Genomic DNA, 288,358 nt, shown 5'->3' on the forward strand with positions numbered 1-288,358 from the left:
CCACACCTTTCATCTGTTTTTTTTTTTTTTTTCTTTTTTGCGCGTCATATATTTTTCGTCTGGACCAAATAATTCTCAGTCCTCCGCTGGTAGGTTCCAGATGCCCTTCGTTTGTCTGGCAGATAACCCCCACCCCTTCCTCCAAATTTGACTCGTGTGCAAACTCACAGTCCAGAAAACGCGGATTCGGTGGACCCTGATTTTACGCGTGTCAACTCTTATTATTGGGACACGATTTAACGAAGTGACGTCACGCGTTGCCATGACGTCACGTCACGTCAGATAACGCGACGTCCCTTTTTTCGCTAAATTTAGCGCCGACATTCCCACGAAATTTCATCTCTAAAACTGGACCAATTAATTAGACCAATCAGTCCAATTAAAACTGGACTGATTAATTAGAAACCCAAGCGCTGAAAAAAAAACCAAGGGAACATTTGTACATTACAAAAGAACGCTCGTCTGTAGTACAGTACATGCCCTTCTTTTCTTTCTTTTTTTTCTTTCTTTGCGCTCTGTTTTATAGTGAAAATAACGTCGAGTTACCTTTCTTCATGCGATGTAGTCACGTGATATGACCTCGTCGCGTGGCGTCAGGCCAAGTGACGTCATTTTTCACGCTCAATTCAAGGTGAAATGCACGTCAGATGACCTGATGTAACCCTGCGTGGTCACAAGACATGACGCCACGATGCCATGTCGCGGTGTAACGAGACACCATTAGATCGGTTCACGACAATCTTCCAGTAAGATATAGTGCGTAAATGCTCGAGCGGAAAGATGGACAACTCTTGGGATTAGGAGGTTCAGTTAAAAAGAGCTTCATGCTTTAAAACAATGTTCTCCCGGTCTTCCATTATGGCACTCAGAAAAGAAACTGTATTAATACTTCAAAAATGTCTTCAGTAACTTAAATTATTAATAAGGCTCTTAAAAGCTCTCCTATATGAATTTACTTAATTTTGAACAAAAAAAAAACCGCGACGATGACACGATGTAATGCGTTTAGACAGCGAGAGCTGCACTGCTTGTTCGACGATACGACGATGAGGATCGATTGACATTGCTCCGATTGTGCGTCATATGGTGATCTGGTATTGAAATGACGTTGCGTTGCCATTTAGCGTCGATACTTTGTTGATGAAGAAACGATTGTTGCTGATGATGAAAGGATTTTAAGGTCATGATGTGTTTTCTTGCGAAATCTGGCGGGGAAACTGAAGTTGTGCATAGGTCACGTAGTGACGTCAATTTTTCCACTAAATTTATCAGGGATACTGAATTGGCGCATAGATCACGTCACGTAAAACTTTTCGCTACATTTAGCGGGGAAACTGAATTAATAATAATAATAATATTAAACTTTCTTCAGGCTCATTAGTCTTGGCTGGTGGGCAAAAGGCAATCTAACGCCGCCAGACGAGGCTCCACGAGCCGTGTACATCGCTCAGCAGCAGAGAGGAAGAAAAAAAATAATAATATAATAAAAAGAAATAAAAATATTTTTCAACAGCATTCATACAATGATAGGACAAAGCGTAAAATGTTATCGCTAGTAGCAACATAGATACACATAACACTCGGGTCCGATCAAAGTCAAAAGTAATAGTACATTCACATGAACACACGTCATACCATCTACGTCACAACTGTACAATCAACAATAGTAGAAAAAACACTAGCCAAAATTCAACAAGAAGTAAGCTTTCACACTCTTTTTAAAGCTATAAGACGATACAGCATTTTTAACTATTTCTTCAATTTCCAAATACTTTTTTTAATTTAGGAACGTGATGTGCTAATCTTTGTAAACCCGCAATTAGTGCGAGATTTTTGTGTCATATAATTTTGACCTCTGAGATTATAAGGTGTGCTTTTACGTTGGTAGAGCTCGTAGAATGGGGGGGGGGGGGGGGGGCCGCCTGGTCACTACTAATTTGTTTATATATTTCTTCCGCAAGTTTAGCATTGAAAAGCTGATCAATACGCAGTATACGATACTTCGAAAAATAAGGGGCTGTATGCTCTTTCGATGATAGGCTTTCATTGGTGCGGACAGATTTTTCTTGAATGGTAATGATTTTGTCAAGGTTGGTTTTTGTGGTTGAACCCCATACAAAAAGACAGTAATTAAGATGTGAGTTTTTAAAGCTGTAATAAAGTTGGCACATAAGCCAGCAGGGAAGAAGAAACTTGACTCTATTCGGAATGCCAACTGAACTAGATAATTTAGAGCCCATATGGTTTACACGCCGTGTCCAATTTAAGGTTTCGTCAAACCAAACCCCCAAGAACTTGTGCGAAGGTACTTGTTCCATTAATGAATTTAGAAATGTTATAGTCACAGTGCTGGTTATGAATATTGTTTTATCTATGTTCAGTTTTATTGGATTTAATAGTAGCCATAATGATAATTGGTGCAGCCAAGCGTTCGCCATGTTTTCAAGTTTTTCTAGTCTTTTATCGGTGAAAAAAACGTTGGTGTCATCTGCATATAGAATAATATTTGGAGTAGCTGGTATGTTGATTAGGTCATTTATGTATAAGATAAAAAAGTAATGGCCCTAAAATTGATCCTCGTGGAACACCGTAATATATTTGCTTAGCTCTGATTGAAAACCATTAATGAGTGTATATTGTAAACGATTAGATAAATAATTACAGATCAAGTCTAGTGAGATACCTCTTATACCGTATAATGGTAGTTTTTCAAGAAGAACATCGTGTTTAATAGAATCAAATGCCTTTCTAAAATCAAAGAAAATTCAAATTGTATGTAAATTGTTTTAGAAAGCATCAATTAATTTATTATTTATGTTTAATAAGGCCATTTTCGTAGGTGTGCATTTTTGAAAGCTATACTACTGTTTTGAAATTAGGTTCTTCTAAATAACAAACCAATTTGCTATTTATTACTTGTTCTCAGATTTTAGAAAAAAGGAGTAGCACCGATATTGGCCTATAATTGTTCATATCAATGTTGGCCCACCGTGATGTAAAACATAAACTCTAGTGATTTTCATCCTATCAGGGAAGATTCCTGTAGATAAAGAAATTGACGCATAGGTCTCGTCATGCAAATGTTTTTTTGTTAAAGTTGGATCACGTGACATTAATTTTCCCGACAAATTTAGCGGGGAAAGTTTTTGTTTACGCTCATGCCGTCGAAAAACTGGGAAACGGGCCACTATGCTCCGTTCATCTTTAGGCTGAGGCTAGAAGCTCAGCCTTCAGCTCGAGGTCGCTAGCCTCCGGAGTGCGTTGGTTGCGAGTGCTCGCGCGTTCACACTCGTGTTAGCAATGGCAGAAAGCTCGCGCTGAAAGCAGAGCTTCTAGCCTCAGCTGAAGGGTGAACGGAGTATAACAGCTGTCGCTGTAAAAAGAACGTTATTGAAACCATTAATAATGACATTCTAAGAAGTTTACCTTTGTGATTTTTACAGCGATGGCTATTAGTCGGACATTTCGCCGTTTCGCGCCGTCCAGCGCGCTTTATATCGACGCGGGCCATTTTCAGCGCTCTGCCAAAACGTTTCACGGGGTGCTGATAACTAGATAACATCCATGGTCAGTAAAACAGACCCCGCCGGGCAATCTGAAAGTGCACTGGTATAGACGCATAAGTGACCCAGTATTAGCACAAACAACGATTACGCAATATACGCAGATAAAACTGCCTTATAAGATTACGATGAATTATGCATTATCTACCAGAAAGCAAGGCCGTTATGTATCAGAAGACAAAGGAAGTGCGTTAGTGCCCGTTAATACAACTGACAAAGTTTTATTTTCTAAACAGCCAGAAATAGAGCCACTAAATGAGCTACGCTCATTTAGTGGCTCTATGTCTAGCTGTTAGCCACTAAATGAGCTACGGTCATTTAGTAGCTGAAGCATAGCTTATTCGGTGGCTCTAGAGAGGAAGATGGTATTAATCGTGTGTGTTTCTTTTAATAAAGCTTCATTTGAAAATGCACTAAGTCTTGTCAACTTCCTTGTTCCTGTTTATTCGGCGCTTTTCCTTTAATACGAGTGACTATTTGTACCAATGTAACGTACGAAAGCATGCCCCCCTTTTACGGAGACTGCTTATATGAGCTCTACTTAAAGGCACCCTGAGGAGATGTCTGCGACTGCCTAAATATGGAGATAACTTACTCTACGGGCTCTAAGCATCTTAGAAATCTGTAAGTTATAATGATGCGCGGGCGATTTCCCTATAAAAAAAAACAATCAAAAATCAAACACACCGAGGTCATCTCCCGCGATGGGAGGAACATTGTTCCTTCAGCCCGGACGACGTGTGACCAATGAAAACGCGCCATTTTGTTCAGATTACAAACGCTGTTATATGAAAACGTGTATTATTGTGTAGATCATAAAAGCAAATAAGAGTTTTTGAGAAATGTTAATTTGTCGCGGAGAGGGAACATGATATTGCAATAATCGTCTAAAGAACAACGCACTATGTTTTTTGTTGTTGTTTTTTTCGCTTGCTTTTCGCGGGAGTGATGTGTCCGGTCGTCAGCTCTCGAGCGCGCGCTCGCTGGGTTGAATTAAAGTCACTGGATCTGAGAAAGTAGCGTCATTGCCTTTCCATCTGCTAGCCGGACACAAACAAATACCAACATACAGGCGACAAAACCTCTCAAGATGATCGGCTCACCGCTGTCGGTTGCCATGGTGATCACCACCAATTTGGACCCTTTCAAACCTTAGAAGCTTCGAAAGGGTCCAAAATGGCGATCACCACGGTAACCGACAGCGATGAGGGGATCATCTTGAGAGGTTTTGTCGTTTGTAAGTTGGTATTTGTTTGTGTCCGGCTAGCAGGTGGGAAAGCAATGACGCTACTTTCCCAGATCCAGTGACTTTGGTTTGAATCGTGTTCTGAACTGCGGCGGGCACATTCGGGATATCACTCCGCAGCTACACCGGTCGGAGGCGTGAGGACCCTTCGCTTGTTTTTGGATGAAAGTGGTCCTGGTTTCGGAACATGCTTTTCCCATCGACGAAGATGACCTAGGTGTGTTGCAATCTTTCATTGTTTTTTAATAGGAAAATAGGCCACGTATCGTCATGTTTGGGTGATTTTTAGGGCGCTTAGGGCCAGCAGAGTCAGTTATCGCCATATTTAGGTGATTATCGAAACCTCCTCAGGGCACCTTGATTACACCCTCACTGCTTCCAAAAGGCTTTGTAATTTTCGTCCGGTGTTTTACTCGGTTTAATGTGAAACGCCTATGCGGACTCTATGGTGCGTGCTCGCACCTTTACCGTTCCTTCGATTCATCAGATCCGAAATGACACCTTAGTGGCTCCGACATCAAATCTCAGCTATCGCTGTTTCTTCCTTTACAGGTTGAATAAGTGGAATGTTTTTATAAAAAGGCGTCTCATATGGAATTACACTTCCGTTTTCTGCAGATACCGGCCACATAGTATCTGCTGCAAAGCAAGTATATCTTTCAAGAGAATTGAAACGAAAATCTCCCCGGTCATTTTCAGTCTCCTCTTCATTTCATTCATGCGACACTGACCAAGAAATAGCTGAGAACTAAAACATTTCTGGCTGTGAGGGCATCATCACAAAAAAAAATAGATTCGTTTCTTTCTTTTTTTTTTTTTGCTGTTTACTGTGGATTCAAACAGCTTCCGGTATATATATATACGATAAACTAAAAATAAACAAGGAGCTCTACGTTTGGGATTTCGACAAAAATGACAAGGTTAAGCTGGGTTCGGAAAGCCAGCAGGGAAGCCGTCTGCAGACTAGTTCCACAGCATGACGGCCCTTGCCGGAACAAAAGGAGTTGAGACTGATATGCCTCAATGCAAGGAGCGCTGCCAATAAAGCTGAACAAATTGAAGCTGTTATTTTTTTCAATGCAAGGAGCGCTGCCAATAAAGCTGAACAAATTGAAGCTGTTATTTTTTCCTAGGACCCACACGTCATAATGATTACTGAAACCTGGTTACATGGGGATATTCAAGACTCGGAAGTGGTACCCCCAAACTACAAATTAATACGAAGGGACAGGAGTTCTCGCGGGGGGGGAGTCGCTATTGCCGTTAAAGAAAATATAGTGTACCGTTCTATGAAATCAATCGAAGATTTCGAAAGTGTTTGGTGTCAAATAAATTTTTTTGGAACATGGCTAACACTTGGAACTGTATACAGAAAACCCGGCTTGCCGCCGGATGACTTAAAACAAATCCTAGAATATTTGCTAGCTAATACTAACAAGTGTAGTAGAATAGTTATCGGAGGAGATTTTAATGCACCCGACGTAAGCTGGTCGGATGAGGGCGTGGCTTGTCCAGGAACTAAACTATCTGAAGTGCTCGTAGACATTGCATTTGGTCGTTGTCTTCGTCAAACAGTTGAAGAACCTACGCGAATTACTGAAACATCAAGCAGCTTGCTCGATCTCTTGTTCGTTAGCAAACATTTCGATCATTGTAGCGTTACTGTGCATGAAGTAATATCTGATCACAAACTGGTGTTTTTTAAGTGCGATATGAATGTTTGCCAAAAAGATTCAGCTCAAGTAAAACAGTATTATGACTACGAAAGGGCTAATGACGAGTCTGTTATTGATTATCTAGAAGAGCATCTAGATGGGTTTGAAGATCACAGTGGTGTAAATGAAATGTGGTTCAATTTTAAAAGTATTACTGAGCACTGCATCTTAAACTTTATACCGAAGAAAACTAAAACGACAAAACGCCACAATCCATGGATTACAAGAGAAATTTTGCAGGCAAAACGTAAAGTAAAGAGGCTTCGAAAGCATCATTCTCCTGCTGTCTGTGAGCAGAGTGACAAGTTAAAAACATTGATAAAGCTAGCCAAGGAAACCTATTTTACAAAGTCATTGCCAGAATTCATTTCATCCTCCCCTGAAAAGTTTTGGCGTTATCTTACTCCGTCACGGACTAAGATAAGTCAGTTACGTGTTAATAACAACGTTGTGCACGACAGGGCCATAATGTCGTCTCAATTCAATCAATATTTTCAGTCTGTGTTTACAATAGATTCAACTGAATTCAGCAGCATCCCCAACGATGAAGGCTCTGATGTGAGTGGTTTTGTATCGGAACAAGGTATCGTATCCTTATTGTTATCAATTAATACTAGGAAATCGCCAGGACCAGATACTGTACCAAATGAATTTCTAAGAAGATACGCTGAATGGGTTGCGAAATACTTAACAATTATATTCTTCATTTCACTCCGAGACTCTGTTTTACCGGACGATTGGTTATTGGCAAGAGTTGTGCCCGTAAAAAAGAGTGGGAAGGGTGATTCAGTTGAAAATTATCGCCCCATTTCTTTGACCTGTACGTCATGTAAGCTACTAGAGCACATTGTGAATAAACAGCTAGTTTCTTTTATGGAGGATAAGGGCATTCTAAGTTCCAATCAGCATGGTTTTCGGAAAGGGTACTCAACAACAACCCAACTACTGGAATGCTATCATGAGATTTCTGGTTATGTTAATAATCGCCTGCAAGTGGATGCCGTTTTTATAGATCTGTCTAAAGCGTTCGATCGAGTACCACATTTTAAACTAATTAATGTTTTAATTGACTACGGTGTTCCTTCATTGATTATAAGATGGATTAGCGCATATCTCAGAAATCGCCGGCAGTTCGTCGATGTAAATGGCACCTTTTCGGAATTGTTGGACGTGTACTCAGGGGTTCCACAGGGCTCCGTGTTGGGTCCCTTGCTTTTCTTAATATATGTTAATAGTGTGTTTTCTATCTGTAGTAACTGGCGCGTAAAAGTAAGAATGTTTGCCGATGATTGTATTATATATGCTCCCATTTCGTCAGTAAACGATCAGATAGAAGTAAATGATATTTTATATCGCATCTCGTCATGGTGTAGTGAAAAGAATATGAAAATAAACACCCAGAAAACGCAATACATGCACTTCACGAATAAAAAAAATATATTTTACTTTGACTACGAGCTTGATTATGTCAGGCTTACTAAAGTTGACAGCTATAAATACTTGGGTGTGGTTATTACTAGCGATCTAAAATGGAACAAACATGTGGATTATGTAACAAAAAAGGCAACTAAAAAACTTTGGTATTTACGAAAGAAGTTGTATAGGACACCTCCCTCGGTTAAGCTTGTTGCCTACAAAGCTCTTGTAAGACCAACACTGGAGTATGCTTCCGAGGTGTGGGATCCTTGGCAGGCCACGCTTTCTAATGAGCTTGAAAAGGTTCAGTCACTTGCGGTGCGTACGATATTTTCTGATTTCAGGACTACGACGTCTGTGACGGAGCTAAAAAAGCAGGCAGACATGCAGCCCTTGAAAAAAAGGAGAATATGTCAACGCCTGAAATTATTTTTTTCAAATTTATAATCACCTTCTCAAAATCGACAGCTTTAAATATGTAACACCCAAAAGCCACCGTTCAGAGCGCTTACATCACCCGAAAGTGCTCGAACCCATTCACGCCCGTATAAATATATTTAAACAATCCTTTTTTGTGCAGGCTATAGATTCTTGGAATAAACTTCCAGGTGCTGTTGTTGCTCTCGAGTCGATTTCCGATTTCGAGAATGCTCTACGTGTGTTGTTTGAATAAAAAAAAAAAAAAGATATATATATATACGTGTGTGTTTCTGGCACGCCTCTGTAGGCGGATTTGTAACACCGGCTTTTCTTTTTGTGTACGTGTGCGATGTACAGAACGCAGTGTACATTCTTTGTTTTTGTATCATCCACTCCTGCTTTGGCCCTTAACAGGGTTGGCAGTATTGTGAAATATAGTGTGCGCAGTATTCAAAATAAACTACTAATATTACCCGTGTTAATTAACTGTCTCCAAAAATATCCTTAATTATTCACGCGCAGTTATCTACTTTTATTAGTTGCACCTCTTTTACTTTCCTTCAACAATGCCCTCTATACACTGCGGGTTAAATAAAATAAATAAACATTGAATAACACCCCGCTCAGTAAGGACTGCGAAATTTACCTCTGGTCACTTATATGTCTCCAAGAGCTAGTCTATGCTGTTCTCATGGCGCAATGTTTGATTCTGCAAATTAAGCGGAACAACTTTATTTCATTTTAATATTAGAAATTGCAACAAATATCTATAAAACGGCAACCCTTATATACAACAAGCGTTTTAATATCTCGGAAGAAGTATTTTTATTATACCGAAGCATATACCTCTATCCGAATTCTTGAAACCACCATTCTTTTAAGCGAATGAGCGTACAAGAAGGGATATCGGTTATCTGCCCGAATAACCCGCTACATGCTTTTTAAGTTGTAATAAACACTTGACGCATTATACGTTCAATTATATCTAGGAATTGCGTTTAATCTGTGGACACTACGAGTACATAGATGTTCATGCGATTCTTTTTCTCTTAAGTACCTCCAGTTTCTGGTACGTTTCACGATGTTATTACACGAGTTTGTTATTTTTATTGCCGGAACACTTGTTGCTTTGGCATTCCGATTTCCAGACAATGTGGCAAGTAATGTGAAAGTGCCGGAACAGAAAATGTTAATTGCATAATTTAAAAAGTTATTTTCGTTCGAAGTGGATGCATATACCTTAATTCTCGAGGTAGAAGTCGCGGCTTTTTTTTACATTTTGCTACTGCGTTTTATACATCGGCGCTGCTCATGTGCGTCATCTTTCTAGAAGAAGGGAACATTACGGCACAAATTTGTCACGGAGGTTACATTTCTTGTTTAATTTCTTGTCGAGAATCTTGAAACTGGCTCTCGCTTGCGCATTTATAGCGATCGTGTTATATATAGGCAGCCTTATCAACCCAGCTTTGACACGCCGACCGTGCAAGTACATGAGGGTGCAACTTATACGAAGGTATGACTTATAGACCGGAAATTGTGTTACGTGCATACAAACACCTGGCTTGTCTATAATGTTCAAAGAGCTCTCCAGTATTGTACGAGGGCTGTTTTTCTTTCTTCAGCGCACATTGAGCTTAATAAAACAAACACTTGCAATAAGAAATATTTTTATATACGACATGTTTAGATACCTACTGTAACTACGTTTGCATGTTATCACTGCGCACATTTAGGCACTTATCATAACGTGGTACGAGCGTCCGAATTCTCTCAAAGTAGGTGGCCGGCAGTGTCCTCAATCTTTCAATCACCCGTCAACAAGACCGTCAGTCTCCACATATGTTTTTCCTCGACCAATATTATCACGGACGTATTTTCGTCCTCCCTGAAGCTTGATTCAGTTTCCTTCATAGACATGACACGTGTATAGCGCCTGACGTCTTCTTGACTCACGATGGAATGACTCGGAGCTCACGCAGGAGTCTTTTTTGAGGAAGATATTCAGAACTTATGCTACATAATGATAAGTGCCTAAATTTGCGCGGCTGTTACGTGGAGAGGTAGACAGAGTAATTACTCAAATTTAGTTTATAATTTAAACATTTTTCATTGCACTTGTTTTATGATTCATCTCATCAGGGATTGAAAAAACAATTGGGCACATCAAACGGGGATTTCTAGACACCTGGATTTCCTTTAATTCTTACCTTGTGTACCATGTGCTCCGCCTTTTTAACGTCGAAATCCCGAGCCGGGTAAATTAAATTTCATATATATAATTCAAGCGAGTGTTTGCCTCTTCTCGTTCCCGATTCTCTGTATCTTTTTCGCGCGGCTTTCCGCAATGAGTTCGTACAAACTAACCCAAATTTTCATTCTCCATTTATTAACCTAATATGAGATTCTGGTGGAAAATATAAAATCACATGCCAGATAACATTCCGGACTTGCTGTTTAACAAATAATTGTAAACATTACCCTGTTTTCGTGATGCCATCTTTAACCCCTTGATCAGCCATTCTTAAAATTGTTAATATAAGGTTGTTTTCAATGATTTTGTTTTGTTTGGTTTTTGTTACGCCGTTCCCCTTTTCCGGTATCTAATTAAATGTACCTGGGTTAGCTACATTGTATGTATGTGCATAAATCCTTTAAGTTATAGTCGGTGACAGGACAAGAATACGGTAGAAACCCTACAACACGGGGACGTTGCCTTCAGCCGGACATGGGTTCTGTGTGCGACGAAGTGTATTCAAACGTAGAAAGCACGTGTTTGATGCGAAATATTTACTGCATTCTTAACCTGTCACCAGATGTAAGTATGCACATACTTCATTGAATTGAAATGAAAATCTTGGCTTTTCTGCTGATAGATTAAGAAGCACATTTTTCTAACACATTGGACATCCGCGTGAGGATGCCCAACCAACACGGACTTTATTCTCCATTGCTGTATAATACATATTTTCGATATTACTCCTCTTGGTTATCAAACATTTGTACTGGAAATATTTCCACAGCTCGCGCTCTGTGCGTCCATCGTCCGCAACTTTCAGCAAGATATGGGCAGCTATGTGGGTTGAAGGGTGACGTGCAGAGGGAAAACAATGCAGCTGAACACGGGCAGCTGAAGTCCATTCAAGGCTCTACGTGTCGGACCGACTATGTGTCGGACCGACTTCTAGTTTTTGTTTCCTCTTGCATTTCCTTATACAACGACTTAGAAGGAAAAAACCACAGCCACGCGAGCAGATTTGGTACAAATCCTGAACAGGCACAACGGTTGATTGAAAAGATTTGTTTAAATGAATTGGGCTATGTGTAGAATATGATCGTTATGTCACCGTTAGTTTTACGGCGGCGCTATTTCGCGTTTTGGCACGTAGCATAGCGCCGATCCCATGTCTCCACTGCACTATACAAAGCGTAGTGGTACCGTGCTCTCATATCACCTTAACTTTTGGTGCGGACTGAATATAGACTGAATCACTTCGGTTATCACAACGTCCTGTCTTACCTTTTAGCCATCGAAATAGGAAGGTACCCACGAACTCCTCTTCCCAGAAGTCCTGAATGCGCGACTGGAATTGAGAAAATTTAAATAAAATACGGCATATTGCATAGATTCGTTAGGATTAAGCCCTTATATTGTTGTTTCATGCATCAACAATTGAGTTCTTTACAGGACGTCGCAGTACAGGGAAATTATGTTGAAAGATATGGTAAAAGCCAAGTTTTTTGAGCCCGAGACTATGGTTTACAAGAAGACATCCAAGATACAAAAAAAAAATGTTGATCCTCGCCTGTTTTTCAGTGCTCGCATTAAAAGAAATAATCAATGATCCGCTTCGTCTGTTGGGCGTAATTGCTCGTATTATACGATAGTTCAGAGCTATTATTGTTTTCTTCCGCTCTTTCGCTTCTTAGTTTTGTCGAGAATAGAATTTACGCCAACTGTTTGGAATTCTGTAAGAGTAAATAAAGCGCTTAATTTGAAATATGTCCAACAACGCTTTGTCAGGCTCGTGTGTGATCGCCATATCGGACGACCATGTCATTATGAATATTCACGCCTTTTCAGAACGGTTAGACTCTCACCTTTTTTCATTAAGCGATTAGTTAGTGATAGCCGCTTTACAACCCGTATACGTAAACGCACTACGCCACGTGACGAAGCAAAAAGAAAACATCATTACAACCCTAGATCAAGCTGCTGCTTTTCAAAAAGAATTATAGCCACCCCTGAAGAACCAAGTTGGTTTTCAAACGTTCAGCCCCTAGTGTTTTTAGGGATTAGCTGGAGATCCTTTATTTCCTAAGTTTTTACCAAACCAGACATATATATGTCAAATCGTCAGCTTTAGTTATTTACAAATCGATTAATGCTGCAGTTGCCTTCTGTCTTCTGTGTTTGTCACTACTTTTCTAATTTGTAAGATTTTATTCAATGTTCCTCAACGTCAAGTCTTGGTCACTTTTTTATTTATTTATTTAATGTGCATTATGACACTTGTTTTTGTAGGATTCAGAATACGTATACTAAGTCCGACAATACATACCTTGATTTCTCTGCTCCTTTTTTAAATGTTAAAAAATGTTTTACTCATGTGTGCTAACTAGGATTTTGACAATGGTTTTCTTTATGGGATTCGAGTGAGGGTACCCTTATTTATGTCTAACAGCTGTTTGGAAAAACGCAATTAAAAATGTAATTCATTGATTGATTGAAAAGTGATACGGACAAAGTCTAGATCTAAACTGCAGTTACGTATTCATTCTTAATGCATATATTTATTGTTTTCTCAAATCACCAAATAATTACATTGGATGACAGCAACGAGAAACTTCGAACCATACTAAAATAAAAGTTAGGACCGCTAAGAAATCAACACAATTCGTAATTGCAGCTTCAAACAGTTAATCTTTTATGATGGTAGCGAGCCAGCGTGGTGGTTGCATTAGAGCAATGTACGGAGAATAAAAGACGAATAGTCCATATAAATCTCGTAGAGCTAACCTTGTGCTGATAATAAGCCCGACAAGAGACTTAAAAAGGGCGGGTGAATGATTTGTTTTGCAGACGAATAGCAGATATGTCGAAATAGCCCGCCAAAGCGAGGGCTTAAAGAAATGCTACTTTATTCAACTTCCAATAAACGATTAACATCCTCAAAATGCTTCGGGTATTCCGTACTTCTAAGATAAGCCATGCACGCCCTGTCGAATGAAAAAAAAATAGAAATGCGAAACTGAAACTTAAGCAATATAAACTTGAGATTTTTTTATTGTTTAATTTTTAAACTTAAATCTATATTTATTATTTATTACTTACTATCATACTTCGATGTACCAATTTATGATAGCGTTAATTCGAAACATCAGTCGATTAAATTACTCTCATTCGTCAGACCTGCGATATTACCTTTTAAATGAAAAGACAAAACGGTATAACCATTCGTAATCAAAATAGGGGCTCTGATCTGGAGACTTGGCGAAAAATTCAGCCAGGAATCTGGCGGCCAGGATTGGCCGGCGCCACGCTTGACCTTGGAGCCGGCCAATCACAGCGGTCAAGTTCCTCGCCGAATTCTTCGCCAAGTACCCGGACTACACTCTAAAAAAAGCCCGTGCGTTTTCTTTCCCGCAGAACACGCGGACAGCCAATCCCTGCTGTTTGCAGAATCAGCTGAGCGAATGACAATGCCGAAACATGTGTTTAGACCAAAAAGCGAAGTCTGCGATGTAGCATTAAGCAATGCAAACCGTCACGCTTGCATTGCTTGATGCTATATCGCAGGCTTCGCTTTTTGGTCTAAACATATGTTTCCGCATTGTCATTCGCTGAGCTGATTCCGCAAACAGCAGGGATTGGCTGTCCGCGTGCTCTGCGGGAAAGAAGACGCATGGGCTTTGTTTTTAGAGTGTAGAGCGCCTGGAGTGATATTTGAAACTTTGCTGTCGCGTCGATAGGCGAGAATATATAATGTCACTATGAATTAAATATTATATCCGTCGGGAACTTCAGACTTCATCCCCGCTTTGTGTCAGTATTTCAAGGACACTGGTGCCTGACCGAATACACACATACATCACTTTTTTATTTTGATAGATATATACCGGAATACTCAAAGTTACCTCATCGAGAGCTTTTGGTGCTTGTGACTGAGATCCCCAAGATATCCGCTCATCATGGCGTTTCCTTACGTAATTTAGCGAGCTTAAAAACGCAAAAAACACGGACAAGGCAGGGACACATACAAGACAAACTGCTAACTTTCAACTGATTTATTCGAGGCAATTAAGCCAGCACATATGCGTAAACACACTTGACTATCCTGCCACCACCTTACGTGGATTCGAGTAAACTTCCAGCATGTTCCGACACGGGAACTGACAACGGCAGCGCCGACACTGCGGCGGTCGTTGCAAGTGAGCACTAAGCTCCAACGGGTAGAAAGAAACGAGGACAGGTCTTTGATCGTCAAATGAATAAAATACCACTGGCCGCAGCCATTCGCTGTCCTGTAAACAGACGCCGACCTTGAAGGCACGCGCGAAACGCCGACACTTCGTAGCAGGAAAAGTGAAGGCCTGCGAGAATGTAGTCGACACACGAGAAGTATATTTTGTATCGCGATACAACCACGATACAACCACGATCTGATACAACCACGAGAACCCGAAGGGGTTGATGAACAATATGATGATTAATATTTGAAAATAATCGTTTCTGAGTAGTTTCGGATTCCAGACTGCTCGTTGCGTGAGTAGCATATGCGGCGTTCAGTTAAAGTCACCAGTCATCATTCGTCGCGGGCACCATTACGTGCAGAGCAGTGACCTGGCACGCGTGGAATCTTCACGCCAATCATCGCACAGTCATCGTTTCGTCGCTGACACCGCCACGTGGCGAAGCGGGCGAGGACCAGGGCGCCACTGACGGCGAAGATCTTCATATATACAAGCCAATTCATCAGCCAGAACTTCAGTTCGGCAGCAGTGCACATTGAAGCAAGACAACTAATCCCTTGTGTCTGTGCAGAACATCGCCCAGTCATCATTCGTCGCGGGCACCATTACGTGCAGAGCAGTGACCTGGCACGCGTGGAATCTTCACGCCAATCATCGCACAGTCATCGTTTCGTCGCTGACACCGCCACGTGGCGAAGCGGGCGAGGACCAGGGCGCCACTGACGGCGAAGATCTTCATATATACAAGCCAATTCATCAGCCAGAACTTCAGTTCGGCAGCAGTGCACATTGAAGCAAGACAACTAATCCCTTGTGTCTGTGCAGGTGAGCATCGTTTATTTTTTGTATAGAACCAGAATATTGTCTGCACTGCTGCCGAACACAGCAAAAAAGTGTTAGCATTCCTCAGAGTGTACAGGTACTGTGACGTCGGGGCTTGTTGCCGGCGTTCCTGTCAACATGAGTAAAGATATTGGGAAAGCTCTTGATGACCTCAAACGCGAGCTAAGGGCAGACCTTAGGACCTTAAAAGACAGCGTAAAGAGCTGCAGCGACACATGTGACGGGGTAAACGAAATAAAAAACGAAATAAAAGAACTTCGAAAAGAGGTTCAGAAACTCTCGAGTAGGAACGAAGAGCTGGCCACCGAAAATCGTAGGCTTAACGAAAAAGTTGAAGAGCTCGAGCAGTACCAGAGGAGTAACAATCTAGAAATAAAAGGTGTGCCCGAAGCAGGTGACGCGTATGATGTCGTTAAAAGGATTGGAACTCTTCTTGACGAACCAATATTAGACTCCGATATTGACGTGTGCCACCGTATTCCTACCTTCCGAGCAACAGAAAAGAACATCATTGTACGTTTCGTACAACGTACGAAACGAGACAAAATCCTTCAAAAAAGCAAAAAGAAAAGGCTGACAAGTACTGACCTTGACTACGGTGGTCACAGCAGTCCCGTGTACGTGAATGAGCATTTAACCAGCTCAAACAAGAGGATACTGGGTGCTGCAATCGCCAAAAAGAAAGACGTCGGGTGGAAGTTTGTGTGGTCCTCAGGTGGGAAGATCCTCGCACGGAAGGACGAGAACGCAGACATTATCAGAATCGCTAGCCTGTCCGATGTTGACAAAATAAGAAATTAAACAAAATACTTGCGGCCCTACAGTACACAAGAAGCTATGATGGAAGAAAAACTGCCTGATTGCAACTATCATGATTGCCAGGACTTCAATAAAAACTATAAGAATTGTGGGAAAACATTTTCCGCGATACATTTAAACACGAGAAGCATTAAACATAAGGTAGACGAGCTTGAAATATTTTTACACTCGCTGAGTGTCGAATTTAAAACTATCGTACTTACGGAAACCTGGCTAGCAAAAGGGGACATGCCTCCATGCCTTCAGGGGTACAACTGCAAAAGCCTGAGCAGAGAGAATAAAAGGGGCGGCGGAATTGCAGTTTATATTAAGGATACTTTACAATACCAAGTTATTGATGATCTCACAAGAATGAATGAAAATATAGAAAGTTTGTTTGTTAAAACACCAGCCGCTGTAGTTGCTGCCTTGTATAGACCGCCATCGGGCAACATGCTTGAATTCATTGAATTTCTTGAAAATGCACTATGTTTCCTTGGATCACTATCTGCGTCATTTATAATTCTTGGCGATGTAAACATAAATACAATTTCAGATGACCCTTACGCGAGAGAATTTCGAGATATCATCCACCAGTACGGATGTAGCAATCTAATAACACTGCCAACCAGGGTGACTGCTGACACGGCAACGTCCCTCGACGTCTGCATCACAGATAGTTGTCATGCTACAGCTGGCGTAATTTTATACGATATCAGTGACCATTTGCCTATTTTTTGCGTTGGGTCTTCTTCAATCAAGGAACAAAATCGTGACATAGAAAAATTCTGGCACCGTTCAATAAACGACGAAACACTGAGACGTTTTGGCTCCATAATAGAGCAACAAAGTTGGGACGACGTGTACGATGAGTGCAACCCCACGCTGGCTTATAGAAACTTCCTGATTAAATACAAACGATGTTATGACGCAGCCTTTCCTCTACGGGAGAAAAAAACAAAAAGAAAAAAGTTAAGAAAGCCTTGGGTAACTAGATATCTTTATAAAAAAATAAAAGAAAAGAACAGTAAATACCATGCATTCATTAAAACTCGTGATCCTCGCTTATTGGCCGAGTTCAAAAAATTCAGAAACGAATTGAACAGAGACCTGAAGAAGGCGAAATGTGATTACTTTCAAGCTCAGTTTCAGCGTGTACAGGATGACCACAGAAAAGTTTGGGACACGATAAACAATCTAATCACCAGAAAGCAGCGTTGCACTGTGAAGGAAATCGTAATAGATAATGTAACTGTCGCTGGAAAAGAACTCGCAGATGCAATGAATCAGCATTTTATTAGTATTGGATCGTACGCGGGAAATGATAGCATTGCGGGTGACTGTACATTTGAAAGATATCAGCTAGGATCAATCATGCTTGCTCCAACAACACCATTCGAAATTGATAAAATTATAAGAAGTTTAGAAAATGATGTCGCTGCTGGAGATGATGAAATCAAGGCTTTACCGATTAAGTACACAACGAGCATAATTAGTCCTGTTTTATCACATATAGTTAATAATATGCTCCAGTCTGGAGACTTCCCTGATGAATTAAAAATAGCCAAAATTACTCCCGTTTACAAGGGAGGCGGAGAGAATTTAATTAATAATTACAGACCAATCTCTGTTCTCCCAGCATTCTCAAAAATTTTCGAGCGGGTTATAAATGATAGGCTAACCTCCTTCCTTCAAAAACATCAAATAATAACGCCGGAACAATATGGATTTCAGAAAAAAAAGTCTGCGGAACTAGCGTTACTTGACATAAAAGATAAAATTGTTGAAAATATTGAAAACAAATTGTTCACGCTTGGTTTATTTTTAGATTTAAGAAAAGCATTCGATACTGTACAACACAGTATTTTATTGAAAAAGCTAGAAAACTATGGGGTTCGAGGAGTTGCGTTAAGGTTGATTAAAACGTATCTTACTGACCGTTACCAATATGTATCTATAAATGATCAGTCATCTAAAAAAATGAGGATACAGTGTGGTGTACCACAGGGCTCTATTTTAGGCCCTCTGCTATTCCTCTTGTATATCAATGATATAACTAAAATTCCAGACTCCCCCGAGCTAATAATGTATGCCGATGATACTAATGTGTTTTTTACGGGAGTGACAAAAAAGTGCTTGGAACTGTCAGCTAATACTTACCTATTAAAACTATCAACATGGTTACAAATCAATCGTTTAAGCCTAAATACTAGTAAAACCAAGTATGTTATTTTTAAACCGGCCAATAGGCGAGACTGTAGCTGTATCAACATATTGTTTGAAGGTACCTTGCTGGAACAAGTGGTGGAACAAAAATTTCTAGGCGTATGGTTCACAGAGGACCTCTCATGGAATACTCATATTAACAAACTGAAAGCAGAATTATCACGCGTTACTGGTAGCATATATAAAATACAAAACCTTCTACCCATCTGGCTGAAACAAACATTATATTATTCCCTATTTTACTCGAAAATCAGCTATGGAATCTTAATTTGGGGAACAACTACAGCTTCGAACTATAATAAGCTAGTAATCTTGCAGAAAAAAATATTACGTATGTGCGAAAATTTTAAAGGGGATAAAAGAAATCTACGTACACAACCACTCTTCATAAAATATAATATGCTGAAAGCAGACCAGGTATACTACTTCAAACTCCTGCAATGGATTTATATGAACAAATTATACATTACACCAACAGACAGCTTGAGTGTGTACACCTTTCGAGACCCAAAGCGAAAGATGCCTGCTATCAGGACTAACTATGGCAGGCAAACAATAACTTTTCAGGTATCAAAAACTTTAAATAGAAACGATATAAACATAGACTTTGACAAACCTTTTTATAAATTCAAAAATGAATGCAGAAGATTCCTGGTGGGTAGTGGTATTGCTTTTTCATCAACTTGAGACCTTTTATACTAACGATACGCACTTCAAAGCTTATTTTGTACTATTTTGTAATTATTTGATCTTATTTCTGACACTGTAAATGCTAAAAAGCTTTTTCTGCCTTTTTATATTTTTCTAGACCAAATTTTCCACAAGTGAGTGCATTTCAATGTCTATGTCTCTTTGTTTACAGTGCATATGTATGCATGTATATATGAGTATGTAAATGCGTGTGTATATACATATTGTTCAGTTTTTGTGGCACTTTCAGTATAGTTTATTTTTTTACTCAATTTCCCGATATTAGTTCTTTCGTACTAGTTTCATGATAGTTTCAAGTGAATTTTGTGTTATGACATATGCTGTAGTTATTTCTGTTATTTTCATTTATCCGTTCAATATTATTTGATGCTGTTAGTTCAGATTATTCATGGCCATTGCGCCATACGCTGTTCAAGTTTCTTGATACTTTCTGTTTGTTTTATTCTAGTTTTATTTTTGCTGTATTGCATGCATTTTTTTCATGTATTATGCTGAACTATAGGGGGCAGAGGCTCTGTCAGGCATTACGCCTTTATCTCTGCCCCCTATGCGGAAAAGTTATCCGCAAATCAAATAAAGAAAAAAAAAAAAAAAAAAAAACACGCTTTTTTGTGGTATTTTTTGTCGCTCTTTTTTTTTTAGACAAGGCGGAGAGGGGTTCGAACTTGAGCGGCATTTGTGAAGGAGATGAGAGTTCACCTGCCTTTGCGCAGCTGTGAAGGACGTCCACTTTTCAGCGAGCTACACTGGTCTGTTTGGTACGCTTGTTGATATATGCATTTGTTTATTTATTGGGTACTCACAGGGCCTTTCGAAATCGCAGAGGGGAAGGGGGATGAGTTATGCCACAAAGAAGGGGAATAGAAGTAAATTTTTAAACTAGTGAAAATACTGATTTAAACGGTTAAACAAAATTTATTTGAAAATGTAGGTTAAGACGTGAGCCTAATATAAAAAAACAGATATTTAGATACACAAATGAACATTAACATAAAATAATACTTGCCTTTATTCTCCTGTCCCTGATAAAATTACAATAGCTGAGGAGTATAGGTGTAGTGGTTAGAGTTGGAACACCGCTGCGTAACTTCTAAGCTATAGCAGTACAAGGGAAAGCCACGACGACCAGTTGTGCGGATGACACTCCGCTATTCCATGCGTACCAGTATTCCCACACCATTACAATCACTCTTTTTCCGCGATTCTACATTCGCAAATAGAATGTCAATAGAAACTAACTGATTTCACATCCATTACAATCACTCTTTTTCCGCGATTCTACATTCGCAAATAGAACGTCAATAGAAACGAAGTGATTTCACATCGCGCTACACACGGAGAGTCCCGTTTCTGTCACTTTTACTGTGCGGTAGATATTGCGGTGTGCGTCACACTAAGACGCGAACAAAAAATTACACAATTCGCAAACTAACTGAGAAAGTTTTTTTTTTGTTTCTTATTAATAAAATTAGGCAAATGTCCACACAATTTCGTAAAACACAACTAATTTTTTCGGTAAATTGGTTTTAGAAGGAATAAGCTATATACTAAACGCTTTGTCTTTGAACTCCGGCACTTTGAGGATGTGATTTGCGTGCGCGCCGTGGGTAAGAACGCGCTAGAGTGGAGAGAAAAATTAGAAAAATTGACGTCATCGGCTGGGTCAGATGACCCTGGTTCGCCACTAAGCTGCCTTGGGAAACGCATTAGTGACGTCCGAATGCTCTGGGCAGATAATAGGCGGCAGAGAGGATCGCCGCATGGCTGGCGGCAATCACAGCGCTATTTTTCAAAGTAAATGCTGTTTACGTTTACTTCTGGCCAAGGTAAGTGTTTATCGTGGTCAGCACCTTTTGAGTACAGTGCCGCCATCTATCGAGCGTCAGGTTCCGCGACCATGCTAAAGGGATATAAACTTCGACGAAAGTGCTTTTTCGGGCGCCGCTACCGCGCTAGGTGTGCTTGTTAGGTGCCCCAAAGTGCTGAGTATCCGACTTAGAGCTCGTCTTGTGTTCTTGTGTGTCGTGGATGGTGTTTTTTTCAACTCATTGGAAACTTCTTTTTTTTGCCGAGAAGAGCGTCAATGAACGCGGCACTGAACGCGGCACCAAACGCGCCACCGATAAAAATCGGCGGAGTACTCAAAACATTGTTTCAGTTAACAGCTATGAAATTTTCTTTCAGTTTCTTCTCTTTCGTTTTTTGGCGTTTTAGATGCAGTACAGCGAGAGTATATTTGGCGTTTTGTGTCGTCCACAATAATAAAATATAACGTGAACAATGAACTTTATTCGAGCTCGTTAGTTATAAAGGTATATAAAAGAAAAAAAATAAGACGTATTAAGAACGACAAACACTCTCAGAAAAAAGGGTTTATCCTTACACCCTTTGTCCCATATAATACACCCCAAAACTTCAATGCGACGTACAGCGCCCTGTCGTCGAACAGACGGCCACAAATTTTACGAGGGGCTTGATAGCAGTGTGGTATAACAGATTAAAATAGCTAAGGCTAATTAATGTACGTGTTACTGACTACAAAAGAAATAATCGGGGTTTTTTTGGCCCTACTGAAAAAACTCAGTGTTTTCTTTGTGTGGTCTTTGATGCGTACTTTAGCTATTTAAAAAAGTTATAACACACCATTATCAAGCCCCTCGTAAAATTTGAAGCCATCTGTTCGACTATAGGGCGCTGTACGTCGAAATGAAGTTTTGGGGTGTATTATATGGGACAAAAGGGTGTAAGGTGATACCCTCTTTCTTAGAGTGAAATATGTTCTTTGTTTGCTCTTTATGTTTTATTCTTTTTTGTAGTTAATGTGAAATAGGATGCGCGAAATAAGAGAATTGCAGGAAACGATCGAAGGCGGCTCCCTCAGGCTTGGAGATGTTTATAAAATTTTGAATTCAGGATCTCGTGTCGACGAGCGTGTCTTTTGTCTAGAACTGAAAACAAATAAGTCGAGATCAGCCCATTGCTGGAGCTAGCCGATCAGTGATTCAATGATTAAAAATCGGTTCATGAGCACGTTTCAGCAATACAAAAAGTTTTCTTTCCAGCTGCGTAATGTACTAATTTGCAAAATAAGAAGAATCTCAGAAGTATTGTGACGGTCAACGTAAGTTCACGGCTCAGTGCTGTCGCGCAGATCAAGATTAAGATAAACCCATAAAACTAACTGGTCGACAATTTGCAGCCGCATTCGGCGGCGGAAATGAGCCTTCAACTAAGCGCTGTAGATGATAAAATCGAATCAGTGTTACCACTGGAAGGTACAAGTATTAACATAAATGAAGTTATGAAAAGTTACGAGCTGAAACAGCGCGTCTCAGGAAAAAACTTGCGCCCACCTTGCGAGCGTAGCCCATGTTCATCGAGGGTACAGCGGTAAGTTCAGTGCGCGCTCTGTTCGCGAAATATTCCGAGCACACTCGAGAGGATGGCGTCGGAAAAAGTTATTCTCTGTTTACGGACGCAACCCACGGACGCTGGAAGTGTTGGTCATTTGTAAAGCAATGGAATTTGAAGACATTGTAGCCAAAATTGCTTTCTCGGATTCCGTGCACGATACAGATGTCATCCGATATTATTCTGCCCTTTCAGTTGTTATTCATGCAGCGTATTACCGAACAATGGTGTCCCGATGACCAAAGAATTGTGGTCATTGATTCCGCTAGCTCTAATTGCATCTGGAAGTAAAATAAAATGGAGGAAACCGCGACCAAAACAAACGAACTCCAAAGAACACAGGCGTCCAAGGCATTCATCCGGGTGTTTCGCTCGTTCCTAAGCACTCAGGAAAGGAGGAAAGCGCTGGGAAGCCCTTTCCCCTTTTTTCTCTCGCCTCCTTTCAGTAAAACGGTCTACAGAAGTCCGCTCCGAACTCAGATTTCTTGAAACGTGCTTCAGCTTCCCTTTAGGGTGGGGATTTCTTCGAGTGAGGTTATGGCTGATGAAAACAAACCAGTGCACAAAGCACAAGGGCAGGAGTACTAGAACAGTTTCCTGTCTTTATATTTATGTGAGTTGTTTCTTTAGTTTTTTTTTTATTTAGCATAAAATGTACTTTTGCGTTTTCTTCAATATTCAAGCTTATTCTCCCCCGCCAGTACCTCGTTTAATCCAGCAAGACAATTTTTCTTTTGTAAGGCATGATGGAGAAGACATTAGAATCGAGCGGTCTTGGTAAGGGAGAAATGGGTTTGCCTTTCTTTACGCCCCTGCGAACGGCCTTCCTTTTTCAGCAAGAACGTGTGCAAGCCACTCTACCCGCCGCACCCTGAGAAAAAATGGAGGAAAAAGGTAGCGATGGCGCGTTTTCCTCTTTTTTACTGACGCGCCCTCAAGCGGACATGAGAAGGGAGAAACGAGACGTTTTTCTCCTTCTTCAGGCAGACGGCAGAAAGGTTCCGCCCTTCCGACTCATCTTCTTTCGGTTTCGTATTTCGAGAACGGGGTGCACGTTGCTTAATCAATGTTGTTGAGTTTATTGCGCTTCAACGGCAGCAAAGACCGCCTGTAACTCCGTGTCCCAGTCCAAGCGTGCGGAACGATTCGGTTGTATTGACGTTTTTACCGCTAATTTTGTCAAACAAGCAAACGAAGCCGCTAGAAACAGCGAAGTTCCGAGGCAGTGCCAACAGCGCTGCGTACACTGGGCTAAGATGGCCGTCTCCGGATTATGTAAACATATTTCTATGTTTACAATGCATCACCGACTAGCCCACCTCCAAACATTACTGTAAGATGGCCGTCTCCGGATTATGATGTCCGGTTTGTGGGAATCTGGCGGAACCACGCGGAACGATCTGGCGACGTTGACAACCTTATGGGAATCGCTGAAACTGCGTCCAAGACAAGCAGGTTTTGCTGCCAGGTGCCGTGGTACCTTCTGTGCTGAGTTCTGTTCTGTTTTCCAATCCCGAGTGCCAACCCGCAATGAACGTGGTTCTGTATTTGTGTGTCAGCAACAGAGCAGCAAAATTGCTATGTCAGGGTTATGCGTTGTGAACAAAAAACTGGAATTATCGCCGATATGACCGTGTGTTCGCGTATCAGTGGTGAAACAACAAGAGGAGATGACGTATACTGTCGGCCATTAATGCTGCTGGTCGGGCCGTGATCGGAGGGGGCGGGGTGTCGCAGGTTTGCATTCCGCTTTATATTAAAGAGTTTAAGACCGCTTGAGGAATTACGGTGCAATCGATCAACCTGATGATCGTCATGTTGGGATGCTCTTTTGAACTGCAGCTCCAATGTGACTGTCGCCTGCGATGTCCTGTTGTCTCCACCCCGAGAGTGATTGCGCTCTAGGGAAAGGACCGACTGTGCGTATGCCAGTGGCAGTCCACAAATCTGAATAACGCTACTGCCACTAGCGCACGGGTAGTCGGTCCCATGATCTTTGCGCACTGCCCGATACAACGCAGGGTCTTTATTGCTAGGTCGCACCTCCTTCACTTCAGCTCATATAGCTAGTGATTGTACCTACACTTAATCTCGTCAAGCATGTCACGAGAGCTATTTTTGACAAACTTGGATGCCTAGTTTTTGGAGCTTTTTTTTTTGTTACAGAGTCTACTAATGATAAAGCAACATTCTAGTAAAAAAAGTCTAGTTGCAGAATGCTGATTTCTGCAGCAATTTTCACATGTGATGTTTTTTTGTTTGTTTTGTTTTGCGAGGAGTGTAACGGAAGTCACAAGCAAAGCAGTTGTAATTTTCTTACTTCAAATTATTTTCTTGGTCCAGTACTCGTTTGAGGTCATACAAGTGCAATGTTGGCTCTGTCTTGTCGAGAGGTTATGCTGTGAAGACCTGACAGCTGGTGCTGATGATTTTTTTTTCGACTTCTTGCAAGTCCTGCTTAGGTCAGTTGAGTGGGGCTGGAGATCCCTAAAGAGTTTGCCTATACTTAGATAATACATTTTATTTATTACGAGATGTGATTTATATAACTTTTTTTCTAACGATCAACTCTTGAAGGAAGTTGTTGACAGTCCGGAAATGGTGTATATGGTTCTATGCTTTTTAGTTAGAAAAATGCTAGTGCACTGCATATTTGTATAACACAAGAAAGTTTGAATAAAAACTATTTCCTAATTTGTCAAATGGCTGCTACTTTGTACGTCTAGAAAGCGTCAGATTTATTTCCTAAATAGACTAATATAATACGCTGATGTTGGTTTTTGATATGAGAAAGAAAATATAAATTTGCTATGAATTAAATGTTCTTCGTTTGCGCTGAAAAAAGAATTTGTAGACTGCATTGTGCCCCTGATCAACCGCTTCTTTTCTTTTTTAGTGTAGAATATTTATTTAATCTTGCAATGATAAATGTACTTTGAATTATATATAGCAGATTATTTTTTAAGCGTTCATGACTAGGAAATGAAGTCGTGAACGCAAGAACCAGTTTATTTAGTTGCGAGAGTTATGCCATAGACAATGTAAAGCACATGAACAAGCTTTCTTTGTTAACCTCAGGTGTCCTTGAAAATTTAAAAAGAAGGAAGCAAATATTTTCAAGAACCTGGTGAACAAACAAATCGCGGATCATGTTCAAAATAACAGATGCCGGTCTTCCTTAGATGTAGCTCATATGCAAAGTTAAAAATATTGTAATCTGTTTTGTTTTTTTTAGGGGTTGAGGGTTATTGTTTTTGAATATTAATTCACATGAAACGGCAATTCTGAAATATAAAAACGGCGCGAAGAAGGATGAGCAGAAGCACACATACAACAGCAGCTGTCAACAATTTCTTATTAGGGGTGCACTAAAGATCGCCTAAATGACAAAGATGCAGATAACACTGCTGACATCCCGTCAGCAGCCTGCGGTCTTCTTTTCTTTTTTGTAGTTCTCTCTTGTCACTGCAACGAGCCGAATAGAGGAGTGTGCCCTGGAGCTGCACGAAATCGAACCACGAACCTACGACAGAGAACGCAAGCACAGCCACACAGCGGCGGAGATGGCAAAGCGTCCGACGTTAATTGACAGCACCTTTGCATTAGCTTGGCGTCCGACTTGGACTTATTGAATAAATCAAGTTCCAATATATGAGAGGCAGAATATCACAAATAAAAAAAATTTTCACAGCTCTGTTTCATAGAAGTGGACTCGACTAAGCATGATTACTGGGACCACTGAGACAGCGAGAAATAGAAACCAAAACGGTTTCCGCCATCTTGAAACGCTCTCCAAAATCTGCCACGATAAGCGGAGCACTGCGGACAACGCTGGAGGCGTGCACGCGCGGTAGCAAAGTTTTCGTTCAGCAGAGCGCAGGGGAGGTAAAACAACGGTTTACAAAAACTTCCTATTGCTCTTTACAACGCGTTAAATTAAGATAATTATGTAGTGTCATACGAGAGATGCAGAGAAGAATCACGCAACTCAATCAAGAATGCAGTGTCTCTGTATTCAGTCCGGAAATGTTGGCGGTCACCGGGCCACAAAGGTCGTATAAATTGCTGCCATATCTACGTCAGCTTTGGTCAAGTAGAAAGCGTCGGATCTGTGTGTATGTAGCCTTCATCTGTGTACCGCATGTATGTTGTCGTTCATTGTATATTGTATGATATGTGCGAATCTGCTTAGTACTGTGTTCTGTTGCATAAATATACGTCCCTTCCTCCCCCCACCCGTTTTTTTTTTTGTTTTTTGTTTGTTTTTTTTTGCTTTACTTTTACATCATTTTGGCTTTACTCCCACGGGGTGGCGCAAGTCACCGCTTACCTCTTAAATTCAGTCATGCTCGGCTATCCACTTATTTATATAATTTCAAAGAGCATCGCTTCACTCGCCACACTCCAACCAGGTAGAGCAAGTCGCCGCCCATTTCCGAAGTGTAGTCGTTCTCGGCTATCCATTCATTGTCTGTTGTGTTCATCGAGTGTTGGCTCTATTAATTTATAAAGCCACGGGCTGAAACGACATCAGTGCTGCGAACCTTAGAAATTTTTCTCTAGATCTAGCGATTTCCGTCATTGTTTAGGGGCAAAGGGAAATTTGTTCAAATCTGGGGATTGATTTTTAATGCGTTTCAGACAACGTTTCAAAGGGACACGTAGAGACACGTTCCTTTCCATTTTCCTCCTCGTGCCGGCCGAGTGCAGCGAAAAAAAGGCTTTTTTGTATATTGTCGGGGCCAGACAGTGGTAACAACAGTGATTTTTGGGGCCACAGAAGGCCAAAGTAACAAAGTTTGTCTATGTAAAAAGGTTTTAACGAAGCAAATTTAACCTTTAAATGGCCACCCAACTAGAGGAATTTATTCCTAAGCTACTCCATAATGATAATCTCAATATTAAAGCAAATTAACACATTTGCTGAAAATCTAAATAAATCTAAGGAATTTTCGGTAAATTTCGGGAAAGAAACAACTGCGGAGGTTGGCAACACTGAGCGACATCGCTACGAAGTGATACCGATGATATGGCTTGCTCAAGAAGGTTACGGTGGCAGCGGCACTACGACGATCCGAATGTGCGTTGCGTGTGCTTGAGCAATTGACTGTCAGCGCGCTCTGTACACGGAAAAACTGACGTCGACATGAACCTGAGTCGGTGACCGAGTCTAATTAGCGGACCGAAAACGCCGGCTGTTTTCGTTACACTACGTTGCCGTCGACGGTGTGTGTAGTAGCGATTCGTCGTCGCTAAAGGCAAGCAAACGCTGTGTTGTTCAATAAAATCATGCCTTTGCTCACCAATCTATTCTCTTTGAAAATGCTCCGGCCTCTGAGCCACATGCACGCCGGATACACGCGAATTACTCCTGGCCTGAAGGAAGTGTAAATGAAATTCAAGTAGCGGGGTTTTAAAAGTACACGTCTAGACCTGTTCACCCTGGGACTGAGGTTTACACGTCCAGGCGTGTACTCTTTGCTAGCAGTGTACTGTACTATAAAACTTGCTTTAAGAACAGACATTGCCAACACCTAAACCTCTAGAAAAAGCAGAACTATTTATAAAATCACCTGTCATGTTCAAATGTTTTTTGTTGTTGTACATCGAACAATCTTTAGGTGGTCAAAATAATCCTCACTCCTCTGCTGGCGCGTTTCAGATGCCCTTCGTTTGTCTGGCCCATAGAACACCCGACATTTGACTCATGTGCAAGCTCGCAGTCAGGGAAATGCGTGCTTGACAGACCGTAATTTTACACCTGTCAACTCAGATTCTCGTGATATGAAGATTAAAAACTACCACGTCACGCAACCCATGACGTCACCTGACATCCATTTTTCCGCTAAGTTTAGCGCGGACATTCCAACGAAATTTTTCATCTGAAACTGGGTTAGTTGGTACTGATTTATTAAAAACAGAGCCGAAAAGAAGACTGGATCAAAAGAAAAACCTATACTACAGAAGAACGCTCCTCTGCAGTACATACCTTTCTTCGTTGTTTTGTGCGCTTTGTTTGAAAATGATAATGGCGTCAAAATGCCTAAATTCATGCAATGAGGTCACGCGACGTGACTTTGTCGAGTGGCGTAAGGTCAAGTGACGTCAGTTTCCACGCTCAATTCAAGGTGAAATTCACATAGCGTGGCCTGATGTCACACTACGTGGTCACGTGACGTGACGCCACGGTGTCATGTCGAGGTGTAACGTGACATCATAAATCGGGTGTTGTCAATCTTCCAGTAAATGTTAGCGAGGGAATGCACTAGCGGACGGATGGACAACCATTTTGGGATTAGTAGGTTCAGTTAAAAAGAGCTACATGTTTTAAAACAATGCGTTTTGCGCCCAAAACGTGGTCATTAGTTGGTGCCAGCTCGGGATTGCGCATGCTAGGCCAAACTTCTGATATGTTGTACGACACCTAGGAAAGATGGTCGAATTCTGCCGCATGCCGGCCAATCATGATCTACGAGCGTTTGGCGCTAGTGTGATTGTATCTGTGAAGGTCAACGTAAATGACGGCCACAAATCCAGAGGCGCGACATGCGCAGGGTTTCGGTACAGTGGCTGTAGTTTCGGTTTCGTCTTTCTTTTCTCTGAGTAACGACTTCAAAGTGAGCGGCGCGGCTGTGGCCCGAGGAGAAGGAAGAAAGAGGGGGACGCGCGAGGGCCGTGAGGAACGCCGGTCGGGCCACCTTTCAATCTGTATTGTAAATAGACGTTTCTTTTTGTTTCTCTCTCACTGATGAAGTCCTTTCAGTCATTTTTTTAGACCATCAACATCCGCACACCATCGGCGTTCCCAGTCATCGGGTCCCTGACGCAATCCTAAGAAGAAAACGAACCTTCACTGGCGCAGTCGACAGGATTGCGTCAGCGGGCCCCGCCAGCTGGAACGACTCAGCAGATTCAGCGGACAGCGACTCCATTCAACAAGAAGAGAGGCGGCAAGTTCCTGGGCCTCAGCAGCCGTGTTTAACGAAGAAGACTTGGATCGCCGAGACTTCGCTTCGACGCGGCTTCGAGAAGTGCTGCAGACCCACAGCCCAGCGAAGTGTCTACACGACTCGGACACCGTTATCGGGCCGGACTGTTCCGATCGACAGACTGCGTGTGCTTGCCATAGGGACTTGTCAACCTTTAAGGGTAAGGTGATTATTTTGACTAGTGCCCGCCATGGAGCTACGTAGTGGGGAACGGCTTAGGCCGGTTACCTCGTTGGATCGGGATGGAGCTAATGATAACGATGTCGACGAGCGAGGTGAACCGTCACCTCAGAGTAGACCAGCGGCGACCGTGGGGACGCACGAGGACGGGGACCGTGGTGGCCGATCGAGTACCTCACTGATTGAAAGAGAAATTGAGCTCGTAATAGAAAAAGAACGGCTAGTGCGTCTAGAGCTTGAACTAGAGCGAGTTCGTGCGGAAAACAGACCCAGAACCAGTGGAGGCGGCGCAGAACTCAACTTGAGGGAGCAGGTGCTTAGCTTTTCCAGGCTCATGAAGGGTGTGTTGACACAAATGCCGTGGTCCGAACTGCTCGTACCAAGCTCGTTCGACAGTGTCGAAAATGTTTTTGCGACATATGAGGTGCCTGAGCGCCTGAGGGGTTCGCTCGTGCGACCTTATTTTACGGAGCGCATGCGGGCGCTGGTGAATAGGCTGCCTCTCGGCGAAGCAAGTGATTACGGTGCGGTTAAGGAGCGAGTTCTCTTGGAACTCAAACTGTCGCCGGCTGAGTCCAGGAGGCTTTTTCTCAAAGCCACTAGATTGGAGAAAGAATCCTGGACTCAGTTTGCGACACGGGTTGAGAGCTGCTTTGAATATTATGCTCGAAGTCGCTCGATCGACTCTCTTGAGGACTCGGTAGCATTAATGGTTTCTGACCGCATTAGAGATTCCTTGCCCGTCGACATGCAGACCTATGTAACGCTAAATGAGACCGGAAAATGGTTTAAACCAGCAGAGGTGGCTGCGCGGGCTGACCGTTTTGAAGAGGGAGAACGATGCAAACAACGCAACAACTCTGCATATGCGAAAAACCGCGAGTCTGAAAAGACAAGAGGGTCCAGTCCTGTCGGGAAAAAGCATGATAAGATAGGGCCGGGCTCAATTTCGAACCAATCCAGGGTGAAATGTTTCAATTGCAAGGGTATGGGACATTTTTCCCGCGACTGTCCTAGTAAACAAGCGCGGGATCGAGACTTGAAGAATAACTCCGTGGTGGGTTACATCTCAACAAATTTAACCCCATCCCAGCAGAGTATATTCCAGGACATAAATGTCAATCAGAATGGTACGCGCGCTGATTTTCGGAGAGCGGAGATGAAATGCGGCCCGAGGATGGTGCAGGCGATTATCGATTCCGGAGCAGATGAGTGCCAACCCTCACGACTTGACGCTCAACATCGAGTGCTACAAGAACGACTGGGACGTTGCGGGCAAGCTGAAACAGGAGACCTTCGAGATCATGTCCACCGAGCTGCTAGCGCGTGCCGAGCGTACCATGGCGTGGGCGCTGATGGTGGCCGGGCTGCGGCCGACAAACGTGGAGTCGGTGGAGCTAGTCGGGGGCGGTACCTGGGTGCCGGCGGTCAAGCAGCTGGTTTGCAAGGTATTCCAACGGAAGCCCTCGACGACACCGCACCAGGACGAGGTTATGGACCGGGGCTGCGCCCTGCAGTGTGTCTTGCTGTCACCCATCTTCAAGATGCGAGACTTTGCGGTGGTGGACGCCCAGCTTTACTCCATCGAGCTGTGCCACGACCCGGGCAAGGGATAGGACAACCGGGCAGAGGTGTTTCACCGTTGGCACCAGCTGCCCCTCGGCAAGATGCTCACCTTCTACCGGAACAAGCCTTTCAACCTCGAGGCAAAGTACCCGCAGGAGGCGGCGGTGCCCCACGCGCACCTGCAGCCGGGCAGCTTCACGGTGAACAAGGTTGTCTCCGCGGCCTGGGGCGAGGCGTTCGGGATCAAGGAGAAAGTGCGTCACAACCTGCGGGGCACGTTCTCAGTGGTGTCCGCCTCGGCCGTGGACCGCAAGCCCGACGGTCGACAGGCAAGTGCTGGGTGTGCAAACGATGGCTACCTAGTGGTGGCGGGGGCGGTGACTGGCGAAGAGGCACCCCCGAACCAGGGTGGAGACCCCGACAAAGTGGCCGAGGGCGAACCTGTCAAGAAGGAGGATTGGCCCAGTCCAAAAGTGAAGCAGGCCAAGGCCACAGAGCTCCCGGTGGAGGGCCGGGTGTCGCAGCTGAGAGCCTTCGAGATGGACCAGCTTGTGGAGCGCGACGTCCACATGGTCCACACGGACCGCATAAAGAAGGTGCGACTGCTTTGTCAAGCAATGGTTTTTGGTTCGTCGCATGCACGAACCGAAGTTTTGGTGTGTCTTTTTGAATGGATTGTATACTTTAAGTTGGTGAGATCTTTTTGTTGTTGTTGGTATGACTGAACGGGCAGTTGGGGGTTTTGGGAAAATAGCCTGGTTTAGAGAGAGCATATTTTCCGCATACGCCTTTGCAGATTTTTTTTAGATGCACGTTTTAGTTCATACTATGCAAGCCTGAAGGCACTTTTGGTAGTAACGGGGTGTTTAGAGCCTTGGCGGGCACATTCAAAATCACCTTGCAAGAGCGACCAGTGTATGACGGGCGGACATTTTGTTTTTGTGTGTGATAATTTTGTGACATTGAGGCCCCAAAATTATACTTGTTGGGGAGGTGTGAAGGTCAACGTAAATGACGGCCACAAATCCAGAGGCGCGACATGCGCAGGGTTTCGGTACAGTGGCTGTAGTTTCGGTTTCGTCTTTCTTTTCTCTGAGTAACGACTTTAAAGTGAGCGGTGCGGCTGTGGCCCGAGGAGAAGGAAGAAAGAGGGGGACGCGCGAGGGCCGTGAGGAACGCCGGTCGGGCCACCTTTCAATCTGTATTGTAAATAGACGTTTCTTTTTATTTCTCTCTTACTGATGGAGTCCTGTCAGTCATTTTTTTAGACCATCAACATCTGCACACCATCGGCGTTCCCAGTCATCGGGTCCTTGACGCAATCCTAAGAAGAAAACGAACCTTCACTGTATCTAGGGGCGAAATCTTGTCGGATAAACATTTATAATCATTCAGTCATATGGGAGTAGCATCGCACTCTTGTCTGGCTGATTTTTGCCGTGCTGGTTCAAGTTCTGGCTTGGGTCGCTTCCAGTGTTATATCTCGGTCTTCCATTTGTATTGAATGAACTCCCCGTTGGGAACCGCTTCTCCCACTCAGAGTAGCCAACCGAACCAGGCTGCCTCGGCCTATTATGCTCTTATTATCATTTCGGTAGTTGCTCGGTCGGTTCAGATTACGTTTTCCAAGCATACTCCAAACATGTAGCTGCATAGCACGCAGTCACATTTCACGAAAGTGAAAGTGAATTATATTTAATTCTAATCATTACTTATCATTAATGAATGTTAGGGTGACTTGACGCCAAAACACAAAGCAAAAGGAACATAATCACCAAAAAAAGAAGCTCGTTGTTGAGAGTTCATTTTTCTCCGTGCTTTCTTACTTGTAGTTGTAATATGCATTCCAACACCCTATCCTAGTTTTCCACTTTTCTCTATCGCTAGAACTGTGGTGCATCTACATTTCCGCAAAGCACTTTGGAGACCCAGTCTTTCTAATCTAAGGAGCGACTAAATGAATGATGAAGCTGAAAATATTTTAGACCTAAATTGACTCTTTGCGCTGCGGCGCTGAGGGTTGTGAAACTTCATGTTCAGAGTCTCAGCTCCCACTATTTCTTCAGCTATAAACATATTTACAACCTCGTCATTTCCCTAACGTCCTTCTCAGATTGCAGCGATTTTGAATTCCAAGTGTTTCGCAGTAGGTCAGTGTCAGCTAACCAAAGAGAATATAACCATCACGTGTGTAATTAGCAGCGTCGTTTTTCTAAAGATGAGACATATTGTCGGGGACGGTCTAACATGACAAATATTATAATCAGTTGCTAATTAATGAATGACAAGTTCCACCAAGATTCTGCCGTAAACATAATTTTATCATCGACGCAATCAGTTTCAAATTATTGTTTATAGTACATGTTTGTGCCATTTTCGACATCTGATTAGTACTTCAACATAATGGTTTCAAACCTATACTGCGTGCAAATTTATATAGGCAGTCATCAGCTGACGGGAGTCAAAATCTCTTCAGGATAGATCACTTGTAAAACGTAGGATATCCGCTTATTGGAGAACCAACTAAAGCTGTTGTCAAACCGAAAGGAATCTGGAAATGGAAAGCAAAACAGGCAAAGTGCACGGGTCATAAATTCGCCAAAACAGAGAAACAGTGCGGAGACCAAGTCGTCTGCTCGTTGCGCAGAAGTTCTTGCGACGTCAGAAGGAAGCCAACCTCTGACTGGCCTTCATTGAAAAGATAGTGGGTAGACCTCAATGTTAGATGCCTTGAGGTTTACTCACTTTCTTTTCAATTAGCCAATAAGAGCTCGTCGTTCTGACATCATCGCAACCCCTGTGCAAGAAGCAGACGCACTTGCGCTTCGCATACGATGGGCAAGACTCTTTATGTCAAAATCCACTCTACCAGATTATGTACGTTCATTCAAACAGCAGATGTGCAGATGCTTCAAAATGCGTGCTTATAGATTTTTATACGCTTTTAATAATATTTCTGATGTCGACTTTTCTTCGTACCTATTCAATCATATTTTTTACTATTTTTTATGTTGCTGCCCGTGCTTACCGTAAAAAAGACCGTCTACCTTTATTATTTGACACAACTATAGTTGTCATCAATGTTATCAATAAAAGCCAAACAAAGGCCCCAACTGTGTAACATGAATGCTTATAACGGCAATATTTAGGCTGTTTTGGGGGGCTAATTCAAGCGAGCTTGTATTGCTCAACGTATTTATGCATCATCAACAACATTTCACCAACTCATTTTCAATAAGATGTTCTAAAAGAGCCCTGTAAACTACGGTCTCTTTTCCGCGCATGCATGCATTAATTTAATTCCGAGTCTACGAATTAATAACGGAGCCGGCCTCACATGTTCCGATGTCGGGGTTTTCCAACTCTCCAGTCTCCGGCACGAGGTCACACCTGACCCTGGTGACTGGCAAGACTTTCTTTTGCTGCTTCCCATTTTCGGTGAGCCCACGCGTGACGCTGAAGTCCACGTCGTGACCAGGACCTGTCTGGAACTTCCAGCGAAGGATGCAACCGGCGCGCTCAACTTGGACGGGGACCTCGAGATGCTCGCCCCTCTCGAGAGTGCAGTTGACTGACTGGGGGTCGTCCCATACCTTGGGCCCGTTCTTTAGGTACAGCTCCACGGGAACCTCCCCTCCGGGCCTAATCTGCATAAACCGGCGAGCATTTTCTTATATTAACCGACAAGATGAGAAAGGCAAGGAGCAGCTTTAGTTGACCCGTCTCCCAGCGCGAGCTTCATACCACAGACAATGCTTCCGTTTTTAGGTGCATGTCGAGCGTGCGCGCGCTGCCAAAGCACGGCGGAAGGCACGGAGGGCGCACTAGAGGCCGGGCGTTCGAAAGAAGCGCCCTGCTGTTCTCACCCTGTCAGTGACTGCAATCGTTATCACAAGTTCACTGGGACAACAATCAGTGTTTACCGGCTCTACATAAACCAATAATTGCCTTGTTCAGAAGCAAGGTCCTGTGCCGTTTGATTTATTCCTTTTAACGCGTTCGTAAGCGTTTAATCAATGTGATATTAGAATCGTTTACACATTCAGGTTATTGGAAATTGCGACTGAACGGCGACTCGACCAACACTATTTAGGCTACAGTTACAGGCATCTTGAGAGACGCAGGGCGTTGCCTGCTATGATCCTGCGTCCTGCTTCGTGAATCGTTCATCGTCCTTTCGTATCAGCCCGTACCGCAATCTCTTTAGCTCCGGAACGATAATAAGGTCCCGCCATGCGTTCTTTAAGGTGTCGCGGCCAATCGCTGGTGTTTGGTCGACTCGCTAGATTTATATATAAACATAAAGCATAGAAAACGAACCCACTTCGATAGCGCAGTTGGAATTATGATGACAGTCACCTTTTTTAGAGACACTTTTTTTTTCTGTTGCAGCTTGCCCTCGTATGGAACACACTACCGTAGTTGTAGAACACATCTTGCCCGGTGAGAGCTAAATGTTGAACTGATATGAAACTAATTGCCTTAGTCTTTTTTACTACGTTAATTAAATTTATCTGCTATGGCGTAGCATATTGTGACTAGACAAAGGCGTAATATGACGGCCTGGTAGTTTTGATTTGCGTACTTTACAAATTGTCGAGTGTCTAGCCTACCGGTGGGAATATAAGATGCCTCCGGTCTGGCCGAGTTACTTCCACAATCTTCCTTGATAAAAAAAAAAAAAAGAACGTACTTTGTGTGAACACTCGGGGTCACCATCTGGTCCAAGAAGCTCTCCTCCCCAGTGGACCGGAAGCTGGGAAGGGTCTATGTACTTGAGTAATGCCGACTTCCAGGCTTCTGTACCATTCAAAATGAACCAGAAATTGGGGAAAGTTAAGGCCCTAAAGAGCATTTTCTGATAACACTTGGGGCTTTTTTTTTTTTTTTATTTGAGAAAAGGAGTGAGGAGAAGATAGTCTTTTTGTTGGCCGACATCTCCAACTTATAGAAGCAGAAGTTCCATGTCGGACGTTTCTAGTTGTGATAGACAGCACATGTCCCTGTGTTTATTTTAATTTTTTTTTTTTGCTATATCACTTGCGAAGTGCTTCGGAACAAATTTAGATAAGTTCAAGATGTAGAAAATGGATATTTACTGAGTGTAATCAGCCCCTCTCCCCGCTCTCCTCACACACACGCACACAATTTGTTGAAGGGCAACTTGATGAGACGTGGAATCCCGTTAAAAATGCCGCAACTTCAAGAAGAGCATTTTCCACACTATACAACTATGTTTGTTGATTTGTGTTCGTCCTTTCTCCCCCTTATCATCCTTCTCCATGGATTATTATCGTCATTCTTGTCCAGCTCGCTCGCACATTTATATTAATTGCATTATCATCAGCGCTATTGTGTTGTTAATATGCTACCTACATCATTTCGTCCCTTTGCTGTTTTGACATTTTTGTGCTTGCGCCGTCCTCGCTCGTTATGACATTATGACGCTGTTCTGCTTTATTCTGTGCTATATTTACGCGTCCTATTATGTCACTTGGTTGTTCTGGCGTCATGACTTGTTTATGTATTTTTGTTCATAGTCCATCAAAGGTCCATTTTAGAACAGTACATAAAAAAGGAGGGGGAGGGGGGTAAATACATGAAGCTACCCAAAACGCGAAAATATACAATAAACACAAACTGCAATTCAAAAAAAAAAAAATCAGAAAATTAACAAAAAAATAAAAAAAGGAACGCATTCTGTTTCTGTTGTCCTTTCACGTGATGTTTCATTCTGGGCTATCGGTTTGGCACGTACTCATCAATGCACACATTGGTTGGTCATTTCCGTTGACAAACAGGACAACTCATTGCGAGCGCAAATAAGATATAAGCGTAGTAAAAAAGACTTGTGTCATACCTTGGGGAAACACTTCAATCTTAGATGCCGTCTTTTCTGATACAAATGGCCGAACGAGTTTCCAGAAGAATGGGAAGAAGCTGGGGGCTGCACAAGAGGCGTGGGTAACAAAATAAAAGACTATGTTTTTCTTTCCTCTGAACATCGATTATTTTCTGCGTAATTTGGGTACCTTCTTTTAAGTGTTTGATTCACCAGCATGAAGCTATCTTTTGATGTGCATATTGCATTATACATGAGTTTTGATATTACCTTTTAGGCCCAGTAGCCCCGTCTCTAGAAGTTGAACCGGAATAAAAACGTTAAATACGGTCCTGTTCTGAGGTACACCTAAATTACTTCCTTGTACTTGATAAATTAAGACTTACAAACATTTCTATCCCTCTTGTACCTAGAAAAACTTAATAGATCCGCAACAGTTCGGTACGGAATCGGGTACATGTCGATCAATAAAATAAAGTTGAAACATTTTCAGTTATAAAAGGGCGCTAAAGGCCTAAACAATATTTCTAAAGTTGTATTGTTGAAAGTAGGCTGCATAAAACCCAGGGTGTTGAAACACCTATATTTTTTTTCTATAAAATGTTTCTGGACAACTAGATAAGCGATCTTCACGTCATCATTTCTTCTCGTCTTCGCGACACTGAAAACAATTATATGATAAAAAAATACGCCTAGTCGTGGTGTAATGTCCTGTTTCTCACGTGTACCTTATCGTTCTACCAAGATGCGTACTTTTCTAAAAACATTCATGTTCTGAAAATTTGTTTTGCTCCCCACGACACGATAAGAAATAAGTTATTTAAAAAAATACAGCCACATGCACTATCTTCTTTGCCTAGTAGTTGTTTTTGAAGAGCAGCCTGGTTTTAGCGTCAGCTACAGAATGCTAATTTTTACAGAATTTTTTTTTTCTTTCTTTATCGCGAGCCGTAATTATGGCGGAAAAACTGCAAGAAACGGCGTTGCGAGGGTGTGTCTTGGTAATTATGTTTCAAATACCCTGAAACAAAAATTACAGGAAAACACTTACTGCTTAGTGTAGGAACGCGAAATCATTCGTATACGTAGCGTACTCCTACAAGCTGCGCGCTCCGCTATCCTTTGGAGAGGCCGGCCGGGCAGCCTCTGCGGGCGCCGTCCGGCCGTGCTCTGGGTAGCGGCGGGTGTGTGCTGCTGGGGCGGCGCGCGGGAACAGCGCCAGGAATGTGGGTGGCGTTTCTTGGAACTATTCGGCGCGCGGGCCGCGTTGCAGCCATATTGAGAGCCTTTACGGCGCGGAGCGCATTTCTCTGCCGTTTTACGCGGTTACGTACAAAGCCCGCTCTGCTCTATGTCACAATTAATGGTCTCGCATTAAAATAAATCAATCGTTCATTTAAGATAACCAGAATATCGTCAGTCATTGGCGTGGGCCTTATTATACTAAATTGGTAGATATCGTTCAGAGTTCGTCAGTTCTTAAGTATCCAGGCTCTCATTAAAGGAAAACTGAAGTGGTTCTGTATCTGAGGGAAAACATTTAAATCCTCAGCTCATTTGGCCTACAGAATCGCGAATATCGAGATTATTTTTCAACTTGGTGCATGGAGTTTGCAGAAAATAATTTTTAAAGTACCGCTGAAGCACCTTGTTTCCGGGGCGTGACGTCATAGTAGGTGTTTTCAGAATCCCTGCTCTCGCGCATCTTCAGCGCCTGTCAATGCTATGGACGCGCACTCTTGCTATTATCAAAAAATGTCAGAAATAGACGTCACGACTGGCGTCAGTGCGGAAAAATACACCTGGCCAGCTTGCAATTGCACGCGCTACCCATACCAGCGACATGCCCTTGGCGGCTCAATGATCCTAGTATGACGTCACGACATGCCGTAGGTTATTTGTGATTTCTAGCGTTTAGTTACGTCTTCGGGGAAAACAAACGTGATATTTAGATTCACGGGATAAAAATACGCCAAAATTTACCTCTAACTCGTTTTGCTTTTTGTTTTTGTTTTTCAAGAAGTGCTTTAGCTTCCATTTAAGCCATCACAAATGATCTAACAATAAAGTGAAGGAAATTCGCCTGTAAAGATAATTAATCTAAAGAGAAAGCAACTCGCGCATGGAGTTTCCTTTTTCGTAATAAAGCGCTAAGCCCGGTAACTTTAAAGAGCTCAAAACTTTGATCTTAGGTAAAGAAATATTTTATTAAGCAAAACCACTAACGATTCCTGTTGGGCGAATGAATTCCAAGAGCATAAATGATACTTTAGGGTCTCAATTTGCTACGGTGGTTATCCCCAAAGGAAAGCACGGCGCACCCGGATCGTTCATTAGTGCACCTCTCCAGAGACATTTAGAGATTTGAAAAGTCCTGTTACGTACAACAACTCAGTGTAAGTCCAAATAGTGGAAAATAAAATGTGCGCTTACCATTGATGCACAGGTATCGCTCAAGTGTCTCAGGGTAGTTTGTGTCGAATTGAACAGTTATTTCCCTAAAGAACTCCATTGCTGGTAGAAACAAATCGGGTATTAGTTTGAATTGACGGTATAGGAAATTGAGGAACTATCCATGAATATCCAGTGGCTATACCTTGGAGGCTGTACACCTGCTTCAGGCTGAAGTTGTCATAGTCACACACAACCGTCACAGTATCTATGTTCTTTCCCAACTGGAAAGGAAAACAGGGAGTCTCTAATTTAAGCCTCTACCTGACCACCTTCAATGCATATACCGTATTTACTCGAGTAATAGCCGCACTATTTATGAACAAGGCCCATGCGTCTATTTTCCCTGCAGAACACAAGTACAGCCAATCATTGCGTTGCGTATAAATAACATAGCGAATAAATAGATTAAGAACACGAGTCTCCGTACAAATGCAATCTTCACAGGTGGTATCTTCGCGCCAAGACGTTATCTCTGTCCTGTGAACAGCTGGAATCATACTGTCGATCGCGGTGATTGGCAATCTGTGTGCTTTGCGGAAAAGCGAACCCTCAGGTTTTCTTTATAAACAGTGCGGTTATTACTCGAGTAAATACGGTATATAGTATTATTAAAACAACGACACCGGTATTTTTTGTTGTAAAAACAAGAAGCAATTTTTTAGCAATCCAGTAAAAGCCAGTGTTATAGACGTGGAGCTAATTATGAAGATCGAATTGCGAAACGCCACTGTAGTTTCTGATATTTTGTTATGTATATTCACTCTCGAAATATTTGTTCGTGGGTTTTACTCTTTACTTTGTTCTAATATTTTTTCACGTAATTCCTTGCTCTACTTGTGCCTCTATTTCTTACGTCTAGTTCTGACCGATGTCGCAGTATTTAAGAATTCACACCATATTTTGCAAGTTTCATATGCGTCTATTTCTAGTCCCCCTGGGCAATTTAAATAATTCCAATAATATTTTTGCTTCAATCTATTTTTTTTTATTTTATACCAAAACACAGTCAGTGTTGGAACCCATACCAATTTGACTAGTCGAGGGTACAGTAACAAGATAAATTTTGCAATGCCGTCGGCAAAACAACATATCAGGAATTAAAAAAAAAATCTGTTAGGCATTAGAAGTAAAGAGGATGGTTTGTATTCAATCATGTCGGGGGATGGCGATTCTGTGGTACTTATATAAGTTGGCTTTCCCTTGTTATCTCATTTCGTTTTTTTTTTTCGTTTAATTCACCTTAAGGGCCGGTTTATGGCGCCACATAAGATGGGGGAGGGGGGGTATTCATATCATGCAATGAAATACAGATACTAACAAAAACATTCAGGATTAATCAGAAACTAGTCAAATTAACAAATATTATTAACATAAAAAATGTCATTGGGAAGATTACTTGAATTCCTCCAGGGCAATGAAGGTGATGATGGAGGATGGAGGCGGACCCCGCCATTGATGGCTTGTGGAGGGAATGATCGGTTGAACGCGTTTGTTGAGCCAGAAATGCGGTTGATGCTGCAGTCATTGTTAAGGCCAAATTTTGCTCGGTCGGCAGGTGATAAAAAGGCTGTCTTAAGATTGGTACAATTATAATAGATTTTAGGAAGAAACAAGAGCTGCGAGATTTTTCGACGAATCTCTGGGGGGAAAGGATTAGTTGACTGTTAAGGAAAAACACTCACGGAAAGAGCGTATGTGGGTAGGATGAACCGAGCAGCCCTGTTATGAACCGTTTCCAAATGAGTGATGAGGTAAACTTGATGAGGGTTCCAGAGGAAGGCGGCATATTCCACTTTTGGTCTGATGAATGTGTCGTATGCCAGCTTTCGGAAACGTGATTGTGCACATCTGAGGTTTCGTCGGGGAAGTCCAAGGGTTCTGGTGGAACTATCAGTAGAGATGGCTTCGGTTGGTTCTTTCTGTTTATCTTTCATATATAAATATATATAACCCTTTCTTTCCCTGCCTTTAATTTTAAAGGAGCGCTTTGCGGTGAAAGAGTGCGGTAGTTTGTGTACACCTTTCATGCTTCTATTTTTTTCGTTTTTAAATATTCATTACTACAACGCGCTCAAATTAAGTAGTCCTTCGCAGTGCTGCCCCATCGCCGGAATCCTCACCTTCTCACTCTGGATTTTGAAGTCCGCATATATCTGTTCAACCTGATAGAAGCAGGCTTTGGACAGTTCCTCCTTGGATACGCATTGTAGTAACCCTGCGTTAAAAATGAAAACGATTTGAATACCCTTTAAGGCACAGCGTTTTTCTTTACCACTTGGTAACGGAAGCTCTAAGCAAACACTTGCTCTTCAAAGAAGTGGTAAGCTAAATAATCTCCACCAAAATATGCACACACGTGCAATTTTGGTTAGTAACGCGTTAGTCGTAACGCTTTACTGTAACTTCGTTACTTTTGCGGTAACTTGTAACTGTAACGAGTTACTTTTTTAAAAAACGTAACTTGTGATTGTGGTTATATTACTTTTTCTGATGTGACGATGAAAATAACTACGTTACTTTTTCCGTTACTTTCCAGATTTTTTAATAATAATATAGCATTGAACGAGTACAACCAAGCTATTTCTTGCACTTTCCAAATCGTCTGTTCCAACATTTCGAGTGTCAAGTTGGCCTTGCACAAACTTGCGAACTCGAATATAGCAACGTGTAGATTTGATAGAAAAAAATGTCAAGTTATCTTTACAAACGGGCTTGTGCTTTGTGACTCAACACTTACATCTTAGTATCTTGAAGCACTATCTATGATGCCGTTTTTGTTTTTTCTGCGCGAACGCTTTTTAATCGAGTAAATCAACCGTGAAACAATATTACACGTGGAGGGCACTATGCAAGTTTTGTGTTTTCATTTGCGTCACTACACCGGCGTGGTGTCAACAGTCGAGACAAAATTTACTGCTGTTTGCGCGGGGTTTGTTTCCGGCTTGCCGGGTACGAACTGAAATAGTTCCAGGGACTCTATGAACCCAGCGCAACCATCAACGAGCCAACAATATGCCAGTGCTACCAAGGATAGGGATGTTGATGAGAACAAAGAAAAACTACCATGGCCGTCGTACAGAGAGTATTTTTCTATGGTAAAGGTGATTGCTAACAAAAGCGTAAGAAGCTTAATTTTTAATTTTATGCTATAAAACTTCGTGAGGGGCGTTTTTAATTTTCGTGTTATAGAGAAGTAACTGAAAAGTAACGTCGTTACTTTTTCGAAGTAACTATAACTGTAACGAGTTACTATTTTTGTTGCGGTAACTGTAACGGTAACTTCGCTACGTTTTTAAAATAACTGTAATTGTAACTAATTACTTTTTAAAGAAACTTAGCCAAGACTGCACACATGTACACATTAAACGTAGATATATTACTATACCACTTTATCTCATAAGGTAACATAAAAAACAAAAAAAAACATTGAAATTTTTTTTTTCATTTAAAATTATTTTTGAATTCAGGAATAATCGAGTTTTGAATCTGAATCGAAAAATGATTAATCGAATAAATCCGCTTGATTTCCGTATTTTTAATGTTACATTTTTCGAAATGTCGACATGACGAATATTAATAACCTGCTGAACAAGGTTATGCTTTATTTAGGTGCGCCGTTTAAGGTAGCGGTCCTCAGAAACCACTGTTATGCTTCAATCAAGCCTGAATTGAGTTGCCTTCTTGTGTCAGGTTTTTTTATATTTTTTTTTTGAGTATCCACTAGCGAGTTCGATTGCAAACATAAAAAAGTCATCGAATGCCTTAATACAGTAGTTCAAGGTAGTCAATACTATTTTTCAACGAAACATTTTGAAAACTATTACTTCAAGGAATCGGTGCTACTTTTGTATTCTTTCATATTAAAAGCGTGATCCGACCCTTCTAAAATAAAATATGGTGGACACAACAAATATACTCCGGTTCATCCTTTTTTGTATATGGTAAGCATTATTTGATAACTGAAGTTGTTTTCTAGGAAACTACAGTGCCTTAAATTACAGTTAATTTTTATGGCACACATATTCTTATTAAACTCAACCAACTTCCAGAATAAAATCTTGCCATTTACTTTAGCAGTCACGATTTATAGATAAGCCATACAGTCGTGCAATCAATAATCGTATGGGCCATGTCCTTCGTCTCCACGTGTGATAGGATTTCCTTTTTCGCACTGTACATACAAACCAGGGCTGGGCAGAGATACTCCAAAAAGTATTCGGGAATACAAATACTGAGATACATGTATTTTAAAGCCAAAATACAGATACGGATATACATTTGTCTTTTAAACTTCCGCAAACACGGCGAAAAAGTATTCTAGAATACCGATGCAGATACTCACAAAAATACATTAGTTCACGAACGGTGCTACGTGGACAGCGGTCAGTTCGTGGCGAACGCGATAGGTAATTTAGGTTTGTGTTCCTCTTTTTGTGCCATTTTATGCACTACTCATTACCTCGAACTTTTTAATTATCATTCTTTCCGCTAAAAAAGCATGTCACCCCTGTTTAACTACATAGTTCAGGGGTGGCCAAACCGCGGCTCGCGAGCCGCATGCGGCTCTTTGCTGGTCACGGTGCGGCTCGCGGATCCCTTGTTAAACACCCCCCCCCCCCCCCTTCCCGGCCTTCTCCGCGTAGAAAGGGTTTTAGAATAAACAGCTTGCAGGGGGGGGGGGGGGGGGTTTGGCAGCCTTGTGCCCCCATACGTACAGTCGAACCGCTTTTCACTCGTATGTTTCCACAGATCCTGTTTCTTTCATTGTTCAAGAGAGTTTGCCGGACCCTAATTGGGAATGTCACCAAGAACAGGGACTGTCAAAACATCCGTGCACTTTGGCTTGGGGTCGAGGAAATGTTCTGTATCGCGGCCTTTGTCACTCGCCGGTGATACTTGTCCCCTTTAAGTAACGGTTGTTCTCTCCATATCGTTTCTTGTTGAAGGTCGCGGAAGCCCAGGTTGACCTCATTCGTAGCTTCCACTAGTCACAGACGTTATGTTCAAGTTCACAAAGGACCAGGAACAATCTTATTGTTATATTTACCGGCTTGCAGTTGTGACCCGCAAGCTGCTTAGTTATGCTTTCGAGGAGGGGGGGGGGGGGCGAGGGGGGGTAACCAGGCAGTGGTGTTTGTTTTGTCCCCCCCCCCCCCCCCCCCCCGGCCCTTCCCCGGTGGCTCTTAGAAGTTTTGTGGTTTCCTTTGCGGCTCTTGGGCCAGGTCAGCCTGGCCACCCCTGACATAGTTAAAGAACGGTAAAGACTGCATGCCATGCTTGACAAAAAGCGTCTGCCCAAAATGAACCCGGTTTTGCCTTGAGGGCGCATCTCAAACTGTCATATTATAAGCTTCTTAGTCACCCACAGCGTAGGAAGTTTGGACAAGAGGGCCGTACTTTTTCTCCACTCAACCCCTTTACAGCGGTCGCTCCGCTAAGTTGGAAAGAGTGGAGGGGTTTGTGAGAGGAGCTGATTTTGTTATTCTTGCAAGTAGCCTTCTTCAAACCACTTTTTTTTTATTGTTGGTGATGGAGATGGATTATGTTATAAGGCAGGTTCATATTATAAATTCGAAATCATTATGCACCAAACAGATATTTTTATCCCTTAAATTTATCTTACAAAGGGCACCAAATGTAACGAGATGCCTAAGTCGGGCAAAGTATCGCGATACAAGCGATACATTTCAAATGTATTTCACTACTGAGATACCAATACATTTTACAAATGTACCTCGATACAGAGATACAGATACTCGAAAGTATCTCTAAGATAATATCGCGATACATTTGTATCGCGATACTGCCCAGCGCTGGAACCAACACACCCACTTGTTCATATAAGTACGGAGGACATTATATTTTCGGCCACCTTTATAGTCGCAGTTGCCAAAACGCAGGATCCAGATGGGCCGGCCACCCCGGTCGTGGCCGCTGATCCCGCCAGGCAAGTAGCGTCTCAATACCTGCGACAACGTGAAGCATTTTTAAATTATAAAACCGCGTTCGCAACCGCTTTGCGAACGCAGATCCGCTTCCAGTGAGAATGAACGGTTAAAGAGCGTTTAATGACTATTGAAATTGCTTCGTAATACTGTCTTCACAAATTTCAAAACCATAGAAGAAAGCTTAAAAGTTTACTTACGCAGTGTCCTCTACTAGAGAAATATTGTTGTTTTTTCTTTTATGGAGTACGATTGCCTCGACTTCTCACTACAAAACAGTGCTGATAGGTATAATTTTCAATCGGTATCTTGAGAACCTTTCCGGAAACAGCTGCCTCTACTGAGGTTAATATAAGCAACGGAAACTCATTCCTCATGAATATTTTCCGGTATAGTTCAAGAAATATTTAGACTAAATTCTTATTTTTTAGATAACCGCGAGTTTTCAAGCTTAATGTTTTCGCTCTAGAATTATTAATATACGCGAAGTCCCCAAAGAGAGACAAAATATTCAATCAACTAACCTTTTTCGTTTTATTGTACTTTAGAATACAAACGTCACTTCGCAGTGTGAGTACCAGATATGTCGGGAATAAACCTTCTCCATCGAATTTTACTGTCCATGTATTATAGGGATCGCCTATGAAGCAAGTATATTTGACAGGAAAATTTAAGCAAAAATTTGATTATTCATTTTTTTTTTTTGGTTTGACATTCATTTCCCTCACGCCCGCATTGGCTAAAAAAAATCAGAATCACCACGTTTTTGGTGGTATGTTAACCATTACAGCCACTAAATAGTAGACTTGTTATTGTGATTGTTATTGTTTCCTCAAACTGCTTTCAGTATTGATAGTGTGCACATTATTTAAAATAACCTACTAATATTACCCTCGTTAATTAACTTTCGTCAAACAAATCTGTGTTTGTTAAATAAAAGCAAATCAGGCTAAATTAATCCGGTATATATTGAAGAACACTTTGCTCAATACGGAGTGCAAAATTTACCTCTGGTAACTGGTACGTCTCCAGGAGCAAATCTATGTTGTTCTCATGACGCCATACTTGATTCTGCAAATCAGTTGGAAGAAACGTTTCATTTTAATAATACAAATCGCAACAAGTCACTATGAGAAAACAAGGAACACTTATTTACAGCAACCACTTTAATTTCTTGCAAGTATTTTCATTACACCGTAGCATATATGAGAAATTCCTAAAACCTCCGTTCCTTCAAGCGAAAAAGCGAACAAGAATAGGCATCGGTGGTGTGCCAAAAAAAGAAAAACACAGGCTGCATGCTTTTCAAATTCTAATTACACTTGACTTATTATACTTGCCATGATATCTAGGAATTTCCTTTGATGTGTTGTCACACACCTACATGGAGGCCCATGATATTTCCGCATGAACGTCTATTTGAAACGTACCCAGTTTTGGGTATGTTTTACGAACTTATTATTGTACGTAGGTTTAGAAAGAGTTATATACGTAAAGACAGGGGACGGGACAACACATCTTTCTAAACCTACATCATTACCAACGCGCTCACTAAGAAGTTTATTATTGAACGAGTTCGATATCTTATTGCCTTATTGCTTTGGCATTCAAATTGCCAGCGCGTTGACAAAAAAGTGAATGTAATAAGCGTAGAAATCTGGGCGAGTTGGTGATGTATACGAACGAGGATACAGCGCAAAAAAATAACGGACCAGTAGAAGAGTATACACACAGACAAGTCGCTGACTTTCAACTGAAATTTAATTTTTTAAAAAAACATGAAGGCCGCGAAAAAACCCGGCCAATCTACCGCACACACGACACACACCACGTTCCCGTTTGCCGAGATATTCTATCTATTTTTGACAGAGGGCCTCAAAGGGGGAACTGACGCACGCGCCCTCGCTACATCGTGATATATAAAAGGCCTCCGTTATCTCGCTCGTCCTTTTGTTGTTGCGTCGCATCATTATTGTTGTCTTTTCAAACTTAGGAGCGCACCCACACCTGTCGCAATGAATCGCCAAATGACTTGCAGGGAACGATCACACAAATAATGCATGCTCCCTCAGTCTATCGTTGACGCATCTACTACACTATCCAATACACAACTTACCACACGATTGCCGTATTCTATACAGAATTCCCACTTCGCACGCTACGAATAGCTTTTTATGCTCTTTTCGCATCGCGCTGCGTGTGCTGCTCCCCTATCAATTGTACCACAAAACTTCTTGAGTTTCTTGGGAGCGGAGAAAAGAACCGGAAAAGCGGAGAAAAGAAAAGTCGACGCCTTGTCTCTGTGTATACACCTTTCCAAGAAATGCTCCTAGGCCGCCGCCATGTTGTCTGATGCTGATGCGGCTGGTACCACTTTCGCGCCCTCTATCAGCTAGAAATTTCCTGTTACTCTCTTGGACTGTGAAGACCCGCTCAGCGCGGTTCTCCACCTACGTTTTTACGGTTTTGCATTCGACGTTTATTCATGAGCGTAAACTCATGCCTGCAGTGGCAGGCATGAGTTTACGCTTATGCCTGCCACTGCAGGCATGAGCGTAAACTTTCATAAGTGCCCGTAAAAAAATACAAGCAAAAAAAAAAGCTGGAAAGATATATTTTTTTAATATTACGAGCACATACTAAGAAAAAGAAAGTTGCTTTTTCCTAAAAACTAAATAGAAAATATATATACCAGCGGCGGGGTGAAGCGAAAAACATCGGAGTCAAGACCCTTAACCGCCACTTTGATCGCTTAGAACTTTTGTACCAAGGAAATGGTGCAACATATTTGTGTGCGTTGTTTTCGCCTGGCTTTAATTAAATCAAACACGGAATCTTTGAACGAAAATAATCTCTGGAGAAGGGGAACAAGTGGGATAAAGGACAAACACAAATCTCCAAACACAGCTACGTGACTGGCGCGCGACCGAAAAAATCCGCCTGGTCCGGCTATCGAACCCGGGACCTCTCCATTTCCAGTGAAGCGCTTTGCCAACTGAACCAACCAGGAGTTAGACGTCAGTAGAGCAAACAGGTTTTATCAGCTGCCACCAGTCTAACACCAACAAGGGTGAGGCTTGCATTTTAACGTTGTGATTACAATGCAAATAAATGCAAAGGTGCAAGCGTGCTGGACCAGGTGGATATTTTTATTTTGTTTTTTCAATGGAGATAACTTTTTTGAAAATGTGTTTTTCAAAATAATTTTTTAAAATGTGTTTTTTAAAAAATATTTTTGTGTTCATATTTTTATCGCAGGTTCATATTTTGCAGAAGTATTTCGGATGCCATGGCCTTATTATATGTAGTTTTTTTTTAACTCGTTAATGCCATACGTATTGAGGTAGAAGGCCTCAAAGTTAATGTATTTGTTTCACCGGGTCTAAAGTTATGCTTTTTTTCAATTCACAGAGCGTATTATAACTACATGCAGTTGACTTAAACCTTTGGTGCCTTACATGAAACAGGAAACATTTTTAGCGTACGACTCTTTGCCTGCCTTCCACAGGGCCGCAAAGTTGGCAACTGTTGCAGTCCGCTGTGGGAGCAGGGCCGTGGCCCGGCTCCCACAGCAGCTTAAAGCATTTTTTTCCTCGTAGTGACAACTTTTTATTTATTTTTTTGGAGGGGGGGGGGGGGACAAAAAGTTTAGTTTTGTGCGATTCTTTTGTGTGTACAGGTCATATAAAAAAAAAAGAACAAAAATTTCGAGTGGACATGTAGGCTGGATCGCTCGTGTCAATCGCCCTATAATGATTGACATCTTTTCGACGCACCATAGAATGACTCGAAGCTCAGGCGGCAACTACTGTTGAGAATGGTATCCAAAATCTAATGCTTCGTCATGATAAGTGCCTAAATTGGCGCGGTTATAACGTGGAGAGGTAGATACAGTAGACATTTAAATTTCGTTTATAGTTAAGCAAAATGCAGAGCACATCTCCTTTATTAATATTAGTCTGTTAGTTTACATATAGTTAAAAAAAAACAGCCCTCCAAAAAATTTTGTTTAGCAAACGGCTGCTTCTAGACATCGAAATTTTCTTTAATGCTTACCTTACGTAGCATGTGCTCGGCCTTCTTGACGTCAAAATCCCGAGCTGCGGAAAAAAGACATTATATATGCAATATAAATAGCTGTTCTGCGTGTTTTCGTTCCTCATCCTTCGTACTTTTTCGTGCTGTTCTCAACAATGAGTTTGTACCAACTAGCCCAAGTGTCTATTCTATACGTATTAACCTAATATGCGATTATGGTGCGAAAATAAGCAATCAATTGCCATAGAACATTCCGGACTCGCAGTTTAATAAACATTATCATCATTACCCTATCCTCGTAATTCCATCTTCAACCGCTTAATCCGCCGTTTTAAAATTGTCAATATAAGGTAGATTTTAATGGTTCTTCCATCCTTGTAGTTGTGCTTTGATTGCCTTTTCTGTCATCAGAATAAATGTGCCAGGATGAACTAGCACATGTGTGTAGATAAATTTTTTAAGTTATATCCTGTGGCAGGCCAAGAACGCAGTAGAAACTTCGGCTGAAGAACGCGCACAATGCCTTCAGCCGGACTTCGGTTCCGCGTGCGACAAATTGTCATCAAAAGCAGGAAGCACGTGCTGGAAGCGGAATATTTACTGCATTCTTAACTTGCCACCAACTGTAGGTATGTACACACTTAATCAAATCTTTCAAAAAATTTAAATTTAAATATCGGCTATTCTGATAGTTTCAGAAGAGCATTATACTACCTCGCTGAACGAACCAATACGTCATTCACTCTCTGTTTTGACATGATGGAGTCTTTCGATATTATCGATCTCGGTTATCAAATATTTGTTAGAAATATATGCGCAGCTCACGTTCTGCGCGTCCATCATCTAAATTTGTCAGTAAAATATCGGCAGCAGTGTTGTTTGAACAGTGGCATGCCAAAGTCAAGCCATGTAGCAGAACACGGACAGCTGAAGCCCGTCTTGAGCCTCTACGGGTTCGTTCGCATGTGTTTACCCAGCGGCTAGGTTTTTTTTTTATTATTTATTTACTTTTAGAACAACTTTAAAAAACATAAGCCACAGCTATGCGAGCAAAGTTGGCACAGATTTGGGACTGGCACGACGGCTGCTTGGAAGGATTTGTGTAAATTAAGGCGCGTATGACTGCATTATTATGGATAGTTTCACGGAAGCACTATTCTGCATTTTCGCATGTTGTAGTAGCACCTTACTGCATACAGCACAGGGGAACCGTATTGCCGTGTTGTCGTAACTTTCAGGGCCGGCTGAATAAAAACTGAATCAATTATGTTATCACAACGTCAAGTCTCACCTCTAAGCCATCGAAGAAGGAACGAATCCGTGAATTCCTTTTTCCAGATATCCTGAATGCACAGCTTGAACTGAGACAAATTAGAAAAAAAAAATACCGAGCATTCTATAATTTTGCCAGGGCAAAGCCCTTGAATTTATGGCATAAATAAACCATTGAATTTTTTAGATAACTTCGCAATACAGAAGCAATATGTTGGGTGTTATCGTGAAAACCGAATTCCTTGAGCCCGAGACTACAGTACACGGGAGGACACCCAAGATACAAGTAGAGAGGTTATGCGAACACAGTTTTAGGGTCAAAACTACGTTATTTATTTATTTAATACGTTTATTTCTTAATTGCTCATAGCACGAAGTTATTAGATCGGACGTGCGTCTGGTGGCGTCTGATGGCGTGCGGCAAAAATTCTGATTGGTTGATAGGGTCATAACGTCACAGCCACATGACCTCGCGCGTGAATTTCAAGCAACCCACAACCCTCACGTAAAACGTGACGTCACGCGTGGATTGAAAGTGAATAAGAAACTTGACATGTAATATGAACTAAAGGACTCCACATGTCTTAAATGATTTCACTCCATAAAGTAATTAATTTGAATGAAAGATAAATCTGAAGAATTTGAGACGGGATTCGAACCCACGTCCCTTCGGTTCCAAGCCAGGCAACGCACGCTTGCACGGCTTGGAAACGAGCGGGAGTTTATAAGTTTCTTTGTTTCGTTATCGCTTTCCACTTTTAAAGCCGAAGCTTATTGTGTCTGTACGTCAAGGGCACTAGTGTCTGACCGAATACACTGACAAATCACGTTTTCGTCTGACAGGTATACACTGGAATACTCAAAGGGCTGCACTTACCTCATCGAGAGCTTGTTGTTGCTTCTGACTAAGATCCCCAAGATATCCGCTCATTGTGGCGTCTCTTTACGTGGATTCGAACAAACTGCCGCAACTTACCGGAACGTGAACTGGCGAAGTCGGGCCTCGACACTGCGGCAGCCTTTTAGAGTGAGGTGTAACCTCCAACGGGCAGGAAGGAACGCATGGAAAGAAAGCGAGGATACGATCGTCCAATGATTAAACGGCCACGCCGGTCGCAGCCACTCGCTCTCTCGTAAACATACGTCGACCTTGGAGGCACAAACGAAACGACGTCGCTTCGTTGCAGAAACAGTAAGGATAAGCGAAAATGTAGTCAGCACGCGAAGGCTTATTAATTGCTGATGCAGCCAAATGAACTAGAAGGGGTTGACAAACCATATGCTAATTAATATCTGAAAATAATAGTTTCTGGTTAGTTACGGGTTCCAAACTGCTCCTTTCTTGAGTAGCATATGCGACGTTCAAGAAAACATAAACAAGTTGGTTTGTTTTTTATTTGTTTTGTGAAGCCACGGCAGAAAGGTGGCTGAACTGCAGCGGCATTTTTGAAAAAAAGATGCGCGCTCGCATGCCTTTGCGCCGCGGCGAAGGACGTCCACTCTTCGGCGAGCTAGACCGGTCTGTCCGCCACACCTGCTGATATATGTATTTCTTTACTCATTGAGTACCCACGGGCTTTTCGGCATTGCACAAGGGGAGGTGGAAGGGAATTCTCCAACTAAGAAAGTGAATAGAAGAACATTTTGGTAAGCCGCAGTGGAAATACTGATTTCAAGTGTTTTGACAAAACAATTAAGCAAAGCAGTTAGGTCAAGATGGGAGCCGAATATTAAGAACAAATATTGAGATACAAAACTAACCATTCGCATAAAATAATGTGTGTTTCTCTTTCTGCCTGTGATAAAATTACAATGACTTAGGAGTGTTTGAATAGTCATTAGAGTCGAACATTGTTGCGTCATTTGTAGTCCTTACAGTGCAAGGCAAAGCCACGACGACCAGTTCTGCAGGTGACGCTCTGCCATTTAATTCAACCAGTAGTCGCACACAATTGCAATCGCTCTATTTCCGCGATTTTATATTCGCAAATAAAATGCCAATATAAACGAACTGATTTCATATCGTGCAACAGACGGAGGGTCCCGTTTCTGTGTCGTTATTTTGTACGGTTCATATTGCAGTGCTTGTCATATCTCGACCTCAAAGATATCAATAAACTATTCGCGAAACCACTAAGAAAGTTATTTTTAATTCCTTTCTCAATGAAATGAAGCGAATGGTTTCCACATATACTAAATAGCATTTAATGACTCACATTACAATTTTGGCAAACACAACTGATTTTATCGGCGAATAGTTGTCAGAAAAAATAAGGTACTAAAAGCCTTGTTTTTGAACTTCTTCACTTCGTTTTGATACACACGTGAGGATACATATTACGAGGGAACGTTTCACACAGTTACCAGATTGCAAATAATATATACCTATACCTACAAAAAAAAATGTTTCGCTCTCCGGTGTTCCAGAGTATCCATTTTTAAGTTTTGTTTAAAACACGTGAACTTAACATACATGTCCTTGGTCCGTTTCCCTAATGTCTTAAGAGCCGATGCATTTTTGCTTTTTATTTTACATGGACGTTAGTCGGAAAATGCCATAGACAACATGCCTACTCTAACATAGGGCTTACATTGGTTCTACACAGCAGTTCCCGGATATCTGTGGCAGTTACACGAATTCTCCGATGTAAAAATCTCAAATATTTACCAAACTAAGTAAAATCCTCTAGACTTCTATTTAAACATTCTTGTAGGCACATAACAAAACTACTTGGTATTTTTTCACCTTGACAGTATTATCAAAATAGTATTATCTGGAGAAGATTCATATCCGATTTTTTCATCGTGTTTTCATAGTTTCTAAATAATTCTAAAGTACGTGATTATCATTTTACCAAGTTACTTATTTGTAAAATAGATGACGATATCAGTAAGTTTTCATACATGAGGTGGCCTTCTCATTGACAATATTTATATAAATTAGATAGAGTAAAGGATCACCAGGGTGCAGTTAACCTCATCAAGAGCTTGTTCCTTCTTTTCACTAAGGTGCCCAAGGTATTCTTTCAGTATTGCGCCTCCTCACGTTAGTTTGGTAAACTGCCACAACTTACCGCGGCACGAAGAGAGTATGGTAGCTCTGAAGCACCGGTGATTGTTTGAGGTGGGAAGAAAGAGCACACCAGACAAAAATAGGCACCTGGACAAAGCGAGAAAACGCTGCGTCGCGTTCCTCGGTTGTTTTGATCTTTAAAGGTCGTCTGACAGCAGTCATTTGCTATCCTATAAAGAGTCGTTGACCTTGGAAACACGCGAGAAGGCGATAGCAGGAAAAGTGAAGTAAAGAATAGAATCTGCAAATAAGGTGATAACTTTTTTCGCGGACGTCTATCAACGCCCCTTTTCAAAAGTCCACACCAACACCTGTCCGCCATTGCTTGATAACATACTCTGTGGCTGTATTGGGCACGAGCACAGCGTCAGCGTTCGGCGATGACTCGTATCCAATCACGTGCTTCGTCTGCAAGCAATGGCGGCCGCCAATGTTGCCTGGCGTACTTTTTAAATGGGTTAGCGGCTGACAGACCAGGGTTTGAATTTAAGGGAGAAGGAGGCGGTGTGGCCTACCGCCCTGCCCCCCCCCCCCCTTCCCCCCGACCTTCCCCAGGCCCAAAGGGCGCGCCTTTGTTTTTACGGAAAAAGTTAAACACCATTTGTTTTAAAAATAAATACCTTGTTCTTGGTGAAATGAACTTGTCTTCGTCCATGACTTATTTATATGCGCGTGACTTTAAAGGGATACTTCAATAAAATTTGAAAGATTCCCGTCGTGTTCAAACATAGGTTGAATATGATCCACAATATCCGTAAATGACAATCACACGTTTGTATTTTGAGCCTGGTGGCTGTATTTTTCGTTATAAACGCCCCACTCTGGCAAGCGCTCGGAGAAGGCCCAGCGGAGGCCACGTGGCATCCAACGCAATTGTGACGTAGGTCGTCTCGGGACGAGCAAAGCTACGGCGAGGCTGACGTCGAGAGGATGGCCTAGCCGTGCCAGCCACCGAAGCGGCTGCTTTTGTACGAATTTTGAGTGAGGGGTTAATCTTCTATAATCTTGTAGGGGGACAATAGCGACTTCTGCGACACAAAAAAGGCATTTTCGGGAAGAGGGGAGTTCCTCCTTCCCCTCTTCTCTCGTCGTGGCCGGCGGCGAGACCGTCACTAGCTGTCGAGGTTCCTAGACGGGCATTACAAGCGAGGCGTTAGCGACATCCACCAGGCGCTCTTTGCTAATCGTGTAATTCGTTTTAAAATTCCTTTTCGAGACTTTCTTAACAAGATATTGGTATGTTCGATGTGATACTGCTCCTTTGAACACATATAGACCAAAAAATGAGCGCCGAAATTTCGTTGTAGTATCCCTTTAAATCTGTCCGTGACGTTGAATTTCTCTGCGATGAAGCATCAAGCCTGACCCATCAATCCGAAAAAAAAAAAAAGGTTGCCAAAGCATATCACGGATATTAAAAATTCTTTTGGGGAATTTTGAAGTTACAACTCGCACTTGTGCTAAAACATATTCTTTTTTTTTTCCTCTTCGAAACCACCGCGCACCGGGTAATAGAATCGAGTGGCCGTCTTAAAAGAAAATCTCGTTTTCTTTGCGCCTCTATGAACGACGTTTGCTTGTCAGCATAGACGTTTTGTCCGCTACAGCATTTATCTTTTGATCTTTGTTATTGTGGCAAGTGTACTTCTGATTTTTCAAATCAAATAACTACCGCCTGCTGAACGGTGGAATTTGCATGCATTGCTGTCATTGGAAACATCTGCCGATGATAACGCAATTTACTAAAATAGCAGGCATTTCATAGGCAAGATCACAATCTGGAAACGAGGAGCTTGCTGGAACGTGATTTTTCATGTCTCGAATTTTATTTTTGTGCGCAGCAAAGTTGTAAGATAATTCAACAGTACACAACAAAAATATCGTTCAAATATTTAAAACAAAACAGTTGTTCAAACCATTTTTTAATACTAGCTCAATAAGATGCTCTTCAAAAAAATATTTTGAGCATCCAGCTGAACAACCGGCACCAAGAGCTCAAGTTGTTTGGCAGAGATGTTAACCTCACGCAAAAATAGTTCTCACCAACATCCTACGGCGTCTGGCGCATAAATATAAAAACAGTTTATGAAATGCTCTCAAATACAACAGTCAGTATGGTTGTTCGCAAAAAAAAATATTTGCACATGTAATGTGATAAAAATATTGTCACCCAAACTACTGCAAGCTCTGAAGTTTTATAAACAACCAATTGGCAACTGCAACAAACCTTTTTCTCTCCTGGCAGCTCCGTGATTGAATTTAATGCAGTAAAAAAATAGTGGGATGTTATACCATGCTTACATTTACGTGATAAGATGATAATAATAATAATAATAATAATATAATTAATTGAGAAAGAGCACCATGTCCATGGCACGACGCAAGTTCGTCAAAGCATTTAAAGGCTTGTAGGACAAAACCAAGGTTGCAGAGATATTGCAATATATTATCATATACAGGAAAAAATAAAATATCAGGGTAGTCGCGGCTGATTGCACCCGTCGGGTAAGGGTGTCGTGCATTCGAGGAATGGCAGTTCTGCATTGGTGTCTCAAACAAGAGTGAAACAAGCATGAAACGTTTCGAAAGCAATTTCATCGTTTTAATTACTCGTGAAAGCAACTGGCGCTCTACAGAACTACGCTTGCGCTCGTGTAGTCATTATAGCGCTGCACACCTAAGCTGGAACGCGGTGCCCGAAGCGGTTTGTGTTCCTAGCATAAAATTGGTTCCCTTGGGTAGTTATTTACAGGTTTATAAGACCCTTGTGGGGGGGGGGGGGGATTAAAAAAAGACATTACCTTGCCTGAGATGCAGTTGTCCTATCATTCTACAGGAAGCATGTATCCAATTGTGTCAGTGTGATATTCCATCTTGAATAAGCATGAGTATATATTATAAGAAAACAGAGTTCTATGCAAGAGATCAGACTTTCAGAAGGTATAGAAGTGTGGCGTCTCCATGCAGATTCAATTTTTTTTCCTAAAGAGCGCGACATTGACTTTGTCCTAAATTTAAAAAAAAAAACGAAATTAGACAGATCTAAAACCCTGTAGCACAACTTAAAAAAAAAAAAAAAATCTGCGCTGTGTTACTGAGCATGGCATTTTACCATGTTCAGTGACAAGACGCAGATTATTTTTTGTATAACATACCTTCAGTCTCATCCTTCTTGGAGCTTCAGATTTCCGCGAAAGTACACACTGTAGATATTTGGAGTGTACGTTGCCCTAAATTATAAGAGGGCAACAATACGAAGCACTAGAAACAAAATCATGAAAAGATTGTGCCGTCCTGTTGCTCGTGAGAGGAATTATCAATACTTACATTGGTTTTTAGTTTCGCCTAGCGTAGGGTAAGCTAACCAAAATCAGGACAAGCATCTTGCGTGCAATTAGAAAATATCTGTCTCTCAGAAAGAGGCGAGTTATCGAGGAAGGTAAAACTTTAAAATTCTGTGTTTTCCTGCATATTATTTACATGCAACGCTATGTTTCTGGAAAACTCATGTGTCCTCCATCGTCGAATTAAGTTTGAAAACTGTCTATACATTTCTGTGTCATCTTTATGCCTGATTACTTCAACATAATATGGTCAAACGTATTATGGACGCAGATCTAAATTGTCAGACATCAGCTTCCCGTCGCCACGTCGTCTTCGGGGTATATCACTTGCAAAATGTAGGAGAGCCGCTTCTTGGAGAACCAACTAAAGTTGTTGTCAAATCTGAAGGTATCTGCAAAAAGAAAATCAAATATCAAAATACATCGTATATTAATGCATTTATTGTATGAACAATACAACGAGTTGGACATTCTATATCAGAATACTTAATGAATTATAAGTAAAGTTTCGAGTTTACGGCTCGAACAAATCAAAATCTCAAAAAGGAACCCCGACTCGGTTTTCTCGGAATTAAGACAAACGAAAAATAAAAACGGTAAGAAGCGATGCTTTGATTAGAAGAAACTCAAAATTCACGGGAAGAGATATTTACTGATAGCTGTATTTTTAATGAAACAGATCATAGCTTCCAACGAAGAGTCCGCGAGGCAGAATTTTCTTCGGGAACCACACCGCTTCTCTCGAGAACTTCTATACTAACTCAGATCGGTATCAGGGCGTTTTCCAAATATTTGTGTCACGGATATTTCAACCAGACGTTCAGGAATCTCACCACCTTGTCTTGTTTTCTTGAACATAAACATCTCTTGCCGGCAACTAAAATGGCCCCGAAAACCACTGAATCCAGGAAGAAACAGCAAAAACACCCTCCGCTCCCCCCCCCCCCTCCCCCCCGCCCCTATTTATTTTTTTTTCAGTCAATTAAAAAAATGTGAGAAAACGGCGAAAACACGGAACTCCACTAATAAGTTGTCATATACGTGCTGCAGAATGCGTCCTTATTTTACTGTGAATTATTTAATGGGATTTATAACTCGGTGTTTGGCCGTACCAATTAATTTGCATTTTACAGATTTCTTTATAATATCGGTGACGGCTAATAACGCAAAAAAGGCTGTTATATATATATATATATATATATATATATATATATATATATATATATATATATGTATATATGAATATATATATATATTACAAGCAATTTTAGCCACATGAAAAGCTACAGTAACTGATAGCTTAAGAAACGCAGGGTGTGGATGTGGAATGTGTTCACAATCCATGCTTGGTGATTCGTAATTGGTGTTCTTGACAGCTAATGCCGTAATCGAATTGACTGTGGAGCAATGATTAGATGCATGTGACTCCCAACGTTCTGAGTTTCCTAAGCTGCCAGTGATCATACAAGACCGATCCCCAGTGCGTAGTTTGAATGAGTAAAACGGCAAAAATAACTGTCGTTTAGGTGAGCAGACTCGACAGGGCTAGTTTTTCCTGAAGTGGTCAGGCATGAGCAACAAAGCTTAAACTTTGCCTCGTCACTAAACTGGGTTGCAATGAACTGAAGTCCGTTTACTGCACTAGCAAGAATGTATGCAATACTGAATTCCAAAAAGCGTCACCCCAGTTTTCGTGAACGAACAGTGAAGCCGACTTTACATGCTCCTTTCTCGAGGTTTTCCAGCTGCCCTTTCTCCGGCACGAGGTCACACTTGATCCTGGTGACCGGTATGACTTGCGCTTTCCCCACCACGCTTTCGGTGGACCCGCGCGTGACGCTGAAGTCCACGTCGTCGCCAGGACCCGTCTGGAACTTCCAGCGGAGGATGCAACCGTTGCGCTCCACTTGGACGGGGATCTCGATATGCTCGCCCCTCTCGAGAGAGCAAGTGACGGAGCGGGGGTCGTCCCAGACCTTCGGCCTGTTCTTCAGATACAGCTCCACAGGAACCTTGCCTCCGCGCCCGACCTGCAAATGTCGTTGATTAGTTTGGCTATCGTCATGACGACTTTACTGGATCGATAGGCACAGTCCTCTGGTAACTAGATAAACTATTAATTGTGTCGTTTGAGTTAAGGGTTATTTTATTTATGTTTGGCGCCTGATTCAGTCGTTTTAACTTGTATGTTGGTGTATATCACTAAAGTATGTCAGCGTGGTAATGAAGAAAACTACAAATACGAGCAGCTTTAATAACAAGGCGCTTACAGCGTAGAAATCAGAGGAAGACAGCGTTATTAGCTGCAGAGCTGTCGCATAATTCCTGTGTACTGATAGCACAAAGTTCTGACGGCTATGGCTCTGCCCTAAAAGCAAATATAATATAAAGGTTTTTATCAATCTTCATACAAGGCAGTCGCACCACAATTTTGAAGTATGCGTGTGATCACAATTCTGGACGTCAGCTGAGTATCCCTACTGGAAACGTGGCAAACACAGAAGTGAGGAAAATGCCAAATCCTCCTTCACCATATCACCGTCCTGTTTCACATAGCTAAAGACGCTCCACCACGACGATCAGTGACGCCTAGTAAAATGCTGGTCCATGAAGCCAAACGTAGCGTTGTTTGAAGTGTCTATTTACTCTAGGCTTCCCTAACAAAGTGTATCACCTAAAGGTGTGAATAACTTTCATATCCATCACCCTAGGGCACTATAAATGTAGACCGGCCACTTATACTCTCTAATATTTCTACTGATGTGAGTGGTGGGCGAAGTATCTTGTTAACAAAACCGTAAACCAGACTAGCGTACATACTACTTCTTAAAAAATACTTTCCGTCAACTGAATTTTCTAAATTCACAAAATATAAATTGCTGGTACCGGTATTTGACCTATTCTTCCAATTTCCTCTTAGCCTGTGCTCCCCTAAATTTGTAACATGGGTCTACTGTAACGATTGAAAAAAAAAGTGTGGAAACAGCTGATCTCATTTTTTTAGTGAGTTTGGTGTAATGAAACTTTTTGATTTATATAAATATTGTTTATGCGCAAGATATGAAATAGAAACAAATTTAGCCCAAAATAACCTTAAAACTTATCGAAGATACCGCATAAAATATTAGGATACCCAACACGAAATAAAGAAGCTTGGAAGTACCCTTTTAAAACGAATTATTGCCACCAAAGTACAAAATATACATTGGCAACTACTTTTAAATAGCATAGTCTGCAGGGATTCAACTTCGCAATATATCGGTGAGCATCTTACAGGACATGTTTATTTCAAATGTTTATTTCAACCAAATTGTCCGTCATAAGCGCTAAATTCTGTTGAGCTGATGTTTCCTTCCGCGTTTATTTCAATGAGGTAATCTACCTTTCTGTATACGCTTTCACTGTTCTTAAAATTGCATCAATATGCTACTTTTTGTAAGCGTTAGTTCACTTTTGTAATTTGTTCTTAAAGTTATCAATTGCACATGTCATCTTTTAATTTTGTATAATTTATTTTGGTGCCTGAATCACGCCTGCTGATTTAAGTGGCTCGGGGCTCGTCAAGCTGTTTTTCACAGCTGTTTTCTCTAGTCACCTTTCCAACATTGTTTCTGTTAGAAACGTAAAGGCACTATTATTATTATTAGTGTCCCAGTGGCTGGATTACTAATTGCTCTAGAGTTCGTGCTTGACAGCATACCATAAGTACTTTGTTTTCAATAAAATTTAGACAGAGTCTACAAGCGCACCATCTACATGCCATTGAGGTCGTGTGAGTAGTCTTCGCTGTTTCCGAATTGATTAAATCCCTTAACATCGAGTGTATTCATTCAAAGATTATTTTATGCCTAACGGTTCTTGTTCAACTTACAATACCAAAAATATCAGGAAGGACCTTGCCACTTCAATATATTTCGACTCCTGGACATTGACTATCCCCAAACCTTGGTCGCACCCTTGTCAAGAGATCGTGCCTTGAAAATGGGCTTCAGCAGAGCGAGTGCTCATGATAAAAATTCACCTTACAAAGCAAGAAGTAGTAACCACAGGCTAAACAAGCTCAACGGTAAACTGCTTCTAAGGGCGTCCTTCGTACCGCAACTTCGTCTCTTCTACACATTTATGTTTGTTCCTTCTTATTCTCTAGGAAGGAAGAGAGCGGCCTGGCCCTAGGGCGCTCGAAGGGGGCCGCGAAGCGGGGATGGGACATTACAAGATGGTACGGTGACTGGACAGAGCGTGTCAAATGATAAAAGATCGTCTTGTTTTGAGAAGCTCATATCAAAACAAACCTTTATCACACAACACGTGTGGATGAGCAGTAAACGCCAGTTCTCGGTACACGACCTTGTTTGAACGCACGCGTTTTGCTCTTTTGCTTGTCGCCTACGGGTTGAACGACGTCGGCTTTCCTCTCACAACCTACCTTCCCCAATGACAGCAGCATGATTTTTTTTTCGACTACTTGCCTTTCTTTTTTTTACAGCGTCAATATAATTACGCCATCTGGAGTAGGATTTCATATTTTTTATATCATTATTCGTTCATTGTCTAGCCAAACGTGGAACGAATGTCGCGCCCTGGTGGTATCAAACTGGACACTCTGCTGAAATCTACTGTATTACGAGAATATACAGGGACTCTAATCAGACCTAGCGACTTGTCCAATGTTGTTCCTCTATTTGCGGAGTGCGCAAGCTACAGGGGGCGCTTCTCTAGCTTTTATCATCATCGTTTCTGACGTCACGGATAGGACAGACTGGGAGAGACCACGTAGATTTTGGATCCCTCGGCCCGACAGCTCACTTCATGCGCTGTTTGGGTATCACACGGTAAAGCACGCGTTGTGTTTATTTGGTGGAGTGATTTCTGTAGTAGAACATTTTACCAAAGCTTGAAACCGTGGAACACGTAGTCGTGTTAGAAACATTTTTGTCACTAAGGTGTCAAAGCGCTGGGAGGGTAATTTGCTGTTGTCTACGCCAGTAAAACAAATTAGAGACGTTTACAATTCTCTGTAATGTCAAATTAGAGCGCGACTCTTGAGGAGGAGGAGGGAAGCTAGGGTACGGAGTGGAGAGTACCTTCTCCTCCCCTCCCATCTAGCAAAATATTTTTACTAAATTTCCCGCTAAATTTAGCGAAAATTTCCCCGTTAAATTTAGCGGGGAAACTAAATTGGTGTTGAGGCCACATGACGTCAATTTCCCCGCTGAACTTAGAGGGAAAATTTTTCCGCTAACTTTGGCGGAAGGGTTTTTCCGATAAATTTCACGTGACGTACGTCACATTCATTCACGCGACGTCACATGTGCCGTCCCATGTGACGTCACGAGGGTAAAACTTTCCCGCAAAAATTGGCGGAAAATTTTGTCGCTAAATTTCCTCTTAAATTTAGCGGGAAAATTGCCTTGCTAAGTTTAGCGGAAAGGTTTTCCTGGGTTGAGCGGCGACACGTGTGATGCCACGTGATGTCCCGTGCGATGTCATTATGGGAAACGTCCCATAATGCAACGCGCAGTAACGCCGACGGCGACGGCAACGCCGCTCAACCCGGGAACGGGCGCCTTAAAGCTGCGCTCTAAAAGCAGGATGATGAAAATAGAATATCCAGCGCTCTACCCCATTACAACATCTACCACGGTGAATAGGGTGTATGTTAGAGAGCAGCCCTTAGGCGCCCGTTTCCGGCTTCAGCGGTATCGCCGTCGGTGTCGCCGTAGGCGTAAGCGCACGTTGAATTACGAGACGTTTCTCATAATGACGTCACATGTGACTCACGTGTGACGTCACGAGGGTTACCCTCGTAAAGGTTACGAGGGTTGCCCTCACGAGGGGCACGAGGGTTACCTTCACGAGGTCACCTCGTGACGTCACACGCATCTAACATTGCAATATTCCCGCTTAAATTAGCGGGGAAACTTTTCAGCTATAGTTTGCGATAAAATATTCCCTTTAAATTAACCCTCGTGACATCACGTGTGACGACACGTGTGACGTCGCACGTGACGTAACATTGATGTCACGAGGGTGAAATTTTCCAACCAAATTCAGAACTAAATTTAGCAGCAAAATTTCCCAGCTAAATTCAGTAGGAAAGAAAGACGGGCATACCCTCCTTCCCTACCCTCCCCTCCTCCTTCTCAAGAGCTGCGCTCTAATTCGGTGTTAAAGAAAATTGTACACGTTTTTAATTTTTATTACGATTCAGACAATATAAAACTGAGAAAAAAAAAAAAGCTCATCAAATTAAAAATAAAAAAGGCGAAATTCGGGAACCTATTGCATGTATAGTAAACACTTCAGTGAAAGCGACTCCGCGTTTCCTGTTGAATTCCAATGTCTTTTGTGAGTGCTGGTCTCTTATTAGTTCCAAATTGATTCCTTTTTTTTTTTTAATTTTGCAAACCAGTAAACGTTTACTCAAAATAACTGGCAGGAAGAAGCGGTGCTTGGTTTCAGGTGTCCTTTCAATTAAATCCCTGCTTTTCACCCAGTCGACGCGAAACGTGCGAAACCACTTCGCGATCGAAGTCCTTAATCTAGTAAGTCGGTGACACTTCAGCGCCTTAAAAAACGAGGTATACGCCTGCTGTGAATTACTACCGTTTGTATCTTTAATTTTTCGGACCCAAATGCGCATAATGCGTAATGCGCTTCTCTGCGAGCATTTTCAAATTTTCAAATTAGTGAACATTTCTTAGTAAATATTGGATAGAGCAAATTGATCATTCGCCTGAATTTGCCGGGCCATGTCCAACCCTTTAAGAATTTATGAAAATTTCTGCTTTTCATTCGAACAGAAGCCGCGATATTGCAAACTTCTTTGCCACGTATGCGGAGGGCAAGTTCGTCTGCTTCTTGCGCAGGGGGTAGCGGTGACGTCAGAACGCCGAGCCCTGATTGGCTGATCGCGACCCCCTATCTGAGCGTCGACTGCTCCTTTGCAACGTCGTCTGCTCGCAACGTCGTCTGCGTCTGTCTTACCTTTCCTGCGACTTTCGGAAGCGCAGAGGCCAGATTCACGAAACGATCTTACGCCAAAAATGTGCGTAAGACAAATTTTAAGGACAAATTCGTATTCACGAAAAGAAATTATCGTGCGTTTTGCGCAGGTTACGACGGAAACCCTACGACAGCTCCGAAGCGGTCTTACGCACTTCTTACGATAAAATCAGCATGGCCGACAGCGTCGCTCAGTTACTTGGTCGCGACGACCAACGAACGTTTATTTTCGTACGGGCTCTTCTCACGCGTCCCGACTACAAGCAGCGAGAAAAAAAGTAAAAACTACTTGAAATAAACCACGACGAGCAAGAACGCTGGATCCACAAGCACCCGGGAAAAGCTCCAACGGCCACGATTCCACCGACAACGACCAAGCGAGCACTGCAGATAGGCCTAGCAGGCACTCCGACTCGGCGACTGTCTGCCCACGACCGGCTGGCGTGCTGAATGGAATATGCCCGTGCGACCTTTGTGAACCCTTCCCGTCTTATACTTTGATCGCTGACCTCAAGTTTAAATTAAGAGGTCGATCTCTTCCTCTTGTCATCTCCTTGTTTTCCAAGGCAACGGTGACTTTCGCCGGTAAAAAAGCTGTGAATCTCCGACAGACGCAGGAAAGGTAAAGCAGCGATCGCTTTGACTAGCAGACGTAAAGCAGACGATGTTAACTGCGCCAACCCGCCGACGCCGTCAAAGAGTGAGGAGTCTCGCCGCACACGAAAGGGGGGAAAAAGTATTTGGGAGTGAACTTGCGAAAACTAACCACCTTCACCTCTCGGTTCTTAGCAAACAAACCTCGGTGCCTCGGGACACCTCGCCAGTGAGTCCCTTGACTTCCCTCCTTGATGCGCGTCTGCTAGTTGTTAGACAAAAACAATGTACCACTCGAGTTATTTCATCTGCCCTCTCTGAACCGCGAAGTCGAGCTCGCTCGACTTTCAAAAGCCGCGGGAAAGGTAAGACAGACGCAGACGACGTTGCGAGCTGACGACGTTGCGAAGGAGCAGACGACGCTCAGATAGGGGGTCGCGATCAGCCTATCAGGGCTCGGCGTTCTGACGTCACCGCTACTTCCTTTCTCATGCACCGAAGACGAAAATGAGCCCACTTGCGAGGAGTATTGAAACGGGAGGATCTAAGCGTTAGTTAGTCAGCAACTGTCAAGTCACACTTGAATAGAAGAGTCTTTACCGGCAAGCTGAATGTAGCTAAAACAAATGTGCGGCGCATTGCAACAGAACCGTGCGCGTGTGCACAGCTAAGAATACAGCAATTCATTTCCTCTGGTGAATGCAAAACCTCTCTCTACAGCGGCCTCCACAGATCCGAAAAAACAAGAATTAGAGAGGCTGTGAATAGCCCGGACGCACGCTGCGCAAGCTGTAATGTGAAGCACCGTGCTTGTTTGTTAACATTTGAAAGTTTTTTTTGTTTTTTATTAATATATAAAAAGCAATTTCGAGGCGCTGTTGTTCATAACATATATCACTCAAAGAAACATCATAGGTGTTCTTTTATTAAATGAACCGTTTGTAATCGGCATAGATGCGAACTAACATAGCCAGTCCGTGCTTTGACATAGTCCATTGTCTGCTCGCATCCTACCAGCACTGCTCGCAAAGTGGCGCCACCAAAGCATCTCGTTCACAATAATGAGAAAGACTGTCTTGCCTTGTTGGAACACTCAAGGTCGCCATTCGGTCCGCGAGCCTCCCCTCCCCAGTGAACTGGAAGCTGGGAAGGGTCTACGTACTTGAGCAATGCCGACTTCCAGACTTCTGCAGCATTTAATAAAAACCAAAAATCGGCAAAACGAAAGCATGGTAGGTGCGCACTAATTAAAGCAGCCTGATCGCGCATAGTTTACCGCGTATACATGCCTTTGTTAACAGCTAAGGATAACGGGGAGTATGGTGTCCTTGTAAACCCTTAAAAAATGTGGTGCGCCTACTAACCCGCAAATCCCTTCGGAGGGTCAAATTCTGAAATCTAAGGAAAATGCTCGTCCAATGACAGGGTTGGAAATAGGTTTAGACCGGTTTAGACCCACAAAAAGCAGCCTGTGAAGCATGGAAGTAGGAAGCTTCTGGGGGTGACATGACGCCACCAAATGTGGCACTCAAGGGTGATAAAAACAGCAGTGGTTTTGGTCATCGTTGGGGGCATGTTCTCCCCACTTCTGGCTTCAGCTCCGGTGGCGTCATGACGCCACCTTCCTACCTCTATGCTGTGAAGTGGCACGAGCATGCCATAAGCTCGTGAAACGCCGTGTTCTGAGTCACAGGGTAGATGTTTTAGGTCTAAACTTATCTTCAGCCTCGTCATTCGCCGAGCTCCCCTCTCCTTGCAGATTGCAGCGATTGGTTCTCCCAAATGCTTTGTAGGAAAGTACACGCACTGGAGCTTTCATGGTGCTAAGGTGAGGCTCCACATAGAACTCCACTATTGAAGAGAGTTTTGGAAACGTGTGATCATTTTCTTGACGGATATCCGCACATATGCAGGTCGAGAAATAAAGGGGAGAACAACGTTGCGGGCCGAAATAAAATTGTACTATCACCGCCTCATCACGGTATACCCGCTCGGCTCAAACCAAAACCACTCCTTCTGACAGGTGATCATATTTTTAGTTTATACTCCAATCATATTTTGATTATATACGCTCAAATTCACACACAGACTTACTGTTCTCCGAGATCAAATTAGAGAGTAGTGTCGAAAAGAAACTGGTCATACCTCTTGGGAACACTTCAACCTTAGTTGCCGTTTTCTCGGACACAAACGTCCGAAAGAGCTTCCAGAAGATCGGAAAGAAGCTGGGGGCTGGAAAAGAAACGTTAGAAACAAAATTAAACATCATGAAGTTGTTTCCTTCCGTTTTCCATCGAAACATTTCCTTCTCCATATGAGTTTCTCTCTTATGGCTAATTAATTTGTTTTTGTCCTCAAGTTTGAAGCCACCTTTTGATGCCCTATATTAGGTTAAATGGAAGTCTTGTGCTATTAGCTATCGGCCCAATAAGGAGTTCTCTAAATGCTCGGAAGGAGGCAGATTGTTGAGTGTGATCCTAGTCTAAATAATAAATAAAAAACTGCCTCATGCTTTAAGAATTAAGTTCGTCAGGAACACTTGGATCACTACTACCAAAAACCATATATTGATCTGCAACTGTTGCCATACAACACTTCCAGATCATGGAATATATCGTGTTATGCATTGCAATTGTACATTGCAATATATCGTGTTTAGGTTTCTAAAACTTTGAATAGCAAATAGTGTTAAAAACAAGTATAAAAACTTCTTAAAATATATTAAGAAATGTGCGGGTTGCAGGATGGCTCATGGCGCTGATAAAATTTACAATTTCTTTTAAGTGTAAATATGAGAAGTGAATGCGGCACTATTGCTTTTCTTGTAATCACAGCACTCAAACCAATATGAGGGTAAATGAGCACAAAAAATTGTGGAGTAGCATTTTATTCCTTATGTGGTTTTTATCGTTATATCAAGGTTATGTACATGTTCATCTTTTCAAAAACACGTATGTGCTAGAGATGTATTTTACATAACAGAGCTAAACATGTAGCATCTTTCTATTCTAGTCATTATACCAGAACAACCTAGTATGAGCTGCGGCCAAAAGATGTTCTCTCCGGAAGCAAAGTACTTTTAAGGAAAAACCTCGAGCCCTCACCATGGCGGCAAAACTGCCAGAAATAACCTGTCTTCGTCCACTACTTTTTGTGAATTTTACTTTCTTTACTTCGCAAAATTGAGTCCTTCGTTGGTTTAGGATAACCACAACGTGGATATTTATAGATGTAGATATAACACTCAATAGTTAGGTTCCTTCCAAAGTATGTAAGGTCTCAAATGTTCAGACTCCCACTTGCTGTAGAAAGGGTGGGTTAGAGAAGGTATAGTCCATGATGCTAATATTAAAAAGCTATTTACGGTTCACCCATGATTTATTTTTTCGAAAAACAATATTGCTATTGTTAACACGCCAACTTTAATAAGATGAACTCTATGCACAGTTTTATTCATTCATAATTACTGTTCCGCATATAAGTGCCAAGAATGTAATGACACCTTGATAGCTTCATTCACTGCAAGGTGAGTGCCTAGGTTATGCGTTGACGCGCTTCTCTCAGTCTTTAACACTATCCCAGTGCTCCTTGTAAAACCAAGCAGTTATAAATAAGCCACCGTCATCTTACTGTTGATGAAGAAACATCGCTCGAGCATCTCAGGATAGTTGGCCTCGTACTGAGCAGCCATCTCCCTCAGGAATTCGATGGCTGGTAAAAAGGCATTCAGATCTCATCGGAGACTGGCAATATATAAAACCAACAAATTTGCAATGGGTCTACAGAGGCTATACCTTGGAAGCTGTACACCTGGTTCAAGCTGAAGTTATCATAGTCGCACAGAATGGTCACGGTCTCCACGTTTTTTCCCAGCTGGAGTGCAAAACAAAAGGTTCTCGGTGTGAGCCCCCTATCTAACCCACCTGCAACACTGGTAGTCTCACGAATAACAGATGACGAGGCAGCGTTAAGCTGAGAAACGGAAGCATTAATGTGCAAACTCTTGACAAAACACTGAAAATAACTTGGGCGTCGATGTCAGCGTAACAGAAGGGTCGACCGCTAGCTAAAGATTGACTGGTGCTGCAGCACGCTACCACTGCTTCTATACGTACCCTATTTTTTTAGGAAGCTTCTAAACCAAAACACACAATAGCTGACAGGACAAAACATTTTAAATTTTCGAAAGGGCAAATATTGTTAAAAATCAAAGCTAGGGTGGCGGTATTCGAACCCCATGCCCCCTGCGCGACCGCCACGTGGGCCGCCAACTCCAACCACGCATGCGGCTATATGTTCGTTAGAAAACAACGCCACCTGAATTTGTGTAGCCAGCCTCACTAATTATTAGCCTTTTATAAATCAAATCGCACAAGATGCTAGGAGACGGTGAAACTAATCTAGCCGCATGAACTGCTGAACGTGTAGGCGGCCCTAGTCTCTCTGTGCATGAATATTGAAAACTGCAAGGTTCGTTCATGACTTTCAGTACTTTATTTTTTCTATTTTTTCCCATATCATCTCTATCTATGACTGACCACAGAAACCAACACTCTCTTCAGTTAAATTAATTTTTTATCTATGTCTTGCGCTGTATACCGATACTTGTGCAGGTAACCTATATTTCTATTGCTCACCGCCAAAGTTATAAAGAAAATTTAGCAATTCGTTTGCGAGAGCGTTACCTGTTCTCAGTTTTAGCTGTTCAAAAAATTATTAAGGAAGAGGGTAAGTTTTATTTTGTCACGCATTGGGTTTGTAATTTTGTGGTGCTTGGATCACCCGGTTCTCATTCCCCCTCTTCATCTGTGGCTTTCTACTATGTTAAAACAACGCCTAAGCAGACTCGCCCCAAGGTCCGAATCCTCACCACTTTGCTCTGCATTTTCATGTCTGCAAAAATCTGTTCAATCTGATAGTAGCACACTTTGAACATCTCCTTCATTGGCACGCACTCCAGCATCCCTGCATTTAGAAAGAAAAATGCTTCAATTTCTTCTAAACAGCGTATTTATCGCATTTCTGCAAAACGAAAAATGCTATACTTCTCGTCTAAATCGTGCTAGTCTAAACGAACTCTGCAGAGAGATGTGGACACATATGCACACAAAACGCAACTTGATCTTTATGCTACAATGTACTAAATGGGAAACGTAGGCTGTCTCATTAAGTACGAGTAAATCGATTGAGCTGCTCTAAATAAATAGCGCATCAAACGTCTTTTTTTACAAAGAATGTGCTTTATCAGCCGATTTTCATTGAGATCTGTAAAGTTTTGTTGTCACGTCCGGCTGTAAAATAAACCACGCCGAGAATCGTTACGCTCATAGGAACCTATATAAAAGTACAGGGTGTCTCCAAAAGAAGTCTACAAATTCGTTTTTTGTTCTTTTTTTTTTTTTTTGCCGCAAAAATCAATTACGCGTCGCCGAACGCTCATTTTCCGCTCGAAGGAAGTGCTAGACGTCCGAACCAACTAATAAAGTTTCAGCCCGAACCGATGTCTTACTCAAAGTTTATAAGTGATTTTCTGAAAATTTCAATGAAAGAATGGGACCCATTTTCGCCCGTTTTCGGTTTCTGGCGCCATAGTGCTCCATGTATTTGAAAGCTCCGTCGGCCGTCATTTTCCTAATTAAATTTTCAGAAAATCACTTTTAACTTTTGAAAAAGACATCGGTTCAGGCTGAAAATTTGGCATCCAACTCAGACCTCTAGCTCTACCTTTGGGCGGAGAATGAGCCTTCGGCGATGCGTAGTATATTTTTGTGGTGAAATAAACACTGTAAATTCTTTTCGGGGACATCCTGTACTTCTCTCCCCGGCAAGGTTTGAACTCGCTACCCAGAGAGTGCGAGCCAAGTGCTTTACCGGCTGAGCTATAGACGTTTTTCGCAAGGGCGTCGACATCTTGAAGTGTCGTCACTTCCAGTATGGGCGAAAACATTGTTTTGCCGTCGCCACGCTAATAGAAGGCATTTAGGACATAGAACGTAAACGTCACACATTCTCGTTTTGCCTCCCCTTTATTTTTTTACTATTTGCAGGTTGAAATGTCCTGATAATTTTTCGTCGCCAATACCGGATATGCCTACATGGCGGTCGGGGGCGAGAGTAAGCGGAAAATGTCTATACAGGTGGGTGGTTCGTAGCGAAGGCAAGGTCGCGCGCTCGGTGGCCTTTCTTGTCATGCTGAGCCATCTCAGGGTATGTGTCAGATATGTCAGCGATTCCGAGGTAGGCGGTGCTGTTCAGGCACCCTTGTTTTTCACCATAACCGTGGCTTCCATGAAGCAGACGGCCGCAGAACGTACGCTTTCGAGCTTTGCGGGAAAGTAAGAAGCGGCAGCAGGCGTCAGGAGGGGCATTTACCAAGGACCCCGCAGATGAACGCCGAGATTTTAAAGCATATCACATATTTCATGTTCAGCACTCTTTGTCGAGGCAATACAGTTCGTGTATGTTTTATTATTATTATTATTGAAAATTGCACATTTTGACATATAGTCACTGGCAGCGTAAAGAAATACTGCAAGAAGTTTATTTTTAAAGGGCGTAGATGGGGCACATATATTTAAATATTTTTTTCCACAAAAAAAAAAATTGTGTAATACTTATGCCGTTAAAAGCAATTTAAATGGAGGTCACAGCCCGCTTTAAGCACCAGCCACAAATCAGTGGCCCCGCCCATTGCTACTGAACTGGCTTGGCTGCTCAACCGAACAGGCTAACAAGAGTAGGGTCTCCCCTTTCGCGTCATCCGGTGCGTCTAGCCTGGAAGTCTAACACCGACTCCTAGCCATGCGAGCAGATGAGCCGCAGTCTCCGGCATCGTCTGCTATTTCACCGCAGTCTCTCGTCGCCTGCAATGCCGTGAGACGCGGACACAAAAGCTGCGCGTCGGCGACCGTTTTCGCCTCCGTCTTTCTGATATTCATCCGCCGTCTAAAAACTTTCAACGCTCAGAAACCACTACCATGAAAGCGGCCGTCTAGTGTTACATCATGCACAAGCCACGGTCCAATACAAGCGTCTGTCAGCGTCTATGGATGTGCGAAATAAGCAATCGAGAGAAAACTAAAAAGAAAATAAAAAATCAACATAATAAATATGCCGTCTTTCTAGCTTTACTCCTCTTGTTTTGTTTTGTTTTCTTAATTTTCTTTTTTTTTTTTCAACGTGGCATTTGCGAACAATGTGGCTAAGCGTCATGACGCACAATTAAAATGCGACGTAAAAATATTCGCTTTGGTAGGCCAGGCGCACTGCAAAACTTAAAACCTTGCCTTTCGAGGAGCAATGACGCGAACATACCTAGAAAACTTTTATGCGAGCCGAACGCCCGATTGCCTCTAACCAAATGGCTCGCAAATGTTTACCTCTGTAGGTACCTTCTCGGCATCAAGCCATGGTCGCAATCACGACGGTTGCATAATTCACAGAGCAGCGGGACCGCTTTTATGGGAACCAACATTTTCATTCAGCATCTACACGCGCAAAGAAAGCAACGAGGCCTAAAGCTAGGCTTAGGCCAGCCCCGATACAAAAACAAGCATCGGCACAGCGCTTCCAAAGGCGCGTACTTGCGGAAGTTTGCTGCAAACTCCGTCGGTTGAGAAGATTTTTCTTTTTTTCAAAACACCTGTGTGAAGTCAAAACCATTCGCACTCATAACAATTGACAAGCTCAACGATCTTCGCTCGTTCAGCACTCCGCAGACGCACCATGTTTGTCAACATGGGACAATAAATTTCAGAATACATTTGAAAACAATAACAACCCTATCTTGATTATTTCCTTGACAAACATAAAACGTAGTCGATTAAAATACTGTTACGGCACGGAGGTGCCAATTTGAAATTAACCTTTCGCACGCGTCAAGCATCTCTCCAGTCAATGAGGAATGTAAGCACCTTGTAAGCAAGGGGGGGGGGGGGGGGGGGGGGACTTAGCGGGGCCGTGAACTTCACCTTCTGCACCTAAATTACGTCTAACAACGCAAAAAAAAAAAAAAATTTTGTGGACACATTATTTTTAAAAATTACGTGTCTCATCTTTGCCATTAAAAAAACTGTTTTGTGTGTGCACTTTTAAGAACCGCAAGGCGTGGCGATTCTTGAGTATTTTCTTATTGCTCCTCTGCCAATAAGATTTCAGCGTCAACTGATAAGAACGCCGAGGAACAAATCACAGAACAAGACGCGTGAACATAATAAACCACTCTCTGCGTTTATTGACTTCTCAGTGATTGTATATAATCTTGTGAGAGCGTCCACAAGACTTTATCGGAAATTTTTACCGATTTCACCCCTCCAAAAGATATCACCGGAAAAAACTCGACTTAATTCTTCACCCTAATAACGATACTGACTACGACATAACAAGGTTTGTGAACGTCACCTTCAGAGGGCTCTAACGTTGATCGTCACGGCTTTGAACACGTAATTAGCCGGATTGAGTGGTGAATTTTCAGAAGGGTATCTCGGAGCGCAGGCTGGCTACGAGAATTCTACAAAATGAAATGGTCTTGGAATTCGGCTGCCTTGAAGTGTTCCGTTATGTAAACACATACGCCTACTACTGGAATCAGCGCGATTAATAATTCGTGTTAGTTGATTAGAAAATTGACGGCTACGATTTGGACACCTTATACGTATACATATCCATCTATTTATAAAGCAAAAGCGTTTTATATTTGTCTCGTAGAGACATTTAAATTATGGTGTTTATTTTTTCAGTTATATGCTGCGAATTCTGAGTACCTACCATAAATTTTTCGCTGGAAGTTTTAGGACATTTACTAATTTCTTGGTCCCATGACACCCAATAACTGGAAATACCCTACGCAAGATGCAACCGACTACGCACCGTTGCATGACGCAGCATAAAACGCGTATAGAGAAGCCTCTTCCCCAATTAATTATTCGTGAACATTCGTTAACTTGAAGATTTGAATGCCACATTGCGGAGCATTGCATTTTGCCTGAGAAAGAAAAAGGTATCATAGTAGCAATCACGTTTTTGATTACATTTTATTCTAGAGGCAGTTTATGACTCTGAAGATACGAATACCTAATACCTATCTCTGAAGAGATAGGTATTACAATCTTGGAAACAAAAAGATTTTTCATTTGCAGGACCAACATTCAATATATTGCAAAGGTAGTCCATAAAACATAATACAAAAAAAAATATATGCACGTGGGGCCTAGAAATAAAAAGTATATAGATCTTTAGTTCTCAGAAAGTATTTAAAATATTGTTTTATCACCGTCTATAATTTTACCGTTGAAAATAACTATCTCTGAAGTTTGGTTGAAATTCATTTTTTTTCTTTGTTTACAGAAAATAGCCGAGAGAATGCGCAAGAGCCAAATGTCTCGAAGGGACGCGCGTTTTTTTCTTTTTTTGAATATTTTGTTAGTCGAAAGGTGACTATTTTGGGTCACCTTTATAGTCAGCATTCCCAAAGCGCATGATCCAGACGGGCCGGCCGCTTCTATCGTGGTTGCACATCCCTCCCGGGAAGTACGTTTTCAACACCTGTGAAAACGTGGATTACTTCAGGTTTTGTAGAATACCTATCTCTCTTTTTGTGAAATTAAAATGCAAGTGTGGAGCTCCGAGGCCATTCTGCACATATAAGGTGTGCCCTTAAATCTTACGCCGTAAAACGAGCCGGAAACATTGGTGCCTGTCCATAGAGAGCTCAAACGTTCACCAAATGTACATTGAGGTGGTGCATAATACCTTGTGAAATTTAAAGACGATGTCCTCTTTCTGTGAAAATTTACATCAGCAAATTTCCGAAAGTCAACAGCAGGCGTGCTGGCAGACGATCAAGTTAGCAATGATGTAACCCACGGTTCCATCACCCAATACGCGCAGCGAGCAGACGACATACTCTGTTGTCTGCTCGCCGCACCTATTTGGGGGAGTTGACACATCGCTAACTCTGTCGTTTGTTAACATGCCTGCCGTGGACTTCAGCTAGTTGTTTGGCATCATTTATTTTTGTGCAAATAAAGGTTTACAATCTAGAATTCACACCCTCAGTGCACCTTCGGTGAAATTTTGAGCTTTCTATGTCCAGGCGCCAATTTTTCCGGATAGTTTTACAGCGTAATATCCTCTGGGCGAACCCTATATACTACCCACCAACCGCTCCAGCTGCAACCGCAATGGAACGCTTGAAATGTTTCTTTCTTTTTAAAACCATTTAAAGTAATACTTGGAGTCACAGCATGCATTGCAGTTGCAGCAAAACGTTTAAAGCAGTGAGGACTGTAGTAGTCGAGAAAGTCGTGCCCACCATAAACTGTATTGTTCAAACATGTGTACAGCGGTACAAGTAAGCGAGCCGTAAAACTCGGCGTCATTAACTAGAAAAATCAAATTAGGGTAAAGCACGTAGTGTTACAAATCGTTTCTACATTGTGAAATAAGGAATACATCTCTATTCCTTTTAAAATGACCAGAAACTACTTAAAATCAAGAACGCTGCGCTGAAGCACATAGATGAACTGCAATGTTTGTAAATTACGTTTACAATTGTATATACCTGGGCGGGGGGGGTGGGGGGGCATTCCAACTTTGTATGATTAACGTATCAATTGGCGCTTAGTAACATTAAACAATAAACAAAGCACTAAATATTTTCGCTTGATCTGTGAATTCTTGCAGCTATACCATGTGCGGGCACCAATTTCTTTTTTTTCAGTTCATTTTGATGAAGTATTTAATGCTTGGGTGACGTGATACCTCAAATAAATTATTTTTCTAATAGCGTTTTTGATTTCCTTAGGTTTAAATCGACACGTCTGGCACACTATAAGCTTATTGTAATTAGTTTACGTATAGAATCTTTTATTGCGCTGTATTTGCAAGTGCCATCAAATAAAGAAAAAGTTTGAATTAGCCGAGATTTCTTCACTTATTAGTACCGTCTTAGTTAATGGACTGCCTGCAAACACCCTTGCAACTGAAAACTTTATTCAGCCACTTTTTTAAGTTGAAATATGCGCAGTCGAGGCATTGCGGCCATTACCGCGCTATACAATGTTGATATACGTTGTGGATGCTGCTATCGCATTTGTCATAAGCCCACTTCTAAAATAGCAAAGTTCGCCAATTTGTTTTGTTTGGCTCCAAACCTCAATGCATATATGAGAGCTATAGCCTACATTTTTATCAAGTTTATATTGCACCAACGTGCACAATGTGTCAATGTGGAAAAATAAGAATCAATGCCGAAGTCACCTGTGGCCACTGGTACGTCTCCAAGACTGCGTCGATGTTGTTCTCACGGCGCCAGATTTGGTTCTGAAAAGAAAACGGGACAAAATTCACCCACGCGTCGAAGAGTTCATTAATAAAAAATACACTATGCACGCGTGCTAAAGTTGATTAGAAGATTTAACAATAAAAAATAATAACGCTTTTAGAGCAGAGCTGAAATGAGAAATAAAAGAAGCTTGCGTCCTTATTCGAAAAAGCGACGCCTTGGTCTGAATTCGGCCAAGCCTGAAGGCCTCTGGGGTGTACGCCAAAGCATACCAAGACCTCTAACGCCTCAAACCACAGATTACAAAAGTGTGCATCTACGTCTCTACCTCGAACATCACAACACGTTCAGTATATTGTATTCTCCTCGTCATCCATGCATGCTTTCTCTGCTTATGTTTCACATACTTCTCGATTTGTTAGATAGGGAGATTATAAGACTAAGTATTAGTTAGTGCACATGGGCAAAAACATATTGCTTCATTATAAAACTCTTGTTGGCACTCGACGAGTTGACTCTCTATACACGTGTTAGTCTTTAATGCTTTCCTTACTTAAATAGCTATTGCTGGGGCGCCTTAAAGGGATACTGCAACAAATTTCTAGCGCCTATTTTTTGTTGTCTAGATGTCAACCACGTTCTGGCAACATCACGGAGATACGAAGTTTTTGGTCGAAAAGACACCAAAACATTACTTAAAAGGAATGACCCGAATGTTGTTACGTCCCGATGCATTAAAATTAACGTTATTAGATTAGCTAAGTTACGAAACTGCACATAGACGCTGCTTGCACGAGCAATAACCCACCCCCCTTCCCTCACTCACCACGACTGGCCTCCCGTCATTCGACGGACCGGACGGCTGCTATAGTAACTGCAGTTTATTCTATGGAACACGTAGGTTTGGAAGCACAGCGTCTAGATGGCGTTCCATCGTACTCTATACAACACACAGTTTTGCAATGAAAATCTAGGTGGCGCTTCAAACGAAGGGAGGCGGTATGAAGTGAGTCAGGGGGGGGGGGGGGAGTACCCCTTTCCGCGATAATTCCACAGCTACGATTATCTAAAAACTTTGACTAAAACCAGCCCCACTCCGCGCAAGTACGGCGGCAAATAGCGTACGTACGAGCCCCAGTCGAACCAGATTTTCCTTCTCTCCCGGCCTATACATCTCTTGCGGGGAGCAGGGAGGGGCAACTGAAAACGGCCAGGTTGTAATGCGTTGACGACGCCAAGTAGCTCAAAGTATTTGTCATAACCATGCCAGCCCCCAAGCAGCTTTGCCCGTGCTAGTTCAATTGACGTCACGTCCGTGGCGTCAATTGGTCCAGCTCCCGTGATGCCTTCCGCTCGCCGACAGCTAATCTTCGAGCGCTCTCTAGAATCGGAAGTTTGGAACGAAAAATATAGCCACCGGTTCAATATACAAGCGTGCGACTACCATTATCAGATAGAGTTGATCATGTTCAATTTATTTCTGAACGTTAGAGGTATACGTTCTAAGTTTCAATTCAGTGTTCCTTTAATGTACAAGTGTAGTCATCATCACAATCCTGTTCTAAGCAAAGCGGCTTTATGATTTCTTTTTTTTTTTTTTCACGGCTCCGTGTTTTTCTAAGTTAACCAGGAATGTGCATTTCACCAACACCACCGAGGTCCAATCAGAGTCCGTGCAGCAACATTTAAACCAAATCACAGTGACTTCGAGCACAGACAAAAATTTGACACGAGTGCTGCCTCAGCATCTTTCTGGGTTTCGTGTTCAATCAATGATTTGAAGGACGCACGGAGTCGGGTCCGGGCCCAATCGCCGAGTAGTCGCGATCCGAGTGAAAACGTCAGCTCGAACTAGAGGAGGCTGTTATCCAGCTTTGCTTGCTCTAGGCTCTGTTGACTTTGCAAGCACCTTGGATATGTTTATTACGATGTAAAGTAGTACAGTAAGCTCAAAAAGATTAAATCAGTAGATAAGATAAAAGTAGCTCCACCTTTAAGCGCCATACCCCTTCTGTTTGTTTTTTGGGTTTTTTTTTAATGAGTATTAAGCATTAGCTTAAATATATCGAAGATGTTGATGGCTGGACAAGTTAACACTATTTATCCGGGACACGTAACCCAAGCAGGGCAATGCTCCAGCTCATATTATATTGGACTCGCAAGTCTTGTAGTCATGGCTCAATCCTCTCAAAAAATTTAAGGTAGTGTGAATCTGCATCAAATCGCCTTAATGCTTACCTGGCGCAGCATATACTCCGCCTTGTTGACGTCGAACTCCCGAGCTGTGATAGACAAAGAAACGTGGAGACAAACAACTGCTGATGTAAGCACTCAATGAAAATATTCCTCTAGGTACGTTGTTCTAGGCAAAAATAATCCTAGAAAAGACACAGGTAGACACATATACCACGAATCTCTCAATGCTGCGTAACTTCAGTAATCTAAATCATGATTTTGTTATCTCTTTAGGATGACCGTTTTCGATTCGGACACTTATGGTTATTTGGTAAATTTTCATGATAATGCATTTATTTATTTATTTGAAAAGAATTGTGAGTGTTGACAAAGTTTTCATCTGTGACCCATACAAAAGTTCAAAGCACATGGAAGCACATAATGATGTTGCGAAAATTGATTGGAAAAACGTTTTATTGAAGATGTTAATTCCCCAGTTTATTTTTTTTTTGAGAGTCGTGGGATATTGTTACATTTGAGCAAGCTATTTGGAGTAAAGCCATATTGTTTTAGGCTTATTTTATTTCATGAGTTTGTGTTTTAAAAGTTTTTAGTGGAGCTGCCCATCCAACAACATGAGACGGTTGTGTTATATTAAGCGTTATGTCTGGAGGCCTCAAGATTGCTTCCGGCTCCCAGATATTTTTGATCAACTAAATCTTTGAAAATTGTCCAGTTACATTTTAATGTTTTGGATCAGATTACCACAGCTTTGAGATTTACTACAAGCTATGTTCTGAAAACCCCTTGCAAAGCGTCCGATAATTTGAGATATTTGGAACGAGGGTACGCGTGGCCTTATACCGTAATTGCGTCATCACGACATCATGTCTTACCTCTGAGCCATCGAAGAAGGAAGTGATCCGTAAATTCCTCTTTCCAGATGTCCTGGATTCGGAGCTTGAACTGAGGACGCAAAACATTGGCGGGTTCCGCATTGCTTAGACAATAGACCTCAAACATGCGCCCGGCGGGCCGCATGCGGCCCGCCACTCTCTGAGAAGCGGCCCGCAAGCATCCCGTTGCTGCTATCACCCGTTCTCATATCTGGAGGCCATAAAGTGCCATAAATAATAAGTTCATATCGTCAATTCCTTACCGCTCGAAAAAGAACTCTTCCCTTCTAACGTGTTGACACATTGTGCACTGTTATGTTTCCTTTTGGACTGGGAATCGCCTCGGCTAAATATTTGCTATTTGCTTTCACACGTAAATCAACCGGAACAACAATATCACTACCAGGCTTTAAGCGCGAGCATTGCTCGAAAAGGAACCTCCGCTACATTAACTTTCGCTCAGCAAGAGCGACTGCCAAAGAAATGCTTTCAGCTTGGGCTTCTGCCCGTCAAAAGATACCTTTAGACCAAATGTCTTTTCTTATAATTATACATCAAAATCGTTGGGGAAGCAAAAACTGCCTCAAAAAGATGTATTTCCATTACTGGTGACACTTGTGAGTAGTGTGGCAGGGCAAATACAATGATTGCTGCTCTCCTATTGATAACTGCCAGCACGTTGACGTTTTATTTCTGCTTATTACATCAGGTGCGGGCCCAAAGCAGAGGTACATGCAAATCAAGGCTAAAGATGTCACTCAAAAACAGCGAGCTTACAAAAAGCAGCGAGATATTGAAAATCTCTAGGTCGTTTGTAGAATCGACTGCTTTGCAACGTGAAACACCATTTCTGCTTGGTTTGGTCTGGTTTCTTTGTCCTAAATTACCCAAATATTGGCCCCGCCGCTTATCCGGCCCCCACATTCGAATGAGTTTGAGACATTGGAACGAGAATACAGCGCAAAGAAACACGACGGACCAGCGAAAGAGGAAGATTATACACACAGACAAGGTGCTGCTTGAGACCCCCATGGCTTAAATTATGCAGCTTCCTGTATAGAAGCGCCGCGACGCGCAAAAAAGTGCAGTCACGAGTAACGTTGACAAAGCTAGATTGTCTAGGTCGGCTCAGAGTGTCCGCTGCAACTGAACGTAAAATTTAAAAAAAAAAAATACAATATATATATATATATATATATATATATATATTTATTTATTTATTTATTTTTTGTAATTTAGGGTTAGTACATTTATAAATATTATATGCCACGGTTCGGAGAGGTTACGTGTGTACATGGTGTTTTCGTTGTATTTTATTTCTTATAAGGATCATACGATTTCAAGGAACTTGCTTTGTTTGTTTGTTTGTTTGCGTGTTTTTTTTTTTCGTTTCTAGTTGGGGAATAGTTAAAGAGCCTTGGAGGTCATAACAGAAGATGAAATTTGATAATTACGTATCTAATTAACTAAAAAGCTTTTACCAACTTTTGTTAGATTTTCTGTTTTGGGGGCCTGATATATAGCTTAAGAAGTGGCGCTCGACCTCATTGAAGACTAGCCCTAACGTGAAGCATTGATTAACGAATTCGTAGAGTGCGCCGAGTGCCGAGAAATGTCATCCTTGTCGTCAGTGATGTCGATTTTTCCGTACTGCGCCGACTCCGCAACCCACGTATCGGTGCCGCTGGTGACGTCACCAGTGCGCCGGAACAGCAGAGCGGTAAGACTGGCCTCACGGGTAAGCTTCGCCGGCTCAGTTTCGGTTTGAAGCCGTGTGCAAGGAGGACATTTCTTAAGGCCCGTCACGTCGCAAGCCGTTGCAGTCGCACTCGCTTGGACTTCCGCAAGTCTGTGAACCAACCTTTGCTGTACGTGCTCCGTTTGTGGAGTAGAATATCGCAACGGTCTGCTATTGTTGACTCCAAGTGTCGCGGAGGAAGCAACCGTCGCTTTTGCAGGAGTCGCGACGCGCACGACACGAAGTGGCAGCTCACCGAGCATGCGCTGCCGGGCGTCTCCCGTGTCCTTCGAAAGAAAGTGCGCGTGCGCGCTGCCTAGTGGGTTGTCGTGTCGTCTGCTTGTACACATACAAGCAGACAGCTTCTGACAAGCAGGAAGCAAGAAGCTTCCTGCTTGTCAGACATTCAGTGTAAGATTACATTTCGCGAACGCAGAGCGAAACATATGTCCCGCGTCAAACCTGGCAATTCGCAAGGTCCCTTCCGCGCAAACGCCGCAGTCAAATTTGACGAATGTGACCCCTTGTCTGCCAATGAGATCTTTGCGGCGAAAGGAAAAGGAAGGTGATGCTCTGCTCCCGCCATTTAGTTACTCTAATAATTCTCGCCCCGTGGCGTCTCCTACGAATTTCTTAGCCAACGTTTCACGTCGCGGCTTTGACTATAGGCCTCCTGCGCTGAAGCTTTGAACAAACTGTAGCGCCCTCATTTTGGGTAGTACAAGCTCACCTGATTGAGCATAGCACTACTTATGGCACGTGGGTCGAGCTTTTTCAATTCTATGTGGTGCTAAAGAACGAAAAAACACCTTTGGACGCCAGAAATCGGCCAAACTCAACGTTGTAAGAGAATCGAAAGTGCCAAATTCATGACACCACCGCTAGGGTACGCGTCTCTTACCTCTGGGTGGTGACGTCAAAACACCTGTGTCGCGACGCTTTCATTTTTTTTTCTTTTTGGTGTCTACTTTGGAACGCGTGAAACGGCATCTCTTGGCTCACGCTCTCAGCGTCTTAGCTTTGATGGCGTTCGAATTTTTGTTCTTTCTTTGTATTTTCATCGTGACCTCGCGCTCCGCACCAGAGCAGGCACGCTTCTGCATGCGTGACAGTTTGAGACGCTAAAATTTCTACTACCCAAAACTAGTCCTAACAAGTCCCATTCTCAGCACCCTCTGGGCAGCGCAGGAGGCCCATACAATGAGATACAGGGTTTAACGGAATGAAAACAAAAACAATCATGAGGTGCATTCCGAGTTATCATTTGGTCCTAATCAGTCGTAGGCGGTTGAGGCCTGATTGCGACCTGATTGGTTTCACTCAGAACGCCAAGTATCTGAACCAGCCCTTCGAGACAACGGCACGGGAATGCGGAAAACGTCCGGGAAACCCTGACTCGGATCAAGTCGGAAAATGTGCGATTCCTGGGCACGAGGCACTTCGTCATTAACGATGTTTTTCTGGTGTCTCCAGGCACCGAACAACTAAACAAGTCATGAGATTTTTTTTAAGACTCACATTATGTAAATAGGTACATGCATCGGCGCGTAAAAGTGCAGCAAAGAGTAAGCATTGCCCCGATATGGGCAGAGATAAAAACTATCGACATTCCAGATGGCCTATAAAAATATTAAACTAGTTGCGTTATACCTTATAACTTTACGTGAAGCGTGCAAGCGAAAAGAATAATAATGAAAGAGAACTGGAGAGATCGAGGAATGGGACCTAACTGCTCTGAAACGCCCGCCCCACGTGATAAAAGTAAACCAGTGCTATTCCACATTATTTATGTGTGTATGCCCCAGTGAAGTAAACTTAGTAAAGCGAATTCCTCAGCGTATTGCTAACAACAGCCTAAAGGTTGTGGGTAACGACAACCTTTGATTTTTAAACACATTGATTCTTGCCGTGTCGAAAACCGAGTCAGAAACCGCGCTGTAAAACGAGAGGTTAAAGATATTGTTGGTAGTGTTTCTTCTAGAGGGACATTAACTGTTCCACCGAATCCTTAATTCTGTAAACAAATTCGCTACATTTCTGCTCTACATTAAAAGATTGAACACCCCGCTAAGAACTATTAAGCGGCTAATCTTACAGCAGCACTCGGCCAGACTCGAGGGGATGTCACTTACGCGCTGCGATAAACGACGGCACGTGTAATGCGAAATTTCTGGTTTGTTCTCTACATATCCAGACAGCAAGGCGCGTTCACTAAGATAGCGTCTTATGTCTTTTTGTATTGTATTAATTTAGTTTTTTAATAAACATTCTCGTTTTTATTACTGGCAACACCTCCGATTCCTTTTTTCAAAAAGTACAAAAACATATAACTTATCCATGCATACACAACGCTCCTTTATATATTATATGAGGAAGCGTTGCGTAGGCATGGATACATTCATATTATCGGTACTGCGTGATGCATGCTAGGGTTTTCGATTAGGCTGCCATATGCCCCAATGTTTTTCCCGTTACAACAGAAATGCGGATCGTTAATTTCTCGCCATTCACACAATTATAAGCATGTTTTGTGTTTGTTTTCTTTCGTGTCATGCAAATACTTATGCGGTCCATCTGACCGACTTGTGGGGATCAGCACACCGTTCCATATTAAGTCCGTCCCTCGCTGACGCTACGCTTTGATGGAAAGCTGATCGATCAGCGCAAGAGCGCATCGTCATGCTGTTCGACGTCTTTGCGCTTTTGCCATAGACCCGTAGCTCTCAAGTTTTGAACAGCGCCCCTGGCGAGTAACATCAGATATTTTAAGGTCGTGTTTCTGCTGTGCGTAGCGTCGTATCTTTTCAAACCCTCTGTCAGTGTGCATGAGCCATGAGCAGACGCCGAGGAACGACGTTCACAGACACCAGATTAGGCTCATGGAAGGTGCATCATGGGACGCTGGGACGCTACTTCTCGTCAGCATTAAATGGTCGCGTTTCGAGGACGCTAGCGGAGGCGCCTCTCTTGTAGTCGCGTCTCGTGAACGCTACAGCGCCCCCTGGCCGAGAGCGACAGGGCCTATCAGCGGCTCAACTATTTACGCGCCACGAACGTGCCCTAATCCAGCGCTTTAGTATGTGCACTATTGTTTTTGCAGGTGGTGTCAAAATGCGTCGGAAAGACAGGCGCCGTGACGATGCAATTTTAGCGGTCCTTGATTAGGGACTTCTCGTAGTCCGCGTTTACCCCTCCGCTTAGCCCTTCATGAGGAAGACGCCGCTACTGCGCCTGCGCGCCGCTAGCCTTGACTGTAAAGTTCCGGGGTAAGTAGTGGATTGTGGGATGATGAAAACGATCTACGAAAACGCTCTATTGTTTCCGTTAAATCATATATGGAGCCCAAGTCGTCTGCCTTTTGCGCAGGAGTTGTGATGACGTCAGAACAACGCCGAGCTCTAATTGGTTTTGATTGAAAGGATAGTGCGTAGACCTCAGTGCTAGATGCCTTAAGTTCTACCCACTATTTTTTTTTTCTATCAGCCAATAAGAGCTCGTCGTTCTGACATTATCGCAACCCCAGGGCAAGAAGCAGACGAACTTGCGCTTCGCACAGCGTTGGCTGCGGTCGAACTTAATAGGGAACGGAGCATACCGACATTGTTTCTAAAGTTCAAATTGAAACATTATGTACTCACAGACTTTGCACACTCACCTCACTCAGAGCTTGCTCTTGTTTTTCGCTGAGATCACCAAGGTACCCGCTCATTAGGACGGATTCTTATGTCGGCTAAGGAAACAGTTAGGTGTACCTTTCCGCTAAAGGAAGGGGTAACGACTGCATTGAAAAGCAGCGGTCGTTGGGACACGACGAGGAAGGGAAATCGTTGGCGTATGAAAAACAAACCCGGAGACGTCACATAGACTCGGCAGCATTACGAAAGGGGCCAGCTCGTCTTTCTTCTTTCTAGTTTCGCAACCCACGCAACCACCACCAAACCTAACACAAAAAAAAAACGGTATATAGTTTGGGATCTAAACTTTCCGTTCAAACCCTCGTCGGGACCATAGCATGTTCCAAAAATTAAAGATATGCAAGAAAAAGAAACGAGGAAGTTATATTCTTTTACATATTATTGCCTATAGTACGTCACTTTTAGTTAGAAGTCGACGTCTCCCACGGGGAGGCCTGAACTGTTTACAAAAGCACAAAAGAACAAAAGCATCGATGCGGAAAGATCAGCGGGTCTTCGTGGTTAAGGGGCCTTCTGTTTAACTTGCATACTTATCGCGGTGGCTTGTCAGTTTCCTGGGTACTCAATCATAAGACGGGCCATTTTGTTGACACGTCCGAAAATCATTTGACGGCGGTCTAGACTGTAGTGAAAACTTCAAATATTGTTCATTTTGTGTGCGTGCGCGCGCGTTAGTTTGTGCTTGGAGGCTCTTCCTCATTAAAACGTTAAGGTAAGCGATTTGCTTAAGCATAGTGAACATTAATGTACGAAAGACCGACAAGATTCCATTAACGTACACTGATATATGTAGTAAATGTGCGTGCGCGCGTGCGTGCGTGCGTGTTTACAGTGAAAAGTATTGATTCTCAAATATGTAAAATTAGTGTTTCAAAGACCCATGAATACGCACCTTTAGCACACTTATGTTGAGTGGTACACTCTGTACAATTCTAAACTATAGAGTGCTGTCGCATAGAACACGCTAGATTTATTTAATGCTGAGGAAAAATGTGCTACAGTGCAGTGCGACGAAGGGACAACAGATACCCGTCTCAAAAAATTTTAGCGGGCGTTTTAGAGCGCAGCTCTAACGCGCCCGTTTTCGGGTTGAGCGGCGTTGCTGTCGGCGTCGGCATCGGCGTCCGCGTGACCGCGCGCCTAGCATTATGGGACGTCGCAGTTTCCCCGTTAAATTTAGCGGGGACACCGAATTGGCGTGAAGCTCACGCGACGTCAATATTCCCGCTGAATTGAGCGGGAAAACATAACCCGCTAAACTTAGCGGGGAAAGTTTCGCTAAATTTCCTGTTAAATTTAGCGGGGAAACTTAAGCCGCTTAATTTAGTGGGGAAATTTTCACTAAATTTAGCGGTAAATTTAGCAAAGCTTTTTCGTTAAATGGTAGGCGAGGAGGAGAGGAAGAGGGAGGGCACACATGAAGCGGAGAGGCATACCCTCCGCTATGTACCTTCCCCTCATCCTCCTCAAGAGCTGCGTTTGTTGTTGTTTTTAGCAATTATGTCGAATAATTAATGCCGGTACTGACGCTTTTATGTAGGAGCTTTTGTATCAGGGTATAGGCATATATGTATCAACGGACTGTCATCCTTGGCGTTACTTCTAAGCGACGAAATTCTTAGCTGTCAACGTCGAAAATTGTGGTACTTGCCCTATGTTATTTAGTATGGATGTGCCAATACGGGTAGAAATTGAGGTAGAGAAGGAGATGAGAGCGCACGGGAACGTCGGAACACCGAGCTCTTGGCGGAAAAACTAGTGGGTAGGCGTCAAGTTTGCTGCCTTGGTCTCTCTACTCAAAGTTCGAATACGTTCGAACGCTAACTCCGAACGCCGGATGCTGTCGTTCGACACTCTAATGCGTTCCAAGAGTGAGTAGAGCCAAAGGCAGCTAGCTATTGCGTTTATCCACTAACTGTTCCTACCAGAGTTCGGTGGGCTGATGTCCCCGCGCACTCTCGTCTCCTCCTTTCCCTCAGTTTCTACCCTTTTATAGGTTCGAATCGTATATTGCTGCGTCACTCATAACCTTCACAGTGAAGGGAAAAGCCACGACACCCGGCTCTCTTACCTGTATTTGAAAATAGGATCAACGCTGGCGCTACTCATTTCAAACAACTATTCGCACAACCTTAAAAGTTAGCACATGTGCAGACAGGAAGGTCTGTTGCCGAGCTTGTTAATGCAGCGCTGCTAGGAGACGATAAAGCGAAGGCTTGCGCTGCAAAACCCACGGATCCTTAGCCATAGCCTCCCTCATACTCACAAAGCCTGGCAGTTCGACGACGGAGCCATAGAGTGCCCAGTTGCAGATTTGGAGCGCGAGGATCTGGTAGCACAAAGCATAAAAAGGCCATTCCTTGGGGAACCTGGACGTCAGCGCACAGCTCTTGCAGCGGTGAGGACCCGATACACACTTGTTCGCTCGGGAGTCGGGAGAAGCGTGTTTCGGCGTTTCGCCGCAGCGGGGTACCAGTCACGTGGCTCTCCTCTCATCCGTTGTCTGCCGCTCTACCTTTTCCATTTCGGCGGCCGTTCCTCGTGGCGATATGCCAGGGTTTGTCAGTACATAGGAGGCTATGCCTAGGCCTCATCACAACGTCCTTCCCTTCTCTATCTGGATGAGCCTCATGCCGGCGTGCGGTCGCCTGTCTGCGTGATGCAGGTTAAAGACAGCAGGCGAGCGGTAATACTGCGATTGCATTTTCTATCTACAGTGGAGACACCAGACGCCCATTGGAGCCGACTATACCCCCCGCTGTCCAAATATACACGCGACACAATTATGTACAGGCACGGCCCGCAGTTATCGCGTGATCCCGATCTTGTTTATCAACAACCAGATGTTGTAGAGTAATATTTCAGCGTGTAATACTAACAGTCCACCAGCGCGAGTCATTCCAAATGTTTTCTTTGGCGCTTGCTTCTTTCGCTGGCAGAAGAATCAAGCAAGCAGGGTTGGACAACTTTTATTGCACGCTGAATTATTACTTCTCATAAACAATAAACTCGTTTATACACCAACTGATCTTCGGTGTTCGTGCGCGCGGTACCTGTGCTGGGAGCTTTTTTAAAGTGACTACCTTGAATGTGCTAGACCTCGCATGCTGCAGTGTACGTTCATGAGTATGGTAAGCGTCTAGAGACTTTATGAAGCGAATAGCCCTTAACTCTATAAAAACAGAGCCACAGTTATGCAAACATGTACTCATCAAGCTTTTATTTCCCACGTGTGAACTTAAATTTATGCCAACTTATCGCTGAAATAATTCCACCACTTACTAAAAAAACGTTCGTCCAAAAGTAACGAGCATTGCAAGTGAAGGTGACGGCATGAACCTTTGTGGAGGTATCTTTTATGGAACCTAGTCAGGCAAACAGACGGCACAAAGTGCGAAAGTTGCGAAGCAGACATTAAGCCTCCACCAACATCTTGAAGAGTCGGGCGGCTAATGTTAACGGGTTTGGTACAGCACGTCATCGGCGGAGGACCCAAAAATACGCTCTCGAAGACGCGAATGATTTATGCCAATCTGCTCTTTACCCACAAAAAAAAGCATGCATTTAGTTCATTTAAACCTGCAGTAAGAGGGATAACATATTTAAAATCGTTCACTGTATTCTGATGAATGTTGGCGCATGCACGTGCGCATGTTACCTTAGTTTCTAGTGCATCTAACTCAGCAGTCTACTCATAGCACAAATCTCCCCCCCCCCCCCCCCCTCCCCCCCAGATTACATCACTGGGCGCGTTCAGTAGCGGTCCCGGAATGAATGAGTCAGTCACTCTCTCCACTAGACGGAAAAAATTGACTTCCGGTGCACGTAACTCCGGGCGTTAGGAATGAAGCTCTCGTGCACCGAGTCCGGGCACCGCGCACGAGGAGTTAGAGACCAGAACTTAATCTGTAAGCTTTACGATTGCAGACTGAGTTTCGGGGCTCAAAGAAAGTGGCGGGAGAAGTTACGTCGACTGCGGCGTGGGTCTGAGGTTCGTTTATTTTTGTAAGTAAAAAGTGCTCAAAGTAAGACGTGCAGATCAAACGTATGGCCGTATAAAAGTATTGCAACCGGCGGAGTGCATACTTCCAGTTTTATATTCTGTGAATAAAAACGACGCTGTTATTGTTGTCTTTTTTTTAGGACAGTAGCGGTTTTTGCACCATACTTCGAAGGGCTGGATCGCTCCGCACAGCAACGCCGGTGTTCACAATTACTCTCTTCTTCTCGGACAACCCTTTCGAAACTTCAATACCGGCGCACAATAACGCGTTTGTTATCGGTGTCGTCTGCTTCCATTTTATTCAGAGACCGTCTACTACAGGGGAGGAAGCAGAAACTGCGGTGGAGCAGCTGAAAAACCGCGCTTTTTTGCCGTTTAGTAGACGCTTCGAGAACCCTGACTAGAGCTACCCTGTTCGGAGCTGAGGAAGCCGCTACTGAACGCGCCCATTAAGAACCTACTCTCTGTAACTCCTGAGCTCAAAATAAGAAAGGGTTTCGTGCAGCATTAGCAACATCGTGATAGATCAAAATCTATGCGTCTGAAGCAAGTATTTCTTTCTTTTACTTTAGTAGCCGATGACTGTACATGTTGTGGGTACAAGTGGTTATTGTTGCGCTTACTTGAGCGCCAAGGTCTCTAATCAAAAAACAAAAAAGAACTTGTCCCTCGTTTTTCAACCATCGTTTTTTTTTTTTTTTTAATTATTAGCAATCTCTAAAGACTGGGCACCGACTATAGCGCTTTAAGAGACGTTGATTATCTCTTTCTTTCTCTCTCTCTAAAGATATGGAACGTTTCGGGGCACGGTCTGATATGGAAAATATATAATGAGCTTCTATATAACAAACGACATCAAGATTTCGCACGAAACATACTTCGTTCATCGTCGCGTATAGTGGAAAATAATCGTCGAGGTATTTTTATTTCATCTTTACTTCCGATAACTTTAATCTGCATCTTTAAAAATACCAAACAGGCAAATATAAGCAGTCAATCACTAGCTGCCCGGAGCAGGGACGTCTTCGGGAGAGATCACTTGCAAAACGTAAGAAAGCCGCTTCTTGGTGAACCAGCTAAAGCTGTTGTCAAATCTGAAAATATCTGAAACAAAAATACAAAAACGTGTTCTTTAATAAATTACTCACGAGAAACTTCGCCCTTAATTCAACTGTTTATGCCAAAATAGTTCCAAAGACGTCGTATGCGTTCATTAAAACAAAAAAATGCTTCAGGTCGCGACATTTTTTTTATTGTTATTCTTTTGCATTGTTTTGTATTATTTAAAAATTAAGTTTTGTGCGTAACTTTGTGTTCGTATGTTACACTCTCTTTTTTTATTGTCATAAACACTTAACCTAACAAATCTTCACTTGTTTTACACGTCAAAAAATATAAACTATTATTTCTAGCAATAACAAGCTTGCAAGCGTATCCACAATAGATGCCTTGAACGTTTGGAAGTTCATATATAAAGCTATATTATCTGGATAGCTAAAAAACCGAAGGTGTTCCCGTACACCTCTGCAACAAAGCCTCTCAAAGTTTGGATACCAGGCCCGCTTAGATTTGTCGCAAATACCAGCAGTAACCCTTACGCGCTAAAGGTAGGCCTCCAATTATTTGATTGCTTGAGGCGTCTCACTAAACATTCCATTGACAATGAACAAAAATAAAGCCGGCCTCACACTGAGAAACCAAAGGTGTTCACGTTCACCTCTGCGACAAAGCCTCACAAAGTTTAAACACCAGGCCCGCTTAGATTTATCGCAATTACCAGTGGTAACCTTTACGCGCTAAAAAGTAGGCCTGCAATGATTTGATCGCTTGAGGCGTCTCACTATACATTTCATCGACAATTAAGAAAAACAATGCCGGCCTCACATGTTCCGATTTCGGGGTTTTCCAGCTGCCCCGTCTCCGGCACGAGGTCACACCTGATCCTGGTGACCTGCATGACTTGTTCTTTCTGTTTCCCCTTTCCGGTGGGCCCGCGCGTGACGCTGAAGTCCACGTCGTGACCAGGGCTCGTCTGGAACTTCCAGCGAAGGATGCAGCCGGCGCGCTCCACTTGGACGGGGACCTCGAGATGCTCGCCCCTCTCGAGGAAGCAGTTGACAGAGTGGGGATCATCCAAGACCTTGGGCCCGTTCTTCAGATACAGCTCGACGGGAACCTCGCCTCCGCGCCCGATCTGCATAGGCCCCGCTGATTATTTCATCGATCCCCACCAGGAACGCGCCGGGATGATGATCACTGCTTTTTAGGTGTGCCCATACTACTGATTGGGTCCTCAGAAGTCATTTTCCTTTAAAGCCGCAGTACCATTGCTCGTACATCATACGAAAGTCACAGTGTTGTCTTTCAGAAGACAATTAAAAAGATATTGTCATTGCTTTTAGGAATATCATGCGCAAAATATCCGAACTCTTTATCCTCCGCCACGCAAATAATTAAATTTTGAACAGAGCCCAACTGCTCGAATTGCACCCACCAAACGCACATTGTTTTGTTAGCAACAGCGGCAGCTCTGACGTAACATCAGGCAAAGAAAGCCATCTCAGCTTTTAACTGCTGTCTCAGTCAAATAACTTCGTTCTAAGAAAGACAAGATTTACGGTATTGAGGGAAGCTCAATATTTCGACAATGATCTTTGTACGCACCATCAACCATGTTGACCAAAAGCGGGAGTAGGTCATAACCCGCGACTCTGGCGTTACCATGCAGGATGTGACGTCACTCCACGACAAGCCATGCATACTTGCGATTGGCGTGAAGTTTCGTATCGATGTTCATAATTTATGTAACGACTATTGGCGCGTCTTTTCATGAATTAAATATCACATCTGACTTCAAACTATATTTAGGCCTTCGCTACCGTGACCAGCGCAAATATATATTAACTTCCGGATATCACCAGAAATCCCTTTGAGCACGATGTACACGTACATGTGTTTGATCATTATTTTCTTCGTCGTCGTGTACTATAGGTTCTTTCGTATACAACTTAGCAGTGCAGTGTTAAAAATTAAGAAGGTATTTTATCGCCTACTTTAGTAATTTCAACAGATGTCTGAGAGTTTCACCACAAGTTGGATCATAGTTATTGATATTGGTACTGTTCGGATCATGGGCCATGGTAGTTGGTATTTTCATGAACAACGTGATAACAAGATTATTCGATTGGGAGTGCGTACTAGGGGAAACTGAAATGATGACCGTAGAGCCGCTCCCAATTTACGGTGTACTTATGTTACCGGCCCCCGATGGCAAAATCCCAACAAATGCGCAGCGCAAGTTCGTCTGCTTCTTTTGGAGGGGTTGTGGTGACGACAGAATGCCGACCTCTGATTTGCTCTGATTGAAGGATAGTGTGTAGACCTCAAAGCAGGTAACATTGAGGTCTACACACTATCCTTCAATCAGGGCTAATCAAAGCTCGGCATTTTGACGTCACCTGAACACCTGCGAAATAAGCAGACGAACTTGCGCTCCGCGTAGTGTACAGACACTCTTAGTATTTTGAACACAAGGCCGTCACACCTAAAAGTATCAAGAACGAGTAAGGTCAAAAACCTAGGTGAGCAGCTCCATAGCAGCTATGGCATATTTTGATGATGGGCACCAAACTTGAAATGTAAGAACTAAGATAAAAAATTTTGAATGGTGATCGTTGGATTTTAAGCAATTCGCTAATTGTCACTTTAAACTTGCAGCCTGACGTCCGCCGCGATTGAAAACTGAATCCAGAAAGAATCATTTCTGAATTTCAAGTTTTTTTTTTTTTATTACCGTAAATTTTTGGTGAAGTACGCTGCGAAATCGATCCAATTACCAATCAATAAAAAAAAACCTAAATTGCGACGACAGAGCGTGATGGGACATAATGCGGAGCGCAAGTTGGTCTGCCTTTTTTTGCACGGGTTGTGGTGACCTCTAAACGCCGGGCTCTGATTGGCTCCGACAAAAGGATAGTGGGTATAGGCATCAAAGCAAGCTGCTCCCGCAAAAAAAAAAAAAAAGAGATGAACTTGCGCTCCGCTTTCTTCTACCGCAACCCCTGACAGAGTGCCGCGATCTATTTCCCTGTCGCGAAAGAACCGATCCTCTCCTCTCCAATAACAGCCAAATCGTTAGCTCATTCGCGACTGATTACTTTTTTTTTTTTTTTCATTTTGTAAACCTTTTCTTTTCTTTTCTTTTTTTTTCTTCTTCTTCTTCTTTTTTTTTTATTCCATCCAACTTGACGCTGAACTCCCGAATCTTCTTTTATTAAATTCCGTTTCACGCTATTACCGACCGCAGCCAACGCCATATGATACGATGGAACCAATGAAGCAGCACCAAAAGTGCTTCGTCACGGCGCTCTCGCAATATGTGTGTAACCCTTACGCACTACCTTCCGCGCTAACCAAATCAGTCGCAAACAGAAAAAAAAAGTGCACGATCATGACGCATTCACATTTCATGATTGGTTTAGCCGTTGACAGAAAACGCGCGAAGACGACGAGTCCCGTAATTGTGCACTTTTGCCACTGAAGCACCGCCAGATTGACTCCATCGGGATCATATAGCTTCGGCTGCTCTCGGACTTGGTGTGAAGCAGTGTATATATATATACACTGCTTCACACCAAGTCCGAGATATCAGAGACTACTCTATAGAGTAGTCTCTGATATAGGTAGCCAGTCATAGCCCGCCATAGAAGAAATATGACAACCTAACGCTCCGCTTTCTTTTTTTTTTTTTTATTGTTCATTTTTCGAAAATACATCCGGATGGGAGAGGTGGAAGGCTACAAAACCTAACGAGGCCTATGCGCCCTTGCTAAAGAGACCGTAATCAGGCCTTACACCAAACTAGAGTCACTGAATATTCCCAGAGTACCGAAACTCCCAAGCTTCGTTCTAGAACCGAGTCACAGCGCAGCAGTCGCGCTCCAACCTATCCCCAACATGGCGCTGCCCTGTGCGGTCGAAGCGAAGTGCTTACGTTAGCGTTCGTTCTCGTGCGAGCCCTTCAATACGCTTTCCTGGTCTGTGGCGGCGCTGGTTAGTTTTTATTAAAGTGTTTTCCTTCGTTCTGTAGGGTGCGTAACCTGCTCCTCGATGTCTCGTCTCTCTCGCCTTCAAACACATCGAAATCGAGTGTTAGGCTTGGCGTCGGAGGCGTAGAGTTTGAAACGCAGCGCCAGCGCAACCAGAGCGAGCAAACGAGCCAGAAAGCTTCTTTCGCGAACCAGATTAGCGGCTACTTGCTATTAAAAAAAAAACGCACCTTCCATTCGGTTCTAACTCATCGATGCACAGAGATCTTATCCATGCGTACCCGCCGTGCCCGTGGTAACGCAAAAACATTTTACAAGCGTTTTTTTCTTTAGGGCTTATCCAAGAGGTAGTCGACTGATAACTTCCGTTACGGGCTAAACCAGCCAATCACAACTGGATTCTACGGGATTGACATCCGGTAAACGGACTGCATGGCATTTGATACTCTGGGAACATTCACTGATTCTACACCAAGCAACGCAACACAACTTGACCTACGTAACTTTGGTTCTTTTGTCGAAGCAGGTTTTACACGGTACACGTCTTTCTATCTCTGGGAACAGTCAGTCTAAAAAAGCCCGTGTGTCCGCTTTCCCGCACAACACTCGGAGAGCCAATCACGGCAACTTACGAAGGCAGCTAGGCGAATGACGATGCTGAAACATATGTTTAGACCAAAAAACGCAGTATGAGTCGTGACATTAAGCAATGCAAAACGTCACGCTTGAATTCCCTAATGCCACAACTCAGACTGCGTTTTTGGGTCTAACCTATGTTTCGCCATCGTCACTCGCCGAGCTGCCTTCGTAAGTTGCCATGATCGGCTCTCCAAGTGTTGTGCGGGAAAGCGGATGCACGGACTTTTTTTAGAGTGTTCTGCTAAGATATACAGTAATGCTGGAATGATACCAATCTCTTTATGTCTTTTTTTTAAATAATGTTTTGTTTTGTTTTTGTTCAAGATATGGTGCGAGGAACGCGTCTCCAACTGGTGTGCTTGCCACGTTCTAAAAAGTCGTCCCTCGATTTCCGTCTTATGACGTCATAGAAATGTCACGCTGTCCTAGGCCGAAATCCTGGCGGTGTCACAGCAGCGGTGCTGGATTCAACAGCTGTATGTTCTGCTACAGGTCCCAGTTTTCAGCTTTACATTCCACAGAAGCTTCAGCGGCCAGAAGTTGAGACTCAGCAACAGCAGCGACCCTGCCTTCTGGCACCGATCGCGAGGATCGCGACGTCCGACAACATGACGGACCGGCTTGTATGACGTCATTGTTGCCACCTTGGGGCCACTTCTGATGCATGTGTGGTGCGTATAGGACGCCAAACACCGCAGTTGAACACGCGATCTAGGCACCGTAGTTGAGACGAACGTCCTTACCATGTGAGAACACTCTGGGTCGCCATCCGGTCCAAGAAGCTCCCCGCCCCAGTGCACCGGAAGCTGAGAAGGGTCTATGTACTCGAGTAATGCCGGCTTCCAGCCTTCTACATAAATTAAAAGAAACGAGAATTAGACATAAAGGGAGTTAAGGCACGATAAGTGTGTACAAAGGTAGCAGTGTGGTCGCATATATGTATCTGATTTTGTGAGGTAAGATGTATTGCTTTCGCTCCAGTCGACGAGAGGGCTAAAAGTGCATTCACTCCCCGAGAAATAAAGCGCGACTTTCAAGGATAAGAATAACAAGGACCATGCAGGCGAGCTGGTGAACTTTCAACAACTTGAAAACCCGAGACCGAGGAACAAAAAAGTGGACAACACACACACACGCACACGTACTGAACTACTCGTTCCACTTGTTTGCTCTATATTTCCAAGCGGGGCGTGATTGACTATATTCAACCGTTCTCATTTCTAGATTTGTTGGCTCCTAGCGACAATTTAGAAATAAAAACGAAAAGCATGCATCACTAAACACTACAGAAGACTTTCTTTTTTTTTTTTTTTTTGCTTCATGGCAGCTAAACATGTCTTTCCATGAGAAAGATTGCTTACTTAGACGACACAAAAATAGAATGAAGAGAAGCATAGAGGTTTGACGTAAAGTTATACTATTGTCCACCTCTTCACTTGATTCGACCAAGGGTGTTGGTACTCCGGCACGGACAGAGTCCTAAGTAACCTGCATCGACACTGCACACAATCATCATTTGGATGGACATCCGCCTTCCTGTTGCATTTTGATTGTTCGTTAACACTTACAGCCATGCACGCCACCGTCGAGAATAAAATACATAACAATGAAAAAAGACAAGCTCATTTCATACCATGTGCAAATACTTCAATTTTAGTTGCCGTCTTCTCCGCTATGAAGTTCCGCACCAGCTTCCAGAAGAAGGGGAAGAAACTGGGAGCTGCACATGAAACGAGGATCACAAAATAATATAGTGGGCTGTCCTCTCTTTCCGCATCACATCCATTATTTTGCGCAATATTAGATGTATTTTCTTTTTCTGTCTTTTAATTTTCATTTAATAAATTTATTTGTTAAGCGCCAACGCCAGTTCACGATACATCCCTGTCTTGTGTTATATAGTTAGCTGAGTGGTTGATCCTCTTTAACTTGGCACGAAGGCGAAATATTAGAGGGAAGCTAAAGCGGTTTTGAATTTAATTAAAAGCTTTTGATTTGTTTTAATCCGACTCTAATTGTTACGAACATCACGCAAAGGAGGCTCTTTCATGCCCGCATCACCTAGAAAGACGCTTTTGAAGTTGCTTTGAAACCAGGCCCCTCCGCGGCAGCAGAAGAGGTCGGTAAGAGAAGGAGAAGAGAACAAATGATGTCACGAATAGTTCCCCGCGCGTTATTTTCGACTCGCAGAGCCAGCGTCGCGCATCGTCGATACTGAGCTAGTTGGTGATTCACACTTTTGAAGCATGCCAACTTAACGTAAGAAGATACACAAAGAGAGAGAGCGAGAGAGAGAGAGAGAAAAATGAGAACAAACACACTGCTGGACTAGCAGGGAGAATATATATTTATTTGAATGAAAAATCGTAGAAGTGGAGATGTCAGCAGCTGTAGGGCCAGCGCCGACTACTCCAGACCATATATTAAAATTACGATCAATATATGTAAATATCATACTAAAAATATTTGCATATATACAGTAAAATAGTAATAAAATGTAAAAAGTCCCAGGGCCAAACGTCACAGCACTATCACCTATCTTTGGTGGAGGGGCACTGTCCCCGGTCCAAGCACTCGTCCTCGATATGAGGAGATGTGACCATGTCACTTGGTCGTCAGATCGACTAATATCAAAACAATGCCCTGATTCCTTCAGAAATGTGCTGCAACACAGCAACAGTAAGCCAGGAGACCACTGCACACGCAAACCATTGTGTCAATCATTTCCAGTTAGTTTTGTGTCCATGAGAAAGTCTTCAAGATGTCTGATCACGTTCTGCTGGGTCCTTGGTGCGCTCCATGTACCTAGGAGTGTTGAGAGGGACGTCAGGTTATCGGTGGTGGACGTTTGTTGTCGAAGATGGTCACATTCATTTATATAACGTCGGCAGTTGATGAGGATGTGTTTTGTGTCTTCAAATTCGTCACATCCGGGGCACAGAGGGGAATTAACTCGTTGTATTCCATAAAAAAAAATGGTTTCCAAAAGGAATACCCAATCGAAGTCTGTGTATTAGCGTTCCACAGGCTCCTGAAATGTGTCGCGGCGTCCAACACTTTATCTCAAGGTCAGTTCGTTCAAGGCGAGGGTTTTGGGAAGCGCTCCTGAAGCATGTTGCTTGGGATCTTTGCCTTGACGTGCTCCGCAGCAGGATTAATGTGTCTCCTTTTGTGAAAATAGTTGCGCTCGTACTGTCCAGATTGTGTGCATTTTTGGCTGCCAGATCAGCCGCTTTGTTTCCTCAGATATGGTGTCCAGGAATTCACTAAAATTCGACTTGATGTCCTGTTTCAATAGGTCTCAAAGTATGAAAGCAAATATTGATGGTAATAGAGGAACTTGTAGGTGCTCTGTATTTTATCATGTTCAAAGCAGTCATAGAATTTGTGTAGACAATCCAACTCGTAGTGTCAGTTTTTTGTGTAATGTACAGAATAGCTCGCAACATACCAAACAGTTTCGTCTTAGTTGAGCTTGTTTCGGGCGCAAATAAAAATACCTTTTTCTACTTATAAAGATGGAATTATGAAAGCTGCCGTCGATGATGAGTCTTTGGTTGACCCACCCGTGTAAACTGCACTCATGCCAAATGGAGCATTATCAAGCATGGAAAGTATGAGTTCCCTCAGCGTGGTTTGGTGCAAGGTCGACTTTTTCTTAATTCAAAGCACAGGTGTAGAACTATTTGAGCAGTTATACGTCCAGAGCGGTGCCGTGGATTCAAGTTGGGGCGCGAACCTTGTGGGAATGATGTCAGTTTCGGCCATTATTATCTTATGTACTCTGGAAAAGGCCCTACGACAAAAAGTTGTCACGAGGGGATGATCACGACGGCGAATCAGACGACGGAAGAAATGAGAGAGAGTTTCTCGTTCACGTAAGATTGGTATTGTGAGAGCGCGAGCTTCCGTAATTACCAAGGAACTAGCTGCCACTCGTGGTATTCCTTACCAAATTCGTAGGCTGCAAGCTATCAGATGTTTTAGCCGCGTTTCAAGAGTAAAGGAGAATCCACACAGTGCTGTAAGTAAATATGATATTGGCTGTGTAACGAGTTCTCTGTGAATAGTTACAAGTGCCTTCGCAGTACACCCCTTCTTTTTCTTGAGCAACAATGTATAGATACTTACACATGGCGCTATATTTTCTTCTAAATATTTTGTATGAGCTGTCCAAGAGAGGTTTCGGTCGATGTATACTCCGAAGAAACGATGAACTTTTACCAACGGCAGAGGTTGCCCACGAAGTGTGAGTTCAAAACTATCAAGCCTTTACCATGTAACTGGAAGAACCGCAGATTTTTCAGAAGAAATCAGCATACCTCGACAGAGTTGTCTGGGGACAACTCTGAATGGTATTGACGTGAAGTTTAAATATTATCTTGTAATAAATTAGAAGTTTTGTTCAAACAGGGTTAAATAATGTAGGACTTGATACACTTCCTTGAAGTACCCCATGTGAAACGTAATGCTTAGATGTAAAGCCATTGGGTGATCGAGCATATACCGACCGAGTACGAAGAAAATCGCTCATTCATCTGATTAGGCGAACACTTACTTCTAGCCGCTGTAGTGTTCAATGATATTTCTGCGCGCGTCGGCGAACGAGCGCGGGCGTGGACGAATGGCTCCCGTTTTTGGCTTTCGCGCAGAGGCCCCAAGTTCGATTCCTGGAAGCGGACTCGTCCTTTATTTATTCTTTCAATTTAGCATTCTCCCAACCTTGAGTACATCGTCTTTTGATTGAGGTACAAATTCTCTACGCGCTGAACGTTCTACGCCGAATGTTCCAGAAACCCACGCGGATACATAAGGGACTCAGCATGGCGAGCCGAGGTCAGTTTCGCCCCAGCGCCCGATCCTGCTGTTTCTCCGACATCGACGCATGCGACGCTGATCATGTTCTATTTTGTTTTGGGCACAAGTTCGCTCATTAAACGTTTAGTTTCTCCAGTGATGCGCCGCCTTATCATTTGTCATTCGTGACAAAATACTAGTGACTGACAGTTTTAAATACGCGTTGTATGTCAAGAAATACTGCCACTGCCACCTTGTGAATACTGCGCTCGTGTTCTACACAGGTCACCAGATTGAGAACAGAATTTATGGCCGACATATTTCGTCTAAAGTCGGTCATTTGGAAAGGCAATATTCCACTGGAGTCTAACGGCCAATCTAGTCGTTGCAAAGCCATATGTTACATCGTCTTCATTAGTACAGTTGTGAGGCTCACAGGTCTAAAAGATGAGATGCTTAAAGAAGATTTTTCAGGTTTTAGACCAGGTACTAAAATCGCTTTCTTTCTATACCAAGGGTATATGACCACTAATTCAACATTGATTATACATACATACATACATATATATATATATATATATATATATATATATATAGGAAAGACAAAGCTTGTTTACCTACATTCGCTAGTGCAGCCGGGTTGATGTCATCAGGTCCGGGGGCGCTTTTTCGGCGAAGTCTCTTCAATGCACATTTCAGCTATCTCTTGTTGAATGACCGATTTATGCTATTGTTATAATATTTTGATAGCAACGGGCAGACTGTCTCTCTAGTGGTGTTTGTTATGGTCGTTGATACTTCATGTGTGACCACTCTGCAAAATTCTTAGGCTATATATCACTGACACATCAATGAAGTGCCAGCGTCCGCAATGGTTGACGTTGTAAAACTGGTGATTTTAATGAGCGAACTAAGCGTGATGCCTGTACCGCCGGGGCGTTCGGTAATATTGAATGCCAAAAACTGTTCCATCGGCGTTTTCCGAAATATTCGAGCTCGTGTTTGGTTATCGTTTGAATATGTCTGACTTTCGTTTGACCTTCGAGCATTCCGCTCGTACAAGCTTGTCGTTTCATACGACGGCGTTGAGCGCGTATCTTCTGGTACTCGGGATCAACTCCCAGATGTCCTTAGTGGACGTTTAATGTCTGTGATATATTTTCTAGGTCGTTTTCTTTAAAAAAAAGAAAGATGTTTACAAATCTCTGTAATGCGAAATTAGAGCGCAGCTTTTGAGGAGGAGGAGGGAGGGGTAGGCACCTCCTCCTCGTCCACTTCTCACTCCTCCTCCTCCTCCTGCGCACCCTCCCATCCTCTTCCTCCGTACCCTCCCCTCCTCCTCCACCATATCCTCCCCTCCCCCCACAGTTTCTTTGTAAATTTAGCTGAACAATTTACGCCACGTGACCTCAACACCAATTCAATTTCCCCGCTGAGTTTGGCGGAGAAAATGATCGACATCACATGACTTTGTGTCACGTCACCTATGTACAAATTCAGTTTCCCCGCTAAATTTAGCGGAAAATTGAATTGGTGTTGAGGTCACGTGATGTCAATTGCACGCTAAATCTAGCAGAGAAACTGAATTTGTCCGCTAAATCCAGGAGAGAAACAGAATTTCCCTACTAAATTTAGTGGGGAGATGAATTAATGTTGAGATCACGTGACGTCAACTTTCCAGCTAAATTTTGCGCAGTTACGCCGACGCCGCGTAATCCGGAAACGGATGTCTAAGAGCTGGGCTCTAAAACTAAATCATCTAAAGTCTTCAAGTTTATCATTGTAACATTGTTCAGTGTGGGATATTTAGACCAATCATTTAAGACTGTTCGTCTATGTTTAGAAAAGGAACGTAATTTTCTGTGGCATATATACATAGGCAGATGGACGCTTCCCCTGGTGTCGCAGTCAGGATACCAACCGGCGTCAGCCGCCAAGTCTGCACAGCAAACGGCCAAGTCTCAACAACTCATGTATCTATCGTCCTTAAAGGGGCCCTGCAAGGACTTTTTTACTGGCATTTAATTTGCACCGAACCTGAGCGCACTGAATGTAGTAACTTAATGAAACCTTTCTTTTCTCGAATGTCACTTTATTTTAAAAGTTATAGGCAAATTAAAATTACAAAAACAAGCAAAAAATGACCTCCTTCAGGACGTCCTTGGTTGCTTGAGGGGCCGTGAACTAGAGGAGGGGTAGTGAGCTCAGCGAGTGGTCACGGCTGCCGCACTTCGAGTCGACGGCTCGAGAGGGCGCCACTAAAGCATGTTCTGGATAGGCTGTATGAAGCGGACAGCCAGGGCGGCTCGCATTGCATTTGCTGCGCGATCAAACACTAACTTGGCATGACACTTTATTGGCCACAAACGACAGCAAACACGGGGCAAAGATCAGTTCAGAACGGGAGCCATTTCGCGCTGCAATACCGCCAGAAGGCCAAACCGAAAGCCAAAGCTGCTCGCCGAAGGCCCTGGGAACGCTCGGAACCGGTCGGATCCTCCAGACCGAAAGACCGCAGCGCCGCCGCGAGCATCCGGGACCTTTCTACGGTCGCTGCTCGTTAACGCCTGATTCCAGTATGCGCCGCCTTTTCCACCGCTTGGAGGCCGGTATGTCAACGGGCCATTTCTTGTTTCCGTACTTTATAAACTGCATTTCTTTATTTTCTGATCTAAAATAGTGAACAAAGACTACTTTTATAAATAACTGAAACGGTTCGCGCCACTCTTATTTTGTATTTCGAGAAAAAAGAAGCTTTTAGCGGCTCTGACCAGTAGTAAGCTCAGGACCTAAGACGTCACATATCGCGCGCTTTCGGAACCGCGGGTCGCCCCCGTAGGTGAAGGAGGTTTCCGCGTCGTCCCGTTCAAAATATGGCGCACTGATATTTAGTTACTCTCTCCGTGCTCGCTGGATTGCCCGAACCCCGAGTGCAAAGTTGTCATGAGGTCTTCTAAGCGCAGCAGTTCAAATGAGGTTCCGGGTGGTATGTATACGCAAATGATAATAAGTGTCAGTGCACGAATGCGTACTTTACACGCAACTATTTCCCCAGAACTGTCAATGTCGCAAGGAACTTCTGTTGGAGAATACTCATATCGTATACACAACATTACTCTAGAAGAGCGGAGTTGAGTTGAGGGGTAGAGCACGTATCCTGGCAGGCGGAATCGTTCGGACATAGGGCCTTCACATTTATCTGAAACCGGAAATTTGTATCGACTGACGAAACCCTTAAAATCACTGCGTTTTGGAATTAGGTGTCGTGCATTTTATTGTGATATAAGAGAAGTAGCGTATACCTCAGTTAGATGAGTCATGGGTTCTTCTTGAGAATCGGTTCTATGGCTATAGTAGTGTGCTTGACGGGTGATTTGGAACCGATCTTTGGATATTCTTTTAATATTTACTTTATGACTTTCATCATGAGGGGTAATAACATGTGAAGCATACCTTTTATTTTGCTTTCTTCGTTCGTTTGTGCCTATTTATTACGACGTGTGTCTCTAGTGCTAATATGGCAATGAAAATCCATCTGCGACGGAACGTCTGCTTCGGCAGGTGCAGGCGCCCTTGAGCTTTGTGGAAAAACGTGAGAACCTCCTTCTCCTGATTGGCGATCTACATGGGTTGTGTTGTTGCCTCTTGGGGTCCCTTGTAGAATATTTGAATAAATACGGCCTGCTTGTTTGCTGTTGTTATTGTTGTTGTTTTTATGTACCGTTGACGTAGTGTTACTTGGCTTGATGACAACCCAATTTTAAGATGGACCTTTCCGTGGAGTTGGTTTTCCATAAAAAAGTTCATTTTTCTTTGCAGCATGTCCTAAGGACATGCTGCTAAGAACAAGCTGCTTATGCGGGCTGTCTTCGTTAAAAGCCCGCATAAGTTGACAGATGGCGTGAACCACAGTTTGCACCTTGCGGTTCACGGGGTGCTGAACATTCTTTGTGGTGGTGGGGACCTGCACATATCTTGCAGCGACGAGAGCTAAGGAAGTTGCGAGCTAGGTGGCCATAGCATTGACAGTTGTAGCATTGAGTGGGTTCCTCGTAATGTTCTTGTACGGGGAAGCTGCTGAATTCCAGTCTGGTTTGTGCAGGTAGTTCTAAATCTTCTCAGATTTCAGGATAACTGTTGTCAGGAGTTGCTTTGTTACAGGGCCATCTTCCCGTCGAGTGTTCTTCGTTTTTTGTTGTGCGGAAACTACTCCTTCATCTTGCAAATATTCACCGAGTTGTTCATCAGTGTAATCAAGTGGCACACACCAGACTTTGCCCAGATTTTTTGAGTGTGACTATGGCACAGTAATACCAACTTTGATCCCTGCAAGGACATCCAGTTTTATCAAATTATTCGCTGCTTCAGCAGACGCCACAGTAACTGTTAACTATCCATTTTTGTCAATGCGCTGCGAAAGCACTTTCTTTGGGATGTTGTGACAATTTTTTGTGCTTATTTATTAGAGTTGGCCTTTCAGAAGGGCTGGGAGGGACCACTGAGTTTCAACAAAATTGGAATTCCATCCTTGCATGTGTTCTTGTAGATTACCAGAGTGAATTGTGCTTCCTCATCAGTGATAGACTGCTGATGTTGCATGGATTGAGCGAGAGGGTGCTTACACTCATCAGCGCGTCGTTCTGACGGTGGGACGTCATTTGCTTGTGAAAGACTTGAACCCGAGTCATGGGATGTTGCAGTTGGAGCAGCAACGAGCTGCGGGTCACGTAGGATTGTTGAGGAAGCATGTTCATGCGGTACAGGGCCAGTGGGGCTGATGAAAGATGTCATCGCCGCTGCAGCCGGTAGTAGTAGACTTATTAGTTGCCACTAATGAGTATAAATAATGAAAAACTTCCAGAGTGGTAGAGGAAGCAGGGCATTTTGATAGTACTTATTTCGCTCCCTGGACGAGCAACCATTTACTTAAGATATTTTCCCCCTCCCATTAGTTTCATATCTTGAAACGGACGGGTGTGGAAAAAGAAGAGGTTTATCTTCAGTAAATGGTTGATTTTCCTGCAGTTCTGAGCCTCTTTCTACAGATGATATAGGCACCTCAGCGACTCCGAGGAGCTTACGCGAAGCGGAGACGAAAATAAATAAAAATTTGCAGTTGATAGCTGAGCGACAGATGCAATTAGAATCGCGCCTGCTCATTTTATGACATCACGGCTCGACCAATCAATGACGTTCAGCGGCGGCAAGTAGCTGTACATTTTTCGTTTTTTTTTATGTTTAGTACTATCTTGAGAACATAATATTGTGATATTTAGGTTCTCCAAGAAAAACTACACTCTGAAAAAAAAGCCCGTGAGTCTGCTTTCCCGCACAACACTCGGAGAGCCAATCACCGCAACTTAGGGAGGCAGCTCAGAGAATGACAAAGCCGAAACCTATGTTCAGACCAAAAAACGCAGTCTGAGTTGTGGCATTAAGCAATGCAAGCGTGACGTTTCGAATTGCTCAATGTCACAACTCAGACTGCGTTTTTCGGTCTAAACATATGTTTCGGCATTGTCATTCGCTGAGCTGCCTCCGTAAGTTGCGGTGATTGGCTCTCCAAGTTTTGTGCGTGAAAGTAGACGCACAAACTTTTTTTAGAGTGATACGCCAAAAAGAAGCCTTAACTCTTTGTTTCTTTTTTTTTTACCGTTTTAGCTTTTTTTTTTAAATCGGCCACTGATCGCACTGCCACATCCCCGCCTTATGGTTTAAGAATAATTATTCAGGAACAGTGACATGCTACTATTGTGGAAGTAATTAGAAGCGCAGAATTTAGTCACATGTGTCAGATTTTGTGCCTTATAGTTCGTTCGGCCAACACATCAGTTTTTATAATACCTGACCTTGTTTCGCGGGAATTTCAAAGCCATCATAACAAGGGCTTTAGAGAAGAGGAAAATCAGCTTGCGATTTCGACTTTGCGCGTGCAATCGGCATGTGCTGCTTCGACTGATTTTGAAAGGCCTTTGCTATGAAGTCCTTTAACTTACCCGTGAAAGGGGGGTATGTTTCATTCTCGCTGAAAATTAGCTCTCGAAAACAAAAACATGCCCAATATTCTTTGTTTTGTAGTTCTTATGGCAAAAACAGCGCAGTCGAATCTGGAGTTGAATGCTATTCTTTTTGACTGTGATTAAAGTTTAAGGAGCTTTAAACATGCCATGGTTACCAAATTACAAATATAAAAAGCTGTATTTTCCTGCTTATTTTCATTAACTTTGTTTCCAATACTCTGAGACAGGCAACATATCGGGATAGCACTGAATATTGAAATAGCTTCCACAGTTTAATTACTATCAAATATTTTGCATATCATTTTGACTACTAACGGGAGCGCAAAAAGTAATGCGGAGAAAATACCTTTGAAGCCAACCTGAAAACGCAATTTCCGCACGCAGAATGAAAAATCACGTCGGCGGGATATGTTTCTTTTTTCTTTTTTTTTACTTATCTGGGTTTTCTAAATACGCCCGAATTTATTTTTCTCTTAGATGCCATAAGTTTAACATGACGCAGCCCACTCACTTTAGAAACGACGCAACTTACGAGCGTATACGCACGAAAATTATCTGTACAAGTAAAAGTGCCGAGCTGCAATCGTTGGCCAAATGATCGAGAAATAATTCACCCGTGAGTTCAGTGCTGCGCCTCGCACGCTTCCAGTGAATACGCGGTGCACGCGGTCAGTGTATGAGCGCACCTGGGACTTTTAAACCTTTGGGGAGAGCCCTTTTCAAAAGAAAATGCCCTTCATCGTGGTAGCTGCTGCACCAGTTATATTCCTATCCGCCGTTGTTAAGCACGCGTTTCAAGTAAGTACTGCCCAGCACAGCTGCGTCAGCGTGCAGCGAAGGCTCGGATTCAAACACTCCTTTCGTAGCCCGAACAAATGGCGTATTGCAAGCATCCCCTCGGTGTACTATATATCTTCGCTTCACTTTAAAGACCGACGACCATTTCGCACTTTCCACTTTTCTCTCGCTTTCTGCACTCCCCCCTTCTACCCCGTCCACCGTTGCCTGTCTCCTCCGCTCCCACGGTGAAGAGGATACTCTGGCTCGCAGAATCTCGAGTCTGGTAGTCGGCCTTTAAGATGAGCGCCGTGGTTACGTTGGTGACTGCTTGTTTCGCCCCGTCAAATTGTAGAGGCGGCTGTGGTCAAACTAAGAGTGAAAAAGGTGCCTACAAACGTGAAAAATCAAACAGCTAAAAAGAAAACCAAAAAAAAACCGGCAGCTTACTGTTGATAAACACACACCGCTCGAGCGTCTCGGGGTAGTTGGCGTCGTACTGACCCATCATCTCCCTCAGAAACTCGATTACTGAAAAAAAAAAAAAAAAGAACTCAAGATATTATCACGAATGGACAATGTAATGAACCAACAAAGTTGCCATGGGCATAAACCTGCAGCGCGACTGCGTATACCTTGGAAGCTGTACACCTGTTTCAAGCTGAAGTTTTCGTAGTCAACCACAACGGTCACGGTCTCCAGGTTCTTCCCCAACTGGAAAGCAAAACAAAGGGTTATCAAGTTGAGCGGCGACCTGGACCACCTAGGTTGCGCAGACATGTCCGGTGTTCCAGCGCTAATCAACTAAATAATTAACTAATATCTTCTAATTAACTTCTAAGTGGTGAAAATAAACATATGTTGTCAATGAGAAACTTGCTGAGCCTCGTCGCAAATCTCTAAATCAGTCGATTCTAGGAAAGTTTAAAGATGAAGCGCGAAAGTGCGCTAAAGTTACCACGCGTGAAGCACACGCAAACTTGCTGGCGATACGAAAACTCGAATGATAAGAATATTACCACCCTAGTCTTCGCGGAGGATAATAGTGTATGTTTATATTTGTCTATCTCTCTCTCTCTCTCTCTTTCTTTCTCTCTCTCTTTGACACCTTTGGAGTAAGGCCTCTTAAGTGCCACGCTACGTAGTTTCTCTCACCTTCTCGCTCTGGGTCTTCATGTCTAGAGCGACCTGTTCAAGTTGATAGTAGCACGCCTTGTGCAGCTCCTCCTTGGAAACACACTGCAGCATTCCTGAGTTTGGAAAACGAAACGGGCACCTCCTATCCAGCTATGCCAAGCAGCACAAACACGCAGACACGGCTCACAAAACACAAATTGACCGATGTAGTGTACACCAAAGTAAATGCCGTTTTAAATGGTTGCTTACCTTTACTTTGCTTAACCGCATATATTTTCCTTTTTTTAGCTCTTAAAACGTTTGCAATATGTTTCCAAATTTCCACCGATTCGAACGCTGGAAACAGCTGTGTTTTGATTGCATCTAAAAGTCGATAATAGATATTGTGCAAAAAAATGGTAAGGACGCCATCTTCAAATACCAAGAACGCCTTGATACAAACAACCTTACGTATCTTTTTATCCTCTCTTTTTTTATTTGAAGCAAAAACGCTTTTTGCATTGAAATATTATATATATTTCGTATATTTCGTGACCAGAAAACCATTTTTAAAAGAAATGTTATAGTTGTCCGGTAATGACGGTAAAACACATTGGTCCTTTAAAGCCCGTTCACACTCTTGGGACTCCTTAGAATCGAGCGCCTTGAAACCTCTTAAAATCGCTTATGACGGGAGAACACACTGACACGCTGGCGCCCCGCCATCTATGTGGTGACCCTCGAATTGCATTTCACAAGAGCGAACGTTTGGCGGGGTTTGCGAGGTCAAATATGCCTACTGCTTATGAGAAATGTTCGAGTATAACATTGACCAAATTGCTTCAAGCCAAGAAAGAAAGCATGATGCGCAAAAGAATTGTGAAATACACGGGACCGCCCAGTGTTTCACGGACCCACTGCTGCCCGATCATGTGGTGCTAGTGTGTCCTCTCGTCGTAAGAGCTTTCAAGAGGTTTCAAGGCAGTCGGTTCTAAGAAGTCGCAAGTGTGTGGACGGGCCTTTATACTTCAAATATGGTAAATTGGGGGACTTTTAATGCCACTTTTAGGATTCCCGCCTAATATTCGCTCACATGCACCACAAGCAATATACTGACGAAAAAAAAACACGGCCACACAAAGTGTGCTGGGATTGACTGCGATAGCTGCTGCGTTGGGGACGGACCCTCTCGATCGTGGAAGTCGGCGCCCTGCGTCATTGGTGGCTTTCGTGCCGTTGCGAACCTTTGCCTACTCAGTTCAGCGCGACGCGCCTGCCGTTCCTGCTCCTTGGACGCAGCGTGATGCTCGCGCCACACCTTCTAGAAAGAAAGCCGTTGCGCTCCGAGTGGTTACGTCACAATGTCGGAGAAAGAAGGCCACGGCGCAACTACGTGAGGAAATATCTGGTATCAGACGTGAAGAAAATGTTGCTTGTCGAGCCGCGCGGTGGTATTCGTCTGCGTTTATCCCACATTATTATACGTTTTAAAAGCGCAGTCTTGTTAAATTTAATATATATATATATATATATATATATATATATATATATATATATATATATATATATATATATATATATATAATGGGAATGAGTGAAGATTGACAAGTGCAGCCGTAGTAATATTGTGAACGAAGAGGGGAGAAGGTGATTATTGAATTTATTGCATTAAAGTTAGGGAAAGGGAAATATATATATTATTATAAACGTAACATACAACGTGTTACCAGGGTTGAAAGTACCAAATTTATATTTATGATTATCCTCGTAACCGCGGGACTGCGTACAGTCCCGCAGCTCCCCACACTTTTCGAATGAATTGGCCGGGTGCGACATTTTCTTCCCTCATACGGGCTCCGATTCTGGTAAATTTACGTTCTGTGAGCTGCTGACTGTCTGAAAAGGAACGCTGAAACATTTCAGAAGGGAAGGGAACCGAAAAAAAACTCCACTCATCTCCGCAGCGAGCGCACACGAGCAAGAGATGGCTCGACGACGTTAAGACTTTCGCCCGATACTACTGCCGGTGCTCTCGTGTGTGGTTCGTTTGAGACTTCTTTCCCTCTTCCCGTCGTTTTTCTGTCGTCACCGCAGTCGCAAGTGTTCTTTTTTTTTTTTTTTGTTGTTGGTGTGTTCGCCTGATACTGCGGCATTTATGTGGATTCGCGGAACAGGACGTGCTACGCTTTGAGTGACATGTGTGGCAACTAGTCAACGATGACACTGCTAGATTATCGATAAACCTCTCTCGACAGAGAGACTTCTTGGAGTTCGTGTTCAAATGTTTTCGTGGCTGGATACTGCGGGGACGTATGGATACGATGGACAGGTGAGAAACAACTTATTTACTGGCTTTCTTGGTCATGTAAAACGCAAGTAAAGGGCTGCAGGTTGTTTTCTTTTCTTTTTTTTAATCTTGTGATAGAATGGAATCTCGTTCTTTGTCGTTATCCGTGTGCAGTTGCGTTGATATTTGTAAATACGTGTGGTAATCTAGTTTTCACTGGAAGGTGAAAAACAAGTTTGTGTGATTATTGAAAGTGCGTTGTTTGCGCTTATGTGTTTATATATACTAATGTTATTTTATTGCCTTTATAGCGTTTATACTAGAATCTTAACTGTATTAAAGTAATAGTATTATTGTGTACAAAGTAAGTTATATTTTGTTATAAGGCAGCTCGAGCCCATAGGAAGAAGTAAATTAGTTGACTGTAAATAGTAAATTTAGTACCCCTGCCACACGGCAAAGTTAATATATTTTCATTAACTGATATGGGATTCAATCAGCTCGTGGTCTTCAGTGATAATACGAGCGTCGCAAGCTGATTTGTCGACCCCATAATGTCATTCGATTGAAAATTACATTAATTTTGTCATGTGGCCGGGGTATAATGTAAGAATTCAGTGACCGCACGCGATAACATCGCTTACATGATCGGAAGTGACACCACCTGTCTAGCCCTGTCCGCGTTGACTATGTCTATCTGATTTTTAACTGTGATCTGTATTGCTCTGTCCAATGACAGCGTGTCTCGCCATTTTGTCGAAGTATTTCCGTATAAAATATGGATTTCTACCGCAATAATTGGGTGACTCAATGTTTTCGAGTTAAAACAATCACATTTTTATAGACCCCTTATACACATACATCGTGACATTTCGTACCGATTATTTAGCGGTGTAATATTTGGCCCATTTAATAAAATGTTTTGTAGACCCGTTGCTATACGCAGCTTTCATTTTAGCCAATAAGACACGCGTATGTGACTAAAAGCGCGTTGCGACGGTCGATCCACGCGCGTTGCCTTCGCTTCGACGCGCGCACCCGATGGCCTTCCTTTGCGACGTCACGAGAAGAGCGCTACGGCCTTCTTTTCTAGGAGGTGTTGGCTTGCGTGGTTTGGTCATGTGTGTTGGAAAGTGAGCGAGGGGTGCCCGTGACTGCGGCTGCGGTGGAAAAAGCGAAAATATACGTACACGAGGTGTTCTGCAGTGACGCGGAGACCACACGGGAATGGAACCTGGGCGGCGGCAGTGGGGAGGCGATCGAGGGAGCGTGTCGCCGTGAGACCACATGGGTATTTTGCAACGGCGGCTGACGCAGGGCTGTGTTTGTGCGTGTGTGTGGGGGGAGGGGAGAGGCAGAGCGTCTTTGGAGGGTACGTGAAGGTAGCGGGAACGACGGGGAGATGGAGAGCGCTCTCTCCGTGGTAACGTGGTTGTTTTTTTGTTTGTTTTTTTAACAGCGCTACATTTTCTAGAAGCTAAGGTCGTAGCGCTCTCCTCGTGACGTCGCGAAGGAAGGCCGTCGCTGGCGCCCGTCGAAATTCCGAAAATAAGGCAACACGCGTGGATCGACCGTCGTAACAACGCACTTTTAGTCTCATAAGCGTATTTTATTACCTAAAATGAAAGCTGCACGCAGAAACTGGGCTAGAAAACATTTTATTGCTCGGGCAAGAATATTGCACCCCTAAATTAACGGTTTGAAAGGACACGAGGTATGTGTATAACACGTCTACAGAAAAACATGATTGTTTTAAGCAGAAAACATTCAGCCACGCAATGATTTTTGTAGGAATGCATGTTTTATACAGAATTACTTCCACAAAATGGCGAGACACGCACTGATTGAACATAGCAAAACGGATCGCAGTAAAAATCAGGTAGACGTGGTCAACACGGCCACAGCTAGACAAGTGTCACTTACAATCATGTAAGCGGTGTCAACGCATGCAGCCACAGAATCGTCGCATTATAGACCATTTCATTTAGCGCTCTCTGGGCGGCACCATTTTGTTCGCCCGCAGCGCCCTCTCCACACATCCGGGAAGTTCAGCGGGTTCGGCGGGGTAAAACGAGAGAGAGGGCTCGCGCCAGACTTCGCTAGCAGACGACAAACCGGGAGGTTGCCGTTCCCCATCTTTGGGCTGTATCGGCGGGCTCTACCGAACATCGAACTCTCGCTCGTGGCTGCCGTTGTGAAGTGGTTCGCGTTCTTAGAATAGTTGTGCCTACTCCACAATCAGCCTATAGCTCTCTGTCGCTCTATTTTGCGAAATGATCAACTAGCATATCTTTTTTCCGTTACTTAAATAGCAGTTGAGTCAGCCGGCAGTACTACCCTCAATTATTGCGTGTATTGCGGCATGAGAGCACGTTTTATTTATTATTTCAGACTTCCACTCATGGTCGCTAAAGGCCTACACCAGTACGAACTTTGTATAGTAAAAAAAATACCGCAACCGGATTTACTTTTCGCCAAAGAGATCGGCCAATCTGACACAGTTTTCTCTATTTTTTCTTTTATTTGCACGCTGGTAACAGCGCAATCGGACCCTGTGAGTCTCTTTATCTAGCATAATATTACACGACAACTGGCATACCAAAATCTGCGCATCTGCGCTTGAAAGTTCCAAAATGACGCTATTTTAAACAGAGTTTGCACGCCAGCCGGACGCTAGCTACAGCCCACTCGGCGGAGCGGACGGAACGCGGGGTGAGAGGGGGAGTGCATTTTTTTCTCTTTTACCCTCTCTGCTATGACCCTAATGGAACGGTCTATACCCTGGCCACATGGCAAAACTAATGTAATTTTCTATCGAATTACATTATGAAGTCGGCGACTTAGCTCGCGACGTTCGTATGGTCACTCAGGATCGCGAACGAATTCAATCCCATAATATTATTTAATGAAAAGATATTTACTTTTCCGTGTGCCAGGGGTACTCAACTTACTATTTCCAATAATCTAATTCACTTGTCCCTATAGGGTAGAGCTTCTGTAGAACAAGCGAGATGCAGCTTTGCTGCTCTTGACGTGTATGCCTGACGAACGACGGGAAAAGGGAAGCAGGGCCTCTGCTGTAGAGCGGGGTTCTGCGTTCATACAAGAGCATTATTTGCCGGGAGCTGAGCACTAACACCTACCGATCTAAAATATAAAGCACATTCATACGGAAGCATACTTCCACATCAATTGTTGACTGGCTTCCGTTAATTTCGAGAATTGTTACCTGAACAAAGTCCCTTTGAACGGAATTTTCCATCTTGATTCACCTTTATAATCACAGTTGCCGAAGCGCATAATCCAGACGGTCCGGCCGCCTCGGTCGTGGTTGCACATCCCGCCCGGAAAATAACGTTTCAGCACCTGCGATAACATGGATCAATGGGAGCTTTCTACATTAACATCTTTGGTCTCGCAACATTGAAATGCAAGTATGTTGCTCGAAACATATTGACTGACACACTTTAAACCGTACCTTTCCTCTGACCGAAAAAAACGAAAGAAAGAAGTGAACTAGTGTTTTTAGTCACTTTCATCTGCACATTAAACATTTTCCCACCTATATTCGCGTAAAGAAGGTTATTTTGGAAAAAACACACTTGCTACACTCTTCTTACAGCATTTTTACACGCTTTGAGTATAGGCTTAACAAGGGTGTGATGGCCATTTACACCGTCCTACACGTGTAAATATGGTGTACGTCTTCTTCAGTGCACCTTTCACGCACACCGTGCAAAAAGAGGTGTAATGGAAATGTTATCGAATACATTCATTATTTATTATTCCTCTCTATTTTTCGCGTTAGCCAAAGTTTGTCATGATCGCCTCAGATTGATGCGTATAGATTGTATTAGTGCTATCTCACATTTGATAGCCTTCCTTGGCTGTGCTCAATGTTTAGGGATCATAGCAATTAATCCCTCAGCACCCCACAAAACCTTGACAGTAGCGTCATGAAAAATACGCGAATCCAACCCCGCTCGTGAGTGCAAGGCGTCGTTCACACAGCCGCCTCCTCCCTGTGTTGGTTGTCACTGCCACGGGCGGCTCTCCCACCAGGAAAAGATCTTCCTATATTGGACAGCCTTTATTCCCGAGAACAGGTTTGTCTCCCACGGCAGCACACAGTATTGCGCCGATAAGCGTCAAATCAGAAAGATTCGGGCGGCACCATCTTAACCCAGCCGATATCTGTGAAGTCTCGGATGGGTCGCGCCGACGCCATCCATGACATGACGAAAAGGCCGCCGTTTTTCGTTGAATGCGGGAAGTGTCGTTTGTGAATCGGCTATGCTGCTCAGGTATTCGGATATCTTGCCCAACTTGAAACGGAGGTCGAAAAAAAAATAAGCAAAACGGAATCAGCTCACTCCTAGCCCGAGAAGGACAGACAAAGCAAGCAGAGGGAGCTTAGCGGAATTGTCTATCTCGCTTCAACCTCGCCTTTTGTTAAAGGGACACTGACAGAGCGTTTTTGCTCGCCGATGTTTTTATTCGTACATGACATAAGAGAGCCCAACTGCCCAAACTCATTTTCCAACTAAAAATTCGTTTGTTTGTTTTTTTGTTGTTGTTTTTTTTTTTTTTTTGTCCGAAAACCGCCAATCGAGAACTGTCTGTTTTGAGTCGCGCTCAGTCTCTTTTCCGTGGTCACGTGCCGTTTTCTATGGTTTAGACACAACCCCCAAAGATAATCAAAGTTCTGGGTAATCGAAGGCACACACCCAATGCTAAAATTAGACTGAAAATATGACTCCAATTCTTTTGCGACTTCTAAAATTGCAAACACGTCGATTGAAAGAAAAAAAAGTTGCACAGCCACGTGAGTTTTGCTAACTTTCTCCTCATCTATATTTCGTCTTTTTCCCCAGTCGAGTTTAGATTTCAATTTCAAGCAGTTGCGTTTTTTTTTAAGTATACGTGACGCTGTAGCAAAACATTGATTGGGTAGTTTCCTGACAATATAATAAATCGCCTAGCAAAAAAAAACAAAACATTTTGGGGGGGGGGGGGGGGGGGGTGTTAGTGTTCCTTCAAGCCTCTCAACCTTCTCTTTTGTTTCCGTAAGGTTGTGAGCGAGCGCGGCAACCGCTTGAAGCAAATCAGAAGGATGGAGCGAAACACGTGACCGCTCTCTGTACAACAAAACCGCTTGGACAAATATTTGTCACGTGACTCGCTCTGACGCGCTGATGGGCTCGTTGGGGCCGTAGTCTTCGCCGTGTGCCAAGTTGTGGCGATGGGTAGGGGGCCACGTAGGTCCTCAGTTTCCAATGTGCTCTTCAGTGTTCTGCCTTTCGTGCGTTGCAGTCGCGGCCCTGGTTTTTTGTCGTGGACGGCCGGAATACGTTCATGCCAACTCTCGATAATGGCTGCTTTCTTCGTCGGAATCCCTGGAAATAGTGTGCTGTGTTTGTTAACAAACACAGCACACTATTTGTGCTGTGTTTGTTAACACTTCGACACACTCGGTGTCGAAGCGCATCCAATTGGATGCGCTTCGACACCGAACTTTTCATCGACGACAGAGAGACTTTTGTTGAATGTGGGAGACCTTATTCTTTCTAGACTTTCTCGTTGCTCTGTGCTGCCCAAGTTGAATTATGCATCTTTCACGGATTACATAATATCGCTGTTTAATGGTAAGTACACGGCAAGCATGCTTCTTATAGTAGTTTGCTTCCCTCTCAATAGAGAGTTTGACTATATCGTTCCGATACCTAGATACCACCCGATATTGATACAACGTATGCGCAAAGGTGATGGCGGTGTATCGGGTGTTCTTGTCGGAGTCATAGCAATGATCTACTAAAACTTCATAATCTTCACGGTCTGCGTGTTTGATTTATAAATTTCGCTTGGCATGAACACACTGGAATTCTATTTAATAGTTTACTTTCCGTTTCACAGAGAAATACCTCTTCGGTAAACGTGTCGAGAAAAAGCTGTGTGCAATGATGGTAGGTTGATAAACTTCCCTGAGAGATTAAAAACAATTCCGTTTGTCCATGTGTGCGTGCGAAGCGCCATGTATGCCTGCGAAGCCAATACTGCCGATATTGCCGAAAGAGAACGAGCGCGTAGGTAACGTCCGGCCAATACAGAAAAGATGCATGTGCGACATCCGGCCGATACCTGGTCGCGATAGTCTGACATAGGCCAGTACCCGCACAATATTCCTCCGATACTCCGATGGCGAAACGGCAGTACGCCGATACCTGCCAGGTGTCGGGACGTGGTTACATTGCCGCGACACTGGCCAGGTATCACACTGCTGCTTGGGTGACTCGTTTGCGTAATTTGTTTGCTCAGTCATTTTTGGGGGTCCCGGGCCGCAGTGTACTCCCTAACAAAAAACAAATTGTGCTGTTGTAATTACAGCTTCACGAGAAAGTGTACTGTGGTTTTACACCTTTATTAAAATGTTGTACTGCAGTGTCCCACCTTTCAAAAAAGTTGTTAAAAAATCACACTTTTTTTTTTAAGAGTATGAGGTTTACACCCTTTTCCTAAGGTGTATCGGTACACCTATAAAAGTTAGTTCTGGGACAGGCCATTCACACCTATAAAGATGTAAAAATGTTTAGTGTGTACTACTTGCAGCATACAAAATGCATAATAATCGAGGTGCTTTTAATGTGATAGCATTATTTCGCTTCTCGTCACAAACTTCTGCCTATGTATGCCGCCTCTAATGTAATCAATTTTGCGCTAACTTTATCGAAAAATTGACTTCACGTGATCTATGCATCAATTCAGGTTCGCCGCTAAACTTAGCAGGAAATTGAACAATTTAGTTTTTTCTGCCAAATTTAGCGGAAAATTTACTTCACGTGACCTATTCACCAATTCAGGTTCAACACTAAATTTTGCCGGAAACCGGACATCTGCACATGTGTACAACGATGAATGCTATCGCATTCATAGATAATCACCTCTCTGTGGTTTCTACAAAGCTGCCTCCACCATCAATTTTTAGAAAGGAAGAGAGAGAGACAAAGGGAAAAAGATCGAACATGACTAGTCGAGACCCAGACTTTTGAACCAATTTAATATAAACACAAATGAATGAAAGCCGTTTACAAGTCTCTGTAATGCGAAATTAGAGCGCAGCTCTTGCGCACGAAGAGGGGCGAGTATATCTCTTCTCCTCTTCCGTACCCTTTCCTCCTCCTCCTCTCCCCTCATCCTCCTCATCCCCGTCCTCCTCTCCCCACCCATTTACCTCCTCCGTACCCTCCCCTCCTCCTCCTCCATGCCATCCCCTCCTCCCACAGATTCTCGGTAAATTTAGCTAGAAAATTCACGCCACGTGGCCTAAACACCAATTCAGTTTCCCCGCTAAATTTAGTGGGGAACAGAGACGTCACGTGACTTCGGCTCACGTCACCCATAAGCAAATTCAGTTTCTCCGCTAGATTTAGCGGGAAATTCGACATCACGTGACCTAAACACCAATTCAATTCCCCACTAAATTTAGCGGGGCGGTTACGCCGACGACGACGGCGACGCCGCTAAACACGGAAACGGGCGCCTAAGAGCTGCAGTCTAAAAGACGGCACCAGCAAGTGGGCATGTGAAATTTCTGTAAAACATGTTCTGTATGGACGTGCTATATGGCCACTGACAGCAGACAGTGGCAGGAAATTTGGGTTGTTCCACCCCCAAGGCGAACTTCCCACCTTCAACGAAACATTGTCGTCTCGTGATCTTTTAGAGTGACTGTGCGGTCAAAGTACAATGGAAGTCAATGAGAGCGTTCTGTGGGTCCGTCACCCGAAGGAGACGCCATACAGCTCACTTTCTGTAGCGAGTATAGTCAGTCTCACCGGTTGTGATGTGACACAAATCCCTCATCATTATAACTGCGAAAACAGACTTAGACACCCCGAACGCTTTGCAGGGAATAAGCTCACACAAACTTACTACTGGGTGACTCTACGTCAGTTCATGCAATGATAGTCCGGGTCATAGTTTAGATATTTTTGTTAGAAATATATATGAAAGCCATGTTCTTGGGAGGAACATTCAGCTATATATGAACGCCGTAACATTTTTTTTTTCCGCTGAGGTATAAAATAGAGAAGCTCAAGGCATGGAAATTGAGAAGATTTCACAATGCTACTTTGCATAGTTGTCATTTCCTCAGCGAAGCTTTCACGTCACCATAACTTTCTAATGCGTTTTACAAAGGATATACAACACATACACAAAACATTAAAAATATCAATGAAATATTTATATGCAAACAAATAATCAAAAATGGCAGTGGCTGAAAAGATCCATATTGCCGAACTCTCCGGCAATATGGATCTTTTCAGCCACTAGGCACGGAAAAAGCGCTTGCGATGGAGTATGTGGTATTCTTAAACACCGCGCAATGCTCACTAACTTGAGATCTTCGCTCAACTCAGCGATTGTCACCGCTAAAGATTTTGTGGAAGCGCTACGTGAAAAAGTAACAAATGTATTCATGTTCCACCTGTCTGCGGAACGGGTTCGAGAGTTTCGTGCGCTGAAGCAAGCAGAATGGACCACCGTGAAACCTGTGAGAGGAATCCAGGCATCTTATTTGTGGAAGTCATCATATGCCCAGAGGCCGGATGTATACATGGCCACTCGCGCAACTGAGAGTTTTAAGCTCATGTATGAATAGTTAGCGAATTTGCTGAGTGGGGCCGTTTTGTTCCTGTGAATTGTAAGCTAATTAGTGGTACTCTAGCACAATGTTCCTTTTCGCGTCACTAATACTCACCCCTTATTAAAAAAAGAATTTTAATATTATAAAATACATGCCATAACTAACGCTCAAAGTGTTTGGTGCTGTGCGGCAAAGCCGCTATGACGAAGACGTCGGCTCGCTCCGAGTGAAGGTTTGTCGTAGCTTTTCTCGTTCGGAGGTCATATTTTATTCAATATCTTGCAACCACAGGTAAGTTGAAGTCACTGCAAAGAGGCAAGGGGAGTTTAAAAAAAACTAAAAGATTAAGTTTTTTTTTTTTATATCGACGCCTAATCTTGCCACAATTTGAGAAATCAGCCGCATTTCCGCGTTAATAACAAAAAGGTAATTAAGGGGGGTATGAATTATCTTTGTATATTCGTAAAGAATATTTAAAGACGCGCATATTGATATTCTTTGCTAAGTAATTTGAAAGATGGTTTATTTGAAAAAATTGTGAATATATCTCTAAAACGCGTTTTTATGCCATGTTTGATTTTTTGTTTGCATAAAAATATTTTATGGATATTTTGTAGTACGTGTAAAATATATTTTTTAAAACGGATTACAAAGGTTATGGTAACGTGAAAATTTCCATGAGGAAATGACGACTGTGCAAAGTAGCATTGTGAAAACTTCTCAATTTTCACGCCTCGAGCTTCTCTATTTTATATCTCAGCGAAGAAAATTGTTACGGCGTTTATATATAACTGAATGTTCCCCCAAAAAACATGGCGTTCATATATATATTTTTAACAAAAAATATCTAAATTATGACTTGGACCATCATTGCATGAATTGTCGTGAATGGTCGTGGAATTGTCGTGGAAAACTGCCGTTTTCCACGAGAGGCGATACATGCATCAAAACATAGCGTATCAAGCGAACTATGCTGGCACACTTAATCATAAGGTGAAATACCAGAACGTTGCTCCGGGGTGTAAAGTGCGCCTCAATATGGAAGACCCACTCGGAGCGCTCGGCAACGCGCTCCGAGTGGGTCTTTCATATTGCGGCGCACTGTACGTCTTACGCCGATCAGAGCATCGAACAGACCGACCAAAGTACTAAATAATTTATATAAAACGCAAACGAGGGTCGTTCCGATAAAGCTATCTCTTTGTAACACTGGGTTTATCCTTTGTTGCTACCTTAAATGATAACTTTGCTGACCATGTTTAACATTAGACATTTATCTAGATTTACGGAAATCTCATGAACATCATCTTGACTGAAAATCAAAATGGCCATGTGGCGGTATCACCTAGTTACAGCAGCCAATATTAAGCCCGGTCGTCTTCAAAATAATATGACATTCAAACTTCCAGGTTCTGTCTTCACTTTTATTTTTTAATTGCAGAAGAGCTAAGCCGTAAGACCTAACCGCTCGGTAACTTTTACCTTCTACATGTTTTCAACCTGCTGGGTTAATGTTCCAATTATACCAGCATCGACATTGAGTCGGAAGGTAGAATATCAAGGGAGCAGTACTCTAAAAGAGGTGATAATATAAAACAAAACAAAAAAATTTTGAAGAAAGGATGCCGTTATTCAGCTGTTATCAAGGCGACTAGTTGTCTCGCCAGTACTGTTGGAGTCCACTCAAAGCGAGAAATTAACATTAGACGCTTTAAATTTCATTAATTCAAGCTCTAAATTATAATGTGGGCGCATCAATCAAAGCTATGGTCAATTACTTCTCTATGTTTAAAAATAATGAAGCAAGTCAACTCGTTTTGTTTACTTCAATACTAGATTTGAAATGATGACGGTGTTCTTTCTTTGACAGCAAATATCTCCAAATGCAAGATCTATTTATTGTCTCTCACAGTTGACGAGACAAATCAGGTTGTTTTCTTACTTCAGTTTTGTCTACATACATATTGTCTACATGTGATAAACACACCATTGAATATAAAAAGAGGGTGAACTCTGAGTTTCTGAAAACATTTCTTTACTCATTAGTTTTTACGCATTCTCACTACACAAAAGCTGTCGAAATCAAACTGTAGATGTCACCTCTGGCCACTGGTACGTCTCCAGGATGGAGTCCATGTTGTTCCGACGTCGCCATTCTTGATTCTGTAAGAAAGCGGTCAAAAGCATTGTTCGTGACAATACCTGAATGCGCATGGAGCAAAAGCTCGCGCTGCGGAACCCAGGGGTCTCAGGTTCGACCCCTGTCCACGCCCATGTCGATCTTGATGAGCATCGTACCGGCGTGCGCTGATGCAATCACCATTTCGTAATATCCGTCAAAGACTTGAAAGTCTTCGTGTTAAGACTCGTTCTGCTCTCGCCAAATTTCTGACCTACAGCTCAGATAGAAGCTGCCACATATTGACCGCTGACTAAATGCAAGCTGACTAAACATCCACACACTCCAATTTTTAAAACAAAATGAAAAGACAATGTTCACGCGCGATGATTTTGGAATCTAAGAAACTTGATCTTGGAATATTTATTATATTTATTTTATTTATTTATTTATTTGTAAATATTGTGCGCCCTTCTGGGCGCTTTACAGGAGTGGAACGTCAGTTTTATATCATGCAATGATTTGCAAAACCGCAATGGGTACACATCAGGCTAAGAAAAGAACACTTTTTTTACACATTTATAAACATAAGAAAACTTCTGTGAAGAACGCCCAAGCATACCACGATATCCACTGCCATAAACAGGAAATCCAACTATCTAAGATATCGGTACTCAATAGATTTCCTGTTTCCGGGTCCGCGTAAGGAATTGTTCTATGTTCTCTTTTAATATTTCAACCACTTTTTTTTTTTTAAGCGGAGCTGTTAAGGGCTAGCTTCCCCAGTTTCGTGTTCGTAAACAAATAACTCTCGACACAACCCTCTGGACAGCTACCGCCGTCGCTTATAGATAGCGGCACACAGTACAGCTCCGCTGCTCTTCCTTCTTTCCCAAAGTCGAAAGGCTGAAAGTTTCTAATTCTGGGTTAGGACATTTTTACGCCATACATCGCAACGTGCTAGAGAAGCTACAGCCCTTGTCTGTATTTCCTTCATTTTCCAGGCATGCTTTGCAAGGGGTTTCCAATCTCATTCCACTCCAGAAGAGGTAGCCTGCCAAGGGTGTTTTCTGCTAAGTACGGGTAATAACAAGCAGCATTGTGACCAAATTGCGCTAAGTATTCAACAACTAGATTATTTGTTTATTTATTTTCTTTTGTAATCGCCCATTTTACATTTTCACAAATCAGAGAGTTATGGCTTCGGCATTCTTAAGGGGATGTCACATTCGGACTCAGCATTTCGCCACATCAAGCGGGGATGTGAATTTTGCGCGCGGATTCATATGGCCCACAGTTACCGCTCATTCACACTAGAAGCGGATACGCGTTCGCAAAGCGGTTGTAAACGCGGTTGTATAAAGATCTAGTGCAATTGCACGCGCACCCGATGACATCAAGTGCGCGTGCTGGATCTTTATACAACCGCATCCACAACCGCTTTGCGAACACGGATCCGCTTCCAGTGTGAATGAACGGGACAGCCGACACTTTTCGAGCATACTGATATTGTGTTTTAAATGATTGTGACTCTTTCATCATTTCTATCATTTATGCTTACCTCACGTAGCATGTGCTCCGCCTTGTTGACGTCGAACTCCCGTGCTGTGGAGTCAGAGAAGTACGCAGACACAGTCAGATGTTGTTTAAAAAAATGAAGCCGTTTACAACTCCCTGTAACGCCGAATTAGAGCGCAGCTCTTGAGGGGGAGGAGGGAAGGGTACTGAGGGTCACGTGTTCTCGGGGGGAGGGGTCACGCGACCTCGGGGGTAGTCATGTGATACTGGGGGGTCACGTGACCTCGGGTGAGGTCACGTGACTTCAGGGGTCACGTGACCTGGGAAAGGGGTCACGTGACCTGGGGGGAGGGGTCACGTTACCTCGGGGGGTCATTGACCCCTTCTCCCCGAGGTCACCTAGGGAACCCGAGGTCCTCCCGAGGTCCACCCGAAGGAACCCGAGGTCCTCCCGAGGTCCTCCCGAAGGAACCCGAGGTCCTCCCGAGGTCCTCCCGAAGGAACCCGAGGTCCTCCCGAGGTCCTCCCGAAGAAACCCGAGGCCCTCCGAGGTTCTCCTGAAGGAACCCGAGGTCCTCCGAGGTGCTCCCGAAGGAACGCGAGGTCCTCCCGAAGGAACCCGAGGCACTTCCGAGGTCCTCCCGAAGGAACCCGAGGTACTTCGGGAGGACCTCGGGTTCCTTTGGGAAAATTTACCCATAATGCACCGCGCGGTTATGCCGACGGCGACGGCGACGGCGACGGCGACGCCGACGCCACTCAAGCCGGAAGCGGGCGCATAAGAGCTGCGCTCTAAAAATGAAAGACGTTTACACTTCTCTGTAATGCCGAATTAGAGCGCAGCTCTTGAGGAGGAGGAGGAAAGGGGAGGGTATAACCGTGCGACATCACGAGGGTGACGTCCCTCGTGGCCGTCGTGACGTCACGTGGGACGCCATTATGGGGAACGTCCCATAATGCAAAGCGTAGTTACGCCGACGGCAACGGTGACGCCGCTCTACCAGGAAACGGGCGCCTATGAGCTGCGCTCTAAAACTTCGGTACACAACAGACGCTACTCTAAAAACTCAGTCAAATTAATCCGAGATGTTTATTGATATAAAATTAGTATATTTTATACCAATTAACGTCTCAGATTAATTTGACTGAGTTCTTAGAGTAGCGTCCATTGTGTACCTAAGTTCACTTAAGACTGCTTATGAATACGAAGGCGAAATTATTATAGTCCCGCGGGAGAAATGTTTTCGAGTAATATTTCTACCCGTACTGAAGTTTTGGACGATCTATAGAACGACGTCGAGGACGACGTTCTAGAGATCCAAGCCAAGTACGTCGTCTAGAACAACCTCTAGGACGACCTCTAGGACGACGTCGAGGACGACGTTCTAGAGATCCAAGCCAAGTACGTCGTCTAGAACAACCTCTAGGACGACCTCTAGGACGACGTCGAGGACGACGTTCTAGAGATCCAAGCCAAGTACGTTGTCTAGCACGACCTCTAGGACGACCTTTAGGACGACGTCGAGGACGACGTTCTAGAGATCCAAGCCAAGTACGTCGTCTAGAACGACCTCTAGGACGACCTTTAGGACGACGTCGAGGACGACGTCTAGGACGACTTCTAGGACAACCTCTAGGGAAATACGTTTATGATGACGTCGAGAACGACGCCTACAGGACGACGTCGAGAACGACGCCTAGAGGAGGACACTTAAGGTGGCCGTGGCGTATTTGAATGGGCGGCCACGTTTGCCTGCGCAAGCCGCCGTAGATGTAGACGCTGCTGCCAAAATGTTGAGGCCGTAGATGTAGACGTGTTCGCCTGACAGTCCATCGCACGAAGCACACAACGAGCACAAATAAAGTCCGAAGCGCAGCTTTTGCACACGGGGCTCCGGCGGTGACATCACGCTGATGGCGTATGATGACGCTTGGCTGTTGACGATTGATGACGTATTTTTATGGCCATCTTTCAGGCACAACGACGCCGCTTGTTTTTCACGTAATGTGGCAAGTAAGGTCAACATAGAGGTCTAGGACGACTTCTAGAACGACCTCAAGGACGATTGAGCATACGATTGAGCGGCGCGTGCCGCTCAATTGTATTTTTATGGCCATTTACTCCGATGTTTTGCTCAATATGACAAAGCTTTCGTTTTAAAAAAAATGTTTTCTGAGGGTCAGGAAGGGTGGACACACAATAAAACATTTCCAGATGTAGGTCACCTTAAATTTAAATGATGGTGCTTTGCTTGTTTTTCGCCCAGAGATTTTTTTTTTATCAATTGCCTTACAAATTTATTTAAAGCGTTTTTTTTTTTTTAAATAGTGTAACCCGTCGTTTTCACTCTATACTCCTTTTCACATCAAGAACCGTAGTAAAAGGAAAAAATCAGGCTCCTCGTGTAGCATTACTAATTTTCCCCTTTATGGAGATAATTAAGATATATGTAGGTGCATTTTAGATTAGATATATGCTACCTTATCAAGACGTACACGCTTTAAAAACCAGAAGCATCGCTTCTTCCTCCAACAACTAAATCCTGTAAGAACTGCTTTGCGCGGCGAATGAACAATATGCAAAACTTCCTTTTTTCTTGAGGTGGAAACGCATATAGGTTCTCACGGTGTGAGCTGGTGGAAGTACTAATGTACATAGATATTAAACTGAGATCCTTGCTTATCCCTTTGAGCGAAAAAGGGAAGTCTACGGCCATAAAAATACGATTGGCACGCACCGCTCAATCGTATGCTCAAGGACGACGCTGTCCTTGGCATCGTCCTTGAGGCCGTCCTAGAGGACGTTCTAGACCTCTAGGACGACCTTACTTGTCCTATTATGCGAAAAAACGGCGTCGCTGTGCCCGAAAGATGGCCATAAAAATACGTCATCAAGCACGCGCCGCTCACGCGCACGCTCGAGTGCGAGAGCGTGATGCCACTGCCGGAGCGCCGTGTGCAAAATGTGCGCTTCAGACTTCATATGTGCTCGTTTTGTGCTTCTTGCGATGTACTGTGAGCCAACCGGCACTACATCTACGGCCTCAACATAGGCAGCGTTGTCTACATCTACAGCGGCTTCCACAGGCAAACGTGGCCGCCCACTCAAATACGCCACAGCCTCCTTAGTGTCCTCCTCTAGGCATCGCTCTAGACGTCGCCCTAGATGTCGTCCATAGGATCGTTCTGAAGGTCGTCCTAGACGTCGTTTTTGACGTCCCCTAGGACGTCATCCTCGACGTCGTCCTAGACGCCGTTTCTGACGTCGTTCTCGACGTCGCCCTAGACATCGCCCTTGAGGTCGTCCAAGAGATCGCCCTCAGTATCGTCCTACATGCCGTCCTTAGCGTCGTCCTAGATGCCGTGCTTGGCGTCGATTTCTAGGACCTCGTCTTCTACGTCGTCCTAAACTTTAATACGTGTAGAAACCAGAGATGAACAGTATCGAGATACAAATGTATCGCGATAGTATCTTAGAGATACTTTCGAGTATCTGGAGCTCTGTATTGAGAAATATTTTAAAAATGTATTTGTATCTCGGTAGTGAAATACCTTCACAATGTAACGCTTGGATCGCGATACTTTGCCAGACTTATGTATCTCGTTACATTTGTTGCCGTTTTCTACTATAAATTTAAAAGATAAACATATGTTTGGTGCAGGGTGCTTCAGAATTTATAATATGAACCGGCCCTACAACATGATCTATCAAAGTCATTAACATTTAAAAAAAGTTGGTTTAAAGAAGGTTACTTGCAAGAACTACAGAATAAGCTCCTCTCACAGAACCCTCCACTTTTTTTTCAATTTAGTGGAGCGAACGCTGTAAAGGTGTTAGTGTAGAAAAGGTACGGCTCTGTTGTCTAATCTTCCCACATAATGGGTGACTCAGAAGCACATAAGACGATAGTTTGAAATGCGCCCTCACGACAAAAAGGGGTTCATTTCGAGCAGATGGCTTCTGTCAAGCGAGGCACGCAGTCTTTACCGTTCAGTAACTATGTGGTTCACCAAGGGTACCATGTTTTTTGTTTCTTTTTTTTTTTTTTTTTAGCGGCATTACTGAAGTTGATATACAAAGTGCTTGAGGCAATGCGAACTGCATAAAATGACACAAAAAGAGGAGCAAAACCATACAGTACCATTTTCATTCGCCACGAACTACACCCTCCGCACGTAGCACCTCTCGGAAACAAATGTATTTCTATAAGTACCTGCGTTTGTAGTACGGAATACTTTTTCGTCATTTTTGCAGAAGTATCTCTGGGATATCCCGTTGCATCAAAGACGAATGTATGAATGCAGAAAACACGACTACAGATACTGAGCAGTATCTGTATTTTGGGCCTTAAAACAAGTGTATCTTAGTATATGTATTTCCGAATACTTTTTGAAGTATCTCTGCCCAGTCCTGGTAGAAACATTTCTCCCGCGGGACTGTAATGCTTTCGCCTTCATGCACGTCAGTAGTCTTGAGTGTACTCCTGTAATCTTTTTACACCTAGGCCTCTAAATTCGTCAAACACAAAGTTGGGGCCGAAGTTCACGGAGCGCACCGATTGGCCAATCATGGCGATGACTTCGCGCTTTTCTCGACAACGTCCAATCGGCGCGCTCAGCGAACTTTCGGCTCCAACTTTGTGTTTGACGAGTTTAGAGCCCCTACCATATATTCGCTGATATAATATTAGAAAAACTGAGCAGCACATCGTATCTCCCGCCCACGGCTGCCAACCCGAGGGAAATTTCCTAAATTAAGGTATTGTTCAGGTCTATGTGGGAATAAAGGATTGCTAATTTGAGAAAAATTTTGGGCACCGTACATATTTAAAATATTATGGGTATTTTTCTTTTTTTTTTTTAGATACCATCAAATTTTAGTGGTTTTGGCTACATTTGGGTTATTTCCTCGAGCCGTATGGCGGTTTGTGGTGCAACTTTCCGGCAGCACTGAGGAGTACTAGGCCAGGTGGCGCAAGATAACGCCCGTTATAAAGGGTACAGCCGTTAGCATCCGTCCATCCATCCAACTATTTTCGGCAAGGAGGTTATAATGGGCAGGAGGTGGCGTCCCTATCCCCAATGCATGCAGCAAAGTGTAACGGAAGTAGGCGTGGCCACGAGCCGCAACGAGCATTTCTTGACCAATGGGAAGCCTAGTGAGTGGGCGCCGCCATTAATTTCGGTGCATACAACCGCGTTGCGATGACATTTCCGTGACAACGCGATTGTGTGCACCGAAAGTATAATGGCGGCACCCACTGTTATTTGAAACAGCGCTTAACGGGAGACTTTTAAACCGGTATGGTCGGAATTGGATTAGATTATTATAAACGAACGCCTGGTTGCCCAGCAGAAAGTAAGTGACTAGAATCGAGACGCTCTAGACGACGCACCGTGACGAACTTAGCGGTGCGCAACGCATTTTTTTAATAAACAGCAGCAGCAGATCGCACGAGCGCGCATGCAAGCCAGGAGCGCACAGAACAACGGGCTTGCGCTTCCAGTTCTGACTTCGCTCGCGCACAATGTGGAACTAAGTATAAACACTCACGCTGCGAAGCATTTGCATCGTGGGCGCCCACGGCGGACGCCGACCGCATCGAAAGCTAGCCTCGTGAAGCACACGCCGGAGCAGATTAGAAAGCAGACGAACCGCCGGTGCGCTACCCCACGGCCTCGGAACGGGTGCGCAAGGCAGTCTGGGACGCCTCTTCCGGCTTCACTCAGGCTCACGTCATGCCGGGTCCTGTCTGTTTAAACGTCCTTGATTTTCGGCAAATATCAGTTTTCACTGACCCCTCAAAAATATGGAGGAATTGGTATCAGCCAAGTCAAAGATGCTAAGAGCGCCGCTGTACCTCCTCGAAAGAAAAAAGATTGAGTACAAGAAGAAATACTGCAATGTCTGGAGTGAGAGAAATACTGCATTGTCTGGAACGTCTGGACATGCCATGACTAATAATATTTCGTGAATCACCGTCGTATTGCGTTTGTTCGAGTTCGACAACACTCGCTTGTGTTACACCTTTTGTTTTGGAGTGACTATTATAAAAGCGCTAACGAGTTTTTTAAAGCAGTATCATGTTCTGATGACGTGCATAACATCTAAGGCGAAGATAAGGTTTCGTTTGTCAGTGTCGATCTCCTGGTAACACTTCCCCTCGCCAGATTTGCTTTGGCCACGGTTTTGGCCCGATAAACTAATTTATTGCGAAATGGTACGTGAGGCGTAAAGGTTATGTTTAGAGCAAGTCGGTCTGCCTCTTGCGCAGGGGTTGCGGTGACGTCAGAACAACGCCAAGCTCTGATTGGCTTAGGTTGAAATGATAGTGGGTAGACCTCAATGCTAGGTGCCTTGAAGTGTACTTATTATCTTTTTTAACCATGCAGTAAGAGCTCGACGTTCTGACATCGTCGCAACCCTTCTGCAAGAACAGAAAAACTTGGGCTCCATATATAATATATTTTTCATTGTAAAAATGAAAGTGATGCAGAAAACAACGAACATTTAGTATTATATAATTAGTTTGGGCAAGAAGGGGAAATTTCGGCAGAAATAGGGAAATCTCGGGTGGCCGCTAGGGAAATATTTACTTTCCGTGTTGGCAGCCCTGCTTTTGCCGCTGCAGGAGCAGGAAGCGCAGCTACGAAATAATAGTAGCTGCGCTACTATTATTTAACTAATTTTTCTCTTCATTCATTTTTGTACTACAGATTATCCCAAATACAGCGCGACATTTTTAAACATTTCGTGAACCACAATGTTCTTATTTTTTTTTGGTAGTTCACAAGTTTTTGTGCGTGTGCTTTTCTTGCAGAAACCTTAAAGCGATACTTCAACGAAATTTCAAATATACCTGTCGTGTTCAAAAATAGGTTGAATATGATCCACAATATCCGTAAATGACAATCACACGTTTGTATTTTGAGCCTGGTAGCTGTATTTTTTTAGTTATAAACGGCCAACTCTGGCAAGCGCTCGGAGAACAGCCAGCGGAGAGCACGTGACATCCAACGCAATCGTGACGTAGTTCGTCTCGGGACAAGCAAAGCTACGGCGAGGTTGACATCGAGAGGATGGCCTAGTCGTTCCAGCCACCAGAGCGGCTGCTTTTGTACGAATTTTGAGTGACAGGGTAATCTTCTATAATTTTGAAGATGGACAGTAGCGACTTCTGGGTCACACAAAAAAGATTCTCGGGAAGAGGGGAGTTCCTCCTTCTCCTCTTCTCTCGTCGTGGCCGGAGGCAAGACAGTTACCGTCACTACCTCTCAAGGTTAGTGACATCCACCAGGTGCTCTTTGCTAATCGTTTAATTCGTTTTAAAATTCCTTTTCGTTAATTTTTTAATCTTTTCGTGACTTTTTAATAAGATATTGGTGTGTTCGATGTGATATTGCTCCTTTGAACACATATAAGTCAAAAAAATAAACGCCGATATTTCGTTGTAGTATCCCTTTAAAGGGAAACTCCTGGGATTTTTTTAGCGATCCTAAGTAACTATAAATTCAGAATCCCCGCCCTTTACTTTTTCCGGTAGCTATTTAGTATCGCAAAATTCAGAACAGTAATCGCGAAATCGGCAAGTGAAATTTATGCCAAAACCAACATTCAAATATAGCCGCGCTTTTCAGTGGCGTGACGTCGGGGGAAGGCAGGCTTGCAATTCGAGCGGGCAGTCTAAAAATGGAGAATGTCGAGCATTTGTTTCTCGTGCTGCTTTCCGGGTGCTGGAGCGAGCACCCAACGCATTCATTCGACACCATGAAACTGCTTGGAATCAGTTGGGAACAAGGTCTGCAGCCCAAAGCGTAAACCCCTGCCTTCCCCCGACGTCCCTTTTTTATATATATTTTTTTTTATCATTGTTGTTAGTAGAAACTTTTGCTTTAAAAAAACACGGTGTTGACTAAAATTGTATATTTTATATATACAATTTTATATAAATGTACAGGGCTTTTTCATCGCAAAAATACACTATGCATGGCCGAACGCTCATTCTCCGCTGAAAGGTAGAGCTAGAGGTTCGAACCAGGTACCAAAGTTTCTAGAAGAACCGATATTTTATTCAAAAGCTAAAAGTGATTTTCTTAACATTTCGATGGAAAAATGGGGCCCATTTTCGCCGCTTTTTGGTTTCTGGCGCCAAAGAGCACGATGCATTCGGGAGCTCCATCGGCCACTATTTTCCCATTGACATTTTCATAAAATAATTTATAACTCAGTTGAATAATATATCGGTTCGCGCCGAACTTTGGCATCTGGTTCGAACCTCTAGCGCGACCTTCGGGCTGAGAATGAGCGTTCGGCGATGCATATTTAATTTTTGCGGTGAGAAAAAAACCTGTAAATATTTTTTCGGGGACACCCTGTACATATATATATGTATATACGCTTCAAAAATGTCTGGAGACAGTTCTTGCATGACAGTGTCGCAAAAACGTCATGCAAGAAATAAACACGTCTCCGACACTGTCTATTTTGCACGAGGAATTAGCAGTGCGACCGAAGCTTATTTAGTGCCGCTGTTTCGGTGCTCGTACACTTTGGCCCGCATATCGACTGCGCCTTATTGTGTTCATATCAGCACATCGTTTTGTTTTTTCTCGTGTGCTCCCTTTGTCTCGCTATCATACGCAAACCTTCGATTAGATCAGGTGTACTCGAGCAGCGATAAAACGGAAAACGAACACGAGAAGTCACCACTTGTAGAAGCTCGCAATGTTTTCTTTGGTGCGCCGGTCTGTTACACCCCGATCAAGTTCGGAGCACCGTCCCAACCAAACAAAGTACTGTGCAAGGCAGCAGAGCAAAAGTAGAATTTTGCGGCGTATGTGCTTCGACGATGGAAAGTTGGGGGATCGGTGGCTGAGTGGGCTGGCGCAAACCAGCTCGGAGCACGTGGAGCGGAAGCTCGCGCTGAAGAACCCAGGAACCCTGGGTTCCATCCCCACTCCTGCCCGTTTCGATCTGGATGAGCATTGTACCGGCGTGCGGTCGGGTATCACTACTGCGTCATGCACGTTAAAGACCCCAGGCTAGAGTAGCGGTTTGTACAGCACTGGCTAAATTTCTCATCTACAGCTGGGAGGCATATGTAGGGTTGTTCATTTTCGGGTAAAACCCGATTTTACCCGATTTTTACACACCGAACATGTTTCAGGAAAATCGGGTTAAACCCGATTTCTCCCCGATTTCCAAAACCACATAACTAACCTCTTTATTTTTACACCGCACGGAGTTTGCCGTGCTCACACGCTATTTACCCTACTTCGGGACAACAGTGACCTGTCGTTCATTTCGCAAGCTGCGTGCAGCACTGTGGACGCTACACGGCTCTCAACCAACCGCCCAACGAGCGCGCCTAACTCACCGTGGCAATCTACGGAGGCCGGCTGAGGAAAAGTGACAATAGGCGTTGGGGCCTCGGAGGGACATTTCCGTCCCCCCGCTGTGCAGGTGGAACCGCCTCGGCACGCCACGTAGCTTCGGCCCTGCTGCACACAGCTTGTGAAATGCACTATCAATCCCTCTTCGATCGCTGAGGTGTCGACGCCCAACAGCGTCTCTCGGGTAGCATGGCCATCGCGCTGACGTCCAACCTTTCTCACGAACAACGTTCGAGCCAGTCAGTCGCGTAAACAGATCGGGAAAACTTAAGTTTATTTCATAGCGAAATATCTGATCGAAGACGACCGTCCCTCGAACGGTCAGGATTTTTGTTGGCACCTGAGAGAGAGCAGGATCCCTTGGGCGGTACTTCCCTTGAAGCGACCGACGGCAGTCGAAGCTGAAAAACCCTGATGCCCCCCCCCCCCAGTTACCAGCTTGAAACACATCCCTAGTTTGAACGCGTTAGCAATAAACAGCTCGTAATACCCTCCAATAACAAAAAAGACTAATGTATTATTGAGTACATTCATGTATTTAACCCGAAAAAACCCGAATTTCCGAATGTTTCCTCAAAAAACCCGATTCCTCCCCGATTATCAGCATGAAAAATAGCACCCGATTTTTACCCCCCGAATTTAGAAAAATATAAAACCCGAAAACGAACAACCCTAGGCATATGGTGTCTCTCCGCTGAAGATGAGAAAGTATGACAGTGCAGTACGAATGCCAATGTGGGCTCCATTACATGGCGGACAAATTAAGGGAACCAGAAGCCAGATTCACCAAACGATCTTATGACAAAGACGTGCGTACGACAAAGCGTACGCACATCCTCATTCACGAAGCGAAATGCTCGTAAGTTTTGGGGAATTTTTTGACAGCCCCAGAGGTGTCTTTCGCACTTCTGTCGATCAAATCAGTATGGCCGACAGCGTCGCTCAATTACTCGTTACGACGACCAGCGGATATTTATTCACGCGCGCACCGGCATCAAGCAGCAAGAAAAAAGTACTCGAAACTGACCCCGACAGCGACGAACGCAGGATCCACAGATCTCCGGAAGAAGCTACAACAGCAACCATCCCACCGACCAAGCGACCCCCAAAGGCTAGCTCGGCACTAGGCAAGGCACACCGACACAGCGTTGCTCCGACGGTCCCCGGCCAAGACCGTCTGTTGACGAATAGAATATGCCCGCGCGACCCTTGTGGACCCTTCCCGTATAAATAGCTTGATCGCTGACCTCCATTTTTGGTTAAGAGGTCAGTCTCTTCCCTTTGTTATGGCCTTGCTTTCAGAGGCAGTGGTGTCGAATGCTCCTATCAAAAAGAAACAGGTCTCAAATAAAACGTCGTATGGATTACCTTCGCAACATATGGTACGTACACTTTGTAGTTAGTATGTGTTTCTTTATTCCGACGGAACGATAGGTAAACACCGTCGAGCTAGAGCAGTTCGGGGAGCTACGCGATGCCGGTCCAACCTTCCCCTGACGAGTGTCACGTCAGCATTGAGTTGCAATCGAAAAAGATCGGCCCCGAAGCGTATACCAAGACGCGCTCCAACAGCGCGGTTCCAGCGCTTCGATCCAACACTCGCGTGCCCACCCCCAGTTTGAACAGATATCTACGCGGTTCTAACTTCTTACTGAGACTCTCGTAGTTCAAACGTATCTTCTTGGACGTCGGCTCGCTCTTGCAACCCCGAGGCCGCGAAAAATGCCGCGGCAATTTGTTTCCATGAATGTATGCCGCTTTGCAAACAAGCGGCGCGGGCGGTCAGTAATACGTATACTGCAGTAAACGTAAGCCCCCCTACGGTTAGCGTTAACGCTGCGTCCTCCATACTGCGCATGAGCCATAGGTACGTACTGCGGCGAGCCATGCGTACGTACGCTCGCTATCGCTTTTTGAGAGCGTACGTAGCGGTCCCTTGCGTACCATTCTCGTTGCTCTCGTCGCGCACGAGGAAGCGCGAGACTGCTCCAGTTTGAAAATGGCGGCGGTGAGGCAAACCAGTGGAAGTGCTACGCGCGCTGTACGGCTTCGCTTCACCGTTGAAGGGGACCCCAACCTTGTGGAAGAAAAAGAAATAATAAGAAAAAAAGGACGAGGCTCGTGGCGGCCGAGGAAACGCGGAGTTCGGAGCTGGAGACAGACGAAAGAGCCAGTGCCGAGCAAGGCCTCCAACTGAAGACCCGGACCACTAGACAGCCTTGGCCCTCCTATTCATCGGACTCTGAACTTAAGTACAGATAAAACCTTTTCCCAATGATAGCGCTTCCCCGTGTGACTCCTCGGAGCGAGTGGAACTCGGCCTGATCGGGGCGGTATTGACAGACCTCCTCAAAAAAAATCAATGCGACGAACCCTTTCGAGCGCCCACAAAGATGGGTGTCGGTAGCCAAGAACGTTGGCAACGCCGTCAAACCAAATTTTTTTTTTTTTTTTTTTTTTTTTTTTGCGGTTGGTACGTGAGCGGTGCGACGTATTGCTTGCATACTTCCAAGCAAATGACGAGGCCAACATAAGATAGTAGGGATCCCACAACACAGTAGAGCGAACCATAGATCGAACTGCTGGTCGCACAGCCCTAAAAAAAAAATTAAAACACAAAACACGTTCACAACAGGCAACTGGAAAGAGATTCACGCACTCCCTAGCAAAGCGAAGAGATTCGCAGTGTTAAATTGGCTTTACCGAATACCCGCCTTGGATTGTTTGAGGCCGTTCGTAGTGTTATGTTGCTAGTTAAGCGCAGGAGAACGGTTTAAGCAAACTGTTTAATAAGTAGCGTACGGGATCAAAGCCGCAGCTATGGCGATTGCTCGTCAGTTCCAAACCCATCAGCGCGTGCCACCTTCTGCGAGCGTGCTCACTGGATGTCCTCTTCTTCTGAGATCAGAAAGCCTCATTGACATCATAACATGCCCCCCTTCTTTTTTGTTTGAAGATAACACAGGGCGATCGCGGCACTTCTCAGTCTCTGTATCGTAGCGGCTTCACCACGACGCGTCGACTTCTTGTTTTTTTTGGTTATCCTGTTGACCTTGTAGACGTGGAAATGTGTTCAAGAGATTCGTCATTTGAAACTGTATGGACATAGTCTTCAGCAGCTTCGTTTGAGACTGTAGGGAAATAGTTTTCAGCAGCTGTATTCGTTTCTGCTGTTCCATGTGCTTCTTTGGTGTGGTACCGGTTGCGCCTGTAAGTCCTCGATGTGTTTCTGCTGCTGCTTGTCCTGGTTCCACTTGTTCTCCTCGGCACGAGACTGCTCCAAAAGGGACTCATACCGCCGGGAGAGTTCCTCTATCTCAACTCGGCTTGCTGGTGCCTCCAAAGTTCTCGCTGTTCCCCCAGTGCCCTCGGTGACATGTTCCATCGAGGCTTCCACTTTTTAGTTTGGCGCCTGTACCAACCATTCTTCAGCCTTGAGATGCTTGTCCTTGAGGAGGCGAAAGCGCTCTTGCAAATGCTGGTTTGCTTGCCACAGCTCTTGCAGCTCCTGCATTGTTTTTTGTCCTACTGCGGCCTGATGCTTCTCGAAGACTGCGAGAGCTCGTCTGGCTGTTGCCCACTCTTCTGTGAGCTGAGCGCACCTGTCCTCCAAACTGCGTTTCTCTTGGGCTGCCGCGTGAAACTCTTCCTGCAGGTTCCTGTGTCTGTATACAATGTGGTTATACCTGTCCAACAGCTGGGAGTGGTCTGTCTTCAGCGCTGATAGTGCTGCCTCACACTTGGCCGCTTCGTCCAGCGCAGTACAGTGCTCGTTCTCCATCTCCTTGGTGGCCTTGACGTGCTGCTCGCGCTGAGTCTTCAACTCCTCCTCGAGGCAATGTCGTGCCTGTTTTAAGTTCTCAGCTAGCTGTTGAAAATGTTTGTTGTCGCTGACGACCATCTCAGCTTGCTCCTCCAGGCAGGAGAGTTTTGACCTCAAAACGTCGGCTTCACTTTTTAGCTTTCCGCTGCGTTTTAGGAGGCTGCTGACTTTCTCGTCTAACCTCTCGCACTCTGTTTCTGTCTTCTCGGTAAAGGAGCTTCCGTCTGCTTCTGTTTGCGACGAATTGTTACACTTAGCAGCATTCTCTCTCTCTCTCAAAGTCTCCGACACCTTTTCGTGTCTCTGCTGCCAGAGGCGACTTTCATTTGCCACGCATCTAATTTTTTCACTCGCATCTTCACAAGAGGATTTCCACTGCTGACTTTCTTGAGCGAGGAGCTCGTTCCTAACTGTCAAGGATGTGACCCGTTCCTGAAACACTGCCAGCATACGGTTCAAGTCTTCCAGCTGACTTGCTTCAAGAGACACTGCAGCTTCTGACGACTGGTTGGTGTGCTCGATGATGCTCCGGGCAAATGCTTCGATGATGCTCCGGACAAATGCCCCGAGATCTTGGAACGGCCACTGGTACCGGTCCTTTAAGTACTGATAGTTTTGCTGAAGTAGATTGAACTGCTCCTCTTTTTTAGCAAGCTGGTTTTCCAGGGCCTCTCTTTTGCGTTTTGCGATGTCCAGCAGCTTCTTGAGGTACTGAAAGGCACTGAACTCTCGTTGTTCGGAATCATTCTGAACTAGCGGCAAGTCCTCGCCACAGTCTTGAAGAAGGACATCCTGCAAGATGCAGTACTCGGCAGAAAACCTTTCGAGCTCAAGCTGAGATGCTTCAAACTTCTCATTCAGGGTGTCCGCTTCCTCCACCTTGGCATCTACAAGCTCCAGCTGCTTTGCCAAATCCCCACTTAGAGAAACTAACTGGGCTTTCAATGCTTCAGACTCCTGATACTTGGCATGAGAAACTTCTGCTTGCTGCGCTTGCATCTTCCCCAGGAGAGCCGAAGCTGCCTTGCACTCGCGTTGAAGGGCCTGCTCACGGCCAAAGCTCGCTTCAATATTTCTCTCGTGCTCCAAAGACATTCGCTGCATTTCTGCCTCTGCCAACACCAACTCTGAAATCAGGCCTTGTCCCTCTTCGGGGCGAGATGCCAGCATGCCCTTTTTTTTCTTTGACCGCCTCTCCAGCTCTGTCCCAGTTTGCGCAAACTTGGTTGCTTTGGTTGATGGAAGAGGCCCAATTGTTATGCCTCCCAAATGGATCGTTTCATTGCGGTCATTGTTCATGGATGAGTTGGAAGTTTCTTCTACTGCAGAAACACGTCGATATCCGTAGATTTTCTGCTGTGTCTGGTTGCACATTCGGGAAAAATGTCCAAATTTTCCACAGGAAAGGCAGTGCTTTCCGTAAGCTGGGCAGTTTCGGGGTTGATGGGAAGTACCACATCTTGAACACGAACTTTGCTGTCGGTTGCTGGATTGGTCTTTTTGTGGTTCGGATGGTTGATACCTTCGTTGCGCTGCCCTGAAGCTAGATGGCTGACGATAGAGTCCATCAACTCTAACTTTGTCTTCAGTTTTCTGAATATCATTCACATGTTTTTTTGAGATTTCAGCTGCTTTACAGGTTGAAATGATCTTGTCCAGGGTTAGGCTCGGTTCACGAAACAATCGTTCGCGTAAGGCCACGTCTCGTATCCCGATGATGATACGATCACCAATGAGCCTGCTTTCTTGAGCTCCGTAGTCGCATTTCTGAGCCTGCAGTTTTAGCTCAGTTACAAATTCGTCAATGGTTTGTTCTGGCTTTTGGCTCATTGTGTTAAAAATGGCTGTCGCTTGTGTGACGCTTTTGTAAGGTGCATAGAGTTTATCAAATTCGTGCAGGATGTAATCTACTGCATTATCTCTTTGCCCGCTTTGACCATCTCCCGTTGTTTGCAGAGGAAAGGTTTCCGTAATTCGTCTTGCCTGCGGTCCAAGGCAGTGAAGCAGAAAAGCTTTCCGAGTTGAGATAGGCTTGGATGCATATTCGCAGGCTGCCTCGAAGATAAGGTACGATGATTTCCACTCCTCCCATGCTCTTGCTGGGTCGTCACCAGGCTGGAACGGAGCCGGCGGTTGTAGGAAAGCAGATGCCATCTTGTTGCTGCTGTTGATTGTTAAACTTAAAATATGGACGTTGAGCTGCTCACCACTTCTGACACCATGTTATGTTGCTAGTTAAGCGCAGGAGAATGGTTTAAGCAAACTGTTTAATAAGTAGCGTACGGGATCAAAGCCGCAGCTATGGCGATTGCTCGTCAGTTCCAAACCCATCAGCGCGTGCCACCTTCTGCGAGCGTGCTCACTGGATGTCCTCTTCTTCTGAGATCAGAAAGCCTCATTGACATCATAACACGTAGGAGCACATCTAGATGGCGCTGCAAGTCAGCAACGTATCGTTACGTATGCTGCCTCTCTCTCTCTCTCTCTTTCTTTCTCTTTTTCTCTCTAGTTCTGGCTTTCAACTTAAACAAAAGTAATAAAGGGGTAAGAACATATAAACATTGGGTACGCCATTTTTTTTTTTAATACACTTTTTGTCGTTTAAAGCCGCGGTCACGCTACTTAGAAGTCATACAAAAGACAATCTGCACAAAGATTCGAACGCGAGACAACGCGAGATTCGTGCTTCGAATGCCGCATAGCAATGCGTTCGTGCAGAAACTTGGCACGTGGCATTCGAACCACGGATATTGCGGTGACTTATTTTCAGACCGTCTTTTGTATGAGGTAAGAGCAGCGTGCACACAGCTTAACGGAAAAATCATGGCGAATTCCACTGGGCGTTTTGGAGCGCGCCGGGATCGGTTGACCAGATCCGGACTGGAGCACACGATCCGAGCGGGGTCGCGCTGCCTGCGGATCCCCTGTTGAATATGAACACTGCTCCGGGATCGGCAGATGCCTTCCCGTCATTCAACTGCCCGGGAATCCCCTTTCCGTGGCCGCCGCGGTCGTTTCGAAGACGTTTTCGCAATCGCGGCGCTAACACGTGTTCGACGCACGAGCGGCAGGAATGGCTCACGCGCTTCTAGCAAAGATTGCCGGAATGCCCGTAGTGCGGCAATTACCTTCTCTTCTCCTTCCTGGAAAACGAACCGGCTGTCGAGCCAAGGGGTAAGCAAGCGGCCATTACGAATTCTTCTGACGTCGAGACAATTTAGGAGCCCAGCCCGCGACGTGCTTCTTCTTCTTCTGTGGCGAGATGGGCGAGATCAGGCGAGATCAGGCGAGATGCCCCACGAAAAAGGAAGTCACGTGTGTGCGCCGAGGGCTGGCCCTGCTGGCTTCCGTTTGAATCCGCCGAAATCGTGGGAGCGACTTCTCTCGGATCCAGATCGAGATCTAGAGCGGGAGCTAATCCAAAACGACCAGTGAAACACGTCGGTCTCGATCCCGATCGCCCAGTGAAATAGGCTCGCTCCAGAAAAGTCGATCCCGGCGCGCTCCAAAACGACCAGTGGAATTCACCATCAGATTTTCAGGCCGGTTCACAGAGCACCGTTTGCTTACGTTGCATTATCTTACAAAAGCTTACGTCGGCTTGCGTAGAGAGCCACCGACATTTTTGCGCTTCGAATGAAGCGTGGCAATCAATTCAAGGTGTAGACTAGCGTCTTAAGAAAACGCAAGGAAACGCTCCTCTGAAACCTGTCTTTACGCTTGCTCATACGCTGTCCGAAATATTTCTTCAAAACCCATTTTCTAAAAAAAAAAAAAAAAAAAATGTTTGTTTTTGTTTTGTTTTGACATTTTTGATAATATAGCCAACAACTAGTTCTATATTTACATTGAAGTATCTTAATTGACCACATATAGGCGCACTATTTATGAACAAGGCACTTGCGTCTATTTTCCCACAGAACACACGATCAATCATTGCGTTGCGTATAAATAACATAGCGAATAACTAGATCAAGAACACGAGTCTCCATACAAATGCAATCTTTACAGATGGTGTCTTCGCGCCAAGACGTTATCTCTGTCCTGTAAACAACTGGAATCATACTGTCGATCGCGGTGATTGGCAATCTGCGTGCTTTGCGGAAAAGCGAACCCTCAGGTTTTCTTCATAAACAGTGCGGTTATTACTCGAGTAAATACGGTATTCACTGGCGGCCATAGCTGTGTGCGCGAACGCTGAGCGCGTGCTGATGGCGAGCTTCCACAGTTCTTTCGCAACGTGCATTCCGCACCATCAAGAGTGCCGGTCTTAGCAGCCTATTGATGTGAGCTCGCTCTGAGCATGCACTCTAAACAGCACCCACAATTACGGCGTCCAGTGAATACTCGTTCCCCGTGTAGGGTCCCACTGCTTATACATCATACAAAATACAGTCCGTAGACATCAGTCACCGCGATACCCATGGTTCGAATGCCGCTTGCCTAGTGTCTCCTTGAACTCGTGGCCATGCGGTATTCGAAGCACGGATCTAGTGGTGACTCGCGTTCGAATCTGTTTAAAGACTGTCTTTTCAATAATGTTTACACGCACTGTGACCCCGGCTTAAGGTTATTTGGGGTGAAACCGAATAGTAGTGAAGATGTTTGATGTTTGTCTTCCCTTTGCCCCTACGTGTATCTTTTTTTTTTTTTTGTTACCGGTAACCGTTGTTTAATCTTATCTTTATGTTATTTTATTCGCAGTAGCCCGTCACACTATAGAGAATTAAGAAAAGCGCTCTCAGGAATAGTCGATTTCTGTTCGTGAAGCTTAGTGCAGCTGTGCAAGCAAGCAGACAACTGACCTTCACGAACGATTTCTTTTTTGTATTTTGTTCTGAGGGCGTTCATTATTCACTTGTCAGATTCATTTGCGCAGCTTGGACTTTATCCTTGTTGGGGAAACATGTTTTATAAATTATGGGATTCGTGACAGATCCAGGCGAAGCGAAGCAATCTGTGCAAACACAGCTAAAGCAATAGTAAAAATGCGCCTACGTTTTTTTTTTCGTTTTTTTTTTATGGTAATTTGTTTTTCCTCCTTTACATTCTCAATAAATGGTTTAGAATAAAAAAGAGGCCCATAATTAAGCTGCATAGAGATTTCTCACAGCTCATAATTTGTAGGGACGGCCTATGAAATGCGTATTATTATTCCTGAAAAAATGCTTGACTAGGCGGGTGAAGACATAAAAGTAATAAGAAAAACGGCTTGGCAAAATAAGAAGAAAATATAAGCTTCGTTAAACGTTTTGAATCGCATTGATCTTTGCTTTGCTTGTGTTGCCTCCCTTTTGAGAGGTGAAACGCAAGCAATTTTTTTATTACTTTTATCTTTAGTTTTTTGCGTCTGGTGTGTAATATAAAAATTAAATTATCGTCTCATCTGTTGCCAAAATGCAAACTTAAGCTCGGTAAGCAAGATATACACATCAGAGGTTTGTGTGTAAAACTGCGTTCAGAAACCGACTATTAGCGACGAGATGTTTCAGTGGCGCCCTCGTCTGGTTACCTTTCGCGACGTTGTGTTCAGCAAGTTCGATGGTGTTTGTAATGGGCATGGTGGAAGCCTGAAATCATAGCGCTCTCAAAGCAACGCTGCCAACACCGTCAAAATTGAAGGTCTTTCATTCCTCTTATTTCCATCGATGAGACATTCTTTGCTGACGTCATAGTCAGCATTCGGCCAATTGTGGTGGGCCGACCACAGCGACGCTTTCGATCGCTCACGTCGCCAATAGCTCGAAAAACATAGACCGATCTCACCAGCCAGTTTGACTACGCCACCGCTGCCGCAATGCATCGAGGGAGCTTTAGTCTTTCTGCACGTGCGACAACCTCGCTGGAGCTATGCGCGTGTGAAGCATGAGGCGGCACGAGCCGTCTTGTGCACTGCTGCCTGCCTCCTGTGAACTAAAGTTATGGCGGCGTCACGCGTGCGCCGAACGCTTGGTGAGATCGGTCTATTTATTCAACTTTTTGTTGGACTAATTAAAATCAATGTGTTCTGGTTCTACCTTGTAGAAGCGGCAATAAGGCGAGAATCATTGGAAACTATATATACATTGTCACATGACTTGTGGGATTTAGAATATTGTACTTTCCGTTTTTTTTTTTTTTTATTAAAGACATTATTGTCTCTCTGTACAAAATGAACTCCACGTTGGTTACATTGCGCCTACCTGACATTCTATCGAGAAAAAAAATCGCACTACCCGGCCAGACTTCGGATTATACAGACCTCTTCAGTACGATATGCATCGTTAACACCAAGAGTAAAGTCAAAATGAACGCCGAAAACTTGATGGCATCTGCGCGGTGCTCTTATTCTTATCTCTGATCAACCAAAATATTATTGGCATAAAGATGTTACTAATGTTTCCTGTATGCATGACAAAAACACTTACACTACATAGAACATAACGAAGTATTAAACCTAATGTTATAAGGGTTTATGTTTGCCGGTGTTTGACTTTTTGTTATTTCGGCTGTCTGATTACGTTCAGCGCTATCAAGATTTCTGACACAAGAGCCTAACTGTGTAAACTGTATTTATCTTCACCAGTACTCAGGAAAGAAAGTCGCTACCTAAAAAATGGAACACTATAAAAAGTAAAGAAATGCTTTCCGTGCTTTTTTTCCGTGTTTTAAATTGCAAATACGGTTTCGTTAAAGGAGCGATGAAACAATTCGTGTACTTTCAGTAAATTCTGCTTAGAATAATTGTTTCACATTTATTACCTGTGAAACACGCGTTAGCTTTTGCTTCGCGCAATAGTAGTCGCAGAAAAAAAAAAAAATCGAGGAAAACCCAAGCAGGGTTTACCCCTTCAACTCGCAGCCAGAACAAGCGGTCACGTGATCTGGTGTCGACTATATGCCGTCAATGGCTGCATTCACATGAATGTGACCGCAGCGCACCGAAGCGAGATTTGACTGTTTTGATTGGTACCCGATGGGCAAAAGAGGAAGAAGTAGGAAAACAGGCAGCGTGCGACTGGTCCCTGTTGGATTCAATGTGCTACTCGATAGTACACTGTAACGATAGCATTCATGCAGACGTATACACCGTTTATCATAGCCACGCGCTGGCGTTGGCAAACCACGGGGTTCGCGTTGAGTTCCACATTCCCGTCATCGCATGCGATTGGGCAAGAGCCACTGCCCTAATGCTTGTCGAGGAGTTGACAAGCAGCGCACGGCCGAAAGAAACGTGCGCTGTCGCGACTGGAAGTCACACGGTTGAGCCACATCGTATAGCCACGACTTAAAACTTAAAAGTCATCAGGGTGTCTGTCTGTCTCACCTCTGAGCCATCGAAGCAGGAAGTGATCCGTGAACTCCTCTTTCCAGATGTCTTGGATACGCCGCTTGAACTGAGAGTGCAGAAAACGGGAACAGTCACCGCATCGCTTGCATCTGGCTTTGAAGCCGATTCAACGCAACCAAATTTCACCGTGGGAAAACACGAAAGTAGGCGAATGGACAATGACAATAATCGTTGGGGTACACTTAAAAATTGGTAGTCATTTTTTTTTTAATTTTAATGTTAAGCTTTCAATTTTTTATTTGTTCTTGCGCGTGTGCACGGCCTTCTGAATTTTGCTCCGAATAACAGAGAATGTCGAGAGTATATTAAAACAAAACTTAAAAAAATGTTTTCATAAATTACGACTAATAAAGCAAAGAGTAACAGAACCCATCCCCTGTGACGATGGAACAATAGCGGGCAGGTCTCCTTTGGGTAAATGTAATTACTAACAACAACAAAAAAATTATAAACGCAAGAACGAAAATAAAAGGTAAACCAAAATTATATAAAAGCGGGGATCATGTCACTTGCAAGAATGCGCCTAGGGTTCTTAAGAAACCCAGATAGCGTCGTGGAGAAAAGATGATTAACAAAACTGTAAAGAAGTACATTTTTGTTCGCATTGTTTTGTTGCTGTTCTCATTTTGGTTCTAGTGACGCTTTTATTGTTGCTCTAATTTATATTGGGGCTACGGTTGTTGCTTTTTTTCTCTCTCTTTGAGAGCAAGCGTTACATAAAAACAAACAAAGCTAATATAGTTCGCCTCCAGCAACAAACCACAGATATCACACGTGACCGCTGATCGCAACACCCTTACTTCCGAAATTGCCGCACGAAAATGAGTCTTCTGATTGATAAGCACTGATCAATCTCAAGATAATTTCCCAACTAATACTGATCGTCATTTCCTCTTTCTCGCAAGTGTTCCGTCCATGGGCCTACCAACCGAAAAGGGGGGGGGGGGGGGGGGGGGGGGGGGGAACTTGAGGTAAAGCGAAGTGTAGAAAAACAAGAAATATTCAAGTGCGTTTTTTTTTTTTTTTTCAGGTTTTCAAAAAAAGTTATAACGAATAACGTAACTGTACGTTACAAAAAAAGTAACAGGTTACCGGTAACGCCGTTACTTATAACGAGTTACCCCCAACACTGCCCACGCGCATAGAGCGGCGTCATGGGATAAAAAGAAGGCGGTTGATAGGTACAGCGAGCACCTATATACCGCCGTAGTCAGCTTAGAGGGAAACGGGGTGCAAGGGGGCTCCCTTTGCAAGGGGCCGTGCGGCATTGCCAGCTGCTCGCAATCATTAGCCAGTCAATGTGACCCTGGCCCACAGCAGACCAGGTATCGAATTGATCATAAGATGATATTTAAAAAAAACATTCCATAAAACAACTTACAACCTCTGCCAGCTGGGTGTTAGGTCTTACTACGAATGCGCTTGCTATCTTGCCAAAAAGAGTACGTCATTTAGGCATAAGATCAACTATTTTTTTTTTGTTTTTTTTTAGTAGCTCCGATTAACTTCATAACGGCTTCGGCGATGGGTCCTGATCGACTGTTTATTTAGTTTATTTATTATTTTATTGTATGAGCAGACGCACCACTATCAGCTGCCAAAATAACCTAAATTAGCTTTATTTCTTTTTTTTTTTTTCTTTATAGCATCTGTTGCAAACGCGGAAGGATGTGAACTGAAGGTCCGATAAAAACACGAAATATTCGGCTTTCCGCGTTCGCTGCCAGTTCAGGGTTGGCGAGAGTTCAGCGAATCCATCTCGTAGCTTTCCGGTTCCGGAAGGGTCGAGCCCTTGGGTTTAAGGCAGTGTTGGCGGTAACGCGTTACAGGTAATGGCGTTACCAGTACCGCGTTACTTTTTTTTTTGGTAACGTAGTAAAGTACTCGTTACTTTTCAAAACCGTAACGGGTAACTTGCTTAGGTGGTTATTTCAAGTAACGTGCAACGTAGTTATATTCCTCGTTACATCTAGTTCACAAAACTTGAAAAAAAAACAGTACGCTTAATTATTTCTTTTCGTACTTCGTTTTACCCGATGTCCAGACGCAGCCAACCTAATAGCACGATGGGACCAATCATAGCGCGTCAATAATAATTGGGGTTGCGGGATATTTAGGCAGTGCGCAGTTGGCCAGCCACTCCAAAGATGTGACGAGTCACTCGCTGTAGATGAGAAATTTAGCCAGTGCAGTACAACCGCTATCTCTTGACTCGGCTTCGTCAGGAGATGGCATACATGTATGCCATATCTCCTGACGAAGCCCAGCCTCTCCGCGAAACTGTCGTAATATATACAATAAATTCCTAGCATAGCAACTCCGAAAGTACGGATCTTTGACTTATTATTATGTATATATATATATATATATCTATATATATATATATATATATATAAAATCGAAATACCCTAAGAGAGGACAAGGGGAGGAGCACGGGAGGAGGAGAGAAGGAGGAGGGGAGGAAGAGAGGGTATGGATAAGGAGGAGGAATATACCCTCCCTCCAGAGCCCTCCCCTCCTACTCCTCGAGAGCTGCGCCCTAATTCGGAGTTACAAGAAGTTGTAAATGTCTCTTTTTTTTTCCACGCAAGAAGTCCCACTTTAGAAAAACCCCAACGCCCACTCCGTGTGTTACTTTTTATCAGTAGCCGTAACGCGTTCCTTTTCTTTTGGGGAAACGTAGGTGTGTAACGCGTTCCTTTATTTTGCAAGTCCCGAGTGGCGTATTCCGTTAGATTTTCTTTTTTTTTTTTTTTCGGTAATGCTTACAACACCGGTTTAACGTTCGAGAGAACGTGATCCATTTTATTTACTATGTTCAGTTCTACCGTAATAATGTAATCGTAGCTCAACAGGCAAGTAGCGCATACCGGCAGCGCGAGATTGCCTCTGATAGAGGTTTAAAGGTTATGCATCAGGAGTCTCCGCGCTCAGCTTCCTCTGCGATTACAGCGAGGGTCAAATTAATTTAATCCACTTTAGAATATATTCTAAACATTACTATCGCGCGCTCCGACACAAAAATAGCACAAAATTGCCATCCGCGTTTGTTTTTTTTTTTTTTCTTTTCTTTTTGTATTGTATTAAGGAGCAAATTTGCCTCATTCAAAAGTTCGAATTCGGAACTTTAATTTTCCTACGGCCCAATTTTTCGTTAATGGGTTTCCGCGTGGACGAGCGGCCCACCAGTCCTGCTCGTCCACGTGGGAACCCATCGCTCTCGAGTTGCTGACTGGCGCCGTCGGTCGTTCGAGCATATTCAGCAAGGTTCGGTAGCGCCATCTGTCGCTCTGCGCCGACGGTAAATGTCGGGAACTTTGATAACTCTGAATGCAAAAGCACCAACTGTCCCATAACGCCAACCAACTGTTGCAGAAGTTGCGCGCGATTTAACTCATAACCATGCCTTCACGAAAACAGGAACTGTATTTACGCTGATAAAATAAATGTATAGACCTTTTCCGCAAGGGCGCCGCCATCTTGAATTGTCGTCACTTCCAGTATGGGCGAAAATATTGTTTTTCCGTCGCCACACCAATACAAGGCATTAAAATATAAGCGTAACCGTCACACAATCTCGTTTTTCCTCCTCTCTATTTTTTTACTATTTACAGGTTGAAACGTATTATTATTTTTTCCACCTATTAGGTGGCTGGGACGCGAGTACACAAAAAAGGTCTATAAAAATTTACAGTTGAAGGTTCTCAGTTCATGGCGTCCGTCTCGTTCGATCTGTCTCGCGCGTCTCCATGCATTGCGTTTCGCGTTCCGCTCCTTCCGCCCACAATTACGAGCTTTAACTTCTTTTTCTTTCTTGCTTTTTGCAACGCCAAGATTTCTCATTCTCGTCTTCTTCCTTTTCGAACACAGTCACACGCTCTCAGGCAAATACTGAACAGATTTCACTCGCGAAGGCCGACCCAAGCATCAAGGATAAAGCAGGGACTGGTGCTCCGCGCGTCACACGCGCACGCCTTCCCCGTATGAAAGATTCGAAGTAAATAACCAAAATAAATTGTTGACGAACGCGCATGCAAGATGCCATTTGTTTTAGGCATTTGCTTTAGAAATGTTATTACTGCTCAAGGCCATCACGTGCGGCGCGTGGAACACCAATCCCTGCATTTTCCTTCATGCTTGGGTAATATAGCAATACGTCCATTGCTTGTGACACGGGTGAAGTGTAAATGAGTCTTGTTTTTAGTTACATTGCCTAGTGTATATAGTTCGCTTATTGTGTAACACCGACGTCCTCAGCTTTTGCCTACGCAAATCGGCCGGGCAGGAATGTATTTTTTTTAGGATGATTAGAGCTCGTATAAAGAGTTATTACAATAAAACGACGATCTCAAGAAGCACCTCAGTGCCCTTTTTAAGCTTTTTCTTCTTTTGTTTTTTTGTGTGCAACTTGAAAGAAGAAAAATGTTGTTGTGGACGTTTGGAGCGTCTGATATAACAAAATAACAAAATAATGAAGAAAATAATTTGTAGTTTGTTTTCTTTCCCTGTTTTGCACAAAACGCCAAAATAGAAAGTTTGCTAATTTACCCAGGCATCAAGGAGAATGCAGGAATGGGAGTTCCACGTGCTACACGCGCACACCTTCCCCGCAAAAAAGATTCGGAGTAAATAACCAAAATAAATCGTTCACGAACGCGCGTGCTAGATGCAATTTGTTTTAGGTATTTGCTTTAGAAAAGTTACTACTGCTGAGGCCAGCACGTGCGGCGCCTAAAACACCAATCTCTGCATTCTCTTTGATGCTTGGGTAATATAACAATAGGCCTATTGTTCATAAAGAAACGCTTTTTTACTTTTAATCTAGGGAGGCTCAACTCTGTACTGAGCCGTACGACACGTTTGCGTTTCATTTTTAACTTCTGGTTGACGCAGATATTAGAGAGTTTTAGTAGATCGTTTTTTCGCCCCGATAACAACACCCGATTACGATACGACGCATGCCCCAGGCCGCCGGAGGGGAGAGGAAGTATCGTTATCAGGGCGAAAAAACGATCTACTAAAACTCTCTATATACGTGGATAGTTTCGAAAAGTAATTGCACCACATAGCTGTATTCGCGTGGTAACTTGCAATGTCGGAGCTTTCAGAACAAAATTTTGAGGCTGAATTAAAGTGAGTTATATCTATTAGTGCTCAGTGTACAGGACTGGAATAGCAGTAACGTTTATAGGAAATAAACCTACGAAATAGCTAACAATTGACGAAGCAGATACTGCTTCCTCTCAGCCCAGATAAAAAAAAACGCAAGAGCAACCAAGGCCCGACCCGATAATTAAAGTCATCTTAACTTTCAACGAATAACCCAGTTTGTAGTTATTTTTCTTTTACCAAAGGATCCAACATTCAAGCAATGTTCGCTAACCAAAAGCTAAAAAAATATTAAATTGTTTTTTATTTAAAAAAAAATCTTGTTTCGTAGATATAAATGTTAAGCGGCGCGACGTTTGCATCGAAGTGATCTCCAGACGTTAAACTTCAAAGTAGATTGACTTCTTGCCGTCAATACATTCATGCGAACAGTTGCTTTAATACCTTGTGTATACCTTAAGTTACTGAGTGCGATGCACTTTTTCTTAGTAAATACTAGTTGTTGTTTCTTATTGACGGGAAATTCTACTGTACGACCGCAAACCGGGGATACATAATGTGCATTACGCAGTGGTAGCATGATCATACCACGGCGGTACGGTATGCTCATTCATAGCCCATAGTCATTCATCCCAGTAACTGCTTGTTCATCGTATAAATATCTAGGAATTCATCTGACATCTGACCTGTCATGGACCACCCATATAACATCTGTCATCACCGATGCTAACCGCACTGTCGGATTTCTTCGCCATAACCTCAGACAAGCTACATCCCCCGTAAAACAACTTGCTTATACTACCTTGGTCAGAACTAAACTAGAATTCGCTTCTTCCATATGGTCACCGTAGCAGGCATACCTAACTAACAACCTGGAATCCGTTCAAAGCAGAGCCCTCCGTTTTATTTATTCCGGCTATTCCCCTTACGCAAGCATATCATGATTTCGCCAATCGGCTAACCTTGACACTCTTTTTCACCGCCGCAGGATGTCTCGTCTTTCTCTTCTTCATCGGATCTTTTATTACAACAGTCATCTCAGACAAAGTTTGTTATCACCTCCTTACCGCATTTTCCCTCGTCTCGACCATTCTTGTAAACTCCGTCCGATTTCATCGTCAACCGTCACTCACCAAATGTCTACTTTACCATTGGCCATTGACGACTGGAACTCACTGCCTGACGTAATTGTTTCCTTATCTGATACTAAGAAATGTTCTGCAGCCATTAGCTTATTTTTCTAACCCACAACTAGATTACAGCGTGTTTTTGTAGATCAATTGTTTTTTTTTTTTTTTAAGTGTTCACTCCCTTGTATAATTCCTCTTGGGCCTTCAAGGAATAAGAAATGATGATGATGATGATGATGATGATGATGATAGCAAAAGAGGCAGAAACTGAACCCTGCAACGCGAGCTTTCTCAAAATTTTCAGGAAAAGTAACTAATGCAACACTAAGAAGCGTTAATGGATTTAATTCAATTACTACTGCATGGTGAATGTTAAGAATTTCAGGTTGGCAGTCCTGCGCTGTCATTCACATATTCCCTCCTCTAAAAACAAGGACAAGAGACGTTGAATTTCAAAGCAGATGAACTTCTTGCCGTCCATACATTCATGCAAACTGTTACTTTAATACCTTTTATATACCTTAAGTTACTGAGTGCGATGTCCTTTTTCTTAGTAAATACTAGTTTTTTGGGTTTTTTTTTGCTCTTTTTCTACAGGGCTGCACTCTAACAAAACGTCCATGCGTCTACTTTCCCGCACAAAACTCGGTGAGCCAATCACCGCAACCTACGGAGGCAGCTCAGCGAATGACGATGCCGGAACATATGTTTACACAAAAAAAAAAAAAAAAAAAAAACGCTGTCTGAGATGTGACATTAAGCAATGCAAAATGTCACGCTTGCATTGCTTGATGTGACAACTCAGACTGCGTTTTTTGGTCGAAATATATGTTTCGGCGCCGTCATTCGCTGAGCTGCCTCAGTAAGTTGCGGTGATTGGCTCTCCGAATGTTGTGCGGAAAAGTAGACGCCCGGGCTTTTCTTAGAGTGTGTTCTCACTGTCTGCGCAGTGCCGACTACTCAATTTCAGTTTGTAAACTGCATACATTCACGGAGCTGACGCACTCACCTCATCAAGGGCTTGCTGCTGCTTTTCACTCAGATCACCGAGGTAACCGCTCATGTCGGCGGTTCTTTGTGCCGGCTAAAGAGGCTACCGCACCTTCCCGCCGCAAATGAGAGAGGCTACCCTCACTGAAGCGACCGCCACCGACGAGACGCGACGAGTAGACGAGATCGCTTGCGAACGAGGAAGTCGAGGAAAGAGAACTCGCGCTGCGCCACGTTTCGTGATTAGCCAATCGAAGGGCGACGTTCAGATAATGCCATTCTTTGGCAAGAAGACAACGGCCTCCCCCGCAAAAAAAAAACGATTAAAACAAAGTTTGTTTTTTTTTTCTTTTTTTCGATGCCTATTCGTAAATGTGACTTATCTCGTGCTCCTAATGAAGATAAAATAGCCATCTTGCTGCTATCTGTCTGAAAGAGCTGTGGCGGTGCTCTACACTGCAAGGAAAAGGAAGAAATTTTGGTTGTTGTTTTTGAGTTAATTAAAAATAACAGTTCTAAAATAGACGAAGGACAAATGACCAAAGTGCACACACGAAGCGGTTTATTACCATGATTTTCACATGCGGATTTATTTCAGACATCATGCGGCTGCTAGGGATTTTAGACCTTCACTACCTCTCTGAAAGGAGAGTGATGCGTGATTTGTTATTTTTACATAAATGTCTCCGCGCTTCTATTAACTAGTTTAAATTAACCTCGTTTGCTTTTATAACTGTACCAAATAGGATTCGTTGCTCCAATCGTCGTTTCTCTGAGCCCAAAAAAACTCGTCTGAGGTGGATATTTTTACGTGTGAAAATTTTAGTATGCGATTACTGCTAAAGCTCTGAGTAAATCACTTTCTTTTTTTCTCTTTTCTACTTTTTTACGGATTTAAATTTGTTCAGCCAGTATTGCTGTTCGAGCTACCTTGTGTGTCTTTCCTTCTTTTTTTTTCTGCTGTTTTACATTGGAGTTGGAGTGGCGCAAAAATATATGTTGTGAGAAAAATCAAAACTAAAAACGTTATCGGATGCAAATCCGATAATGTTTTTAGTTTTGATTTTTCTCACAACATATATTTTTGTGTTACTCAAAACCGTGCACGCTTTTACGTGTTTTATATTTACATCAGAATGCATACGCCTGACAAAAGGTGCGCCCGGCCAATGAGCTTGGGGGTGACCCAAAAGTTAAATAAATAGAATATTTAATGAGTTATTTCATTAATTAATTAACCACGTTGTTTGCAAACGAGGCCGCGCTTCGTCACGCGCACGCGTCCTACGCGTGCGCAAAAGCCAGATTCGCGTGATGTGAAGCGTCCGCGCGTGTGCAGCCCTTACAGCTTAAAGGCCGACGACCAGGCTCGAGATTCTGCAAGGCAGAAGATCCTCCTCACCATGGGGGAGGGGGAAACCGGCAACGGTGGATAGGGTAGAAGGGGGAGAGGAGGAAGCGGGGAAAAAGTGGAAAGCTCGAACTGGTCGTCGACCTTTAAAGGCTCCGCTTTGTTATATACTCCGACTTCGAGCGTAGCAAACGCGGCGTAGTGCGGTGGACACCGGAACTGATTGGTCGCAGATATCAAGTTCCCGTTCGCCGGCCAATCAAAGGCCCACGTTTCCGTGGTACGTTACATTCGAGGCGTAGTCAATGAGTTTGCGGCACTAAGGCATGGTTCCCACAGCCACGTTTTCTTACGTTACGTCACGAAAGCTATACGTCACAAGTCACCGAGACATTTGTGATTCCTATTAAGCGTGCCTACCGGTTTGAGGAGATAGTCTGATACGTGACATTCGAGGCACGAATGTTTCAATAACTTATACAAAGTGCCTTAAAAAAAAAATAATTACAATGTGTTTTCTTTTTTATTCAATAAATAAAATAAGCATCGCCGATCGCCCATTTTCCACTCAAATGTAGGGCTAGACGTCCTAACCAGATACCAAAGCTTCAGCTCGAACCGATACCTTATTGAAAAGTTATAAGTGATTTTCTTAAATCTTAAATGGCAAAATGGGGGCCCTTTTTTTGCCCGTTTTAGATTTCTGGCGCCATAGAGCTCCATGTATTCGACAGCTTCGTCGGTCACCATTTTTCAGTTAAAATTTCCAGAAAATCACTTTATTTTTTTTTTCTTGCTAAATTTCAGCGGTGAATGAGCGTTCAGCAATGCGTAGTTTATTTTGGCGAAAAACAAATTAGGACATTTTTTTTACGTATAGCAATAAAACGAGATTTTTGGGGGGCAGTAACACTGCCGAAAGAAGAGTTCCAAAGCATGAAATGTTAACGTAATAAGCAAAGCCCCGCGTTTCTTAAGTTACCAGTTACTTAGTGCCTGGCTGCTTTTGATTTACCCAGGACATGTTACGGTCACCTTGCGTGTGCACTTTGTTCCTGCGGCGTTCGTAAACATTAGCACTCGTTTGCCTTTCTTTATTTTAGAGCAGCACCATGGATCCCTACAAACCGTAGGGCGCCCTACGGTTTGAAGACCGGTGGCTTCGCCGCGTTTCCATATGAGTTATGCCTTTTTTTTGCGGCCGATTTAAAGAGCCTGGCTGCTCCTTGATACACCCAGTATAGACGCTTTACACACGCGCCAAATTACAGCCGCCATGGCTGACCTTCTCTTGCCTTACCGAGATGCCGAGCAACTGAAACGGTAGTTGACGATCCTCCACACACAAAGGCCGATGCTTTAGCTCGAGGCCGATGCGAATTTTGCGGTCGATTTAAAGAGCCTGGCTGCTCCTTGATACACCCAGTATAGACGCTTTACACACGCGCCAAATTACAGCCGCCATGGCTGACCTTCTCTTGCCTTACCGAGATGCCGAGCAACTGAAACGGTAGTTGACGATCCTCCACACACAAAGGCCGATGCTTTAGAAAAGGACACAGTTGAACCTAATGTGGCAATAACCTGGCCTGCTATGGTAATGATGAAGTGAAATAAACGGAATAAGAGGAAACAAAAACTGAAGGTCAGTTATGGCGGCGTCCATGCACAGCTGCTGCAAAGCGTCTATATTGAGATCCCGAAATATTGAGCTTGCGAAAAATAAGTTGTTTAAAGTATATATATATTTTCTTTTATTTTTATCTTTTTATGTACGAAACCATTTTTTTATTTGCGCTACAAAAGGTGACCATGAGACGAAACAAAAAATCTAGGTTTGTAATAGAGAAGTTTGAACGGCCATTCCTGGTCAACACTAGGCGTGACTATGACAGACAGGGTAGTGTATCGAAAGGAACTCCTCGAAGCCACTGCATCGCAAAGTGGTTTGCGTCTGATCTAAACATTCAAGGCTTGGAATCTGTAAATAAGTCAGGCTGGAAGTTAGAATACCTAATAAACCAGGCTGGAACAAGGTTGGAATTTATAAATAAACCGGAGGTAGTTTTCTTGAGATCCCATTTTCTGTTTGCATATCAATTAAGTTACATTACAAGGTGCATAACTGGATACGGTGGTTTGTGGCGCTATATCTTCCAAAAACTAGACTTTTAAAAGATAACGTCCCACCTTTTGAATCAGTACCTAAAATTATCACGAAGTTTATAAAAACATGGCGAAATCATTGCGAGGTGGTCGTATCTCACCGCCATTATTTTTTCCCTAAAGCCGTGGTCACACTGATTATACTTCATACAAAAGACAGTCTGCAAACAAATTCGAACGCAGGTCACCACGAGATCTGAGCTTCGAATGCCGCATGTCAACGAATTCAAGGAGATACTTGGCACGCGGCATTCAAACCACATGTATCGTGGTGACTTATATCCGCAGGTTGTCTTTTGGTTTCACCTTATGATGTACCGCAGGAAAGGCTACAAGCGCGAGCTCCTTGCTTTGGGGCAGATCTCGGCGGCACAGGCTCTCGTGACTTAAAGGGGCACTGACACCCCAAAGGTCGTATTTATTTTTATTGTCTAAAACGATGCAAGATGCAGTCATAGACACGCAAAAAAAACCGCATCGCGAAAAAAAATTTTCCCGCGCGCGCGCGCGCCTTTTTATTTTTGGCGTTTGATTTTCCCGCCTCTCGCCTCCTCGCTTCTTTTAATCGGTGACGTCAAAAATCAGGAAATTTAGAAGCTTTGTAGGCGACATCTCTATAACATTTAATAACGGCAATCCTAAAACATGTTTTTTAACGCAATTGCGAACGCACTACGGCCCTTCTTTTTGAAATACCAAAAATCGGGAGTTCGTTGTGGTGCCGTCTTCTGGATTTGTATCCTCCAACGGAAAACAGGCGACACCGCTCAAAACCGGTCCGCCGTAACGCCACCGCTCGCTCCTTTCCTCCTCGCTTTGGGTCGCCATGGCAACAGCAGGGAGTGGTGAAAGAAAGTCGACTATCAGGTCTCCCCGATTTTTGACGTCAAGGCACCGGCGCCGATCGCGCGGGAACTTCGAATTCGGCATTTGGAAATTGTTTTTTTACTTCACAAATACTGAATTCCCAAATTTCAAATTTTGAGGGTAATGTCCCGGCATCGTTTTCAATCGTTTCGGATAATAAAAAAAAATATAATTTTGATGTGTCAGTGCCCCTTTAAGAGCGGCAGCTCGCGATTCTAACCTTCGCTGCGGTACAACATAAGGTGAAACGATGTATAGTAGTAGCAAACACCGCAATATGACCCTCAAAAATTGCATAATAAATATTTAAAGAAGGAGAACACTAACATATCAAACCTCGTACTCAGGCTCAAAAAGCTACGTCAAACAACGTGCAAAAATTAAAAAAAGAAAAAAGAAGAAATAAAAGGTGCAGCATGATTTATTTTATTTAGGGAAATCCGGAATTTTTATGTGCGGAGCTAAATCTTTTCTAGAGTTTTATACGCGCTACAGATTGCAGTCGAATATATTGTAGCGCTAGCCGCCACATGTCCAAATGAATATCTCAAATTAAATAAGCCTCACAACTTCTATATCTGCTTCCCCAGAGCAGCTGTTTGCCGTTCAATTTAATTCCATTAATTTTTTTTTATTTCAAATCAAGTCATACAAAATAAACAGTTGGCCCAGTGCCCACTCCTAGTACTCATAACCTCCTTGTTTACGATGCTCTGCGGTGCCTGGGTTGAGAGCGCTGCCCCGCGGGGAGACAGCGCCTCCTCCTAATTTTTCAAGCGTTCGCGCGCTTTGGGATTTTGGAGGCTTCGGAGCCGGAGGACCAGCACTTTCATGGCTAGGGTGCCTATTCATGGCATCACTAGAGCGCTTCTCATTTCCGCTGCGGGAGGGTGAGCAACGAGCTAGAGACACGATAAGTAGTTTCGGTTTCGGAAGCTCGTCTTGGTCTTTTTCACTAAATTGGCCGAAGTAGCGTATCCCGCTGGCAACCACACCTCAGTGTATTCATTAATTATAAAGCGCACCGCTGTCCGGTTTGTCGAAGGTTGATGCAGTGCCTGTTTACGCAGAATACTTGGAAGATTTATAAATTGTCATAACGATCTATTTTACATTTTATTAATGTAAATGCTCCGTGTGAAGCCCAATGTTGTGGTTGATGTGCATGGAGGTTGATATGCTCGATATGCTAGAACTCTGCTAGCTGCGCGGAAGTGATGGAGGTTGGATTTACGGAAACGTTCTCGTGTTTCCGAGCTTGAGAAGTTCGTGGCCATGTGCTCGTGAGCCTGCTGAGTGTGCTTCTCTGGTGACTTCAAGTGTGCTTCAGGTACCCAGAGGGGTGTATCTTCATGAGCGGCGTCCGCATAACAAGAAGTTTGTTTCTGAAGAGCCTGAAAAGTGTTTTGGGCCCTCATAATGCCAGGGTAAGCAACCGGTTTGTGCACCGCCGATGAAACGGAGTGATGAACCAAGCGGTGCCGACGGTGTTTTCTCCGCGCAGTTCGTCTCCAGGGCCAACAACACGGTCTCCCTGCCCCAGGAAATTAACGAAGCTCTTGAGTCTTCTGAAATGAAACATAGGCGTCATCCGGGCGTAAGAAAAAATATACAAGTCAGTATTCCCGACAAGCTGCTCGCCGCAGCCACGGAAGTTCTAGCAAGTAAGTAATTCAGGTCTTACTGCTTGGTCCTGACTGGCCGGGCTTGTGTGAAGAATGTATAAGATACGTAAATTTGTCAACAGATCTTTGGAGTATTGATTTCTCCAGGTGCAAATTTGCAAACCTATAGGGTTTAAGTAAGAGGTACTTAAACTCCAGTATCTTTCGTGCCGACTCTCACGTAAACTCTCATCACGTCGTTTTCTAGTTTGCGATACTTAAAGTAATACGACAGTGGGAAATAACAGTATCTTAATTGAGAAAGATTATAACAGGAAGCCAGTGGCTTGACGCATCATCGCATTCTTGGCTGGAGATGCAAGACACAGCTGTCATCAGAGCTCAGTGCACAAGGTATTTGCATCCATTAAAATGCAAACTGGATTTTTTTCACACCACAAAAACAGGCAATGCATCGCCCAACACTAGATCTCTTCCAGATTGTAAAAACAGCAGCTGAGAGACGAAATGCCTACGTTTACAACTTAACATTATCTGGTTCACGAGATAGGAGCGATTTTCAGAAATTGTTTTATTAGAAGACTATGATCGATTTTTAGAAATTGTTTTATTAGAAAACAGGGTTCATTTCCTCCCATTGAATTGTTTGCTATCACTTGTCACTTTTGTACCAAATGATGTGAAGTTTTGAAATTGTAGCACCTCATCTCGACTGCCGGCACTAACTGGGTCTGAAAATTCAAACATGCATAGGTCGTTTTTGTAGTCATAAAAGCACAGTTCATCTTTTGTAGCACATGCCCCAAACATGTGACCCAAAGACCCTTGTCTTTCATTCTTTGATGATAGCTAGACAACAATATTAGTGACAGAACTTAAATTACGTGAATAAATATGCCGCATGCTGATCTTGTGAACCTCAGCAAGAGAAGCTTGTTCAGCTCAGTATTAGGCATCAGTATTCTAACTAAGTACACTCATTCTGTGTAGCCAGAGACATTGGTCAGCTGCGTGAGGCGGCGTCCATCTTGCGGCTGCAACTCTGGACAAAGTGCCTGCCCACCGAGGACCGTGAGGTTAGGGACAAGGCACAAGCTCTCGAGAGGCAGCTTTTGGGAGATCGTGAGTATTTTTGTGCAGCCCTAAGGCATCATTGTTGCAATGCTAGTCTGCCTGAGGCAAATTGTTGTGAACTTCCATCTACTAACATACCATCATAAGATGAGCACTTTTTCCTTGTAAGGCAAGGCGAATTTGGAGTCTATGTGCCAAGCCAGCGAAGGGCATCTGGTACAGCCCAGTGAAGGGCCAAGGATTAATTTTTACCACTTCGGGGTCCATCAACGTGCAACCAAAATCTGAGTTGTCCGCTTTCTACACAATAAGCCTCTATCATACTGCGGCCACCTCGGCTGGGATTGTAACCTGCAAACTGGAGATCCGTAGGCCAGAGCTTTGATTTGGAGCCACTGAGGCGGCTGGCTTTTAATGTGATAGCATTATTAAGCTACTCATCACGGATTTGTCTATAATGTAGTTATCTAACCTCTAGTGGAGTAGGCAGCGGCGGGGAGGGGGTCCCTGGTTATCTGCTAAATTTATCGGAAATTTTTTGTCACGTGACCTATGCACCAATTCATTTTCACCGCTAAATTTGGCAGGAAAATTGATGTAACGTAACCTAATGTCACGGGACCTACAAACCGATTCAGCTTCCCCGCTAAATTTGGCGGGGAAATTGATGTCACGTCACCTGCCCTCATGGGACCTATGAACCAATTCAGTTTCCCCATTAAATTTAGCGGGAAAACTGAATTGCCCTAAAGGTTGTCTTAGACGTGTTCCTTGAGGCCGTCCTAGATGTCGTTATCGTTGTCCTCTAGGAAGTCGTTTTAGATGCCGTTCTTGACGTCGTCCATGGCCTCGTAACAGAAGGAGGAGGTAAACATGGCGAATGCTATCGCAATTCATAGACAATCAACAATAGTGGTTTCTGTTTAATTACTGGATTTCTGGCACTTAACCTTTTCTATATCATTCTTCTCTCTTTGTATTTTGTCTTGTGGCTACATTTATCACTTCATGGCCCTCTCTAAGAAGCTACCATTTAAACCATTTTGTTGTTCTTTATTGGTAAACAAGGTGACTGTCCGTTCGAGAAAAGTCCTCTGTAAACAAACTTTCCCATGGAACGATGTCACGGCCTGAAGCTTGGGAGCGCAAGTGTTCCAACCGATGATATGCGTGATACTGACAATGTCTGGGAGGATTGCGAGTGTGCCATTGCTGAGAGAATGTTGAGGCCCTATGCTAGTCTTAATTATACCACTTGTTACGGTCTCTTAGCCATAACTAAATATAAAAGGGATGATGCTCGCTTTTTGGTTTCACCTTCTTTTTTGTAAAAGTCTGCTCAGTTTCCTACACTTTGTTTGTGACCACTTTTGGTCAGTTATCCTGCATTATGAGGGATATCTTGCTTTCTGCTACCGTGTAAAGCAGAGGTCTCGAACTCATTCAAGTGCAAGAGCCAAATATCCCTTGCCCGAAAGGTCAAGGGCCTACATAAGGTGAGGGGTGCGGGTTACTATATTTTCGTATTTTGGGTTTAAAAAAGAGCAACGGCGTTTCACGTTGCAAAACAATGGACTCTCTCAGTGACACCCCGGTGCATTTCTAGAGAAGGGACCTTGTGCTCTCAGCCTTCTCTAAGCTTTCCGTTTTGCCAGTGGCATATTCAGCTTTGATGTGCTTCTACGACTACTTTGGGCTAATACCTGATGTGATAACAAGATTTAAAACGCCGACCTGCTGGCATTCTTTAAGAGTGAGAACAAGCACACTGTCATTCACATGTCGCACAATTCACTCTCCTTAACAGGCATGGCAACAAAAAATATTTTTATACATCCGTTTTTGCTTTCCCATATGATTCTATAGCAGCATCATAAAAAAAGAAAGTATATATATATATATATATATATATATGTATATTACATATTTTTTTTAACGGCTAGAAGCCCAAGCTCATAGCTTTATCTTTGGTAGTTTCTCCTGCTGAGTGAGAGTTCATGCAGCCAAGGTATGTGTGTCCTTGAGCAAAGAACTCACCCTTGTAGCCTAGTAGAGTAGTGGTATTGTCAGACAGGTGATTTACATAAGAAAGAGTTGTGAGGAAAATATTTAGACGAAAAACTACTCTGTCTAAGACAAAACAGAATAGAGCAAAATGTCAACATCCTACGTCCTCCGTCTCGGGTTTTACAATGTTGAAAGTTCACCAGCTCGCTTGCATCTTCTCTGTAATTTCGAGCAAAATGTGTTAACAAGTTCTATCAGTAGAGCTACTTTTACAGCGGAAATGAATCAGCAATGTGAAACTTTTACAGCGTAGCTGTTAAGGGCTAGTTTCCCCAGGATTGTGTCCGGTACCAAACAAATGTCGACACCCGTGGTCGACACAACACTATGGTTGCCGCCGTTGCTCATAGATGGCGGTAGCTGTCCAGAGTGTTGTGTTTGCCGGTTGTCTGCTAGCCGCTGTCGCTCATAGGTCGTGGCAACCTTTCCAGCCTCGGCAACCAGACAACTGGTTGCTGCCGTCGCTCGTAGATGGCGGCAACATTGTAGTATTTCTGATCAAGCGGCGGCCAGGGGCCCGTCGTTGAAGCTCAAAGAAGGAATGACAACCGCCGGCTGCTGGTCATGGTCTCTGAGTCTCGAGCACCCCGAGCGCGGGTGCCCGGCCCTGTTTATTTCACGCGCGGCATCGGCTTCTTTTTCAGTGTCGGCATTATGGACTATATACAAATACTACATATTCTCTCCCTCCCTTGACAGAAAAAAAAAACCAGAAAAAAAGAGGAAAATGCCACATAGCATATTATCTCCTTCCCTTCACAAAAGAAAAAAAACAAGAAAGGGGAGAAAAATACCACTACTTCTTGAAAAAAAAAAAAAGATTGCACTTCACACTGCACCAAAAGTTTCAAGAAAAGAAAAAAAAATTAGTCCAAAGATTCAAATGTCCATGATTTCATGAGATGTGGATGATGGGCTCATGTCCAAGATATTCATGACATAGTCTTTAAATCGTTCTGGTAAACGTATATGACGTCTTGGGCGTCCTTCTACTTGAAATGTCAATGGTAGAGGTGTTGAAACAGGCGTGGCGAAGCCCGATTCAGTAGGCGTGCTTGCAGTCAGGTGTGGTGGCGATGAGCATGATGGTGCACCAAAAACAGCATCCGCGGTGGACGTGGCAATTGTATTAGGCGTAGCTGAACCTTCGGGCTCAGGACCAGCACCCGAAACACAATCAGGCGCAGAATCAATTGGGGACTCATGCACTGGAGACGTAACGCCAGCATCGGAGTCCACAGAGGAGGGCCGTGCTGATCTGCCGCTTGAACTGGAGTCTGGCAAAGAGCTGCAGTACCCAAGTCCAAGCAGTGAAGTACTTGGACCATTAGATGAAACAGGAGTCGGGTTTGCAGGCCCAAGAAGGTGGCGAACAGCTCCGTCAATGCATGGCGGAGAAGCATGTGGCGGGGATGGGCCACGACCATGAACATCTGGCGCCATGAAGCCAAACCCAGTGGCACCAGGAACCTGAGCACCTGGAACCGCTGAACCAGGAACCTCAGGGACTGCACGAGGGGGGAAAATATCGTCCTCTAGAGCCCAAGAATACTTCTTCGAAGGCTGCAGCGTCGTTCGAGTGAGCCTTTCAGCGTTCCACGTTGTTCCATTGTCGAGTTTGTATGTAGACGGACCAATCCTTTCACGGATCTCCTGCGGAGTTGAATATTTATGTCGCATTTTGCCTTTTCGTTTTGACTTGAAAATCTTTACAAAATCTCCAGGTGCAAAAGATGGAACCTTCACGGCTCTGCGTGAGTCAGAGTACTGCTTCATTTTTTTCTGATATACCTGGACCCTATTAGGTAACCCCTGTCGAACTTCAACCTGTGGTATCGAAGGCTCATTGGTATTCCTTCCTTGAAGGTGCAAACGTGTACGATGATTGCGACCATGTAAGAGAAAAGCTGGGGTTTCTCCCGTGGCAGCATGGCGTGTGCTCCTATATACACCAAGATACTCAATGATTGTGTCGTATATAGAACGCTGTTGTACAAGGGCCAACTGAATAGTAGATTTCAGAACTTTGTTAAATCTTTCCACTTGACCATTCGCTTGCGGGTGGTATAACGCAGATTTGGTGTGTTTTATTCCATTTGTCTCGAGGAACTGTGAAAATTCCCTTGAAGTAAATTGAGGTCCGTTATCGCTGGTAATCTCCTGGGGTAGTCCCTCACAAGAAAAAATCGACTTCAGGAAACTGATGACCGAACCAGTCGTGACACTGGAGACAGCTGCCACTTCCGGCCATTTGCTGTGGTAATCCACTACAGTGATAAAAAATCGTTCCTTGGCAGGTGCCTGCTCGAATGGGCCGACGATATCTATGCCAAGCTTGGTCCAAGGATGTAATGGAAACTCTACCGGCTGCAGAGGCGCGGGAGATGACTTAGCTGGCTTGTCGGTCGCTTGGCAGACTGTGCAATGCTGCACGTAGTCCTTAATTTGCATGGAGATGTGAGGCCACCAGTAAAGTTCTTTGATAAGGCTTGTGGTCCTCGAAATTCCTTGATGCGTTTCGTGACCAACCTTAATCACTTGATTCCGAAGGCTAGATGGAACTACGATTTTCTCTCCTTGAAAGAGAAGTCCATCGATCACGGAAAGCTGCTCGCGAACGGAAAAGTATGACTTCAGCTCTGAAGACAGCTTGTTATGCTCTGGCCATGATGAAGAAATAAACGTCATAACTTGAGGGAGCACGGGATCTCTAGCAGTTGCTTCTTGGAAATCCTTCTGGTTAAGGCAAGCACAGATGATAGAAACGACCTCTTCTTTAAAAACTGTGCCGTTCTCTGTATCTGATACTGGAAGGCGAGACAAAGCGTCTGCGACGAGATTGTTGCTGCCTTTCTGAAATTCCATGATAAAATTATAATTAAAAAGTCTGGCAACCCAACGGCTGATACGATGAGGCCGGACGCCAGTTCCTTGAGTTGTCATCAGGGTGACAAGTGCTTGATGGTCAGTACGGATGGTGAACTGCCGACCCCACAAATAAACATGCCATTTTTCACAAGCCCACAGTATAGCCAGAGCTTCCTTTTCGCCAGTAGAATACTTTCGTTCAGCCTCCGTGAGAGAACGGGACGTGAACGCAACGGTTTTCAGCTGTCGTCCGTGTTGTTGTTGGAGAACAGCCCCTAAACCGTAATTAGAGGCGTCGGTTGAGACTATGACAGGAATGGTAGGGTCGAACATAGAGAGTATTGGTGCCTGCTGAATGCAGGACTTGATATTTTTGAAACTAACAGCTACATCAGGGGACCAGACATAAGATACACCCTTGCGTAGAAGACGACGAAGGGGTTCAACGACCGTGGCACAATGTGGAAGAAACTTACTATAATACTCTACAAGACCCAAAAAGGCCTTCAATTGTGAAGGTTCTGTTGGCTCTGGAAAGTTGAGGACTGCGTCTATCTTCGACAGAAGGGGTGCTATGCCTTCTGCAGACAAACGATGACCCAAAAAAGAAAGTTCATGAACATTAAAAACAGCTTTTCGATTTAATTTCATTCTTGCCTCAGCGATTCTTTTGAGTACGTCTCGCAGGTTATCATCGTGCTCCTGTTGGGTTGACCCATATACAATGACATCATCTAGATAGAACTGGACGCCTCGACAGCCTTTGAGAATTTTGGACATTACTTGTTGGAAAGCCGCAGGGGCGGAAGCTAATCCAAAACAAACACGTTTAAAACGGAAAAGCCCCTCATGGGTCACGAAAGCGGTGAGGTCGCGACTATTAGGGTCGAGGCGGACCTGATGGTAGGCGGATGCTAAATCCAATTTTGAAAAATGTGATGCTCCTCGAAGCGAGTTTAACAACTCGTCGATATGTGGGAGTGGAAAAGAGTCAACGACGATAGCTCGATTCGGCGCTCTCAAATCAACACACATCCGGATTCCGCCGTCTTTCTTTTTTACTACGACGATAGGTGAAACCCATTCCGAGGCATTAACGCGCTCGATGACGCCTTGTCGCTCAAGTTTCAGAATCTCTGCTGTGACCGCATCACGCAGAGTAAGCGGTAAACGACGGAGCTTTGACTGTACGGGTGGAACATGGTGCCGTACAGTAACGGTATGAGTGTGATTTTTAACCAGTCCCAGCTCAGAACTGAAAAGATCTTCAAATTCTTCGAAACCAGGTGGCAGTTTGGAGAAATCACTCACCGAAGAAGACTTTGATTTCTGTTCTGAAGTATCAGAAGAAGGAGCACTTGAAGATGATGGGAAATGGTCGCTAGCGGAACCAGAAGGACTTGAAGTCTTGTAAAATGATGGTGTGAGTGGACTACTTGGAGCATCAGATGAGCTCGGAACTTGTGATGTTGAAGTAGAGGAACCCGCGGTGCGCGGTGACTGCGGGATGTTAGCCGATTTCACATGTCCGTGGTCGGCCGATCGGGAGTCAGCTGCATTAATATAAAAACATTTCAGCTGTACCCCTGACAAAATAAGCTTGAGATCACGGACGGCGTCTGTGCCGAGCAGAGAACGTCCCTTGCTCACAACGTAGAAGAGGATGGTCGCGAAGCGATCGTTGAAAGCGACATTTGCGTGAAAACAGCCTAAGACTGGGATGGATCCCTGAAGGTAATGCACCAAAGTGCGCGGTGGTTTCATTAATTGAATTCGACAATTCCTGGTAATTGTCTTTTTTTTTTCTTTTTTTTTTTTACATTTCTCTGGAGGAAGAAGAGCGGGTCCAGAATGAGCGGCGATGTGCGCAGCAACACGAATGGCTTTGCAACCGCCGCGAGGTCGCTATCGCCTAAAGTTTGATTGCGTCGAGTGCTTCAGATTCTCTTGCGAAAGAAGAGTAGATCGCTCGCCTGGAAAGCCACCGCCGAGAACAGAAGCTACAACTCCGCTGCTCTTCCTTTTTCACCAGAGTGGAAAGGCTGAAAGTTTTTTACGATGCATGTAGCGCTGAGACATAGGGTCTCAAACACGCGGCCCACAAGCAGTGTGCATGAGACCCTTGGTGTATAGTTTCTGGGTATGAAAATAAGGAGCTGAGGAGCGACAGGAACACTGGTAATATTCAAGCTGTAGCTATGAATGTTTGATGCCATTCAAAGGGGCCCTGCGATCATATTTAAGCATCTATCTTTTTTGCGGTTTCCAGATCTCTTGGGGTACGGGCAAGCCAGCGGGCACGGAGAGAGTAATTAAATAGCAGTGTGTCATATTTTAACCGGACGACGCAGAAACCTCCTTCACCGACGGGGGCGACCCGCGGTGCCGAAAGCACGCGATATGTGACATTTTTGGTCCTGGCCTTACTACTGGTGAGAGCCGCTAAAAGCTTTTTTTTTTAGTCGAAATACAAAATATAACTGGTGCAAACCGTTTCAATTATTTATGAAAGCAGTTTTTCTTCAGTAGTTTAGATCAGAAAAGAAACAAATGCAGTTTGTAAAGTACGGAAACAAGAAATGATCCGTCGACATACCCTCCACCAAGCAGTGGAAAAGGCGGCACATACTAGAAAGGGGTAGTGGGATCGGGCACCGACGAGGGTTGAGCGTAGAAAGGTCCCGGATCTACGCGGCGGCGCTGCGGTCAAGGATCCGACCGGTTCCGAGCGTTCCGAAGGCCTTCGGCTTATTCGGCGAGTAGGTTTGGCGGTATGGCAGCGTGAAGTGGCTCCCATTCTGACTGATCTTTACCCCGTGTTTGGTATTGTTTGCAGCCGATGAAGTGTCATGCTGAATTAGTGTTTAATCGCGCAGCAAATGCAATGCGAGCCGCCCTGGCCGCCCGCTTCATACAGCCTATCCAGCACATGCTTTAGTGGCGCCCTCTCGGGCCACTGACACAGAGTGCACCAACCGTCAGCGCTCGCTGAGTTTACTCTAGTTCACGGCCACTCAAGCAACCAAGGACGTCATGAAGGAGGTTATTTTTTTTTTTTTTTAATTTTAATTTGCCTATAACTTTTGAAATAAAGCGAAATTCGAGAAAAGAAAAGTTGATTAAATTACTACGTTCAGTGCGCTCAGGTTCGGTGCAAATTAAAAACCAGTCAAAAAGTCCTTGCAGGGCCCCTTTAAGTCAGACCCGAACTGGCCTAAGCATGGAATGTGACTTTGTTGCATAAGCACAATAAAGAATACACGTTGCTCCTATGCTAATACTTCACTTTATACAACCTCTACCTTATGTATAGCGTAAACTGAATCTGAGCAATAGTCTTTTTTTCGTTAAGGGACTTGAAAGACAAGTTTATTCATCCAGAAAACTTCTTTGTATAAAAGGATGCATACGGTGCAGAGAGAGGCCCATACAGCCTGCAACATGGTAGCACCACTGTTGGAAAGCTGCAGGTGGCTTCTACATACATAGACCATGTTCCAAATTCTACCCGTGTCTAGCACTTTTCAATCTGTGTTGTCACGTGACACGACCCGCCGGAATAACTCGGATCCATTTGGGTAAGATTTGGAACACAGCCTTAAAGACTACCTATGATTGTTTATACCTGTCTACCCTGGACTTGACATCCTATACCCTGCAAACTACAGGGTTTGCCAAAAGAAACCGTTTTGATGTCTTTTGTCGCAGATAATTGCAGCACACAGAGGCTTGACCAGCATATAGCCCCAGGGCTGTTGACTAGATGTGTATGCCTTAACCAAATATATTATATGAATATATGAAGCTAGAAGCAATTTTTTAAAGATCTTGAAAGAAGAGGTATCTTTTCCATTCACTGCAGATGTGAGCCATCCACTTGACTCTGCAGTTCAGGGATCATGGTACATGAAGTGCCACTTCTTTTCCTTTACTTTCACAGTTATTTTATAAGCAGTTGAACTATCCTCATGTATGAGCTGCTGTGACAAGTATTCTAGGTATACACCTTCTCCACAAGGGCACAGCCAGCTTGAATATGATCACTTCTGGTACGCCTTAAAACATTGTTTTGATCTCTCCATGCTGCTGCAAGGTGTACATGAAAGATGCGTGATTGTGAGACATTCTTGTTTTTCCTCGCCTATATTTTCTCGCATATTCCAGGTTGAAATGTCTTATTATTTTTTTGCCCGCATACCAGATACGGAACCCACATGACTGAGAATGAAAGGAAACGAAAAACGTCTATAGTCTGCTGCCAACGGCATAGGCTGCTCTTTTATTAAATATTTTCGGAAAACCGATTTGGACTTTTGATTTTGGTAATGTATTGGGCTGAAACTTTCTCATCCAGCCATCACCACCGAAGCTATTAGATCAACTAAGTTGTTCTACTAAAGCAACTTTGTTGTGGTTCTCAATTTTAGTGCAGTTGTATACTAAACAAAGGGGCTTTGATTGAATGTCTGAGGTATGCATTTGTAGGATATATGTTAAATAGTATAATTTAACTTTGTGCTGTCCAATAAGATAGTGTAGAGAAACTCAGGTGCAAAGTGTATATGTGAAGGTTGACAGTAAAATTGTGTTTTTAGGTCTAGAGTCGATGACTCCAGAGGAGAGGAGCCAAATCGAGGACCAGGTGGAGCAGGCTGTGCTCAAGAAGCTCAAGGAGCAGATCCCACCTTGGAGGCCGCTCAAGTGGGTGATGGTTGCTGCCGGCTTGATGCCGTAATACCAAACACCGAAATCAAGCACTTCTTTCACTCAGGCTACTTCAACAGGCATGATTTCTAGCTATCTTTTAATTGATTTCCAAATATTTTCTGCCCCTCCTGAAGGCCATTAAAGTAAGGGGTTCTACTAGTGAGGCAACAGATAAGTGGCATCATTAGGGATCAAAAAGGCTTGAGGTACACCTAAGCACTTCTTATGATTTGTGAATTTGAAAGCATGCACGCCACTCTTCCGCTCCCTTCTGTCATCTGCTTCGTACTTGCGTCGACAGTTAAGCGCGCGCGCTGACCTTGGGCGTGGGGTTGCTGCCTCGCGGACAGGCAGCGCCATGGGGTGGCAGTCGGTGAAAATGACACACAGCGGCTAATGGGAGCCTCGTCGACGCGCACCAGCCAATGGGATTAAAGCCGAAATCCATCAGTTTTACCCCGCTCCTTTGGGATTGGGGAAACTAGGTGCCACTATCTAGGCTTTTCACATGGTTTTATAACTGGGAGCTGGCTTCACTTGGAAAAAGAATTTAAGGTACGGTTTGGCACGCTTCAAACTGATGACGTCGGCTCGCTCCACGGGACAGTTAACGCTTTCGCAATAATAGGAATGGGCATGGACTCAGATCTACGTATGACTCATATAATGCAAAAGTTACATTTCAGTGAGGGAGATCAGAATCTGGTTGCACTCTAAGTTCCACGTTTTTTAAATGTTCCGGTAAACCCCTCTAGCTGGCTTCAGTAAGACAGAAAGACAGACCCCACTATACACCTTTCCAAAAAATACTCGACCCCAGGGGCAACAAACCGTTTTCGAGCCCAGTCACTGAGTTTGAGGCTAGACTCTCACCGGCGTCCCTCCTAACCCTAACCGAGTGGACTGTGATTTCAATAGGCGCCGCCTGCGTAGGCGCAGTTTCAAGCACTGCTGGCGGCTAAATTCTCGTATTTTCCCGCTATATTTTGTGCTTCATGGTACATGTATTTTCCTGAGGACATTGAGAAAGCATTCTGCCACATTTGAAAAAACAAAAAAAGCAAAAAAAACAACTAAACTATTTTTGTTGGGTACGCGCGCGACAGAACGAATGCGACTTATTTGTTTTTTTCTTACGATAAGCTTTGACGGCGCCGCAGGATTCGCCGCATGTGAAACGACAAAGCGCTTTGCTGTCAAAAATGAATTGCAACAGAAGAGGGTCGATAGGCATGCATTCTTCAAGCTCACAAATAACGTGTTTACGGATGGACAGGACACGGACATACAATTGAGGAAGTGGTAACATTCGAACGGTATATCGTACAAACCACACGATGCAGCGTTATCCGAAAAGAATTTATTTGAGAAAGATCTCAAATAACACAGTCACAGTCGACGACAGTCACATCTTGACGATTTGACGGAATCCGGGATGACTTCGTTTTGGGGCACGTTTTGAGGAGAACTTCCTTTTTTCACAACCGCACCAAGGCAAAGAAACAAACGCGACTGACCCGTTTCTCACCCCAACCCGGACAACTATTTTTGGAGATGAGTTATGATTCTACGCGGATTGTCTTTGGGAGGGGGGAGAACAATATTCGCAAAATTGCGTCGAGGGTCGTTCGACGTCCTTCACCTCCTTCGTTTCCCGTGAGTGTCGAGCAGAAAAGCTTGAATGGCAGGCACTTACCAGCCTTATTTCTCACAGTGGAAGATAACATAAAAAGGGTACGCAGCACGCATAAAAAAAAATTAAGTGGAAACTTTTCAGAGGGGCGAGGAAACGTCGAATGCAAAACCGCAAAAACGTAGGTAGAGAACCGCGCCGAGCGGGTCTTCACAGTCCCAGAGAGCGGCAGAAAATTTCTAGCTGACAGAGGGCGCGAGAGTCGCACCAGCCGCATCAGCAACATGGCGGCGGCCTAGGAGCGTTTTTTGGAAAGGTGTATACTATCCACAAGGCTGCTCATTTCTTTGGAAACCATAGCTTATCTCAAATCTTTCTCTGTTCAATACTGGGACTTTTTCGAAGTATTTGAGTAAGTTTCACATTCCTCAGTGGTTGAGGAATGCTATGCCCACTTCCGGTTTTCTTAAAATAAACCCTTCTTAGCACCAATTTCTTTTCTTTTCTTTTTGTTTTCTTACAACACTGAAATCTGACATTTAAAAGCATGGAATACTTATGTAAGGAGAATTAAACCTCGAAAAAATGTCCTTAAAATCAAAGTAAAGTAAACCCTGAAAACGTGGAACACTTGTTTTGAGCCTTATATCGGAGAACAAAGCTACTATTGATGGTTCTCAAGAACTGTATGCAAGCATTGACGAATGAAAAAAAAAAAAGGACGAGTGATATTTTTATGTACTTGTGTTCTTTTCCTTGCGTATGTGTGTGTGTGTGTAGCAAATCATATTTTTGTTGCAGCTATGACGAATTCGGGTCATACACCTACTTGGTGGGACGGCTTGCTGCTGACTATGCAACAATAAGGGCTGTGCTCGCAGAGGTACGCCCCTTTGGTGCACAATATGTGGGGAACCCTCCTTTTTCTATAAATGCATGAGTGCTCTTGCAAGAAGTATGGAACGTGAGAATACTCTGGAACATGCTACCTTTAGGAGCTGCAGATATGTCTGCCGTTGTCATTCGCAGCAGGGTCTTGACACTATTTTCAGAGTGGATTTACCACCTGTCGTATATCTATTCCTACATAGGAGATGGCCTAACCCAGAGTAGGGCTCTGTGCTGCTGTTTTTTCCCTTTGTCATTTAGACTTTTTTGTTTTGCTATTTTAAATTTTCACCAAGCCTTTCTGCTGAGAGGTGGCATTTTGTCTGTTTAAAATTTGGTTGTGTCACTTGAGTATTCGGTCGGTGCCTTAGGTTGTGTTTCTCTTAAACACAATCATCATTGCCAATTAAAGAAGAAATATGCAAATTGCCATAATTGCAAGGTAGTTCACCCTCATTTTCCCTTTAATTTTCAGTTAAAAAGATGCCAAGATAGCTTATTCCTAGTACTGATCACTTTAACGGGGCTGTAACGATTTTTGTTATGTGACAGCAGTCTGTGTTGTAGCAGTGGTAATGGCTGCTACTTTGACGGCTTAGAAGATAAAGTGATTCTGTGAAGCAATGGTTTATTCATGGCTTGGCCAAGCCCAGCCCATGCCTGAATCAATACATGCTTTGCATGTGACGTCATATGGCACCTTACCAGCCGCCATTGCTCCGTACCATGCTCCTTTGCCCATGCATTCTGCAGCATACATTTTGTGCCATTGAATTTGTTCTTCACGCCAATCCTTGCCGAGGAGAACAGATGCGGTGGCGCCAAATGTATGCTGCAGAAGGTGCGGGCACAGGAGCATGGTACGGAGCATTGGCGGCTGATGTGACGTCAATGCAATCTTTGTTAAGGATTTATATCTGCGTTGAAAAAAAACTTTCAGCCTTTCCACTTTGGTGAAAAGGGAAGACCAGCGAAGCTGTACTATGGTGGGAATGAAGTAATGGCCGGTCGCAAGTTGGCAAACCAGAGTGGAAAGGCTGGAAAGGTTGCCGCCATTTATGAGCAACGGCGGCAACCAGACAGCCGGATTGCCGGTTGTTGGGTTGCCGGTTGTCGACTTGCCGGTTGTCTGCTTGCCACCATTGCTCATAGATGGCGGTAGCTGTCCAGAGTTTTGTGTCATAATTTGTTTCGCTGGCAGACACAATCCTGGGGAAACTAGCCCTTGACAACTCAGCTGTAAAATGTTTTCAAGCTTTCATTGGGGCAGACTAAAAGTTAGCCCATCCCTATTCTTTCTTCCTATTTGACCTCTATGGAGAGCAGGTTGTCTTTTGGTGTAACAAAGTTGATATTAAAAATGCTGTACATGTGCCACACAAGAAAAAATGATTTGTAATCCAAACTGGCCTATACTGGGGATGTGACCACCCCAGTTTTTTGTGCTTGGTGAGGGTGAGACATGTGCACTCCTATGTTCACTCGTGGCTGAAACACACTTCATTATAATGTTTTTTTAATTATAGTGTGCACCCAGTGTAAAGTCTCCAGGGTCAAACTGCAGTTGAAAGAAAAATGTTTTCCTTTAAATAATTCACACTCAGTGCATAGCCTACACATAAAACAATTCTCATACACAGCACACTTGGGAAAATGCCTGCCTTGTTTGCACACAGAGAAGCTTGTATCATCAGAAATCATCATTATCATAATCTCATTCACAAAGTTTGTCATGTCTCGTCATAATGAACGATATTGAAAAAACTAATCCTTGCCTAGTCAGAACCGCATGAAATTTCAACTTTTAGACATGTATATCCTGCAAATTGTTTTCCGGAAAATATGGTACCCAGAGGATTTCTGCAGGAATGTCATTGACCGTGGCATATGTTCCTCATATTTTGGGTCCCACGCAAATTCTGAAAAACTCCGATTGTAAATTGAATGGTGCCATGTTAACAACTGCACCGTTTGCCTGCTCCAGATTCGGCACCAAAACCCTGCATTTGCACCCAAGTCGCTTCTGGACTTTGGGTCGGGCATTGGAACTTCTTTTTGGTAAGGACCATTTTAGTTCTTTTATTTAATATGAAAAGTTGTTGCTTTGCTGCATGCCCCACCCAGAGGAGTAGCGCAGCGCCAAAATTCCAAAAACACGGATCTACATTTAATATTAGATGGACGAGACGATTAGTGTAACATTGAAGAGTTTGGCAAGTGCCCTTGAAGAAAGCCCCCACACAGCGGTGACTGTACAGTGGTGCCATTTGGACGCCTGCAGAGTAAAGTTAACAATCAGTGCTGTCTAAGTAAAATTAAATGGAAATAAAAAAGTGTTCATATTTTTTTTAATAAGCATATAGTAAACTCTGGCGAAACTGCATTGCATGCAAGAATGATTGGTAAGACTTGGGAGGAGCTGCACAAAACTGTTTCCTTCTGTGGTGGTCTTGTCATATCATTTTTGTTTTCAGTAACTTCAATTTTGGGAACTCCTAATTCTTCTAATCTTACGAACTTCATTATCATCTAATCTTTAAGGGCGTGTTAGAAGCATCTACAATATACTACCAATGACTTTATCATGGTATGAAGCTGGGCCGATGCCAGATAATGCAGAGTATGTCAGATATGAGTCAAAATAAACAGGCATTTCTTTTGGCTAGTTTGATTGGCACATTAACTACGATAGTCATTGTTCTTTGACTCTTGCCTCGATCGTGTGACGAGACATGGCTCATTTAATTTTGATTGGACAGGGCAACAAGAGAATTTTGGCCACATGAGCTTCAAGAGTACTTCGCTGTCGACGTCTCTGACGATATGAACACTCTCGCCAGACTTTTGGTCCAAGGTAGGTCTTTATTTCATACTCATTTCCTCAAAGCATTGCTAGTTTGCTGCTGATAATGGCCCTGTTTTACCGTATTTACTCTACTAATAGCCGCACTGTTTATGAACAAAACCTGAGGGTTTGCTTTTCCGCGGAGCACGCGAATTGCCAATCACCGCGATCGACGGCATGATTCCAGCGGTTTACAGGACAGAGATAACGTCTTCGCGCGAAGATATCATCTGTGAAGGTTGCATTTGTAAAGAGACTCGTGTTCTTGATGTAGTTATTCGCTATGTTATTTAGAGTAAACTTTCGTTAATTCGATCTCGACGGGACCTTGAAATTTGGTCGTATTATCGAATGATTGAATTAAAAAAAAGGACCGAAAAACGGTTAAAATAAACATTCTTATATTGTTCAAAGTACTCACGGATGGTCTGCTGCCGTCTGCGTTTAAAACGCTTGTCCAAAAGCATGCTCCGGAGTGCAGCGTGACTAAACGTCATCCCCAAAATATCGCCTACTAAAAAAAAAAAAAAATGAAAAAAATAAGTTTTACGCACTGACTTTGGCGCCAGGCAACCGAGACCGTCGGGGGAAAAAAAAAAAAACCATGAATAGAGAATTGCACTTATCGAGGCGCAAGATGGACCGCACACGATGCTACAGAAAAGCGCTTTGGGAGCGCGCGCTGAGAAAGCTTTACGAGCCGACTTTGGCGCCAAACTACCAGACTGTCGAGGACAAAAAAAATATAAATAAATAAACAACAACAAGAGGAAAAAAGAACTTGAGTTTTCTGGCGCGCAAGATGGACTGCACACAATGCTACAGAAAGCACTTCGCTTTGAGAGCGCCGCGTTGTGTTCGCGCCTGACCACGTGCTATGTTCTCCGCGCTACTCGGTGAATTACGCTCGCAGATCTCGTGTCATTCGTTACGGTCCATCTCAATGGCGTAGAGAAGCAGGTGCATATTTGCGCACGTTCGGCTTTGCGGCAAAGGGCCTGTGTTTTGCCGTACGTTGGCGGTTTTTCTGCCGTGGTGCCGTGCAATGTGAGCCGGTGTGCATTTGCTCAGGACGAATTATCCGATGCGGAGCCTTCCCGAGTTCGAACTATCGAACATTTCCTCCCATAGAAATGTATGGGCACTCGCCAGGACTTTTGAACACGATTGAATTAAATGAATAGTCGAATTAACTGAGGTCGAACTAACGAAAGTTTACTGTATGCACAACGCGAGGATTGGCTGTCTATCTGCTTTGCGGGAAAGTAGACGCCAGGGCCTTGTTCATAGATATGCGGCTATTACTCGAGTAAATACAGTAATTACTCTTCTGAAAAATAACAGCATTTTTTGTAGCTCTGCTCAACTTTTTGTTGCAGTAAAATTGTTTAATGGGTATTTCTTCAGCTGGGAAAGGTGACAAGTAATTTAAAAACTTAAGTAACTGTAGGCCGCAGTTTCAATGCAGGTATTGTAGATCTTTATTTAAAATAATGTGCCATGTCTGGTAGTCTTCAGACTGTGTGTGTCTTTTTTGTTTTTAATCTTTTACAAACTTTTATGGCATCATTTCAAGTTCTCTCAGCTGCAGGTTTGTATTCGATAGTTCTCCCGGGCCTATGTGTTTGGCATCAAAAACCATGATGGCCATAGCTACAGTGTTTGCATTTTTATTACCGAATTCAGGTGGGAACCCAAATGCCGAGGTGAAGTTCCGGGGTTACTACCAACGTCAGTTCCTACCAGCAACTCACAAGGTGGGATCGGCTTATTTATATTGGTGGCAAAGGGCCTCACAAGCCGACTCCACTTCCAGATCAAATTTGATCTAGTCACAAGTGCCTTCTCGCTGCTCGAGCTCCCAAGCACAGAGCATCGGTTGCAGACCGTGGCAAGTTTGTGGGGCAAGACAAACTCCATGCTGGTGAGACCAGTCAGTCAATCCATTGCGAGTTCTCAAGCCCATACAGCAAATACACTGCCATTGCATTGTGGCTGAGACTGATCTAACACATATAATGAAAAGCAAAGCACACAAAGACAGGGACAAAAGAAAGAAGAGTATAACAGACAAGCGCTCCGGTTGTGGGTCTTGTCTCTCTCTTTTTTTTTTTTCTATACTCTGATTTCCATTATGAGCCAGTACCAACTGGCCCAGCTTTCAACACTCCTGATTTAATACACTTGTGTTCAGGTTATCCAAACATTTCTGTTGCCTGCCTAAACTGTGTATAGATAGCAAAGTTTATATTTCGTTAATCAAGTCGGAGCGGAGGGACACTGGGTGGTATGTTCAATTCTGATGAGGACTATTTGGTCAACCGTCAACAGAATTCTCTTTGCAAAGTGTGGATTCGAGATTATGATGCCTTTCTTTGTGGATCCTGAACATTTGCGTGCTTTTCCAGATTGTTCTTTCGTTGCAGAGTTTTTTTTTTTTTTTAATATTTTATGCAGGGTTTCGCATTTGGGCGCTCAGTTTGTGAAACAATATATGTCAAGCAGCGAGTAGAAATCTGTGCCTTACTGTCGAAATAAGAAACAACAAATGAATTTCTGCCACTGGACCTGGAGCGACAGTATCCTGGCATTGTTTTAGGTTATAGTAGAGCCACGGCCGCTGGATCTTCTTTCTGCGCGCTCCCTTCTCCGGCCTCCCACTCCGGTTTGAATACAATAGGAGGACCGTGAAGACAAAGCTTCTCGACTCGGCCGCTTTTTTCCCGGGCGGCGCCACAAAGCGCGACGCCCCGCGTCCCGTGTCCCCTCCGTATCGGCGAGCTCTTCTCCCGTCGTGCTGACTTCTCAGCGCCGCTTTTCCTTGTTTTTCTCCCGCGCCCACGGGCTGCTGTCATCGTTGTTTTTACTCAATGTTCAGATGTTGTTATTTATTCTGCTATTACGCCCTGTTTACGTGACTGTATCTTCAACGCCGTGAAGGATCGTCCGTCGTCGCATCAACGTGCTACTATCATCGTTGTGTTGTGCGCCTTCTGGTGCAAGGTTAGTCACGTTTTTTTACTGACATCTGCAATGTCGTGAAGGAACTGTAGAGCCTGTTCGGTTCATGTGCGCACATCATGCCTAAAAGTTGTTGTGTCCCCCTTTGCCCGTCGACTGACCGAAACAGCCCCGGCGACCACTATTTTGAAATACCAAGCAACGTGGAGCGGCGAGCGGCTTGGCTGAAGCGAATATCAAGGCAAGGCACCGCTAAAGGTAGCCCGTGGCAACCTGCTTCGAGGTCGGTCGTGTGCTCGCGCCATTTTATTGATAAAGACTATCGAGAAGGCTGCAAGAGAAAGCTCCTCCGGTCAAGCGCTATTCCCACAGTGTTTCCGGAATACCCCTCCTACTTGCAGGGCGGTGACTGTCCCAAACGAAGAAAGCTAAGTCGGCAAGAAAACGACGAAACACAATCAGATCGACGTTCCAACCAGGAGCGTGCCAATGAGAATGACAGCCAACATGCAGATGACAGGTCTAATCGAGTAGATGAGCCCCCGGCTGAAACTGATCCCGAGACGGAACCATCGGAAGAGACGACAACAACTGATCAAGAAAGCCAAACCGTGCTGAACGTTGCCGCAATGCTTGAAGAAAACAAAAGGAACACGCACCGCTTGCAGATGAAGGTGAACAGACTAAATTGCTCGATGCAGAAACTTCAAAAAAAGTGTGATGAGTTGAGCAGAAAAGTTCAAGAGTTTGAGCAGAATAAAGCGGTACAAGCTCTCAAGAACATCTTCGCTGCAGCAGACCGAGGGGACAAAACTGCCACTTTTGTGAGACACCAAATAATGTCGTTTGGAAAAACAAGGCCCAGCTATGAGGAGCATGTTCTCCGTGAGTGCGTCCTTTGGAAGGCATGCTCAAGCAAGGGATATGAGCACGTCAAGGCTCGGAAACTGTTCAAGCTGCCATGCCGTAGCACCCTCCAAAAGTTTGTTGGGCGTTCCACCGGAGAAGTGGGCGTCACAACTCTAATCAAAGACCGTCTACGTGCCGAATTTCAGGCATTGAAAATTGACCAAGAAAGGCACTGCTCTCTCATTATTGATGAGATGGCGATACAGCAGAAAGTCGTGTACGACCGTCAAGTGGACAAGATTTTCGGACTAGTTGACATGGGTATAGACTCGTCCGAAGCATCCAGTTCAGGCACGCCCCAAGTAGCAAACAGGCTGTTATGTTTTGTAATTCGCGGGCTTTCGACAGCCTACATTATCCCTGTCGGTTATTTTTTCACAAGATGCCTGAGGAACGACGAACTGAAGAAAATGACATTGAGTGTCATGCAGACCATTGAGGGCGCTGGATTTCACGTCACGAGGATTGTCACGGATAACCACAAGACGAATGCCGCGCTCTTCAGGAGCATGTCAGAAGACAAGACACTGCAGCATGTAATCGCACATCCTTTTCGGGAAGACGACCCTTTATTCTTATCGTTTGATCCCAACCATCTCATAAAAAATTTGAGAACTAATCTGCTGGAGAGAAGCATGTTTGATGGAGATGAGGAGATCCAAGGGGGTCTTTTCCTCAAAGAACTATACGACATCCAGAGTGGCCTTTTGGTGAAGCCGGTAAGGTTTCTGACACGGGCACACGTCGACCCCAGCAACCTCGAGAAAATGAAGGTGTCTAGAGCAACACTCCTATTTTCTCCAGTGGTTATTGGGACTCTTGAGTACCTCAAAGAAAACCCCAGCTGCCATGAAAGGGCGCCTACTTTCGAAGGCTGTGGCGCGACCGTCCGCTTCATGAGAGCCATAGGGAAGTGGTATGCTTTGCACAACATTGGTGGGTGGACCGATCGACATGACCAGGAGCAGCCCTTCATAACTACAGATGATGAAAGACTGTCGTGGCTCGAAGTGGACTTCGTTGAGTACATGGAACATCTAAGAACTTCCGGCGATGGTGCACGCAATCGCTGTATGACGAAAGAAACATATGAGGCGACTATGATGACGACAAGGTCCACAGTGGCCCTCGCCGAGTACCTTCTTGACAACATAAAGTAAGTCTATTATTCACATATAAAATTTATAGCAATATTAGTAACCGTATGCATAATCTCAATTCCTTTCATATTCTTTCCACAGCTTCCGGTACGTCCTAACACGCTGCTTGAACAGCGACCCCGTGGAGTCTCTTTTTAGCTGTTTCCGGCAGTTCAACGGTGGAAACGACAACGTGGACGCAAGGACCGCTGTATTCACTGCAGAGAGGTTGTTGAAGGTATTTGAGCGTGACTACGATCAACAAGTAGTAGATCATTAAAACACTTTTTTTTTGTCAGGTCGGAATCATCGAGGCAGCAAAATCTGGAAATGCGCCAACAAGCTACGATGCCCAGACTTCAGTGCGATCGTCCGCTCCCCAACGTCCTGACGACAACCTTCCACCAGTCATAGAGATGGCAGCGAGGAGGCTCATGAGAGAGCTGAGGTCACCGGACGTTTGTGATCAAGTGTCAGAAAGCCTGGAACTCGCTCCACTAGCCTACGTGGCAGGCTACATAGCGCTTGCTTGTGATGAAAAGGAGAGCCACGTGTTAATATAGTCAGCACCATTAGAAAAGATAAAAAAAAGTTCAGTGAAGATGTTGAGTGGCCACATATTTTATTCACGTGAAGAGCCGAAGTGTTTACTTGAGCGCTTTCTAAAGTTTCTTTAATTTGTCTTAGGTCACCTGTCCTTCTTGCAAGACACTACTTCATCAGCCTCGCACAACGGACAGCCCCTTCAACTTGCTTAGAATTCTCGATCGTGGAGGACTAACGTATCCGACGTTAGATGCTCTTTGGGTGTGCAAGATCACCTGCAGGTTTGTGCAGGACGTGCTGCAGTCCTCTGATGTCAGGCGAAGCAGTCAAATATCGAAGATGTTACTCGCCGCGTTGCTTCCTTGCATGATGTCGTGCCCACTGATGTGGTGCAAAGAAAGGGATTCCCAAGAACATAGCAGGGAACTTTGTGAATTGTTTCTGCGGAAGCTGCTCAGGCCACTCTTGGCTAACTGGACTGGAAACGTCAATGACTCCCTCGATAGATATATGAAGCTTTATCACAAGCCACTTTCACGAAAGGTCTTACGGTTGTAAGGTTGTGTTTCAACGAACACAATTCTCGCAAAGTTATTGCGGTGATTACGTTAAAGTTTTCCGCATAATAAACAGATATTTTCATTTCTGATTTGTTTTCTTCTCACAAACTGCATCCTCACGGAGCACACGAGAGCTGAAGTGGCTCCGAAAGACGGGGCCAGGCACGACACGCTAGTACGATCAGATAAGGCACTGGGGGTAGAACAGGCGCGAAAAATCCGCGCCATTGAAAAAAAGAGGACGAGGCTGCTTTTTTTTGCAGGGTGACACAAGAATAGAAGAGTAATGGCCCATAAAAATGTCGCGTGGAATGGGTCTACCGAAATCGAACCAAGAACGAGGAAGGGCACTGACGTGTCGTGCCGACTCAACCCGCAAAGCACGCAGCCGTCGGCCAAAAGCGGGCGCACATAGCCGCGAGCGGCCGGGAGGATCTCCCGGTACCTCCGCCCGTCACGCTCTCCAGCGCCCTCACCAGTAACGCGGCGAATAACGCAACTAGCTCGGTATCTTCCTCCGGAGGGCGCATCGGCAAGCCGGAGAAGGGAGCGCGCAGAAAGAAGATCCAGCGGCCGTGGTAGAGCAGTCACGGATTCAATTCCAATGTCCTATTTGTGTCCTTCAGAAGCTGATGCAGTGGTTTCATACCAAACTTCTAAAGCTCTGCAGGTTTAATTGTGGGTTGTTCTTAAATTACAGGAGCGTGCAACATAATTGCCTCTCACTCATGCCTCTTTGAATCGAAGGGCAGCATTGTTTTCTATAACTGTGACATGTAAACTCATATTGTGCATGATAATGTATACCTTTTTACTTGTTACCTACTTAGGGATAACATATTGATTACCCATGAATAGGTCATCATACAATTTTGGTGTTGTATCTTTTGTGTTGGGCCATATGCTGTTATTCTGCTCCACACTTAGTCGACAGCGCAAATCATAGACTTTAGACACATGTTGAGCAAATTTATCAGGGGATCTCTCATTGCCACTGGGAAAAATGATGCACAGCCAAGATAATGCACAACCAAGATAGAAGCAGGATCTATTGTGCCACTCGCATGATTTCTCACAGACCTGATCTGGCTCTGCAGAAACAGATTGCAGATTCACTTCAAGTGTAATTACAAAATGACCGCATATCCACGTGGTGAAGGATGTTGATTGGGGCGAAGCTCTGGTGGTGCTGATGATACTGATTTTGTTGTTCATAGGTAGTGCTGATGGTGCTGATTTTTTTTATTGCTCATAGGTAGTGCTGAGTTCCGGGTTGCGTTTCGACTTCATTATTACTGCTTTATGGTCGGTGAAATGCAGAGCCAGTGGTTCTTCTAGCGGATCAACTTGGATCCGCTAGAAGTCGTGGGAACGCATCTTCACCACTTAAGTCAACGGTCCATGTCAGAAAGAGAATGTGTGGTATGGAACATGGTTATATACGCATTTGAGCATTTGACCGCAGCACCCTCTCGTCTATAAACGTTGAGCCAATGCATGCAAAGTTTAACACGATTATATAAGCATTTGACCACAGCGCCCTCTCCTGTATAGTCGTTGAGTGGCTACATGCAACGTTTCGTCCATGACAGAAACCCCAGCTCTTGAGTTACTACCATATCTCAGAGCCCCCTACTCGTCCCGCAGTCGTGGCCAAGTGGTTAAGGCGATGGACTAGAAATCCATTGGGGTCTCCCTGCACAGGTTCGAATCCTGTCGACTGCGCAAACATTTTTTCTTTTTATGTGAGCTCGGACGCCGGATGGACGGACGGACAAGGCTAGACCCTAAGGAGCTTCGCCCCTAAAAGCACAGGCAAAGCTAAAAGTAAGACTAGTGAGAGCAGCAAACAAAGTGACATGTGACGCAAGGCATCACTTGAAGCATATAGCTCGGACCAATCGTATGATTCAACATACTTGAACAGGCTCAAGTAATCTCCGTTTTGATAGCAATAAATGAATTTTGCAAGTTCTCGAGATAAGCAAGGCAAATAGAATTCAACCTCGAAAGGCGGGTGATGGGCATCTGCCTTCACTAAAGGGTGTGACGAAGCCATCAGTGTTCCAATAGGGAAGCTCGATAAAAGCAGGCCAAGTGTGTTGCTTGCAGCATTCTTGAGATCATTGTGCTGGAAAAGCCCATAAAAATCGACAATCGGCAAAAACCAAGAAGCCTTGCTTACTGGAAGGTGATCACACCGATCGAAACTGCCAATAGTCCAGTCTACGCCCGGGAGGTTAAAGTCGCCATATATTTGCACTTTGAATTTTCTGAAATCAATTTCCTTTGTCAAAGCGTCAAAGTGTGAAATAAAGGGTGTGCACTGTGATTTAGGTGGGAAATAATAGTTTCCAATAAGATAATTAGAACGGTTGCGTAGTAAGATCTCAAGCCATACGCACTCATCGCAAGTCTGAAGGTCACTTCTGTGGATCGCCTTTAACTTGCTCGAGACTGCAATTAGCACCCCTCCGCCGAACCTTTGACCAGTGGCGCCATAGTCGCGGTCCTGACGAAATACAGTGTAATGTGACAAAAAATATTGTGAATCAAGAATTTCAAGACGTAACGGAGTCTCAGTAAGACAGATAATGTCAAAAGAGGAAACCGCAAGGTTAGATAAAAATTTGTTTGCCTTCATTCTTAACTATAATTTTCTTAACAGTGCAACAGAAAATTCATACTATTTGGCGGCCGTGCAATGCGTGATTCAGCGTGATCGTGGCCTACGGATAAGAGTATGATTTCGTTGTGCTCTTCACTTATTTTTTTTTTTGCTGAGGTCCAATAGGTCGAAGGTGCCCTCGACACAACTTGAAGTGAAGTCGATACATTTAGAAAAACTAAGGCATGCCAATTTTATGTTCTTTTCCCTTGCTAAAGTATTGATTGCCCATGCTTAAAAGTCAAGCCATAGCCCTACAGTCAACCTAGTGGCTGACAGAATGAGGATGGCAGGGCCTGTTTTTCGAACCCCCAGCCTCCTGCATGTGCTTCGTGGCTTTCGCCGGGCTTTCGCAGCACGCGCACCCTCGAGGTGCACGAAACTACGCGCTGTCGAAACTAGGAAGCTCGCGCTGGAGGCAAGACAACTGAAGCTTCTCCCTTCTGTTACAACCCTCTGAGTGACCGTACTCATTAAAGTATGTGAAGCGTACCCAGCCCCACCACATCTGCCCCTTCCAGTATGTGCAAATAAAATTATTGTTATTAGCTGTGTTTTTTTTTAGTTTTTTTTTTACTGTTGTTGTACAAGCAAAATGTAATATCCTGCTCTCTTCTCTACTTCAGGTTCTCATCGAAAATGGAACACTGGAAGGCCACAGAGCCGTGCTAGAAGCTCGGGACTTCATTCTCACGGCAAGTAACTCTGATTAGCAACTTTACTCGATTGCCGTAATATCCCGCGAGACAGCCCACCTAAGATTAGAAGTTAAATTCAGTGAAAGTAACAAATGGGCTAGCTTTTGATGCACAACCAAAGAAGGTCTTGAGAAATCGTAGCTGGTCCCAGAATGCAGTTTTTTAAAAAGAAAGATAATGTGAAAATCAGTTTATTTGCAGATTATTTGCCAAGCTTGTCATGCGTGCAACCAATTTTTTTAATGCTAAAGCTTTGAACGAGCTGAATTTTTCGGATGTCGCCGGGGAATCGTCACTCACCCCGTAGGGTTCCTGTATTACAGTGACTGAAATTCCAAGCTCCTTCCAACTCATTGCTCAATTTAAAATTTTTTTTTTAGTCTGTTCAAAAGGTTTGCAACTTTTGCCAACAAGGTTGCCGCCATTTTGTTTTTGGCTCGTTGCATGGAATGAAGAAGCTGGATTGATGCTACAGCTTAGTGTTTCAGTTCAGCCAAAATTCTGCAGGTTTTTCTTTAGTTGCCATTTGTCACCATGTCACAGCTGTCATTCTTTTTTTGTTTTCTGAATGCTAGCGCTTTCTTTTGATAGGTCTAATAACAAAAGCGACTGCCGAACATGACCTCCAGGCAGCTCTCAAAGGCGGTGGTGACGGCACCATTCGGAGCAGGAGCCGGCAATCGCAGCAAATGCAGCTAGATAACAATACCCTGTTTCTGCTGAGATCACCTGTGCTGTGCAATTTCTAGGAGAGGGTTAACTTTTGGCATTTTTGCATAAATAGAAAATGATGCAAGAAAAGTTGTCCTTTTGCCATGGCAGTGGTAACACAGAATGTGATGTGTTAGTGTGTAGAAATTGTGTATGCAATTACAGACTAGATGGTGTAAAGCAGCCCTGTGTCATGTACAGTACATGCGTGAGTGCATTGTGAACATCTTACTTGGGGGTGTTACTTCAGCGGTGGCAATGTAAATGCAACTTTCTTAAAGTCGGATTGGGAGACACAGCTGGTGGAGCATGCAGAAAACAGGAGAGTTAGGACGCAGCAGTGCTGCTAGCTCGCAGCTAAAGAGAACCTAATGCTCGAACTAACTCAACCCATTGCAGCAAAGTGGACACGTGTAACTTAGCAACTGCTTGTTTTTCTTTCCTGTCTCTCTCTCTCTTGCACTCTTTCTCTGGGGAAACCGGAGCGCGCCCGTTTCACGGAACAGAGATGCACTTGAGGAAGATGTTTGACTGGCACTGGTGCCCAATCAGTGAGGAGACGAGCACTGCATCAGCATTTGGCTGGCAGTTGGCTTATCAACTTCCCTCCCTGGCTGAGGAATGAAAATCATTAGGTGCCAGCCATATAGCACACTTTGTGCTAAAACCAGGGTTTCGGGGGTGGGCCATCTCTTGGGATTTAATGGTAACCATACAGTTAGGTCCTCCTGTAGCAAACTCCTCGGAGAACTTGCTCGCAAGGGGGGGGGAGGGGAGGGGTTGGCTGATATATTAAAATGTATTTTGACTTCTTCACAGCTGTTTGTTTTATATGGAATGCATTTTATGACCTAGTGCAACACAGCCTTCAAAGCTTTAAATATGACCATCACGATGATGGTGGCCACAATTCGATGAGCGGGATGTTTGGTAACAACAATATATTTGCATCACATCCTCGCGATATACGAGGTGTTCTGCGAAAGCTTTCAAATATCCCTAAAAATATGCTGTTAGTGATAAAAAAAACTTTGTGCAGGACCAAACTACGAGCCTTAGCAAACGTCAAGGATTGCAGAAACATACTAATTAGCAAGATAATTGATTAATTAGTTTGTTTAATTAGTTAAAATAAACATTTGGTTCCACTGAGAAACTTGTTGAATATCATTAAATCAACTTTTTTAGAAAGATGTAGGCAGGGGCAGCATTTCACAGCGTTCCGTAAAGACACTCAATTTGGACGCATTTCGAGGTCTCGGTTTCTTATCGAAGCGCATCTCTGCGCCCGCAGTCCTGCTCCCAAGTGGCCGAGACGCATAACACACGTGCGCCATACTTCCCTCCATTGACGAGGGAGGCGAGGCAGTGGCTGCACGCTGGGGAGCAGGACTGCGGGCACAAAGATGCACTCCAATAAGAAACCGAAGCCTGGAAACACGTTCAAACTGAGCGATTCTTCAGAATGCCATAAAATGCTGCCCCTGCCTTATATTTTTCTAAAAACAGTTGATTTAGTGGATTTATTTCAATGAAGGTTTCTGTTCACAATAAAGTTTTAGCTGAGTTTTAGCCATTCTCTTTCTCTTCACTTGGTGTCAACTTTCGTATTTCCTCAGTCTTAAGTTTCTTCAAAATCTTCATGTTTCGCAAGTTTTTAAGCGGAACCATATGTGTATTTTCACTCATTAAAAAAATTAATTAGTAAATTTTAGTTAATTATCTTGCTAATTTGTATGTTTTTGCAATCCTTGACATCCTCCAAGGCTAGTAGTTTGTTCCCCCTAAGAGTTTCTTTTTATCTTGAGCAGCATATTTTTGGGATTTTTGAAAGCTTTTGCAGAAACACCTTATATATAAATAAAGTTTAAGGTACCTAATTGCTGTGTCTTCTTAACCATTTAAAGACTGGTTAGAGCTGGAAGTATGTCATTATAAGACATTCACAAGCAGCTGTTGTGGTCCTGACTCAATTGTAAAACTGATATTATCAGAGAGCTCAATAATTGGATGCACATGGAGGCTTAGTAACTACATATACTCCGCGACAACTTTTCTTGGCAATGCAGCGGAAGGTACAGGCCTGCGTCCCCTCTCCCATTTTGAGTGTACGCAGGCTCTCCTCCTCCCCCATTTCTGGGGAGAGGAGAAGAGCCCGCGCACACTCAAAATGGGAGAGGGGACGCGGGCCTGTACCTTCCACTGCATTGCCAAGGAAAGGTGTCGCGGAGTATAGCATTAACTGATGAACTGTGGTAAATTAGTGAGAAGTGCAGATAATATTTCGCTTTGTTTCCAGCAGTACAAATGACATTATAGGACCTGAACATAATCCACATTTCATAGCTCTTTACACTCTTTATGTCGATAGTGTTGGGTTGTCTTTGTGCTCTGCAGGAAATTAGGCACACGGACCATTGTGACAATGCATACATTCTTTAGAGCTTCGGAAATGACTGCTAAGAGCCATCTCCGAATCTTTGTTTTACTAATCGTATAATGTTTTTTAGATGTGTTTCTAAGGCTTTTCACGCTTTGTAGCCTTTTCCTGGCCAAGCTAACTTCATGAATTTACCCTCCCCAGACCACCAAAAAAGAGGATCCAGAGGGTTGTGGTGCTAGAGTCCTGGCTCCTGTGAGTAAAGCCTATTTCTTCGGTGCTTTTTGTGTGTAATCTGTACTGTTTACCCACATAGAGGGGAATAGCCCACTTGTCTTCTATGCCATAGAGTCATCACAAAGAACCAGATCTTAAACCTTTAAGAAATCCTAATTAAAGCACTCTAGTAGCACTTTAATTAGCCAACTGAGGATACCGGGTTATTCCACTGTCTGGTGTGTATTGAACCCCATAAATGCACAGTACAGGAAGTGTCCATATAATGGGCACCTTCTTTTTTTTTTGTTTAAGTATCTTTACCGGTTGAAAACAGTCACTCTGTGTACATTTACCTGACATGCTATATAACTGGCATCACCACACTGATTCTCTTCACCATGCGTGGTGAACTGTGTGTACGCTTCATAACAAATGTAATGCTGACCACTATTGGCGCATCCAGAATTTTCATCTGGGGGGTTTGTGGAAAATTTGACAACTGATCTGCGGTGAACCCAGAGGGAAAGGGGAAGAAGGAGGGAGGGAGAGTACGGAAAGGGAAAGGCAAGGGGGAAGAATTATAAAGCTATGCAAATTTTTTATTGATTTCTTTCCGAGCTAAAGCTTGCGATTCGATTGAACGAACTTCGACGTGCTGTATTTATATTGCCGTGCTGCACCTGCAACTCGGAAATCACCCAATTTCGGAATATTTCGCTGGCACAGATTTTTATGATCCATGGTGTAGTTGTTACCATGGGGTGAATTATTCGCGAGACAAATTCTTTGTGATTATTTTCAAATCACAAAATTGCCAAAACGCAGGTTTTAGTGAAAACCAAGTTGTTTACCCCATACTCCACTCCACGTAACTTTGCAGACGACAAAAGCTATGGCTCTTGTGACCCAATGCGAGCTGTCAGAGCCAACCTCGTGTCCTCCCGGTGCTGTATTGCCGCATGGCTGTGCCTCCCATGGCCATCGTGTATGAGAAAAAAAACTCTGCTAGCTAGAGGCAAAAGTAATTTCGGTAGTCTTAAAAAAAATCTTCCAGTAATGTAATTACTTGGAAATTAATAAAATCATTGACCTAAATACCCCTTGGGAAGGAAAAGAAAACATTTGAAACATTATCCTTATATAATTATAAATTGTAATCTAATCTGATGAATTCAGCACACAAGTTTTGGGCAACAGAAGGGTAATGATCCCGAAATAGCCCCACTTGCCAGCGTAGATCCAGAGATCATTCGGATAAGTGGCTTCAGGGATCGGAAAAGGCTCAACACTGACGGATTGATTAGATGATTCTGCTAAAGATGATAGCGTCTGCTGGATCACTGGTTTGTGAATGCTTGGAGTTGCACATTCCGGTGTTGATGCAAAGTCCATGGATTCCATATCTCGACTCTTTATTGAAAAGTGGGTAAACATCATATTTGACTTTTGCTTCAGGCAGCTTTAGGTGGTGTAACTCATCCTGGACTCTCGGATTTACGCAGCAGCAATCACACTTGGAAAAAAGTTGCAGCAAGTTAATGGCATGAGTGCATGACATATTTTAGTGCTTTGATGGGCCTGAAAGAATAATTGAGAAAAAATGCAAGAATAAAGAAAGAGAGAGACAGAGTGGGAGAGAGATATGGAGGGGGAGCTAGAGAACGAGATAGCGATAAGAAAGGAGACAGAGATTGAGAGAAGAATGTCAACAAGATCTACATGCAGTAACTCTGGGCTTGTGGACAACTGTCCATCAAAATCTCAGCAAGTCCAAAGGCTACTTGTCACACACCAAGAGGACCCCCTTTTTGTTCCACCCAATCATAGCCGCCCCCGCTTTGTGGAACCTCACAATCGGCTACTCCCCCTTCCTAGCGAGAAGAAACAGCCTTTTTAGAACAGGTTGTTTTTTATTTGTTGCCAAAGTTTGAGGCGAGCAACACTCCAGATGTGTCTGCAAGCCTGTTTCTGAGGTTGCGTTTGACAAAGGCCTTTTGCCCCCCGTCAATGCGCCACTGCTGACCACCCTACTAAAGTTCCCTGTGTGTAGCGCAAGTTTGTCTGCTTCTTGCACAGGGATTGCGATGATGTCAGAGTGCTGAGCTCTCATTGGCTGACTGAAAAAATAGTGGGTAGACCTCGGGGCATCTAGCATTTAGGTCTACCCAGTATCCTTTCAATCAAAGCCAATCAAAGCTCGGCATCAATCTGACATCACTGCAACTCCTGCGTAAGAAGCAGGCGACTTTCTCTCCGCATAGAGCTGCTAAGATTTCTATTACCGTATTTACTCGCATAATGAACACACTTTTTCCCCCAAAAAAATTGACACATATTTGGAAGGTGCGTTCATCACGCAGGTTAAAATTTTTTCATTTACACACTTCGTGTAAATGTCAAATTAGGTGCCAATATGACACGGCAAGGTACTGTGGTATGTCTCCACTGATGGAGGCGCATGCACGGCTGGTCGAGGGCGCACCACAGTAACCATGCTTTTTAAATTGCGAACTTTTTTAGGGCACTTTCGGCGTGCCTTTTGCCGAGGGAGAAGCGCCCTACGAAGCTCACTCAGCACGGAGAGCAACACGATCGTCGTTAAGCCTTACTACTTTTACGATTTCACTGTCAGAAAGCGGACCACAGACGAGAGCATGTTTGTTGACATCAATGCATCCGATAGGCGAAGAATGTCCGGGGCTGGGCAATTCCTCGACCCATGCTTCGCCAAGTGTGCGCGCCGCTCTGTTTCACGATTGATCACTTCCGCATTTACGCACTCACAGCCATTACGAGAGCGGCTTGGCTTGGCTTGGCTTAGCTTGACTTGACTTGACTTGGCCTGACCACTTGGTGGCAAAAGAAAATTGGCTTGGTGGCTAGCTAAATTGCACGAAATTCGCGATTGCGGAGCCGCAAATTGAAGTTGTGTTTGTTACACGAGGAAAAAAGAAAAAAAGTTAAAATATTGGTACCTGTTGTGGGGGGTGTGTTCGTTAAGCGGGTAAATAGGGTAAATAAATAAAATGTGTATTTCTTAGGAGCAGTTAGTGCCATATTTTAAATTTGTAAGATATCTCGTATACCATTTTCTTTTTCTCTTTGTTTGGCAAGTGTCCTCATGATCAGGACTGCCCCAGGGAGACTGAAGGTTTTGGCATTCCTTGCAACTTCCAAGCACGATACGAGGAGCCTTTCTTGTTGCAGGTATGTTTTGCAATTAATTAAATTCCTCTCCGATTTATGGAGGACATTTCTTTAAAGCAGGATATGTAAAATGGTATGATACAAGTGTGCACAAGCTGCTAACCTTTAATTACATCTGCTGGATTGTACTCACTGCACCCTGACTTTGTCAGTTAACTGACAGCTAACTGAAATCCATATCATTATGGTCTGTCAAAGATGCAGTTTGAAAAGAATACCATGAACCTGCTTAGAAGGAGCACTTCTTCCTGTGCATACTGATGCAGTGTGGGAAAGAGGCACTTGTATTTTGTTGCCGCGGCTCCTGCTACTCTGCATTGCACCCATGCCGTGGGTGGAGCACATTTAGCTGACCTTATAGTTTGTAATTAACTTGCTTCGAATGTGAACCAACTATAAGGGGGGGTCGGTGGCCGAGCGCCTTAACGCTTCGCAGCTCAAAGCACATGGCGCAATAGCTTGCGCCACAGAACCCAGGGATCCTCGATTTAATCCCCACGGCCCGTTTCGACCTGTATGAGCATCGAACTGGGATACAGTCATGTATCACTACTGTGGGACATGCAATAAAGGGATGCTGAGCCGAAATTCGCAGCTTACAAAACATGGGTGAAGCGTTAGGCAGGACGCTGCAAAACCCAAAAACGTCAGTCATACAGCAATATCACTTACAGTTGGCTGTATTTTTTAAAAAAAGTGCGCGATTGAACACGGCGGATGAGGCCGACGAGACATGTCACGTCACAATTCTCATTCGCTCTTTTCGCTTCGTTCCCTCGAGCAAGTGAGCCAAAGCGAAAAGGAGAGAAGCAAGGCCGCTTCTCTTCATTCTCAATGTTCCAGGATAATTGTGATGTCACATTCCTCACTTGATCGCGCCTTTCTTTTACGGAAATACGGCCATCCGTCTGAAATATCGGTGTATGAGTAATGTTTTGGAGTTTGTAGGTCCCGTTCAATGCTTCTGTGGCCTTATTTTGCAAAATCCAAATTTTAATTCAGCATCCCTTTAAAGGGACAATGACAGGGTATTTATGCTTGCCAAGGTTTTTATTCGTGCATTACATATGAGACCCCAACTACCCAGGAAACAATTCGCAACTCGAAATTTGTTTTATTTCCTACCGAAAACAGCCGATCGAAAACTGGCCGGTTTGAGTCACGCTCACCCTCTTCTCTGTGGTCACATGCTGTTTTCTATGGTTTAGACGCAGCCTCCAAATATAATCAAAGCTGTAGGTCATTGGTGCCTTCAATGACCTACACAATATTAAAAGTAGAAAAGAAATATGATACCCATTTTTTGTGGCTTTTAAAAGCTGCAAATGTGTTGTTCGAGGGAAAAAAAGCATCACAGCCTCGTGACTTCCGCCACTTCTCTCCTCTATATTTCTTTTCCTCCCCATTCCAGTTTCGGTTTCGAGCAGTTGCGTTTTTTTTTACTTTATAAAAAATATATGTGATGCTAGCTGTAACAAAAAATTGATTGGGTAGTCTTCTGACACCATAATAAATCGCCTGGCAAAAACTAAAAAATAAATTTTGCGGTGTGTCAGTGTCCCTTTGAAGACCCCAGGGTAGCAGTGGTGCTGCACTGGCAAAATTTCTCATCTACACAAACATCCCGCTGTTTAAACAAATAAACCACACAATTAAACAACTATTTAAAAATTATTATTATTTTTAATACTGTCGCCCGTTTCACCCTTTTGGACTGAAATTTTGATACCTTTGCATCATCCCAAAGTGTAACTAGGGTCAAAAGACTGTATGTGGACATTCGTGGCATATTTTATTTATTTATTTAGGAATACTGCAGGCCAATTGCGGCCCAAGCAGGATTGGGGGTTACAAAAGTGGAGTCAAAAAAGCGCAACACCAGGTAATCCGTAAAATGGGAGAGGGGAACAGGGGAAAATTATGCAAAAATTGTAATAAAGCACAAAAACAATTGCGTAAAAAAATGTAATAGCTCACAACAAAGTTGGGAGGGGTGGCGGTAGTGGGTAACAGGGAAATAAAACGCAATGCTAAGAGTTACACATCAAACAAACGCTCAATCGACTCCAAAACATTGTCAGATATAAATATGTGATGAGGTAGGTTGTTCCATTCTGTTATGGTTCTGGGAAAGAAGGAGTATTTAAATGCATTTGTTCGAGCGAATACTGGAGTTATTTTATGTGGATGGTCATGCCTTGTGCGCCTAGTCGAGGATGGGTGAAGAAAGGACGACGATTCAAGCCGGAGTTTTTTAAACCAGAGTTGATAAATAAATTTTAGTCTAGCTAGCTTCCTTCGTGATTCAAGAGAGAGGATGTTGTTACTTCGAATTAAGGCAGCAGGTGAGTCATGCGGGTGGTAGCGATTAATTATAAAACGAGCTGATTGCTTTTGAACATCTTCCAGTATCTTGATATCTTTTTTTGTGAATGGATCCCAGACTGCACAGGCATATTCTAACTTCGTTCTTATCAATGTGTTATAGGCTAAAAGTTTCACATGAGAAGGCACGTGCTTAAGGCACGTGCCTTATCATACCTAGTTTTCGACAGGCAGCTGCACAAACGTGTTCAATGTGCGAGGACCAAGATAAGTTGCTAGAATTTGTTATACAGTCGAACCTCGATATAACGAACTTCAATGTAACGAAATCCTCGATTTAACGAAGTATTTTATTTTTCATAATTTCTTGCCCATAGACCCCATGTATTTTTAGTCTCTATATAACGAAGTCTATTTTGCTGCTATTTCAATATAACGAAGTGCCATCGCCATAGAAGGCAATAAATAAATAGACTCTAAAAAAAAAAAAAAAAAAGCTTCGCAAAAAAATTGTGGTTAAAAACAAAATTATGCGCAAACGCGAGCGCTTGATAGGTTACTTCACGGGGACAGGCCTTCCAACGTTCGTAGGCTGCCCGAGGATGCGGCGCCGGTAGCGCCGGCGAGGCATGCGGCAAAGTGGATTCCGCGGGGCTGGCCAGAAAATGCCGAGCAAAAAGTTAACACGGCATAACAGCATCACCACTGCCATTGACTGATCATCATAGTCCACTGTACCGCGGGTAGCGCGGGAGCCAACTTCAGCGGGGGAGCGACGTGATGGCGCGACCGCACGGGCAGTGCCATCTAGGAGAAGACCGACTATCGTCGCTATCGTCTTGCGAGCGTGATGTAAAGCAAAGGCGCAAGCACACTGTGGGCGCAAGGGGGCAAGTAAACTGTGCGGGCAAGAGTGCTGTGTAGGTTGGAAACATTGACACCGCCTAAACTAAACAGCTTTATCGGCTTTATTTTTCAACCGGGCGGTTCACTCACGTCAGAGCCGTAAATGACTCACGTGCTTGCTGCCATAAGGAAACGTAAAGTTCTTTCTTTGGATGAGAAAGCAAACGTTTTGGACGCCATCCTGAAGAAACTGCCGAGATCCCGAGCACTCGGGAAGTGCTCGACGCAATGGACGAACTGAGGAGGTACATACATGGCGTCGCATGGGCAACAAGATGCCGTGCAAGCGCTCTGGGCGCTCGAACGCCGTATCGGCCGTATGACGCCGCCACGCCGCTGCCACTGTCGAACAAGGCGCGAGCAAAACTCGCGGACTACTTTGCCCTTAAATAAATGTCACTTTCGGTGAGTTTTCATACCTGTAAAATGTTTCGGAATTTTTTTTTTGCATGCTAAAGCCAAATTTCGATTTAACGAAATTTCAATGTAACGAAGTAAATTGCGAATTTTACCGACTTCGTTACATTGAGGTTTAACTGTACCAAGATATTTAAAGCTCATCGTCCGAGAGATGTAGTTATCACCAATAAAGTATTTATACTGATGAGAGGACTTTTTGTCAGTGATGCGCATGTACAAGGACTTTTCTTGGTTAAGCTTCATCTCCCAACGATCGCACCAGCTAGAAACTGCATTAAGACTTTCGTTCAGAACAACTTGGTCCCTAGTAGAGTTAATATCCTTGAACAATAGACAGTCGTCCGCAAATAAACGAATACTCACGGTTTTATCTATACAAAAAGTGAGGTCATTAATAAAAATTGAAAAAAAAAAAGAGAGCCAAGGACACTCCCTTGCGGAACACCCGAAATTATAGGAAGAGGATCAGAATGGTGACCGTCTACATCGACGAATTGTTTTCGCATTTGAAGATAAGCTGAAATCCATTGAACAACTGTGCTGGGAACGCCAATCTCATTTAGTTTGTATATAAGACCGGAATGAGGAACTCTGTCGAAGGCTTTGCTAAAATCAAGGAAGATGACGTGGACTTGACCAGGCCTATCTACTATAGAAGCAAAAGAATGAATAGTTGAAATGAGCTGAGTAGTAGTAGAAAGTCCCTTTCGGAACCCATGCTGAAAAGGCGAGATTATTTCATGTTTATCGAGGAAATCATTGATGTAATTAGAAATTATATGTTCCAGTAGTTTACACGAAGAGCTGGTGAGTGAAATTGGGCGATAATCGTTAACATTGTACGGTCTCCTTTTTTAAAAACTGGTACAACCCGAGCAATTCGCCACTCTGAGGGAACAACGCCACATGAAAATGACATCTGGAAGATAACAACAAGGAATCTAGAAATCCACTCAGCGTAACGACGAAGAAATGCATTTGGTAGGTCATCAGGACCATTTGACGATTTAGGTTTGAGGTTAAGTAGCATAGAAAAGATACCTTCAAACGTGATGAACTCTGAGCTTATTTCAGTTTCTTCGTTAAAGGAGGAATGTCTAGTGTAAGACTTCGAGAACACTGACTGAAAGAAAAGATTAAACTTCGTAGCTATTTGTTGTTTGTCGTGAACCAACATTTCCCCAATTTTGACATAATCGACAGTTTTTTTGTTGATTTGAGCTGAGGTGTCTCCAGAACTTCGCTGGATCTGTCTTAAGGAATCGTGTGAGTGTATTGGAATGATAGAACTGTTTACTTGTGTGAATTTTAGCTGCTAGTGCTCGCTTTAGGCAGGGGAGGGAGGAACTGTGAACTCGACTTCTACGGTTTCTTTTTACTTTCCGTAGTAGATGAATTATTTCGCGTGTCATCCAGGGGTTTTTGCGGCGCACATATTTACTTTTATGAGGAATAAAGTTTCGAAGACAAAAATGACAGATAGATTTAAATTTATTCCACAAATAATTAACGTCGTTCCCAGAAAATGTATCTATGGATAACTCAAGGTAATCTAGAACAGATTCGTCATTTGCCCTAGAAAAGTCTTTAATAGTTCTGCGCTTCTGGGCCACAAAATCATCCCATATGACCCATATGCACGAGGCACTGCTGTGCTCTTGTCCAAATCTGAATGAGTCTTTGTGACACCATTATGGTCACTATTCTCAAGTTCCAAAAAATATAGGGGGCTCTGCGGGAATCAAAGATGGCGATCATGACGTAGATCAATTTGTCGGGGCAACATCACGGTTCATTGAAATCGACGTATTTTGCGACAGGTAATACTGCGCGATCTACTTACCGTATTTACTCGCGTATCGACCTGTTTTTCAAAAATCGCCTCATCAAAACTGGGGGGTCGACCAATACGCGAATCCCGGTATTATATTTTTCAACTTTTTTTTTTTTTTCGGGGGTCCCGAAGTTAGGGGGTCGACCTATACGACGTATCGACCAATATGCGAGTAAATACGGTAAGTATTTCATTAGTCTAATGCACGGGCAACTTGTCAGACGTTTGGAAACACCTTGCAGCTGCGTGCGACGCGACTCAAGGATGACAAAAAATTGGCACCGGCACGGTCGAAAGCGGGATTGTTGTGCTGTGAGCACTGCGTTTTAGCAAGACCAGTCTTTTGACAGAAAGTGGAATGCAATGAGCAGTTGACTTTTGTTTTATGACGCACGGGCAGCCAGCACATGAAGGGACACCCACCGCTGACCGGTCGTGCAACGTAAGCATGAAGAAATGAGTGCAGTGACCACTTTGATATGTCGCCATTCAGCAGTGTGTCTCATGGATACTAAACAAGGCGCCACTGCGTTGATTGCAATTTCTTTTATGTCACGATTTGTTTTATCTGGTAAGCGTTGATCACCAGAAGCAGTACAGTACAGAAGATGACAAGCGGTCGGAGACATCTTGTGAGGCAAGCAAACAAACGAACCTTGATCAGTGCTCCCCTTAAGTAAGCGCTGAAAACATTTGAAAACAATAAACCACCAAGTGGGCTTACATGATATCATTTCAGTTTCGTGAACATAATTAAAATCTTCACTTTAATTTTTTTTATGTGTATACTACAATACGGTGGACCAAAATTAGGTTGCTGCATCGCCACTTTGCTAAAACGAATAGCTCTACAGAAGCTCCAAATCATTCGCATATATTTTGCCTGGTACCACAAACATTGTGTGCCATGTGCTTTACGCGTGGCCAGACATGACACTCGTATGCGATCCTTTTACACTTGTCCAAAAGTAACGAGGAATCTATCCCCGAATTCATAACACTTGATTTGATGTCGAAGAGCATAAAGCTAAGTCACTAGGGGATTATTTATGCTATGCTCAGGATTGAGCAAACTCAAGACGCAGCAGCGATAGCAGTTCGACCAGTACGTTTCTTCACTCATCATGCACAATAAAAACAAACCCTAATACGTAATACAATGCCGCCAACCGCGCATCGCATTAGAAGAAACAGGCCAGCTGCAGAGGTAACAGTGCAAAAGCTTTTGGACATAAGTGATAAAGTAGAGTTGGCAGAGTCGTTATGTGCATGCACTGAAACAGTGTAAAAGTCTCCCTAGTGTACTTATGTGTGTTATATCCAAAATAAAGTAACATTTAATTCACCTTTTCTTGTCAAAATTAATCTTCAGATTCTACACAGGAGCACTTGTTGACCATCCATTGACTGTGATAACTTCCGCTTAGGGCTAGTGCTATCTCGGCAAGCGGGAGCACCGACAAGGATCACATAGACTTTTACTCTTTCACGTCCACTGTCATTACTGAAGACAGCTCCATGAAAATTATCTAACCACCGTGCACACACAGGCTGTGAAAAGACGTTCTCAGTGTCAACTAGGAGCGAATCAGCGAAGCTTCTCGGAGGGGGGAACCCATACCTATGGGCCGGCCGAACTATCGCCATCAAGTGACAGATCTGGTGACGAGCGGATACAGGCCATGCTTTCTTTGATGTCTTGTTGCCGCGCGGTGTTGCCCGTTTATAATTCTGTCGCCGCTTAATATTAGTTTTGCCTGTGTTCCTTAGCCTCCGTCACCTAAGTTGCAAGCCTAAACAGCAAAACAGTCCCCCTCTTTTTGTTTCTGAGGTTGACCGCCAGGGCAGCGATGCCCTAGCTCGAACTTGCGACTAACTTTCTTCTCGTTGTTGTCCTAACAGAAAAAGAAGTCTGCACGCCTGAACTATTCGTATGTGGTTTTGCAGAGGTCTGGCAGTCTTCCCGGTAAGTGTCTTGGAGTGCAAGATTTGTATGTACCAATTGCTTGCACATTGCTGTTTTTTCTCATATTTTTACTTATTTTTGAAGGTTTTTTGTTTAAATGAGTTGGCACAATTTAATAAACTCGTTTTTTTCATGCACGCTTTTAGAAACCCTTTCCGGTTTCATCTGTAGACACAAGCAGTTTCAGCTGTAGTTGTACATCTGTCATTCATAGCAGTCCTTGTACGGCCTACTACTTTGTTTAGTGCAGTAGTATTTTATGTAAAACTTGTGCAGATAAATGGGGGAACATATACACCAACTCATGTTTACAAACAAACTGGAGCGCCCGGAACGCCTCTAGCGGATGCCACCGGCGCCGCGCATGCGCGATCGGGGTGTGGGCAAGACGCTCGCCGTCGCCCATAAACAAACCATTGAAATGCGATGTTATCGGCGTCTGTGTGAGTCCCCCTGCCCTTTTTCGCATTCGAATTGTTGATTCTACGTCTTCCTGGCAATGTCTGAGTACTTGAGCGGCCTCAGTGGAATTTACAAAACTCGTTACACCGCAAAACTTCGCGTCAATAATGTGACATGCCGCGATTCATTCCGCGTGGACACCGCAGATTGTACGCTAAAGCCTGATTCGTATGATGAGATTTCGCTCGCAATTTTGAGTCGCAACGTCGCTCGGGCTGCAAAAGCGTGAACCGAAGCTGAGATGGTCGACGTCGATGCTGAAAATCTCAAGCAGAATCGGAATAAGTGAATCAGGCCTAGCGAGTCGGTGATGGTCACTGGTAACAATGATCAACATCTCCTTGTATCTACTGTTTACATCGAGCCTGCTCACCAACCTTCAAATTTAGGTCTTTTGAGGCGTGCATTACTTCTTATCGCAAGTACCGCGCCAAGATTCTGTCTACGGGCCGGCGTCGTCTGAGAGAGCAGACGACAAGCAGACACGTCTGAAAGAGCAGACGACAGTTCGAACGATCAGGTGGCCGTTTGAACTTGAAGACGCACTGAACGTAGTCCGCAGGTGGTACGCACAAATTGACGGTTTTTTGGCGGTTTTCATGTTGGAACAAAACAAATAAATCTGGTGATCACAGCTATCCGTGAATTCAACCCAAAGTGCTTCCCACCCAAGCAATCGTTGTCCGACGGCGTCTGCTTTTCCCTTTTCACGGCACATATCCATATTCTCGGACGAACCGAGCACGTGAAAACTGACCTTCAAACCTTTCTCGACACTTTTGGTACGGTCCCAGTGGCGGCGTTTTGACGAGAAGGCAGGTTTTTGTCTCGTTCCTTTCAAAACAACGCAGGAATACACGTCTGGCATGGGGACTTCTGCCCACAGCCCCAGACCGGAAATGCGACCGACGCGTCACCACCGCGCCGTGACGTAACAGAGATGAGTTCGTGTATAGACCGACACGCGGGCTTGACGTCGCAGAGCTGCAGCAGCGATGTGATCGCGCCAGAGCCGGGTGTTCTGGGCAGAAGGGCACATGTTTTGCATGGGCGTCAAAGCATTTCAGCATGCCGCAAAGCTATGTAGCCGTTAATTGCACCGAAAGGTACAGCAAAAGTAGCAGAGTGAGTGTCCACAAGTTCCCGGCAGACTCTGAAAGGCGCAGAAGGTGGATAATATCTGTAGATCAGGAAGGATGGTCGCCTCGCGCGGACGACTGTTTGTGTGGCAAGCACTTTCTTAAAAGCAAGTTTGGCTTCCATTTCAATCTCCGTACCAAGGCTTGCTTATGTGCAGGGAAACCGCCGTCTGATCTAGACCACCCAGATTTTGCTCCGATGGTGTTTGCGCACAAAGCATTGACCAAGTGCTCTTCGGTTGCTAGCTACGCCCGTGTTACCCAGCGGAAGGAGATTGGAGGCAGAACGGACAAAGCGTTACCTTTCGTTGTGCCTTGTGGTCATGAGGGTAAAAAAAATATCATACCTTGACTGAAGCAGGCTGTGTGTATTTAATCAATTATAATAAATACACTTCTGCAGAGCCACAGTCCGCTGATCCTGCCGGCAGCGCCAAAACCGGCTTGAAGTAATCATAGGCCTTGATAGACTTGTACACCTCCGCCGTGTTGTCCGTGAACTGGCTTGGAAAAAAATGAAATAAACAATGACTTGACCCATCGACGTCGGTGGCAGCAACTTTACATCAGAACTCCAGCAGGCCTTGTTAATGGAGCACGGATCGTCGAAGTTAACGCCATCCACGCACAGTTTATCTCGATACCGCTACCATTCAGGCTCGGGTAGCAAGCTCAAATAGTCGGGCATAACATACGACATACGTTGGCAGGAAATACGACATACAAATAAATGTATAAGTGTTTTTGGAACGTCAACAGTGAGTGTATGCCACGCAACACAATGGCGACAACATGGAAAGCCTGGCCGCCTCTGCCCACATAGCTTCTGCGCATGTGCGGCCTTCCGGCTGGGTTGGTAAACAGAGCCGCGCCTCGTGTTGGTCTTTAAGGGAGAAAACTTGCTGTGTCTACCCAAAAGCTAGGAAAAACCTGTGGGGAGAATTATATACCTTTACGTACAGAGGTCGGTGTTTAAAGGGAACAAGATGCTCATCCCACCACATGGCTGACAGCTACCAGCAAGAGTGGCCACAGTGCCAGATTCGCCAATACCATGCCAGCACTTATGATCTTGGTATCCAACGGCGTTTATTGGGAAACAAACAGCTCCCACAATCTCCCACGCTATAAAACATTTGGTACTGTGAGAGGCCTTTGTGGAGGTCACGTTCCTTCTCGCCCACCCCTATCTCCTTGGGGGGGAGGGGGTGGCATGGGCGTGTTATCCCATTGGCAGTCGGCGACCAGTCTTCTGAGCCGCTAATGACGGACAACATCGCCCGGCGCCGCGTTACCAGCGCGACACCTGGGCAAAACGTTAAGCTGACCTCTTCCCGCTGACGGAGCCCTCGAGTTCAGCCCCTTCGAGCGAAGAATGGTTGAGACATCAGCTAAAATATTCCTTGTCTTCGGAAGGCTTCTATTCTTCAGTCTAGTCTCGATGACGACGGTGGCGGCCCAAGATTGACAGGACACCATGTTCAGGGACATCTGCTTATGCAAGAGAAAGAGACTAGGGCAGGGCTCGAACTCCGGGAGCAAAAACTTCGCTACCATTGGCTGCGAACATTACTGCAATGACTCTCTACTGGGGGGGTGGAGCCAAGTGCCCCTTTTAAAGGAGCAGCAGGAGGCTGTGAGAGTGTGCTCTTGAAAGATGTAAATACTTTTGTACATATGTATTAAACAGAGTTTATCGTAGGACACCCTCCCGTCCACTGATGTTTCTGCCTCGAGTCCTCCTTCAGTTCCTGTCTTGGCCCGGTACTGCTCAATCCTGCCTGCAGAACTCCTCAGTCGCAACAGTACTTCTTTTTGGGAAAGAGGCGCCAGCTCTTCTACCCCCAACAGACGAGACCTGGCAGCATAAATGCAGATCGTAAAGAAAAACAAAATTTTGAGTTTGGGTATTTAGCAGCTTCCAGCTGCTGCAAATCTTCAATGTACCGGAGTTCACAATGCACTGGCTTACAAAGCCGTCCATATGCCATCAAATGATGCGGAAGAAAGTTCCCCAAGGCCGAACGGTCAAAAGCCCGACAGGAAGTTCTTTCACAGTACCAAGCGTCACTCGCACGCAGACAGTGATGCTTGGACATGTTGCTTGGCTCACCTTGCACATCGTCAACCTCTGTCAAAGCGGACATAGTTACACGCGAAGAAGTTTGGCTCGGTCATCCGGGTGACGGTTGCGGCAGACCGGCGGCAAGGGGGAATGGCAGCCACCAAAGTCAAAGGTGCACCTTGGGGCCAGCGTTGGACGATGTCCGTGACCACGCTCATGTCGGGGGGCAAGGTTCGGCGGGGCACCTTGGAGAGGTCGTACGTCGGGAAGATGGCGGTGGCCATCTGAAACTAAGCTAGGAGTCCGCATACTCCATCTGCCGCTCCCATCTGCTGTCCGGTGCACAGGGTGCCAGCAATGTCGCTGATGACGCACGGCCCGTAGTCCCCTCAAGCTCTGCCTCGCTGCTCCGTATGTCCACAACGGGCCCATGCGGTGGGGAGGAAGGGGAGCACAAACACCTTTGGATTAGTGCCAAGAAGAGCCGCGACGTCGGCTGGGCCCCGTCGCAAGAGGAAAGGTCCCCACAGGAGTCTCTTTGCCTCCTCCCGATCAACGGTACAGCAAGGTCGTAGGGAGAGCTCGTTGTTGGTCGACACACTGCCACCGAAGGGTGGCATGGGGGGGGGGGGATCGGTGGCCGAGTGTCTTGACGCACCGCAGCTTGAAGCGCGTGGAACGAAAGATCGTACTGCAGAACCCAGAGATCCTGGACTCTATCCGCACCCCTACCCATTTCAATCTGGATGAGCATCGTACCAAATACGTTGGAGACTAATACAGGAAACTCCGGTGTGAAATGGGAGGCGGAAGCAGAAAGCGATCCAGACGTCGGGGAATGGACGACTACCTAACCATTTTCAGTGGAAATGTAGCGAGTGGGTCCGACTCACTAAAGAAATCGATAATCAATGAAATATTAATTTTTTTGATGGAGCATAAACTCGTGATATTGGACGTCTTGATCTTTTGATGTTGAAATGCAGTGTGTGTTTTTTATAGACGTGTCAGGCTTTGCCTAGCGATTTGCTACAATCTAAACGAATAAACGAAATAATAGTATTATTATTGAACTTTTTTTACATTAGCTCCAAGTAACCATAATTGGCAATGAGCATAAATTTGGATGAGGTCAACTTAAAATGGCTCTAAATGACTACAAGTGATTATTATTGATAATTATGTGTTTTTTTGTGTTTATACATATGAATGGCTTCAAGTAGCTTTTGTTAGCTATTAGCATCTATCTTTGACCAGATTGACCTCAAATGGCTTCGAATAGCTATTGATGAGATGATAGACAATTGATCCCGTAAGTGTGATGTCATTGCTCCAGACAAACCTTGCTAGGGGCGTTGTTATGGACAAATGCATGGATTTCGCTCTGAAAGAATAATCCGTCAAAAATCAGACATGGAATTTAAACTTTTAAAAAGTATAGATATAGGGAGCCTAAATTTCAAACTTACCACGACAGAATTTTGCCAGGAATTGGCTGTTTCTGAAATTTTTGCGACGACAACCTCCGGTCTTCGAGACGTCTCAAGATGCCTGCTGCAGATGACAAATGCACAATGAACGTACACAAAATGACTGAAGTATGCCGCCTGCAACAGCTTGAATCATTTTCAGAATGATACGATTTTGATCTTTTAATTATTTGGAACATTGCAGGCCTAAGGGAACTAACCGGGCTTATAAAAACAAATTGCATTTGCGTGTGATACAATACTGTCTGACGAAAATCATGCATGGAGATCTGCTCAAAATACAACGAGAAAAAGCATCTGTTTGGAACGTGATATCAAAGTAGCGTCGGGCACTTTTTTTATATTACAGTCGATGTGCGTTGTAATGAAGGAGCAATTATTTTTACTCCAACACGAGGATTTGAGACCCCAGACTTCAGTTTTCAGGCTCGCAATATGGGTGTGTGTTTTTTGCCGGCCTGTAATCATCACACTGAGAACTTCATTCAACGCAGTCACGTACTCCCCCAGAAAGAACCACCGAACCCGTGAAGCCATGGTGTCGTCTGCTAGCAAGGCAAAACCGGTTGTGAAACTTTATTACCAGCTTTTGTCATCGCTCTATGGTACTGAGATGATAAAGTCTTCATGATTAGATAATCAGAAAACGCAATGCTTACGAGAGATCATTTACTTTTTTATCAGACAATTTCTAACCTCACGTCGAGCCCCCATGCATTTGTCCATAACAACGGCCCTATCAACAGTTTGTTTGGAGCGGAGTGCCATATTGTGACGTCGTCACTTACCAGGTCATAAGTATGGCTTCAATTGGCTAATATTGGCCATAAGCCTCCAGTTTTATATGTATTTGCTTTATTATTAAAGCTTACTAATATTGATACCATTTAGCTATTTCTGTGTTTATGGACGAATGGTTTCAAGTGGCCATTGTTGGCTATTAGTGAGTATAATTGACAATTCTCTGCTATTGGGGAGGAGGACTGACCGTGACGCCCCAAGCGGTTAGCTTTAGAGCTACTTTGATGGCAACAACAAATACAATGATTCGGCGCTCGGCCGAGATAACCGAATGCGGCGTCAGCGGTCGGCTGGAGTTTGTGTTCTCCAGTGAGGGGGAGGAGGGGCTCTTTTGTTACCACCCCGGCTTGCATGAACAATGCAGCATGCACGGTGCCAGCTTAGCACAAAAGTCGAAGTGGGTCAAGCTCGCATTCTCTGACGACTGCTTTCGGGATAGATCCGGCACTTAACGTTACTTTGTCGATTGTTAGTATTTTATACATTACACTTTGCCCCGCGCTCTATTATAGAAGATGGGATGGACATGCCCATAAGGCCTATCAGCATGTGCACAGGCCTTGTTTTGAGTAAACACCGAAGTGTGGGGAAACAAACTGGTCAGATCGCCCCCTATATTTCGATCTCCTGCCCAATATGAGGGTATAAATAAGAATGGGCTTCAAGTGGCTATTATTGACTATAAGCATCTATTTTAGATTGCTAGATCTGGTTGGAATGGCTATTAGTGACTAGTAGTATTAATAATTATGAGCTATTTCCAGTTTACAAACTTGAATTACTTCAAGTTGGCTATTAACATTTGTTTTTTTCATATTTGCTCCACATGGCTACCAAGGGTTATTAGTGAGTTAAATTAACAATTTTGTACTTGGTGTTTATGAATGAGAATGGCTTCAAGTGGCTATTAGTGGCCAGTATTTATAATTAATGATTGAGCTATTTTTATGTTTACGAAATGCAATGACTTCAAGTGGCTTTGTTAGCTATTAGTATTTATTTTTGACCAGATTGAATTTAAAATGGCTACCGATTGCTCTTGATGAGATGTGTTCATAGTATCCGGATTCGGCTGCCTGCGTACATTAACCTGCCAACCGCTGGATGGGAGGCTCTAGTTAAAAGGCAGACCATGCAATGCCAATAAGAATTAATTGGTACCTTGCATATGCAAATAAGGTTGTCGGGGATGGCCCCGGCAACTCTCTGCCACCAGTGGTGGCCAGGGAATGCAATAACAACTTAATTCGTAGAGTCTTCGAGTTGCATGCCTTCCGAGCTAAATGCACTTAATGAGGCCGCTAAACAGCTGTTCTGGCTCTAGTGTGCTGTGCCAGTTTTGTAACACAAAGGCATTAATCTCAAAAATGGGCAGAAGCCCAAGGGCGTCGGCAAAACAGATCTATCTTAAAGAAAACCCTCGTGCCAACAACAATACAAGTGACATACAGCACATGCATCCACAAAATAAAAACTGCTTCAGGACATAGGCGGATATATGGCCCGCAGCTCCTGGAGCCCGTCCATCATGAGATACTTAGTGATGTTATAGGCAGACGCACTGCCTGACTCAACCTTAAAGGGGCCCTGCAATCATATTTAAGCGTCTACCTTTTTTGCGGTTTCCACGTCTCTTGGGGTTGGGGCAAGCCAGTGGGCACGGAGAGAGTAACTAAATATCAGTACGTCATATTTTAACCGGACGACGCGGAAACCTCCTCCACCGACGAGGGCGACCCGCGGTACCGAAAGCGCGCAAAATGTGACGTCTTTGGTCCTGGGCTTGCCACTGGTCAAAGCCGCTAAGAGCTTTTTTTTAGTCGAGATACAAAATATAAGTGTCGCGAACCGTTTCAATTATGTATGAAAGTAGTTTTTGTTCACTAATTCAGATCAGAAAAGAAACAAATGCAGTTTAGAAAGTACGGAAACGAGAAATGACCCGTCGACATACCCGCCTCCAAGCAGCGGAAAAAAACGGCGCATACTAGAAAAGGCTAGTGGGATGAGGCTACGACAAACGAGGAGCGTAGAAAGATCCCGGATGTACGCGGCGGCGCTGTGGTCGTATACCGGCTCAAGAATCCGACCGGTTCCGAGCGTTCCGAAGGCCTTCGGCGCGGGCCCTGTTGGCGATTTGGCCATTTGGCGGTGCGTCAGCGCGAAGTGACTCCCGATCTGAACTGATCTTTACCCCGTGTTTGCTGTCGTTTGTGGCCAATGAAATGTTATGCCGAATTAGTGTTTAGTCGCGCTGCAAATGCAATACGAGCTGCCCTGGCCGCCCGCTTCATACAGCCTATCCAACACGTGCTTTAGTGGCGCCCTCTCAAGCCGTCGACACGGAGTGCGGCAGCCGTGTGCGCTCGATGAGCTCACTACTCCTCTTCTAGTTCAAGGCCACTCAAGGCAGGACCTACGACGTCATGAAGGAGGTTATTTTTTGCTTGTTTTTGTAATTCTAATTTGCCTATAACTTTTAAAATAAAGCGAAATTTGAGAAAAGAAAAGCTGGATTAAGTTACTACGTTCAGTACGCTCAGGTTCAGTGCAAATTAAAAACCAGTCAAAAAGTCATTGCGGGCCCCTTTAAAGTCCGACATCTTAGAATCAAAGAAATGCGCGTATTTAGAGACCCAGCTAGTTCTACTGAAGAACTTCTTTGCTATTAGTAGCAAAGAAGTTCTTCGCTACTAATAGCATTCATCAGAAGGCCCATGGGAGTTGGCACAACTCGATTTCCATGGCACAATGGCCCTGAAGACACTGTCAGATGTGGCACCCCTCTAACTTAGCCGCAATTGGCATTGGAGTTGGCAACTGTCATGCAGTGAGGTGACTATGTTGCCGGCGGCTCATATCAGCTGACAGATGCAATAGTGGGATTTAAGGAGAGGGAATACTACCCCCAGAATCCGTAGTTACGCGAGAAATCTGCACCAAGCACAATGGGTACAATAGGTTAAGCAAGGCACGAAACAATAATGAAACATTAGTGGCTCGCTCAAGTTTTCATGGGTTCCTGGTTGGCTCTTGGATGTTCTCAAATCTGGGCAGCGCTGGGATTTGCATGATGGCGGCTTGCAAGAGAAGCCGGCCTCCCCAAGGAAGTACTGCCATCTTAACATGGCACGGGCTAGTGGTGCCACAACAGCAATAGGTGCCGTGGCTTCACTTTGGGTGCCATTTTCTGGGGACTTGCGTGTACCTTTACGTACGGGGGCCGATGTTTAAAGGGAACCTGATGCCTGTCCTGCCACATGGCTGACGGCTACTAGCAGGAGCAGTTGTCATGCCGGGTTCGCAAATGTCATGTCAACGTGTGATCCCACTATCCAATAGCGTTTACGGATTGGAAAACAGGAGTCCCAAAAATTCCAGTCGTCACTTCCACAGCCTATGGCATGCTTGCAGAAGGAAGCAAGCGGCTCCCGGTTCTTTTTATATGCTAAGCCTGCACATCTAATCTTACCAGCAGCACTCTGAATCTGAGTCGAGGTTCCAACAGCATTTGTACATACAAATCTGGCCTACATGAAACATTGAGCATAAGTCACATTATTTGCATGAAATCCCACCACAGGCTTCATTTTTTATGCCCAACCTTATTCATATTTTGTCATGTTCTGCTTTCCTTGTTAAATCACTGTAATTCACTTTTCGCATTCTTCCTGCTTTCCTGCATAGACCTTTTTCATAGAAGGTTAATCTAGACTCAGGTGAACACTGTATTATCTAGATATGTTCTGCAAACCTTCAGCGGGAAGCAATGTTTTGGATTGTGGTGTTTCAGCTGAGCATGACTGGGCTCGCTTGATCAGGCCCGTGCTGTGCCGGAGTAACCACGTGGTTTGCCGCGTCTGCTGCCACGACGCCAAACTCAGAGAGTTTGTTTTCACCAAGGCTCGTCACGGGAGGTGAGTAGAAATGCCACTTTTATGCATGCAGCAGGCGGTCAACTCTCCATAAAATACTCCTTCTCGCTTGTGCAAGTGCGCACCTTTTGTGTGTTTTAAGTTTCGAAACTGATTGGTACGGGTAATGTATGTGTGCATAAATGTGAAATATGGCCTTCCCCTGTGTGGTGGCGCCATTCAATGATGAAGCCCGGCCAGCTGAGCAACTAACGGCGTGGACGCTGAACAATCTTCACTCCGATGATGATGTCCTTATATATAGATGTTGGTATGATACACAGTGCCCTCCATATACGACACCCTGCAAACTTGGAAAACGGTGATTGTCGAATTTTGAATGGAGTCTTCTTTGGAGACAAAACGGAACCTGTCCAAACATTGTCATCACCTTTTCATTAACAGAGTTAATTTTTTTTTTTTTTTTGTGCTCACGGGGAAAATACAAAGAAATCAACGAAAACAGAGTGTCGCCATAGTATCGTCAACACCATATACGCATGCAGGGACACACTCTTTTTCGCACTTCTGAACAAAAAAATAAAAATAAATGTGTGGGACAAAATGATCAGATGTCTCCACCCTAAGCAAAGCGCACATGAAGGCACCCTAATCTGTACTATACTAAAGCGCATCACACAATATACTATTATAGCAGCAAATCTGACTTTACCTTATACAGTCATGTCTCGTTAATATGGACCCCGTTAATATAGATACCCCTCTATATGGACGCCCTTTTCGGGGACAAACTGGGAAAATACATCCATTTTTGTCTCATCATTATAAACAACCTGTATTATGGACGATTTTCGGGGGGAGCGGAAGTGTCCATATTAACGGGACATCACTGTAGTACTAAATTACCTTATAGTTAGTTACCCTTGCAATGAAAGTGAGTAGTATGAAAAACTAAATGAAAAATTTATAATTAAAATATTTTAGAGTTATGTTTAGTGTTAAAATAGATTGCTTTATTTTGCGTGTATTATGTGCCAGGGTGTGCAATGCAGAAAACCTTTCGACAGAGTGTACACGCATGCCCCAGGCAGACGGATATGGTCGTTAGAGCCCTCTAGTGTCAAGAAGCAAAACAAGACAACATTGAACTTTGTTGTCACTCGTCTTTTGTCTTTGCACGGCCGGGCTAGAATGAAAAGGCACGGACGGACTCTTATGAGCTTCAGATGGAGGGTATAGTTTCTCCCTCCCACCACAGCTTGCTGTGGTTGCTGCGACCTCACCCCTTCCACACCCAGGGCTTAAAGTCTAGGGGGTCTCAGGGGGTCTTGGACCCCCTATTGATTTTAACGGAGGTTCTGAGACCCTCTTCCACAGCCCCAGCGTTAGTAAAATCAAAATCATATATTGCAATAAAATACCTTGTTATCAGGGATGTGACATTTTGGGTTAGCAATTTGAGGGTTGCCGGAACAGCGTGGCCAGAGTCAGCAGTTGGGTATATTTTATGTGCATTTAGTACATCTCGTCAAACCCCCCCCCTCCTCTACCTTCTTGTAGCGACCTCCCTCAACTTATGAGAGACTTTAAGCACTGTCCACACCGCTTTAACTCGTTCTAAGGAGGCACCCCAACTATCCCACCGTGTTGGCCGCCTCCATGCGAAGCAATTTTCCATGAACAAGCGTTTATTTATTGTAAGCCAGAAGTTTTTTTTAATCAGTACACTGCAGTTGTCTCATATGGGAACATTGGCGCACAGTTGTTCAGGGGGGCTCAGGCAATACTCGAAGGGGTGGCATTGTTGTGGCCCCACACGATAGAAAAATACATTAGGAAATGGCGCCGTCTAGCCCGGCTGTGGTCTTAGTTTGATGTGTTATCCACAAAATGCATGAGGCCAGTTTTATGGGAGCATTCTTACTAATTACTTTAGGGAACGTTACTCATTTCTTTCCTTATTCAAATCCCTACTTTATTAGAGTTGCACAGTGATGCTAAGCATGGGAGCAAAGCATTCAAGACTAGGGCAAAATTAAAATAGGCACATCATTGGAAATAGAATAGTCATTGTAATTGAGTAATTTGATGGTCTATCCTGGATGGTTTTAAGTACATTATCAAGCATGCATAGCTAGTTGACCTTTTTAATGTTTCAAATGTTTTTACGTTGTACCTTCCTGTTGCTGTTGTGGTTCATGTGGATTTTTGTTGCTGGTTTGGGATAAATCAGTAAAAAGCTACATTTTTTCCTATATTAAAGCAAATATAGAAAATTGTTTTCAGTCTTGCTGAAAACCCATCGCTAGTTGCCTTCTTCTGTGCTTCTAGCCCAAATGCAGTGAAACCAAAAGCTGATCCTTGCAGAAGGGCAAAAAAGTTTCTCCGTCCTGGCACAGAAAAGGGGAATTGAAAGGAGCTTTCTTTTTGAGATTCTGTGCCTGCCATCAAAGTAAATTTAGGGGGTTCCTTACATCAACTGAAGTAATGGCTGATGCACAGGAAAGCTGGTAGAGAACTACTATTCCGAACTTAAGCACCAATGGAAATCAAACCTAAAATAATGAAAACAGAACACAATGATTTTCTTGGATTTATCTTTTGCTTATTTCAAATTCAAAATGTTGAAGTTTTTAACAGCAGAGAGGCTTAAATCATGTCAATTCCTTATGTGATATTATAGCCGCCTCTATACGGAGAAAGCCTGGCACGTTGCGAGAAGAGACAGCCGCCGCAAATGGGAAAGGAGGGGCGGAGAAACAAGAGCGAAGGGGAGATTGCCTGCTAGCGCCACACAAGAGCGAGCGGCCGAACGCAGAAACACTTTTTTTTTTCCTCTTTTCTTTTTTGGGATCGTGAAGAGGAGAAACTCAACGTCAACCCTTTCCCGTTTCTCCCTGCGCCCTCATCTCCGTAACGGTCCTTGAACGCGAAACCGACGTTCCCGGCCGTCGGTTTGTTTAGTCAAAACTGTATGATTCTTCCGTGGCTTGATACAATGGTCCGACGACGACACACTCCACTGGCACGCCGACAACTCCGCCGACGCCACCGGCATGGTGCATTGTTGCCAGCGCCCTTTCGAATCACCGCAGCCGTTTCTCCCAGAGTACGAAAACATGAAAACAAGCGTGGTTCGGGGAGCGGCCGCTCATGACCCAAGCGCTCGCGCACTATCTCTGTCCTTTCTGCTCTGCGCTACCATATTGGTCACCGCTTCGCGCGCTCCTCCTCTCCTTTTTTCTGCGGCCGCGCGCCTTATGGCTCTGCCGTCAATGTGCCAGGCTTTCTCTGTATAGAGGAGGCCATGGTGATACGGCAAGTTGTTTGTTTTTCTTTCTTTTTCTTTTTTTAAGGAATATTGCAACAAAATTCTAGCTCCTATCTCATTGTCTAAATGTCAACCATGTTCTGTCACACCACGAATATACCATTTTCTTTTTTGCTCGAAAAGACACCAAAACAATATTTGAAAGGAATGAACCAAATGTTATTATGTCACTATGCACAAGCATCGCCGCTCCGTGTAAGTATGGCAGCAAGTTGCGTGCGCGCGAACCCTGTCGAATCGGATTTCCCTTTTTTCCCGGCCTATTCAACTCTGGGAGGTGTAACTGAAAACGACCAGGTTGTAACACATTGACGACACCAAGTGGCGGACCAAGCCAGCCCCCAAGCAGCTTCGGCCATGCTGAACCAATTGGTTGTCACATCTGTGACGATCGGTCTAGCTGTCATGATGCATTGCGCTCTTCCGATTGCTTAAATCAGTCCTTTGAAGCGAAAAATAAAGCTCTCCGTTTAAAATATAAGCATGTGATTGTCATTAGCAGATTGAGTTTATTATGTTTAAGTTACTTCTGAACGTGGGAGGTATATCTTAAGGGGCAACTCCGCTTCATTTTTGATATTTAGAAAACTATGTAGCCCTCTTCAGTATCATATAGGAAGACCCCATGTCAAATATTACGATCTAATTCCATTTATTTATTTAATAAACTGGCCAGCAAACCTTCAAGCGAGCCAAGTCGCCGAAATCTGCTAACTCTAGCGTGCGGCGCGAGGCGCAATCATCAGCGCAGTCAATGCCACGGAGTTGGAGCAGCCGACATTCAGCCACTACGTCAGAGGCATGACTACGTCATTCTCACGTTTTGCTTGTTTTTACTTCTCAGAGCGAAATTGAACGATGACGTCATGAGTTTCTCCTCCCGGTGTTGGCTGACCGGGCGTTCACGTGATCACCGTAACACGGATGCACTAGTTTGCGCTGCCCTGCGCGCTTATCGGTCTGTTTCTCCGCTCCCCTTCTCCTCTTTCGTCTTCTCCCCTCCCCTCTCCCCCGAACCATCACCTTCCACGCCATGCGAAGCGACCTGCCCGAGTCGCGTGTCCTGTTTCTCGCTCCCTCCCGAACGTCACAAGACAACGTGGTTCGACGTGACGTGGCCATGACTCTGACGACCCGAGATCAATGCTGCCTGATGCAACCGAAGTTTCGGTTTCGGTATCAGCTGATGTTTAAATTAGGATTACACAAATAATATTCCACATTTCGCGAATCCGAAGACGTAGAGTTGTTTAGTAGTGCCTTGTCCTACTATTTGAATCACATGTAAGCCTAAATTTTTCGGAATTGAGCAGAGTTGCCCTTTAAGTTTCAATTCAGTATCCCTGAGGTGGGTATCTAAACATTGAAATTGCCTGCTTGCCCTGCCCTGAGAAAGTAAGCAGAGCATCTTTATTGTTTCGTAAAAGCTTAGGTTTCTATCATTCACCCATGTTGATGGCCTGACAAGATGTTCTGGCCAGTCATTGAGAGCGGTTCAGTGAATTTGTCCACTTTGATGTTGTAAAAGAGGATATTGTGATGAGTGCAATAATATATGTTTTTTTTTATCTTGAAATGCAGGCATATCTATCGCGTGGCCCGATGCAGCGAATGGGGAGATCAGTTGCCAGTCAGCATCTTGCCATCGACAGAAGAGACGATGCAAGAATCAAAATAAAAGTACATTTTAACTTAGAAGTTCAACTTTTTTAGAATTAAAAGGTCAGTTTGTGTTCTTCCTGTACTTACTTTCCGGGTTATGCCTCTTATTTGTTTAGTACAAAACACTGTTCCTTCCTGCGACTTTTTCCAGAACCATTTACTTTATCAGAATTTATGTCAAATGGCGCCATGAACGCATTAGCTACTTGTTGTGCCAAAACAACATTTTTTAGGAAAATTATGGAACACGCACACCAAAAGGAGCTTAATTAAAGAAAACAAAAGAAAGGAATGACCTCAGGTACAGGTATGCGCAGTATTGCATGCACGGCGGTACTGTGCAAGCACATGCGGATGTTGATGTTCTAAAAACAGTCACGTTGCTTTGCTTGCCTCAATCTTCACTGCTTCGTATCATTGCTCTCGCGTCAAGCTTCACCGCTTTGCACCGGTGTTCTATGAGCAGCAGCTGATGCGGGGAAGCGACTGGACTAACTTGATGAGCTCTGCTTTAAACAACAATGAGTAAACCGCCAATTTAGAAAAAAAAAAATGTCAGCTTGTGTTTTAACAAATAAAATAGTCCAGCAATAATAATGCCTGTTGGCCCATTAGAAAGCGAGATTATTTGACTTAAGTCTGCACTTAAGTCCACACGTGACGTCAATCTCGCCATGCAAAAATAAAAACATCTGACACTAGTGGTCAAAAAAGTTTGGCCATAACTTTGTGCTGTCATAGCCATATTAAACTGCACAAAAACAAAAAAAGGGGGGGGGGGTGTCGAAAAGAAAGCTTGTTTTGCTACGTCTTCCCAACAATGCACTTCAAGGTGCATACGGTATATCGCAGGGTGACGGGGATCGTTGCCCAAGTGATAACATGTTTTTTTCCAGTGCCACCGTGCGGAGCTTTGTCACTTAAGTGGACCAAGATGTTCTTAGACAAGTGAAAAAGGTGCCTAATCCTGCACAAATATGCTACCAGTCATAGTAGCTGATTGAAAAAGGAATCTTTGGGCCAGAAACGGTAGATTCAGGCCTAAATTCGACCCTCACAGATTTGGTCTTGTGTGTTATTGGTGATGTAAAAGTACATTTTCTATTATATATTTTTGATATAACTTTTTTACATATATATTTTGACAACACTTTGAGCTTTGCAGAAAACAAAACAAAAAAATTAACTACCTTTTTTTTAAGAAAGGTTTGAAACGAGACTGTGGTATAAACACCGTTTTTAGCAGGTTAGTATTCTAAATTATCCAATGGGTGTTTTTACATGACGTCAATCTGCCATTTTGTTGTTAGTTTGTTTTTCAGACGAATTTACTAATATGAAGGATTACATTGCAACCTGTTGAGGAGATGTCAGCGTGGTAAGACTAATAAGCTCCTGTGCTCTACACATTTTAGGGGTCATGTAAATCCTTGGAGTGCTTGCCTTCGGCACACGCCAAACAGCTCACAACAACAAAATGGGGGACAAAATTACATAGATGAAAACACCCTACAGGTTTTGTCACACATTTCCAAGTGTTTTTAAGGGTGCAGATTCACTAAAATTTGTCGTAAACAGATGATATTCTTTTTTTTTTCTTTTTCAGAACGCTCTAACCGTAGTAAAACTTTAAAATTATGTGTTAGTCGTAAACGTTTTTAATGATAACAAATTTGGTTTTGTGTTTTCTATAACGAATGTCAAAATTGAACTTTTAGCATAGTACTCAATTTTCAAAGAAATGGAACTCGTAGTGGTGGTCAGTCTAAATATATATACTTAGCGGTTATGGATAGTATAGAATTCACGAACCAAACAAGTAAAGTCAGAAAAAAAAAATCTTTCAAGCAAGAAAATTTTTTTTTTTCTATTTGATCTTTTCGTCCTGAATGCAGTGTTAGGAAGTACTTTAAGTGCATTGTATCTACTTCAGGTAGGTTTAGAAACCTTGTACTTGAAGTGAATTCTCTGTGTATGTACTTGTACTTTACTTACAGTATTTTCTTTTTGTACTTTCCGAAGAAAGTACAACCTTCGACTTCAAAGTGCCCAAATTTGGTAGCGGTGAAACTAAGTTCTTTCAAGGACCACGCGCTCACGTCCTGGCTTTGTCAGCGCCGTACACAACTTCTGAGGTCGCGTATAAGAAGAATGGAGTATCATCATGTGAAAACGCGATATCGTGTTTCAAGATGTTATCCGGTCATTTATCTGAGTTAAGTAATGGCGGCTATAAGACCGATACGGATAATTGGCTTGTAAGTTGATTGTGTTAAATAGTTTGTCAGGGGGAGTAAAACAACCACTCTGTGGCCGCTTGGCTTTATATCCAGTACATATTTGCCATTTCCGAAAATAGCTGATGCAGCCCCCGAATGCATACCAGTTACAAAAAAAAAAAAATTAAAGATTTTGTTAAAGGTACATTTATTTTACTTTGAAAATACACTGTATTTATAGTACATCAAGTACAGTCACGCAGAAAGTAAATGGGGAGTTTTCATAGATCGTTTCCGCTGTCCCGCGACGCTCTCCGCAACCAGCTACGCTTGCCGGAACTCCTACAGTCAAGGCCATGGGCGCGCCGGCGCAGTAGCGGCTGCTTCTTTGCGGAGGGGGAAACGCGGTCTACGAAAACTCCCTATTAGCTAGTTTTCGTAGATCGTTTCCGCTGTCCCGCAACGCTCTCCGCAACCAGCTACGCTAGCCGGAACTCCTGCAGTCAAGGCCATGGGCGCGCCGGCGCAGTAGCGGCTGCTTCTTTGCGGAGGGGAAAACGCGGTCTACGAAAACTCCCTATTAGCGAGTTTTCGTAGATCGTTTCCGCTGTCCCGCAACGCTCTCCGCAACCAGCTACGCTAGCCGGAACTCCTGCAGTCAAGGCCATGGGCGCGCCGGCGCAGTAGCGGCTGCTTCTTTGCGGAGGGGAAAACGCGGTCTACGAAAACTCCCTATTAGCGAGTTTTCGTAGATCGTTTCCGCTGTCCCGCAACGCTCTCCGCAACCAGCTACGCTAGCCGGAACTCCTGCAGTCAAGGCCATGGGCGCGCCGGCGCAGTAGCGGCTGCTTCTTTGCGGAGGGGAAAACGCGGTCTACGAAAACTGCCTATTAGCGAGTTTTCGTAGATCGTTTCCGCTGTCCCGCAACGCTCTCCGCAACCAGCTACGCTAGCCGAAACTCTGCAGTCAAGGCCATGGGCGCGCCGGCGCAGTAGCGGCTGCTTCTTTGCGAAGGGGGAAACGCGGTCTACGAAAACTCCCTATTAGCGAGTTTTCGTAGATCGTTTCCGCTGTCCCACAACGCTCTCCGCAACCAGCTACGCTAGCCGGAACTCCTGCAGTCAAGGCCATGGGCGCGCCGGCGCAGTAGCGGCTGCTTCTTTGCGGAGGGGGAAACGCGGTCTACGAAAACTCCCTATTAGCGAGTTTTCGTAGATCGTTTCCGCTGTCCCGCAACGCTCTCCAGAACCAGCTACGCTAGCCGAAACTCTGCAGTCAAGGCCATCGGCGCGCCGGCGCAGTAGCGGCTGCTTCTTTGCGGAGGGGAAACGCGGTCTACGAAAACTCCCTATTAGCGAGTTTTCGTAGATCGTTTCCGCTGTCCCGCAACGCTCTCCGCAACCAGCTACGCTAGCCGAAACTCTGCAGTCAAGGCCATGGGCGCGCCGGCGCAGTAGCGGCTGCTTCTTTGCGGAGGGGGAAACGCGGTCTACGAAAACTCCCTATTAGCGAGTTTTCGTAGATCGTTTCCGCTGTCCCGCAACGCTCTCCGCAACCAGCTGCGCTAGCCGAAACTCTGCAGTCAAGGCCATGGGCGCGCCGGCGCAGTAGCGGCTGCTTCTTTGCGGAGGGGGAAACGCGGTCTACGAAAACTCCCTATTAGCGAGTTTTCGTAGATCGTTTTCGCTGTCCCGCAACGCTCTCCGCAACCAGCTACGCTAGCCGAAACTCTGCAGTCAAGGCCATGGGCGCGCCGGCGCAGTAGCGGCTGCTTCTTTGCGGAGGGGGAAACGCGGTCTACGAAAACTCCCTATTAGCGAGTTTTCGTAGATCGTTTCCGCTGTCCCTCAACGCTCTCCGCAACCAGCTACGCTAGCCGGAACTGCAGTCAAGGCCACCGGCGCGCCGGCGCAGTAGCGGCTGCTTCGCTGCAGAGGGCTTAGCGGAGGGGGAAACGCGGTCTACGAAAACTACCTATTAGGGAGTTTTCGTAGATCGTTTCCGCTGTCCCGCAACGCTCTCCGGAACCAGCTACGCTAGCCGAAACTCTGCAGTCAAGGCCATCGGCGCGCCGGCGCAGTAGCGGCTGCTTCTTTGCGGAGGGGGAAACGCGGTCTACGAAAACTCCCTATTAGCGAGTTTTCGTAGATCGTTTCCGCTGTCCCGCAACGCTCTCCGCAACCAGCTGCGCTAGCCGAAACTCTGCAGTCAAGGCCATGGGCGCGCCGGCGCAGTAGCGGCTGCTTCTTTGCGGAGGGGGAAACGCGGTCTACGAAAACTCCCTATTAGCGAGTTTTCGTAGATCGTTTTCGCTGTCCCGCAACGCTCTCCGCAACCAGCTACGCTAGCCGAAACTCTGCAGTTAAGGCCATGGGCGCGCCGGCGCAGTAGCGGCTGCTTCTTTGCGGAGGGGGAAACGCGGTCTACGAAAACTCCCTATTAGCGAGTTTTCGTAGATCGTTTCCGCTGTCCCTCAACGCTCTCCGCAACCAGCTACGCTAGCCGAAACTGCAGTCAAGGCCATCGGCGCGCCGGCGCAGTAGCGGCTGCTTCGCTGCGGAGGGCTTAGCGGAGGGGGAAACGCGGTCTACGAAAACTCCCTATTAGCGAGTTTTCGTAGATCGTTTCCGCTGTCCCGCAACGCTCTCCGCAACCAGCTACGCTAGCCGGAACTCCTGCAGTCAAGGCCATGGGCGCGCCGGCGCAGTAGCGGCTGCGTCTTTGCGGAGGGGGAAACGCGGTCTACGAAAACTCCCTATTAGCGAGTTTTCGTAGATCGTTTCCGCTGTCCCGCAACGCTCTCCGCAACCAGCTACGCTAGCCGGAACTCCTGCAGTCAAGGCCATGGGCGCGCCGGCGCAGTAGCGGCTGCTTCTTTGCGGAGGGGAAAACGCGGTCTACGAAAACTCCCTATTAGCGAGTTTTCGTAGATCGTTTCCGCTGTCCCGCAACGCTCTCCGCAACCAGCTACGCTAGCCGGAACTCCTGCAGTCAAGGCCATGGGCGCGCCGGCGCAGTAGCGGCTGCTTCTTTGCGGAGGGGAAAACGCGGTCTACGAAAACTGCCTATTAGCGAGTTTTCGTAGATCGTTTCCGCTGTCCCGCAACGCTCTCCGCAACCAGCTACGCTAGCCGGAACTCCTGCAGTCAAGGCCATGGGCGCGCCGGCGCAGTAGCGGCTGCTTCTTTGCGGAGGGGAAAACGCGGTCTACGAAAACTCCCTATTAGCGAGTTTTCGTAGATCGTTTCCGCTGTCCCGCAACGCTCTCCGGAACCAGCTACGCTAGCCGAAACTCTGCAGTCAAGGCCATCGGCGCGCCGGCGCAGTAGCGGCTGCTTCTTTGCGGAGGGGAAACGCGGTCTACGAAAACTCCCTATTAGCGAGTTTTCGTAGATCGTTTCCGCTGTCCCGCAACGCTCTCCGCAACCAGCTACGCTAGCCGAAACTCTGCAGTCAAGGCCATGGGCGCGCCGGCGCAGTAGCGGCTGCTTCTTTGCGGAGGGGGAAACGCGGTCTACGAAAACTCCCTATTAGCGAGTTTTCGTAGATCGTTTCCGCTGTCCCGCAACGCTCTCCGCAACCAGCTGCGCTAGCCGAAACTCTGCAGTCAAGGCCATGGGCGCGCCGGCGCAGTAGCGGCTGCTTCTTTGCGGAGGGGGAAACGTGGTCTACGAAAACTCCCTATTAGCGAGTTTTCGTAGATCGTTTTCGCTGTCCCGCAACGCTCTCCGCAACCAGCTACGCTAGCCGAAACTCTGCAGTCAAGGCCATGGGCGCGCCGGCGCAGTAGCGGCTGCTTCTTTGCGGAGGGGGAAACGCGGTCTACGAAAACTCCCTATTAGCGAGTTTTCGTAGATCGTTTCCGCTGTCCCTCAACGCTCTCCGTATAGCTACGCTAGCCGGAACTGCAGTCAAGGCCATCGGCGCGCCGGCGCAGTAGCGGCTGCTTCGCTGCGGAGGGCTTAGCGGAGGGGGAAACGCGGTCTACGAAAACTACCTATTAGGGAGTTTTCGTAGATCGTTTCCGCTGTCCCGCAACGCTCTCCGGAACCAGCTACGCTAGCCGAAACTCTGCAGCAAGGCCATCGGCGCGCCGGCGCAGTAGCGGCTGCTTCTTTGCGGAGGGGGAAACGCGGTCTACGAAAACTCCCTATTAGCGAGTTTTCGTAGATCGTTTCCGCTGTCCCGCAACGCTCTCCGCAACCAGCTGCGCTAGCCGAAACTCTGCAGTCAAGGCCATGGGCGCGCCGGCGCAGTAGCGGCTGCTTCTTTGCGGAGGGGGAAACGCGGTCTACGAAAACTCCCTATTAGCGAGTTTTCGTAGGTCGTTTTCGCTGTCCCGCAACGCTCTCCGCAACCAGCTACGCTAGCCGAAACTCTGCAGTTAAGGCCATGGGCGCGCCGGCGCAGTAGCGGCTGCTTCTTTGCGGAGGGGGAAACGCGGTCTACGAAAACTCCCTATTAGCTAGTTTTCGTAGATCGTTTCCGCTGTCCCGCAACGCTCTCCGCAACCAGCTACGCTAGCCGGAACTCCTGCAGTCAAGGCCATGGGCGCGCCGGCGCAGTAGCGGCTGCTTCTTTGCGGAGGGGAAAACGCGGTCTACGAAAACTCCCTATTAGCGAGTTTTCGTAGATCGTTTCCGCTGTCCCGCAACGCTCTCCGCAACCAGCTACGCTAGCCGGAACTCCTGCAGTCAAGGCCATGGGCGCGCCGGCGCAGTAGCGGCTGCTTCTTTGCGGAGGGGAAAACGCGGTCTACGAAAACTCCCTATTAGCGAGTTTTCGTAGATTGTTTCCGCTGTCCCGCAACGCTCTCCGCAACCAGCTACGCTAGCCGGAACTCCTGCAGTCAAGGCCATGGGCGCGCCGGCGCAGTAGCGGCTGCTTCTTTGCGGAGGGGAAAACGCGGTCTACGAAAACTGCCTATTAGCGAGTTTTCGTAGATCGTTTCCGCTGTCCCGCAACGCTCTCCGCAACCAGCTACGCTAGCCGAAACTCTGCAGTCAAGGCCATGGGCGCGCCGGCGCAGTAGCGGCTGCTTCTTTGCGGAGGGGGAAACGCGGTCTACGAAAACTCCCTATTAGCGAGTTTTCGTAGATCGTTTCCGCTGTCCCGCAACGCTCTCCGCAACCAGCTGCGCTAGCCGAAACTCTGCAGTCAAGGCCATGGGCGCGCCGGCGCAGTAGCGGCTGCTTCTTTGCGGAGGGGGAAACGCGGTCTACGAAAACTCCCTATTAGCGAGTTTTCGTAGATCGTTTTCGCTGTCCCGCAACGCTCTCCGCAACCAGCTACGCTAGCCGAAACTCTGCAGTCAAGGCCATGGGCGCGCCGGCGCAGTAGCGGCTGCTTCTTTGCGGAGGGGGAAACGCGGTCTACGAAAACTCCCTATTAGCGAGTTTTCATAGATCGTTTCCGCTGTCCCTCAACGCTCTCCGCAACCAGCTACGCTAGCCGGAACTGCAGTCAAGGCCATCGGCGCGCCGGCGCAGTAGCGGCTGCTTCGCTGCAGAGGGCTTAGCGGAGGGGGAAACGCGGTCTACGAAAACTACCTATTAGGGAGTTTTCGTAGATCGTTTCCGCTGTCCCGCAACGCTCTCCGGAACCAGCTACGCTAGCCGAAACTCTGCAGTCAAGGCCATCGGCGCGCCGGCGCAGTAGCGGCTGCTTCTTTGCGGAGGGGGAAACGCGGTCTACGAAAACTCCCTATTAGCGAGTTTTCGTAGATCGTTTCCGCTGTCCCGCAACGCTCTCCGCAACCAGCTGCGCTAGCCGAAACTCTGCAGTCAAGGCCATGGGCGCGCCGGCGCAGTAGCGGCTGCTTCTTTGCGGAGGGGGAAACGCGGTCTACGAAAACTCCCTATTAGCGAGTTTTCGTAGATCGTTTTCGCTGTCCCGCAACGCTCTCCGCAACCAGCTACGCTAGCCGAAACTCTGCAGTTAAGGCCATGGGCGCGCCGGCGCAGTAGCGGCTGCTTCTTTGCGGAGGGGGAAACGCGGTCTACGAAAACTCCCTATTAGCGAGTTTTCGTAGATCGTTTCCGCTGTCCCTCAACGCTCTCCGCAACCAGCTACGCTAGCCGAAACTGCAGTCAAGGCCATCGGCGCGCCGGCGCAGTAGCGGCTGCTTCGCTGCGGAGGGCTTAGCGGAGGGGGAAACGCGGTCTACGAAAACTCCCTATTAGCGAGTTTTCGTAGATCGTTTCCGCTGTCCCGCAACGCTCTCCGCAACCAGCTACGCTAGCCGGAACTCCTGCAGTCAAGGCCATGGGCGCGCCGGCGCAGTAGCGGCTGCGTCTTTGCGGAGGGGGAAACGCGGTCTACGAAAACTCCCTATTAGCGAGTTTTCGTAGATCGTTTCCGCTGTCCCGCAACGCTCTCCGCAACCAGCTACGCTAGCCGGAACTCCTGCAGTCAAGGCCATGGGCGCGCCGGCGCAGTAGCGGCTGCTTCTTTGCGGAGGGGAAAACGCGGTCTACGAAAACTCCCTATTAGCGAGTTTTCGTAGATCGTTTCCGCTGTCCCGCAACGCTCTCCGCAACCAGCTACGCTAGCCGGAACTCCTGCAGTCAAGGCCATGGGCGCGCCGGCGCAGTAGCGGCTGCTTCTTTGCGGAGGGGAAAACGCGGTCTACGAAAACTGCCTATTAGCGAGTTTTCGTAGATCGTTTCCGCTGTCCCGCAACGCTCTCCGCAACCAGCTACGCTAGCCGAAACTCTGCAGTCAAGGCCATGGGCGCGCCGGCGCAGTAGCGGCTGCTTCTTTGCGAAGGGGGAAACGCGGTCTACGAAAACTCCCTATTAGCGAGTTTTCGTAGATCGTTTCCGCTGTCCCGCAACGCTCTCCGCAACCAGCTACGCTAGCCGGAACTCCTGCAGTCAAGGCCATGGGCGCGCCGGCGCAGTAGCGGCTGCTTCTTTGCGGAGGGGAAAACGCGGTCTACGAAAACTCCCTATTAGCGAGTTTTCGTAGATCGTTTCCGCTGTCCCGCAACGCTCTCCGGAACCAGCTACGCTAGCCGAAACTCTGCAGTCAAGGCCATCGGCGCGCCGGCGCAGTAGCGGCTGCTTCTTTGCGGAGGGGAAACGCGGTCTACGAAAACTCCCTATTAGCGAGTTTTCGTAGATCGTTTCCGCTGTCCCGCAACGCTTTCCGCAACCAGCTACGCTAGCCGAAACTCTGCAGTCAAGGCCATGGGCGCGCCGGCGCAGTAGCGGCTGCTTCTTTGCGGAGGGGGAAACGCGGTCTACGAAAACTCCCTATTAGCGAGTTTTCGTAGATCGTTTCCGCTGTCCCGCAACGCTCTCCGCAACCAGCTGCGCTAGCCGAAACTCTGCAGTCAAGGCCATGGGCGCGCCGGCGCAGTAGCGGCTGCTTCTTTGCGGAGGGGGAAACGTGGTCTACGAAAACTCCCTATTAGCGAGTTTTCGTAGATCGTTTTCGCTGTCCCGCAACGCTCTCCGCAACCAGCTACGCTAGCCGAAACTCTGCAGTCAAGGCCATGGGCGCGCCGGCGCAGTAGCGGCTGCTTCTTTGCGGAGGGGGAAACGCGGTCAACGAAAACTCCCTATTAGCGAGTTTTCGTAGATCGTTTCCGCTGTCCCTCAACGCTCTCCGCAACCAGCTACGCTAGCCGGAACTGCAGTCAAGGCCATCGGGGCGCCGGCGCAGTAGCGGCTGCTTCGCTGCGGAGGGCTTAGCGGAGGGGGAAACGCGGTCTACGAAAACTACCTATTAGGGAGTTTTCGTAGATCGTTTCCGCTGTCCCGCAACGCTCTCCGGAACCAGCTACGCTAGCCGAAACTCTGCAGTCAAGGCCATCGGCGCGCCGGCGCAGTAGCGGCTGCTTCTTTGCGGAGGGGGAAACGCGGTCTACGAAAACTCCCTATTAGCGAGTTTTCGTAGATCGTTTCCGCTGTCCCGCAACGCTCTCCGCAACCAGCTGCGCTAGCCGAAACTCTGCAGTCAAGGCCATGGGCGCGCCGGCGCAGTAGCGGCTGCTTCTTTGCGGAGGGGGAAACGCGGTCTACGAAAACTCCCTATTAGCGAGTTTTCGTAGATCGTTTTCGCTGTCCCGCAACGCTCTCCGCAACCAGCTACGCTAGCCGAAACTCTGCAGTTAAGGCCATGGGCGCGCCGGCGCAGTAGCGGCTGCTTCTTTGCGGAGGGGGAAACGCGGTCTACGAAAACTCCCTATTAGCGAGTTTTCGTAGATCGTTTCCGCTGTCCCTCAACGCTCTCCGCAACCAGCTACGCTAGCCGAAACTGCAGTCAAGGCCATCGGCGCGCCGGCGCAGTAGCGGCTGCTTCGCTGCGGAGGGCTTAGCGGAGGGGGAAACGCGGTCTACGAAAACTCCCTATTAGCGAGTTTTCGTAGATCGTTTCCGCTGTCCCGCAACGCTCTCCTCAACCAGCTACGCTAGCCGGAACTCCTGCAGTCAAGGCCATGGGCGCGCCGGCGCAGTAGCGGCTGCTTCTTTGCGGAGGGGGAAACGCGGTCTACGAAAACTCCCTATTAGCGAGTTTTCGTAGATCGTTTCCGCTGTCCCGCAACGCTCTCCGGAACCAGCTACGCTAGCCGAAACTCTGCAGTCAAGGCCATCGGCGCGCCGGCGCAGTAGCGGCTGCTTCTTTGCGGAGGGGAAACGAGGTCTACGAAAACTCCCTATTAGCGAGTTTTCGTAGATCGTTTCCGCTGTCCCGCAACGCTCTCCGCAACCAGCTGCGCTAGCCGAAACTCTGCAGTCAAGGCCATGGGCGCGCCGGCGCAGTAGCGGCTGCTTCTTTGCGGAGGGGGAAACGCGGTCTACGAAAACTCCCTATTAGCGAGTTTTCGTAGATCGTTTTCGCTGTCCCGCAACGCTCTCCGCAACCAGCTACGCTAGCCGAAACTCTGCAGTCAAGGCCATGGGCGCGCCGGCGCAGTAGCGGCTGCTTCTTTGCGGAGGGGGAAACGCGGTCTACGAAAACTCCCTATTAGCGAGTTTTCGTAGATCGTTTCCGCTGTCCCTCAACGCTCTCCGCCACCAGCTACGCTAGCCGGAACTGCAGTCAAGGCCATCGGCGCGCCGGCGCAGTAGCGGCTGCTTCGCTGCGGAGGGCTTAGCGGAGGGGGAAACGCGGTCTACGAAAACTACCTATTAGGGAGTTTTCGTAGATCGTTTCCGCTGTCCCGCAACGCTCTCCGGAACCAGCTACGCTAGCCGAAACTCTGCAGTCAAGGCCATCGGCGCGCCGGCGCAGTAGCGGCTGCTTCTTTGCGGAGGGGGAAACACGGTCTACGAAAACTCCCTATTAGCGAGTTTTCGTAGATCGTTTCCGCTGTCCCGCAACGCTCTCCGCAACCAGCTGCGCTAGCCGAAACTCTGCAGTCAAGGCCATGGGCGCGCCGGCGCAGTAGCGGCTGCTTCTTTGCGGAGGGGGAAACGCGGTCTACGAAAACTCCCTATTAGCGAGTTTTCGTAGATCGTTTTCGCTGTCCCGCAACGCTCTCCGCAACCAGCTACGCTAGCCGAAACTCTGCAGTTAAGGCCATGGGCGCGCCGGCGCAGTAGCGGCTGCTTCTTTGCGGAGGGGGAAACGCGGTCTACGAAAACTCCCTATTAGCGAGTTTTCGTAGATCGTTTCCGCTGTCCCTCAACGCTCTCCGCAACCAGCCACGCTAGCCGAAACTGCAGTCAAGGCCATCGGCGCGCCGGCGCAGTAGCGGCTGCTTCGCTGCGGAGGGCTTAGCGGAGGGGGAAACGCGGTCTACGAAAACTCCCTATTAGCGAGTTTTCGTAGATCGTTTCCGCTGTCCCGCAACGCTCTCCGCAACCAGCTACGCTAGCCGGAACTCCTGCAGTCAAGGCCATGGGCGCGCCGGCGCAGTAGCGGCTGTTTCTTTGCGGAGGGGGAAACGCGGTCTACGAAAACTCCCTATTAGCGAGTTTTCGTAGATCGTTTTCGCTGTCCCGCAACGCTCTCCGCAACCAGCTACGCTAGCCGAAACTCTGCAGTCAAGGCCATGGGCGCGCCGGCGCAGTAGCGGCTGCTTCTTTGCGGAGGGGGAAACGCGGTCTACGAAAACTCCCTATTAGCGAGTTTTCGTAGATCGTTTCCGCTGTCCCGCAACGCTCTCCGGAACCAGCTACGCTAGCCGAAACTCTGCAGTCAAGGCCATCGGCGCGCCGGCGCAGTAGCGGCTGCTTCTTTGCGGAGGGGAAACGCGGTCTACGAAAACTCCCTATTAGCGAGTTTTCGTAGATCGTTTCCGCTGTCCCGCAACGCTCTCCGCAACCAGCTGCGCTAGCCGAAACTCTGCAGTCAAGGCCATGGGCGCGCCGGCGCAGTAGCGGCTGCTTCTTTGCGGAGGGGGAAACGCGGTCTACGAAAACTCCCTATTAGCGAGTTTTCGTAGATCGTTTTCGCTGTCCCGCAACGCTCTCCGCAACCAGCTACGCTAGCCGAAACTCTGCAGTCAAGGCCATGGGCGCGCCGGCGCAGTAGCGGCTGCTTCTTTGCGGAGGGGGAAACGCGGTCTACGAAAACTCCCTATTAGCGAGTTTTCGTAGATCGTTTCCGCTGTCCCTCAACGCTCTCCGCAAGCAGCTACGCTAGCCGAAACTGCAGTCAAGGCCATCGGCGCGCCGGCGCAGTAGCGGCTGCTTCGCTGCGGAGGGCTTAGTGGAGGGGGAAACGCGGTCTACGAAAACTACCTATTAGGGAGTTTTCGTACACTCTTAGGAAAAAGGGTATCGATAGTCTTCCCTTAGGGGAGGAGCGGTCTTGTAACCTATGTTCCTTTAGAAAGTGAGAAACTTTCGTCCCTGAAGCAGGGGAGCAAAGTTCCTCCGTCACCTGCATCCATTATGGCAGCCCTGAATCGAGCAAATCGAGCTCAATAAGGCTTAACGAGGACGCTACGTCTCTTGTACGGGACGAAAGGAGCAGCAAATATAAGCGTAACACGAGCTTTCCGCGAACTGTGTTTATTTCCGAAGCCAGATTCCCCCCACAGGTACAGAAACTTGCGTTTCGAAAGCAGTAACTTAGTCTTCTCGTCGACAGCACTGCGATGTTAAACGGAGACAACCGATACCCAGTTACTTCGCGCACTTTACGTCTTACCTTTGGTGTTCCTCGAATCACAATTCCTTCATCAACCGCACATACGGAGGAATGGCAAACTCAACTCGCAAAACCAAAAGCCGCTCCAAAAGAACAAACTCAAAGCCGCTGTTTTGTCGCGTAGCGTGAAAGAAGGTTAAATCGCTTGCCATCAGATGGCAGGGTCAAGCAGAGTAATTGCAAGTAGCTAGGCTAACAATGATTGTAAACCTGAGACTGGGGCAGAAAAGAGAACACAACAGAAGGTAGTAAAAAGGAGGCTCCTCTTGTATTGATATTTATTTGTATGTGCGATGCATGTATATGCGCTCAATGTATGTTCAGATGTGTGTATAATAGAGGATCCCGAAGCGCAATGGTGGCGTAAGAAAATAAAAATATATTTTTGAGACGTTGCCTCCTCTTTTACTACCTTTTGTTGTGTTCTCTTTTCTGCCCCAGTCTCAGGTTTACAATCATGTTCAACTTACACCAGCTCGCCTGCACTCTGACTATTTTTTAGCTAGGCTAGGTGGCGCTAGGTACTGCCCAATTCGTGTTCTACAATAAAATATTTTTATTTCCTTGGGCCACCATTGCGCTTCGAGACATTATACATACTACAAGCACCAGGTTATCACACATTGAGCACATACACATACATGGTACATACATACATCAAAACATACCACACACCGTGATACATACACTAACCCGAACACTGCTCCTGAGCTCTGCGTTTCCGTCTTTTATACTGGTCGTTTTGAACGTATGGAATTTCTCGGCGACTGAATAAGCAATAAAACATATTCCCACCATGCTGACTTTCTTTCAGCAATGTCATACCTCTGAACGTATTTTGAATGGCTCAGGGGATGAATCTCTTATTGAAAAGCAAACGCTCGATCATGCCGTAATTATTTAAAAGCCAATAAATCAAGCCGCTCCACTGCGGTTCAAAGCCATGAGTTTGTTTCCCCACACGGCACGTCGTAGCCCGTATTTCTATTGTAGTGTTTGTTTTTCTATTTGTGCTGTTCGCACAAGGCTGCAATCGCCGTCTTGAATTAATCTCTGTAGAGCGGATATTCGCTCAGCTAGGAGTGATGCTTCACGGGCTGAGAAATCGCTTTTCGATCAATTTGAATGCAGTCATAGCCGCGACTTGCGGCAGGTGTTATGTACGGAGCTACGCCGTGGCGAGCTCGAAAACTTCTATAGCGCTCATCCCAGCGCGCCACTTGGAGGACAGTTTCTCCAGGAACCGTAGTATATTTAAACAACAAAATAAAGGGTAGCTTTTTTTTCTCTCTCGATTTTACCTACTATTCTTTTTTAATGCTAAAATTCCACACTGAAAATATACGTACTTTCCGTCACGATTTTGTACTGTTCTGTTCTTTCCCCAAAGCGCAACCGCTCTCGGGTACGAGACAACCGACAGTCACATTGGTCACTGAACTAGGGTGACCATCCGTCCCGCGACTCGCGGGACTGTCCCGCATTGAGGGCTCGTGTCCCGCGTCCCGCAAGAAATTCCCAAATCTTCAAAATGTCCCGCATTTCGCATTGTCGTAACATTCACTGTGCAAATTATGGCGCTTCCGAACAACGGGCAACGGTGAACCGTGGAGGTCGCTGATAAATGTGTGAATCTCGATGGTGTGTCATTTTCTTGCCAAGCACTGCGGGAAGCAACCGTCGTTCTTGCAGGAGACTGACGCGCATGCGCCGTTGTGCCTCTCCCCTTGATGGCAAAATATTGCAAGCAAAAATTGCTTGCCAAAGGCTGAAAATAAACTATTGTAATTAGTTGCAAATCATACTGTATCGTGCAAAAGGATTGTTGTGGAAAGTTTTTTTTTTTTTAGTGAAGACGGCCACACAAGGCAAAAAACCTGCAACTCACAACGCTCAAGAAACAACAATTTAAGGTTTTATTTTTGTGTAAGAGCATGTTAATATAAAAGTAAGTATCGACAGGAAACAATAAGCCGAAAAATATTTACTGCTTTTTATTTCCTTTTGATGCATTGGGGTCTGGTGCTGTCGATCTTTATGTTTTCAACTTAGATACTTTTAATAAAATATTGATCATTACAAATAAACAAAAATACATCGCTATGAGTGAAACTTATCTTGATTTAATTGCCACGTACATTTTTTCAGGTGTATAATACGCTTTCGGACAGCACAGGATTTCGGGGTGTGCGCGTTGGTGAATTTCCCTTAATGCTTATTTCTTGAGTCATGAAAATACCGTCCTCCTTCATGCTTCAGATGTACCAAGAAGAACCATCAAGCAAAGGAGTGTCGGAGCAACATAAGATGCCAGAAGTGCGGAGGAAGACATGCAACATCAATGTGTGATCCACATTACTCTCCAGGAAAACGGACAAATAATGATACTGTCACTACAAGTGTCCCCGTCAACTTTGAAGCGACGACGAACAACCAGGAAAAACCGATAGTCTTCATGCAAACCGCCACAATTTGGTGTACTGGCGACAAAGAAAAGTTTCAACTCCGAGCACTTTTTGACGGGGGAAGTCAACGCACTTTCATTACAGAAAAAGCATCCAGAAAACTTGGTTGTAAGCTTTTAGGTCATGAGCGTTTGACAGTCGGTGTCTTCGGTGGCAGCGTCACAGAGAAGGAATTCCAGCATGTATTGGTGTTTTTGACAACACAGACCGGAAAGATACTTTAACTCGAGGTGTTGGAGACCGAACTGATATGCAACCAACGAATTCCAGTGCCGTCGAAATTAACGACAAACTCAAAGAGCTAAACTGCTCAATCGGGGACCTCTCCAACGATGAGGGTCCGACAACCATCGATCTTCTGATCGGATCTGAACATTTCTGGGAGCTGACCACTGGACGGTCGCGTAAGCTGGATGGAAGGCTCAGGGCAGTTGAATCTGTCTTTGGATGGAGCGTTCAAGGACCAGTCGAGGGAGCCACCGAGGAGCTTTCTTGTTATCAGATCACAGCTCTCAAGGCTGAAGTGACCGAGTCTACGACAGACATTCTGAAGAAATTCTTGACACTGGAGTCTATCGGTGTCAATGACTTCGAAAAGAACGATCCGGGGAACGATCCCGTGATGAATAATTTTGAAGAAACTGTGACACAAGTAAATGAACGGTACAAAGTTGCCCTTCCCTGGAAGAACATGGTGGACCTTGGGGACAACAAGGGGGTCGCTATAAAACGCCTACACCAGCTAATCAGTAAGCTACGAAAGACACCTAGCTGGGAACCTACAGGCGTACGATCACGTCATAAGAGAGTACATGGCGAAGGACATGGCAGAACGCATAGTTCAGAGTGACAACGAGAACGAATTACTGACCTATTACATGCCACACCAAGCTGTGGTTCGGGAATCAAGCAACACTACAAAGCTCCGGGTGGTTTTCGATGCTTCGTCACATGCATACGAAGCAAAATCACTGAATCAAAACCTCGAGAGCTGACCTAATTTAACCGCGGACCTCGTGAGCTTGCTGCTTAACTTCAGAACACACGAAATAGCCCTAGTGGCAGATATAGAGAAAGCGTTTTTACAAATTGAAATTGTCGAAACAGAGATGCGCTTCGTTTCTTATGGTTTGAAACGACTCCGCCGTCTTCTGGATCTTTACCACCCATGGAATGCTGGCGCATGAAACGAGTTCCATTTGGAACCACGTCAAGCCCTTTGCTGCTTTCTGGAACTATTCAACATCATTTGAAAAGTGTGGAACATAAGTATCCCGAGACTGTGAAAACTCTTAAGGAATCGTTTTATGTTGATGACTTGCTAACTGGAGTAGATGAAGAAGCAGCAGCCGTAACGATTTACACGGAAGCCAAGACCATATTTAGCTCTGCTTCCATGACGCTGCACAAGTGGGTCTCAAACAACAACCGTTTGAAGGAGCTTTTTGAGCAAGACTATCCAAACCACACGACACACCTCGGGTACCTTTCAGGGGTACTGAAGGTACTGGGACTCACCTGGGATCCAGACTCCGATAGGTTGACGTTTACGACGAGCTTCAGATTAGGACAACAAGAGAAAGAAACTAAGCGAAGCGTCGTGAGAACGACTGCAAGGCTCTACGACCCCCTGGGATGGATATCCCCCTTCACTGTCAGAGCGAAGTCGCTGTTTCAGCAACTGTGGAAAAGGAAGGTCGATTGGGATGATAGCATTCCCGATGATATGAAAGAAGAATGGTTCCAGTGGTGTGCCGAACGAGACGAACTTAACAAGATTCAAGTGCCACGTTTTTACGGGTTTCTATCGAAGGACCGTTCAGAGAACGTTGCGTTGCATTTCTTTGCTGATGCAAGCACCGTAGCCTACGGTACGGTTGCGTACGTCTGCAGTGCCGACGTTGAAGGTAACAGCGTATCAACTATTGTGATGAGTAAATCAAGAATAGTACCGGTGAAACCACTAACTTTGGCAAGACTGGAACTGATGGCTTGCCTTCTCGCTGCCAGATTATACAAATGCCTGACGCAAAGTTTACATGACGTACCAACGAAAACATACTTGTGAACTGACTCCACTATTGCGTGTCACTGGATAAACAGTGACGCCACCCGCTGGAAACCGTTTGTCCAGAACCGCGTCACAGAAATACAGAGTCATACCAACAGAATACGTTGGAGACATTGTCCTGCAAAGGAGAATCCAGCAGACCTAATGACACGCGGCATAAAAGCCAGTCGACTAGTAAATGAGCAACTCTGGTGGTCCGGACCCGAGTGGGTCAATAGCTCTGAAGACTACTGGCCTAAGTTGGCTACATCTGCGGACTTAACAGAACAAGACGCGAAGGAAAGACGGACAACTGAAGTTACACGAACAACTACACTTCCAGCAACAGCACTTCCAGTAGTAGACATAAACCGCTTTAGTTCTGCCGACAGAGCATTCAGAGTGACAGCTTGGATTCTTCGCTTCGTAAATAACTTGCGACGGACGGAAAAGACAAGTGGCCCACTCAAAACACAAGAAATTAATGAGGCGGAACTCTACTGGCTTCGTCAAGAACAACGAGAACACTTCTCAAGAGAGATTAGATCTACGCAGGAGAACACGAGACTTCCTTGAGATTCTCCTCTTCGAGAACTATCGCTCTTTATCGATAGTGACGGCCTTCTACGAGTGAAGGGACGGCTACAACACAGCTTGAAACCCTACGGGGAACGTCATCCGATAGTCCTCCCAAAAGCACAACTTTCCAGTTTGTTAGCAATACAATCACACCTTCGTGTGCTTCATGGTGGAGTGAGGGACACGTTAGTCCAACTAAAGGAAAGGTACTGGGTTGTCGGGGGTCGGCAGTTGGTAAAACAAACGATCCGAAAGTGTTTGACTTGCCAGCGCTTCAACACACGCCCAGCCCAACAAGTGACAGCGCCCCTTCCACCTGATCGGGTGACACGAGCTCCACCCTTTGCCATAACCGGAGTGGACTTCGCCGGCCCACTTTTCGTGAAGAGTTTAGGATCAGACAAGGAATCCTACATTACACTATCTACTTGGGCTGTCACAAGTGGTGTACACCTAGAGATGGTCAGCGACATGTCCACGAAAACCTTCTTACTAGCCTTTCGTCGATTCATATCGCGAAGAGGCATACCACAAATCATTTATAGTGACAACGCACTTTCATTTAAGAAAGCTAATCGAGATCTGGCATGCATCTGGGCCGTCATTAGAACGGAAGAAGTGCGGAAATTTTTTGCAAATGCAAGAATCGAATGGAAGTTTATTGTAGAACGAGCTCCTTGGTGGGGAGGATTTTACGAAAGATTAGTTGGTTCGACAAAACAAGCATTGAAAAAGACCCTTGGCTCCAGCCGTCTCAATGCCGAAGAATTGACAACAACGTTAACTGAAATCGAAGCAGTCTTGAACTCTCGACCCTTGACCCACGTCTACGTAGAGTCTGGAGAGCCGGAAGCACTTTGTCCTGCTTTCTTCTTGACCGGAAAGCGAATGACTTCTCTGCCAAGCTTGCGACAGCAAGAAATAAGAGACATCTCTTGTGAAAATCTAAGAATTCTTTGGAAGGACAGGCAACGGGCACTGGACATGTTCTGGCGTAGATGGATATCTCAACGATCTTCGCTCGACGTCGAGCACCAGAGCGTCTGAGTGCAAAACGATTAAAGAAGGAGACATCGTGCTCTTGCGCGAAACCTTGATTCCACGCCAACTATGGAAGATGAGAAGAGTTATGCAAGTGTTCCCAGGACGTGACGGCAATGTAAGATCCTGCAGGTTAAAGCTTCCTGGAGGAAACATTGTCAAACGACCAATTCAACTTCTATACCCCTTGGAAATAACGCAATGAAATGACTCTGTCATTTAGGGGGCAGTGTGTTGAAACCATAAAGTGCAAAAGGGACAATATTACCAAGCACCCATATAGGGAGAAGAAAAGAAAGTATGCACGCCGAGATCAGGAGAAAAGAGGAAGGAGGCGCTCGGCTCAAACGTGCACGAAGAGACAGAACGATGGCGTCGTCACCTTGTGAGCTCATTCCTTTTCTTTGAGTGTCATTTACCTTTACTTTAGCAATTAAATGTTTAGCTATCCGTTGTACGGTGTCGGCTCCCCTCTGTGAACGCAACATAGCGTAAACCAGCGTCGCCGCATCTCAAAGGCAGACTAACCTTACGCCGTATAAACACAAACGTAAAATTTGGTTTTGGTTTGGCGGTATATGACACAAGTTTGATGCGCATCGGGGCCCGAAGGCATATATCTGACATGTCTCGAATAGCCAGCGGCGCGTGCGTGTTGTGCAGTGAGGGCAGTGCATGGGTGCTAAAAAAAAACAATTACGCCGCGGCTCAAGATCCACTTTTTTTTTTTTTTGCTTAAGACAAAATTTACTATGATCAAATGTGCTTAGTTACGAGGTGAAGCTGATTTACCTAATGAGCCATCCCGTATATTTTATCGGGAGGACCTTCATGCATAACTTGGGTCTGAATCTTCATCAAAAGTCTTTTTTGGGTAACTTTGAAATTTATTTTTCGGGACATTTGTCTACTTTTTCATTACGTTCTCTAATAATATTAAGCGTGAAATATATAGCAATAGTCCAGCCTAGATAGGGTTTTCTTTTTTTTTTTAATATCTTCAAGGTCAACATTGTTTGCTGTTTTAAATTCTCAAGATAACATAATATGAACTTCAGCGTCACACGAAAGAACAATCTCGGCAGAGTATTAAAAATGTTTAAGCTGTCCTATAGTCACCTAGATTTTGTTTGCAGAGATTTTTAACTTATACCTACCTAGACCGGCTTCAGTGCAGAAGTTTCAAAAAACGCTTGCGGAATCAAAATTTTATTTTTTCTTAAAAAATATTTCGGCGAAAATTTATTTGAACCGAACAACTACTTTTTCTTCCTTTTTTTTTATTTATTGGGGATGCTCGGTATCACCGTTTTGGACGTTTGGCACGGAATGACCCTACTTTCTTTGCCAAACTGACATGCTGCGAAAGTTATAAGCGCAGGCTCAAGGCTTCATCCTTTCGTGAGAGTGTTTGTGTCTGTTGCGACATAGTTGAACATGTTCAACGTTTACCAACTCGCTTAACTTACTACTCTTCTGCGACATAGTCTCTGCTATAGAAACTCCACCTTCAGCGCGAGATTTCTATCTTCGATAACACTTCGGCGCACGCACACCCAAAGCACGACGTAAGGCAACCAGCGCTTTCTAGAGGCAGAGCCTTCCCTGCAGATACTTTACTTTACAAAGTAAGCCGTACTTAACCGAGAGGAAAGTGACAGGTAACGGCAGCAACGCTTGCTCCAAAGTTCCGCGTAAATTCTGCTCAACCAAGCACACGCCTCCGATGTTGGCACCGTCGTATTAGATTGGATGACCTAAAGGTCTCCAGGAACGCAAGTGCTCCAGTTATAAACACCAACCAATCGAGGCCCCATCATTTGGAGAAAAGATCAGTTAAACGCCCATCGACTCCCGCCGCTTGTGACCTCGATCATTTGACACAGAGAAAACGCTGTAGGTGTCAGCCAAATGCGTGAGACCTCGTCGTATTGTTAGTCACAGCGCCCACCGACGTTACTCGTCTGCATCTAGCTGTCTTGACAGCTAAAGGGACGCTGAAGTGATTCGACTTCTCACTTGACGATGGATGCGTCTCTATAAAATCATCCCTGAGCCGCCGACGGAGTAACGTGTCCGGGGTGGGGGGGGGGGGGGGGGGGGGGGGGGGGGGAGTAGTGTAGCGTTTACAGGTTGTAAACCAGGGGGGGGGGGCATGCACAAAGCTGTTCCGACCCTCCCCCCCCCCCCCCCCTTCTTCCCTCCCACCACCCGTGAGGCCGCGAGAGAGAGAGAGAGAGGTGAACTACACGATGCGACATGAGCCCCCACTGATCCTGGGCCGGCTTGCTCGAAACGAAAGTAGTTCATGCCCATTCTCACAGTAACCTTGGACTACGGTACACGTTGAGGTAGGGCTGAGAGTTATCGGGACGTCCGTGTTTCGTATGCCGCGTACCACGCTTCTTCCTGAATCCGGCAGCTGGCGGTCGTATCTCGACGAAAGTTCTCGCAACGTATAGTATAACGTATCCAAATGATATTCCGTTAATTTGTTTCTATTTAAGGTATTCTGAAATTTGAAAGATGTATTTTTGGGACAACTTCTTGAGGCGGTGGAATCAAATATGTATGCAGGGCGCTCGCACGCGTCGAAAGCCGATTAAAGTGCATACGCGCACATTTTTCTAGTGCGTATTTCCACATAAAATTGTGCCTCCAACTTTCTGTGGAAAGTTCGCGGGACAATTAACCTATGAATGCAGACAAGTGCGAGGCTTCATTTAAAGGCTAACTCTTACTGTCCAACGAAACGGCATACCCTACCTTTGTACATCATTATGTGTGCTTCTTTGGGCGTGTTTTTCGTTACCTTGGTTATGCGTCCGGAATATATACTTTAATACACTGATTTGATTTAAGCGACATAAACACGAATTTATTAAAATGAATTATGCCAAAAATATAAACGCCTGAAAACAAAAACCCCGATGACGACTGGCATATTCACTTGTCGATTATTGGGCGAAACGTGCAGAACAGTTGCCGGCGTTATTCGGTCGGTAAATCAATTGCTGACGTTTCTTTCAATCTGAGTCACGGTATAAGATAGTTTGAGTTAAGCATTATCCAAATAAAACTAATTCATTTTTTTTATTACGTTATATACAGCAGGAAACTGCTTTCTTTCCTCTAGAAATGTTAGAACAGTCCACGACAGAGCAAAACGATATCGCCTCAGATTCATAACGACGTATCCTATAAATCCGAGTAAGTTCTAATGGTTTCCATCCGTGACGTCACGACTGGGATTTGCCTCGTCGTGACGTCAACCAGTTGTTACCCTGGCTACTTACCACCAGGTGCGACGACGAGTTCGATGGTGTGTTTAAAAAGCGCAGTGGAAGCTATAGGAACCATCGCAAGTGGAACTAACACCGTCAAAGTTGACAATCTGACAATGCTCATATGCCCATGGCATGGCCAATCGTGGAAAGCTGACCGCAGCGACGCTTTTGGTCGCGCACATCGCTAATACTCTGCGCCATAACTGCGTGCGCGGATGCTGAGCGCGTGCTGGGAGCGAGCTTCCACAGTCCTTTTGCAACGTGCATTCCGCACCATCAAGACTGCCGGTCTTAGCAGCCTATTGATGTGAGCTCGTTCTGAGCCCCCGTCACGATTGGATGACTTTATCAAGAAATCGTGATGTATCCAATTCCTTTAATAAATACGTTTTCTCACTCACTCACTCACTCATGCGTTCTAAACATCGCCCTCAAATATGGTGTGCAGTGCATATTCTCTATTGCGCCCGCTCTGCGATCAGCCCCAAGATGGCGGCGCTCACGAGAAAATGGGGGAATGTGACGTCAATTACTAGAGAGTTTTAGCAGATCGTCCCGATAGCGATACCCGATATTCCGCTGCCACCTTTTGCGAGTGCATCGTATGGTTATCGGGTATATATCGTTATCCGAGGTATCGGAGGTACCCGAACGATCTACTAAAACTCTCTTCTTTAAGCGTAGAGGGGCTCTACTCAAACTGCAGCTGTGTCGCAAGAACAAATAAGTGAAAAAATGACGAGGTACACGTTTTAAGTTTGCACTTCAAACAGCGGCGCTTTAGTCTCGCTCGATTTGGAGGCGAGTTTTCGAGATCACCGCGGGCTCGTAAATCTGTCCCTGTCACGCGTGTGCGTTTTCTCTCGGTCGCGCCAGCAGAACTCTGTTTTTCGCAGACGGCATCCGGAACGTTCTCGACGCAGCCGCGCTGACTCTGAACTTGCCGATTGCGCGTCTGTAATAAAACGCGTCTTCATGGACGTTATGAGCCGTCTCGGGTATTTCTGGCACTTCCTAAAAACGGCAGCTGCATAACCGGACGCGGAACGACAAAAAGGGAAGGTCGCTGACACGAGCGTACGGAAATGACACTCTATCGGTTTCGAAAGAATTAACCTAAACGCCGCCAGCGCGAGCTTTCTGGATTAAACAGCGCTTGGGGGTCTCGCGACCTTCGATTGTGCGCGCGCAGTCTGCTCACGGTGGAAGGCAATCGAACGTGTGCTGGAGACCGGGCGTTCAAAAGAGACTCCTTGCCGTTCTCATCCTTTCATTAGATATATAGCGTGAGGAGCGAGGGATTTACGTTAACTGTAGGCCTAGAACAACGGAAGGGTCGGATTCAAGGACGAACAACATCATTGCAAAAGTGGGTTTCTGTTTATATTATTTAGGTATCGATATGGGGAAGTTATATTAAGAATTTTGCATCAATGAAAAGGCTTATTATACTGGTAGCTGACACTGCAGTACATGTGGCAATAAGTACCGGGCAAGCGAAGTTAAATTAATTAATTAACCCTTTCCGAAACGGGGTTCTGCGCATGCGCGAGCTCTCCTGGCGGCAGAAACTCCCATCTGCTTCGAAGAAAAGGCGAAACGTACTTGCGAGTGGGTAGCGGACATTTAATCGAACACCGTTTCATCGAATAAGTGGAAATTTCAACGAACGCCGGCCGATTCATCGAAGGCCGTTTCAACGAATCGCTTCACCGAATTTTGGAGCATTGAAATGTTTTTTAGATGTGTTACTCTCGCCTCTGAGTTGCTTTCACGCTGCTGTCGAATCACCATAAATAGGATTACTACCCTGGTCACTTTTTGCCAAAAGTTTCGTTACTGAATCATAGAATATAATGAAAACTTGAGCGGGTATGCGGCTTACTGTTTTCAAGTAAGATAAGCGGCTGTACTCCACCACATACTGTTCCCTATTTGTTCCCGCATGAAAGCTACACCCGGAAAGGAATACAATTATCCTTAACTCTGCCTTTTTTATTTTGTTTTATCTATTTTCTTGCGTTTTCATCCTAGGAGAATCGCTTCCTTTCTAAGAACGTAAGATTAAAAGCCGGCAAGTACATGGTTCTGCCGAAAACGGAAAATGAACAAAAGGAAAACACGTATTTGTTCTTTTTTATGCGACATGGAGACATGTCATAGCTTCAAGGACGGCTTCGTGCTTGAAACAATATGCGCCTCTTCAAGGACGAGGACACACCCTTGAAGGGACGTACCTTCGTCACTGCCCCCGATGATCACAGGTTTCATTAAATGTCAAATTATCTGCAAACGTCATCAGTAATTATTTTTTTTTAAAGGAGGGTGTAGTGGAGAAACTAAAATTTCTTATTATTTCCCCTCTAGGAAAAGAAAGGTTTATATCCCTCCGGTGTTAAAAAAAAAAAAAAAAAAAACTATTTCCTAGATTAAGAGTATGTATTGCTCAACTAGGCGGTGTTCGATGAAACGGCTTCGATGAAACGGTGTTCAATAAAATGACGTTCGATGAAATGGCGTTCGCTGAAATATCCGGACCCACTTGCCGGTCATGTGTTTTTAGCGTGTGTGGAACTTCAGTCGGCTGCTTTCTAACCGGTTGTGTCGGACTGGAGTGCATCAAAACATCTGCGCCGAAGTAAGTTCGTACGCCCGCCATAAGGTGTCTTTTCTTTTTTCTTTTTTGGTGTGTGTGTGTTTGTGTTGAATAGGTTATGGGGGATTCTAGGCGCCCACTCAATCCTTGACGAATGAATATCAACAATCAGGTTTAGATATGAGCGTCGGCAGCAATCACCGTGCCAGTGACAACCAATCGTCGTGAAAATAGCCTTGCACGATGGCATTCACCGGCTAATCACAGATCGAGAAGACCACATGTGTGCGTTTTCTTGATTTGTGAGTGCTTGCCGCAGCTACACCCTGTATTGGTGGCAGTGTGCGAACAATAATTCTACTGGTCACTGTCGGTCTAGTTGCAGAGAACGCAGCCGACATGCACGTCTGAACTGACCTTGATTCAAGCGCCACTTGAAGGTGAACAAACTATTCCAAAGCAAGGAGACTTTCTGCCGAAGATATGCTAAAGATTACACTTTCTGGACCTGACAGTCGGGAAGGGACATTTTTTTCTCCATGGGTTAAGTGCATTGAACGGGAAGAGTTCAAGCGCTATTAAAATACTGAGTCATTCGTTGTTCTTTCCAATTGTGATTCACAGGTAGGTGAAAACATTGATTACACACTGTATATTTCAAATTCTAAACCATACAAAGAACACTCAGCCTTAAAAAAAAAAGCAAACAGGTCGAGGTTGTTAACGAAACTTGTAATTGAAGAGCCTTTCCCACTAGGGAGACATGTCTCTTTGTGTGAGCAAAAGGCAAGGCTTCTTATAGCACGAGAGGAAAACTAACTCCAATTATAGAATGAGTAATCGTTGTGTGCCTGAACAGAAAATGTAATGCATTTTTTATGGTCATATCCACAGCGCGAACATCAATAAGACGTAGCGGTTTCAGTTTGCTCTATGACGGCAATCTACGAATTAAGGCTGCATATAAGTTATATATTTCATGATTGCCGATCGTTGTTGGCTCCCGGTCTAATTAACAATGTCCATTTTTGAGCAATATTTTTTCCCGTGTTTATGCATAAGAAAAAACCAATGTTGTTGTTGTTGTTGTGGTTTTTATGCGTGAAAAGACGTGCGCTTTTTAGCGTGGACTAAGCTGTTGCCATCTTTCACGTCTTTGTTTATATTTATTCTGGACATTTAGTTCCGTCACTATACAGTCACGCGAGAGGTTATGTTGCCTTTCTAGACATCACGCTCCTCTGATCCTCAACACAGGTCTTGGTTGATAACCGCTTGTTTTAGTGACTCTTCTCAGTGAAAGAGTCGCGAACCACGACTATAATTTAATGCGCTGAAGGTCTCTGGGGAGTTGGGGCCTCGAACGTTAGCAGCCTCGCAGAATTAAGGCTCAAATGTTACAACCATCTTTGTTGGCGGCATGAATGTGCATGAGCATGGGCCCACCGGTCGATCTCTGTCAGCTGAATTCCAGTCCAGAGTTATTTTGAGAGCTGGAAAATTAATGGATTAACTTCAGATTAATCTACTTATGCATTAATCGTCGTCTAATTATTTAAAATCGATCAAAAAAGCACCATTTTACGGGGTTGTGGCGGCCATTAACTTCGTCGCTGGAATTTATTCCACCTTAAAAGCTGTGTGGCAATTTTTATGATACTATGGCCTAAGGGGGACGAGAGATCGGTAAAGCACCGCGGTTCGTTCGTCCAGAATAACATACGATATAAACCCCCTAAATATTTCTACGTAAATAACACATATCTCGGAGTTAACGGTTTCTTAAATAGTACCTAGTAGCTCGAAACTTAATGCCAGCAAATGGGGCTGCATACAGTTGCTTTCTGTCTTCCCCTCTACATGTGCCATCAGCCCGCTGCATTCGAATGCATGCCACACAAACTAAACACGTACATAAAATGGCTGCTTTAAAATGCAACGTTTCTGCGTCCCTTACCATATACGTTTCCCACCAATAATTGTATTCCCAAAATGGAGAATAATACGCTTATATTTTTAATACTTACAAAGTTATATCTGCCTCCACATCATATCGATTAATCGATGGTTTAATCAATTGGAAAGCATTGAAAAATAGGTTAAACGTTTTTATAAGTAGTTCGAGGCCTTAATCCTCATTTTTGTTTCGTTTTTATATAGGCAAAGCTCTACTGTCAATGGGACGCAACAAGAGCCAAATGGCCACCTGATTATTCCTCGTTGCGGCCTTCTCAGTTCATATGTTGTAGTGTTTAACTCATCTCTGTTACGTCACGGCGCGGTGGTGGCGCGTCGGACGCCCTTCCGGTCCGGGGCTGTGGGCGGAAGTGCCCATTTGATACGTGTATTCCTGCTTTGTTTTGAAAGGAACCAGACAAAAATTTGCTTTCTTTTCAAAATGCTGCGACTGGGGCTGTACTAAGAGTGTCGAGAAAGGTTTGACGGTCAGTTTTCATGCGCTCGGTTCGTCCGAGAACGCGGATATGTCCAGTGAAAAGGGAAAACCAGACGCCGTCGGACCACGATTGCTTGGGCGGGAAGCATTTTGGGTTAAATTCACGGATACTACTGGCCATCAAATTTATTTGTTTTGTTCCAAAATGAACGCCGGAAAACCGTCAAGTTGTACGGACCACCTGCGAACTACGTTCAGTGCGTCTTCAAGTTCAAACGGTCGCCTGATCGTTCGAACTGTCGTCTGCTCCTTCAAACGTTTCTGCTTGTCGTCTGCTCTTTTAGAGGACACCGGCCCGTAGACCAAACGTGGGCCCGGTACTCGCGATAAGAATTAAGTGCACGCCTCAAAAGACTTAAGTTTGAAGGTTGGTAAGCAGGCTCGAAGTAAACAGTAGATACAAGAAGATGTTGATCCTTGTTACCACTGGCCATCACCGACTTGTTAGGCCTGATTCACTTGGTTAGATTCTGCTTGCGATTTTCAGTATCGACGTCGACCATCTCAGCTACGGTTCACGCTTTTACAGTCCGAGCGACGTCGCTACTGAAAATTGCGAGCGAAATCTCATCATGTGAATCAGGCTTTAGCGTACGTTCTGCGGCGTCCACGCGGAATGAATCGCCGCATATCAGATTATTCACGCGAAGTTTTGCGGTTTAACGAGCCTCGTTAATTTCGCTGACGCTGCTCAAGTAGTCAGACATCGTTAGGAGGACGTAGAATCAACAATTCCAACGCGAAAAAGAGCGCGGGGACTCACACCGGCGCCGACAACATCGCATTTCAATGGTTTCTTTATGGGCGACGGCGAGCTTTTTGCCCACACCCCCACCGCGCATGCGCGGCGCCGGTGGCGTCCGCTAGGGGCGCTCCGGGCCCTCCGGTTTGTTTGTAAACATGAGTTGTTACAGGCTAAGAAGGTAGCGGCAAATGCCCCTCAAAGGGAATCAGATATCCCTCCGCCACCTCCGCATCCAATAGCGTCCCACCGTTTCCGTGACGTCGCGGCCAACGGGCGAGGAGGGTCTTGCCTTTCTGTACACATTTGCTTTATCTTTCGACTTTGACTTAGCATTGTGGAAGACACGAGAGGGAGATTAGAGTTCTCCCCCACCGACGGAAACAAATGCGACTTTTGGGGATTAGCTTCCCCTCCCCCGATGGATACAAAAGCTGCTTTGAGGGGCTCGGTTCCCTCTCCGATGAATACAAAGGTCGCTTTCTTAAAAAGTGGGATCGGAGACAAGTGGGAATCCATTGAAGCGAACAAGGAGCGTTTCCAGTGAACTCTTCCTTCGACTGCGGAGAGATTTGAAACGGGCACGTCAAGCTTGTGGGAGGAGCTTCTCCTACCTTCTTGACTTGTAACCGACGAGTGCTTGTGTGTCTGTTGCGCCAGCCCCATCCAGGTACCCTATTTCTCCCTGCCGTGCTGAGTCAACCCGGACATGTGGTATCTCGACCTTTCAACCGCTTTTCTCCTTCTATCGGAATGATGCTGCCCACACACTCACACGAACGATCCATCTATGTTTAGGATGCCCCCCCCCCCCCCTCCCCCCCCCCCCCTTTCTTTCCCCGGGGCACAAGCAAAACAAAAACGAAAAAAATCGTAAAGTAAATAACACCTCAGCCACGTCAACACGCACCAGGTATCTGAACTGCAAGATCGATGACAGAACCATCGGATTATGTCACGCATCTTATAAGGAGCCATCTTGGGCGGCGACCGCGATTGCGCTCCTCCGCGTTTCTGACGGCGTGTGAAGCGACCGGCGTCCTACACGAGGTTGACGGAGCGGCTCGCACGGGCGGAGGGAGGAGCGCTCTCTTCCATCAATGGGCCCTCTCGGGAGAACCGTCGTACTCTTCCCAGACCAAACTGGTTCCACCGATTATCGCCCGCCGCGAGAGAACCCCCCACGTTCCCGACGATTGCAGAAGAGGCAGCTGGTAGCAGCGTGGCTGTGACGGAGGAACAACGCATCGCGAGAGAGCCCGCTGAAAGGGAGAGCTGTCCCGACTGCACTTCGTTCGCACCATAAGCTGACAGTGCGGTGGCTGTTACGTGCTCCTTGGACCAGCCGTACGTCCACTTTTCGTTGCGTGATCATGATCGCGACGCTGCCATGCATTGCACTTCGTGCAGTGTACAGAATGGCCCTACACACACCATACCCACCACGTTCGCAGAGCACGGTGTCGGGCGATGAATGGGAGGCGGCTGATTGGGTCGGCGAGTGCGTATAGCTCTCACCGGACTGTTAGCTTAGGAGTGAACGAAGTACATATTCTGTCTAGGACGGTGTTGGTGGTCTTCCACAGCGAAAGAATGCGGAGATCGCGGGCGTGCAGCGTCGTTTCAGGTTGCTTTGGCTGTCGTATCTGTTGCTTTGTAGCTCTGCTCGTCGGCTCGTACGCTGCAAGTTAAGGGCAACGCAAACACTTTTTTTTTTTTTTAATGCGCAATGCTTTTGATTGTTTTGCGAGGAAAATAAGACGGAAAGTGCAGGGTGGTGTGTCATGCGAGCCTCCCAGAAGTGGGGAGAGCCGTCTCGTCCCTGCGGGGAGAAGGAGGAAGGGAAGAAGGTTAAAGGGACACTGACAGGGTATTCATGCTCGCCGAGGTTTTTATTTGAACATGGCCTGTAAGGGCCCAGCTACTCAGAACACAATGTGCGGCTCGCAATGCGCTTTCTTTCCACCCGAAAACAGCCGGTGGAGAATTGACCGGTTTCAGTCGTGTTCACTCTCGTTTCCATGGTCACGTGGCGTTCAAACTATGTGTACCAAATATATTCGAAGTCGTAGGTTATCTTTAGACGCACATTCAATATTAAAACTACAAAATAATATGAAACCCATTTTTGTGGCCTCCAAAAAACTGCAAATACGGTGAACTACAAAAAAAAGTTGCACATATTACAGAAAGTGCAAGGTGTCCCCCCCCCCCCCCCTCCCCAAACAAAAAAAAATAAATAAATTAGTGTTGTTTTGCAGCAAAAATTACGAAGGTAGCGCAAGAGGTCCGAATCACACTCCAAAGTTTCAGCACCAACCGTTATCTTAATCCAAAGTTATATAAGCGATTTTTTTTAATTTTCAATGGGAAAATGGCTGCCGATAGACCCACCTACTATAGTACAAGATGCTCTATGGCGCAAGTTACCGAAAACGGGTGAAAATGGGCCCCATTTTCCCATTGAAAATTTCAGAAAATCACATAACTTTTGAATAAGATAACGTTTGGTTCTGAAAGTTTGGCATCATCTTCGGACCGCGCTAGGCCTACATTTGGCCGTAGAATGAGCGTTCGACGATGCACAGTTCACTTTTGCGGTAGAAAAAACACTAAATTTGTTTATTCGGGGCATGACAGGTCAATCTGAACATGCCGTTTTACCGTGGGCTGGACGACATGATGGCGGCGCACGACGGACCAACGTTGCGACGGACCTGAAGCCGCTACTTCGGAATTGTCGATCGCGGTGCCGGCCAATCGATCTTCAAGCGCAGAACTTCGAGCGGAAGGGGTATAAGCGCGAGACAATCGCACGACAAACGATTCACGAAAGTTCGTCGTCGACGTCTTCGTCTAGTTCAGAAGCCGAAAAAGCGGAGGAAAAAAAAAAAAAAAGCAGTGATTTTTTCGATGTTTACCGTCAAAATATCTCAAAAATTATTTCGACGTCTGTGACGTCACTTCCGTAAAACGTCAAAATATTGTGGTTGTTATTTCGGCGTCCCCCGTCATTGCAGCCGTCGCAGTGGTAGCCGTTTCGTGGCTTCGTTCCGTTTTGTTTCTGATGTTGTTTTAGGTGGTGTGCTGATGTGTTGACGGCGTCATTTGTTACGTTCCCAAGAAGTTTGTCTTATTAAAAAAATAAATGGTTGTTAGTGGAAATGTTTTATTCAGCGTGTGTGTGGGATTGGCCCGACAGTTGATCCTTACGGACGTGACCCGCCCGGCGGCGATGTTCTAAGCTCGCACGTCATTTCCGGCGCGCGTCTCACTTAACATTTTTAATCTATACAACAAAGGCGAGCTGGATTTCCCTCTGTCTTGCCTGCATGTAACAAATGTAGTCGTTTGTGAATGAAGCCGGCGCTTTCTTTGTCGATTTATATTCTTTTGCGTGATATGAGCGTCTGCTCATGAATGTGCCGCACCACCCCTACCCGCTTCGATCGGATGGTCATCGTATACAAGCGTTCGGTCGTATATGATCACTGCTGCCTGATGCGCGTTAAAGAAATCAGCATAGCAGGCACTGGCCTAATTGCCCATCTACAACATGAATTAGAGTCATTTCTCAAAGGTCTACCCATCCACCTCTCGCTCCCTCAAAACATTCAGTATCTGATTTGCCTTCGTGAGAGCAAGCTAACAAACCTTGGATAACCGGGTAATGCGCTTCCAACCATTCTAAAAGAGATTTTTTTTTTATTGCAGTGAAAGTGTAGGCTAATGCTTCGATCCCATTTTGGACGGTGCGCATAAATAGTGTTATTTACGAATCGCGCTAGATTTACTACAGAGGTGCCCGAAGGTGGTAGAGGCGTTCACTAAAATTGGCGAAAGATTGGCTCACCTGAGTAAATCACGAAAAATCATAAGCTGTGTTTTCCCTATACTTTGCTCGTACACTTGAATAATATTTTGTGTCACCGCGGCGCCTAGTGTTTGCCATAGACAAAACATTTTGTTTCTTCTTTCTTTTGACTCCGTAGATTTTATGTATTCATACTCTCGAGAAATTAATTAATTCACGACCTTCGGGCGCCTCTGTAGTAAATCCCAGATTTTATCGAACTGGGATCGTTGAGAAACGATTTTTGCGGACTGTTCAAAGTGGGATCGAAGCGTTACTTGCGGTAGAGAGCAGGGCCTAATCAGAGTGCTCTTTTTCGTCTAGGGGTGCCATTTGAGATGACGTTGAGGTTTGAGGGTTTCGATGGGCGCGGGGACGTAAACCAGTTTGTTTGCGTAGCAGACAAAGACACAGCTCAAGAACAACAAGGAATGAGAAAAACAAAACAAGGAGAGAATATTACAAGAATGATGGAATTGTTTCGTGAATTGATGATATCTAATATGCATATAGCAGCTTGTGTCGAAAATTGGGAACGCCGCTGCGTGGTCGAGTTACGATTCGCTTTCATATCTCGAAGACTCCCCCGGTGAGGCTCTTTCGATTGAAATGGTTTGCACGCGGTAAGCAGCAACAGCCCCTGCGCGCACACACTGTTATAATTGCCTGTCAGTGTTGGTCCCTGTGAAAAACGAAAGAAATATGTAAATCCAATCCGGCGATCAAGTTCAGCGCCTTCGGCCATCACCGTCCATTCCTAACGAAAAAAAAAAAATACTGTAGTAATTCACATGTGGCTTGGCGTGCCCCACCAAGCCCACTGGAACGTCGTCGTACTAGAGATTTTTTTTTGTGTGTATTTTTGTTATTTCGATAACTTTTACTTAGAAAGGAATCATGCCATAGCTTCATCGCGCGGGCCATCGCTAACAACAACAAACAAGTTTACGGTAGTAATTCATAGGTGGCTTGGTGTGCCCCGCCAAGCCCACTGAAACGTCGTCGCACTGGACACGTGTCTTATTATTTTCTCGGTTTTCTTTTATAACGTTTATTTGGGAATGAACCACACCGTCGCTTCGTCGTGCGGGTCGCCGAGTGACCGCGAAGGTATACAGAATAAATGGTTGGCGCAGCTATGTAACGTGAGACGGACTAAGAGGTTATCAAAAGGCAGGGGAGTGCCTCGGTCGGCTCTGCGTCGCCGAGGCGAACGCCAAGGGTTGATGCGAACGTGCGAGCGTCGATGAAGACAAATATGCGTGCGAGGAATGCGGGTCAATCGCGCGGGTCTGACGTCGCGTCAGATTACGTTTCTAGGCGGGCCCGAGCGCTTTTCGCTCGATGCAGTCGACTGTACTCCGACCGTAGCAGGCGATACAAAGCCGTCCTCGGTCAATCCGGCGCAATGTGAACGCGTCGCGAGACGCGGGACTACTACGTGCAACGCACGTGACGGCGCCCCTTCTGCAAAGTCACGGGACGCTAACACGGCATTGGATTGGCTACGAGGGTTCGTAGCGTTCTCTGCGGTTCGTCGTAAAGCGAAACGCTGTATAGGCCGCGCGTTCTGTGTTTGAATTACAGTTCACATGTAGTACGAATGCACGAAGGTTGGTGAACAAAACAGGTGCAGGGGCAGCTCACGCAGGACGAGAAGCCATGAATACCTTTTTTTAATCCCTTTATGGAATCAAATCATGGTTGTTCGCAATTTCGTACTTGTTCGTGCAATCTTTTTTTTTCTTTTTTAAAGTATTGTGACAATTGTTTTGTAGCAGAGTCATATTACATAGTTTAGAAAGGATGTAAGGGAAATAGAGTGCATGCAATTTTTGTATAGGGCGCCCCCCCCCGCCCTATACAGGGGGGAGAGAAGGCGGAATTGGAAGGCTGAGTGCCGAGCCACAATAGCGAAATTAGAGACATAACTTAGCTAGTATGGCCTTGGTCTCAGTTGTGGCAGCAAGCACGGGTCACATCTCGAACACAGATTGCCTTGCTGTGGCTCGAAATCACTTTCTCCATTCTAGGTGAGTTCTGACTGCGATAAACCGATCTCATCAGCCAGTTTGGCTTAAAGGTTTGGCTACGCCACCACTGCCGCGATTCATGTCGCGGGAACTTCAATCTTTTTGCACGTGCGGCGACCTCGTTGGAGCTAAACGCATGCAAAGCACGAAACGGCACGAGCCGTCTCGTGCACTGCCGCCTGCCTTTTATAAACTAAAGTACTGGTGGCGTCAAGCATGCGCCGACCGCTTGGTGACATTGGTCCTATTCGGTACACCATTATTCTAAACAAACTGTCTTGGAGGATAGTGGTCCGCTAGTCCGCATGGTCATTGGGTGTAGGCCCGTTTGTCATGTGCGCATTCGTCATAGGCCCACTGGTAATAGGCCCATTCGTCACAGCGGAACATTCGTCATAGAGGAATTTGTCACTGGGAATGTTTGTCACTGTGCGAACCGGATATTCAAATTTGCACAACGTATATTCATTATGCTTTGCATGCAATAAAGATTAGTACGTTATATTTCATTTTTAGTGAAGAGAGGGAACATCAAATAAGTCATCGTTGTACTTAGAAAACAACAGGTTTACTCAGCGAAATAAAAACAAATTAAAATCGATAATTCGAGCTGCCGTCCTCAAGGATTTAAGACAATTGCGACCATCGTAGCGGCTCACAATGATCTGAAGACGCCGGTTGCAGTCGGCGTGCTTATTGAACGCCGTCGAAGATGTGCCGCCCTCTGCTTGAGCCAGCGTCATCTCTGTCAAGGACTGCTCTCTCTTGATGCAGCCCAGGGACGCCCATATATTGGGAGGACTCCAGCCCACGCTGCTCTGGCATAAAAAGAAAAAAAATAACACAAACACTCGTGAAAAAAGTTTTTTGAGTGGGCGCCGTACTGGAATTTCGAGCCACAGATGCAAAAATGTGCTACAGAAAACTTCCAAGTTCTCAAAGGATTAGGTCAGTTCTTACCTGCAGTCCCTGGTGCCACGCTTTGATGCTCTTGTTCGTCCTTGGCATTTCTGCTAGTGTTGATTCGCTGACTGACCAAACCAGAGGAGGGAAGGTGGCCGACGACAAGCCGTTTCGACGGGGCCTCCCGATATACACGTCCTCGAAGTAGTCTGCCACGAGTGAGGCATTGGTGGGGAAAACCTGGAGAAGGGCCCTGGAAGGCCTCGGGAATATGAGAGATTGGCAAAAAGGCTGGAAGCATTCTCATCTGACAATCCACAAGAAATAAAGTAACCAATTGGCTGAACGGAAGACAACAATAAGTCATATAAATAGTATGCCGCATACCAGAACAGCAAACCCTTTATCTGAAATGTAGCGACTCTGGTAACCACTGGAGCACACCTTCCTGTACATGCACCGACTGGTATAAGTGAAAAAAGCGAACCCCGGACAAAAGCTCACCGGACAGAAGCTCACTGGACAAAAGCTCACCCATTTTTTTCACAGACCCGGACAAAAGTTCACCAGGAGAAAATTTCATGTAGGTCTTAACACGTGTGCGGACAACTTAGGTGCATGCGTGCGACACTAAAATGCAACGATAAATTCAATCTGACAGGCGCATGGTTTGTTGCTTAGAGTGCAAACAAATTTATTTATCGATTGGTTAGAAGCGATTGCAGTTCCCCACTAGCTCCAGCAGTTTTGGTAGATCTGGGTGCACCTGTAATGCCTCGAAATAATTTTCACACGATTCTGCAGGCCCAGAGTGGTTTTTCGCACCCGCTTCTCTGGGAGTTCATCTCTGCAGGCTTGTGTCAATGCCGTGGCAACGAGCGCCTGATTTTCCTGTGGGCATTCGATCAACATCCAGATGCTTGGATGGGCGTGGCTGACAAACTTTTGGAACCCGGGATTCTATCGTTCGCAGGTGTATGTCCGGTCTTCATCTTGAAGAGAGGCGTCGTACATATCCCACCGTTCCAAGGGAAACTCCGTTCGTCGTCGGCACACAGTCAGGCAAAGGGAATAATTCGCTCTGGATGCCGCCGCAGAAGGAGCAGGGGCATAACGGAAGGGGCCGTTGACATACGTGCAATCAAAGTCGTCCAGCAGGTCGCCGATGTCACCGGTAGACTTTTCCCTGATGTAGGTTAGTCCTTCGGGCACAAGCTGTGGTGGAAGGAACGCGAGCCTATCCAAAATCGCGCACAACTTTCTAAATTAGTCATCTGCCCAAGAGGCCACACTTCCGTTCCATGAAAATATTTTTAAAACTTCGCAACTCAATGGCTTGTATATTACAGTTTCGCTACAGTTTCCTTTTCACAACACCCTGAGATAATCCTTCATTTCAAATACATTTACGACTCTCAATGACGGAAATAATTTCATTTTCCTAACCATTCACTTCAAATATTAATCTGATCCCCAAGAAAACCCATGCATTAGTAATGAACAGTCATTGTGCCTAACCTTTATGTGCGCGTTTAGCGTGACATAAGCACAATGAAAAAGTGCGGTCGACAAAAAGTGACTTCACTTCTTCGGTCACTCTTCGGGTTCAAACACTTCGATTCACTAAGTTTCTTGGGCGTGGCACAAGGGTGCTCTGACATACCATGAGTCAAGCAAGCGTCTTATCAGCTCCACTCAGTTTCAGTGACATAAATTTTGGCCCCAAATCGTTGCTTCTCTCCCTGTTATGGCTTATCTGTCGACACCTTTCCATGGGATGGGATGCCAGTTCTCCTAAAATTGATGCAATGTCCATCGTGTCCGCACTTTACCTATCCCGTGTTTCGCTCGCAGTAGCTAAAAAAAAAAAAAACGAGGTGACCTTTTGTCTGGGTTTGTGAAAAAAATGGGCGAGCTTTTGTCCGGTGAGCTTCTGTCCGGTTACCGAAAAAAGCAACCCTATTCTAGCGCCGGGAATCATGGCTTGTATCTCGTTGATGGCCGCTATCTCGAAGTCTTTGTTAGCCACCTCAAGGCAGTTGGCCCCCATGTGACTCAGCACGACGTCGAAAAACCTTAAAAAGAGCGAACATATTTGTGAAGTGTTTGAAAACATATACAATAATGGGGTTACGGAGCGTTTCGTTTTATACATTTATCAGAGCTCTTAAATGCTTACCTTCTGTAGGTAGCTTCACATTTCTTTGGCAGCAAGCCGTAAACCATTGGCCCTACCACGCCATTGACTGTGGCATGCACCATGTACAGTTGGTAAAACTGTGCCGGGGTGACTTTAAAAGTCCCGTCCGCGAACCACGTAATAGCCTGAGCCAGGCAGCTCAAGTTGCGCTGGGTAGCAAATATCAGGATTCTTTCGCTGTCGCCCTCTCTGCTGTCGCAAAGGAGAAAGGAATCTCCTTTGGCTGTGGTTTCCACGCAGATAAAACAGTCATTATTATCATAATATGTCGCGCACTGTGATTTTGTGCTGCAATACACTTTAACTTAAACTTTGTGGGCATTTGTATATCGCCTCTGCAAGATGGTACGCTGTACTCGAAATTCGCCCGCTACCTTTGCTTGAGGATTGTGTGCCGAAATGTTGACGGTGCGGAAATCTGCAATGCAGTGTCGTCACTGACACAGGCAGCTGCATCCAGAAGTATTTGGTGCGGTTCTAGACGGCCTTCCACTGGAATAAAAAAGGACGTTCGTGAACTTGTCTTGGGAATATAAGAGCAGGAACAGATGTTGGTGCATACCAGCTTTTTCCTTCATCTGATGACGAAACCGATGCGCGTTTAACTCGGTGGGGTCACCGGTCACTGGAATAAGAGATTACACGAGTCTTGGCGTTATCGGTGACCATTTTAGCTGTACAAACTCCTCTTCGCCGGTAGGCCCAATACAACGTAGTTTCGTTAACCTTAATGCAAGTGTAGGAATGTCCTTCGTTAACAAACATATCGCCACCTCTCTTAGTAGTAACTATTTTCATTTAGAAATCGAGAGTGAAATGGGAAGCAAAAAAAAAAATCCGTATGTTATTATAATCCAGGAGCAACCGCATAATAAACCCTGGAGCGGAGCACAAAAAAAAAAAAAAAAAGATTCGGGTTTACTGCGGTTTTTTCCATTGTGAACTTTATGTTCTCGAAGTTCTTTTGTTATTAATGTGACCCAGAGAAGACAACATGCAGGCTAAAGGCTACATGTTGCCTTAGCTTGGGTTCATTGGGACATGCTTTTGTTCCCGTTCGTACAGTAGTCCACCTCGCTGACCTTGTACGGATTTGGTTGGGTGACCCCCTTTCTTAACTTTCATAAGAAAACAAAATCGAAAAAAAAACGTTTACGATCTAGGGGTCATTGTGTGACGAATTGCCAGCGTGACGAATCATCCTATGATGAATGTTCCGCTGTGACGAACGGGCCAGTTACCAGTTGCCCTATGACGAATCGACATGTGACGAATGGGCGGTATCCCATGGTCATTAACTTCCTTGTTCTTGTTTTATACATCCCCCCACCCTCCTCCCCTTTTCTTTCTGTTTTTATGCTCAATGGTGTTTTTTCGCGCAAAAAAAAAAAAAAAAAGAAGATGAGAACAAAACATATTGAATGTTGAAAGCTTGATAGAATCAAGAAGTAATTGTGTGTATGTTTAGAGAGCGAAAAGTTAGTCTGGCTTAATGGCCCTATGGTGTGTCTGCCAGAGGAAAAAATGCATCTAACGCAGTATCACTAGCCTGCCCAAAGACATGCGCCTGCCGTTTATAAGAACAGATGTCTCTGACGTCATTAATTTTCAAAACACTTTGAAAAGTCCTGCCACGTATAGTCCCTCTGCGTAAGTATGTTGGCTAAAGATACACGGAGACATATGCGTGTATGGCGTCCATCATTTTGCCCAACGGTAGCCAAAACTTTCACCCCGGCTAAATATATATCCTCGGAGTTCCCGTATTATAGTGACGAGGAAAGATGGACAAACGGGAGGCATGCGGGCCTTCATTGAAGGACGAGACACTACTCGTCTAGGTGTGGGAGGACATGAGGTGGTCAAAGTAGTTGGGACCCGATTTCATAAAACGTATAGAGCGACTGGCTCCTTCGTACGTGATACTTGTAATTTTGCTTCTACACTCGGAGGCAACTTTCTGTGGCAATGAGGTACGGACACGGGTGCCCTCTCCCGGATCGAGCACCGATCAAAGCTCTGAAAGCGCTCTCTCCCTCTCCTAAAAAATGCCACAGAAAGAATACAGCCGCCATAACGGACCTTCTGTTGTCTCACCAAGATGCACAGCCAGTGAAATCGGTAATGAAATGAAGCGAACAAAATGGAAGAAAGCAAGAAGTGAAGATCACAATAATGGCTACGTCCATGCGTAGCTGATGAAAAGCCCCTATAGTTGTCTTGCATATACGTTGTTTTCGAAGCGACTCTCACAAAATAATCCAGCGAGGCTCGATGTGCACTGCGGAGCGTTCCTCTTGATATGTAAATAAAGATAATGTATCCGTACTGTGGAGCAAGGAAGGCCGTCGACGACGTTCCAACGGACGAAGGTCTTCCACACGTCCCAATGTTCGACCCAGGAAAGAAGTACGCGTCTGGTGTCTTCCGGTGCTCCGCAACACTGACAGTTGGAGTCGCCGGCTCGTTTTAATCTGTGGAGGCCCAGGGTAAACCCTGCATTAATACAGTCGGCTTTCGGTCGATGCGGTAGAAATGCCCTCAGGAGTTCTTCTTCACAAAAGTGATGTCTCCACCTTACTAAATCTATCATCTGCGCATGGTTCTTGCCTCGTCAAAGGGGGATTGTAGCCGGTATTGTTGTAGAAAGGCTTCCTCTCCGAAGGTACAAATGCAGTAAGGTTACGCCAAAGTTGCTCTATCTGACGTTCGCAAATGTAGAGTCGCTTCTTTGAGAAAGAGGTCACGTTGAAAAGCCTCCGTTTGCCTTGGAATCAAAATCCGGGTGTGGACGGACGGCCTGTTCCAATCTTTCGGGCAGCTCCTAAAGCCTGTTTGTCTGTGTGGCGTGCTATCATTCCGGGGTCATTACCGACGACATTGTACCGGCTGATCTTGTGCACGTGTAACGTGTCATTGATGCCGGCACACGCGCTGTGGATCAGCATATATTGTTGCGGAAGAACGCGAGACTACGGCATATGGCCCTGACATAAAATCGAGCTGCTCTTTTTTTTTTTTCGCTCATTTTTATTTGCAGCCTGCACGCACTACTTGCTGTCGGAAGTAGTATATCGAGAAAAAAATATATATATTTCCGTGTTTTATCGCAGTTAGGGATATGATATCTGGTGGCGAGTACCTTAATAGTTAATACGATATATTCCGTGCATGGTTTATTATTTCCGAGTCGCTACACTTTGAAGGTGTCGATGCGAGTGCTTTGATTTGACTACATTTCTTGGGTGCGCAAATGAAATCAATCCTCGATGGTTTGAGCGAGATTAGAATATGAGAAGGTGGAAAAGGCAGCTAAATTTCCAAGTGGCTGCGTTATTGGCTCGTACTTATTTAGATCTTAAATAAACGTCAAGTAGCCGGCGGTAGCTTTTTTGTTTTTCTTTTAGAGTGTCCAATATTTCAATATCCCTTCTCTTAAAGTAATTAAGAAAGGGGAAATGCGTCATATAGGCATGATCCGTTTCATATACTTGGTTTCACCTTAAGTCCAACCGCAGCGGACTCACGCACAAGAATGAAGAGACCACGGTGACTTCACTGTGCGTGGGTGGTTTAGTCGCTGATAGGAAACCTATCAAAGTAAATGAGGTCCGTGACGATGCACTTTTTGGCACTGCTTGATTGCCTCTATCGGATTGTATACCACCGCCTGCGGTTGGACATGAAGTTAAGTCTGTTCACAGATATCGACCAAACTGTAAATTCACTTACACGTTTTTTCGAATATACTATAAGTAGGCACAAATATATATTCTCCTCCACTTCTTCCGGTTCTATTTTTTTTTTTTATATAGTAACCGACGACTTGTGCTGTTAATGTGGCCAAATTCCAATAAAAGACGGAAACACCGACTTTACATTTTTTTTTAAATCTGTGATTATAGGGTGCTGTGACGATTGTACGTTTCTCCAAATGTCTATCCTCGTCCTTAAAGAGACGTATTCTTCTTCAAGCACGAAGCCGTCTTTGAAGCAATTACCTATTGTTATGTCGCATGAAACAAACAACAAAGCAAAAATGTGTCTCTATTTGTGCATTTTTCATAATCGACCAAGCCGTGCACCTCACGGCTTTACGGCCGATGTTCTAAATGAAGCTATTCTCCAAAGATATAATGAAAACGCAGGTGAACAAATAAATAAAGAATAGCAAATGCGCAGCGAAGATATATCCCTTTTCAGGAAGTACCTTTCATGCGTAAACAAATAGGGGGATGAAGAGGGAGCAAAATGTGTGGTGGAGAACAGCCGCTTGTCTTGCCTAAAAAAAAAAAAACACGTTTAGTTATGTTTTATGATTCAGTAACCAAAATGTTGTTGAAAAGGGAAAACATCTAAAAAAAGCCCTGTAATGCTCCTAAATTTGGTGAAGCGAAATTCGATAAAATGTCCACTTATTCAATGAAACGGCGTTCGATGAAATAACGCTGGATGAAATGGCCGGTACCCTTTCTGCAAGAGCGTTTCAGCCAATACAAAAGTAGGTCTCTGTGTACTGCTCTAACAGATGCCACATCTCGCACAATCGTTCTACCAAAGCACACATCTCCTTATACGTCTCCTACATCAATTCCACTGAAAACAAAAAAAAAAGAAAAAGAAAAACGCATGAGAAACCTTGTACAGCATACTAACTGAAGAAAAATAACCCTCAACAGGTCTTTCCAAAACGCAGCAGTAATCGCAGCACTCTTTGTGTGGTCGTTTGCAATACAACATTACCTAATATCTACTTAGAATACACCCTAAGCGGGCTGTCATACTAAAATACTTTTAGCGTCCTAACTATATATCTCACGTATGTTATTTTTTGCCCATGAGATAGAGGCGCCCTCGCTCATTAAAGATGTCTCAGTGAAAAAATAGAATTGTAATTGGTTTACAGCTCACGTACAATGTTGTATTTTATTGTCAGCGCGTTGAAAGTATCACCGCAATAATCTTTCATACTGCGCAACAAGCGTCTGCATCATCCAAACGCCGTGCACGTCCCATCAGGTGCCTTTGGAAATATCCCCAGAGGAATTGCGGTTTTACCTTGATATTTGACACCCTGTTCAGTGAGTCGTCGTTTTATTTTGTTCGTGGTTCTGTTACACGCGAAGGAACGCTCGGTCTAATATGAGCACATACGTAGCTTGGCTAAGTGTGCTAAAGTAATGCAGATTTCGCACACGTTCCTGTTTGCTTATATGTTCAAAACAACAGTCGTTGCTCTGCAGGACAAAACATGGTCTCTCCGTAGTCGTTAAAAAGCAGCTGGCGGTTATTCCGCTGAGTTACGAAGAAAACTATGCACGGCTTGCATGAGATGTGATCGTATTAGCGATGTGCGCGACCAAAAGCGTCGCTGCGGTCAGCTTTCGACGATTGGCGAGACCATGGGCATATGAGCATTGTCAGATTGTCAACTTTGACGGTGTTAGTTCCGGTTGCGATGGTTCCTAGCTTCCACTCTACTTTTTAAACCCACCATCGAACTCGTCATCGCACCTGGTGGTAAGTAGCCAGGGTAACAACTGGTGACGTCACGGCGAGGCAAATCTCAGTCGTGACGTCACGGATGGAAACCATTAGACGGCGCCACCGAAATATCTCGGCGCTAATTAATTAAGCCTCGCTGGCGGTTATTCCCGCTTATGCGTTTTTGCCAAGAGAAACAAACAATGTTGATGGTGCGAAATGTGTGTTGCAGAAGGTACTACGCTCTGAGCAGCAAGGCCGATGTGAGCCATGTATTGCAATGTTATTAAATCTTCAGACATTTATTAAAGTCTCAGAGATGTCCTGCGTAAGTTTTTATTATTAACAACTACATATATTGGTGTTTACATTTGTTTAGTTATACAGGGCAATTAATTGCCGATCCATATCGGCTGCCGTCCCTCATCAAAATATATTGTATTTTCACGGCAACCGAGTTTATTCATGATTCTAGACTGCCACGCCAAATACACAGTTGATGGAACTTCCAGCTTGTTACGTTCAATTTCTGACTTTCTCAGTCCACTTTAACGTGGTGCAGGGATGCTGTCTTCTAGGGATGCTTTGAGAAAGAGACAACTAGCGTCAATGCAAAATAGGGGTCTCTCTCTCTCTCTCTCTCTATATATATATATATATATATATATATATATCAATATATATCTATATATATTTTTTCCTCTCTATATCTCACTCTCCGCGACACAACTATAAAGCAACAAGTAAAACCAAAAGTATCTTAGACGCCAATACCCGCCACAGCATTCAAATCGCGCACATACATTTGCGCAAGGGCCTCTCGAGGACGTGCCTCCATCGGTCGACCCTCGTGGACGACACCGGCAAAACGTCGTGAACGACCGTTTCCCAAAAGCACGTAGCCATCGGACGAGATGATTTTTTCCTTCGCCCCGAGTGAAGGTCGCCAGGGATCGACGAGAGTATGGCCTCCGGGACAGACGTGGTCGCCCTGTGCAACGACATCAAGGTCGCGCCTTCAGGACGACGACAGGTCATTAAGCCTCGCCGGACAGCCGGCGGGAGTGCCGCGTGCACTCTCGAAGGGTGCGCGCGATACCGACAGCGTCTCGGAGGGTGACTGATATCCGCCAGACGGTTTCGCCTGCATATGGTAATGCGTGCTTGTCTGCCGACGCTCTGTGAGCAACCGCTGAAGATACAAAAATAAGTTCGTACTATTCATACTAACTTTTGACACCTGCGAACTAACCAGTTGGTAGCAGTTTGATCGCAGGGACAGGCGCTGTTAAGTACTGAGATAGCTAATATCCACCGGACGTGTTTTTGTTTTCTTTTTTTGTTTTCTTTTTTTTGCATATGGTAATGCGCGTGCGTGTCTGCTGACGCTCTGTGAGCAACCGCTGGAAATACAAAAATAAGTTAATGCTATTCATGCTAAATTTTGTCACCTGCGAACTAACCAGTTGGTATACTCCGTTTCACCTTATGTTGTACCGCAGCGAAGGCTAGAAGCGCGAGCTAGTAGACTTGGCTGCTGCCCTTAATGCGCGAGAGCTTGTGCCGCCGAGATGTGCCCCAAAGCAAGGAGCTCGCGCTTGTAGCCTTTCCTGCGGTACGTCGTAAGGTGAAACTGAGTATAGCAGTTTGATCGCAGGGACAGACGTTGTGAAGTGCCGAAATAACAAACAATCCACCAAACGTTTTTTTTTTCTTTTTGCATATGTTAATGCGCGTGCGTGTCGGCCGATCATCCATGATCGGTTGCTAAAACAATTAGTTAATACTATTCGTACTTAATTTTGACACTGCGAACTAAGTTGTTGGTAGCAGTTTGATCACAGGTACCGAGGTTTTGAAGTACTGGGGTGACCGATATGCCGGACGTTTTGCCTGCATATGGTACTTTGTCTGACGACGCTCTATAGCCGTCACTGAAAAAAGAAAGATTTATTCATTAATACTGCCATTTCTCTATTTTTCCAAGTCTGAAATATCCTGATGATAATATAGTTTGGTAGCAGGGACTGGAGGTTCTGGAATGCTGGGGACATGAGTTTGTGCTAGCTGAATGGATATGAGTGAGAGTTCGGGAAGGTTCAAGTTATTTTACGAGTTGTATGATGCCTGGAATGACTGTAAAGGTGTATCCACATGGCGGACAAATTAAGGGAACCAGGTCCGCGGACCAAAGAAATGTCTTTATCACATGACCTTGACGTCATTACGGAGAAATCGGCGGTTAGTTCGCGGACCTGGCACTAAATGCCATGGGTACCGTGGATCAAAGTGAGGACTGCGAGTCCTGAGCTCGTAGATTCGGTTGCTGCTTTCGCTGCACATGCTACCAAACAAGTTCAGCGCCTCTCGGGGTTCTGACCTTGCGCTTATTGCTTTCCCTGCACTCCAAGCTAAGAAAGGACCACCACACGGCAAAGACAAATTAGTCTTTAGTTGCTTATACAGCAGGAGTTTAATCTTCCAGAACATGCCACTTGTGTTACCCACTGTAAATGAGCAATTTCGCCAGTGCAATTCGACTTCTAGCCTGGGGTCTTTAACCTGCATCACGCTGTAGTGATACACGACCGCACGCCGGTACGATGATCACCCAGATCGAAACGGGCAGGGGTGGGGATTGAGCCCAGGATCCCTGGGTCCTGCTGCGCGAGCTTTCGCTCCACGTGCTTAGCTAAAGCACTACGTGGTCTTATCATTTTGTGGTTTTGGTTTCGCGGCGAAGAGCAGTTCGCTAGCATCGTGCCATGATTTTTGCCCGAGGAAGACTCGCCTCAGCCAAGACAATTATTGTGTGTGTGTGTTGCGTTAAAGCGCGAGGTCTGTGCCATTTTTCTCCCGAACGACTGCGCTCTTCCACACAATTTTTTAAATATAAGACGCAGGTATAACTTCATTATTATAAATATAAGACGCAGATATAACTTAATTATTATAAATATAAGACGCAGGTATAACTGATTATTTGGCAGTGCCTGTTTTATTATTTTACGCCTGAAACAAGTGATAGAACACTGTCTGGGCGTCTCTTTCCTCCTCTCTTCGGAAAGCGCGCGCGCTCAAAAAGGGAGAGGGCACGCGTGCCAGAGTATGCGGAGAGCAGGTAGTCCGCTTCTTGCACAGGGGTTCCGGTGACGTCAAGACGACGCCGATTTCTGATTGGCTTTGATCGTAGGACAATGGGTAGACGTCAAAGCAAGCTGCCTTGAGGTCTACCCACTATCCTTCGATCAGAGTCAATCGAAGCTCGGCGTTCTGACGTCACCAGACGAACTTGCGCTCCGCGTACCTTTGGCTGCATTGCCAAGAAAAGTCTCCGGTAATCGCAGTGTGATGGCGCCCTAAATTAAATTGCCATGGCGCTCTTTTTTTTCGGGGGGTTGGCGGTTGACATTGTGGCTAAATTAATCACGTACTCAATCACGTATAAAAAAAGCGCAGGATCACGGTGCATTCGCTGCGTTCGACGGAGCGAACTCAGGATACGAGCTTATGTAACGACTAAAGTTTTATTGAAAAAAAAAAAAAGAAAACGGCTGGGGGCCAAAAATTTACGAGCAAAATAATTCACTGTGCGCAATTGGTTTTAGTCGGCGATAGCTGACGACACAGAAACACGACGAGCGCCGTGACGATGTACTTTTTGGCACTGCTTGTTTGGCGCCATCAAATCGAATAAAGTTGGCTCATAAAAAAAAAATGACCGCATCTCCACGTGGTGAATGATGTTGATTGGGGCGAAGCTCTGGTGGTGCTGATGATACAGATTTTTTTTTTTTTTTTAGCATTTCACCGCAGCGCTTTTTCGTCTATAAACGTTGAGCCAATGCATGCAAAGTTTAACGCGATTATGTACGCATGTGACCGCAGCGCCCTCTCCTGTAAAGACGTTGAGCGGCTACATGAAACGTTTCATCCATGACATCCCCAGCTCTTGAGTTACTACCACATCTCAGAGCCCCCTACTTGTCCCGCAGTCGTGGCTGAGTGGTTAAGGCGATGGACTAGAAATCCATTGGGGTCTCCCCGCACAGGTTTGAATCCTGTCGACTGCGCAAACAACTTTTTTTAATTTTTTTAAGAAGACAGATGGATTGGCAATCGATGTGAGCACGGACGCCAGACGGACAAGGCTAGACCCCAAGGAGCTTCGCCCCTAAAAATGGAATTGGCATCAAAAGGATGTTTGCAGATCCCACACCATGGACCCACATCGGGTCGTTTGTGCAGGCCTGCGGAAGTCGCGCGCACAACTGCACGCTTCAAAAGCAATCGATCAACCGAGTGACCGTCGACGACGCGATGGAAACTTTCTCCGATTCCTGCTTCTAGTTTTCCGCCTGGCTGCTTCCTCGAGAAATATTACGGCCGGCACCGTCGGCAAACCGTGGCGTCTTTTTGATCGCTGGCCTTCCTGTCGCTGAAAGCGAACGGCATATACGTTGCGGGGAGCTCTTATACGGCAGCCGTGGAGGCCCCATCAGCGTGAGCCCAATGAAGACAGCTCGTCTTATTGTATCTATACTTCGAATTATTGAGGGTCACGATATGTAGTGAGCGTTGTAGCGCGTCTTGCCATTCCACGGCGTACGGAAGGTCATTCCGTCGATTGGCGATTGAAGATACATCAAAACTTCAAGGTACGAGTACCTTGCGGAGCTATATTTGACCCTTATTTTTTTTTTTTGTTGTTGTTGTTGTTGTTTCTTGTACGCGCGCGCGCGCGTGGACGTCACTTTGTGAATGTTTAGAAGCGTTACACTTGTTCCGAGACTGAACCGCGTTCCATGTTCTTTTCCTCGTTTCGCTTACATGCACTCCACGGTGTAAACAATGGATGCTGCATAGAGGCCTGCTCGGGGCCGCGACGGGTAGCGCATGTTGTTCTCGGGCCGGGCCAGCATTACTTATAGAACAATTGGGGATAGCTCTTTGTGACGTCATCATCACATTCGGATTTGGGCCAAAGCCCGCTACTGAGGCCGTGTTACAAAGTTTACTCGATCTTACTCCAGGTTAAGAGTTTTGTACCTCGGCATTCCAAAACCTACCCACGTCCAGCGTTTTTCAATCTGTATTGTCACGTGACACAACCCGACGGAGTCACTCGGATTCATTTGGGTAAGGTATGGAACACAACCGGAGTGTCCTTCGACGCGTTGACTGGAACGAGGCCCGGCCGAACGCTGACAGAGCACTCGCGTCCAATCTGGGACGCAGCGCTGTATCGATGTTAGCGGACGAATCTGGTAGATGAAGTTCAATTCAATACTATGTTCATAATTTTACAGACACAAAAATAGTTGTGTACTGATATGAAAAATAGAAGCCCCATTCTTTTCGCATGGGCTTTAAAATTGTATAAACCTTCGTACTACATCTGGATAGGTCATTTTGTATTACTGCATGATTGCACTACATGCCGCTTGATGGTAGCTGTTCTCCTCCCCCCCCCCTTTTTTTTACATATATATATATATATATATATATATATATATATATATATATATATATATATATATATATATATATACATATATATATATATCCTGTATATTTGCTGGTTGACTGTTGCAAACCTTTTCATGTCGTGTTATTTGTTGTTGTATCTTTGAATGCATATGTTGTGCCCCACTCCTACTTAAAGGGGCGGTGCAACGACATTCATTTGGAATGTTTTTCACTTTACACGAACTTACTGGCACTAGTGGGACTCAAGGATACTCGCTCGCAACGCCAATGACAAAGAAACTCCTTTGTTGCACTGTAATTTCGAGAACAAAACCGAGTGTTTTCATTTAATTTCTCCTTCGCAAAACCTGATGACGTAGCTGGGCGGCTGGGGAACCAGTTCAGCATTCCCGCTAGAACAACCTCCCCTGCTTCTCTCACGCCACCTCTCTCTCTCTCTCTAGCTGGGCGGTAGCAGTACCGCCCAGTGACGATATTTGAATGCGGCTCATAGATTGGACCCAAACATGGCGTGGACACTCGATTTGGGCTCGTGATAATCGATAGCTCGAGAAGCATTCGGGTAGTGTGTCCAATCGCTGCAATGACGACAACAGCCGAACCATAACAATATCTGGAACTCAGCGCGTGTCCTGTGCCTTGCCAACCCCAGCGCATGGCTATGATCAACACTGGCGGCATATAATCGGCTCCAGATCACGTGGCCACTTGTTCTGGCTGTGAGTTGAGGAGGTGAACTCTGCTCGTTTTCCTTTATTTTTTTCTGCGACTTCGATTGAGTGTGGTGAAAAACGAACGGGTATTTCACCGGTCATTAACGTCAGGGATTTGTTTTAAGTGGTATTTGAGCAAAATACAAAAATCGTTGCATCGCCCCTTTAAGCTTCAATGACCTGTAAACTCTTCTAAATAAAAAATAAAAAAAAAATTGAGAATTGCTTTAGCCCAAGGGAGCAAACTGAAACTTAAATTTTTGTTCTCAATATTTAATAGCAGAACTGGTCATCAGTTTCTGATGGAGGGGCAGCCAACATCAGAAACTTATGTAGGCTGCCCCTGCAGCCTACATCAGTTTCTGATGTGAAATAAAAGATTGATTGATGGATTGATTGATTGATTGATTGATTGGTATTAACAAAAATACCTATTTAAAGAAACCGTACTATGTCATCGAGTCGGACAGATCACTGATATGAAAAAAAGAGAATACCGTGTCAGAACTAACATGTACGCGTATTATTGTTTTCTTCTTTTTGTCAAGACCATTGAACAATGGAACAAGCTTTCGGAGGAAAAAGTGTGCTCTGCACCTGAAGAATTTTTTTTTTTTTTTTACCTTTGTAATTTTTTTGCAGGCACGCCTCCGGAATTCTTTTTGTCAAAACACGTCGTTATGCCGTCGATTGTGTGATGTCTTACGAGGTCAAGTGTGTTGATGACCAAATTAAGCTTAATGATGATTTGAACAAGATCATGAAATGGTGTGGCACATGGCAAATGTGTATAAATTATGACAAAAGTGTTTGTATGTCCGATGATAAAAAGAAGCCACTTTCATTCACCTATCACATGAACGAACATATCCTAAGAGAAGTTACTGAACTCAAATATCTGGGTCTCTGCATGCATCAGTTCCGATCTTAGATGGGATAAACAGGTCAATTTAATTTCCTCTAACGCCCTCCGTAAATTATTTTTTCTCAGACGAACACTAAAATCAGCCACTTCAGATACTCGACTCCTGGCGTACAACACTCTTATCCGACTGACCCTAGAATATGCAAACATCATTGGGGACCCATTTACACAGGTAGGAATTAATCGCACACAACGAATACAAAATAAAGCTGTTAAATTCATTTTTGACGCCTATAAGAAGGCGTCCATTTCCGAGCTTAGCAAACAGCTTGGATTAGTCCCGGTTCAAGAACGAAACCGTGTATGCAGACTTCGTTTTTTTTTTATTTCAATTAATTAAGGGGCAGTATAACATTAACGTTGACGATATATCACTTTCTCGACTGGTTACGCCACTCGAGGAAGAATCCCACTTACCATTGCACCTTATCAACCGCGCATCAACAGTTTCAAATTCTCCTTTTTTCCTCGAACGATTGTAGAATGGAATGGGCCTTTTTACGAACTTAATAATAATTGGGTTGTGAGTGTGTTTATACAGCCTAGAACTTGGTCTGCCTCACAGGGGCGACGAGTCTCCCAGCTGTAGATGAGAAATTTAGCCAGTGCGGTACAGCCGCTAGCCTGGGGTCTTTAACGTGCATCACGCAGTAGTGATACACGACCGCACGCCTGTACGATGCTCATCCAGATCGAAACGGGCAGGGGTGGGGCTCGAACCCAGGATCCCTGGGTTCTGCAGCGCGAGCTTTCGCTCCACGTGCTCCGAGCTGGTGTGCGCTAGACCACTCGGCCACCGATCCCCCCTTACGAACTTATTAACCAAGACTCTGTAAGTGCATTTGTTTCAGCTTTGTGTTCTGAATGAATGGTACCTTATCGCTTTGTTTTATGTTACTTTCCACCCTGCTACCATCTCTGATAGGGATCAGCAGAATTTGTAAATAAATAAAAAATATATAAAGAAATCTGCTTAAGCTCAAAGTTTTCTAAGATGTTCATAAAGGTAAAGTTGTGATCTCATGGCCTTAAAAGCCGGTAAACAAACAACAAGTCTTTTCTTTTTTTCTTTTTTGCGGGTTGAGCCGATTGTTACTTTTCCTGGGGCCCTATGCTGCGCTTTTTGGACTCCCACGGTGACTAGAGAGAAGGAAGTGACGTAGGTGTGAATGAGCTTATCTTAGCAACACCACACATCTTTCGGCTTACCGATTTCCGCTTGCTTTTTCTTTGTTTTCTCCTGCAGAAATTCGTCATCAGCGACTCCACCAATCAACATCCAAAGACCGTTGTTGACGTCACATTCCTCTCCCTGGTCGCCTTGGGAGTCCATAAAGGGCAACATAGGGCCTCTCGGCTACTCCAGTTTTAAAATGAGGCACGCCTCGGCCCCTCGCCGGGCACAGACGTGCTTCACTCCCATAGTCGTAACGCGTCCAGCCGGGTCGGGCGCGGACCGGGCCTGATCATGTGCAACCCCTCGCGCCGGGCCCTGTCGGATACGACCGACCAAGAGTCAGCAGGCCCGGTCAGGTTGAATTGGGCCTCAAAGCGTAGGCTCTTGGAGTGCTCTAATGCTGCATACGGACAGTCAGGCATGGAAGTGTGATGATACCAGCTAATTAAATTGTTTAAAGTGGATTGAAGATAGCTGAAGGCTTATTTACACTGTAGCGTTTCAAGAACAAGATAGCAGGGATGTTCGGATGGATCCCCCTTTGAGTAAGTGCCGAAAACGTTAACGTTCAAAAACAACATCAACAATAACCTAGGATGACCGTAACAACACCTAAAGTTCAAATATTAGTTATGGCATGGTTATGGGCGTCCTAGTTGCCCTAGTTTAAACGTCCATGTTTTCTTCTAGCACAGCGTCCTCTATTTTTGCCCGTAAATAGGCCATTCTGCGTAAATAGGCCTTCATTCTTGTTTTTGGTAGGGTGCCTCTAGTTTTTGGTTCGTGCAATGAACAGATGCGCGCGAAGGGGCGTTTTGTTCTTGACAGGGACGGGTGCACTTGTGGCTCGTGCACGGTCTGATGCCACGCGTACGCGCGCACCTGGCATTAGGGCATGCATGCCACGGGCCACACGCGCACCCGAACCTGAGAACAAGACGTCCCTTCGCGCACATCCGTCCATTGGACGAACCAAAAAAAAACCTGTGCCAATCCTGAAAACCAGAGCCGAAGATGTCGTTAAATCCCGTAGCCGCGACGTCGCCGCTCGGTCCTGATGGCCAGGTGAGCTGGATGGTGGCCTACGCCGCCACCTGGAACACGTTCTGCGGTGCACTGCTTCGGCGCTCGGCACCCGTCTTGTTCGGGCCCATCTCGGACGCCTTCATGGGGTCGAGGCGACAACCCACAGCCTGGCTGATCACCCTGATCTACAGCTTCGCATTTCTACTCGGTCCTCTAGTCACAGCGCTGATACGCAACGAGGTGCCCTCGTTGCAGGCTCTCTCGCTGTGCGCCACCCTGTGCATCGGCCTCAGCCAGGTCATCAGCTTTTTCCTGGCCGACGTGTTTGCGTTCGTACTGGTACTGGGAGTGCTCTGCGGCGTGGGTTCCGGTGTGACACTAGTGGTGAACGAGACGATCCTGTCCATGCACTTCCTGCACCAGCGTCGGATGGCGAGCAACATGGGCTACTGTGGGACACTGCTGGCCGTCCTTATCTACCCGCTCCTACTCCTGAAGCTGGTCGACGTGTACGGTCTACACGGCGCCCTCCTCATCACGGGAGGCCTCACGTTCAATGGCCTCGCTGGATCCGTTATTCTCTCCAAACCGACTTGGTACCATTCCGCCGAGCTCCCGGTTCCCGTGGTCACGGCGGCCGAGATCACGTCTGCGAAAACCACGGGAGAGATGGCACATTCTCCGGACGACGCGGTGCTTCCTGTACCGCCGGACCCGAACCAGGCACCCGCACTCACACCGGTCGCTCAAAAGGACTCCGAGATTGGTCAGGGGAGCGTGTCTGCCAACGTGATGTTCGGCGACACCGAAAACACCGGAAAACGCGCTGCCGGCACACGCAGAACAGAAGACCGCGAGTCGTCGGGTCAACCAGGCGGCGGAGACGACGTGCCCGGGATCAAAACTGCAGTCGGCGGCAGCATGGAACCGGCCACTGTACGGAACAGCAGACACGCCCCAGACGGGGAGCAACTCTTCCTTGGCGAGAACGCCACTCAAACTCTTGCGCTTGTCGATGACGGATTCGGTGGCTCGATGTTCGCCCCGATGGCCGTGCTCTGCACCATGCTGTTGGCCCCGACCTTTTCTGTGGTGGCACTGCTCTTCGATTTCGTGGCCGACGAGCTACAGCACGGCACCGCCGCCGGCTTCGCGGTACTGGTCGGGGCCGCCATCGGAGACGTGTTCGCCCGACTGCAAGCGCAGGAGCTCTTCAAGCGCACCGAAATCCGCCAGGTGCTCGCCGTGGAGTGCTTCATCAACGGCGGCTTCCTCTTCCTGCTGGCCATGATCAAGGTCGGCCCGGTGGTCTTCCTGCTCGCGCTGGCCCTGGGCTGGACCTCGGGCTCCTTCGTCATGATCCTCATGCCGCTGCTCAGCACCTTCCTGCTCTCGTCCAGGGTGCAGGCCACGGCCGTCGCGTGTCGCTGCGCACTCGCCGCCGCGCTTCCCGTCGGACCCTTTCTCGTCGGGTCTCTCAAAGATGGCGGTGGGTCGTACACCTGGCTGTTCGTCTTCGCCGGCAGCTCCTCCGTTGTAGGCGGCTTTATCTGGCTCCCAGGAATCCTGACGCCCAAGGTTAGGGCCCGAGTCGCTTGCCTTGCCCCCCACGGGGAAGAACATCTTGGTCTTAGTGGGGGAGCGATTCTGGCACCAGACGAGACTGTAAATATTCAGGTGGACGGCGGGGGGGCCCTTGAGGCCCCCAGCCTCTCATTTCCGGGCGCTTCAACGAACGTCCCTGCAAACGACAAAGATGCCACCAAGCCCGAAACCCTACCGGCCGACAATACGCCGCAGCCGTGACCCTGCTGGACAGCACTGGCAAAGTCACTCTGCATTGCAGCTCGAATGTACTATATATAATGAAAGGGCTCGGACAATGAGTGTGACCGGCAAGCTTTTTGCCATACATTTGAAGTGCAACATAGCGAAAGTGGAAAGTTGAAATACGGCGAACTCACGTCTTCTGCAGTAGATTGTCTTGCACACGTTTACTGCTGGGGAGCAGCTTGGAGGCTCACCGAAAACTATAGATAGCCATATTGTTTCATCGTATCTACGACTCTCACTGTGACAGGTGGTTTCTTTTGTTACATAGCGAACGTACTGTGCGTTCGTAATAAAAGTAACAGGTGTTTTATAATCACGTAAGTATAGAAGCGGGTATTCACTGCACGCCGTATTTGAGTGCACTGTGCACTGGGCAGGCTTAGAACGAGCTCTCACTTACATGTTCCCAACATCGACAATCTTGATGGTGTGCAATGCACGTTGCAAAAGCAATGTGGAAGCTTGCTCAGCTCGCGCTGGATGCTTGTTCTAGCGCGCGACTTTCCTTCGAAAAGTAACAATTAAAATGTAAATATTGTTACGGATGTCCTATGCTTCGTCTCACCTTAGCATGGACTATTGTTAGCTGCGCATATTGAAAGCGCGAGCTAGTTGCTTTGGATGAAGCCTCGGCGGCTGCACGAGCGCTCGTGCAGCGAGTGCTACAGTCAAGGTAGTCAAGGCTAGAGCCACTCGATATGGCAGCGTAGCTGCCAGAGTAGCGCCACGCTTTTCCCTGTGCCGCCTCTCGCCGCGATAGGTCACACGCGGTACCATAGCAACGAGCTGAGCTGGCTCGGTTTCCGTAGCAACCGAGTGACGACTCGTCACGTGACCTCTCGAGAGCCGTGATGTCATCGGTAAGATGGCAGCGCCCAGAGCTGGTGGATGCGAGTTTGTTCGGTGCGCGGAGTCGTGATGTACCACAGCTCGCCGACGATTTAGGGCTTCTTCGTGCTTTCTGACGTAGGTATAACGTGAAGATCTGAAAGAATGATACTTTCCCTTTCTGTGTAAGATCGCTGTGGATATTAGCACCTGTGCGACAGCATCAGTAATATCGCCTTAGCGGTGCTCGGGTTTCCGGATGTGTTTGAGGATCGATAAGACATTTAGCATGGTATTTTCGCATTCTCTTAGCTTTATTTGAACGTTGGAGTGTCTGAGAATCGATGCGAAATCTATGCGTCGCATCTTGGGCCTTGGGGAATTCGTTTTTGCCCCAGGTAACCGCATGATCACAAACTTTTAGCGAAGAAGCTCCTGCGATGTTTACGTTTTGTACTAATCAACCAGGGAACCTGGGTTCAATCCCCACCTTTGCCCGTTTCGATCTGGATGAGCATCGTACCGGCCTGCGGTTGTGTATTACTACTGCGTGGTGCACGTTAAAGACCTATAGACCCCAGGCTAGCGGTTATACTGCCTTGGCTAAATTGCTCATCTACAGCGAGTGACTCGTCGCAATACTAATCAACGATTTTACGATATGCGCAGCGCAGGTTCGTCTGCTTCTTTTAATTAGGGGCTGTGGTGGCGTCAGAACGCCGAGCTCTGATTGGTTCTGAATAAAAAATAGTGGGTAGGCCTCAAGGCAGTTTGCTTTTAGGTCTACCCACTACCTTTCAATCGCAGCTACTCAGATCTCGGCGTTCTGACGTCACCACAACCCCTGCAAAAGAAGCAGACGAACTTGCGCTCCACGTAGCTTTTATGATAAAATTTTCGCATTTTTCTAGCTTCCTTTGAAAGTCTGAATTTCTGAAAATCATAACGAAAGGTATGCGGCGCATGTAGGGTCTCTGTGAAATTGTTTCAGCCCTGGGTCACCGAATCATCACAGCATTTTTTAGCGAGGAAGCTCCTGCGATCTTTAACCTTTTTTACTACTCGCCAATTTTACGAATTGGCAGTTCTGAAGAGTTTGATATAACTTGCTTTCGTTGCAAAAGCTTGCATTTGATCGCAGTGTTTTTTGGTTTGTTTTTCAAGTGAAAAACTGGCGTTTGCTCAAGTGACGTATATGAAATGTCCTGCTCTATAACAATGCATCAACACATACTATTAAACTTAGGTGCTCAGAGGTGTGTTCGTCTTTGTAATTAACAAGTTACAGACGTATTTATTTCTCACGAGTGTAATATTTATTTTCTGTAGCTGGGCCCGCTTTGTGCTCCTTAATGTCAGTGTGCTATGACGTTATCATCATATGTGTATGGTTCTAAATATCCTCTTTACAATGCCTACAAAGGCCAAAATGACGTCAGCCGACCCCAACTCACGCATTAAACACGACAACTGCGTGGCTCGGATGTGTGCGCTCGTCAGCAATCAATTCGTCCATGGATATTTGAATTCGCGTTCCTGGCCAATGAGTGCCCTGACAATACTTATCATCACTTGCGAATGCCAAGTTCTACGGTGTGCTTAAAAAGCACGGTGGCACGGTGAAAGCTTGGGGTCATCGCACCAGTGCCCTTGCATGTCACGACTGCGTGATTTCACAGTTCTCTTTTGAGTTGAGGATTACAGGTAAGGAAGAAGAAGTTTAACAATAATGTTGTGGCCCCTTTAACACGGATATGTGTGCTACACCAGATAAAAATATTGACTTTTTGAATGCCGGTAAACTTCCGAACGACCATTTGGCATGTCGGCAAGAACACCTCATATCCGGCGTCCGTCTCTTTTGATGGCGTCAACAATTCCCTAGAGACCACGATGCCGTCCTTCTTGGTTGAACCCCGTCGACGTCGCTCCTCACCAGTCGGTGAGAAAATCTCATCTTGAAGGGATGATTGGGTCTTGAAGAAGTATGATGCTAAACATATGCTCGCTCACTATGGGGCAGTCGGGCAGCAGTCATGTCCCGAGCCAATCGTCCTGTCGTGGCCGGCGTAGTCGGATTTTGTTCCATCGGAGCGAAGTCCGAAAGTACTAGTAGGTTCGTCCCACAAAGCGGTCGCCATCCCGGTGGCGCCGAAAACCACTCGCCTTGTCCGTGCACGTACGATACCATAGCAGCTCTCGTCGCCCGACAGTCCCCGGGCTGCAAATCGTCTCACGTTTCAGAAAAAACAGGCATCGTTCCTCCAGAGGTTCTTGCCTTACCGCGATGCCAAGCGTCCTATACCACTTTTCAATGAACGAATGGAGATATCAACTAGACTACAAAGGTTGCCACCCGGCGTCGCTAGAAGCACGGTTCCCGTGGCAACCTCCCAGGCCCAAAATGGAGATCACTATCGGCGCTTCTGACGTCGTGCATCTATATAATTTTGCGTCGTGTCGCTACTCTGGCAGCTACGCTGCCATATAGAGTGGCTCTAGTCAAGGCTATCCACTCGAGCTTGCACAGCCTTTGCAGTTAGTTCATGTTAAAGTGAGACCAGAGCCGCTTATACACATTTTCCACAATGACGCAGCCATCTTAAATGTCGTCATTTCTGGTATGCGGTAAAATATCGGTTTGATTTCTCGTCGCCGCTGGAAGGTGTTCACGAAAAACGCGTGATTGTCACACATCCTTGTTTTGACTCTCCTATATTTTCTCGCATATTCCAGGTTAAAATGTTTTATTATTTTTTTCTACCGCATACCAGATACAGAAAACACGTACATGACTGGGAACGACAGAAAACAGAAAACGTCTATACAGAGAGAGTTTGGCCTTCTTAAGGAGATTTTGACAGTCTGGCTATGGCTACGTTTACATGAATGCGATCGTAGCGCATCGAATCGAGCAGGGACCAATCACACGCAGCCTGTCTTCTTACTTCTTCCTCTTCTAGCCAACTGCTACCAATCACAATCGTGAAATCTCGACTCGATGCGCTACGGTCGCATCCATGTAAATGCAGCCTATGGCTACGCTTAAATGAATGCGATCGTAGCGCATCGAATCGAGCAGGGACCAATCGCACGCAGCCTGTCTTCCTACTTCTTCCTCTTTTACCTATCTGGTACCAATCAAAATAGTCAAATTTCGATTCGATGCGCAGCGGTCGCATCCATGTAAACGCAGCCTCTGAGTGAGACTAAAGCCCCTTCATGTTTCAAAAGTAGCGCAAAGTGCGCCGATGCACGCGCTACGTGCAACGTGCAGCCCTTGGGAAGATCATGGCGGCAGAGCACAGCACTGAGCTATATTTCAGACGCCATGTTCTTCCCAGAAGTGGCACGCGGCACCTGTTTCGAGCATTTCCACAGCAATGAATGGCGCCACTGACTAGGGTGCCTACATGTCTGTCTGTCTGAGGGTGAAGACATCCAATGTTGCCCTGAATGTGCCAGCGCGTGACGCTCTCGCGCACTCGGTGCGTGACTTGGGCGGTAAAATGACGTCTATGCATTAGCCTAGAGTCACTAAATGAGCTGCGCTTAGAGTATCGGCACTCCGTTCCCCGACATTGTTGTGGGCGCCGCCATTTTGGCTCGTACCCTTACAAAAATATGTATGGACACTTCTAGGACGTTCTATAGACCAGCGTCCATAGGGAGGACAAAAGGCATCTACAGGCGGACCACGACCTCTGTTGCCTCCGTGAAGTCGTCCTATGGCTGCCCTCTAGAATATTGGCCAACGGACGTTCTATGGACGTCCTATTCTATGGATGATGTGTGGTCATCCTATATCCTCTCTATGGCAAGGCGCCATATAGAGTCCATAGGGATTCTATAGGGTGTCTACACAGGGTCTTTACGGTGTCTATAGGGTGCGTGTAGAAAACCCATACGAAGTCTACGAGGAGTCCCTAGGGAAGCCATACAAGGTCTACACAGGGTCCTCATGGGGTCTGCAGAAAAGTCATACAAGCTCTACAGGGAGTCGCTACAAGGTCCGCAGAGAAGCCACTCAGTCTGCAGGGGGTCTGCTATGGGGTCCGCACCGACCAACGTTTCTAGAGCAAGTCAGTTGGGAAACTGCTAAATAGCTTGCTCTGAAAAAGTGGCACCGATCTGTACTCCAAAACCAAACTAATTGCGATCGCAGCGCCACCATTCCACCCGCAGCGGCCACTCGGATAACTGCACGACTGCGTGTGTTGGTTTGGGACTATCGATATTCGACAGCATGCGACTGTTCTGCTTTGGCTTTAATCGGCCACTTTGGCGCCGAAACATATACGGTAGAAGAAAGGTTTCAGGGATGCCAACCCCCGTCTCCCAGGCGGACACGCCGCGAATTGCCACCGAAGTTAGGACGCACCCAAATCGGGACGCGCTACCTGAAGTCGCCGGTGAGGCATGGCTGTAAAAAAAAATATTAATTGTGCCGCAAAACCCTGTAAGCTAAAAGTGTATGCAAACATCACGCTCTTGTCAGTTTGTACTGATCTCCAATAAAGGGTTCTACAAAAAGAGCTTTTCCCTATTTGTTTTTACGCAAAAACGTGCTCTGTAAAAGTCATTTTAAAGAGTGTAGGGTCCTTAGGGGTCTGCAAAAAAGCCATACAAGGTCTATAGGGAGTACGTAAGGGGTTCACAGGGAAGCCATACAGGGTCCACAGGGAAGCCATACAGGGTCTACACGGGCTCCTCATGGAGTCTGCAGAGAAGCAATACAGGGCCTGCACGGAGTCCCTACGGGGTCCATAAGAAGCCACTTTAAGCGATGGTGGTACCGCGGTGTGAGAATCGCACTCCCTAGCTCCTGGATGATTGGCATCATAATAAAATGGCTTGCCTACACTTTCCTGACATGAAAAAAAAAACATAAAGTAAATCTCTGATACTGCGCGTATATAGCAAAACTACAATTACTTACGCGTCGCGCGCAGACTCAGCCTAGTATACCGCTTTTTAAAGACGATCATCCAGATGACCGCAATTTTGATAGGCACCAGTGCGCCCACTATGGGTTGTGAAAGTTGCGAGCATCTACGGGGGCCGCAGCGACCCACATACACCTACCTCCCACTGAGAAAGTAAAAACATTATTCCGGCACATACTAAACACTTCCATCTCCACAATGAGTATACCCTGAGGTTGGATATGCCTCTAGACATCAATGTAACATATTGATACCCGGAACTTAATTAACAACTCTTTAACTCGGACACCTCACTACACCTAAAGAAAACGTCTACCCGGCATCACTTTGTTAATGCCCCAATATATAGCTCACACCATAGAGAGGCAATAGGATGACCATAGACTCACCGGGACCATAGAACGGTAATAGGAAGGAATGAAAACCTTTTTCTTTCGCGAAGATCTCTATAGCGTTTTTGTGTCCATTCTGTGGCAAACCAATGGTACATAGACGGTCTAAGAACTGTCTACAGGAATGCATAGGATGGACAAAGAGGTAATAGAACGGCAAAAGTGTGGACATAGGACGTCCATACATATTTTTGTAGGGGTATGCAGAGCAGACGCAACTGCCGATCGTCATGATTCAAAAGTGCGAGTTTCTCAGCGTTATATTCGGTGTTAGGAAGGTCGTGTAATATTGCTTTGCTCTGTCGTGAACTGTTTAAAAAATTGTGGAGGGCGGAAAAGCGTTTCCTGTGATGTCAGATAAAGCTTCAGATAACTGGCAACTCTGATTTTAAGACACAATATGGCCAAGTGTCGTTACTCTGAAGCGTAGCTTATTTAGTGGCACTACATTAGCCAAAGCTACGCGCTCGAGCTGATCGAGTGACACTAGAATGCGCGCGCTTCATAATTCAGAAAAAAAACGATTGGGGCGGAAAAATGGCATAGATGTCACCACTCAAGCAAAAGCAAAAGGGGGCACTGACGAAGCCTAAGTGCCCCCTTGTGGTTGTAGTCTTGAGTACCCTCGCCCAAACTGCACCGCGTTCACCCTTAAGGGCAACTCCGGCCAAAACTCAAAAGAAAATAAATTACTGGTATCGATTTAGTAACGCAAAATACAGCCTCAGCCAAAATATTACGTCAAGGGGACGCCGCATTCCCAAGTAATGCCGATAATAAAAATGCGACCCGCTGCGAGCAGCCGTGTGGATGCTCATTGCAGCCGGGCGGCCCGCGGGCCGCGCATCACGTGATCAATCGGTCCGCGGCCCGGTCCGTCGTGTGGATACACCCCGCGCATCACGTGATTAATCGGTCCGCGGCCCGGTCCGTCGTGTGGATACACCTTAAGGTGTATCCACACGACGGACCGGGCCGCGGACCGATTGATCACGTGATGCGCGGACCGCGGGCCGCCCGGCTGCAATGAGCATCCACACTGCGGACCAAAAGAGCAGACAACAGAGCGAACGGGCTGGTCTAACCCTCTACCTCACAACTCCGCCAAACGCATGCAGCGAGCTGCTTTGAGGCTATTTGTAAGGAGCCAAGATGGAGATTGAACGAAAGAGACGTTTGGCTGCGGTGGTCCTGGCGTTGACTATTGAGGACGAGGAGGACTTAAGTGAACCGAAAAAGCCATGGGGACATCTTTAGATGATTATTTGAGTAGTCGTCGCGACTATTGTCCCACAGAGCGGGGAATTGCTCCATGAGCGCGATGAAGTAAAAAGTTGCATCGTCGCACAACAAAAGGTTCGTCTTCTTCGTCTTCAACAGTTGGCGTCAAAAGAGAATGACTTTGGCTTTGGATCCCAATCCAAACAACAAAAGTCAGCTTGTTGCCAGACTTAGCGCTTCAATTATACTAAAAACGCCGCGGTCCGCCGCCAAGGTCCGGGCAAGAAAAGTCGCTTGGCATTTCGCAGAAGCGCGGACCGCGGACCGCCGGCGGACCTCGAAAACCCGTGACGTAAGATCACGTGGTGCGCGACCCGCGGACCAAGACAGCAATTTGGTCCGTCGTGTGGATACACCTTTAGCGGGTCGCCAGCGGGTCACCGATTGCTAAAGCAACTTTGGGTCGTGACGTCATAGTCGTTCTTTTTTTTTTTTTTTCCTCCGGTCCGGGCGGGCGTACACGTTGCGCGGTCAAGCAGTGTAAAGTGCGCTTCTTTGAGGCGCTACCGCCGCTGCTTCGGCTGGTGATTGGCGTGTTTAGCCGTTGCTTTTATATGTAGCCCGTGTAGCTTCGCTATACTTTTCTTAATTTTTTTTTTTCGTGAGGTCTCCAAGGATTGTTTTAGTGAGCAACTCGGTGCGCACTCCCGCGAGTCGTGGTGTCAGAAGCGCTCTCCCTGCGAAGTTTGTCAGAAGGTGGCAGTGGGTCATGTGCACATGGGTCAAGGCTCCAGCTATCGCCGTCTTCGATGTCTTCACTAAACAACGTGTCTGCTAAAAAGAAAAAAAAAAGAAGCCCACCCAGTTTAAACATCGGCACACGACCTTGATATGGGAATTCAAAATCAAATGTTTTAGAGCGCAGCTCTTAGGCGCCTGTTCCCGGCTTGAGCGGCGTCGCCTTTGCTGTCGGCGTCGGCGTAACCGCGAATAATCCTCGTAACCCTCGTGAGGGTTACGAGGGTTACTCTCACGAGGGTTACCCTCACGAGGATCACGAGGGTTACTAACCCTCGTAACCCTCACGAGGGTTACGAGGGTTAGTTACCCTCAAAAGGGTTACCCTCATGAGGGTTATGAGAGTTACCATCACGAGGGTTATGAGACTTACCCTGACGAGGGTCACAAGAGTTACCCTCACGAGGGTCACGAGAGTTGCCTCACAAGGGTTGCTAGGGTTACCCTCACGAGGGTCACGAGAGTTGCCTCACAAGGGTTGCTAGGGTTACCCTCACGAGGGTCACGATGGTGACCTGGGGATACCCCCCGAGGTCACGTGACCCCCCCCCAGTTGACGTCATCTCCACAGGCATCCGCATCGTCATTGTCATCATCACTGATGACGTCATCAGTGACGTCACTGATGACGTCACCAGCATCCGCATAGCCATTGTCATCATCATTTATGACGTCATCAGTGACGTCACTGATGACGTCACCGCATCGTCATCGTCACGTGACACCCAGGTCACGTGAACCCCCCCCCAGTACCCTTCCCTCCTCCTCCTCAAGAGCTGCGCTCTAATTCGGCATTACAGGGAGTTGTGAACGGCTTTCATTTTAGAGCGTAGCTCTTAGGCGCCCGTTTCCGGCTTGAGCGGCGTCGCCGTCAGCGTAACCACGCGGTGCATTATGGGTAATTTCCCCGCTAAATCTAGCGGAAAAATTTCCCCGATAAATCTAGCGGAAAAAAATTTCCCCGCTAAACCTAGCGGAAAAATTTCCCCGCTAAATTTAGCGAAAAAATTTCCCGGCTAAATCTAGTGGAAAAATTTCCCCGCTAAATCTAATGGAAAAGTTTTCCCCGCTAAATTTAGCGGAAAAATTTCCCCGCTAAATTTAGCGAAAAAATTTCCCCGCTAAATTTAGCAGAAAATTTTTCCCGCTAAATCTAGCGGAAAATTTTCCCAGCTAAATTTAGCGGAAAATTTTTCCCGCTAAATGTAGCGGAAACTTTTCTCCGCTAAATCTAGCGGGAAAATTTCTCTGGGGGCCACATGACCCCGCCATGGACCCTCCTACCCCGAGGTCACGTGATCCCTCCCCCGACGTCACATGACCCCCCCCCCCCCCCCCCCGAGAACACATGACCCTCAGTACCCTTCCCTCCTCTTCCTCAAGAGCTGCGCTCTAATTCTGCGTTACAGGGAGTTGTAAACAGCTTTCATTTTTTAATTAATCCCATATAGAAAAAGGAGACCAAAAAAGAAAACATTTGTGGGTTGTCGATATACGTCCGGCATTAAATTAGTGAAAGGGAGGATTCCAGCCGAACTACACTGAAGTTGTAAGGTAAAACATGCAGTCAACATAGCAATGAACTTCGCATTTCTAAGTTGCATGTCGTACGCAAAAGGTAAACATGATAAAAGTACCCAGATCAATAAAACTGTCATTGTCATTGTCAAGTGCAGTGTTCAGCATGGAACATGCATTCACGTTCCGCTGAGTGGGGAATGGTGGGCATGTAGACTACAACCAGTAGCCAGCTCGAAAAAAGACGACGACGACGACACTGCTTCTGGTAATTCTATTTGTGTCCCCTGAGATATAACCAAATATTTGCTAAATAGCGGGCCTGCACTTCGTATCCACCGATTACGTAACAGCAGAGAAGTATCGGACCTCTCTTCGCGAAGGGCCCCCTTCAGGGAGGCCAAGCTTCCTGCAAAAATGAACCCTGGATCAACAGACCAACTGGTGCTCGCCGCCCTGCAAGACATAGCAAATTCGGGGACGTCTTTCAAAAACGGCTATCAAATTCCGCCCAAGGAACCGACTACAGATGCAATGACTTGCACTTCCTCTACAATCGTGTCTGCCTGCGATGACGACGACATGCTGCCCGACGACGATGAATTCGAGACTGCTCAGGGAAAGAAGAGGCGTAAGACGGACCCACGGTGTCATGCTTCATCTCTCAAGGATGAAGGCAACCTACAAGTTGGATGCACCGTATTGTTCATCCCGACTGAGAACCACAAGATCGAGTCGCTCAGCAAACTCAAGCTTACAGACTACCTGAACAACGTTGCTCCAGGCATGGTGAGTGTTGTCCGTATTAACAAAGCTCGGAACATTGTCGCAGTTGATGTGAGGCGACCTCTCTTTAAAGCGGAGCTTCTCAAGCTGTCAAAGCTATGCACAGTACCAGTCAGCGCCTTTCTGCCGAGAGATCGCTCAAACTGTTTTGGCATTCTGCGAGACATTGACCCTGACTGCACAGAAGACGACATTAAAACACATCTGCAGTCCTCCGTTGGCGTGGCAGAGGTGAAGAGACTTGGGAAGACGTCACCCGTAGTGAGAGTCGCCTTCACAGGGTAAGTAGCTCCTCAACACGTCAAAGTGGGGCTTGTAAGAACTGAGGTGATCCCCTACCGAGCACGCCCCTTGCAGTGCTACAGATGTTACAAGTTCGGCCATATTGCAGCTGCGTGCACAGCAGAGTTTCAATTGTGTTATCGATGTGGACTGCGTCACGAAGGCACGTGTGAAGCCAATGCCAACTGCGTTAACTGTCAAGGACAGCACGCCTCTAACTCAGCCGAGTGCCCAGTCAAGGTACGAGAGACTGAAGTTACAAGGTATCGGCTACAACACAACACCACTTTTCGCGAGGCAAAATATGCCGTGCACGCTAAACGTCAGGCAAACAAAAAAACGGCTGAAGGTGGCAAACCAGCGTCCAGAATCACCACCAGTAGTGTGCCGTCACTAAATGCTCAGGAGTACCCTCCTCTTAAGAACCTGGAGAACAAAAGCGACGATCCTGGAGCTGTAGCGATTACTACAACAGCCGCACTCAGAGAAGCACGAAGCCATCTTTTTGGGAAAAACACAACATCAAAGACATCACACCCGCCTTCCGATTCGCGTACCTCGGCACCAAACCAGGCTGGGGAAACAGGTACTACATCGTTTTTCAAAACCATAATACCACTGGTATTCACCGCACTTCGTCAAATATGGAAAACGATTCCACCGGCATCAACGTTCCATCACGCGATTGAAGCGATCCTTTCGTTAGAGTCCTTCATTGTAAGGGTACTCTGAAGTTTTACCACTCTCGCCTCACTCGAAAAAAACGAACACTGATCATGTTATGCTTCAATCGCTAGAAAAACAGACCCCAGGGAACCCCCGACTACAGGGAAATGTACACGAATTTCGTAAACTTTTACGAATTTTGTCACCGTACACACTTAAAATTTTTACACCCTTATTCGTGTAAATGGCTCGTCCTCTGGCTAACGCCTTTATTCGTGTAAGGGTGTTAGCCGCCGGAGGTGGTGAAAATCGTGTTAACTGCTAACACCCTAAAAACAATATGGCGGCCAGTATGCGACAGGCGATACGAGCCTGGCGAGCCGTACGCGGCTTCTCGCCGGAGCAAGAGCATACGGCTCGCACGCTCGTTTGGTGTCATCTGTAGGCGCAAAAAACTTTCCAAACATCTCTATGTCCAAGCGCCAACACCGCAAATAATACGAGTAAGGCCGAAACCGCTGGAGACTGAACAGCCGAGACTGTCGCCGAAGTCTCGCTCGACCTGCTCAATGCCGGTCGCATTTTCATCGCATCAGAAGCGCTTATAAAGAAGGGATAGCTTTACAAAACACTGACAGGCTGGCTTTATTGAACAAAACGCCCACTTGCCGTGGACAAGTTGACAATGAATCGCTCCGACACCCTCTGTCGACAGCGGCTAGGAGGTATCGCACTCGCGCTCCGTGCGGCTCTCGATTAACTATTGCCAGTGCTCACCTCTGTTACATGCGTTATCCACTCATGAACGTTTGTGCGTGAACAGCGGCATTCAGCACCTAGAACACGCGCTGGGGAAGCCGCCTAAGCTCCTTTTGTTGCAATCAGGCAGCATAACACGGCGACACAGCTGCCAGCGGAACCGAACAACTCGGAGCGATCAACACGACGGATGGACTAATGGCATCCAGCCCTCTAATAGTTATAGATAGTGATGGGACGAATCACCGGAGATTCGGATTCGGACAGATTCGGAAATTTCCGAACTTCCCGCGACGAATATTCGGCAGATTCGGAGATTCGTCCGATTCGTCGCTGGTTGCAGACGGCAGCGTGAATCTTGTCGTAAAGCTCGCGAACGCGTTCAGTTGTGTTTCTTTTTAGGCACTGTTATTACATATAACCAGATTTCGTCTCGTTTATTTCAACGTAATGGTATGTACTGTACTGTCATTCTAAACCTTGGCACACGCCCAGATCCAGCTGAGCTGATCGGTGTGGTTGACGTAGGCCTAACCAATGCACGGTCTCAGTTTCTGTGCGGTTTCGCGGTGACCGGTAAAATGTAGCGAAATGCTGTGTATTATACACAATGTGGCGCAATGCACAATAAATGTATTCAGGCAAGGAAATGATACGTCTCCTTCTCTAGAGCTGCGTATGTCACTACCTCTAAGGCGCGAGAGCGAGAAGAATGTTGCTCGTCACAACTTCGACCGCGTACCGGCACCGGTGGCGAAGAAAAACGTTCCGTCCTCGGCAGCAAGTTTTGCTTACGTGAACTTTATTTGGTGAAAAAGAAACACAACACAGGGGTGTCTAACGCGGAAACAAACACTATTAAATCGGATATCATTAACCGGAAATGTCCAAATGCAGTGCGGGAGATTAATAGTACGGCGCAAGGACTTTCAGGCTGTTTCCCGCGCTCCGATAACAATACCTCGGTGGACACACGTTGGCGATAATCGATCCGAACATACTCACTTGTGTGGTGTGTGCCAGTATAACCGTAATTATGGACATAAAATGTGTCTGTACCGAACAGCACGTAGGGCATCGATCTCTTGCGACGATGAAAACATGCACTTGTATTCCCACGTGCACCAAGCATGCCTATTTTGGTCGCAATCCGAAACCGAAACCAATTTTCCCGCGATACCAGCGGTACCGTTCGACAAGCATCCAAAATAATATAAACAAAGCGGGACATTTTATTTATTACGATGATAATATATTACAATATTATTTTGTACACTTTGTAGAATTTAGTGATTTTAATATTACAAAAATTGAAACACTCATCAACATGATCTGGCCACCATGGCAACGCTCCGAATCTTTCCGAACTTTTCCGATTCACTTGAGATTCGGCTACTCTTCCGAATCTTTCCGAATCTCCAGATTCGGCTCCGAATCTCGATTCGGATAAAGATTCGTCCCATCACTAGTTATAGATCACCAACCGCCACACTTTTCAAATTGGGCGGCGACAACCCCCATCTAGCGACGAAAACAAAAAGTGATAAACATTTGAAAAAAGAAAACAGCAGTTTTTTTGCTGCCCACCGCGCGGTTACATTCACTCACGACATTGACATACACACAACACTGTACATACACACACGCCTACAAGCACTGATATACAAACCGACAACTGCCCCGAGCGGTATATATGCCCTCCTATTTCGCGCATCGGTTAGCCCAGTGACCACGCTAGTCTTAATCAAGATATGAAAAGATTACGCCAATTTTATTTTTCAATAATATTTTTTCTGCATTTGTCTTAGGTAGGTACACATATCCCTTAATAACTTCTTACAGCATAATATATTATAATGATACGCGCCTAACTTCTAGTAACTCAACGTGAGTGACGAGGAAAAAAAAATCGTGTGAATTCTGTCTGGCAACCACACTCGCGGCGTGGTTGCTATGGCGACGCTGTCGGTACGCGCGCCGGCAGCCGTCCAGCTGGTTCGGCCGTTCGGCTGGTTCGGCTACGGCCGAGTGCGCGAGTCCACGGTGAACGCCGCGAACGCAATCGAGAAAACAAAGCGTCGACTACTGAAGCTGTACGTAATCGAGTTTCCGCCCGTTCGCTGCCGAATTCTTCGTAGTCTTCTTCCGCCCGTTCGAAAGGGAACAGCCTACCAGTACGATTACCGCCGTGGCTTCAGTGGCTTCATCTTCGGAGGGAACTGTCAACTGAATTAGTTCCAAAACGCGGGTGCATCAGGCAGCGCAACGTGGCGCGGTCCACGCACAAAGTCGGTAAGTAAACAAAACACTCAATGCCGTTCCATTCTTTTTTTTATTTTTTTTTTATTTACGGGGGCGCGCGGTGTTTCTGGGTGGCTCAAGGTATGGGAAAGCAACCGGAAAAATCGGCGCCTGATCGACCATGGGGTGAAAATTTCAAGGCGTATCGTACGCAAACGACAGCGTTTGCCAGCGGAAGACTCGGTCGTCCGTGGCGAACGCATTTTTAGTATTTTTAAGGATGTTTTAGCTGCAAAAGAAAGGAGCGCCTTAAAATTTCACAAGGTAAAATACACTGCTGAGGAAACGACGCCCCTTTGCGTGCAGGCGCCGATTTTTCCGGCAGAGTTTAGCGCGCTGTGAAATGCAGTGTGCATTTAGGGAGAGTTTTGGCATAATATAATGTTGCTCATTGGAAATAAAAAGAAAAAGAAATGCTGGCATCTTATGTTTACACACTCTTAGTCATTTTTGGAATCTTAAGTACCCTTTTTGTGGCAGGTATTGGACGCCAGCACATTTTACGTAGGAACGAAGAGTGGAATCCGGCCAATTCCCTTCCACATTAACATCAAATGAGTGCTGTGAAAGCAAAGAAGAAAGTGAGGGTGAAACAGTTCCTGCAGTAGTAAGTGCCAGAAACAAGAAAAGTGCCCCGAAATGGAAAATATACTCCCTTGAAAAGGATCCAAAAGAAATAGAGGTTATCAGGTATACCGCCGAGCGTCACAGACCTGGACACTCCATTTCAGTTTTTTAAATGCCCATGCCCTGATGAGCTGTTTACAGCGATATTTGAGGGGACCATCCTGTATTGAACTCAATGCCACCATGAACACCATTTTCGGGTTCTGGTCACACCTCCACGCAGGATGTCCTGCTTCAGATCAAGGATATCCTTGACAGAATCTCCTGTACGACAACGCGGGCGGTCCTGGCCCTGGATATAAAGGGCGCCTTTGACAACGTCAGTCACACGCTGGTGTTCGAGAACTTGGCCTCAACTGGGTGCGGGCCCCGGATGTATGATTATGTGCGGGACTTCCTGAGCAACTGGATGGCCACCATCGGAATCGAGTCCATCCGCACAAGCACCATCCCGATACCGAGCAAGGGCAACCGGCAAGGCTCGGTCCTGTCACCCACCTTGTTACCTGGCGATGTGCAAGCCGCCTCCTCTACTGGAACGGATTCCCCGGATGAAGCATACACTCTATGCCACTCTATGTGGACGACCTGACGATTCGGGCTACGTCGGGATCGGACAGCGGGAGGCAAGACTTCCTCGAAGAAGTCATTGAGACGGTGCAGAACTACCTCGAGGCCGGCAACCTCCAGCGCGCCCCCGATAAGTCTCAGCTGTTGCTCCCCCGCGCGGGCAAGCCAATTCCCGAAGAAGAAGAAGGCGGACATCCGCCTCACGTTAAAGGATGGTACCCCCGTGCCGGTGGTGAAGCGGGTTCGGATACTGGGGCCTTCACCTCCAGCGGGACGGCGGAGCCAAGTACACGGTCGACCGACTCGTCAAGACAACCACGCAAGTCATGCGCATGGTGAGAAGGATAACGAGTCACAGACACGGGCTCTAGGAGTCGGACCTGATCCGGCTGACCCAACCACTCGTCGTGAGCCACATCGCCTGCGCAAATCCGTATCTCAACCTGACCTGCTGTCGAGAGGTAAGGGCAAGATGGACGTGATTATTCGCAAGGGGTACTAGCTGGCACTGGGGGTGCCGCCGTACGCGTCGAACGCCAAGCTCCGGCGGCTAAGTGTAAACAACACCCTCCAGGAACTCATCAACATGCACCTAGCCAGTCAGTGGGAGCACCTGGCCCTCACACTGAGTGGGCGGCATGCCCCGAGCTCGCTCGGCATCCCCATCCCCGCATCGCAATGCGAGGCTATCCAGCTGCTGCTGGCCCTTTGGGACAAGATCCAGGTGGCACCAATCCCGTGAAAGCTGAACCCATCTTTGCATCCAGGTCGCTGGATGGCTCCCGGTCCCTTGATTCCGCTTGGTCCCGTCGTGTAGCATAGGGCCCCTGGTAGCAATCGGTTGCTAGCCCAGCATTTAAGCATACTCCAGCCTTTTTGTATGTAAAGCAAAACAATTACTGCAACTGAATACTTCTTACCTGACAATAATCGTAGTTTGCACTGCTCAATGCCCTTCTGTTTTATCTAAAATACCGCAACTAAGTACTCCGAGTACTAGTCGGAGCACTGCGGTGCAGATGAAGTTTCTACTTCACCTGTTGCCCTTCTGTTTTATCTAAAGTACCGCAACTAAGTACTCCGAGTACCGGTCGGAGCTCTGCGGTGCCAGGTGAAGTTTCTGCTTATAAAAAAGTGTCTGCCCAAAAGCTTGCTTCGGTACCACGAGCTGCAACAGGAAGCCTGATGCAGAGGCTTTAAGAGCAAGCTCCATGGTTTGAATGTTGCTAAGCATGCGCGCTTGTGCAGTGCAACTGTCGTTCAGGACAACGTGCTCATTCTTGGCATTTCAGTTTCACTTGCACTTAAAGGGATGTTGAACCGAAATCTGGATTCCATAAAACACGGCGGCAAAAGCGTGTAACAAGATGCTACAAACACCAAAACATCACTCATACAGCGATATTTCGAATGGATGACCTTACTTTTAAAAATAGGAGGCGCATTTGACAGATTTGTTTGTCTTGTTTCTCCGAGAAGGAAAGGGAACGACCTCGCGTCTTCACCGCCTCGCCGCCTTGAGGGGGCGAAGCAGAGAGGAGAAAACGAGATATCTTGACGTCACGCGCCTCATCGGCCTCGTTCAATCTCAACCTCTTTCTCCAAAAATACGGCCGTCCATTCGAGATATCGCCTTGTGACTACGAGTAGTGTTTTAGGGATTGTAGCGTCCCGCCTACGGCTTCTGCATCGTTTTCTGAAATCCAAATTTCGGTTCACCAGCCCTTTAAAGGGAAACGGAGTGTGGCAGCGATTGGATGATTTCTTGTGTCAGCCGGAGTTGCCTACCATTACCACTGTAGGGCAGCAAAGGCTACAGGCATGCAAGAGCGACTTTGAGAAGCGCTTTCGCAAAACAAGAGCTTGCGATAGAGCGTGTACTAGCTCGCACTTGTCGCCTTCGACCGCGCTGTCACCCTGGCAAGCCTTCGGCAACACCTTCAGAATGCCCGCATTCTTCAAGAAAGCCACAATGTTATGAATATACCACAACAATGCCTGGCTTTTATTTTTTTCTAAAAAAGAGCATTTATGAAACTTTGAAAATGCAGCAGTGCACGCTCATTACCTTCGGTACTGCTTAGTACGTGCTCACTCACGCTCACCTTATCCAGTCTGAAAAGCTTGTGCTCGGACGGGGCGTATTAAACACTGGTGGTGTCTTTTGACTGAAGTAATATACAAAGTATGAACAGGAGTGATAAAGAAACACAACATTTAATGCCGGTCATCTCCACTTTTAAAAAGTATCTCAATGTGAGATTAATTTGACATTTCGTAGCAAGGGTGATGAATTCCAGACAGGGTGACACAAACCGTTTTGATAAAAACGTAAAAACAAAATGTAACTACTCCATACAGGTGCCTAATAGTTTGATGACTAGGAAACAACACGGAGGACTAGAGAAATGTGACGAATATAAATGAATAAAGCTGTTCATGAATTGAAGCATACTTAGGTATGTGAGCCACACAACTTGCAGCTGCCATCTCAAGAAAAACAAAGCCTTTAATGATTTCGAAAATCGGAACAATCCTGGCAGGAGTTTCACAGACTTTGGCGATTGCACTATGTGATCAGCAATCAGGCTACAGGTGTTTTCTTGATTGTATTAATCACCTTGATTGCAACTGGCCGTAGCTGTGAGTAGATTAGAATAAGACAAAGCCTCTCAAGAAGGCAGCTCGTATTGTACGTCTTCTGGCCATGGGCGAAGCCGAAAAGCCAGTAGGCCGCCATGACCACAGTAAAGCCTTCGAAAAGCCAAATGGTTCCCTCCTGCATATTAAAGCAGAATTGATTCAGTCAGAGAATAATAAAGGCCGCACTGATGAGTATGATTTTAAGCATGAAATGCTTTTAGCTCCCGGCCACCAAACTTTCGGGAACTAATGCCAAAAATCACTTCAAAACATCCCAGGTTTCGAAGTTGACTTTTGCGTTGGTTTTCTTATTTGAAACCGGCTTTGAAACCTACTGGGTCTCGAAGTCAGTTTTGGATCAGAAACGTGTACACTAGCAGGGTTCAAAATTTGCTGTCAAAATTTTGTTTCCTTGAGACAAGGAAAACAAAAAGGAACATACACACCACCGTCTCAAAACCAGCACAGCATACAGCTGTCATTTATTTCCACAAGTCATCTTCCTTGTCATCCCACACGCTACACATGCTATGGAACCTATTCCTATACACACTATGAAACCTATTAATTCCGAACTACAGCTTTAAAAAAATTATCCAACATTCAAATTACTTTTTTGTATGACATCTCACTACCGAATTCTAAACCAAGAGAGCATCATTCGTTTAAACCGTTTGAAGCAATCGCCTGACGAGGAGCCCGCTGTCGTCACGCTTTGACGGCGCACTTTAGTTCACCTTTCTGCCGCCGTCTTGGGGGGGGTCTCAGGCATTGTCCCCGCGCAAATATTACCACAACTGTTTAATTGATTGGTGCGGCACACAATCTTCTGTTCGGGCTGGAACTTGGTCAACAGTGTCTGAGATGAGCCCGACGCCCATTTCAGACATCAAATAAAATTTCGAAATTGCTTTTATAATCTCTTTAAGAGTTTGAATGCAGGCGTCTGGAATTCGCAAAATTTAGTGGCCGCGATTATGTCCTCTGTGACCGATTTGCAAAAATAAATGGTTTTACAGTAATGATCCAGATTGTGATTTATTGGGAATTAACCAGTGCTGTTAATAACATGCTCTGTATTGTCCGCTCTGCTGGTGTTTTTTCTGCCGTCATTGCATCCACGCAGTTTGAAAGTGCACTGCTTTATGCGACAGGTGGCACGCACACACCGTGGCACTCCACTTCATAGCGTGGCATGTGGTGGCAGCAAAAGGCTCTGCCAAAAACATGCTAAGCACAGCATTTGTGGCGGCAGAAAAGATACAAGGCTATTATCTTGTTCCCGAGAGTATAGTATGTTGCAGGTTAAGACGGTACGGTGAGGGGAAGAAGCTCCGTCTACACTCTTTCCACTTTAGCAGAAAGGATGCTATAGAGAAAAGAAGGAAACTGCCAATCGTGGCAGGCAAACCCTTTTTGGACTGGCAGAAGTGATGGGAGACGCCAGGCAGTGTAAAAAAAGGGGAAGGGGGTGGACTGCAAACGTGTTTACCAGTAATAAAAAGGGGGAAGAGTGAAAGGAGGTATTCTTCTGTAGATTCCTCTTTCTCCCGGAGCTGTGAATGTGCCATGGCCGGACTGGGCTCAACTCAATGCCCCAAATCATATTTAAAAAAAAAAAATTATTGCCGGCAGAGTTTTGCGGACTCCTAAAATGCCTTTACGGAGAGGTTCCACAAACCCTCTTTCCAGAACCGTTGGCCTAGATTGCGGGCATGGGCATCTGCAGTACGTTTTGCAGGAAAAGGAGGCGGAGGGGGGCAAACCTTGTTTTCTTTCAAAGTTATAGGTTTGAAAGCTACACCCCTTCAGAATAATCCCCCCCCCCCCCCCCCCCCTTTTCCGCCACTTTGCTGACGCCCATGATTGTGGGCACCTCATCACTTACAAAATGTCTCCTAGGACCCATGTGTAGAAAGTAAAAGCCACCATTCAAGCCCCTGTCATGACTACAGTGCAGACATATCACAATAGCAGGGAAGAACAATAAATAATAATGGACAGTCTGACCGGAAACAATATTGGTACAGTTTCAGACTCGCCACTCAGCTTGCCAGCTGAGCCAGGCTAGAAAAACGAAATTGGCAAAGTGAATGAGTTGTGAGTATAAAGATGCAACAACAAAACCCTACTGGAGTTCTTAGAAAATGTTGGGGCCTTCTTGTCAATGGAAAAGGCACTCAGTAATTAAATCCAATACTCTTTCGGATAGTGAGATTGGTATCGTGGTAAGGTGGGTGCTTGTCCCAAGCTCTTGTTTTAGCACCAGAGGGTGTCAAGTTACACACAGCCAGAAAACAAATCAGCATAGCCAAACGAAGCACAGGACAATTGCATCCGTAAAATAGCCGATGTTCCATATTTCAATTAGTTTTTGATCTCACTCTGCGCAGCACACAATTCATAGCAGACGATTGTCCCTTTTTGGCTCTGTTCGCAGAGCCAAAAAGGGACAATCGACGAACAGACTTGCCAGTCTGTTCGTCGTTTTGTTTCTGTCAGAGAATGATACCTACCTAGTAGCAAACAAACTCATTATTATTCCCTCATGTTAGCAGACGATGCGTCTGGTAGCGGTATTTTATAGCGAGTTCACTTCACACGCACTGGCACCGTTCGAGTTCTCTCCCAGAATGCATCGCACTCGCAAAGTGTTGCACTGAGAACTGGACTCAAACGAATTCGCCAAATGCACCAAGTGCGGAAGACTGATGCTGCCGCCATCTATGTTGTAGAAAGAATACCGACCTCAAACCGAAACTGGCGCCTTGCTGTTCGGAGTGATGGGTGGGAATGCGAGAGTACAGTCGCTACCAACGTTTATCTACAAACGTTGGTCGCTGCAGCCTGTAGTTTATAGTTGCGATGACTTCAAGCAACTCGGCTGTCATAGGGATAGTTACAGACGGCGTAAATTTCCGCAACCAGCTGTCTACAAAGCAGCTGGTTGCGATCTTTCAATTCTCATAACCGTTTACACTGAAGAAAATGGATGATGCTGTCCGAGCAGAAGCTTGATCCATTTCAGCATGGCATTATGCGTGGACCACTGAAAGGGTACGCCTTAAAACTAGTCTGCTGGAATACCCAGCAAAACTTTTCGATTTCGATCGTCATTACAGGTGGATCAGATATTAGCTTTGGTGAGGGCGTCGAGAACGAGAGCTTTCTCGAACAAAATATGACGGGGCAAGTTAGCTGAAGTAGGTAAATGTTAAACATGATGATGTTGCCCAAGCCTCGGGTAAGATCACTAAATTTAGCTTTCTCTGATGCTTATTGGGCAGTCAAAGTTTCTGCTGGGGCAGTTTTGTCGACAAATGTTAAATTTTTCACCCGCACAAGTTGGTGATAAATATCTCGGGGGGCCGCTGATGCATTTGTTCTGAGCATTTCTTTACACACTGGTATATTTCAGCGTTTTTACGGCAACAGAGCGACTTAAAACCTCCAAATAAAGCACGGTTTGTCAACTGCTTCCTTCATGAAATAGGAGACGCTCACAGTTCAAGCTCGCGTTTGATTCCGTTGCCCGCAGGACGCAATTTCTATCAGGAAATCTACTTTTTTTCCTTTCAGTTCTGCGACACATCGTAGCAGACAAACTTTCGTCATCTGCTCCAGCACCTTGCCGGCCTAGCCGGAGCGAGGCACGACAGGATTGCATTTTGGCGCAATCTCGATTTTCTCGGTGCAGCGAGTGCATGCACGCGTGGGGTGTCAGCAATGAAACAAACTCGGAGAGTGCAACCACTTGTGGAGTGCCGGCTGAAACGAACCCACTCCACGCTGCGGGTGCCGTGAAACGAACTCGCTAATACTTCTTCAGTGCAAGCCGGTTGAGACCTCAATGACCAAAATCGGGCTCTCGGTGAGATGGAATGGCAAACTGAGAATGATTTCATGACCAGGGGCCAAACAAATAACAGGTGCATTGTATGGTGAGAGTATTAGCACCGAGAAGTTTGGGAGGCGACCTTTTACAGCGAGCCGGGGTGACGTCCTGCTGAGGACAAAATTTACCCCCTCACTCGCCCTACAAAGGCCGAGACGGCGTTAGCTGTCGGCATATTACTTTCCTTTTTTTTTTGTTTTTTTGTGCGCATTTTACGTAGGAAATGCGAATTATTATATGCGGCCTTATTGAGGTATGGTCTGTAGCTGCGGGCGAAACTTCAACCAACATTCCGAGCATGGTTTCCAGGGCAGACAGTGCATGAATCACAGATGGTATATGAAAAGGAAGAAATGCCACCACACTTGCAGGAGCATTGCAGTATATTTACATCTCGCACAATCAACGCTGCTGATGATTTGAATAAATTAAGAGGTTTTTTTCAACTTTGTTTCTAAACAAAAACGTCTCAGCGAAAAAGCTGCACTCTGCTCGAGCAACATGTTAAATATATTCTGGGCCATGGGGAGAAAATTACAAGTGAGACCGCCCAAAGGCCTTTGACTTAGATGCCATTTGTATGCCCGCAAAGCGGGGTCTGATGTTCTCCTAAAGCGCGAGACAAATGGACGGCAGAATCGTCCGATCCGACAGTCCGAACGCCGCTCCGAATTGAGACACACGCACACGCTTCCGACCTTGCAAGCGACACAACAATCCGTTCGGCTCCGCCCAGGAGATCCAACTTCCAAGCACTCCAGCGGAGGTCCGCGTTCATAGATCTCTGGTCCCAGATTGATGGTTTAGCTCGCACGAGCGAAGCTAGGAGCTCGTTCTTGTTAGCGCGTGCATTCTTTGCCGGGGCCATCTTTCTCGAATGGATCAGCGGGATCTACGCTTCCGGCTTCCCGTCGCCCGTCCCGTTTTCTTACTCGTCCCGACAGACCAAGTATGTCATCATGACGTTCGCGCTAGCTGTGCTGTCATTGGCTGGACGCATCCGACAATCCGTCCGCCGTGCGAAACTATCTGGCGCGTTTGACGCATGTCGGATCGCCGATCTGACGCCTGAAGCGACCAAATTTTTCGGATCAGGCAGTCGTACTGTCGGATCGGACGTCGGATCGGATGGATTTTTCGCGCATGTGTCTCGTGCTTAACTCATGAATCTGCAAAGAACAGAATTTCAGTGTCTGAAACACTTACACCGCCGCTTCCACAACCCCTTGCACAACCGCCTTATATCGTGTGGAGGGGGCGGGGGGGTTCATCGACGGAGTTGCCTCCACCGATAGCTTTCCATACTTATAACCCAATTATAAGGGTAAACGTGACAAACACGGTTGGAAAAGCTATGAAAATTCTGTCGGCATAAGTCTCACCCAGCGCCTTGTACACTGGGTAAATGAAGCCCCGCTTCTCAACGTGCTTACAGCTCACAACGGCCGATGTTGACGGTGCCTTTCCCATCCTTAGTCTGACTGTCCATGCTCTTTTTAATCTCGAAGTTTTCGGGTGGTAGAATATGATACCAGCTTCTTTTTGGAAATTGCATTGCAGCGCTGAACAGTAGGTCAGCATGATCACAAACCTCCGATCGTGAGGAAACGGGCGCAGGGAAGCCAGCTAGATGCCAGCTAGATGCCAGAACGCGAAGCGGAGTCCGTCACCAGACGTCACGGTACACCTCACCCAATCAAGACGTGGCCACCGCAGCGACACTTTTGTTTGCTCGGAAGACTAATAGTACGCCGTGCAAGCAATACCATTGATCTCCACGACAATTTGCTGGATCGCGTGTCTCCGCTTGGTCGTTGCAGCTCAGGTGCGGCCACCGGATGGCCACCTTGGGACAAAGATTATCAGTCAACCTTTTGGAGCGTCGTGGAGGCTGCGCGGCAGTAAGCTGAAGACATGTTTTCTGCTC

At 45.2% G+C, this 288,358-nt stretch overlaps 5 protein-coding genes and 1 pseudogene across 5 annotated transcripts; 3 read left to right on the plus strand and 3 right to left on the minus strand.

The window, feature by feature from the left end:
* Positions 1-33,958: 33,958 nt before the first annotated feature.
* Positions 33,959-52,043, minus strand: LOC121045501 (SEC14-like protein 2). Its single transcript, XM_040498937.2, has 12 exons — positions 51,987-52,043; positions 51,129-51,198; positions 49,856-49,899; positions 46,808-46,870; positions 45,727-45,820; positions 41,975-42,069; positions 39,997-40,075; positions 39,834-39,914; positions 37,419-37,505; positions 36,252-36,358; positions 34,896-35,205; positions 33,959-34,109 (listed from the first exon to the last, which is right to left on the minus strand). Exons 1-12 carry the CDS (start codon positions 52,038-52,040, stop codon positions 34,006-34,008), a joined length of 1,188 nt encoding a protein of 395 aa, XP_040354871.2. The 5' UTR covers positions 52,041-52,043; the 3' UTR covers positions 33,959-34,005.
* A 5,739-nt stretch (positions 52,044-57,782) lies between these two features.
* LOC8038600 (SEC14-like protein 2) lies at positions 57,783-84,930 on the minus strand. The gene is made up of 12 exons (XM_042290499.1): positions 84,874-84,930; positions 79,481-79,550; positions 78,648-78,691; positions 76,385-76,447; positions 74,575-74,668; positions 69,996-70,090; positions 68,920-68,998; positions 68,756-68,836; positions 67,271-67,357; positions 66,206-66,312; positions 59,247-59,556; positions 57,783-57,918 (listed from the first exon to the last, which is right to left on the minus strand). Exons 1-12 carry the CDS (start codon positions 84,925-84,927, stop codon positions 57,815-57,817), a joined length of 1,188 nt encoding a protein of 395 aa, XP_042146433.1. The 5' UTR covers positions 84,928-84,930; the 3' UTR covers positions 57,783-57,814.
* A 4,359-nt stretch (positions 84,931-89,289) lies between these two features.
* Positions 89,290-149,871, minus strand: LOC8038619 (SEC14-like protein 3). Its single transcript, XM_029976852.4, has 12 exons — positions 149,676-149,871; positions 142,404-142,473; positions 121,925-121,968; positions 120,345-120,407; positions 112,873-112,966; positions 107,353-107,447; positions 106,833-106,911; positions 106,648-106,728; positions 96,237-96,323; positions 95,347-95,453; positions 90,801-91,110; positions 89,290-90,020 (listed from the first exon to the last, which is right to left on the minus strand). The coding sequence occupies exons 1-12, from the start codon at positions 149,727-149,729 to the stop codon at positions 89,917-89,919; spliced, it is 1,188 nt and encodes a 395-aa protein (XP_029832712.3). The 5' UTR covers positions 149,730-149,871; the 3' UTR covers positions 89,290-89,916.
* Positions 99,628-100,139, plus strand: LOC115317256 (annotated as a pseudogene).
* A 5,167-nt stretch (positions 149,872-155,038) lies between the features above and the next one.
* LOC115320185 (methyltransferase-like protein 17, mitochondrial) lies at positions 155,039-210,108 on the plus strand. The gene is made up of 15 exons (XM_029980299.4): positions 155,039-155,467; positions 155,545-155,704; positions 156,656-156,787; positions 166,270-166,375; positions 168,816-168,897; positions 170,887-170,960; positions 171,662-171,756; positions 173,434-173,504; positions 173,564-173,671; positions 181,157-181,225; positions 184,524-184,574; positions 187,653-187,745; positions 195,133-195,196; positions 204,947-205,070; positions 209,941-210,108. The coding sequence occupies exons 1-15, from the start codon at positions 155,393-155,395 to the stop codon at positions 210,035-210,037; spliced, it is 1,401 nt and encodes a 466-aa protein (XP_029836159.4). The 5' UTR covers positions 155,039-155,392; the 3' UTR covers positions 210,038-210,108.
* Positions 210,109-274,436: 64,328 nt separating this feature from the next.
* LOC121836026 lies at positions 274,437-274,973 on the plus strand. Its single transcript, XM_042290643.1, has one exon. It carries the CDS (start codon positions 274,437-274,439, stop codon positions 274,971-274,973), a length of 537 nt encoding a protein of 178 aa, XP_042146577.1.
* Positions 274,974-288,358: the final 13,385 nt, after the last annotated feature.

The sequence above is a fragment of the Ixodes scapularis genome, unplaced genomic scaffold (assembly GCF_016920785.2).
Source record: "Ixodes scapularis isolate PalLabHiFi unplaced genomic scaffold, ASM1692078v2 PGA_scaffold1__304_contigs__length_218370807, whole genome shotgun sequence".
Lineage (NCBI taxonomy): Eukaryota > Metazoa > Arthropoda > Arachnida > Ixodida > Ixodidae > Ixodes > Ixodes scapularis.

Excerpts from the sequence above, each read along its gene's own strand:
- LOC121045501 (XM_040498937.2), bottom strand. The coding sequence starts at position 52,040 with ATGAGCGGATATCTTGGGGATCTTAGTCAGAAGCAACAACAAGCTCTC. Across the intron at positions 36,359-37,418 it reads GATTGAAGTGTTTCCCCAAG|AAGCCTGGAAGTCGGCATTA; the intron begins GTATGACACAAG and ends TGAATGGTACAG. Across the intron at positions 35,206-36,251 it reads ACCCCGAGTGTTCACACAAA|ATTAGGCCCGGAGGGGAGGT; the intron begins GTACGTTCTTTT and ends CGGTTTATGCAG.
- LOC8038600 (XM_042290499.1), bottom strand. The coding sequence starts at position 84,927 with ATGAGCGGGTACCTTGGTGATCTCAGCGAAAAACAAGAGCAAGCTCTG. Across the intron at positions 70,091-74,574 it reads TGGGAATGCTGACTATAAAG|GGATGCTGGAGTGCGTGCCA; the intron begins GTGACCCAAAAT and ends TTCTAAATGCAG. Across the intron at positions 68,999-69,995 it reads TGAAAATGCAGAGCAAAGTG|CTGGGAAAAAACGTGGAGAC; the intron begins GTGAGGATTCGG and ends TTTGCACTCCAG.
- LOC8038619 (XM_029976852.4), bottom strand. The coding sequence starts at position 149,729 with ATGAGCGGTTACCTCGGTGATCTGAGTGAAAAGCAGCAGCAAGCCCTT. Across the intron at positions 106,912-107,352 it reads TGAAGACCCAGAGCGAGAAG|TTGGGGAAGAACCTGGAGAC; the intron begins GTGAGAGAAACT and ends TTTGCTTTCCAG. Across the intron at positions 90,021-90,800 it reads AAACCCCGAAATCGGAACAT|ATATTTTCAGATTTGACAAC; the intron begins GTGAGGCCGGCA and ends TTTTTGTTTCAG.
- LOC115320185 (XM_029980299.4), top strand. The coding sequence starts at position 155,393 with ATGAGCGGCGTCCGCATAACAAGAAGTTTGTTTCTGAAGAGCCTGAAA. Across the intron at positions 156,788-166,269 it reads GAGGCAGCTTTTGGGAGATC|GTCTAGAGTCGATGACTCCA; the intron begins GTGAGTATTTTT and ends TTGTGTTTTTAG. Across the intron at positions 168,898-170,886 it reads TAAGGGCTGTGCTCGCAGAG|ATTCGGCACCAAAACCCTGC; the intron begins GTACGCCCCTTT and ends TGCCTGCTCCAG.
- LOC121836026 (XM_042290643.1), top strand. The coding sequence starts at position 274,437 with ATGACTTGCACTTCCTCTACAATCGTGTCTGCCTGCGATGACGACGAC.